Genomic DNA, 288,358 nt, shown 5'->3' with positions numbered 1-288,358 from the left:
TTCTCCTATGTACCCTGACCGGGAATCGAACCTGGGACTTCCATATGCTGGGCTGATGCTCTACCGCTGAGCTAACTGGCCAGGGCTCCACAGTTTAACTGAAAGGGCAGATGAAGAGTAATTCATTATATCCTACTACTAAAGTGAATACATTTGAAAACTCATCAGAGTAAATGAATATTATTTTAAAAGATTTTTACAAAACTGAAAGTTATGTATCTCAACTAAAGAAAAAGTTGTCGTTTTACCAATGCTTAGGATAAATTTAATTGAAGAAGTAACCTTTGAATAATAACCCAAGCAAATAACACTTACATATAGCAATAATCACAGAAAGGTAATGATAAGTTATTTAGAACTAATGTTATTGAGTTTCAGACAACTGGAAAATTTTATACTTAATTGATGTTACTGATTTCTAAATTTACTGCATTCTAGCAGAAAACATAACATAAGGTCTAAGAAAAACTTTTGTATAGTGTGAATTCTTTAAAATATATTTAGGCTTCTTTTGAGACTCAGTCTTTAATTGATTTCCTTGTGAGTGTTCTGTGTGTGATAAAAATAAATTTACATGATCTTTTTCTAATCTTTTTAAAATTAATTGGGATGACATTGGTTTGCAAATTTACACTATCTTTTATGGGTATAGTTTCTCTCTGTTTCATTTAGATCAGTTTGGTGAGTCATTTTTAAATGATCCGTATCTGATATTTTTTGAGATTTATCTGTCTCTCCCTGTGATTGGAGCTCATGCTACATAAGGTCAAATACTTTGTCTTTTTTGTTTTGTAAGCCCATTGCTAACATTTTGTTAAATGAGTGAAAATTAATTGCATAATCTATTTCAGCAGTGATTAGGGGGAAATTGATGGACTAACTCTAAATATATATTGAATAATAAAGATACAATAATTGTTAAAATTGAATAAAAAATAAAATCAACGGGTTTAGCCAATTAACAGATATTTAGACATATTACAAAACTATAAAAACTGACTTTCTTTAAACTTGATCCACAACTCATGCTATTCTTATTCTTTATGTATATATTATTTGAAAATATATGTCATCTATCTGTCCACATAAAACTGAAATGTTTTCTTTATCTGAAATAATAACAACAAAAACTATAGCAGTTGAAAAAGAATAATATGAGACTAGGGTAAATAGTACCAGTGGAGCAAAATAAAAGTCCAAAAAACATTTTGACATGTATCTATGGAAGTTTCATATAATTACTCACAATATGATTGAGATATTTTTATAAAATAAGCCACGACTGCCCATTATATGTAGTATTTTTATCTACATTTTACAGATTAGAAAACTGACACAGAGAAATTATGTAATTTTCCCAAAGTCAGAGAACCAAGAAGTAAAAGAGCCAGAATCTGAAACCAGGTCATCCTAACCATTTTGTCACACTGTCCTTCTCACAAATGAGTGGGAAGGAGATAGCTTATTAAACAATGTTGGGAAAATGAGTTTAATACAGGGAAAAAATAAATTAAAATCATGTAATTTTCACACCATGTTAAAAATACAACAATAAAGGTTAAAGAAAAATGTAAAATTCAGAATTGGAAAAATGATTTTAACAGAATATAAAGAGAATGCATTTCTGTAACTGAAGTGGAAAACAAAGTTTTAAGCATAAAACCTACTTCCAGTTCCAGCTAGGACAGAGTAACTGATATCAAACTCATGCAGTAGCCTTGAAAAACAATACACGAAGAACTCGTTTTCAGGTACCTAACAGCAGGCAATGAAGGGCTGTGATGCTTGAGAGACGGGCAGTAAATAAAATGATCTTGGGGTTCACCTTGCCTTCCTGCTTGGTAGCAATTGTCAAACTGTAGTCCAGGGAAAGCAAGTCCAAAACGGTAAGGATCAGCCTCATTGAGAGGAAGAAATAGAATCAGATTCCAAAGAGGCTGGAACAACTCAAATTAGTCAGGTAAGAGCTTCTCAGAAGAGTTGATGATAAAATATCCACACTGTAGTCCAGGCCATATACTAACCTGCACATACCAAAAGCACGGTAGCAAAGAACAGGTCTTGCAGATGGTAGGCTGGTTGAGATTTGGTAGATCACAGAGTGCTGGCAGAAGTAGTAGCCCTGACCATCGAGGGTAGACAGAGAGCACTGAACACCTGGCCTTCAGCTGAGACTTCAAAAAAGCCACTCCTTGAAAATAGAGCTGATCTGGAGAGCTAATAGACAATCTTGGATAAAAGAATTGATGCAGAAATAGTAACTGAAATAGTACTCTGAAAGAGTACTCTGTTAAGGCAGCAATGTTCAATCCTTTTCATCTTGTGGCACACATAAACTAATTACTAAAATTCTGCGGCACACCAAAAAATATATTTTTTGCTGATCTGACAAAAAGTAGGTATAATTTTGATCCATTCACCCCAGACAGCTATTGTTGTGTTGGCTGTTGTCATTTTTTTACTTGACAGTCTAAGGGAAAAGAGGTCAGTGTCCCTGACTAAATAGTCAGGTATTGCATGTTTTAAAAATTCTTGCTGCACATTGGTTAAAAATCACTATTGTAAGGTAATAAATCTCAAAGCTAAAAAATAAACTTCGGGAGTATCTGTGCAAAAAGAAATAAAAATCGAGAAGTGTTGCAAGCAGACTATAAAAATGAGCTTGGCTTTCCTTCTCTGCCCAGCTGCGTGCAGTTCTGGAAACAGTGAAGCGGAGATTTATCAACCTCAGCACTACTGATATTTTGGGTCAGATAAGTCTTTGTTGTGAGGAGCTGCCCTGTGCTTTTGACCTACAGTAACACACTGTCCTCCCCGCAAAAGTGACTGCAGAAGCCTGATGTCCCTGCTATACAGTCTGAGTGTTTGTGTGCTCCTGAAATTAATGTTAAAATCCTAACAGTCAAGGTGGGGATAGTAGGAAGTGGGCATTTGGGAAGTGATTTGGTCATGGGCCGTATGATTGGGATTGGGATTGGTGTCCTTATAAAAGAAGCCAAGAAAGGTCCCTTGTCCCCTTCCTCATGTAGTGACATAGTTAAGAATATGCCATCTCTGAACCAGAAAATAGGCCCCCATCAGATGTTGAATCTGTTGGTATCTTGGTTTTAGGTTTCCCAACCTCCAGAACTGTGAGAAATACCGATGATTATAAAGCCATTCAGCTTATAGTATTAACAGCTCAAACAGACTAAGATGATCCCCATGGTGGAGAGTGGGGTTAAATCACCCCTGACTCAGAACTACAGAGCTGGAATAATAAAGTGCAGAGGGAGGGTATAATATAACAGTATCATATCAGGGATGACATACAGTCCAAACATTGAAAGAACCCTAGGGTATTATTCTTGAATTAGTCTTAAAAATAGAACTCAACGGTAGAATTCAGGTGACCAAGAGATAGGAGGACATGTCATAAACAATCATGTGATATATGACCACAGAAGATAAAAGCTAAAAAATTGGGAGAATCAAAAATAATACTTTACCAAGTAAAAACTATGAGATAGTAACAGGAAATAAATGGAAGAATATAAGCAATTTCCTTATATTTATTAAAGGAAATTCAACAGTTACATAGTGTGTGGATAAGTCAAGGATGAACAGTTTAAACCAATTAGATAAATTTATAAAGACAGAAGAAATAAAATCTGTAAAAGGCAGAAGGCAGAAGTGGTAGAAATATGTTGATTTTCTCATTTTTTTTTTAGGTAAGAGAAGGGGAGATGGTAAGGCAGATAGACTCCTGAATGTGCCCCAACCGAGATCTACCCAGCAACCTTGTCTGGGGCCAATGCTCGAGTACCAAGCTATTTTCAGTGCCTGAGGCCAATGCACTTGGACCAACCAAGCTATCCTCAAGCACTTGGGGCCACATTTGAACCAATCAAGCCGCTGGCTGTGGGAGGAGAAGAGGGAGAGAAGGGGGAGAGGGAGGGGAAGAGGAACAGATAGTTGCTCCTCTTGTATGCTCTGACTAGAAATCAAACCCATGACATCCATACACTGGGCTGATGCTCTCTCCACTAATCATCTTTCAAAATAAGACATAGATGCACCTACATAAAAGGTTGAGTGTTATAGATATAAAAATAACCACAAGAAGAAGTGGTTTGTGTGCTCCTGAAATTCATATGTTAAAATCCTAACAACCAAGGTGGGGGTTTTAGGAAGTTGGGCATTTGGGAGGTGATTTGGTTATGGGGGGATGACTGGGATTGGTACCCTTATAAAAGAAGCCAAGGAAGGTCCCTTGTCCCCTTCCTCATGTAAAGACATAGTGAGGAATGTGCCATCTCTTAACCAGAAAACAGACCCGCATCAGATATTGAATCTGTTGGCCATAACCATAAAAAAGTTATGAAAAGGACATGAACCTCAAAAAAACAGACACACAGAAATTCAGACACTCACTCTATTGCACATAAAAAAAAAAAGAAATCCAACTAGCAAAAGTAGCATATAACAAACATTATAAGCAGAAAATAAGGGAGGATTTAAAAATTAATATTGACTATATCAGTTTTATCAGTAACTTTAAATGAAGGGTAACCTCAACTATGGAAACATAAAGAGTAATATACCAGGTTAAATAAACTAAAACAAGCTACCTGTTTTATACAAATAACACAATTAAAACTAAGTGTCTCAGATTATAAGTGAAAAGATGAAAATATTAAATCAAGCAAGTAACAACAAAAAAGAATACTGAAATTGTAATAATAATACCATCAAGTTAAAGTTGAACTCACAGTAGAAAATGTTAAGTAAATCAAAGAGGGGCACTAAATTTATAAATTAATATAGATAGGGGAATTTGTCATGCCTACAATATTGAGTCTTTCTTTAAAAAAGGAAGATGTTATAAACAGTATTTAAATTGCTCCTAGTATTCTTAAAAAATTGTTTATCTTTGTGTTAATAAGAATAAAACTGGATTTAAAAAAAATACACAAACATTTTCATACAGCAGTCCTTCAATGGAGATGCCTACAGAAATTAAATCTTCATTATGCAAGGATTTATATGTAAAATTGTTTACCCTAGTTGGGTTAGAAAACTAAAAGCAAAATGCACATGTGTCCAAAGGTGAACGCTGCATAAAATATGGTACGTCCAAACTATAAGCTACCAGGAACTACTAAAAACAATGGGTTATATATTCAATCCATCAGGGGCCGCCCGTTAGGTTGCAGATTTATATATAATATATACTTCTTAAACTCACACAACGCAATACTCATATGCTATACTTGCTTGTTTCTGTTTGATTAACCCTAGAGCAACTGTGGAACATATACATCAAACTGTTAATTTGGCTTATTTCTGGTAGACAGATTTTACAGGTTTGGTAAAGAGATTTAAAATTTTTTCTAAAACCACCTCTAACTCTTTGCTTTGTTATAAAAAGCAAGCATTATTTTGACAATATAAAGTATAAAACCTCAAACCCAGTGGTTCTCAAAGTGTGAGCCAGGACGCACCGGTCCACCCTATGGTATTCCAGAGAAATACGTGCCTGTTGGAAACCAAAAACCAACAGGGTTTTTGGAGTTTAGATTTTTGGGGGACAGAGGTGTGGGGAATTGGCTGTAAACTGACAGTCTGCCCAACCCCCCGCCTCACTTGCCTGATTAGGTTGCAAAAGGCTGTTAAGCTGTGGTGCTGGATTGTTTACACTACCCCCCATGTTCCCAGGTAAGACTGGAGACAAGTTTCTTCTATCCTTTGTTTGGTATAAAATTAAGATGATATGTATGGTGGGGGTTTTCTGCACTCAACACAATTAAGAGTAAAAAGAGAGGAATACTTCAATGTATTGACAAGGAAATGAGAGTTTGCCTTTCATATATACGCCCAAACATTGAAGAAATCACTAGGACACATTAGGCTCATGTTTCTTATAAACACAAAAATGAAAAAACTTAACACATGCATGCTGGGACCTGCCGAATTTACTACATCTTACTAAAAATGTATCTATATATATAAAGATAACTTTTTTTTTTTAACTCCTCTTTTTTATAAATTCTATAAAGTATAACTCAAAATGTAACATAAAAATACCTTTTTTTTTTTTTGTATTTCTCTGAAGCCGGAAACGGGGAGAGACAGTCAGACAGACTCCTGCATGCGCCCGACGAGATCCACCCGGCATGCCCACCAGGGGGCGAGGCTCTGCCCACCAGGGGGCGATGCTCTGCCCCTCCGGGGCATCACTCTGCCGTGACCAGAGCCACTCTAGCGCCTGGGGCAGAGGCCAAAGAGCCATCCCCAGCGCCCGGGCCATCTTTGCTCCAATGGAGCCTCGCTGTGGGAGGGGAAGAGAGAGACAGAGAGGAAGGAGAGGGGGAGAGGTGGAGAAGCAGATGGGCGCTTCTCCTGTGTGCCCTGGCAGGGAATTGAACCCGGGACTTCTGCACGCCAGGCTGACACTCTACCACTGAGCCAATCAGCCAGGGTCTAAAAATACTTTTTAATGTCAGAATAAATTTAATTTTGTTGTATTTATTTTGTTTAATTACCATAAAAGCACACTTGGACTTTATATTTTTTTCTTTAATATTTGACTTAATTATTATAACATATTTCTCAGAAATTTGTATATAGTGTGCCTACAATTATTTGTAGGATTTTAAATGTACCCCAACTTCAAAAAGTTTGAGAACCACTGCCTTAACCCCTCAAAAAGAAAATTAAAAGAACAAATACACTGTTCCCCGAAGAACCTATGTATAAGTTAGTGTGAATGCAGACATATAGGTTAGCCTAGATCAGGAACTGGACTTGGTTCTTTCGGTCCATATGGGAGATTTTCTGTGTTCTAGGTTAGACAACTTTGTCTCTAAGGGAGCAGACTGTGAATATTTAACGCTTGGCAGGCAAAATGGATTTTATCACAATTACTCAACTCTACTGTACGAAAACAACCTCACACAACAGGTGAGCCAATAACTTTTTATGCAGACACTGAAATCTAAAGTTTATGTAATGTCCACTTGCCACAAAATTCAACTCTTCTTTTAATACTCTTTCAACTATTTAAAAATGTAAAAATCCTGAGCTCATGGGCTGCTTCCAAACAAACTTTCAACGATAGCCTCTCACTGTTGCACTAGAAAGAAGAAGTGTGTTTGGGGAATTCCAGTATGTGCTGGGATTGGGTCCTGTTGTCTTAGGCTTGGGGACCTAGGTGAGCCTGGTACAAAATGTACACAGATTGGAGTTCATCACTCCTACATGATATGTTATATGGGTTCTGAAAAATATCTCCCCTTGTTCTTTCCTGATGAAATCTACTTGGTTCCTTAGCTCTAATTCTATACTTAGAAGTGTCATTGCTTACAAAAAAAGAAAAAAAAATACAATTGTAAGGGGGAAAATGCATTAGGCTATGTTGTCTCTCACTGTGTAAAATTGTGAAAGTTCTTTGCACTTACGACTATCCCCTCAAAATGGAGGTCGTGATGAGGGAGAGGAAATGAAGTCCCTTTTAGGTAATAGAGCACTGCTGAGGGAGCTGCGTGGGCATGAGGGTGGCGGTGAGCAGGGGCAGGCTGTGGGTGTGTGCAGGGCAGGGAAGATCATGTGGGCATGGGGGTGTGCGAGCAACAAGATGAAATAAATGTATTCAATAGCTGCCCCCTGACCATCCTGGGTTACCATAAAGATTAAAACTGAATACAATGAAGGCTCTTGAAGAAAAGAAAGGAGAATCGTTTGAATTTGTACTGAGATTTCTGGCAAGGAATTCTGTAACTTTTAGTCAGAGACCCAGACAAGGCCGGGCATCATGTGTTGATAGAAGTGTGCAGCCGTAGGGTGCGCCTTGGAGGCAAACCAGTATTTCATGAACTGGGGATGTTGAGAACCATCAGTAAATGGGTGAAAATATTCAGTTTCAAATAAATTTGAGAAAAAAATGTGTTAAAGTTCATGAAAGAAATTCCTACTTTGCAAGACTATTTAAAGCCCTACATATTCTCATGGGATTTGTTAGCCTCCTAAGAGGCCTAGAGTGAGTGTGTGTGTGCGTGTGCAATTTTGTGTAAAACCTATCAAGATTAATCCCCACAAAACATTTTGGGAAATACTAATTTAGCTTTAACCTTCTCTACGAAAACTTGTCCTCCAAGAATAAAAAGCAACAGGCACACTCAAACTCATTAATGCATAGAAAGGAACGCAATGTAAAATATGTATTTATGTGCACTTACATGCATCGAAGAGAATTGACTTCCTGGGGCACAAATTGTGGTAGATGTTGACATAAATGCTTTCTAAAAGCAAAGTCTTCTCATTACTAAAAAGGGTTTCCCATTCTAACAGTTTGTGTTACTCTTAATAATGTACTTTCTGATAGAATCTAATTAAAATGGTGGCTAAGTTCCCAGTCAAGCCTACTCAATTTTTTAATAAAGTTGAAATAAAATTACTAGTGATGCAGTAAACTTTTTAAAACAGCACTATTATTAAAACCATAGTAGTTAAATAAAAAGGAAATACAAAGATCTATTTTTAAAATAGAATGTTAAATTTAATGTTCCCAGAAAAGAGGAATAAGTGAAATGAGGTATAAAATTTTAAGAAAATTAAGTTGCCTGCCATAAAGTTGAAGTATTTCTTTTATTTTAATAGCTTGTTTTATTTCAAATACCAGAAATAAAGAAAGAAAACTAAAAAATCTCACACCAGAAGTGTTACGTGTCATTTCTGCTCGTATAGCATTATCCAGAACTAGTCACTTTTTTATACGTAAACATAAAGAGATGGAAGGTGATGAAGGTGACGCCCAGGAAGGAAAAGAAAAGGCAGTGAACATAAAGAGGGGCATAAGGTGATGGAGGATGATTTGACTTGAGGTGATGGCTATACAACATAACCGACTGTCCAAATGATGTGATGTTTGCCCAAAATCTATGTACTCTAGTTGACTAATGTCATCCTGTTAAATTTAATCATCTAAATAAAAAGAAAAAAGAAAAAGGCAGTGAAAACTAATAATGTCTACCATGCCTGGACACCTTCCCTTCAGGAATACACATATACTTACGATTTCTAATATTTGCACTATATTCCAATTTTGCTTTTTGCCAGACTTTAGTAAAATACCTTCCAAAATTATCCACACCGTAACACATAAGAAAAATAAAATTTCTATGGAAAAATGGGATAAATACTGGGGAATTGGGTTGTGTTTGGCTTAAAAAAATGATTATATTATTTAATTTTACAAAAGTAATATGTTAGGCCTTAGAGACCATAATGAATTATTATAAATTGTTAAAACTTCAGCTTTTTCAAAATTTAAATGAGAAATTTGAAACTGCTTTTTGTAAATATGTCTGTTTAATATCAGATCTTGTGCTTGAAATGGTAAGATACAGTTTCTGGTCCAGGCTTTTAAATGATGATATTTTCAAGTTCTTGATGTGATCATCAATCAGTAAAACACAGTAAGCTTACAGAAAAAAATGAAATTACCACAGTAGAAATTGTATTTGAAGATTCAACAGCTTTTCTTTTATCTTCATTAACAAATTAATATTGAAATTGCTTAGGCAAATGGAGATGGATTTTGAAATCTACTTCAACGTTGTCAGCAAAATTATTTCAAATTAATGATAAAAGTTTAATACGCAGAACATGCATACATTGTTAGAGCAATACTCGATAGCAAGGATAAACATCATCAAAGGGCTGCATCAGCCACAAGGGATAAAAGTGTCTGATATATGTGAAACAGATGTTCAAAGGATGGGGCCGTTGCACCCACCAAGGGCTGCATGCTTTAACACTTGGGCACCTGACACCTGAAATATGGAAACATCACTCCTCCTAGCAGCACAAAGACCCCTTGATCCTGATGGGCAGAGACGTACTCTGCAGCGGGCTGCTGAAATGTTGTCAAGTGGTTGATGCTGACCAGTGTGTGGCAGTGATGTTGGTCATATTGTTCGCCACCCACTGAGAACTTAAATGCTCACAGCCCTGTTCCCAGAACTCTGGGGGAGCTTCCTTCTACAGCCAAGGCAACTGGAGGTGTTTGGCTGAACTCCATACTGCTGGACTCTGACTTTTTCCACAATATTCTTGGCACCAATTAATTAGATCCAAAATAGGAGGTCATAATGACATTTGCTCAGTTTTAACACATGAAACTGGGGCACAGAAAAATCAAATGTCTTATGCACGACGACACAGATTGCTAAGTGGGGAGTTAGGATTTGAAACCAGGGAATTAAGCTCCACAGTTGGTATTCCACATTCTGGAGCCAGTCATTGATTTTCTCAAAATGAAATAAAAATGGCACAATTGAAAAGAATGGATATGTTGTATTGATTAATCATCTTCAGGGTGTGACCTGTTGATCTATAGATTATAAACATCTACAGATTTGCTCTAAAAGATGATAATGGTGCAACTCATTAGAACTCTAGTTCTTCCTGAGGGAAACTATGTACTTACAAGTTTAATACATTAGAATTATACGATGAAAATTGTGATGATTATAAGTTGTGGTTTGTACAGTACTTTAAAATTTCTTAGTGTTTTAACATGCCTTTAATTAAATCAATCAAATTGTGTTGGATAGTTTTTCTCAGAGTATAAAACAAGTAGAATTTTAGTTGCTAGAATTGATCATTCATTAAACTAGAGTTTGAGTAGATACATTATTTTAGCAACTCGGCTTTCCTACTGTAACAATAAAAATGTCACTAATAGAATAAGGAAATCACAAATCACTTTGAGTAATGTCATTCTGAGGATTATTATTCAAGCATAATTTCAGTTCATTGTTTTCAGATTTGACTAGTTGATACGATTGCTTAAACTCTATAGAGAAACTAGTATGGCTGTAGGTATCCTTAAAGCATGTATTTGTGTTACTGAAACTACACTAGCAAATTAGATTATTAAAAACAAATCTGGTCAACTTTCCTGACACTTAGATCATTAGAAATCAGAAAATCCATATGGCATTATTTTTTAAACTGCAACAGACGGAATATTTTAATTTTGGTCAAATATTGCTATACTAAAAGTATTGCTATACTTAATTACATAAGCTAAACATAGATTGAGCTTCAACAATATAGAGCAACCAGGTGTATTATAGCTGACAGTCTGATATGGGTCTGGCCTTGTGACAATTTGTTCATTTTCGATGTGAGTTAACTGCATAAATTGCAAAGAAAACAGGACATCGTTTGTTGTTCTGTTGTATTTTCTGAGAGGTTATTTTATTCTTTTAGATGTCAAGTGCACTGAAGCAGGACAATCTACAGAAGTTTATGGCACACTATAATGCTTCTTGTATTCCCCATTTTAAATTTATTTTCATCAGCTTTTATTTTCCTCCCTTTTATTCCTTCGAATCTCCCTAATATCACATTTTCTTCACCTCAGTCCATTATGTAATCATAAATTATGGTAATACAATCTACAAAATGACTTGGGGCTATTCATTTATTTATGTTACTTCACAGTTTTCATTCAAAATACTCTTCTGAGCCATCCATTCTGTCCCCTGTAGATAAGTTCCTTTTCACTATACTATAGTATTCCATCATTTGCAGTACTACATTTTACCCATCCAGTTCCTGTTGATGGGCATTTAGATGGTTCTTTACTCTTTGATTTTGCTAGAGATGCTGGATAATTTCTTCATGTATATATAGAATGGTTTTTCTCAAGCATGCATCTCAAGGAATAGAGTTGATGAGTCATGACACATATGCATTCACAAAATTACTATAACTTGCTTTACAAAATAGTTAAGCATTTCTATTTCAGAAACAAATAGAGATTTAAATATCTCCACTGATATCTGATGTTAATTGTAATGATCAAAAAAATGGTATTTTATTGCTTTTTATTTATTTGAAACTTTTTCTTAAGGAGACTGAACAACCTTTACAACCTTTTAGGTATTTGTGTTTCTTCCCATGAATGCAATTGATCTCTAACATCTTTTTTTTTGGCTAATGCATAGCTTTTATGTCTTATTCTTTGTAAATGAAGCACTTTCTTACATATTTAAGATTATAATTCCTTTTAGATGCATGTTATACCAGAATATCTTTAAATCTATGATCTGCCTGTTAATTTTGTCCAGGATGTCATTTGTAAAAATATTTATTGGGTTGTATTCACATCCCTTAGATTTTGCCTTTATGTTTTATACTTTTAGCACATTTTATTTTTTAAAGTTTTGTTGAGGTCAAACATTGATGAAGGACACAAATTCTGAGTGACAGTTTTATGAATGTTTATAAGTGTAAACTCTTGTAATGTCACTCAGCTCAAGATAAGAGATATTTCTAGTACCCCAGAAGGTTCCCTAGTGCCTTTTCCCACTCCGCATCCCTAACCCCTACACCCAGAGAGTCACCTTCTACAACCAGACGTTAGTTTTATTTGTTTTTCATATTCACATAAATGGAATCATACATTACATTACGCACTCTTTTTGTCTACTTCTATTCACTTATTATGACAGTGAGATCCACCCATGTTGTTACAGGTAGCAGTAGTTTTATTTCATAATTGTGTGTTCTCCACTGAATAGATATGCCATAATGTATTATCCATTATACTGTTGATGGAGATTTGGGCTGTTTCCAGTTTGGGCCATTATGAAAATGCTGTTACAAAATGTGCAAAGAATTCTAAAAACTTATTTTCACATGTGTTTTTTGAGTGGATATATGCACTAATTTCTTTCCAATATATTTATGTAACATGTATTATATATGTATATGTAAAATTTCTGGGTCAAGTGTTGTGTATAAATTTCATATTAGTACATAATGCAAAACCGGTTTCCAAAAGTGGTTGTCCTAATTACACTCTAAAAAGCCTAATATGAGAGCTCTAATTATACCACATCATTGCCAAGATCTTGTGCCATTGGTCTGTTTAATTATAATGGTTCTCATGAATGTATAGCAGAATTATATTGTGTTTATTATATTTTCTCAACATTTAACCTTATTTTTTTGGCTTTCTTATCAATTATTTTGAGGAAAACATTGCCTGGAGTATCACAATATTAAAGGTATTATATATGGACTATCAGCAGAGGAATCAATTTCCTGTTCCACGACACTGAACAAAAATTTCTTTAATCACAGCTAATCTATATTAAATTTATATTCAGTATTAGTTGATGAATTATATTAATAGATTTTCTAATGCTGAACCTTTATTATATAACTAGAATAAAATGGAGTTATTATGTGATTAGTGTATTGCTCAATCCTGTTTGATTATGATTCTGTTTCCTTAGACTGTTTTTATCAGTGTGCATAGGTGAGCTTGGTTTGCTGACTTTTATGTGCTATATTTTGGGGGCATTAATATCAAAGTCATTTGCTTCCTAAAAGAAACTGGAAATTTTTGTTTGTTTCTCTTTTCTGAAATTGGTCATACTGTATTGATTAGATCTTGTTCAAAGAAGGGTATTTATGTCTCTCTAGCCTGATGCTTTTAATGGGAAGTAACACATTGACAACCATCTCTTCTGTGGTATTCGGCTTTCTCATGATTTCATAGAGGCAATGTAGTAAACTGGCTGAAGGCATGGACTCTGGAGCCAGAAGCCCACAGTTAGGAGCTTGGTTCCCTCACTGACTAGCTATGTGCCCGAAGGCAAATTACTTATCCTTCAATGCCTATATTTCTTCATTGAAGTATAAGAATAATAAAAAAATAATGATAACACCTACCTTATAAGGTTTGTGAAGACTAAAAGAATTAAGGACAGTGAAGCTCACAGAACAGTGCCTGGCACAGAATAAAGCAGCACGCAGTACTATTATTTCCTCTCTTCTAGGGATAATTTGAATAACTTACAGTCTTGTAAAAACTGCATTTCAACAGATTAAATTGCAAAATATGGGAAGAACCATCTCTTTTGCATGTTTAAATTTCCTTTGCTTTTTGTTTGTTTGTTTCATTTTGTTTTGTCTTTTAGGTGAGAGGAAGGGAGATAGAGAAGCAGACTCCCACATGCACCCCAGCAAGGATTCACCCAGCAATCCCATCTGAGACCGATGCTCAATACAAAGCTATTTTTAGCACCTGAGGCTGATGCGGTCCAACTGAGCTATTCTCAGTGCTTGGGGCCAGGCTCAAACCAATTGAGCCACTGGCTATGTGAGGGGAAGAGGGAGAAAAGGGGAAGAGGGAGGAAAAGAGCAGGTGATCATTTCTCCTTGTATGCCTTGACCAGAAATAGAACCTGGGATATCTATACACTGGGCCTACACTTTATCCTCTGAGCCATCAGCCAGGGCCTAAATTTTCTTTGTATCATTTGTTATTTCTCCATTATCATTTTTTATTCTTTATTGGTAAACACTCCTCTCTTTCCTTGGTTGGTCTTGCTAACAATATTAAAAATTTTATAGTCTTGGGTCCTAGGGCCAACAGAAATATTTTAAAGAAGGGGGGGGAACCAATAGCAAGAACAACAAACCTACTTCTAGAAAAAATATCATTTTTAGATGGTTAAATAAATCTAACTCTCAAAATACAGTTTCTTTCCCATAAATAGCTGTGTGGACTGGTTGCTAAAAATGAAGGATTATACTTATTTTAGTGTCTCTGTCCTCTAAATATTGCTTCTCTAAGCAACACAGGTGAGGAGAATTATTACAATTGCCAGGACCACTAGTTCATAGTTGTAGCCTTTATGGTTTCATGTAAATTAAATCTTGTTCGTTTTCCAAATCTTAAGAGATTTTTATTTATTTCCTGTGGCAGACAGAATGGAATTAGAACCAGAGTCCCCATGTCTTCTGAATAAAACACATATATAAGATGGAGAAAAAATATCCCCCCCCCCTTACAAACATGGCCTCAGTACTATATAAGTAGCCATTGATTCTGAGAGCCTTCTTCCTATGTCTCCTTCCAAGCATTAAACATCTGGGAATAGCTCGCCTTGCACAAGGAAATTTTGCCACCACTGTTATATAGTGCCTGCATTGCTCATCCGTGTTCAACAGCAATAGATCAGAAACAAACCCCAAAACACATCCATCCTATATATCAGGAGAAAGGTGAAACATATGAAGAAAATTAAAATGCAAGTTAATACCATGTGCCTTTGTTTAATTGATCAGAAAATACAGACAATCTTTCGTATTGTGTAGTTCAGTATTTATACTGGGTCAGTGTCCCTCTTTTATTCCACCCCACCTTTACAAAGGCAGACATCCTCAGCCACCCTCTGGGCTTGTCCAGCTGGTATCTGGAACACTTCCACACATTCCCTCAGTTACCTTAGCCTTGAGCCTCACGATCACTGGTCCATGGCCGTGCCTTGCTATGCCAACTTACTGCAGGTCAAACAACTTCTTGTCATGCTTTGGTTTGCATTGAATCCCAGCCCCTGTGAACTGTTACCAATCCCATTGCCAAAAGTTCAACAAATTGCACTAGGCAGTTTCTCTAGAGACACAGGGCTTGGAAAATTCTGGGTGCTATCCCTGTTACTTCAAAAACTCATTCGCATCCCACAGAATAAAATATTTATTTCTTAGAGAAGCTAAAAAAGCTAAAGAGCATGTTCCACTCATTGGCCCATTATCACTTCTGAATGCTTCCACTGCTTATTCCATTAGACAATTCAGTGACTCAAAGCCAGGTGTTTTTAACCCCAAGTGAAAAGTCTTGCATTTCATCGAAAATTACAACTATTTTAGCCAAATGGAGTACCAGAGACTTAATTAACCCTCTCATTTGAAGCAATCAAAAAAAAAATGAAATGTATAAAATAAAAGTCTCAAGGCATTGGACAAATGGTAAAAAAGCCATTGGTGCTTGAGAAATGCAAATGAAAAATTCATCCGTTTCATCCTTTAGGGAAGAAAATTCTCTCTACATAAAAATATCACAAAGAGAAAAACAGGATTAAATGTGAAGCGATGCTTAAATAATATAAAATATACCTGTAAACATTTGCACAACCAAATTTATTCTTCTCCTTGGCTAAAGAGTATGCATTTATATTCAGGCACTCTTAAATTAGCTAGTTCACACTTAACATTTGAATGCAGACATATATCTCATGAAATTTCTATTGGCATTATTCATTGAGAAATCAAGTGAAATAAGAACATTCCAAAATTCCATTTGTTAATAATAGTTAAAATATTTGAAGAGTCATAAAAAGAAAAAGAAATGCAAATGAAGTGAGCCTTCCCAGTGCCCCAGCCTACTGCCTTGAAAGACTCTCCAGGCCACCACACAGGAAGGAAGAACCCAGGCTGAGAAGCGGGTTGTGAGGGGATGTCAGAGTCGAGGTAGAGCCAGGCAGCCAGAGTTCACTGAATGTAATTCCAGAGAAGAAAGGACCGCACAGAAAAAAGAACCCTGAAATCTGCAGAAGACCCTCTTGATTATTTGACACAGTAGTGCACAGTGCATGAGTGTGAGAACGGGGTCAGAGGCTGGGGAAAGAACCATCCAATAGGCTTGCAGGGAACAGTGGATGACACTGACACAAGACTGAAAACAATGCTCATTTCTACCAGCCAAATGGCAAAACATCATACGTTATGGGGCATCAGATGGAGTATTCTGAAGATTCTCTTATCTAATCATCAAAACCCCACAGAAGTACATGAGTTTTTGATGATAAGATAAGAGAACCTTCAGAAACCTTGTTTGTTTCCCATCCCTCAAGTTTCACTGTCCTCTACTGTCTGATATTCAATATTTTGAAAACCACTTTCACATATCTTTTAGCTATTTCAGAGATTAACTTTAGTTCCTTTTTATTACATCTCCACTGGCAGCAGAAGATCCAGAATTGAGAATTTCAATTTACAAAACACTGATCACAAATAAGAAGAGAATCCAAGTATGATTATATTATAAACTGATTCTGTTCAAGTATTTAACGATTGGTACAAAACTATGGGTGATTATTAAGAATGGTAAGGAGTTCTGTTTCCTCAGTGGTTTTTTTATAATTTTATTTTTTTAATGGGGTGACATCAATAAATCAGGGTATATATATATTCAAAGAAAACATATCCAGGTTATCTTGTTATTCAATTATGTTGCATACCCATCACCCAAAGTCAGATTGTCCTCTGTCACCTTCTATCTAGTTTTCTTTGTGCCCCTCCCCCTCCCCCTTTCCCTCTCCCTCTCCCCCCACCCCCCGTAACCACCACACTTTTATCAATGTCTCTTAGTCTCGCTTTATATCCCACCTACATATGGAATAATGCAGTTCCTGGTTTTTTCTGATTTAATTATTTCACTTCGTATAATGTTATCAAGATCCCACCATTTTGCTGTAAATGATCCGATGTCATCATTTCTTATGGCTGAGTAGTATTCCATAGCGTATATGTGCCACATCTTCTTTATCCAGTCATCTATTGACAGGCTTTTTGGTTGTTTCCATGTCCTGCCCACTGTGAACAATGCTGCAATGAACATGGGGCTGCATGTGTCTTTACGTATCAATGTTTCTGAGTTTTGGGGGTATATATCCAGTAGAGGGATTGCTGGGTCATAAGATAGTTCTATTTTCAGTTTTTTCCTCAGTGTTTTTTAATTTGATACACACACAAAAAGGAAAGAGGAAAGATTTCTTCCATTAAGACACATCTGAGTCTGCCCCTACTTTTATTTTCTAAAGTGCTGTGGTCTATTAATTCTCTAATCAACTACATCAAAGAAAAAACATTTTACAAGATGGAGTAACTGGATAGCTCTCATTTGTTTTGGACACATTTTTCTGCAGTAAGAATAATGTTAGCATGATTCTCTAATCACTGGGAATGATTTGGGGAAGCAGAGAATGTGAACAGTGCTCAGTTGTGTTCCCTTTTACGGCTGCTTTATGGACTTCATATTGTTGTTGAGTTGAAGTTCATAAAGGTTTTTTGTTTTTTTTTGTATTTTTCTGAAGCTGGAAACGGGGATAGACAGTCAGACAGACTCCCGCATGCGCCCCACCGGGATCCATCCGGCATGCCCACCAGGGGCGACGCTCTGCCCACCAGGGGGCGATGCTCTGCCCACCAGGGGGCGACGCTCTGCCCCTCCAGGGCGTCACTCCGCAGAGACCAGAGCCACTCCAGCGCCTGGGGCATCTTTGCTCCAATGGAGCCCCGGCTGGGGGAGGGGAAGAGAGAGACAGAGAGGAAGGAGGGGCAGGGGTGGAGAAGCAAATGGTCACCTCTCCTATGTGCCCTGGCCGGGAATCGAACTCGGGTCCCCCTGCACGCCAGGCCGACGCTCTACCGCTGAGCCAACCGGCCAGGGCCCATAAAGGTTTTAATACATGTAAACCAAGGAAGTTCATAAATCATGTCCCAATCTCTACATATATAATTGCTCTTTATTTTGCTTTGTTCTAAGGAATGCTGACTCACACCTATATCTCAAAGCAATTTTCTACTTCATTCAACTTATATAGTCACCTAGGATATATTTATTGAGTCCAAGCACTGTGTGAGACACTAAGTTTATTATACGTGAAACAAAAACAAAATAGTCTCTGTACTAATCAAATATATAATCTAATGAAGAAATGGATAACTCAAATAAATAGATAAATATTTAAATACAAATTTGATGTTTTGTGCTATGAAGGAAATTAACAAGAGGCTATGCTAGAAAATAATAAAAGTCAATTTTGATAATGTAGGGAAATCCTATTTAAGACAGTACCATATAAAGTGACGTGCTGCATGAAACGAACCAATGACAGAAATAGCACAAAAGAGAGCAGAGAGCTGCGTCTTTTTTCTGAGATGTTAAGAAAGATAAACTCAGTGAGTTCAAGAGTAGAAAATCAAGCCACTGTGGTTGAAGTTTAGCAAGGAAGAGAGTAGAACCAGATAACACTGGAAGATAAGGAGAAGCCACACGACACAGTGTCTTAAAGTGCAATAGTCACCGAACAGTTTAAAGCATGGGAGCAGCAGAATCATCTTTATGTTCTTAAAGTATCACTGTAGCTTTCATATATGTAATAAATTGGAGGAAGACAAGAGCGGAAGCGAAGATGACAAGTAGGAGACTAATTTAGGAGTCCAGATGAGAAAGACGGTGAGGTACACTGAGGTGGGGGTGGTGGAAAGGCAGAGAGTAATTGACAACCACCTGTTTAAATAGAGAGTTTGTTCATGGATGTGTATGTGGGGACAAGAGAGTGAGAAGAACCAACTTTAACTTTCAAATTGCTGGTGCAGGCAATGAAGTTGACAATTATGTCATTTACTTAGATGAGAAAAGATTAAGTAAAAAAAAGGTCTGGAGGTAAAATCAGGAGTTTAGTTTTGGGCCCTTTAAGCTTGGAATGCCCAAGAGTTATCAAAATATAGGTGTTAAGTAGTCTGATGAAATTAATTCAGAGAAGGAGTGTGAAATGGAAATATAATTCTCACCACTGTTAGAATTTACGGTTATGTTTAAACCATTAAAAGAGACAAGATTGAATAGGTGCAGCAGAGGGGCTGGTTCGGAATGTCATACCGCTTGAGTTAGATACCTAATTCCCCTCCATATGAACCCTGCGAACTTGAACAAGTTATTTCTTCTGCTCTGTCTCAGTTTTCCCACCTCTAAAATGGGGATAATTATAATACTGATTTCATAGGATTGTTATAAGAATTAAATGAGTTTAAAAAGCACTTGATACATAGGCTTAGCAAATGACAATCATTATAATACCGCCTTCTCTTAAAAAGAACGTTTCTTCCCCATTTGACAAGGTCAGCCTTCTAATAGAGTGTTCCTAGTGACTTTAGTGAGCAAAGATGTGTCACAGTCAAACCACTCTAAGTTATTTTTTATCTTATACCTGAAAATATAGACCACTAGGATTTTCATTTTAAAATCCTAACAAAATCATCTTTGACCCATCACTGCTTAATATTTGTTTGTCGTTCAAGCTGCCCCTCCCCAACCTGGCCCCTGTAAGTTTTTGTCTTTCTACAAAGAGAAGGGTGATGACTAAACCTATCAGCACCAAAGCTGGGAAGACTTCCAGGTTCATTTGGAAACGACTCCACAGAGCTTAGGGGAAGTACGATCTGTCACACTATTGTAACTCTGCATTCTGAAAACTCGCTTCGAAAGGGGAGAGCACGCGAGAAGGCGCAGCTGCGGCAGGCGGTGTGCGGTAATGACTTCATCTGTGCTAACTGTCCTTTCTCCGGTGAACATGAGAATCCAGTCAAACAGCTGTGGCCGAACTGGATTGCTCTACAGTGATAAAAAAGGGACTCCTGACTTTTAGATAATTGCAGCCCCTTGTTCTTGTGGTTGTTATAAGCAATAAATGTCATTCTATGAGAAGTGGCCCTAGCATCCCGTCAAAATCTTTCCGGAATCCCTGGTCAGAGGACTCTGATTTGCTCTCGTATTGTGGCAGAAACATAGCAGTACAAGGCACAGGACTGAAATAGAATGGTCCAGGGGAGATGGGGCTGCCTTGCTTCGTTACAGAAGGCTTTTTTATTGAATTTACTGAAAAGGCAGGAGTAAGAGCGCTACTTAACATTCATCATTTGAATGCAACGCATTCTGCCCTGTCTTTTTGATGGATGAGCAGACAGATGAAGGACAGCAAATGCAAAACAAGTAATTAACCATTTGAGAATTAAATGATAAGGCATGTATATGCGCATGCTTGTGTTTCCCCGGAGTGGCTATGGAATAATATTCGTGACAAAGTATATAGCTTTGTAGAAATTATTTTAGAGCTTTTATGGTTACTTCTTAATTTTATTATGCATTTGGAGGCTTGGAAGACAGGGAAATCTAGGCCTCTTAGCTAAAGGCAAAGAGGAGAGAGAAGAACTTTAACAGCTAGAAAGTTTCACAGAAGTGTTGCTTTTCGATTAAATAAAAATTACTTAATGAACGTATGTTTATGTGTGTGCATGTGTGTGTATTCATTTTTACACATGGTCATATGCACAAACCATTCAAGGCCTGGCAATGTGAATTTAAATCACACATGTCTCAAGTATCTGAATATTGTGATAAAAAGTAAAAAAAAATATTGTGATTACAAAAGCTTTTATAATTCTTTTAATTTTCCATTTTAATTATGTGTAGATATTTTAGAACATATTTTTCTTTTCAAAAAATGTTTGGTAATTTTTAAATAAATAGGCACAGTTATTGATTTCTTTTGCTGAATTATTAATACAAGTGGGGTGATTACAGCAATGTCTGCAGAGAAGTGGGATTTCAATTCAAAAATGAAAAAAATGTCCATTCACAACTAAAAAGGGTGACTTTGAGACCCAAGATGAAAAAACCTTCTAAATAATAAAAAGCCATACTATATTTATTGACAAAATAATTTAAGTGATGAGACTTTGGCTTTCCAATGTAAACACTTAAATATCTCCTTCAACTTTCTTCCCTAATGCCATGGAGTCACTTCAGGAACGTCAGTAAAAAGGAGAACTAATTGCATATCATCACTTATGTGATGGGACTAACTCAATGACACCAATGGAACTGAGTATTTGCAGTCACTGCTTCAACATATGGCTTAATGTGGGCTAAAGAATAAAAATATAACAAGGTAGGATTTTTATAAAAGTAGAATTTGAATATCTGACAAACTTCTGAAATAATCTGAAGCAAGTAAAACTCAACAGAAATAAACATTTTGGCCCTGGCCGGTTGGCTCAGCGGTAGAGTGTCGGCCTGGAGTGCGGGGACCCGGGTTCGATTCCTGGCCAGGGCACATAGGAGAGGCGCCCATTTGCTTCTCCGCCCCCAACCCCTCCTTCCTCTCTGTCTCTCTCTTCCCCTCCAGTAGCCAAGGCTCCATTGGAGCAAAGATGGCCCGGGCGCTGGGGATGGCTCCTTGGCCTCTGCCCCAGGCGCTAGAGTGGCTCTGGTCGCGGTGGAGCGACACCCCGGAAGGGCAGAGCATCACCCCCTGGTGGGCAGAGCATCGCCCCTGGTGGGCGTGCCGGGTGGATCCCGGTCAGGCGCATGCGGGAGTCTGTCTGACTGTCTCTCCCCATTTCCAGCTTCAGAGAAATACAAAAAAAAAAAAAGAAAGAAATAAACATTTTGTTTTCTAATTGTCATGGTGGAAATTTTCTGTAAAGTATAAATTATTGGATTATACTGCTCAGATAGGAGCTATAGTGTATTGTCAACCATTGGTCTGAATCATCATTGGACATGTCTCTCGTGTCTCTCATAGCCGTTGGGTAAACTTAAACTGAAAACACAAATTGGCAGAGCTCCCACTGTTGGCACAACAGTGTCATTTATGATGACATCCAATTTACAGAGTCCTTAGGTATCATACTTCCAAAGAGGTGAAGTGGCAAGTGAGGCCATATTCTAGCACCTCGGAGCCTAGCCAGGAATCTCAAAGGCAGAGTTTTGGTCAAGATTGGTCTATTTTCAATTTCATTTCAATGAATTAATAAGATTTTTCTGCCTTTAAATTTATTTATCCTCAACCATATTCAAAAATTAAAATTGGCTTTATGAAATATTTCCCAAAATAAATGAAATCTGCGTGAATTTGTCTAATAATATTTATTACTCAATACCCTTAATCATTTCGGTCTGCAAATGTGGGGAGGAGATTTTTTAAGCAGGTGTTATCCTTGAGCCTCAAACATGTTGATTCCTGACATTTATAAGACAGCCAATGATCTGGAGAAAATAAGAACAGTGAAGAGAGTTATACAGAGAGTATCTATCAATCAGTTTTGACTAGGACACTTTCATAGTATAATGTGTGAAATTCTAAGGGAAGTTGAGAGAAAGTTATAAGCATTTCATTTAAATCACCAGTATAAGTGTGTGAGAGAAAAAAATTAGTTTGAGAAATTCTATTAATAATGTCATTTGGGTGCTTCAAATCATTAATGCATGTTCACAAAACTTATGAAAATATTATTTTAGATTTATTAATCTAACAATTATTTATTGAGAATCTACTTCATGCCAGAGAAATTCTTTTCCTTCATGGAATTAATATTAAGTTGTAGAAAAAGATAAACTCACAAGCAAAATACATTATAGGTTGGATAGTGATAAGTAGTAGAGATTAGTGCTGTGGAGGAAAATAAGGCATCAGGGTTGTGTCCATTAGCTAACTTTTACCTCAAAACAGTGGCATTTGGTGGTGAATATTGAATGTATGTCAACTATGTTAATCTTGTATGGAGTTGGCCAGTGGTGGGATGATCAAGGTCGATTTTGGCTGAGGTGACTGAGGCAACTCAGCTTTAATCCATATGTTTCTCAGCCTCCAGCAAGCTAATCTGAGCAGGTTCTCAGGGTCTTGGAAGAGATGTAAGACAACAAATGGAAACAATCAAGCCTTCTTAAGACCTAGACTTGAAATTGGCATAATGTCACTTCTAATTCATTCTATTGGCAAAAGAAAGTCATACTGTCAAATCTAGACTCGAACAGTATAGGTCACCCCACCCACTGGGAGAGAAAACTGCAGAATTAATAATAAAGCATAAAGACACAAGGAGGGGTAAAAAAAAAATGGGCCAGTGATACATCTACCACAATATGGAGCCTACTTGGAAAGAGTGGTCATGAAAAGGGTTATTGCTCTATCTGATCCAATTAATCAGAAGCCATAAAGAGGAGAAGGGAAAGCCATTAGGATAGCTGGGAGAACTATTTCTAGTGAAACGGTGATGAGGCAATATGAAGCAAATGAGGAGAAAGTGGTAGAAAATGAGATTACAGTAGTAGTGGAGAAAGGTGAATTGGGGCACAGATCCTATAGGTCCTTGAAATAAATTTGATTTTATTCTAAGTAAGATGAGAAGCCCTATAAGTTTACGAGATAAGACAAAACATAACTTGATACTTAAGGGGTTTAGTACAACTAACAAAATGTGAGCTAACTATTGTCATGAAAAGTGGAAGATTAATTGAGAACCATAGAGAAATGTGTACTTACAGACAATAAGAGGAATTGGTCAACTCTACATGTGAGCTTATATATTTAAAACTGCATATATAACACCTTCAGGGAAACTTAATAGTTATTCAAGGTAAGGTCAATTTACAAGTTGCTTATGTTGAATATAGAAAATGGTCCAGCTAAGCAAAACTTCAGTTTAAGCAATGGCTTTTGATGTATTATTGCTGGGCTCATTGAGCACAGATGTCTCTTACTTTATGTTGCTTATGCATTTCTGAACAGAAGTTATCTGGGGTTTTGTATTTTAAAGTAGAGCTATTTCCCACTGCTATAATTTAAAATAGGTAACCCCATTATATGAATTGAAATTCTCTAAAATAAAAAAATCTCCATTAAAAATAAGAGCATGTAACAAAATAGCAAGGATAAAATGTTAACATCAGTAAAGCAATATTCTACACATATAAATATAACCAAATAAAAGATATAATGGAAAGAAACACCACATTTGCAACAGCAAGACATAATAGTAACAATAATAAAAGATATATAATCTAAACTTTACCAAGAAATATCTATACCTCTGTGATGAAATCTATAAAACACTCTGAAAAGACACAAAAGTAAATGTAAACAAAGTTATATCATGATTAGATAAGAGAAATTAACATCATAAATAAATTAATAACTCCAAGAATCTATCTATAAACACACTGGAAAAAGGTATGAAAAATATGGCAAAAACATGAAAACAACTCAAATGTCCATTAAAAAAGGACTAGTTGAATAAACTATGCTACAGCCTCACAAAGAGTATTTACAGCTCTAAAATAGAATGAAAAATATTTCTACATATGACACTATGCTATCCCCAGAAAAAAACTTATTAAAGAAGCAGATTATACAATTAACATGCAAAAAAAAAGGTCATAAGAAAGCAATGAGAAAATAAAAATGCATGTTGTGCTAACAGTTATCTAAAAATGAAAGAGGGGCAGTATTAGTATATATACATGATTATGATAAAAATTTTGAGAGAAAACAAAAATTTTTAAAGTACTTATCTTTAAGTCAGGGAAGAAGGTGGTGGGTAGAGTGAAGCTGAACTTCTTTAGAATGTACCTTCGCCTTGTATAATTTATACTAGTAATTTAAATTGCTTTTTTGCTGATAAGCACATTTTTAATAAGTTTGAGAACTGAATTTGAATAATTTATATTGAAAGTAATTTTCAAGTCTGGAAATTCCAATAACATTTGTAACATAGCATTAAATTATTTTTTACAATTATTCAAACGTAACATATTTTGGCCTATGTGAACTGTCTTTTTCACTATGAAAGGTGCACTATGCTACAATAGAGAAGAAGACTGAGACCAGTGGAAAGTTGATACATTGAAAATCAGGTTATCAGCCCCAAATAAAGTTCTTTAAAAATGAAAACTCAATAGTTGATAATCATGTAAGGAAATGAAAATAAGGTTGAGGTGTATTCTTTTAATGGCTATGATCTCATTTATATAATCAAATACAAATATTTCAATATATTTCCTCATTGGACTATCAATCTGATTTTGACACAAAATTGACTTGGGTTTATTGCCTAGGACTTTGCTTATCACCATCTGACATTATGTCATAAACTAATTTGTATGCTCCCTCTTTCTCCTCAGCCCCCTAACTCTTCTTCCCTCCTTCCTTCTAGAATGTGAGCTCCATTAAAGCAGGACTTGGTCACTCTTTTCATCTAGACCTGCCTGGATCCAGTGTCTGGCAAAGAGATGTTGTCCAATAAATATTGATTAAATAAATATGTCAATATTATTTATTGGCCAAAAATATACCCAACATTTGATATGTTCATAGTGTATTTGGCCATGTGTATAAACCCAGGTAATTAGGATGGTCAGTATCTCCTCTAGACTTTTCATGTCACTGGTGCTTATGTGTACATGACACCAATGACAGAATGTTGTGATTTAAGAATTTCTCCCTTCTCACAGAACCTAGATTACTCACCTGGATAGAGCAATTCATGATAGTGCCTATCTCATAGGGTTATTTTAGGTAAGTCATCCAACACAGTACCTGCCATAAAATGGCCTCCCGGAAAACATCTTATTCATACTCATAAGAAAAGATTGAAGAAAGAAGACAGAAGGAATCATAATGCCTCCCTAAAATCTAAATTCCTCAAGTCTCCATTCTATTTTCCATTCAGGTGACCATTGTAAAGTTGTTGAAATAATTTGACCTTCAGTTTCTGAATTACTAAAATGGAAATAAAATAATTCCTACTGAATACATCACATCTGGGTTGTTCTGAAAATCAAATCAGATCACTTAAATGGAAATCTGTGTTACTATACAGCTGTGCTGTGTCCTTTGTCATCTACTCACTCAAACCATTTAGACAAATAAGTCAACTGCTCAGTCGTCTGAGCAGTACATATTTATGAATATATACCACGTGAAAAACACTTAACTAGTCACCATGTGGAATAATGTGGCTAATCAAGCCACGATCCAAGGAACACACAAAAGATTCGATTTCTTTTGGCTTTTGTTTAACATTCAGCTGCTGGGACCTACATACATGTAAACAGAGAAGAGAATTTTTTTCCCATGAAGAACATATTGCTGGGTTCAAAGTCCTTTCTCATTTTCTGTTGCGGCCCAGCAACTCCCTTTCCTGTCCTTTCTGGTCCTGCTCATTGAAAATATGGGAGTCTAAAATCTATTACAATTATGGTAAATAATAAAAATAAAAGAAGTCACTTATATTGTCCCAGAAGAAAGCATTAGTTTTCTTCTAAGCAGTATCATTCTCTTATCCAAACTTTAGGCCCAGTGATGAGTACTTAAGTTCCAAAAACACTACTATGCCTAGACTGAAAACCACTTTTCTCTTCAAGTTTCATACATTCTTAGGAAAAGAAAACATTTCTGTCTCAGCACCAAGTCCTTCATCCTTAGATCCAGCCCTGAGCTCTTCTCCCATGCACACCGCCTCCACCCCATTAACATCCCCTTCTCTTAGTGATCATGTAACTTCTCATGCACAAAAAATTTTTTCATTATATCACCACTTTTTTTGACAATATTACCATATTATTGATCCAGTTTATAGCTTCCCTTTCTTTATGTACAAGCCTATATATCACATCTATGAGGCTTCACTGAGCTCAAATATACATTTGTTTATCTAAAAATTCCCCTTTACGCTCCAACCTTTCCTTAAAATATTTTCATGTTTTCTCTGAACATATGTACCCTGATTTATCAATGTCACCACATTAAAATTGATAAAAAATATTTTAATATTTATAGACCAATATTTTCTAAATTAGTATGCACGCAATATGCAATACATTGTTTTCTTTTTTTAAAAAAATTAAGCATTTAGAACATGATAATGTAAATGAAAGTAATTTTTCAAAATGATCATTTTATAAGATTATATATATACTTCTAGAAATACTTGTTTTTTCAAGAACTAATCCTGAATTGGTCTCCAAAAACTGTACAAGCCAATTATTTTTAAAATGTATCTCCATATACTCTAAGGCTATCTTTTTAAACTCAAAATGAAATTATATAAGTATACTACATAAATTTGGTTCTTTATTATTTTTTATATCAGAAAATCAATTCACCCTACTTACAGAATTTCTGAAGTTATGAAGACTGTAACACTTGTAGCTATATTAAAGACTATGCCAGTAATTATAAAGGAAGCACTGTTCCAGAGGACATTTTTATGAGAAATATTATGGGCTACCGTTGATAATTCTGTGGTTCCCAATCAGGAAATATTTTAAGAGACATGTTCTTGCCCTGGCCGATTGGCTCAGTGGTAGAGCGTCGGCCTGGCGTGCAGAAGTCCCGGGTTCAATTCCCGGCCAGGGCACACAGGAGAAGCGCCCATCTGCTTCTCCACCCCTCCCCCTCTCCTTCCTCTCTGTCTCTCTCTTCCTCTCCTGCAGCCGAGGCTCCACTGTAGCAAAGATGGCCCGGGCGCTGGGGATGGCTCCTCGGCCTCTGCCCCAGGCGCTAGAGTGGCTCTGGTCACAACAGAGCGATGCCCCGGAGGGGCAGAGCATCGCCCCCTGGTGGGCAGAGCGTCGCCCCCTGGTGGGTGTGCCGAGTGGATCCCAGTCGGGTGCATGTGGGAGTCCGTCTGACTGTCTCTCCCCGTTTCCGGCTTCAGAAAAATACAGAAAAAAAATTAAAAAAAAAAAAAGAGACACGTTCTTACTTATATTCAGGTATATTTCCTTAAAAAGTCATAAAATTTGCCTGACCTGTGGTGGCGCAGTGGATAAAGTGTCGACCTGGAATGCTGAGGTCGCCGGTTCAAAACCCTGGGATTACCTGGTCAAGGCACATATGGGAGTTGATGCTTCTTGCTCCTCCCCTCCTCTCTCTCTCTCTCTCTCTCTCTCTCTCTCTCTCTCTCCTCCTCCTCCTCCTCCTCCTCCTTCTCTCCTCTCTAAAATGAATAAAGTCTTAAAAAAATTAAAAAAAGTCATAAAATTTAAAAAAAGTCATAAAATACTTGACATACTGTACCCTGCTGAGAGCTTCCTCTAGGTAGCCATGTATATACATTTACATTGTTTTTTCTTAAGTGAGAAGGGAGGATGCAGAGAGACAGACTCCAGCATGTGCCCCTACAGGATCCACCCAGTAACCCCCTATGGAGCAATGCTCTGCCCATCTGGAGCTGTGTGAGGCCATGGAGCCATTCTCAGCACCCACAGCCAACTTGCTCCAACCAAGCCATGGCTATAGAATAAGAGAGATAGAGAGAGTGGGGAGGTGAAGGGATAAAGAAGCAGACGGTTGTTTCTCCTGTGTACCCTGATTGGGAATCCAACCGAGGAAATTCACATGCCAGGCTGATGCTCTACTGCTGAGCCAACCATCCAGTGCCACACTTACATTTAAGAAGATACTTTTTAACATATTTATGAAGAACAGTAAATCCTGGTTTCTGCTCTTGAGGTTCTTACACTTAATTAAGGAAATAAAATAAGGTATTATGTAGACCCTAGGCTGGCTGGCTTGCTTTATTTATTTATTTATTTATTTATTTATTTATTTATTTATTTTTGTGACAGAGACAGAGAGAGGGACAGATAGAAACAGACAGACAGGAAGGGAAAGAAATGAGAAGCATCAATTCCTTGTTGTGGCACCTTAGTTGTTCATTGATTGCTCTCTCATATGTGACTTGACCGGGGGCTCCAGAAGATTGAGTGACCCTTGCTCAAGCCAGCAAAGTTGGGCTCAACCTGGTGAGTCTTGCTCAAACCAGATTAGCCTGCGCTTAAGCCCTTGACCTCAGGGTTTCAAACCTGTGTCCTTTGCTTCCCAGTCTGATGCTCTATCTACTGTGACACCACCTGGTCAGGCTAGACCCTAGGATTTTAGAAATGTTCTTTTATGCTCAGAAAAATGTTTTAAATTATAAATAGGACTATGTCTGATCCCTTTAACAATTACAATTTTAATAGTAGCATATTTTTAAGAATGAGGTTGGAAGTGTTTGCTTACATCAAAAGGCTTACTGTATGCCTAGGGAAAGTAAAACTATAAGCTTAAAAAAAGAGACACTAGATAATATTAATCAAAGATATGCAGTCATCTTTCCCCCCTAGAAAATGTGTTTATAGTAAAAAAAATTCTGGGATATTTTCCCACAATATTTGGAAAGTATAGGGAGACTGGAGAAGCGATTTGGGTGATAGTTATTACCATACATTGTATTTTGTGCAACCTATTCACTGAAAAGAGAAAAAGATTTATGAAGATGAGTATAATCTACAGTCAAAAACAACTTTAAATATATATATTTATTGTTTCTATAGAAAAAAATCACAGAAAATATAAAATATAAGGCAGTTAAGTTATATATACTAATGCATCTTTCTGAAACTGCAAATGGATACATACAAAGGAAAGGTACAGTATCTATCTAATGAGTGAAATGGCACTTGCAAAAATATCTAAATGTAAGTTATTACTAGGGTTATCAGAAGTTTGTTTTAATTTTACATTAAAAGCAATAATAGAAAAACAAAAATTATAGACAAACCTCCCCAAAAATAAAAGTCCAGGCCCAGACGGTTATACTAGCGAATTCTATCAAACATTCAAAGAAGACTTGGTTCCTATTCTACTCAAAGTCTTCCAAAAAATTGAAGAAGAAGCAATACTTCCAAACACATTTTATGAGGCCAACATAACCCTCATACCAAAACCGGGCAAGGACAGCACAAAAAAAGAAAACTACAGACCAATATCTCTAATGAATACAGATGCTAAAATATTAAACAAAATACTAGCAATTCAAATACAACAACATATTAAAAGAATAATACATCATGATCAAGTGGGATTCATCCCAGAATCTCAAGGATGGTTCAACATACGTAAAACGGTTAACGTAATACACCATATCAACAAAACAAAGAACAAAAACCACATGATCTTATCAATAGATGCAGAAAAGGCTTTCGATAAAATACAACACAATTTTATGTTTAAGACTCTCAACAAAATGGGTATAGAAGGAAAATATCTCAACATGATAAAGGCCATATATGACAAACCATCAGCTAACATCATATTAAATGGCACAAAACTGAAGGCTTTCCCCCTAAAATCAGGAACAAGACAGGGTTGTCCACTCTCTCCACTCTTATTTAATGTGGTGCTAGAGGTTCTAGCCAGAGCAATCAGACAAGACAAAGAAATAAAAGGCATTCATATCGGAAAAGAAGAAGTAAGGGTATCACTTTTTGCAGATGGTATGATCCTATACATCGAAAACCCCAAAGAATCTACAAAAAGACTACTAGAAACAATAAGCCAATACAGTAAGGTCGCAGGATACAAAATTAACAAACAAAAGTCCATAGCAGCCCTGGCCAGTTGGCTCAGTGGTAGAGCATTGGCCTGGCATGCAGGAGTCCCAGGTTCGATTCCCGGCCAGGGCACACAGGAGAAGCGCCCATCTGCTTCTCCACCCCTCCCCCTCTCCTTCCTCTCTGTTTCTCTCTTCCCCTCCTGCAGCCAAGGCTCCATTGGAGCAAAGTTTGCCCGGGCGCTGAGGATGGCTCTGTGGCCTCTGCCTCAGGCGCTAGAATGGCTCTGATTGTGGCAGAGTGAGCCCCAAGATGGGCAGAGGATCGCCCCCTGGTGGACATGCCGGGTGGATCCTGGTCGGGCGCATGCAGGAGTCTGACTGCCTCCCCGTTTCCAACTTCGGAAAAATACAAAAAAAAAAAAAAAAAAAGTCCATAGCCTTTCTATATGCCAACAATGAAACATTTGAGAACAAACTCAAAAATAATCCCCTTCACGATTGTAACAAAAAAATAAAATACCTAGGAATAAACATAACAAAGAATGTAAAATACTTATATAATGAAAACTACAAACCATTGTTAAGGGAAATCAAAAAAGATACAATGAGAAAAATTATAGACAAATATATGATAGTTTAATCCCATCAAAAATTCTATAAGTCAGAGTTTGTCTTCTTAAATCTTATGTCAAAATGCAGCCTCTTAATTTTCATATAAAAATTTTTCATTGAAACTACTTTATTTTTTTGACTAAGTGTCTTTAAGGAAAAAAAATGACCAATCAATTGAAGTTCTGAGATACTCTGTTCCATGTCTAAAATGCATCTAACCATTGGTCTTTACTGCTCTCCTACCAATCAGTTGTTACAGAAATGTCTTGTTATTTATTTATTTATTTATTTATTTATTTATTTATTTATTTGAGAGATAGAGAGAGATACAGAGACAGGAAGAAAGAAAGATGAGAAGCATCAATTCTTCATTGGAGCACCTTAGTTGTTCATTGATTCCTTTCTCATACGTGCCTTGACTGAGGGGCTCCAGTTGAGCCAATGACTCCTTGCTCAAGCCACTGACCTTAGGTTCAAGTCAGCGACCTTAGGCTTCAAGCCAGTGACCTTTGGGTTCAAGCTAGCAATCATGCGGTCACATCTATGATCCCACGCTCAAGCTGGTAACCCCAAGCCCAAGCTGGTGAGCCTGTGCTCAAGCCAGATGATCCCACACTCAAGCCAGTGACCTCGGGGTTTCAAATCTGGGTCTTCAGCATTCCAGGCCGATACTCTAACCACTGAGCAACTGCCTGGTCAGAAATTTTTAGTGAAGGACTGCTATATTTCATCACTATGTCAGTTTACAGGTCAAACTAGACATTAAAACTGATTACATTGTGTAAAACAGTGCTGCTCTCCTCACTAAATATTTTATTATTTGGGAAAACATAGGGGCATTTTTTTTCTTAAAAAAATATTATGTTTACATGTAATAAATAGGTTTATTGTTATTTTAAATGAATTGATAAAGAAGGTTTTTTTAATTTTGTTTTAATTTCTAATGTAATAAGTTGTTATAAAATAATCCTCATAAATAAAAACTTTTTGACTCATTAATTGTATATGTATGGTCTTAAGATAAAAAAATATTGGATAACCGTTTGTCTAAATATAAAGCAATGAGAGACTATACTAGAGTAATAGCCATTTTATGTCATGGAAATTGAAGAGAAAGACTCAAATTGAAATAAGGTTTCAGATTTTAAGAAAATATTTAGACCTATGAATCACTTAAACTAGCCCTTGGATGAATTATTCAAAAGAGTTGATTGAGTTGGAGTCATAGATACCATCATCAGTCCCTTAAAAGAATTAAGTCTTTTAAGGTTCACTCTATACTATTAAATATTATGTAATATTTTCAATAATTCTTCTTGTTAATCTCCAGGTCACATTAGACAAGATATAAAAAGCCAGAGGCAAAGGGTAAATTCTTATATATATAAAGTAGTCCTGCAAAACTTCCTTGAAGTTGATTCTCATATTTTTATTTTTCAGAACAGAAAACCAAGTATCTAGAAGCATGAGTAATATATCTAAGTCACAAGGAAGTAAATAGCAGTGACTAGATTTTGAATTGCTTTTTGATTTAAAGTGCAGGGTTTTTCCCACTCATCTCAGATGTCTTTCTTTGGGTTTATTAGGCTGAGGCAGTTTTAAAGTTTCTCTTTTTTCTGTTTTATTTTTACCATATAAATAAAGATATCTGACAAAGTCACTGGATGTTTACACAACAATACAGTGATCAAAGATAGTGTTGTATCATAATTCATTTACATTTTTATTAGTTACATAAATTGGATGTTAGCTAATGTAGGATATATTTGTAAACAAATACAAAAAATTTTCTTCCAATAAAACCTGGAATATCCCCTTTTTTCCTAAGCTTTAAACCACTGTAATAGTTTCATGCATAGTACTTGTGTCTGCATTCCACATTAATAGATGTTAATTATGTGTTCCAGTAACAGCTACTCTCAAAAAAAATCAAGACTGAGCTACCACAGTAAGTGTGGGATAATGGCAATTACAAAAATAACTAAAGCCAATATATATATTTTGAAATTCAAGAAAAAGGAGTAACTTTTAGCACTTGCGTACATCCATGCTAGCTATTACTAAATGCATTGCTTTGAAGTAAGTATTTTTATGAAAAAAATGTATATGGGTTTGATATCAATGTTAAATTTTAAATTTTAACTGATAGAAATGTTTTTCTTTTTCCAAATAGAAAATCTAAGCTATGCAAGAATTATCAACAAAAAGGCAGATATTTTTATTATTTAGATAACCTATAATAGAAATTAAGTGTTATATGTTACATAAAATAACTTGCCTTGTAGTAAATTGACTCATGTACTTAGAAATCACCTTCTTTCACAAGAGACCTGAAGTTTCACAGTAGACTTAAGATCATTCCAGTTGAAAATGTGTGATTACAGAGAAAAGAAAGAACACCTTATGTAGCAACTAAGAAATAATGCAAGCTATAATTTGAAATCATTTATACTATATGTTAGTGGTATTAATTAGTTATTTCTCTAACAGCCCTTTCCTGGGTTTCTCAAAGCTGTCTTAATATACTTGAAAGAGAAGTTATATCCATTCTCTATTTTTCCAAATTGTATATTGAACAGATGTGAGATACAATGAATGAGATGTTAGTACAATTTAAGAAAATACTTGCAATAATGTCCAGAAAATTCTGTATTTAAAATAGATAAATAGCTACCCTTAATGAAACCTTAGAAAGGGTAACAGGAAAAAAAAACCATCAAATTTCTGTTAAAATATATAGTTGAAGCACAAAAGTCAAATGCTTAATCTGTACAATAATATTTTTTATAAAATAGAATGAAAAACAAATTCTGTTTTCAGAGAAGGACAATAGGAATTGAGCTGCTCTTTGACTAATTCTAGAAGAAAAAGCACATGGCCAGGTTATATGTCTATACATTTAAGTCCTGACTGATTAACATAATATACTGAGGTTTTTTTAATTTGTCATTAAGGTATTTATAAAAGTGTTTTATTTTTAAAAATCACTCAGATTATTTTAGACAATGTTATCTTAGTCAATCTGGGCAGCTATAACAGAATACCACAATTGAATGGCTTACAAGCAACAAAAATTTATTTCTCACAGTCTGGAGCCTAGATTTCTGATATCCTGCTGCCAGCATGGTCAAATTCTGCTGAGGGCTCTCTTCTGGGTTGCAAACTGCTGTCTTTTCATTGTATTATGGGTGGAAAGAGAGCTAGAGAATTTTCTGAAGTTGCTTTCACAAGGGAAATAATACCCTTCATGAAATCTCTACCCTCATGACCTAATTACCTCCCAAAGACACCCATCTCCTAATATCATCACATTGAAAATCAGGATTTCAACATACATATTTTGGGGGAACACAAATATTCAGTCCATAGCTTTTATAAAAAATATGCTAATTGGCCCTGGCCGGTTGGCTCAGCGGTAGAGCGTCGGCCTGGCGTGCGGGGGACCCGGGTTCGATTCCCGGCCAGGGCACATAGGAGAAGCGCCCATTTGCTTCTCCACCCCCCCCCTCCTTCCTCTCTGTCTCTCTCTTCTCCTCCCGCAGCCAAGGCTCCATTGGAGCAAAGATGGCCCGGGCGCTGGGGATGGCTCCTTGGCCTCTGCCCCAGGCGCTAGAGTGGCTCTGGTCGCAACAGAGTGAAGCCCTGGATGGGCAGAGCATCGCCCCCTGGTGGGTGTGCCGGGTGGATCCCGGTCGGGTGTATGCGGGAGTCTGTCTGACTGCCTCCCCGTTTCCAGCTTCAGAAAAAAAGAAAGAAAGAAAAAAAGAAAAAATATGCTAATTATTTTCAATTAAATAAAATATTATACAGGTACACACAGACAGGCAGCAAAAGGAACAAAGTCCACTGTGCATTAAGTATCATGTAGTAAGCAGGCTTACCATTAGAAAACTTATTCTATAATATGTATGTTTATATATAATATAAAGATATAAAGTAGGAAGCATGCACATAAGAGATAACAATCACTATTCCAAAAGGCCTTGCTAAATTTAAATCATGAGCTGCATCAAACAAGATATAATTTTAAAATAAAGACCTATACTGTTGAGACCCCTCTAAAACAACCATACATTTATAGAAAGAAAATGTGACTCCTCAGGTACAAGAACTGAGCTCCTGTGTTCAAAAACAATTGTAGGTATCATTCTCAACTCCAGCATTGGTCCAGAGTAGATCTGTAATACGTATTTGTCAAACCGGCTAAGATCATGTTTAGGGAATTTTGTCAGTACTAAGTCTGAGGAGACTCAAGAGAGCCATGTTACCTTAAAAAAGGTGTGTTGGGGGGCGGGGGTTGGAACCTCCCAATAACTATACTGGTAGAAAGACAAAGTGTATAATCTTGCTCAGTTTTTATTGGTCGGGTCAAGGTTAGGGCACTGTTCTTAGTTCTGGAGCTGTACTTGAGGAACAGATAGACAAACTGGGATGTGAGCAGAAAAGAGGCAAAACTGCAGAAAAAACACAAAACTGCATCTTATAAGAACAGTCAAAGGAAGCTAAGGTTTACCTTGCAGAAGAAACTACTACATTATTTTCTATCCATAAACTATAGTAATAATAATAATAATAATAATAATAAAGGTTATTTATTTAAAAAAAACTACTGTTGTGTTGTGTATCTCATTTAATTCTAATAACAGTCATAGGAAGTATTAACATTTTTTTTACTAATAAGAAAACTATCATCAGTTAGATAAAGTAGCACATCCAAGCTCATATAGTTAAGAGGTTACAAATCTAAGATTCACTGAATGATTTGGCTCCAAGGCCAGGGCTGATTATGTTGTACTCATTTGTTGTTCACATGATGTAAGCTCAGACTGGTTCTCTGTGTCCTCAAGAGAACAATGAATAATGGTAGACAGATTTCAGTTCAATGTCAGTAAACTCACACATTACTTCGTAGGACAAAATGTGGTAAGGTAATTAGTCTCTAGGAGATCTAAATAAAATTTTATTACTTTAAGTATACCCTTTCATGGAAATGGATAAAAAAAAAACACACTAAAGACTGGCAAAATAGCTTACTATCATTAGAGTTTACCCATGGCCTTCCAAACTTTCTAACCTACCCTACTCACTGCTTCCTTAAGAGTATAACCTTCAATAACCAATTGGGGGTATTTATTGACAATGCTTGGTATTAAAAAATACATATATGCACAAATATACACATGTATAAAAGTGAGAATGACCTCAGAATTAGAATTAATTTTACAAAAAAAGAGAGAGAAAACAAAACCTTACCCATGGTTGATTTACAAATTTATTTGTAAAATAGAAGTATTTACAGACTTAGAAATGAGGTATCACATTTTAAAATATATCAATATTCCTCACTGTTGTGTGGATCACTCAATTTAAGTATCTATGAGGTTCCTCCTGGAGCCTCTACACAAGAAAATAGACTGAGTTGATGCAAATGTTGTTCGGTTTTGACACCATTCTACTGCAAAGCCCATGTCCATGTAGGAAGTTTAGAGATAAAATGGATGATTAATAATTCCAAGTGGATCTATGAGGTTTAAGATGGGTAGGTTAAGCATTATCTTTGGTTGACTTTTATGGATGCCACAACCTGATTTCTATAGCTAGTTCTGGTGCCTCTTCCCCAACGGACAGAAATCAGGTGCAACTAGATCTTCTCCTCGAAAAGAAATCTACGGACTGGAGAGTAAAATGATAGGTTTCATCCACAAAAGTTTATATACATTTCTCATTTCTTTTTCGGAGAAAAGACAACCCTAGTTTCAAGAAGGTTTGAAGGGTTGGCAATTCCCAGTAAGGGACGTTAAACAGTTACCGTTTTCTGAATGTGCAGGAAGAAAGACTAGAGAAGAGAAACGTGCGCCTCCTGCCCCAAGTGACTGCGGTAGGCAGTAGGGATGGGAGAGTGTTGGGGTATGAGGACTGCTCGAGTCCTGCGTGAGGCTGTCTTCCCTGTCGTATTATACAGAGAAAACGGCACTGGAAAAATAGAGTGATGTCAGCCCCCCTTTTTAAGCGTTACTGCTGTCAAAACCGAACTGTCTGTCTGTCTCACTCCCCACCCCTTCCTTCAACTCCCTTCTCCCTTCCGCACCTCCTTAGAGACGTTTGCACAGATGAGCGCCTAGCGGGGAGAACACCTCGTTGGATCGCTTTGCGCAGAACCCACCCCTTCTCTCGTGTCCCTTCCCTCCAGCCTCCGAATCCCTCACTGCCCTCCCCCCCCCCACCCCCTAGCGGTGTGGGGTTGGGGACGACTCTCTGTACTACTAAGGTGGGAGGGGGCTGCACGCAGAAGATAATGTCAGAAGCTCAGTTCTCCCCTCCAGCCTGACGCTCCTGTCTGCAACCGGCAGGGCAGGCAGAGCTCCGTAAGAAATAGCAGGAGCCCCGGCAGTGGCAGCGGCAGAGGAAGAGGCTGAGCGAGAAGCGCGGAACCTGAAAAGTCCGGGCGCTCGCGGTTACCTCCCAGCGTGGTCCCAGCACCATGGACAGCGCCGCCGGCCCTCGGAACGCCAGCAACTGCACCGATCCCTTCGCGCACGCCAGCTGCGCCTCGGCACCGAGTCCCGGTTCCTGGGTCAACTTCTCCCACTTGGATGGCAACCTGTCCGACCCGTGCGGTCTGAACCGCACCGACCTGGGCGGCAGCGACAGCCTGTGCCCTCCAACCAGCAGCCCTTCCATGGTCACGGCCGTCACCATCATGGCCCTCTACTCCATCGTGTGCGTGGTGGGTCTCTTCGGAAACTTCCTGGTCATGTATGTGATTGTCAGGTAAGGAAGGCGCCAGACCTCCACGCGGAGAGAGGGTTCCGTGGCGAATAGGGGCAGAAAGGGACACTCGAGTCCCCAGGCAGAAGGTTTGGCGGGAGAATGAGAGGGAGGGAGGGAAACGGGGAGAATGTGGGGCGACCGCTTGGCTGCTGTTTGTGTGCAAAATCTTACTTTTCTACTTTCTCCCCATTGATAAAGAGGAATCGAAAATTTCAGAAACAGAGAAGTTGCTTTGGTTAAAGTTATAAAGCTCAGGCCAAGAAAAAAAAAACAACAACTCTATCTTAAATCTCTCTTATACTGAGCAGAGAGAGTGTTTGTCCACCCAGTCCCACAATCCCTTTGGCAGGCGCTGTGTGAACAGTAATTTGTGAATAATGGTAGAAGAATTCTGGTTTATTTCCTCTGAGTGGGAGGCCAGGTCTCCTCAGGCCTTTTCAGAGATGAACCTGGGCAACCTTCGTGCTCCTGCTGGTTTCCGTTTACTCTGCTGTACCACGTCCCCACCCTCCTCTTCCCTCCTCAGAGCATCCCTGAGCCCGCTCCTTCCATGCGGTCACCATACTCTTAGAGAAAGTTTTCCTGTGTTTCTCCACGACGTTGCTTCGTTCTAACAGACAGGACTGTTGTGTTGCTTGGGTCAGTTTTCAGTTGGCAGCTGCGGACCTGCTAGGGGCGTCACAAACTGAACTGGGCTCCCAAGAATTGCAGGGCAAGGCTGTATTTCAGTTCCTCCGAAGGGGGAACCAGTTAGAAGCGGCCCAAAGCGGCATAATTCTGGATTTTAAACTATTATATAGGAAGTTGTAATGCTTGCTCTTAAAAAAATAAAAAGTTGACTTTATCCAGGGGAATTATTTCTAAAGTGTGTGTGGCCCATTTTCTGTTTCCCAGATGCTCCAGGTTTCCTTGGCAAAGAAGTGTGCTGGCTTCTCAGTATTAATTGAGATTGATGTAGATCGTGTTAGTGTTGATGTGTGTGTTCAGATCCTACTCGTTATATGAAATACTATATATTCCCTCTTGTTAAAGTAGATAAAGATTTCAAACCTTTACAAGGTTTGAAAGGGTCCCTGATTTAAGATCTTCCTAGTAAGGGTTTTATGTGTTCTATGTATGTAGGGAATGTGGAATTTTCATGTTTAGTTACAACATTTGCTTCTATTCAGCAAATATTGCAGGTTTCTGCAGATCTCTTTAGTCACTTAACAATGTATATATTTTCCCGTTGTGCTTTCATTATCTAGGCACTGTGTGTTGCTCATAATCGATTCTTTCTACTTGTAAGTCTAGTTTCTTTAGTTATTGATTATTAAAGAGTAATACTAATTTCCCAGATCTTTTCATGAAGAATGAGATAAGTAGTGTCTCTGAGAAAACAGCACCATCTATTGAGAAGAAAGCTAACAGCAGAAGATAATGCAGGAAGACAATCAATGGAAAACCTTATTTTTATAAATATTTAATTTTATAAAGATTTTGTTTTCATAGATGTTTTATTTTTTAATTCTTTAAATTTTATTTAGAAAATTAATTTTAACACTGTGACATTGATCAATAAGAGTACATAGGTTTTGGGTAAACATTTCTGTAACATTTGAACTATTGATTATTTTGTATATCCATCACCCAAAGTCAAATCACAAATAAACATTTACTTATATCATCCAAAGATCCATATTAAAGATGAAAACTCCACCTCACTTTGCAGTTATTATAATAAAAATCATAATTAAAGGCCTGCCTTCAGAAAGGAAAATATGTTTCTCATTTTCCTAAGAAAATTCATGGATTCATAAGCTTATAGGACTAGAAAGAACCATAGAGATTTTTCTGTACTAGTAGAGTAAATTGAGGCACAGAAAATAGAACTGATTTCTCCAAGGACAGAGAGTATATTAGTTCAATACCACTGAATCTCTTATTCAGTATAATTTTCTGTTTATTAGAGTGGCAAATTATGACTTCAGTTAATTCAAATAAAAGGTTGATAGAGTAGGTTTAGTGAGCAGTTATAATGTGAAAATAATAAATTTCCCCAAACTTATCTCTGGAATCTTGGAGAACAAAAGACGAAGAGAAATTACCAAAGCATCTAGAAACCCTGCCATCTGAAACACATTTTCTTCTCTCTTATTGCTTCTCTTGGCATTTGCCTTCATCCTGTTTCCCCTCTAGCCTATGCTGTTCAATAAGGAGACAGCCAGTAGGGCAGCAACTGGCTGTGAACTCAGCCAATTGGCCTTATTCCAGAGTTTCACAGATTTCTAGTTAGGTGAGTTTGTTTTAAAAGCATTGCTTCTGACATCCTAATGACTTGGAAAAGGATTGTGACATTTTATCTTCCTGAGAACATGATATTATGCTTTACTTGTCTGTACTGAAAGTACTACCAAAATGCCAGTATGATTTGAAAGGTCACCCCAAACACCAACCTGTGGCAAGTGAAGTGTTTAATTCAAGGTCAAGTAACCCTCTGATAATATGACTGTGCAACAGAAGGAAAAAAATAAACAGTTCAGTGAACAATGAAGTGATAATGAAAGTAACTAAGAATTGAAGAAAGTATGTCTGTTTAGCTGAGACTATTTAACTGGACTGTTTCCAGGCTGTGATGTTTTCTTTACAGAATGATTAGTTCAAGGATATTATTGTTCCTTTTAAAAAGATGAGGGTAAAGGGAGTCAAACATATGGATATGGAAGGAGACAAGACATTATGTGGGGAAGACACAATGCAATATATAGATGATATATGCTAGAATTGTATACTTGAAACTTATCTAACCTAATTAACCAATGTCACACCAACAAATTGAATGAAATTTTAAAAGATGAGTATAATGCTGCATCTTTTCAAGTATTGAGATAAAATGTTCATTCCCTGCCATTACTTATATTTCAATAAATACTTTTAAATGGTCAAGAAGTTAGAGTTGTCTATCCAGATTAAGGTGCTATTTATTAAAATGTCTTAACACTAAAATAACAGGAACTACAAATGCTGGAATTAATGCTTTTCTGTTCTTCATCTCAACCTCACCATCATCATCATACACATTCGATATTATGAAACAGAATAACAAGTAGGATTCTTATACAGATTATTCAAAAGTAAATTCTAATGCCCTCAATTACATTGCAGGATTGAAGACACTCCCTTCAATTCATTGCTTTGTTCAAGCATATTTAGCCTTTATGGCTCAAGACATGAAAACTGACCTACCCCAGTGGATTGATCTCAGCTAATGATAAATTCAAACACACATACGTATACTCTGTAAATACACATACACAAACTTTGAATAAGGAATAGATTGTTACTCTTATAATTTAAATATGTTACTCTTATAATTTAAAGTTTTAAAGAGTGAAAACATTAAAAGTTATTATGGTTGATTTTCATTATTCATGGCAGTTATGTTCTGTAAAGTCACTGTGACTTCTGTGCATTTACTTCTGTGATTATTCTACCAGGATGCGAGCCCTATGAACATGTAGAGGGCAGGCGTTTAAAAGCTCAGCTCCTGAAATATTTTTCATTAATTATAATGACAAAATAATTGATTTTCTTACTAGCAAACTAATATTTTTTAATAATTGTGCCTAATCTTAGATGATATTTATGAAAATCTGTGTACTTCAGGATCAGAAAAATAATCATATCATATTTTCTGTTGTTAACTTACTTATTCTACAAGAATGATATGATTTCATTCAGTACAAAAATGCTGATACTCATTTTGATTAGCTTGATCATATAATACAAATTATTCTAAGATATATTTTACCAAATTACTTCCATTTTACAGCCTGAGATTAAAAACAACCAAGCAAACTATATATATATAAACCATTTTAAGCTGATATGCTGTAAAAAGCAGCAGTAGGCCAAATTGGTCCATAAGCTATCATTTGCCGAATTCTAATACAGAACGTGATAAAATTTATGTTGTTGCAGTGGTCAAGAAATAAGAACATATTGTCTTCTTTAGCAAACCTGATTGAATGTTGTTGTTTAATAGATGGAGACAAAGCATTTTGTAAAAATAACCTACTGCCAACTTACAGTCTTTTTCAACATGAGAAGAAAGCAATACAAATATGAAGTTTAACACAAAACAGAAGATTCATCTTCGCTTGTGCTGGCGGAAGAGACTGCTTTCCTGACACTGATGTTGAAGTTGGATTAAAATAGTAGTCACACAGGCTTGTATCCACTTCACCTCAAGTCCCTGACTTCGACACCCAACACTTCATTTAACCCAGACGATTCGCAATATTCATTACTACCCTCAGCCAGTGATTAGGGAGTAGGTGCTTATAATTTCTGAAAACTTTTCTCTATTGGAAATGCTTTGTGATTATCTCATATCAGGGCAATTTTCTAAGCTTTCTCACAGTATTTTCATCTTCAATCATTTGAAGCTTTCAGGGAAATGTTGAGTAACTGTTATCTGTAGATTCATATTAACTTCTTAGGAAATATAAAATGTGTTTTCAAAGACACCTGTGCCCCCGTGCCAGCCACTCTGCCCCCGTCCCCATGCAGCCAGGTGGTGACTGGCAGCTATGTTTCATTCCAACCTCTCTTTATGCCTTTTCAAGGACAAAAAGCTTGGATTTTTTTTTCTATTTGTTCCTACTTACATAACTTGCTCATTTTTTTAAACTCGTTTTCTGCAGTTCCCAAAAGTCATTTTGAAAAAAACCTGTTATTGTTGTGTGTTTTAGAACTCAGATGGTCCAGCGGGATAAAAGCACTCGGGCAGGCCAAGGTGTCCTGTGGTGTGTCAAATCCTTTGGCTTCTTGTCCTTGGTTTTGCTCCATGATTTCCTAAACACTCACTGAAATTTCCTCCCTGCCTGATTTCATCTCTAATCCCAGTCCCTATCTGTCTCGAAATGACCGCTTCTTTGATCAGTGCTACTCAGAGAAAACGTTCTGGCGTGCCCAAGAATTCTTCAGAGTAGCCAGACCACCACCAGGTATAAGTTGGCAAGGAGAGCCAAATTGAAGAAGGTTCTAGGTAGATGATCTATAGTCCATCTGAAGAAGGCTCTAGTATCCAGAATCTCTTCAGTGAGAACTGAATCTAAATTCTAGCCAGGAGCCAATAGAGGATGAAAGGAGTAATAGAATGTGAGATACCATCCAGAGACCTCACGGCACATCAGAACTCTGGCAGAAACCCTTGCAACACGTGGACACGTAGAAGAAGACCCCCCCAGACCTCCCATTGCAGGGCTTTGCATTCTTGGCTGCACCTTAGAATCACCTGGGAAGCCTTTTTAGAACTCAATGGAAACCCACCTCTGCCCCAGGTTAACCGAATCAGAATCTCTGGAGGCAGCTTCCGGACTAAACCCTCCCCAGGGGGGTTTAATGTGAAGCCAAGAAGGAGAAGCGCTGACCTGGACAAACCCATCCAGTTTGAGGATAAGAAAACTGAGTCCTGATTGGCCAAGAGATTGAAGATGTCTGTCCATATATTTTACTCCTCTGAACTTTAAGAAGCTATTTATAGAATGTGCAGTAAATTAAATGATCTCTCGAGAAAGCTAAAGCTCAAGACATTTTGAAATTTTCTTGAAAATTGGCCAGTTGGCTCTCTGCATAGTAAGCATAGGGAATGAACAGAGTGCAAAACCTGGACAAGAAGCTGATGTTTGAATTGCTGTCCCTTACTGGTGGTTATCACTAGCACATAAGCTCCCTAACTGTTATTAGTTCACTTGCACTGAAGGAATACTCATCATATTTAATCTCACATGAATTTTAGGTCCCAATTAGATAAGATACATGGAAGTGTGTAGTCAACTCTGAAAAGTGCTATATCAAAGCTTCTCTTCCACCAAGAATTTGTTTTCCTTCTCACTGGGCTCCCATTGCCAGCAAGCTGGATCTCATCATTTGCCCAGTGCTGTGGCCTTCCCACAGCTCAAATATAATACCTGTTCTAATATTCTGAAATACAGTTTATCCTTTCAGAAATCAAAGTTTGCAGAAGCAAAGCAAGGCTTCACATGGGTGTCACTGCTGTCATGTTCTCTTCCAGTCAACTCCTTCCCACTGAACGGATCGTGTCACAATCCTCTTGGTGGCCACCATGATGATGTGAAAAGAATTCTAGGGACAGATAACTGCAACTTATTTGGCTACCTATTGATACATTCTTTTATATATATATATATTGTCCAATGAATTCAGCGAAGAAAAAAGACAAACCAATTATTTGGGGGAGATGGCTATTTTTGTTACATTTTTAAATGTTTCACGTTTAAATTGGTGATGTAGTCAAAGCATCTAAAACAGAATCAAAGTCTAAATTATGACTGCATGTGATGAAATGCCTTTGTACCCAGCAGAGTAGTTTATTTGAATTAGAAGAAATAACTTACAATAATGGCTGTCTCTGAACACTAACTTTGGAAATTGAGGCATTTAAAGTACCATCCCTGTGACTAGCCCTGGGTTCTATCATCACAGTAATACCAGTCACAGTAAAAAAATTTTAGTTAAGATTTTAGTTAAGAAGATGGAGGATGAATGAATGATGATACAAGGAGTCTGTGTGTCTGGCTATTCCTAACACCTTCATTGTGGTCTTTTTTCAGGACTTGCGAAGCAGTGCTGGTCAACTTCCTAAATCAGAGTAGTAAGTCTATAAATAAAGCAAGTCCATGATAAAAAAAAAATAACATCCTTGAGGCTTGCTGTGTTCCTGAGAACTGAGAGTACCCCAAGTATAGAAACTGTCCAGAACAAGGAGATCAATAAAAAGGCCTTGTTTGTTTCTGAGCATTCTTTCACTGAACACTGGGTTCGTTGCCAATAAAATGTTAAGTATTTTGTGGGGGAATATTAAATGTTAATTGAAAAATACTGCTGGCAGTCTAACCTCCACATCGGAACCTGACTATGCCTGCCAAGAGAACAAGGGAAATGATCATCCGCATTATCATTTCATACTTATTCAGCCTCCATTGTTTCTGAAAAGGAAACCACATGGATTAAATTAAATTTGAGCATGCTTTTGGTGATGCTGGTGATCAAGGTCCCTAAAATAAGAGGTCCTAGTACAAGCATACAGCGTTAATTGAGATCTTTCAAATAATCCTTCCTTCTGATGACAAAAGGGCGTTTATCTTATTTATTCATAAAATAAATAAAACACGTATCTGAAGAATAAAGATAATGCCTTGAAGTTTTATACGACTTTAATTTTTCATTACATTGAGTAATTTGATTTTCATGAAATGTTTTTGAGTGTAGACAGGGAAAAATGTTGATCAAAATAATATTATTGTATATGTACCTGAGGCTCATTTTTTAGTTTCTGTGTTTGCTGAACACTAACTATATACAAAGCACTTTCCTAGAAGCTCCAGATATACTAATAAGCAAAACAGATACAGTCCCATCTCTCCCCAAAAGGACAGTCTAGTGGAGAAGGAAATTGAACAACTTTGTCCATTGATATATGCCAAGGATGGAACTATAATACTAATGCAGTGTTCTTAACCTCACTATTGACAAACCCCGTCCCCAGCTTTATTACAATCACTGTAAGTCATCTTCTTCCATCACCAAGCCCAGCAAATGGGATGATTTTTGGTTTGTCTCCGTACAGTTTTCCACACTTTGCTAATGGTGTTATTTATATCTCAGAGACAAGACAGAGAAAACGTGAAGGGAGAGGACCTTGGTTTGTTGTTTTGTGGGTTTTTTTTTTTGTAAAATAATGAAAGAGAATTCTATCAACCATACTTTACAAGTATTTCTCAAAGCAGATATTGTAAACATTTTACAAACTGTAAGTATAATGCAGTGACATGGTAGATTACTGAATAAATGGGGTTCAGAGGGAAAAGAATCTGCAGAATCGTTGCTCTAAGACATTTATTTGTGCATCCGTGTACTGTAACAATAGCCAGCTTACTTCTAAATATTGTGTCACATGACCACAGGCAGCAGATGGCTCAGCTGGGTGTGAGGCCTGAAACTTCTGTTCTTTAAACTACCTTTCTTTTTTTGGAATTTAAAATATAAGTATCAAAGGATACTTATTAAACTGACTACCAAAATATTTAGATAGCAGAAGGTGTTATGACACATTAAAAAGGATAAATAGGATATGCTCACCCACAGTTTTGACAAGAGAAATTTGAAATGAAGTCTTCATGGATATTAATTAAAAATCTCCATTGCAAAACTCTAAAGCAATAAGAATATTTTATTTTTTTATTTTTTATTTTTTGTATTTTTTCTGAAGCTGGAAATGGGGAGAGACAGTCAGACAGACTCCCGCATGCGCCCGACCGGGATTCACCCGGCACGCCCACCAGGGGGCGACGCTCTGCCCACCAGGGGGCGATGCTCTGCCCCTCCGGGGGTCACTCTGCGGCGACCAGAGCCACTCTAGCGCCTGGGGCAGAGGCCAAGGAGCCATCCCCAGCGCCCGGGCCATCTTTGCTCCAATGGAGCCTTGGCTGTGGGAGGGGAAGAGAGAGACAGAGAGGAAGGGGGGGGGGTGGAGAAGCAAATGGGCGCTTCTCCTGGCCGGGAATCGAACCCGGGTCCCCCGCACGCCAGGCCGACGCTCTACCACTGAGCCAACCGGCCAGGACCAAGAATATTTTTATTTCAACTTCTTATATAGTATCTTGATATATAATTCTCTTCAACATTCTGTGCTACTATTAAACATTGCTAACGGTTGTATCTGTAGGTCACACACAGAAAAAACAATCCCAAATTAAATTATTTGGGTATTTTTCTTACATAGTAACAAATACTCAGATATTTAAGTTTACAATGTTAAACATTTTTGTTTGTGACAATTGTCTTAACCTTCAATTCCTTTAAAATAGGGGCACAGCCACAGTTGTAGTCAGTAATAGGATTTTTGTGAACATCAGTTTACACAAATAAATGTAGAAGTGTTGACTGCACTCTACAAAGTTATAATTTATCACTTTATATGATAATATCACCGTATGATATGCATATTATCACAGTGCAGTGTAATAGTGAAGAACATCAACTGTAACAAACAGATATGGATTTAAATTCTGCATCTGCCACTGTTATTTTTTAGCAAGTTTTTTAACCTCCATGAGCCCCAACTTATTCATCTCCAAAAGAAGTGATAATATGCAACTCATAAGTCTGTAATGAAGATTAACCAGAAAACCCAACTGCTTACAGCAATGCTTGGCAGAAAGTAAACATTCAGTAAATGTTGACTAGGGTCATAACCCTATTAAAAAAGTCATCTATCGTGTGACCAGGCGGTGGTGCAGTGGATAGAGTGTCGGACTGGGATGTGGAGGACCCAGGTTCGAGACCCCGAGGTCGCCAGCTTGAGCGCGGGCTCATCTGGCATGAGCAAAAAAGCTCACAAGCTTGAACCCAAGGTCTCTGGCTCAAGCAAGGGGTTACTCGGTGTGCTGAAGGCCTGCGGTCAAGGCACATATGAGAAAGCAATCAATGAACAACTAAGGTGTCACAACGAAAAACTGATGATTGATACTTCTCATCTCTCTCTGTTCCTGTCTGTCTGTTCCTATCTATCCCTCTCTCTCTCTCTCTGTCCCTGTAAAAAAAAAAAAAAAAAAAGTTATCTATCACCACCATCATTTAATCTGCTCTAATGGTAATTTTTAGGGTAAAATAATCACCTCTTTACAACTGTGGAAATTAAAGTTTAGTCACTTGGTCATGGTCACCAAACCTTGCTCAGATCTATGTTTTAATTCCAAACCCAGTATTTTTCCTTCTGGACTATGCAAGAGTATTTTACTCCTGAATTGATTAAGAAGCCAAATTAGGGGAAAATTAACAAAATCATGGTAGTTTTAGTTACTCACTGCTATGAGACCGATATGCTTTAATGCACCTAACCTTGCTCTTAAGATCAAGTAAATAAATATTTTTAAAAAGAAAGAAAAAAGGAAAAGTCCAACTTGTGGTGGTGCAGTGAATGCTGAGATCGCCAGTTCAAAACCCTGGGCTTGCCAGGTCAAGGCACATATAAGAATTGGCTATGAGTTGATGCTTCCTGCTCCTCCCCATGCCTGTCTCTCTCTCCTCTCTCTAAAAAAAGAAAAGATCAAGTAAACAGTTGGTATGACTCGAGAATCACCAGGAATGTTCCTACCTTAAAAGGTGATATTTTTGTCCCTTAATCTCCTAACACTTGACTGTTAAAATGCAAAATATTTCTAGAAGATATAGAAAATAAGCATTGTAAATATATAGAAACCACTTGATTACAATAGCAAGTCTCTGCTTTAATGACTTTTAGATCTAACGATCACATTGGACAACTAAGTAAGGGAATGGAATGCAAAACAGACAGACAGTTAACCTAGGGCATGGTATGGCTCCAACTCCAGCTGCAGCGCATGGTCATGGGCTCTCAAGAGGGAAGCCACCTCCCTCAAAAGGTCAGATGGTATCCAGTACAAGCTTTCATAGTCCCCAGCTCCATCTGGAACGGGTCCTGTCTGCTACAGATAGACATTGGGTGAATCTGTTTGCCAAGACCCCAGTGGAGTGGGCAGCTGTTGTAGCTACAGTGCCCTCCAAGTGGGCTGGCCAGTGTGTGGACATCACTGGAAAATACGTAATATTTCATTCCAACTGCTGATTGCTGTTGGCCTGCTGTTGCTGGGACAGCCTCCTGATCCCATACACTTTGCTATCAATGCTCACCAACCCAAAGCCACCAGGAATAGACTTGGAGCCCAAAAATATCAGGCTTATGAAGCTTCTGCAGGAGAGAAGAGAGGATTCTACAGAGATTTTCATTTATGTTTGTTGATTAAGGAAAAGATTCAAGGACAAAGAGGTTCATCTGGAGAGGGGACTGTCTCAAAGCAAAAGTAATTAGAGGTCCTGGCCGGCTGGCTCAGTGGTAGAACATCGGCCTGGCATATGGATGCCCTGGTTCGATTCCTGGCCAGGACACACAGGAGAAGCGCCCATCTGCTCTTCTACCCTTCACCCTGTCCTTCCTCTCTGTCTCTCTCTTTCCCTCCCACAGCCAAGGCTCCATTGGAGCAAAGTTGGCCCCAGGTGCTGAGGATGGCTCCATGGCGTCCACCTCAGGCACTAGAATAGCTCTGGGGTTGCAACGGAGCAACGCCCCAGATGGACAGATCATCGCCCCCAGTGGGCATGTTGGGTGGATCCTGGTTAGGGGCATGTGGGAGTCTGTCTCTCTGCCTCCCTGTTTCTCACTTCAGAAAAATAAAAAAATTTAAAAAAATTTATTAGAAACATGGACATCAAATATTTCTTATTTAGGATGCAGAATGATCAAAGTAAGGCTAGAGTTATTATTGAATAAGAAGCAGTGGTCACTTAATGTTAACCAGAGAGGGAGATGTTTGGCAGCTCTATGGTTCAGGTGATTTGGTTTTGTCTCTGTTCAGGCCTGGTAATAGATGTGTCTTGTTTTTATCTTGTTGCATCGCAGTCCTGGAAAGTCCTTCTGAGGTTGACACTCTAAAGAATTCGATTCTATAAGTGGCTACCTCAGCCATGCTAGCTAAACTTGCTTCCTGAAAGCTGCCAGGTGCTCTTTCCTTTCTCAGCATTACTCAGCCTCACCCCTGTTACATGCCCTCCACCCTTCTCCTCTAGCAATAGGGAGAGAGAAAAATGAGGATCAGTGTGGGGAACAGTCGGATGACATGAGATGGGAAAGCAGAATTTATTCCTACAGCAGCAGAGAAAGAGGAATCCCTTAAGAAAATAAAATGAAGAGGAATATCTTATTTAAAGAGACATATCGATGCAGGCTTAGAATCAGGAGAATTCATCATGTCACTCAGCCAAGCAGGCAGGGGGATACAGGCGGATATGGTCTTTATACCCCAGGAGTTTACAGACTAAAAGACAAAACCATGATTTCAACATAATCCTCACATTTATTACACAAGGCTAAGATTCTATGTGCAAGCACACCAAAGGTTGAAAGTTATTCTCAATTTCATTAATAGTGCAAGCTTTACTTTTATGTAACACTGAAATTAAAAACTTGTTTAAAGTAATTACTAGGCAATATGTCATTTTCAGTGTGGCTGACTGAGAACAAACATTCGCAGCCCCAAAGTCCAGAACAGCTTTGAGAAATTATTCTTTAAAGAACATAAAGCAATAAATCAATGAAAAGTCATACACAAATTTATGAAAATGACAGAGAAGTTCTTGATAGTCAATGTGGATGTTTAAAAGGCCCTGTGGAATGTAACTTATTCTTTCCCTGATGATGTTTGGACCAAATGAGAGTTAAGGAAAAAAAATGAATCAGCAGATAGAGAAAAAAAAATATCATTTTTGTTAGTGGTAAATAATTTGCTGGTCATTGTGACTTAACTGCACAGTAATAATAGCTTCTTAATTTTAACCCCAGTATGAAATATACAAACTCTCCTAGTTACAGACCTTGACCACTGGTGAGCTCTATATAGGGACTGTCTCCTTTAAAATTTAGAACCTGGAATAGTTTAATATATGTGTTTCCTTTGAGCAGCTGAGTCCTGGAAAGAGACAGGGGAAGGGGCAGAATTAAATATATCTACTTCTTCACCCAAAACATAAATAAGTCACTCCTTTTCTTGCAACACAGAGAAATCAAGAGTATTAGAGGCATTGATGACTTGACTCATGAAATATGAATTCATAAAAAGGGGTTTTCAAAATGGGGTGCACTTCCACAGTACTGGAAGCCATGTTGGTTGGCTCTGTTCTCTTTTCCAGTCTAAAGGCTTGACAGAAGCAACAATGTCCATTTAAAAACTGGTGCCCTGCTTGGGACAGAGAAAGCGGATGTAACTGGGAGACCAGCAATGCACTGGAGAGTTGAAAGGTAGCCACCAGTGTGCTTTGTCTCCCTCAATCCCGTTCCATCCTCCATTCTTACTGAAAACTGAGTGGTGTACAAGGTCCTGAAGCTAATTCTAGCTCCTGTCGCCTGTCAGGCTACACAGCAGACAGTGAGTAAGCTACCAGGGAATATTGACTTCAAAGGTCAACTGAAAATCAATATAATCATATTACTAAGGGGTAACTATCCTATGAAAGACATGGGGGAGGACACAGCAAACAAAATCATTTACACTTGAAGACAGAATTAAATAGCAATCACATGAGGACTTTTAAATAACCTATATTTAATATCTTCAGAAGGATGAAAGAGAGTATTCCATGAAACAAGAAGCAATAAGGAAATAATAAGAGATGGTTTATTAGCTAGCAAAGCCCTGCAGCTAAGGACCTAAATAACCTGGGCTGAAATCCTGGCTCCAACAATTGTTACTGATTATCTTACTGTTACTGATTGTGGTGATGATGGTGGCAGTGGTAGATGAGAAAGAAAAAAACCACTCTTAGGGTGGCATTGATTTTGAGAAGCCAATAGCAGGCACAGATGTCCGAAAGAAATCTGGAAAGGTAGTCAAAGAACTTTTAAGAGACAGACTGAGTCAACTACCTAGAATTTGGTAGGTTTAAATCATGAATTGTTAGACAGTAAAGGAAGTGGAACAAACTCAGCTCTCCTTTAAAACATATGATTCTGTTACAACATTCAGTATTTTTAAAAAGTCTCAGGATTTCCTAGCACAGCCATATTTAAAAGAGAGAGAGAGAGAGAGAGAGAGATGAAAAGGCTGTCTGATTACCTTGTTTTAGCTCATAGTGGGCCAAGCATTTCTGGGAAAAACTACTATATTATTAGAAGTGCACTCCCATAAATACACAGGACCCAGCACCCAGCAGAGAAGGTGCTGCGTCTCAGTTTCAGATGAAGCCTAGCTACACGGTCGGGGGTGTGAGTGGGGGTGGGGGTGGAGGGCAATCTCAAATGTGTATACATCTCTCTGTTCCTCAGGTTCCTGCAGCACAAAGCAAGGTGATCAAACAACTGTGGCCTGAAAGCTCCTTTCAGATCTATCTTCTCATCATTTTATGACCTTCTATAACCAAAGGTTTTTTAAGTTAACAACAAACTGACAAGGCAAAAAAGAATATATTCCCTGTTCACTTTTACTTCAAAAGCTTAAGATTTTCTTTTAAAAGTTGGTTTCATCTCACCACAAAAAAAAATCACTCAAACCCTTCTTTTTAGAGTGAGTTCAATTCAACAAGTATTGACCAGTGTTCATCTTGTGCTGGGTTCTGTGCTGAGTGGACAATTTCATTCTATTTTTATTTCTTTTGACTTTTATGTTCATACAACCTTTCATGTTTTACTTAAATTGATTGTATGCACAATGTGAGCCAAAATAAAGGTTTATTTTTGTTATACTAACTACAATAGATAATAATTTTACTGACTGTGCTCTCTAAAACTTTATAATCAACAACATATGCTTGAGCTTCTCCAAAAAGCAATTTTCTAATATTAATATTGGTTCAATTATTTTATCATATTTTAAAGTATACTTTTGTTCTTTTACTATTTAAGAAATACTTAGGGGTATACCATTATCTGAAGCTAGTAGTAATGCATACTTGATTATTTTTTATTTACAAAACTATCAGATTTTATAATAGAAGAAATTTCATTTTCTTTTAGAACTCCCACACTTTAAGGCAAGTAATTTCTAAGTTCTAAAAACCAAGTCTTTATAAGAAAAGCAAAACATTGTTACGTATGAACCAAAATGCCTGCTAGCTTCTGAAATAGATGTTGTGATTGCTGTTTTTGAAGACATTTTGGTCTAAAAAGATGAATAATCTATATATAGGCAAATAAAAATTTTAAGTTCCCTGTAAGAATATTTCCACCCTACCATAATGGTTTATATAAATCAGAGGAGTTAGCATAGTAATATATTTCTATATGACATAACTATTAGTTATCACAGAATACAGGAATCAAGGAAGCAAAGCATGATTTTTAATATAAGATGATTAAAAATCAAATCAAGCAGGATATAAGCACTTCCAAAAAAGCATAATTTAAAAAATTGTTAAGCAAGTCCTCTTGGCCATAATGGAAGCGCCTCGCTTCATTTCCAGAGGAGGGGCACATGGATGGCCATCAGGATGTGTTCTCCTCTCTACCCCAGGTTCTAATTTCCCGCCCAAGTTTGAAGAGCCTGCACAAAATAAAATATAAGAAATAAGGAAGAAAATAGGAAACCAACAGAAAAATAGTAAGATTAGTAGGGAAGTCAGTACTATAGAAATGTATTAGATTCTAATGTCATTAGAATTCTATATAATTATTAAGAGACACGAATTTTACTCTGAGTTTTCCTAGCACCAAATGCGAAACTTAAAATATGATCAGTTTATTCATTTCACATCTTCTATTTTTAAAGTTCATTTGTTGCTTCAGGAAAGTAGACTTTGCCCTTGCTCTATGAGAAAGAGGCTTTCTCATGAATTGTTATTAACAGAACAAGAAGGAGGGAGCATGTAGAAAAATAAAGAGAAGACAAAAAATGAAGTGGGTGTGGATAAAGAGAGAGCAACACTCAACCCAAAAGTCTCTGGTGGTCATTACACTCTGGTGCCAGAGATGGAAAGAACCAATTGATCTCTGGAAGGAGGTGCCTCTTTGTTTAATTTACTATAAGCTTCTGTCTTTTCTTTTGAGGAAAACTGGTAAGCAGTAATTACTTGCCTGTCTGCAGGGCTCAGAGGTCTAAGGTTACTACTCTTGAGCTCATTAGAAATTGGATCATTGACTACATATAAACACTTAGTAATACATACAAATAAAATGTTTTAAACATTTTATAGCAGAGTGAAAAATCCCTTGTTTCCTCCTTCACTAAGCTAGTGAAGAACATACCAGAAAATGAGCTAATATATGGGTTCTTTCTGTGTTAATGCCTAATGAGAGTATAGTACTGGTTTTGATTTTGTTTCTGTTGGTTTCGACCTTCCCCCCCCCTCAGCCCTCACACATACACATACACACACAAACACATTGGCCCGAGATATTAAAAATAGAATAAATAATAAAAGAGAAATTCAGGTGAGTACCTATGTTCACTTTTGTAACCTAGATAAAACCTGAAATGTAGGACAAGTGCCTTTATTTCATTGGATTCATCCAATTGATCGTGGGTATTAAGAGATGATGGTTTAGGGAATGTTTCTCTCCATTAAAAAATATAGATTTCTTCACATGACTGCAGATGGACATGGAAGTCATGGCAGATGCAAGAAAGACATCTTTCCAAGCACGGCGCTGATTGAATCCTTACTTAATGACATAGCTTTCTTATTCACTGCTATTAGCAAAAGGGATATTATGATCTTACACGTTTGGTAAAAACATTCAAGAGCACAAAATAAGCCCAACAAGAAAGTCTTCTGTAGATTTCAATTGGCTCTATTGTAGACTCCTAGGAAAAGATCGTTAGAAAGCCAAGTAAAGGGCTTGACTTGGTACAAAACTAACAAGCCAGAGTCTAGAATTCATTCTTCCTAATTTCAAGCTCCCTTGGTCAGTTTTATTTCTGGACAGAGATAGGGTCCTTGCAATCCAGAAATTAACTCAAAAACTTGGCAAAGTCCATTAGCACACACGAGTAATTTATTCAGTGTGGCTTCATTTAGCGCAAGTTCATCAAAATCAGTGATGTTTCAGTAAGCAGTGATTATTGGAGAAAAGGTGTGAAGAATGGGTCTGAAGATAAATAAGAATTATATTATACTCTCACAAATGGAAGAATATTTACAAACAAAAGTTACACATATGACAGAGAAGAATAGATGAGCTGCCAATGGAATTAGCTTCCTAATACCTCTTGCCCAACACAGCATCTAGGAGCGTTAATGGGTCAAGCAATTGAAGGTCCTAAGAATAAATTTTAAAGTAATAATGATTGCATGGTGACTCATTTGGTTTTAGATAGCAAATAAGCTATTCAATTACCTAATACATATTTAAAGAAATACATAGTAGGAAATTTCAATGGTTCAATTAAAAAAAAAATAATAGCTTAGGTCACTTACTAGAGGCAAAGGCCCAATTCAGGGGGCACAACAGGGCCAGTCAACATCAGGAAGCTCCTGTGAGTCTAGGTGAAATATCCTAAGGCCATGCTCTATATCCCTTCCCTTCCACTTTGCTCACTTTGCTAGTAAACTCTCTAATAGCACAGCAAAAAGTAAAGGTGCAAAGGATGGAAGAAGAATTCTGTGTTCATACTCAGGTGTTCTACACTCAGACCCACGCTGGTAAAATGAACACAAGTAGTTTGTAGTGTGACTCTGCCTATTTATGTAACTTTTCTGGAGCAACATTCATACCACCACATCAGAAAAAAAACCAGAACAGAATGAAAAGTTCATGTTTGCTGGAGTAGATGACCCCTCTTTTGATCAGAGCATCCCTTTAAATGAAAGCCTGTGGAGGTATGCTAGAAGCAAATGAAATTCCCAAACCCTTAGTCTGGTATAATCTCTTTCACATATCTAGGAAATTGCTGTGCCACTGTGATTCAAGGTGTGAGTAATTGGAATAATAATACTGGCTATCTTTGAAAGAAGAATCTTTGGGTAAATTGGGGAAATTAAATAGTATCATCTCTGTAAAATGTCAATTGAAACAGCTTCTTCAGATAAATGATCACTTTTCCTTTTGTGATGTAAAATCCTAACCTAATTTTCTTTCACTGACATCTCATTCTAGAGAAAAAAATGATTTTTTTTTCAACTGAAATAGACATAACATCAATAAGTACCTAGTGTGAAGAGCCTAAAGAAAAGGTTAGAGATATAATAAGTCTTCAAACTGACAGTCAAGATTCTGACTACTCAACATAAAACAACTCTAAGATGTGAAATGTAAGTTCTGTGGGGTGGAAAGTGACTAAGGCTGTTGACCACGCCTCTCCGTCATACAGTCTGTAGCTAGACAAGAGTCTTTTGTTTCTGCTTTGGGTAGCAATTTGCGCTATGTACAACCTCAGAATTTTAAAAAATGTCTTGACCCTGAAGGTTAGTTTTCTAAAATCTTTAAAATCACATTTTTTTAAAAAATTTTGTTGTTTTTGACTTTGGAGGATCTGGTCTACATTATCTTTTTATCTTTGCCGTACTTAGAGTCCTCACAAAAACCAAATTGGATTATCTCCTTAAATTAAATGGCTTTCTCTATCTTTTCCTTTAAAATTCTTTAATGAAATGCAACTTCTAAAACAAGCTAAAAGGATCCAATTTTTAAAGAGGGAGGTTTACTGACAGAAATGCCACTTTTGCAATTAGACTAGATTGGGGATCAGAATTTTAGAGCTCAAGAAATAATTTGAGCTTATTGGTCCTGAGGAGATTTATGAAATTCCTCTTAATAACTTCAGCTACTTGGTTTATTGAAATCAAACAAACTCTCCTGGAACACTGAATTAAGGCCATAAACAAATGATTCTGTAATACTATCTCCTCCAATTAACAGCCATATTGGACTCTTAATTTTGTATGACTGAAAAACAATAAACACACACTGGAGATTATCAAGGATTTATTGCACCATGAAATAAAAAAAGCCAAAAAAGACTTGGCATCAGGTATGGGTTCCTCTCTCCATCAATTCTGAATTCTCTGGGTTGGATCCCTTTTCAGACAGACTCTTCCAGAATCTACCTATTTTTCATCCTCTCAGGTTTGGGTCCTGTGTGGGAAAAGCAGTATAGTCTTTCCCTCAAGTCCCCATGTAATCTCATTGACTCTAGTTGAAACACAAGACATTGAAGCATCGCTAAACATTCCCCATGGTCCAGATCACTTTACATCTTTATGCTCCAACTAGTCATAGAGCCCGTTGCAATGCATATTGAGTGAGAGTGGGAAATGAGTGGTTCTGCAGAGTGATTCCGAGGTACTAATGTCAAATACATTTAACAATACATTTGCAAGATATTCTTCTACCATCAGATAAATTATATTAATGTTGTCAGTGTAACTGCTTATCTCTTCTCCAGAAAAGTTCTAATGTGTGTAGCTGTAAAGACATATAACATCTATAGATAATTACCCTGGAGAAAGAAGAACATGTGTCCATGCAAAGACTTGTACATGAATGTTCATAACAGCTAGTTTATAATATCTAAAAACTGGATCTGACTCAATTCCCATTAATAAATGAATGGATACACAAATTATGGCATATTCACTCAGTGAAATACCACACTGCAATAAAAAATGAATTATTAATACATGCAACTATGTGGATGAATCTCAAAATTATTACACTGAGTGAAAGAGGCTAGACCAAAAAAAGTGGACATACTCAATAATTCTATTTACGTAAAATTTTAGAAAATGCAAACTACTCTATAATGACAGAAAATAAATCAAGATGAGCAATTGCCTGGGAAACGTGGGCTGGGGGTGGGGCCGGGAGGGTAGGATGGAAAGAGTAAGGGCTGCGCGAAGAAACTTCGAGATAATTGATATGTTCACTATCTTGATCAAGAGTTGGCATTTTTGCTGTAAAGAGCAAGACAGTACATACTGTAGGCATTGCAGGACATATGGTTTGGTTACAACTATTCGACTCAGTCATTGCATCATTGAAACAGCTATAGATAAGAAGTAATCAAATGGTGTGTGTTCAGGTGAAACTATTTGCAAGAACTAGCAGCAACCCAGTTGCTGAGCCTGTAGATCATAGTTTGCCAATCCATGATCTTCATTATGGTGATGGTTTCACAAATGTGTACATATGTCAAAACATCAAATTATAACTTTAATCGTACAATACTTAAAGCTATTAAATAATAAAAATGAAACCACCTTGGCTTCCCAATCACAGATCGGAGAAAGTCTAACATTTTTACCATGGCGTACAAGTCTATCCACGAACTGGCTTCTACAATCCTCCTCCATTAGATTCACTGTCACTCCTTGTGGGGTTGCACAATTTAGCCATGCCAAACACACATCATGCCATTTCAACTCTGACTGTCTGGATTCCCTCTGCCTGGAATGACCTCCTCCTACTGACTGTAAGAGTAGGCTTGTGCATCTACACTTCCAGGATGTGTTCCTCTTTTTTTAACCTTAACCCTTCTGGTCCTTTTAACTCCTCTCTGTGCCCCTGTTATATGTATATATGTATATAAATACATATGTGTACACTCTTTCAGTTACGTTGTCAGACCATTTTAAATATCTATGTGAGTGTGTGTGTATCTGAATTTTTATGTATTTGGAGTTAAAATGAATTATTATTCAGTGTCTGGATACCTGACTGAGAGCTTTCTGTGCCTGATACATTACAAATAAATCAGTATGGCACCTATTATTATAACCATTTTACAGATAAGAAAACTGATAAGGTAAAGAGTAGAGAAATTATGTGGTTAGCCTATAAGGACATGGCTATAAATAGCCAATCTAGTAGGAGAAAAAGTTCTCCCATGAGAAATCTCAAAAGCTTCCCATTAATCCTTGCTTTGTTTTGTTTTTAATTATTGGCAGCATCTCCGTCTTACACATTGCTATCCTTTCCTGACTTGGCCCCTGCTCTTTTCTTTCCTTTCCTAGGTACACCAAAATGAAGACTGCCACCAACATCTACATCTTTAACCTGGCCCTGGCAGATGCCTTAGCGACCAGTACCCTGCCATTCCAGAGTGTCAATTACCTCATGGGAACATGGCCATTTGGAACCATCCTCTGCAAGATAGTGATCTCCATCGATTACTACAACATGTTCACCAGCATATTCACCCTCTGCACCATGAGTGTCGACCGCTACATCGCAGTCTGCCACCCCGTCAAGGCCCTGGACTTTCGCACTCCCCGCAATGCCAAAATCATCAACGTCTGCAACTGGATCCTCTCGTCAGCCATCGGCCTGCCTGTAATGTTCATGGCAACGACCAAATACAGGCACGGTGAGTAATTTTTCAGTCCCAACAGATGGCTAGTTTATAGATGGTTGTGTTGGTGAAGTCCTAAATCAAGTAGAATTTATGGAGTGGTCCAATATCTTAGCAAACTGCAATGGTAACAACTTTTTTTCTAGCAAAATGCCTTTGAATATTTTGAAATCGAAATTTTTCTCTGTAATTTTGAGCCCACTAGACATTTTAAAGAGAATATATTCTATTGGTTCCTGATTTTTCTGCACTTCAGCAAAATGATGAGAAAACAAAAATATAGCTCTTCCAAATGTAATTGGAGCTTAAACCCAAAATCATTAAGGAAGGGTTGGTTTTATAATTTCAAGTGTCTACCTACATAAAAAAATATATATCTTTCTAGACCTCAGCTCAGAATGATAAACCAACCATCAAAAAATGGAGGAAAAACATCCATTTTCTGGGAAATCCTATACACTTTGGACAGCGACTATATTTTTTATATCAACATAAACCCCATTAGAGGCTATAGCTCATCATGGGAGATCTATAATTGTTGAATGAATAAAAGTTTAATGTGATCAAAGTAGACAGCAACATGAGACATTTAGGAAAGAACAAAACAAAAATAACTCTTCCTGAAAAATCAACAGAGAGCTGAGTTTTTCCCACAGTTTCTTTAAATATTTCCTTATTGACTTGTGCACGTCAAGGCTATATATTACTAAGCAAAATGGCAGTGTTAATACCTATTGACATAATTAAATGTTGCTGCTCATTCTTCCTTGTAATTCTTTTCATCCAGGTTCCATAGATTGCACACTAACATTCTCTCACCCAGCCTGGTACTGGGAAAACCTGCTGAAAATCTGTGTTTTCATCTTTGCCTTCGTCATGCCTGTCCTCATCATTACAGTGTGCTATGGACTGATGATCTTACGCCTCAAGAGTGTCCGTATGCTCTCTGGCTCCAAAGAAAAGGACAGGAATCTTCGAAGAATCACCAGGATGGTGCTGGTGGTTGTAGCTGTGTTCATCGTCTGCTGGACTCCCATTCACATTTATGTCATCATTAAAGCCTTGATAACAATCCCAGAAACGACTTTTCAGACCGTTTCCTGGCACTTCTGCATTGCTCTAGGTTACACAAACAGCTGCCTGAATCCAGTCCTTTATGCATTTCTGGATGAAAACTTCAAACGATGCTTCAGAGAGTTCTGCATCCCAACTTCCTCCACCATTGAGCAGCAAAACTCCACTCGAATTCGTCAGAACACTAGAGACCACCCCTCCACGGCCAACACAGTGGACAGGACTAACCATCAGGTATGCTGTTTCTAGAATTGGGTGTATCGACTGGGGATGACATGAAATTATAGAGTTTGTACCAAGCCAAGGCCTTAATCCATTGGAAAGAAACCAGTTACCTTTTCCAGAGGATTGAGGCTCAGAATGATGCTAGAGGGAGGAGGGGAGAAAATTGTGATTGTTGTGTTGGAGAGGCACCTCCTTTATAAACTAAGCTCTATATAGGTGTATGTATTCATTTAGGTGTAGAGAGATGCTAACTAGGAGTGTGTAAAGCCTCTAAAAATCATTATCTTCATAGCCTTTTTTCCTTTGCAAACTTAATGACTTTTAGCTTATTTCGGAAGTGATTCTGATCTTGAGTTCTTCTCCTTAGCCCCAGGAATGCTATGTATTTTAGTCATATCTCTTTGATCTCCCTGTCACTTCTCAAAATCCAGTCCTGTTCTGGTTCTGTGGTTAAAGAGAAAGAGTTAGCACTTTGCTAACTGTGGTGACAGGTACAAGATGTTCCCAGCACATCGGTGTCACAGCAAAAGAGAAAAAGAGAGAGAAAAAAAGGAGGAATAATGATTTGCTGGAAGGTGTATTCTTATGTGCAGAAGCATCTAGATGGTGGTCTGCATGGAAGATTTAGGATTTAGACACAATATTATAATTAAATGAGAAATAAAAAAGGAGGAAAGAAAAATCTGGCTGTACATTAATATTAGCTTATTAAGCCACTGGTTTGCAAAACTTGGAGTCTGTCCTTTAAAGAAAATCAAACCAATCACTTAATTATTGATATTCATTTAGTAAATACATTTTCAAATAATGGTACCAGCATCCAAAAATCACAGCTCATATAATTTTATAACCCAGAACTCAAGTTCAAACTCCCTGTAAATTCTTGAGTCAGAAGCTTAGATAAAGTTTCTATGGTCGGGGTAGCCCTGTGGATGGATAGTTCTATAGAAATGACTAGAAAGAGAAGTCCGAGAGGCGAAGGGGTGTTAGCTGCTTCCTCTGCTGCCTCTTCTCGCTGTCCCCTGTTAGCTCACTACCGCCGACCAGCACAGCCCAGACTCACCCTTTCTAATTGACCACAGGACTAATGCAATGTGGCCCATGGGGGATATTAATCCTCATCCCCCGATATTCAATAATTCTAAAAGGAACACAGGAACTGGCATCCTTTAGAGAGTATGAGATCATGATGGCAGACCCACTTCCAACTAAGGGGAAATTAACTTATCATGTCTCACGTCTAAATCCATCTCAGAAATAAAAGCCAGGAAGAAATGTTTTCTCCCCTGCTTCTTCTATTTCATTCCAGATCAAGCCCTTTTACCCTCTCCCTTGACTAAGCCGCTCTTCCTCTGGGCGGCTAATCAAAAGCTTCTGAGTAACTTAAAGAGGGCAGGGATTTCAATAGATTTTCTTCAACCTGAGGGTAGAATATTAAAGAATCCAGTTTAAAAGTCTCTGTTCTAAACTAAAGTTAAAATATGTTGCGTTGCAGCAAAATATTTCCATTGGAGCACATGGCGGCCGTTATGAAATCCTGGTTCCTTCTCCTTCAGTGCCCACGCACACCTTCCCTCTCTCTGTCTGGCAGCTCAGGGTGTGGCTGTCGAGTGTGTACCCTGGACCGTGGCGGGGGGAGGGGCCTCCCGTCACATCAGATTCTCCCAGCATCCTTGCCTCGCCTTGCTGATCTGGCGGTCCAGCCCCCAGCCCATCTGCGGGCACGTTTACCTGACTTTTCAGCACGACTGCCCTTCGGTTGCCCCCAGCAGGGCCCTTGACTCCCTTCCAAACCCAGCATTTCACATGAGTGGGGGCCTTGCATAGCCAGAGAGAGGAGAAAGGAAGCTAATTGGGGAAGCTCTGTTCTAAGGAACTAAAAGGTCTGCTTCAAAAATACACCCAATTAGCGCTTATCTTCCTCGCTGCCTCCACGCGGCAGCATCAGTGTCAGATCCCAGCAGAAACGCATTAGCCCTGCAATTGGCCGCTTTCCCAAGCGCCCAGCTGGGAGAGCCGGACAGAGAGGAGCGGCTGCCAGCTGAAGAGGAAGAGGCACTCTGACATATTTGAAAATTAAGATAAATCAAAGATCCTTTCGCTAATCTCCACTAATGTGATCATTAAAATCAAGCCAGTTACACAGACATCTGGAACAATACATCATCAGCCTTTGGTGATAGCTTCAATAATACATCAAAATAATAAAATTATTTGAAGGAAAAATCAGAGACGTTATGTCTGTGTCTGTAGGCCATAGTTGCTCCGTTGCACAAATTGAGAATCTGGCACACGGGTTGTTTTTGTTGTTTTGTTTTGTTTTGTTTTGTTTTTTAACGTCATGAGCCATCATGCTAGGAAATGAAGCCAATTGGATTTGCATTTAGTTTTTAAATGCTTGTTTGAAGTTTGTATTGTTGTCGATGTTTATGTCTGCCTGTGTATTTGTATCTTCTCCAAGAACGATATTATACTATCTATGTCCCATCTCAAGCACATTAGTCAACTTCGTATTCTGCAGATCAGAGAGCCAATACCAAAGCTTCCCAGGGTGTCGGTATTCTGACAACCGCGCACTGAGACCGTGCCCATACAGCGCAAAGTGAAGTGGAGAGTTGGCAGTTATTAAGGTAATTTGATAAACCGTATGGGAAAATTCTGGGCTGAATATACACTTTGAAGCCTATTTCCGTAGTGAAGAGATACTCAGTCAGCTTTTGCTGCACAACAAGTCATTCCAAAATGTAGTGACTTAAAAGAACCACTTTTTAGTTTGAGATTCTATAGATCAGTAGTTTGGACTGAAGTGGGCTGGACGGTTCTCCCGGGCTTAGCTGGACTCATTCTGTGATCAGCGGCAGGTTCCAGACCCGCTGTCAATGAGCTGATCCAGAATGACCACAGCAAGAACGGCTAGTCCCACATGGACTCTCATCTTCCTGCATGGAAGCTCAGGCTTCTTCGCATGGGGGTGACAGTTTCGAGACTCAACAGGTGGAAACAGACTCTGCCTACTGATGGTAGGAGCTGCTGCCACATGGCAAAGGGGCATGGACATAGGGAGGGAAGGAACTGCGGCCACTTTGGCTGACGGGAAGCCCGTGCTGAATGGGAGAGGCAAGCCATAGCTTCTTGCGCGTAAACCCTATACTTCTGCCTTCTTATGCCTCCAGTATGTACCAAGCACAGTGTCTGGCACATACAAAATAGCCCCAAAATATCTATTGACTGAATGAAAAATCATGGAGCTAATGATATTTCAGGAGATGTGAAGGGTGGAGGGATTGACCACCTACATGACCGTGGAACACTGCCATTATTTCAGGCTTGCCTTTCAGAACCTAAAATATACCCACACGGAAGGTTCTTCATTTTCTCTTTGCTGAGCTTCTGGTCAGAAGTTATACTGTTTAAAAAACTTCCTTATTTCCACTTGGTGGTATCTCGATTTTATTTTTAACAAGTGCTATTGATCAGGAGGCCAAGAAATGGTTTCAGTGCCCTAAGAGATCTTACCTTGGCTACGTATGAAAAACGAAATGGATTCACGTTCCTGTGTGTGTTTCAGGGCTCAGCCTCTGCTCCAGCTGTCGCACTCCATGCCTGGTCTTTGTTCAGCTCACTGTCATTATGGCTACTAGGTTCCTGTGAGAGAGATCCCCACATAGGCACTCCTTTTCCGCGTGCTCTCAATGCCGTCTGATTTCTCTGTGCACGTGCCACCCTGCCGTTGTCGTTACTGGACTCCACATTGCTCTCCCCCCGCCCCCATTGGTTCAGTTCTGTCGAGGGTCAACTCAGATCTGAGATGCCCATCACTCTAACCTGCCTTTGCTCCTTGGTTTCCACCCTGATTGCACTTCACAATGCATTTTCTGTTTGGACACCTCGATTACTATTTAAAGTATTTAATATTACATGGAAAAACAAACAACTTGATGAGGTTAGTTGGATTATTATTAAAGAGTTTGTGTTAATTATCCCCCCAGTAATGATATTCTTATATTCGTATCACAGGATACACATTGAAAAGTCTGCTCATGTGCACGACGACCTCTACTTCCTGTAACAACTCTGATGGGTAAACATGAAAAAAAATAAGTGCTCAGAGTGGCTCAAAATCAAACCACCAGTAAGAAGCAGAACCCAGATAAACATCTGAGCTTCTACTATCAATGCAAAGCTCTCCTCTACGTTCCCACACAATGCCATTTTACATTCAAGTGTAATTGTGTGACCTCAACCAGAGGTCCTCAGCTTTGTAATGAGCTCCAGAAAATAGAAGTTATGAAGAGTTTTTTTGAGAAATTTTGGTTCACTAGGCAGAAGTAGGGTTCAAGAATCTATATTTTGAATAAAACACTAAACTGAAAACTTTGATTTAAATAATGACTTCATCCAAAGACTACCATTACTGTTTTATCCAACCTGAATAACCATTTCTGTCAAGCTGATCGATACATATTTTTCACCAAATGAACCTTCTGTTTAGCAAAATAATGCAGTTTCTCTTGGACAAAGCCTTAACTTTCTATTTTATCTAGCAGTAAGTCTCATAGGAGAAAATACAACAGAGGGAAAGGTGACATTATGGTAACTTCTGCTAACTCTTTCTCATTAATAGAGCAAGTCTATTCCTAGAGCTCCTGGTTACTATTTTTAAAGCACTTTCTTAATATTTTAATCTAAGCAGCAGGTCAAGAAATTAGGAGATAATTTGCATTTGTCCTAATGATAAAACTATATTATCACCAACTAAACTAAAAGCAGACTCTTAAAGTCAACCACATGACTTTCAAAAGCTGGATGTTGATATTTTTATAAAACATCTGTGGAGAGCTAATTTGAGAGAGAAAGCAGTTCAATTCCATGACAAAAGCCTGAAATGAAAATAGCTCACAAAATTAGAGCTTGACCACATTAATATATATTTTGTGAATAAAACCAAAATGGCTACTCTTTACTTCTATGGTTTAGAAAGAAAATGGTTCTAGTTATGATGTGCGTGTGTGTGTGTACATGCACACACATGCATAGTATGATTGTGCTTCTTTGTGCAAGTATAATTCTAGAGAATTCCTAGGTTCAAAATGAGAAATATCTTTCATAAATAGCAGAAGAACGTGGTATGTTTCAATGAGTTGACTGAGGGGGGGGATATTTTTTAATTGGCAATATGTTTATTCTGAAAAATATTTGACTTTAAGATGGCTAGTAATAACATTTATTGACCAGTTTGTGCCCAGTTATGTGAAGTATAGATTATTATTTCTATAGTTGATAAAAAACCAATGTTTAAGGAATTAACTTGATCGATGTCATAGTTTATAAATAGTGGCTGAGGAATGAATCTATTTAATTTGTTGTTAGGACTCAGGCTCTTAATCAATGTGCCCCCTGTCCCTCCGGTATGATTTCCACTCTTTTCATTGGTGGCTCTGAGAACTCTCAACCTTTATTTACTGACAATTTCAATGCCTTAAGATCTTCTTCTAGGTTTGTTAGATGTATACATGGAGTGTTTGTGTGTCTGTGTGTATAGACAAGCATTCAAATAGATTCATGAATGGCATGGGAAATTAGAAATTTGATAACGAGGATCTTGGCTATTGTTATATGACCAAATTATTTGAAATAAAATCTATTGACATCATTAAAGTCATATTACTCTCACTTGAATGACAGCATTTGCTTTTCCACAAGTTTAAATTTTTATTCATGTCCAAGAAGTTCATTTGATATCTTTATATGTTGACTTTTGTGATCATGCCTGCAATCACATTTCTTTTACTAGAGAAGGGAGCAAAGGGGACCAAGACAAGGAGTCAGGTGAGTGTCCTAGTAGTCACTCCGTGCCTGAGCATATGATGAAGCAAACCTTTTCATCTTGCAAAACTCAGTTTTCTCAGCTTACTTCAGTGGGTTGAACCAGAAGATTATTCTGTGTAATAAAGCCACACAGTGGATGTTGCTACATGAATCAGCTAGATATATTCCTAAGTACTCTGATCTTATAGAGAGCTTGAGTTTTAATGATTATATTAACTAATATCATTACTGTAACATTTTCTTGTGCTTGTTTTTTCAATTAATGTAACTACCTGATGAAATAGAACAACATATTTTGCTTTAGAAAACTAACTTAAAATGTGATGTCATTCTATTTGGAAAAAAATAAGTCATAAATTAGTATATTATAATAATTTTATTTTAAAAATTCTCACTTATTGGGGTTTGGTGTTTTGTAAGATGTCAGTCTTAATTTTTATACCTTATATAAAACCATTATCAAATAACTATAAGCCAAAAGTTTCATAGCAATTTAAAATAGTGGCCCTTTTAGTATAGAAATAACTATATAAAAAATAATTCAGATCATTTGTCTATACAAAACACAGTATTTATTAAGATAAAAGAAGGAGGGAAGGAAGGAAGGAAGGAAGGAAGGAAGGAAGGAAGGAAGGAAGGAAGGAAGGAAGGAAGGAAGGAGTCTACTGGAGGAGAAGAAGGCAGGGAAGGAGAGAGAGAGGAAGGAAGGAAGGAAGGAAGGAAGGAAGGAAGGAAGGAAGGAAGGAAGGAAGGAAGGGAGGAAGGAAGGAGAGAATCTACTGGAGGAGGAGAGGCAGGGAAGGAGAGAGAGGAAGGAAGGAAGGAGGAAGGAGGAAGGAAGGAAGGAAGGAAGGAAGGAAGGAAGGAAGGAAGGAAGGAAGGAAGGAAGGAAGGAAGGAATCTACTGGAGGAGGAGAGGCAGGGAAGGAGAGAGGGAGAGAGGAAGGAAGGAAGGAAAGAAGGAAGGAAGGAAGGAACCTACTGGAGGAAAAAAGGCAAGGAAGGAGAGAGGAAGGAAGGAAGGAAAAAGAGCCAACCCAAATAGCACATTTCTTTGTCCAAAATCAGCTACATTCTTCCTACTATTTTGTTTTCCACACAGACACCTGAAATCCCAGGGATGCTAGAAATGTGTAGAATCTATCAAACCCTATATAACTAAACTATTTTCTACATGTGTATATGATCCAAAGTCTCAAACTGACACATCTGATTCCCTTAAAGCATAAGAAATAAATGTTTTTCTTGTGATGAAGTATGTACCTCTAAAACATCAGGTAGGAATGCAACAAAGTACAGCTTATGAAAAAAAATGACATTAAAAATTAAAATATCTTAAGAAAATTCAAATTGTTAACAATAGCAAAAATAAAAAACCTTGACAAAAGGAAAATGCAGTGATCAGAGGATATGAAACGGGAGTTAGTCACTATATATCTGACAATGCAATCAACTATTGAACCCATCCTATAATTTACCAATTTAGCAAGAATATCTCAATCTTTCTCTTCTTTCTTCTTGGCAATTTCAGCTAAAACTTCCTTATATCCAAAAAACCCTCAAAATATATAGTTACAAGTGAGTTCATTCAAATTCAAACATCATCTTTTTTAAAATGCTGTTTTTGATCTACTCTTTGGAAATAGAAAAGATGTGTGTCACTCCTAGAACCTTAAGATGTTGCTGTTGGAAGCCCACAGTATGGTTAGCATATACCTTACTGAAAAACTGTGTAGTTACTTCAGAAATTCAATGGGACAAATAAACTCCCAAACGGCTACACTATAAGCAGATATCAACACTTAAATCCTAATAATGCAATTAGATTTAGCAAACAGATGCAAAATATTCACAGTTCTTAGACTATTGGAACTGAACATTTTTTCAGGTAAGGGGAAAGTATGTATTTAGATAAGAATAGAAGGTCTATATAGAAATTTAGATGGCTCGTTTATTTATACAGATTCTACCATTGAGCAGTTAAATGTTCTGGGCAAGATTCTGAAACTCCTCATGTTTCAATTTGCTTGTCTGTAAGAATGGTGATAACTCTATTAGCTAACATTTAGTTTTGATGCAAATGTGGTGTGTGAGTGTCCGTGCAAAGTACATAACACGGTGTCAGGCAGTTGGCCAATAATACTAAGTTACTTAATGAGGCTTCCCTTTTCTCATCTCCTCTCCTCCTTTTCCCCCCCCCAAGAAACTGAATTACAGTTCTTGTAAAGAAAAGTTTAAAAGAATGAAATAATGGTACCTAAGGAATTATAAAGTTGGTCTAGTGCAAGTCTTTTCAACCTTGAAACTAGTGACATTTGGGTCAAATAAATTTTGTTGTGTGGTGGTGGGGTTGGTGGCATTTAACTGACCCCTGTCCTCTAGCTGCTGGATGCCAGTGACATCCTGCCACCTCCAGTTGCAACAGCCAAAATGTCTCCAGATGTTGCCAAAACACACAAACAAAAAATAACCTCAGTTGAGAAACACTCATCTAACTCCACCAACTGTGTTTAATAAAGAAACTTCAATGTCCAAATTAGCTGTTATGTTCTTAAAGTCATACCTGAGAGTTGGTACTAGACCCCAACTCTCCTGCCATTAGTCTAAATTTCCCCTGAAACATCACATGGATTTAGCAAAAGAAAGCTTTCTTCTGTACTGCCAGCCAGCCGCAAAGAATAAGACAATAGTAAAGAAAGACACAAAGAAAGCATACTTCTTCAAGTCATTTTATTTCACATTTCTCTTTCATGACAAATGATCTTTATTCTGAAATGTTACTAAGAAAGAATTAAGGCCAATAAAGGTGAGGATAATTGTTAGAGAACAGTGGGGGCTCTGAATGAGGTCCAATCTGCTGATGATCTTAAAACATTAGGAGAACTTTTAAATGAAAAATAATTAATGAAACACAATCATAATTTCAAGAGCAAAAAAGTAGGACTAGTCCTAACAATCTAGGGGAAAGAGAGTGCTAATTTTAATGGGGACTTTGTGGCTACTGCAACCCACACAGAATGGTTGGCTTTGCACTGATTGTTTTTAGAACCTAGATCCTATTATCAGAATATATTCTGAGAGCACTAAGAGAGGAAGCAGCAATCTCTGGGAGGCAACCAACTTCTCTAAGAATCAGTTACGGCAAAGTAGGTTTTATTTTCTTAGAGGATTGTGGGACAGGAAAATTAAGGAAACCCAGTATCAATAGTATTTTTAACAAGAGATTTGACAAGCTCTTGCTAATTTCTGTAATGCTATGATATATTGATTTATGGTCTGGAGATAGATTTATAAACTTCGATTGCCTTTTGCAATGTCCAATCAATGGAGGAATGCTAAATAATCTAGATAATATGATAATCAAACAAATTTAAGTGACAGTAGCTACTAGAGAAAAAAATTTCATCCAAAAATTCCGCTATAGAAACATAATATATGAAGGGTAGCTGATATAAACCAAAAAGTCCTAGAGATTTTAATTCATGGAATAACAATATGGTAGAGTCCACCTCAACTGCTTAATTACAGCTCAATTGCATCAGCAAAAGACTAGTGTCTAGAGCCAAAGAAATGTTAGCTTCACTTTTATAAACAGCACACTTCAGGAATGAGTGAGTACATTAGATTGTGTTCAGAGATAACACCAAGAAGGTGAAGGGAGTTAAATTGTCTCAATGTGACAAATGGTTGAAATAACTGCGCAGGATTGCCCTGGGAAATAGAAGACTCTAGAAAAGATAATTATCTTCATACACTTAATGGAATTCAAATCAGGAACTGGACTTACCCCATACAACTCTACGAATGAATGCCAAAGGGTGGAAGCTACAGGGATAGGGATTTCAATGCAATCAAAGAACTTTCTAAGCTTTGAGATACAAGGATTTCCCCGTCACTGGAAGCCTCAAATGTTCAAGCATCAGCATTTTGCCCTCATGGCAGGGATGTTACAAGAATTCAGTTGTTAAGATTTGATATTTAAGGAATCACAGGGGATAACTCTCTGAATAACATTTTAGTATTTTTACAAGATCTACCAGGTTCCTACAGAACTTACTGCAGTGAAATGTTAATATGTTCTCCATGAAAAAAATAGCTCTTTAGACAAATAGAAAATGTTGCCTATCTTATTTTTGGTCATAAAAACTAATACTGTATATTAGCATTTAAAATCTTTGAAAAGCCCTCGTGTGTGTGTGTATGTGTAAATGTGTATGTGTGTGTTGCATATATCTCTATATATTTGCATTTTGTTTTTTAAGCTGAAGTCTCCTCAGACTTATCTGAACACAAGCTCATTTTTTGAAGAGACACTTTGTAACATCTTCCAGAATGAAGGTTTCACTAAGCAGTCTCCAAAAGCCCGCTGTAGACAGACCATCAGTCACATTTAGGCACAAATCTATTCCAAATAAGGCAATTTACTATAATAAGTGGCAACATCCCATAATTCCAGCCATTCACTAGTCTTCTAAAATTGCTGATCTTTTATACTCCCTCATTTAAAAAATATATGGTCTAAATACAAACAAAACACTGGAACTATAAATCTCTGAAAACAGAACAGGCTGTGTTTTGTTTGGGTTTTCGCTTTTGTTTTTGCTTTGTTTTGAAGTTTGCCACTTTCTGGTTACAACCCTAAAGGAGGAAAAGTGTAGGTAGCTTTCCAATCTGTTCTCACTGATTTAAACTACACATTTTTAAGAATAAGCCTGAGAGTTGAGTCAATCTTTTGTTTTGAAAGGAACAACCTTGAGAGAGCGGGGGGAAAAAAGCTTTCTTTTTAAAAATCATCTATTCTCAACTGAGAGAAGCACACCAAATGTTGAATAATTAATTACAACGTTTCTTGTGAAAGAACACAAGATCGGAAGCCAGGGGACGTAAGTTCTGCTGTCGGCTGACAGTCAGCTGGGTGAGCTTGTCATCCCCTTCCACTGGCTGCTTAGGGGATATCCTGACAAGCCGGACTTCCCCAGGCTCTTTCGACTGACAACACATTAGGTCTCATTGCTGGGTGTGATTGATTTCTCCATGCGGACTCCGGGGTGGGACTAGCACCTCCCATAGCAAACACCAGGAGTCACCTCCAAAACTCCCTTCTATGAGAGAAAAGGTGCACTGAAAAAATAAATCTACGGCCCTGGCCGGTTGGCTCAGTGGTAGAGAGTCGGCCTGGCGTGTGGAAGTCCCGGGTTCAATTCCCCGCCAGGGCACACAGGAGAAGCGCCCATTTGCTTCTCCACCCCCCCTCCTCCTTCCTCTCTGTCTCTCTTTTCCCCTCCCGCAGCCGAGGCTCCATTGGAGCAAAGATGGCCTGGGCGCTGGGGATGGCTCCTTGGCCTCTGCCCCAGGCGCTAGAGTGGCTCTGGTAGCGGCAGAGCGACGCCCCGGAGGGGCAGAGCATCGCCGCCTGGTGGGCGTGCCGGGTGGATCCTGGTTGGGCGCATGCGGGAGTCTGTCTGACTGTCTCTCCCGGTTTCTAGCTTCAGAAAAATACAAAAAAAATAAATAATAAAAAATAAATAAATCTATATGAAAAGCAGGAAGAAGGCCATGGCATATTGAGCCTCTCTTCTTGGAACTACCGGATTATTCTATATCCCCTCAGTTTCTTCCTTACTGAAGTTTGACCCCTTCTAATGCCTTCAGACAAAGACGTCTGATTCCAGCAACGGAGCTTGGAAGAAGAGGTGAATTCTCTGTGATTCAGGTAAACAGAAGAACTTTGCCTCTGAGTCATCAACTCCAAAAGCATTCTGTGTGGTTCTGCTTTTATGGTTCTGTAATGAAAGAGATTTTTGAGGACAGTTACTGACTGCAACCTTGATCAGCTTCAAAAGTACCCAAGGCTATTGTTGGCTTCAATTGCAACTTTGGATGGCATCACAAACAGGAACGAGGAAATGGAAGTAAAAGAGAGAAGCAGCAAAAAGCAAAAATAAAAATATCGAGCCAGCTTTTCTTCACCGACATACTTTGGGCACGCCACTTCACCTCCAAAGACCTCTGCTTCCTTCCATAGATTGACAAAGTTGGAAAAGACAATTTGTTAAATTCCCTCCAGGGTAAAAAACACACTCCAATCACTGTATGGACAGAAATTAAAAATGCTTTAAATAAGCCTTTGTTTGAACCTAAAGGCTTCTCAAAACTTTATTTTTCAAACTAGGTTAAAAAATAGCCCAAAGGGATTTGCTCAATGACTTCCTTCTTGGGAAAACAAAAGCTTAAAAATCTGTTGACAAACCTGGAAAACTGATGGTAGATTAAAATATTGTATCTATGTCAAATGTCAAGTTTACTGAAATTCATAATAGTGCTGTGGTTATATTGTCAAAAAAGAAGCCCCTGCTCAAAAAACAGTAAGGAGTTATAAGCTTCCAAAGAAGAGATCTCAGCAAGTAAGCAAGTCAGCTGGCCACAACTCTATGGATGACAAAAATAATGGACCATGTGACTCAACGGACCAGAGAAAACAGTTTATACTAACAGCACAGCGAACAGTAGAAACATCAGTGCAGGAGCTCTGGCTCCCTGGCCCACATGGCCAACGGGTCCAGACCGCAGCTCTGCATACAGTGGATTGCACTGCAATTCAAGAACCCAGAGATCGAGTTCAGCACCTTTGCAATAAGCAGTAAACGAGCCCATTCCTCCCCACCCCCCGCCCCACACCCTGGGGAACAGAAGCAGGCAATCACAAAGTGGTCAAGATGTGGTCCTCATGCCCTCTGGCAGCAAAGGTTCCTGATTGACTATGTGACTGTAGAAATGACTCAGAGTGAAAAGATAGTTAGGCCTCGTCTTTCAGCTCAGTCAGCAGGAATGTGCAGGGATGTGTGGTGGACTGCCTCTCCCAATCAGTCACCTGTCAGCTGGGCAGATTCTTGGCTGCATTCAATTTCCATAGATTTATGTCACCTCATTAGCAATTTGGATCAGACATGCTGACAAGGGCTAGGAACAAATCTGTTCCATTTATTTCAGTCATTACTTGATTCAGGTTATTATTCACAGCTGCCCTGTCCATAAGATCAGATCAATCGGCAGAATCGACCTCAGCCATGCACTTCAGGATCTTAGATTCAAATGAATTAGTCCCAGAGAGGACCCATAGGTCTGATCTCAGCCACTTAACTTCCTTTTCTATGGTATGAATGGATTGCGCCACCATACTGTTGGTATTGATTAGAACACTGGAGTGGTTGGCAACTGTACCAACTAGAGCAGTGGTAGTCAACCTGGTCCCTACCACCCACTAGTGGGCATTCCAGCTTTTACGGTGGGCGGTAGCAGAGCATCCAAAGTATAAATAAAAAGATAGATTTAACTATAGTAAGTTGTTTTATAAAGATTTATTCTGCCAAACTTAGCGAAAATCTGACATAAAGTACTTGGTAAGTGATTATTATTATATGCTTTAACTTGCTGTAACTCTGCTTTATAAATTTTATAAAGTAAAGTTACTTTCCTATTTTATAAATCACCATTACTCTGGAACCGGTGGGCGGTTAGAAAATTTTACTACTAACAGAGATACAGAAGTGGGCGGTAGGTATAAAAAGGTTGACTACCCCTGAACTAGAGTGTGGTGTAAGGCCAACCAGTGATCCATTTACAACCGGGAGTTCAGCCTGACCGATTGATCTCCTGTGGCTTGTTCTGTCTCATGGGCGATGGTAGTTAAAGTCAAGGATAGGTTCCTGACTTGTGCCTCGAATGTGGACTCTAATACCATGGAACAATACTCACACTATCCCTCAGGTAGGACAGCCCTCCTTTACCTGGATGCCTAACGAAGGGAGGGACCCGAGGAGTGGTGTTATACCAATCACTGCAGGGGCCAAAGAGGAGTCATACCGTGGCCCTCATGCAGAAATGAACTGGAGACCACTCTTTCCCATATGAAAACATATGACTGAAGGGGACAGGTTCAAGCTGCGATTTGTTGATAAACTTAATTTGGGCCACTATTGCATTGATTTGAATATTCCACATGAACATGGTCACCAAGTAGTTGTAGCCTCAAGAGCCATTCATGGTATAGGTCAAGGGTACGCGGGTGTCAGGGCAAAGCACATGCACTGGTCTGAGCCTCACCGAAATGAGACTGCATCTCTCTGTGTGTTTGCACATGTACATGGGCCTTCCCAGTTAGGAGCCGCTTTTGACAGTACATGGCCCGTACAGTGACTCAGGGCCAGCTAAGCCCACAGGGGTTTTTCTGATCCCACAGCGTGGAGATCGAAGCCACAGGCTCTGGAGTAGGTCAGAGTGGCCGTCGGAGCTGCTGCTTGTCCCAGTGGCGTGCGTGGTTGTTTTGCCAGGCTGCAGGGCTGGCATTTGGAGACAAATACAGCATTGATCATTTTCTCTTCCCAGCACCTCCAAGGCCTAAGCTATTCTTTCCCCAAAAGAAGTGGGCACTGGTGCCAGGACGGCGTCAAGGGGCACTCCTCGTGGGGCTGCCCTCTCTTACAGAGATCCAGAGCTCAGGAGGACTGGTCCCCAGGCTGGGCTGCTGGGACAGCCTGCTGCACCTCCTCCAGGGTCACCCACTGCTGCATAGGGCTCCTTCCAGATTTGGCAGACTTTCTGATGAATTCGCTGCCCCCACAAAACACAGACACGGAGAAGGCACATAGTGTCCCCAATACCCGAGCAGGGCCACGAAGTGCCAGGCTTCCCTTCGGGCAGTGGGAAAGCCGACGCACAGTGAGCACGTTCTTCGCTGTCGCGAGGATCCACTGGTCAGTGTGCACTCACGCTGCTCCCAAAATTTTCACGTGCTCGGCTGCTCCCTGAGTCTTATCAGAATTAATGAGCAGTCCTGAGCCTTCATGTGAGTTAGCATCTGCTAACTTTATTGGGGCTTATCAACGTTAGATCATCAATATAGTGGGACCTAGTCACTTGCAAGAAGAAAGAGGCTTATTCTGTTCTGACCCACCTCCTGGTGGCAAATAGCAGGAGAATCCAAGTGTTATTGTGGCTATGCAGTCATTATGTTTTGGAAGCTGAGTCAGGTGTAAGGTCTCAATCTTCAGGAGCCAAAGGTATTAAGAAAAAGACCTGATCCAAGTCCAAGATGGCATGCCAGGTGTCATATGGGCAATTGATTCAGTTACAGTCGCAATGCCTGGAATAGCCAGAGCTACAGAGGCAAAACTGAAGACACTTGGCAGTATCCTCCACGAGCCTCCAGAGCCCATGAGCTTCTGACACTGGCCACCCAGGGCTACGTGCCGGGAGGGAACCTGAGGCTAAATTGTCATCTGCTTTGCCTGTGTCTCAACCTCACTTCTCTACAAGTAGCTCTTCCAGATTGGGAACATCTCCTTAGCACATTATGAGCACGCTCAGAGCAGGCATGTAAATCATCAATACCAATTATACATTAAGCCGTGGGAGCAGCCGGAGTGGTGATCCCAGGGGACCGAACATCCCCAGCCCAAGGTACAGTCACTTCCTGTCCTATCTTTCCAGTCTGACTAGTTGAATGAGTGGTCCTCACCCCTCAGGAGAGCCTGGTACAGTAGTCATTTGAGCACAGAAATAAACATAAAAGTTTACAGTTTTTCACTCTTTTCTTCCCCACCCCATTGTGCCCTCTTTTTTTTTTTTTATTTTTTTTTTTTTTTTTGTATTTTTCCAAAGCTGGAAACGGGGAGAGACGGTCAGACAGACTCCCGCATGCGCCCGACCGGGATCCACCCGGCACGCCCACCAGGGGCAACGCTCTGCCCACCAGGGGGCGATGCTCTGCCCCTCCGGGGCGTCGCTCTGCCGAGACCAGAGCCACTCCAGCGCCTGGGGCAGAGGCCAAGGAGCCATCCCCAGCACCCGGGCCATCTTTGCTCCAATGGAGCCTTGGCTGCGGGAGGAGAGGAGAGAGACAGAGAGGAAGGGGGGATGGAGAAGCAAATGGGCGCCTCTCCTATGTGCCCTGGCCGGGAATCGAACCCGGGTCTCCCACACGCCAGGCAGACGCTCTACCGCTGAGCCAACCAGCCAGGGCCCCATTGTGCCCTCTGTAAGGTGTAAGACTGCTGAGATCCCTTGGGAATGAGGACACCTCACCCACTTCTTTTTATCGTGAAAGGCTTTCAGGTGCAGGGGCAGGCAGCAGAGGTCCTGCGGGAGCCACTTGTTCGCAGGCAGCCAGCCATATGGCTTCCTAGTTATTGCATTAGAGAGAGATTGAGCTCCGCAAAATAACCTGGTTCTGCAGAGGCACAAAGCCCTTGATCTGCCTGAACTAACCGCCTCTTTGGAGCCCCACACAACATCATTTCTGGACTGTAAGTCTTTTGTCAGTTATCACCTCAGTCCCTACTTGGGGAATCTTTTCCTTAATATCCACATTGCCTTATGGTTTTCTATCCTGGGCTTTGTCTTGGATTTCAGAGGCTTTGCCCAGTTTAGGAAATGCTATCCTGGACATCTAACAACCCTAAATCAACACAGCTTCTAGCACAGGGTCTTCCAGCAAGAAATATAGTAAAGTGAGCCACGTAAGAAGGAGGTGAGAGATCATAAACACTCATCGCTCATTTTCTGGATAAGAATCATAATCATGCTGTCATTCCATCCAGCTAGAGGCAGCCCAGAGCAACTTCAGCCCTCAGACTTTGAATAGCTTCCTCTGTGAAATTTCATGAGATGTTTTTGGCCTCAAGGAAGTCTCTTTAGGTTAGCCATAATGTATTCATTAAAACAGAAATCCATACTAGCAAACCTCATTGTGAGGACTGATGCTATCCCAATTACGTTATATGAGCAGTGGCTTAAATCATGGGATCTAATGTCAAACAACCTATGGTCTGTTTTCATTCACCTTCTAAGAGCATGATTTTCCTCACTCCTTTACTAGTCATGTGTCTAACAGCTCCTCAGTCTGCTGATCAAAGGACCCCTGCGCTTTCTTCTTTATCACCCACTATGGGTCTGCATTTGTTTACTCACTGAGAGACCGGTGTTTCCAGGTTTGGCCTGAGATTGGGTTCAGTTGCCCTCCCTACCTGGGGAGGCCCAGAGTGCTCTCTTAGTCCCCTCATCCACAAGAGAGCAGGCAGAACCCACGGCAGCATTCAGGGAACTGATTAGAGTTTATCCCTCAGCCTCCATCCATCAACTAACCTCGTATATATCAACAGCTGGGACAGAGGTGGGCCACTCCCTCCCTCTCTCTGTACCACTTGGGCCAGAATATTTGCCACCAGCTCCCAAGGAATTTCTTTGTATCCTCAAACCTCAACCATGAGCTCTTGCCTTTTCTCTTCCAAAAAGTTATTGTCTATCTTGGCACCTTGTTTATTGAGTCAGTTTGAGAAGAATGTCAACCTCTTAGAAGAAGGAAAGAAGTGACAGGTCTCCAGAGATGATTGAGTAAGCAGGTGCCAAACTCTACAATCAGACTTAGACAGTTGATTGCTCACAGCACAGTGAACAGCTGAAGCTTTGGCATGGTAGGGCCTTCCCTGCTCCAAATCCCATAGGGTGATGCCCTGAGTTGAGATGGTGGCTTCACACACAATGGGTTGTGTAACAACTGAGGAACTAAGAGCTCCAGTCTCAGCCCTTTTGCAGCAAGCAGTGAACAAACCTCCCCTAGAATAAGCAGTTCCACAGTGGTCAATGCCATGGTCACCTCAACCTACTTCATTACTTATGTGACTATTTACAGAGTCTGTGCCAGGTCAGAGGACAGGTAAGCTTACAGGTGGGCACAGTCAGCAAGCATGTTCAGGACCACCCAGGGCCCGTGGCAGACTGCCCCTCCTAAAGGTGACAATAAAGTTTTTATTCTTATTTTTAGGAAATATATATTGAACTATTTATGGGTAAAAGATCAACTTATTATTATATGGTCCAGTAAGATTGCGTGTGTGTGTGTGTGTATGTGTGTGTGTGTGTTTAGAAGAAAGAAGGAGAAAAAAACAAAGAGAAAGCAGATTGTAAAGTAAACAAGGTAAAATGTGAACAGTAGGTGAATCTCAGTAAGTGCTCCTTGCACCATTCATATTCTTGCACTTTTCCTGAAGTTTGAAATTTGCCAAAATAAGAGTTAAAGAAAAAATATTTTACCCCTTGGCACTTACTATACAAATACTTCCTTTTTTTCTCACCAAACATTACAATAACTATGGCAAGCAATGACTATTAATTATAAAACCTGTTTCATTTCCATGATCCTCCCGCCTTATTTGCAAATACCCAACCACATTTTCACGTGTGTGAACAAATGTCAACTTACTGCTCAACATATGTATACGCTCACTGAGCAATGGAGGTGGGTCAGGGAAAGCCCTGGATTTCAAACCGGTGTCGTCAAAAAACAAAAAGATTTATGGAATTTTGAAAAATGCATGAAAATCATGATTTCTGTGTCCATAAATTAAAAAAAAAAGATGTGCTGCAATTTTTAAAAATAAATTATTGATCAGATCATGGTTAATTTGAGAATAAGAAGATCTCTTGCATTAAAATATATATTTAAGAGGAGCTATTGATAATATCTCTCTGAAGATTACTTTATGTTCTTATTCATTGTTATATACAAATGCAATAGCATATTCATAATGACCTGAGAGATTATACAGTGTCTTCACATTTAGGACAAACTCTTGAGAGTCGCAGGAGAAAGTGCACACACAGACTCTCAGTACAGTTCTGATACACAGAAGAAGCCCAATGAATGTGTGCTAACCCCATCCGAATTGCTGTCTTTGTGTTTTCTCTCCTTTCAGCTAGAGAATCTGGAAGCAGAAACCGCTCCATTGCCCTAACTCAGTCTCGTGCCATTCAGACCCTCGCTGAGCTTACAAGGAACCATCTCATGTGGAAGCAGGTCACTGTCGGAATGTGTGGGAGGCTCTAGTTTTCCAGGGAAGTGCCTGCTCTGAGTCATCAAAACTCTTTCCTCTCTGGCCACTTGACTCTGCATTACTAGGGGGACATCCTGACTATGTCAAGCACCGGGAAGGAAGCAATTACACAACGCTACCGAGTTAAGCCTGTGTACATAATCACAAGGAAGACGCCCAGTGGGACCACAACAGGTTAGAGTGTGTAAATTGAGGTCATCATGGAAAACGGACCTTCCGTAGGTAATATTTTTTCTCAAGTAAATATTTATGGCCTCATCAAAGAAAAACCATAGATTCTCAAATTTACCATAGTTAGCACGTCAAGTAAATGCTACCTCTCTGATCAAAGCACCTTGTATGGACGTTCAAGACTTTCTAGGCTTCTATATGAGAATACTTAGCTCTATTTTTTACCTTTAACATTAACCTTAAACTTATCTTCTGGTTAGGACATCATTTCTTGATTTTCTTTTGTTTAAAGAAAAACATCTCCATTATTGCAAAGGAAAAGATTAACATGAAAGGCAATCAGAAAACAAGTAATGTGTCAGCTGCAGAAAGGTTGATTATTATGCACTGCAAGTACTTTAAGTGCTCACAAAAGGGAATAGTGGGTCAATGAACTCATCACTTGATTCATGCAGGAAGTCAAACATTACCATGTACTCTTCATTTCTGAGTAGTTTCTCCATACTCAAGTTCCTTTTACATATTATTTTTTTTGTTAACATTTGTCAATAAATTGACAGATGTTTTTGTTGATTTTCAGAACAGCTTGAACTTTGTTAAAAGTATGCATTTAATAAGTTTAATCTCAGACAGACAGACTCATATGACCATAGAGAAAAATGGATGATCTATTTTTCAATCTTGAATTGTTACTTGGACATGAAATATTAACAATGACCCAAGGGTATTTCCTGAAGATTGTGTTTATATAATGTCTTCACCAGTATGTTGGTCTTTTTGATCTTGCTAAATGCCAAGATTTTCTTTGTAAAATGTCAGTCCTCTGAGTAGACTCTCTAAGACAATTCTCTTTGACTGATGTGAAATATGGTAGAGATTTGGCTCTCACTCATTTTGTTTGATCTATATAGACATTCAAGTCAGATGGGCCATGCCAAAAAGCTCTTCATTGAAATTTTTTTCTGAATTTATTAAATGAATCAAGTACTGTATATTGTAGTTATCCATGAAGACACGAGTAGAAAGCTAGGTGCCAGCTTCCCTTACAAGGCTATTCCTAAGTCTACAAACTGCCTGGAGCACCAGCTTTAAAATTGTATGTGTTCTTCAATCTAACAAGGCACATATAAGCACCAGACATCCAAAGGCAATGTTTCAGGAAGACAGCTCTCTATGGATCAGAATGACTAAATTTACTGTCTTAGATTCAATAGGTTGTGTTATATGGACCCAACCAATGTATCCATTGGATGGAGGAGAAACAAAATTCAAGATAAGTGTTCTAATGTTTCTTTCTGAAGAAGTCTTATATTTGCCTCTAATAACCTTCAGTTCTCAAATATTATGTCCCAGAATAGATATGCATTATTTTAATTTTTTTACATTTTCTGATCAAAGTAATTAAAACTAGGGCCTTAAAAAAAGATTTAGAATGTTAAATAAATGTATTTATGTACATAAATATAAACATTTACATATATGTACTACTAGGGCTTCCACTAGTAAAACAGATATTCAAATGAAATTCAAGAAGAGAAAATGAAATATTTATGTGGAGGAAAACTCATTTCTAATGGGCTGTAACAACTTGAGCTCCCTCACACAGGGCTGTGGTACAGCTTTCTGCTCAGGAGCTTGTTTCCCAGCAACCACTGGTTCCGCCTAATGGCCAGCTGTCAGTCAAGACATTCTAAAGTAGATAATAAATAAGTGTGTTTTTTTTTCATTCAAAACCATTTTTATTCTACCTTTGCTAAAACTGTCTTGCAATGCCCTGGCAAATAGGGAAGTAACAGCCCTGAGTCAGTCTGATGGACTCAAGTTTCTTATGAAATCTGAAGATAAAGAAAATGTAATGCTGTGCTTCGTTCTTTCTTCTTATCTCACCTCGCCCTTGTGGATGGGATCTCTTCCTAGTTTGGCAGCCCAGTAACGCAGATTGTAGATGTGAAGTGGAAGTCTTGCTTCTTCTTCATCTAATTATGTGCTGCGGAGATTCCAATCCCAAGTAGGTACTGTTTTCTCCTCTAGTCTTGACCTTCACAGCTGCTGTGCTCCTGCATCCTTCTCTCCCCGCCAATCACGGGAAAGGAGAGAGGAGGGGAAATGAGACTCTCCACTGGGGCAGAAGTTAGTCACTGGGGATCTACTGCCAATACCCACACTGGGTATTTGATCTCATCTTTGCTTTAAACCCTTGTCTGCAGTAGTCTTGATCCATATTAACCATTTGATTTTGTGAAATAAGAAAGTTTAGTGAAGAGGCTACAAATTTGGGCTTCAAGGTCACCTGCATCCATGTCTTAGTAAAGCTTGTGGCATTGTTTTGTTTTTTTGTTGTTTTTTTGTTTTGTTTTGTTTTGTTTGGTTTGGTTTTGTGGCTTTGAGCAACATATTTGAGCTCCCTTAGCATCAGCCTTCTCTTAAAAATAGGGTCAATAATAGCAAATGATTGGGCTGTGGTCAGTACCAAGTGAGATAATGTATCTAAAAAGCTTGCCCTACCGTGTAGCAAATGCTCCCTATTTGTAATGAAAATTATCAATGTCAAAGAAATAGAGAAAAACTTGGTGAATTCTCACTGGAACCACCACTCTGATCACCAACCTTTGGCACAAAACCCTGAGAGAGACCTGCCCCTTGAGAAGGCTGGAAACATCCCAAGCAGAATGTCCATCTATGAGAGAATGGCATTCCAACGGCACCATCAGAAGAAGTAGGACTCTTAATTTGGCCATTGGAAACAGTTCTCAAGATTAAAATAGAGAGTTGGCAGTTTTAAAATAACTTATAAAAAGTAGCTTTGCGTCGGTAAGAGAATATTCATTTTCTTAGATAACATGACATGCATTGCTGCTCTGACTGCCATCCATTCGCTTGCGAATTTCATTATTGAAAAGGCACCCTTGGTTCATTTCACATTACCTGAAAGATACTGACAAAACTTTATTTTTAGCATCTCCACAGCATGGCCTTTTTATCTCTGGATCCAGGCAGAAGTTAGAGCTTAGAAGCACAGGGACACAAGTCCAGACAGGTTCTCTCTGACCACATTTATCACAAACCCTCAAAGCATTCAAGGTCCTTACTTCAGTCAGGTATGTTTATTTGTTCGGAGGTAAAACAAGATTCGTTCAGGAATGCTTGGATTAAATGGGTCATTCAACATGTGTGTGCTGCATCTCTCCTGTAACAGAGGTAATCAGTTTATATAGACAATTCTTCATCCATCGACAATTACCAAGATGAGCTGACCCACGAGCGGTTCTTCCAGCTTCAGCCACAAACACTGCAGAAGCCACTATGAACTCTTGGGGTTTTCCAAACTCTGAAGCATTCTATCCAAAACAAACTAAGGGCAGGGTATGGTAGCCTCAGCTTCTCAGCTTCTCTACCGGCCACACATGCCCCTGTTATGACTATGCATATACAAGCCATTCAAAATCACTGCCCCCTTCCTAAAAACGGCCATCAGTAGGAAATGGGCATCCTAAGGAATCCTAATTGCCATCATAGAAGCATTGAGATTCTTACTTTGATTCTCAACATAATTCTTTTTTCATAGCCCATATCGCTTGAGTTAGGAGAAGAACTGGGAACTGTGCACCTTCATCGGTACCATGGCTTAACCATTGCGTGTTCCCTGTGTGGTACTTCAGGATTCATAGTCATGGAATGTGGCATCCAGATTCTATTTAAGACCACTGTCATTAATTAGGACTTTAGGGCCTAAACTGACAAGTCAATTAAAGAGTGTACTTTGGGACATCCATCCAAGAGGCAGTTCAGTTTAATTAGCAATCATTTTACCTGAAAGTCATTATTTTTCATTAAACTCAAAATACTACAATTTTAAGGAATTATGTACATTACTAACTGTTCAAGAATTAAGCAAAACCAAATAATGTGCTACAGTATATGGCAAATAGTCAAACTATTGTCATGCAATTCCATCACTTTTCTTAAAGGAAGCAGCAAATGGGTCAAGTTCAACTTAATTCTGTCAATATTATTGTGTCCTAGGCACTTGGGTTACAACAAGGGCCATTGATACTGTGATTTTAGGAATATTTAAAGTGGGTTTAGAGTGGATTAACAGTAAAGTACTTGAAGGAATTAAATGGTGGCATCTCTTTAAAAACTGCATATATTAGCAACAAGGTCCTTTTCAAATAACATTAAATACTTGCATACACATTTTTAAAAAATTTTAAGAGTTCAGAAATTAATATATCAATCTTTTAAAGCACCTCTTCATTCAAATATATAAAAAGATTATTCTAAAACCTGGACACATACTCAGAGAAAGATCAATTTTCTAAGGTTCTTCTCCTCACACATTCAACACAAAATTTTAAAAATTTTATTTAGAAAATTAAATTTCCCAGGGTGACATTGATCCATAAGAGTACATGGGTTTCAGGTAAACATTTCTATAGCATTTGAACTGTTGATTATGTTGTAATACCCATCACCCAAATTTGATAAGTGTTTTCAACTCACTTTGCATTTCCTATAAGTTTGTCTTAAGTAACTCTATTAATTTCTGCACTTGGAATTGCACTTAAACTTTACAAAATTATAGAGGAAATTAGGAGAGTTGGTGCTGCTTCTGCATTTTAAGAGGTTCAAGTTTGTATTTCCATAACTGACACACTTGGAAATAAATACTTAGTCATGCCCCAGACCCCAGACCTAAAAAAAACAGCCTGGTAATCTCACGTGGTACAAATGTGAGCTCTTCCTTCTCTCCCAGCTTCCAGAAACTTAGGAACCGGACCCATTCACATCCAAGAGATCCCAATATGCGTGAAGAGAAAATAATGTCTGTGGCAATAGATGGAGATTTCCCCAGAGTGTACTACTAGGTCTGAGACAATACAAAAGTACATTTATGAATTTGGAAAAAGTGAGTTAAGACTCCAGTAGAACCAGTATTGGGTACAAAAGGAGGAAGTCAGCTCCCTCCTTTTTATCATTCTACCCATCGAATTATTTGGTATCACACTTCACTGCCACTCAGAGAAATCAGCTGGCATTACTACCCTTTATGCAAAGAGATGACTTCTAAACAGCATTCAGATGATTTGTAGAGCAGGTAGCAATCTGTTCAAAGTTGCAAAGGTGCTATAGAAAATCCATCAGACTGGGTTTCAGGACCTACTGAAACCATATTTGAAAACAAAGAGTTACACTGGATAGATTTACAGCTCTCTTTTAGGAAAACCTCTGTAGTTCTGAAAACAATACAGAACAGTCCTATGTTAGAGTAAAACTTTCCTGATATGAGTCATAATAGCACTGAATTTTTCAATGGAAGTATGGATGTGTTTATATTCTTCAGGTTGTATGTCTTCAGTTTGTGTTTTGAAAGAATGTGACATGGAACATATCTCATGAGGAGGGAAACTCATAATTTCTGCAGTGACTGAATTTGCCTCTGTCTGTACATCTCAATGACTGTACATCTCAGTGATTTATCGTCATTCAGGGCTATCTCATAAATCAAATATAGTTCGCTTCTCACTCCACAGTCATATGCATGAGATCTGAACCAATGCATTTGAGAAAAAGGGTTATTGCTGAAGTTCCACCTGTAGTATCACATTTGTAGCCATGCGTGCATTGTTTACAAAGACAAGTGTGTATTTGTTTTATGGTTCCCAAAAAGGAGCACAGAGGTTTTTTTGGTGAAGAAAATTCATCATAGTATTCTCACATGACTTTAATAGTAATGTTAAGCAACAAAAATCTTGCAAGAATGGTGGTTTTATTTTTTTTATTTTTTTTTACAGAGACAGAGAGAGTCAGAGAGAGGGATAGACAGGGACAGACAGGAATGGAGAGAGATGAGAAGCATCATTCATTAGTTTTTTGTTGCAACACCTTAGTTGTTCATTGATTGCTTTCTCATATGTGCCTTGACTGTGGGGCTACAGCAAACCGAGTAACCCCTTGCTCTAGCCAGCGACCTTGGGTCCAAGCTGGTGAGCTTTGCTCAAACCAGATGAGCCCGCACTCAAGCTGGTGACCTCGGGGTCTCAATCGTGGGTCCTCCCAGTCCGGCGCTCTATCCACTGTGCCACTGCCTGGTCAGGCGGACAGATGGTTTTAAACATTGCTTACAACTTCTTTCTTCTTACCTTCAATTTAAATTTTAGAAAAAATCTTCAGAACAAGCAATCATACTTGCTTTTACATCTCTTAAAAGAAATTTCTGTTGTTTTGGTTCAAATATGTGTGTCATCTAATTAGCATTACCCACTTATATTGGAAATTTTTCAGTGAATACACTGGATTACAAAATACCACTGAAAATCAGAGAAGTGATACAAAATAAGGGAAATGTAAGTAGAGAAAGGAAGGAAGTACAGGCACCAACTATTCTCGTATGAGTGGGTAAAATCAGACATTGTTACAGATGTGAGTGTGCTTCATAAACTTTAGCACAGAAAAACTGTTTTAATTAACAAATTCTGGAGAAAAGAGAGAGATGATTACCTTTGTGTTACCTGACAATCTTTAGTGGAAGACGAATCTGATGAATCTCTGAGAAGAACAGCAATTAATTTCTCCCATTTTGAGGAGGAGAAAGCTACCCCCATACTAGGAAATATTTGTAAAATTCACATCTTATAGGCTCTCCCATTTCTGGTTCCCTCAGAGACAGGCTTCTGGGCTGCAGGGATAATTTTCACATTCCATATCTGATACAGCCAGAATGTCACCATCCACACTGCTGTGACAGCAAAACCACCAAGCTGAGAGATCAGCTCGTACCTCTTCTAGTCTGCAAGTGCCGAGGTAGATTCGGCTTCCATAGATATTCCTAGTTATAAGCATATGGTGTTCTGCATTAAACCTGCAAAGGATCTTCAATCAGAAGTAAACCTGTGAAAACCCCACTGGTTTATTGAGTGATATCTTAGAGTTTATACTTTCCCAAAATAATAAAAGGTAATTTGCATGAAGTTTCCATCATACAGTATAAGATTTTTTAAGAATTTACTTACTCATTTTTAGAGAGGGGAGAGAGAGAGAGAGAAGAGGGGAAGGAACAGGAAGCATCAACTCTCATATGTGCCTTGACCAGGCAAGCCCAGGGTTTTGAACTGACGACCTCAGTGTTCCAGGTCAATGCTTTATCCACTGCGCCACCACAGGTCAGGCCCATATAGCATAAGACTGAGATGCAGTATTAAGTTCTGTAGTTTTCCTGGCAGAGTAGTACATAGGCTCTTCTCTTCCATTGGTCAAGATGGTCTTTGAAATCAGAGGACACATGTCAGTCTAAGGAATCTGATTACCAGAGACATCCAAATGAGAAGTTTCCATTTATGAAGGGAATTGGATCGGTCAGGTAGAAGTTTAAGAATGCCTACTCTTTGATGTGTTTTTGTTTGTTAGTTAGTTGGGTATGGAGGAGTTTTTGTTGCTGCTGCTCAAGCTTGTTTACTTCTCCCTGGAATGTCTGTCATCACAGATACATACTCTACTATTCTCTCTACTAAAAGGATTTCCCTTTGTCATGACCAGATTGGCGGTCAGCATCACCTGAATAAAGTGGAAAATCGAGACATACCTTTGCTCATGGCTTAGTGTCATGGTAGGCCACCTACATTACCATTTCACCAAATAATGTCCCCCTTCTCTGCATCAGGCTGACTGCAGAATCAGTCAGGATTCAATCTCCCCTATCCTGACTAGTATGAGAAACCCATCAGCCCACCCTTGTTCTGCTTCTCTGCGGGTGGTAAGCTGGATTCCTATTGCCTGCTCCGCCTCTGTAGGGATCCTTGAAGAAAAGGAAAAATAACAAGGCCTTCCTGTTACTCTCTTTGGTTGTGAGACAATTTGTTCCCATTTACCCTCGGCTCACCCAGTGCTCTAACTCAGTGGGAAGCTGTTACTAATCACTGCTGTGTTAACTCAAAACGCATTTGCTTGCTTTATGGAAACTCATGGTCCTTATTTCTCAAGGGAATGGAGAAAACCAATAGGCCTCTTTCCGAGCTGGGTACTTTTAAGCAAGCTACTGTGTCTATATAAATTAGTTTCAAATAACATCAGGTTATTTTCAGGATTTATAAGATCAATATCATAAATAGTAGAATCTGGCAAGTATCTTTAAGGTCCCCTTGCTACCTGTGAATCAATCACATAATTTGTAAATGAATTGAGAGAAAATGACAACAGTAAGAAAAAAGTGTGCTTAACATGAACAACCGCCCAGTGATTTTTGTTTGTTTTAATTAAGTCTATCCATTTATGGGGGAGGCTAGGGATGAAAATAATCACAATTACATGATTTCTTTTTTGCCTTTATTGTGAAATTTGTTCTTCTCTAAGCACGAACTAAATCTGATCATAACCAAATTCATAAACCAAATGACATAATTCTTAATAATGGTTGATGACCCATTCACTTTAAGTAATGTGTACCACAATAAAATTTCGATGAAAAATAAGAATTTGGACCGTCCATGGCAGTTACTTGCACCAGGACGTGGCTTGGCCCACATGCACGAATATGCACATAAAAAAAATATGAGTATCTATTTGAAAGTATCATTTTCTCATAACAAGGCTGAAGTTTCCAGTAGGAACTTGGGAAATCAAGCTGGTTGGTCTCTTATTGATCCTGAGACTGTTGAAGTGATGGTGCTCCTGCTTCTCTAGGGACAGCTGGAAACTGAGCAATTAAAGACATATGCGCATGCGGAAAAGGGCCACTTAGATTTCCTGCAGGGCTGTGGGGGAGGCGCGGAGGATACAGTGAATACTAACCACCTGATAACAGCTATGCTATTTGTGACATAAATTTAAAAACAAGGTGTTTCCTCCCCGTATTTGCATGGTGCACAGATATCTTTGGAACAATAAGAAATTAAAATTAGGTTGGATCTATAAACGTAAGTTAATTTGACTCTCTTAGGTTCAAGGAAAATAATTTTGACCTGTATCTGTATTTTATAATGATTTTAAGTCTAAAAGCCTCATGGCAACCGTGAATAATATTAGAGATGCCCCCATACAAGTATAATTTGAGCTTGAGCATGCTCTATTTAAGAAAATCCATAATGGAAAGAATAAAATGTCAAGAATACATTTAGATGTAAATTTTTTCTCTACCGTCATTTGAAAAATATAATATCAAATATCCTTATTTATTTCATGGCCTGATAAACATGTAACTTCTTGGTCTGTTGGAAATAACTCTGCAGTCTCTCAAGAATCAGGGAATCCTATGATTTTTAAATGGCTGCTTTTGTTGAAGTTTCTCTTATCGTTCAGGTGCTTTGCTTTATATAGTATATTTTAAAATAAATATCAATATACATACACACACAAACATGCACACATATACACACCACAACAAAATGGATCCTTGGAAATGGTATGGTAATTGTGATCAAAATAGAAAACAAATCTATAAAATAAAATTTATCAAAAGACTTAGCTCCTTATTTAAAAGTCTATAATCAATAAATTACTTGCAAACTCATTATTTGCACTTATACTTAGGAAATAAACATAAAATAAAATTTAGAAAATTCTTTTAAATACTGTATACCTTATTCATTTAAATCTTAATTTGAATTTTAAATTATGCTACTATCTCCACTCAAAATATCAATTTCACTGAAAAGTTTGAATGATCATAAATCCTAAATCCATAAAGGTCAATGCTACAATTTATAATTGAATATTGCCACCATAAAAATTCATACACTATGACTATCAGAATACAAATTCCCATTAACTCAATGAGAATTAAATTAAAAATATTGGTATATGTATTCCCACTGTAAATGAAATATACAAAGGGACTATGTATTTACATATACCAATATAAACTTACTATATATTTATATCAGGATACAAATTCCCACTAATTTGAGGGGAATTAAAGAAGAATTACCAGTCTCCATTAACTCATCTGTCCCTTGGCAATGAGTTTTCTGACCTTTAAATCTACTTAATAATCAATCCCGGAAACTTAAAAATACAAGGATCTTGTTGTTTTTATTTATCATGTTCAATAAAACAAAGGAAATTATGCAAGTGGAGCTTTAAAAAAAGAAATTATAAAATCTGCTCTATCAGTTGTAGCAAATGGACAAGTTTAAAAAGTATGAGTCTAAACATTAGGTGCTCTGTTATTTGTCATAAATTTTTTGTAACATTAATGACATCTTTTTGCTTTCAAAGATAATTTCCACTAGAAAAGAGATGTGCTGTATATTTTTAATTACACTGGAAATTCAGGCACCTAAAAACACTTAGCTTAAAAAAATATTCATCTTGTTATCATGGGGTAAAACAAAATATTATAAAGAGGTGTCGCATTCAATGAGATTTTCTGTGGTTGACTTAATTCAAAATATTTTTAAACAGTTTCTAGCCCACACACTACCATTTTCCCCAGCAATCAAAATGGCAGGAGAATTGTTAATTTCTTTTTCTGAACTTGAAGTCAAACCAACATAAGCAACCAACTCTCTACCAACTGATATCATTCTAGCGGCTCCCATTCAGGGGTCTGTGAGAAGAGTGATCAGAATTTATCACTGTCCTTGAAAGTGTGGGGGATGGAAGGAAAGATGCCCGCCTGACCTGCTGCTCTGCAGCTGGGAATTCAGCTTCTCTGCAACAGTCAGATATCAAAAGCACCTCTACATGTGCCCACCTGTAGCATACAGTCTGCAATTGTTCGTGCTTTACAGATTTTGCACCTAAGCATATGAAAGCACAACATCCTTTTTGTGTTACTCTTCAGATCTTCTCCCTTATCTGCTTTTATCACGATAAGTCAAAAATATTGGCCTGAGTATCTGGACAGGCATTCTTCCATGTGCCCCTGCCACAAAAGTAGAGACAAATGAATGTATTGTTGGTTGTGGTGACACAAAGAGGAATGTTTAAAAATATACAACATTCTTTTCATGTTGGTGGTCTGCTAGTTCTGCTTTAGTTTTCTGTTTGTTTGAATTTAACGAGTGTGTTGACCCCATCATAATTTTTTTCACCATTGAGAATATTTTCATTTGCAGTAAAAACTAAGCTATTCATTTGCCCGTTATGCACATTTCCAGGTAGGGCAGGATAATCCGAGGTAGCTTTCAAAATAATGACCTGTCAAATCACAAGTTCTCCTGTGCAGATCAAAATGGTGACTCATACAACAATGAGCATATCGCTGCATTATTTTTACATTATTCCTATTTGACTGTTTAAGGTAATTGTATGTAAAAAATAGAACCTTTGCATTGTATTAGCCTCTTCGGGCCAGAGTACATACCCATTTTAAGCTGTACTGTGATTTCGTTGCATGTAATCTGTGACATATATATCTAATAAAGAAAACCTGATAGTGACACAAATTTAGATTTTTCTCTTGTCTTTCTCATTCACACGTGATAACTGACCTGTTTAAAAAGGATATTCTCTAGGTAAACAATGAAATGTAGGGAAGGAACCTAAGAATCAGACTAAGAAATGACTGATTCTGGATAAGCACTTCAAAACAAATGAAAAAAGTGAGTTTTCTTCATAAATTATTTCCATTTTGGTTTGTTTTTTTTTTGGTCCCTAAAACTTGACAACCCTGAGTCCGTCAGCTGGAACTGCCAAACAAACTGTACAAAGGGGAAAAAAATCCTCTGATGTAACATCTATAGTTGAAAATAGATGTAGCTACATTTATTTCTAACCAACTTTAAAAAAATAAATTTGATACCTTAAGAAGTTACATTCTTTGCAAAAAAAATTATAAAAATTTTAATAGGGTAAAATTTAGAGGATGGTTTTCAGACGTCCCCAAACTATGGCCTGCAGGCCGCAATGCAGCCCCCTAAGACCATTTATCCGACCCTCACCACACTTCCAGAAGGGGCACCTCTTTCATTGGTGGTCAGTGAGAGGAGCACTGTATGTGGCAGTCCTCCAATGGTCTGAGGGACAGTGAACTAGCCCCCTGTGTAAAACGTTTGGAGACCCGTGGTAGGATTTTTTTGAATGTGGAAGTAGTCTCGACACAAAAGCACTTTATTATAAGAAGAGAGCTATTTCAAAATTAGATTGTAGAACTCTATATTACATATTGGAAAGATTTATAAACATGAACCCTTTGAAAATAAAGACCTCTGTCCAATGTGGACAAGTCCTGCCGGGGGTGAGGACGACAGAGACACAAAGACCTGACTCCAGGGACCAGGTTCAGTGAAGCAGATCCACTTTATTCAGGGAGTAAACTAGCTTATATACATGGGTTGAGCCGATAGGGTGTTACAGCATGTCCTTCACAGCCAATGGCTGAAAAGATCAGGGAGCTGCGTGGTTGGCGCTGAGTCACTTCCTTATAGCGGGTGAGCTCCCTTCCTGAGTATGCCCAGGAGGGTTCTGGGAGCTGGAGTATTCTTACAGCATTGCATCAGCCACAGCTGCTAGGAATGCGCTCTGTGCTCCACCCACAGTCCAAATCCCAATATATGCAAATATCTTCTCCATCTAGCCACATGCAACTGCCTGCCACACAGCTTTGTCCTGCTCAAAATCTCTGAATGGAGTTCCAGTCCCTAAGAATTAAAGTCCAGTCATTTCACGCGATGTACAAGGACCTTCATACTGTGTGTGAATATACCCCAATTGATTCATTCATTCTGCTATTCATGGACAACTATTTCCTGTCTTAGGCAATCATAAACAATGCTAGTATGTGCATATCTTCTGGTGCCCATATATGTGCATTTCTCTTGGGTATATTCCCGGGGAAGGAATTACCTGGTAAATAATATAGAATGGCTTTCTAAAGTTTGTCCTCCCTCCAACATGGGTATGAGTAATATCCAGTGCTGTGCATCCTTGCAGACTTTTAGGATTTTCAGGTTTTAATAATTTTAGCTACCTTAGTGGTACATGCTGATACCTTATTATGAGTTAATTTGCATTTCTCTGATAGTGGACATATTATGCATTTTATATCCTTATTGGCATTTGAGAATTCTTTTGCGAAATGACTATATAACCTTTTGTCTATTCCTTGTTGGATTATATCTCATTTTATGCTGACTTGTAGTTCTTTAATTTCCAAGGATATATGTATTAAAATCCTCTTTCTAACTGTATGGTTTTATCTTTTTACTCTTACTAGCATATTTGAATGAATGAAAGTTCTAGATTTTAATATAGTTGGATTTATCAATGACAGTGGTTTATATGTCCTGTTTACAAATTGAAGAAGGTATTCTCCTGTTTTCTTCTAGAAGCTTTTACCTTTTCAGAGCCTCTAATCCACCTGAAAAGTATTTAGATGTATGATAGTAAGTAGGTATAATACTAAGTTTAGGTAAGTGTAATACAAATGTTAAAGGACCTTGAATGTTGTTTAAGGAAGGTATGCTTGAGGCAGTGGATAGTAGGGAGCCATCAGAGATCTGTGAGCACGCAAGTCAGATGAACAGAGCTGTATTTTTGACAGATGACCAGGAAGCGGCATCCATGTCCAATTCTATCCATCTCAATCCCCATCTGCTTACCCTTAGAAGTAGGGTTACAGGCACAATCAGGTGCAGGGAAATGTATTGTTTCTTTTGGAACCCCAAAGCAGAGATGAAACTCTTTTGTGCCTAGGGGTGGTTGGGGAAAAGACTTGTCATGTAAACACAACAGCCCTGTGCTCTGTTCTGATGTACCAACACTCAGCCCAAGCCTTGCTTTGGGAGACAGAAAAGTGTTACATCCTCTGGGAATCAGTTTACAGCTGCCTGAAAGACACAGAGTTCACTGGGATGTCAAGATGATGAGAGCAGATACAACGACTCTGGTTCCGGAGTGGTGCCCGAATGACCCAGCCAATACCCCACACCATTCCGCCCCCTCCTTCGCACCCCAGGCTGAGGCAGGGAACGCATTCAGCACTGGAGGCACAACACATCCAGAAGCCACACTGTGAGCCCTAGACCTCACTCAAAACAGCATTCATCCATGACTCAGACTCCTTCCCCTTCAACTTCCGACCCAGATAACAGGAGCAATCAGGCAGTCTTGCAAAGGTACAAACAGTTCCCTTTCAGCAATGGGCTGACCCAGCAGCTTATTTAAAAATTCATGTGCATTGTTAGGACAAGAGTCAAAGAAAAAAAAAAAAAAACGTTCTTTGTGAGAAGAAATGAGAATAGTAGTTAACCCACTTATCAAAAATAAATGACAGGTACTATCTATTTAAGTTAGATTTCATATTGAGAAGTGATCTCAGAGCCCTGGTTTATTTCCCTTCCATCTGCTATGGTGTCATGGGGCTTCCAGGGGCATTCTAATGGCCAACAGAGCCTGTGACCATTTCTGTAGGTCAAATCTATTGTCCACATCCTGAGAAAGCTTTGCTCGCTGTATGTGTCATGGAATTAATTGAATATGTTTTTTTGGAAAAGCAAAAAGAGACCAGAATAACTAGAAGTCTATGAGAATAATGTCTTTCCTTATTAAGTTTGTGTAACCCTGTCCTGGCTGGATGGCTCAGTTGATAGAGTGTCGGCCTGAGCACAAAGGTGGATGGGTCAATCCCTAGTCAGGGCACATAAGGGAACAGATCAATGTTCCTATCTGTCTGCCCCTCTCCTTCTCTTTCCTTTTCTCTCTTTCTAAAATCAATAAATAAAAAATTAAATTAAAAAAAGAAGTTTGTGAGGCCCTGGCCGGTTGGCTCAGTGGTAGAGCATTGGCCTGGCATGCAGGAGTCCCAGGTTCAATTCCCGGCCAGGGCACACAGGAGAAGCACCCATCTGCTTCTCCACCCCTCCCCCTCTCCTTCCTCTCTGTCTCTCTCTTCCCCTCCCACAGCCAAGGCTCCATTGGAGCAAAGTTGGCCCAGGTGCTGAGGATGGCTCTATGGCCTCTGCCTCAGGTGCTAGAATGGCTCTGGTTGCAACAGAGCAGCGCCCCAGATAGGCGGAACATTGCCCTCTGGTGGGCATGCCGGGTGGATCCCAGTCGGGTGCATGCGGGAGTCTGTCTGCCTCTCCGTTTCCAACTTCAGAAAAATACAAAAAAAAAAAAAAGTAGTTTGTGAACCCTTCCTGAGGGAGACTGATAGACTTACTGGGAGAAATTTAATTTTTTTTTATGTCTGTCTTCTCCCTGATGAGACCAGACCAGCCACAGAGCCCAACCTCTCTGAACCACCTGGGCCCTGTATCCAAGCCTCTAGACCCCGTCGGCTCTGGCAGGGCCACACGGAGGCTCAGAGGAAAGAGGGAAGTAGTGTGGGCTTCATTCAAACACTTCCTGGCACAGCCTGTATTGGCAGAAGCCCTCAAAGCCTTGCACTGAAACCAGGCATGCACTTTCTCGGTTATTTCAAACTACAAGTAATTTTCTGTTATTTCAAACTACGAGTAATTTCAAAACCGTGCTCTCAATTTCCATATCATACTACTTCTTTCAAAAACTCTGCCCAAAGCTTATAGATGCCATGCAAGGAAGTATAAATAAGTCCATAATTAGAAAAATAAAGCTAGAGTTGGGCTTATGGTAAAATGTATATATGTTACAACTATATACACTAATAAAAAAAATATGGTGTACAGAGATGTGTTGTAGAATTGGGCACCCGAAAGCTATATAATTATGTTAATCAGTGTCATCCCAATAAAATTTAATTTAGATATATATAAATAAATAAAAGAATGAGATAGGAGTATGTTTACTACTTAAAAACATATGTATTGTCTCTAAATATGCCTATTTTCTGTAGCATGCTTTGGGTAAGATTATTTGTTTAATGGTTAAATAAATAGATAAACTTTAACCTCTCACAGTCAGTTTTTGCCTCAGCAAAATCGCTAATTACTGACATGAGAATTAAATTAAACAACACTCAGAAAGCTTTCAGTATAAACAGAGAGTTACATGGGTTTTGATAATGTTAATATTTCAGAATTCCTTTGTATACAAGTACTTCTCAGCCCAGTTATTCATTTAAATCATCTGATTATTTTACATTTTAAAATACCAATGCCTGAGCTTTTGATGAATTCTATCAGTTCAGGGCCTGGTCATCAGAACTTTATAAGTTCTCCAAGTAACCCTCACGTATGCCTTCTGGGTCGAATGCACACAAGAGACAAGAAGCTCTCCTCTGTGTTTGAAGGGAGGGAGACCCCAGGTTGAAGTCCTGGAATGGGCAGTTTCTGACTTGTGCAGCAGGAAGCAGAATTCGACCCACCAGATAGGAAGAGGATCAGATGTGTACCTTGAATTACACTGAGAGGTCGGGAGCAAGGTTCCAGATCTCCCTCTGGGAACTTAGAAATGGTTCCCCTTCACCCCACATCTCCAACTCATTGAGTTCTCCCCTTACAGTCTCTTACCTTTAAAAGTTTCTTTAGATCTGGGGCAAGCTACCAACCAAAAAATACAGAGTTGAATGACTACAATCGAAAAGGACAGCAATCGATAGCAGTGACCCTTTGAGTGGTCCCATGTCACATTCACCCTGCACGTTGACTCACTCTGATATCTGGTCACTTGGCAAGTCAGACAGAGCCGACCCTAATGCGGGGGCACGGAGGATGCTTTTTTTAGTTTAGAACCATTCTTATGAAAGGGAACAGTACACTGCGGCTGGCTCGGGTCTAACATAGGCATGCACCTGTGCTAGACTAAGATATTTTCAGAGAATCTCTCAGAGTGAAAGACACTTAAGGGTCCTGGCAAGTACGGCCAGCTGCTTAGATCAGCCCCTGATGCCTAGCTGGGAGAAATGGAATCAAATGTTTCTCATCTTCTCCATTGTGTATGAAACAATAGACAAGATCTGCAGGCCAGAATGACCAGAAACAAGGAGTACGATCAGACCGGCCACATTTTCAGTCTCCCAAGGATGCTATGTCTGGGCAAAAGGCACGCTTGACTCAGCCTGGCCCACAGTCAGATGAAGAGGCAGGAGGGGACTCGGACATCCTCCAGGCTCTCAACAGAAAACCAGTGCAGGGGGCCTGAAACATTGATATGCGCGTCACCGGCAGGCTGTGAGTCAGCTCTCCAGGCAATTAGCAACTACCAGCGTTTATTCAGTGCGCAGAACCCGGGCAGACAGATGCTGCCAGTCTATCATTATCGCAACAAAAGAACCACAGCCTTCCTCCGCCCCAGAGGAAGTGAAATTTTAAGAACTCCCAAGTTTCAGGCGGCTCACACTATTCCCAGAGCTGTGATTTATGTTATTATCAACCTTAAAAATAATGTAAAGTTTAACCATTTACATGCAAGCAGCTGTTTACAGATAGATGATCCTTCTAAGGATCGTACAGGGCTCCAGAAAACTCTACTGAATAAAGATTTAATAGCTCAACCCACCCACAGGGGGCACCACCTCTACTCTCATCACCCTACTGACTACCTTCTGGGAGAAGGCGTCCTGTCCGCAAACTCTGCAATTGGCTTCTCTTTTGCCAGACTCTAACCACTCAGTCGCTGTTTTGATGTGCTCAGATCAATTATTATTTTCCATATTCTTTTTGTGTGTGTGTGTGTGTGTGTGAGAGAGAGAGAGAGAGAGAGAGAGAGAGAGAGAAAGGGAGAGAGATGAGAAGCATCAATTCTTCATTGCGGCACCTTAGTTGTTCGTTGATTGCTTTCTCATATGTGCCTTGACTGGGTGGTAGGGGCCCATGGGGGGGGGGGGCGGCTACAGCAGACCGAGTGACCTCTTGCTCAAGCCAGCGACCTTGGGCTCAAGCTGGTGAGCCTTGCTCAAACCAGATGAGCCCGTGCTCAAGTTGGCGACCTCGGACTTTCAAACCTGGGTCTTCTGTGTCCCAGTCCGATGCTCCATCCACTGTGCCACCGCCTGCTAAGGCTTGCCACATTCTAATCATAGGCTAATGCTAGACACTGTAGAAGCAAGAAGGAACAAAGGGCCCTTTGTGGTCCCAGCTTTTGAGTACTAGACCTACAGCTCGGTTAGAGCTTCTGTAATGGAGCCAAAACCAAACGAATCAAATCCATTCCACCTCCAGCCCCTATCGGATGCAGAATTTGGGGTGAAGCATTTACTACTCTGAGCTTTAGTTTAGTCTTCTCATCTAATAAAAAGATAAAACCTCCCTCACATTAAAAAAAAAAAAAAAAGGATAACATAGTATACATAGCACACCATCTTACACACAATACATGGTCAATATGTTTTAGTGTCGTAAGTCATCCGTTTGTCCCAGTCTTTTCCAGCTGGTAAGCATGAATATTCTAGTGGTCAGTCCTACCCCCTAAGTCTCAGTGCTACACTGCCCAGGTCTTCCATGTCCGAAAGTGCAGTCCCCTCCACTATCCCCTCTCTAATTTTTCCCTCTTAGAGGCTTGACAGGGTGGGGTGCTGGAACTCCCGCAGGCTTGCGGTCTTAGGTTCTGTGCCCCCGGACTGCAGCACTCCACAGCTTTCCCAGCCTACAGACCTGGGCCGCTGCTTTGCCTTGTGCCTCCCATGACCGAGTTCTACACAAGAAGTCCCACACAGACCTATGACACCTGTAGCCCCAGGGACTTCTCCTCCACAGGGTGCCAGGCACTGGGGTGGCAGGGAAGATGCCAATAGCCCAACCCACACCCACTCTGACCTTGGACCTGTCCCCGCCAGCCTTCAGCCCGCTCTGCCTGACAGTCCTGCGGGCTCTGGCACTCCTCTGATCCTCCAGTCAAGCCTCATTTAAGCTCCCCTAATCTATTAAATAGATGTGACCTTTTCTCAGTCCCTACTGTGGACCCGTTCTTTTTCATACGTCTCCTAAGTTTTTGATCAGTTAGGTATGGCTTTGAATTTCCTGAACGCTCTCCGCCCAGAGTAGAAGAAAGACTTCCAGCCAGACTAACAAGGACTCATCTCGAACATACCAAACACCCTGGTCACTAACATATACATACACATATGCACATAAACACACAAGTATGATATGTGTTCAATAAAAGGAGTTACTATGCATTAGTTTTCTACAAGAACTCAAAATGCTTATGTTTGATTAAACATTTTTCTGATGTCACACTGTCTCTCTGTATCTCAGACTGGCATAGTCCCTCTTTCATCCTGAAAACAGAAAAACAATAGTGAAAGTTAGTAAGATAAAAGCACAGCTCTCTGAAAAGATCAATAAAATTGACAAATCTCTAGCAAGACTGACAAGGAAAAAGATAGAAGATGTAAATTACCAACTTCAGGAAGAAAACGGGTTTATTAGCCCAGACCCTGCACACATCTAAAGGAGAATAAGGATCCTGACCAGACGGTGGTGCAGTGGATAGAGAGTCAGACTGGGAAGCAGAGGACCCAGGTTTGAAACCCCAAGGCCGCCGGCTTGAGCGCAGGCTCATCTGGTTTGAGCAAGGCTCACCAGCTTGAGCTCAAGGTTGCTGGCTTGAGCTAGGGTTCACTTGGTCTGCTACAGACCTCCAGTCACATATGAGAGAACAATCAACGAACAACTAAAGTGGTGCAATGCAGAATTGATGTTTCTCATCTCTCTCCTTTCCTGTCTGTCTGTCCCTATCTGTCCCTTTATCTCTCTCTGTCTCTCTCACAAAAAAGGAGAATATGGAGATATTATAAACAACTCAACAGAAATAAATTTGGAAACTTAGATATGATGGATCAATTCCTCAAAAATATCACCAAGAACCACAATTCACCCAATATGAAGTAGATAATTTGTACACGCTGCAAGTATTAAGTAAACAGAACTTGTTATTTTAACGTTTCCCCCCAAAATATATCCAAACCCAAATAGTTTCACTGGAGAATTCTATCAAATTTTAAAGAAGAATTAACATCTATTCTACACAATTTCTTCCAGAAAATAGAAGAGGAGAAATATTTCCCAATTAGCTTTTTGAAGTTACTATTACACTGATAGAAAACCCAGATAAAAGAAAAATAAAGCATAGATCAATATTCTTCATAAGTATAGAAGTGAAAATTCTTACAATATTAGCAAGTAAAGTTCGGCAATGCATAAAAACAAGTATGCACCATGACCAAGTTGAATTTATTCCAGGGATGCAAGGCTCACTTAATATTCAAAAATCAATCAGGAAATTCACCATATCAACAAGCTAATGAAAAATCACGCGATTATATCAACTGATACAGAAAATTCATTTGACAACATTCCATACCTAGTCATGATAAAACTCTCAGAAAAACAAGAATAGATGGGAACTTCCTCGACATGATAAAGAATATCTAACAAAACCTATGGTGAACATACTTAATGGGGAAAGGTAAAATGTTTTCCCCCTAACATTGGGATGTCCACTCTAACCACTCATCATACTGGAAGTTCTAGGCAGTGTAATAAAACAAGAGAAAGAAATAGTAGTCATACAGATCAGAAAGAAAAAAAAATTAAATTTCCCATTTGCAGATGGCATGATTGTTTGTAGAGATTTAATTAAATTAAAGTTCCAAAGAAACTTTAATCTCCTAGAACTAATAAGGGATTTCAGCAAAATCAAAGGATCTAGAATAAACAAACACACCAAAAAAAATCTGTTGTATTTTTATATAGGTGTTAAATCTAACAAAAATGTACAGGACTAATACGCTAAAAACGACAAAACATTGATGAAAGAAATCAATTAACTAGAGAAATAGACATTGTTCATAGGTTAGAAGTCTCAATATAGTAAAGATGTCAATTCTTCCCAAATTAATACACAGTTTTAATGAAATTTCTATCAAAATCCCAGCAAAGGGACTAATGTCTGCAAGATGGTAGAATAGGAGTTTCTAGTGCTCCTTCTGAAATAGACGCCTTCTTTGTATTAGTGGGTTAACACTCAATTCAAAGATCAGATCCTCACATACTGTGCCCACTCCCCCAGGTTCTTCCCCACGCCTCTCCCCAGTCCTCCTTGTCACTGATGTTCTTGAGCAGCTTCCTTCTCCACAACAAGGGCATGTCCAGTCGCATTGTCCGAAGGTCTGACTCTGGGGAGGTTTTCACTGGCTTTCAGATTCACTCATACACGAGGCTCCTGCGAGTAGCAATCTATTTTTGGCTTAAACTCACATATCAAGTCAACTGATTAAGGAACTAAGTTCAGGCATTTTCTTCTTTGACTATGAGAACTCTCCCATGAGGTCAAATGTGTGAACTAAGGGAGAGAGAATGATTCAATAGAGGTGGTAAGTGCATAGATATCTGAGTCATGTGTTGATGCAATTTTCTTGCGCCATCTAGAGCTGCTTGAGCTCAATCATGGTTGTACCACTTCTATTCCACAATGAATTGCTTCCTGATCACCCTAAATTTATGTCTAACAGTACCCACTTCTTGATGGTTTTTCTGCCTTCAAAGTCAGCTGATAACCCATGGTTAAACATTCTGCCTTGGTTAGTATCTGCCAGGGATAAATAGCATACCGTGAGCTAGCTATGTTTGATGATGGCTCTCTCTCCTTGCAGATGGCATGGCCTTGATCCAGAACCCTAAGGATCTATGCTATGACTCCTATATGGGAGATTATCATAGATGCTACAATTTTTACATTATTGTATATATCTCTACTACAATAGGATCTGCTAAGTCATATATGGCCCAAGAAACAGAACCACTTGTACCACAGTCCATCCTTGCTGCACAGTCCATTCTCCTTCTGGGCCTCACTGAACACTGGGAGCTTCCCACATCACTCAATGAATGAAGTCAGAAGATTCCCAAATATAGAATTAATGGCCTTGAAAACTTGAGCACATCTTCATTAGTTATTAGAGAAATGCAAATCAAAACTACAATGAGATACCACCTCACACCTGTTAGATTAGCTATTATCAACAAGACAGGTAATAGCAAATGTTGGAGAGGCTGTGGAGATAAAGGAACCCTCATTCACTGTTGGTGGGAATGTAAAGTAGTACAATCATTATGGAAGAAAATATGGTGGTTCCTCAAAAAACTGAAAATAGAACTACCTTATGACTCAGCAATCCCTCTACTGGGTATATACCCCCAAAACTCAGAAACATCGATACGTAAAGACACATGTAGCCCCACGTTCATTGCAGCATTGTTCACAGTGGCCAAGACATGGAAACAACTGAAAAGCCCTTCAATAGAAGACTGGATAAAGAAGATGTGGCACATATACACTATGGAATACTACTCAGTCATAAGAAATGATGACATCGGATCATTTACAACAAAATGGTGGGATCTTGATAACATTATACGGAGTGAAATAAGTAAATCAGAAAAAACCAAGAACGACATGATTCCATACATTGGTGGGACATAAAAACAAGACTAAGAGACATGGACAAGAGTGTGGTGATTACGGGGGGGGGGGGGGGGGAGGGAAAGAGGGAGAGGGGGAGGGGGAGGGGCACAAAGAAAACTAGATAGAAGGTGATGGAGGACAATCTGACTTTGGGTGATGGGTATGCAACATAATTGAATGACAAGATAACCTGGACATGTTTTCGTTGAATATATGTACCCTGATTTATTCATGTTACCCCATTAACATTAATAAAAATTTATAATAAAAAAAAAAAGAAGACGAAAACTTGAGCAGGCCTACCAAGCAAAATGCCTTTTTCTTAATGGTGTAATTACAACAGACAGTAACTTGTGTTTTGAATGAGATGCCCTGGCTTTCTCCAGGCCCCTGGATCTTTGTGGGATTTAGCTTTCACTTTCTGGAGTTTCTGTCTTTAATCACAGCCTCCAGAGCATTTGGTACTTCTTGCTCATCAAGTTCCCATTGTTTATTACATGGTAATAGCAGTATAGCAGACCAATGTGAGGTTGTGTGGGATGTTCAAATAGACCAGGTCCCTTCTAACTATATTGTAACACATAGCAGGAGAATTACATGGACCTGGGGCAAGAACATAAATGTGTATTATCATCTATTGTATATAAATATGAGATGCCTCTGACCGTCTCTCACAATGGATATTGAAAAAAAATGTACTTACCTGGTCAAAGTCTGTGTACTTAAGGCTGTAATCTGCTCTGGTTAAGATACTACATTCAACCCAGCAGCTACAATTGGGTTATAACTTGGTTCTGTTCACAGGAATCCACTATACATTGCCATGATCCATCTTGGTTTTTTAGGGACCAAACTGGTAAATTGTAGGCACATTTGGGGACCACTACTCTTGTACCTAAAAATCTTTTGGGATGACACTAATCTCTACCATTCCCGTCGGATGCAATATTGGCTTTTATTTGCTATCTTTCCTGAGGGAAACAACTTCAGGGACTTCTATTTGGCCTCTCTTACTAAAGTAGCTATTACTGATCAAAGAACCACCATGAGCATTCTTCCATCTGCTAAATATTGCCATTACAATGATAGATTCATAAGCCAGGGGATGTAGGCCACTTATCACTTGATCTGTATATGTCCCTGTCCTACCCTAACAGTTGCCACAATATTTGAGGGTGATTCCTGGGAATCGGCAACAATTTGGATCCTGTATCCCATTCCATCTCCCCTGAAAATTATATATATATATATATATATATATATATATATATATATATATATATATATATATTTGGTTCCCATATATCCTGTCTCAAGGAACATCACTGTCCATTAGCAATCTCTGAAATCCAGATGGACAGCAACAGCTGTCCTTTTGACCTTGCTGCCAATACAGTAATTCTGACTACACGGTTTATATCTGTTAAGTGCTACTCTGGCCTCAGCCAAACATTGAGCAAGGCCACCCTGATTAAGAATAAAGGGCATACACTCCTGGCTAAGTGCTTCTCACTTAGCTGAGGACCCTTTTCTGGGAAAAGGGAATAGTTAGCTGCAAAACCTCAGAGCAACTGGGGGGTCAAGCTCCACCAGGTGAACAGATCTGGGCAGGCATCTACAGCGCCCACAACAACACTGGCACTAGAATAATAACGGGCTGGGTAGCCAGGCACCCTGCTGACCTGGGAATGTCGCCTCTTCCCTCCGGACAGAACCTCCCAGACGTGCTCAGCCGAGACTTCTGTGTTGGCAGAGTGTCTATGACTTTCTATAATAGGTGATTGGAAAAATTAGCAGAACAACCTGAAGGAATTACCTATAAATCCAGGTTTGCTGGATTTTTAAAGAGAAAAGACAATGTAATAGTCAGGACCAGGACCTACAAAACTTCTGTGATTCATTGTCGGGCAGCAGCGTTTGGCTTGCTCACAGGTTTACGAGCTGCAAGCAATGTGCTTGATGAGTGCGTGAGCCCGTGGCAGAGGCCCGTGTGCACAGCCTATATGAAGCTGTGGGTGCCGCCCCTGCGCGGCGATTCTCCCAGATTGCTCTCCCACCGCTGGGAGGTGTGATTTTCCCTGCTCCCTTGCCCTTACTGGAATAGCAGCTTTTCCTTTGTTTATTTGCTCCTTCACTTCTGTTTATTTGCTCGCTTGTCTTTGTGAGCCTTCAATAAACGGGCATGGCCCGACGCTTTCCAGCTTCGCAGTTTCTCTACTGTCTGCCCGGATCCAACGTGAACCTGCCTGGCCTCGGCCACCAGCATACATTCTTCTAGCTGAGACCGAGCCAAACCCTTTGGTCCGTCTGGCATGGCTCAGAGCAGCGCAGAAACCCAAGGTTTTCAAGCCTAAATGATCTTCTTCACATACTTGATCCTCAAAAGTGACCTTCTAATCCTTTGTCTTTAAAGGCAAGTGTTGTGAAACCTGATAGGATTATTAAGATCTGTACCGGTTACACCTGTGTACGAATGAGTTTAAAAGCTAAGTGTGTTTTCACTTTTCTGCTCATTAAGATAGAATTCCTCTCCTATGGTGTACCGCATGTTGATGAAATCAAAGTCGAGCCACGTGGTCTGAAAAGGATTTTCACGCCTGTAGTTAAAATGGCAATCCTGGGACTTCCGGAAGAAATGGGTCATTCTGGGGGTCTAAGCAGGATACTTGAAATGGAAATTTGCCATACGCAGAACCACGGACATGTCCTACCCCCTGGAGCCTGCACATATGTTACAAAGCAGAATTAAGGGCAAGGGGGAATGAAAAGGTTGGAAACTGAATCCAGGTTGCTAGTGAGCTAACCTTAAAATAGAGAGAGCGTCTGGATTGTCCAGGTGCGCCCAATGTAATCACAAGGGGCTTGAAGAGGCAGAGGAAGACAGGACTAGAGAAAGATGCAGAAAAACACAACACCGCTGACTGTGAAGGCGACTGAAGCGAGCCAAAGGGCAAAGAATGCGGTGACATGGAGACAGCAAGGAAAAGCATTCGCCTGGAGCCGCGCTCCGGGAGGGACGCCCTCCCGCCAAGACCCTGATTTCAGCCCACGCACCCCACCCCGTGTCACACGGCTGACCTCCAGAACGATAAGAAAACACATTTTTACGATGCTCAATTTGCGATAATTGAGTACAGCCGTGATAGGAAACCGGGGAGGGCTGGTCTGGGAATGAGGAACACACTCTACCTAAGCATTGGGTCTAGAATAATTCCTACGGCGTCCATGCTGCAGTCTAGACATACTGTATTTGGTGGGTGTAGGATGGAAAAGAGAGAGAGTGCAGCTCAGCATGTAAAGTGAGAATGGGGGGGGGGGGAGCAATCAAGGAGGTGAAGATCAAGTTCAAATGCAGGCTAGCGTCCTCTGAACAGTGGACCCAAAATAAAGGCAATCTAGTATGCTGTTTCAGTATTACCTTTGTTTACTTTTCACAGAAATATCTTATGTATTTTAAGTAACTGATATACCACAGTTTTTAACTTTTATAATCTGAAAAAAAAATTTTTTTTAATCTCCATAAATAAGATGTGGGTGCGAGTAAGGATAAGGAGTAAGTAATGTGCAAGTCAAATTTTGTGAACCAACAATTTTGAAAAACATGAATATCTCTGTACTAACAAACGTATAAGCTGAGGACCAATGGAGAAGACCCACATCAGTTGTTGAAAAAGATTTCCCAACGGAATTAGACATTTTATTTAAAAATAAAAACATCAGTAAAGAACCTACTATTCTTGTGACTGGCACCAGAGGGCGCTACAACCTTTGCAGAAGATAAATGCCCAGGCATCAAACTGTTGTGTTTTGTTTGGTTGGTTGGTTGGTGGGGTGGTTTTGTTTTTGAGAAAGCAACATTACAGGACAGAAAATGGACACCAGTAGTATACTTTAATCTTTTCCATGTCATTTTACTTTATATTTGACCTTATTTTTATCTTACAAGTCAACCTCAAAAACATAAAGCAGGAGAAATGAGCCATGGCTCTTTTTTCAGTTTCGTCCAAGAGTGTAGGTGACAGAGAATTTAAAAAAGCACAATGAAATTGAAGGTGTCATTTTCACATTGACATCTCGCCCCCACAGACCATGCAGGGCTAAAGGTCACATCCCCGTCATGCAAAAACATTAACACGTATGCTGATTTATAACCTTGGCGTTTACTGTGGACGCTATGTGTCTCCATGGGGCATGCTTCCCCTTTGGACGCAAGGCAATGAAATATCAATCCAGAGCAGTTCAGTGTCCTCAGAGCCAGAGAAATGGAAGAACTTTTTTTTTTTTTTAACATAGAATCTGTTTTTAATGTTTTCTCTGTATCCAGCAGAAATACGGGGAAGAGTAAAGATGTACAAAGGGCACAAGAAAATTGCTTCCTGAGTCACCTTTCAGAGAATTATGTAGCTGTCCAATACCTTGTTCACTGGGATGGACGTCACTCTGGGAAAGGTGGAACTCTCCCCTTCCCCAGCCCATTTCAAACCTTGTTGTTTGTTGTTAAGATCTAGTTTCAGGGGCCCCCCTTTCAGCCACCTAGGACAAAGGCCTGGGCAGGGCAGTCACCTTACATTTCTGGGACTCAGTTTCTCTTGTGAGGTAAGTATATTTAAAAAAAAAAATTGGATGGAGAATAAGTGGGAAAACCCCAATCAAACATCCTATTCTATTAGACTGAAGAAGAGACGTGTCCTAAAACTTCATTCGGATATGGCAGCTGTCCAATAAATAGTAACTTTTAGATGGGCATCCCGTGTGCTGAAGTTACTCACTGTATCTGTGTGGCTGTATGAAAATACTACCTTTTAATTTCATCTCTCCGTAAAAGACTTAAAACTATATTTTCTATGTTTCATCTCTATGACACTCAAAGGCTCTCTAAGGAAATTATCATCATAACTACATGAGAAGAAATCGAGGGACGTGACAGGAGGCCCCTAGTCACTAAGCTCGGCCTCTGGCCAATCCTGACAGTCTTTGAAAGGCAAACAAAATAAACACACTCCATTTCTTTAAGTGTATCTCCTTCATCCAAGGATCTCACAGGACCCAAGAAGCACTAGACTTCTCAGAAGGAAGGAAAGGAAGCCTAAAGTGCTTAGGTAAAACCCCAGTTAGGTCAGCAGGTCATTGTAGGAGGGACAGTAACCTGTGGGCTGGTGATAAGAGACTGTTCAAGGAAAAGAGGCTCCCTCAGGGTCCAAGTGAATGACTTTGCAAAAGCCACCAAAGCCATGGGCCCGTTTCAGCACAATGGCATGTACACTCCAGGTCAAGCCGCTCCGTCCCCACAGCAACTCTGCGACATGAAGTTCGATTCCTGGCTGTACCACCTGGGGGCTCTTCCCGGCACCTCACTTTTCAGAGTTTGTTTCCTCCTCCATCAAAATGAGTAGTAATAATCCCCACTCATCCCACAAAGACCACTGGGGAGGTGTCGGGAGGAGCCTAAAACACGCTGTTTGCAGACTATTAAGTGCTACGTCAATATAAGACAGTGGTTCACATGGAAGTCTGACTCCAAACGTAAGTTCTTTCTTAAGCTTCCTGGAGTCTTTGCCAAAGCGTGTTTTATGATTCTTCCTAGGCCTTTGATGCTATACTAGGATTTTTACAGAGCTGAGAATTATTAAAACCATCCGATTTAGTGTGTGCTACAAGGCACCAGCAAGTGAGAGTATCGTATCAGGCAGCAGTTTGGGTCTACAGACTAACAGCAGCGAGAAGCGGTCCTCCCCTCAACCCTAAAGAGGAGGTGGGTCCAGCTCCTAATCCCTGGAAGGTGCCACAGGTTTGGACCTCGTCATGCTCAGATGCTCCACTTTCTCCCTGAACGGCCATGGCTCTGGGCCATTCCACAGCCCTCAGACCCTACGTCTCCTCGGAAGGTGATTTGGGACTAGAAGAACAGGGTGCAAGATCATAGAGTTCAGTTTAACTTTCATTTGGGGAGGTTCTGCAAAGTAGCTGCTTCAGCAAGCACTTCTATACTAAGTTAACTTTGAAAAATCACGGAAAGGCTTGATTAAGCAATCTCGTGGACCTACTTTGCCGTTGAGTGGTTCTAAAGGCATTTCTACTAAAAGGTCAGTAAAATATGTTTTAATGAAAGGCAAAAAAGTAGAGCACTGAAATACATTTCAAGCCCTATTGAAGAGCTTTTGGAACCCTTGAAATGTATAGGTTGGTGTTGGGAACCACAGAACGAAGGGGGAAGAAAAGGCTGATACCCCCCCAATTACTGTTTCCTCCATTCACTCCATTATTTCTCCTTCCCTCAACACTCGGTTGACATTGTGAAATCCAACACAATCAACCTTCCAATAGATGCTAAAAACAGAAGCAATGGGTGATCATTCCTAGAGTAGAGAGATGAAAGCATTGGCCTCTCAAACCCAGAAGCTTCGGGTCCCAATCTGAGTACACGAATGGTTACTTCTCTCCCTCCCGGGCCAACAGTAACTCAGCCCAGGTCAGGTGCCACTCTGCTGTGTGGCGGTGGCCTCACGCAGCACGTTCCACTTGGTGTGGGGGCTTTGAAGTGTTTGCTGGGCCAGACTGACTGACGGAGCCTCTCATCTCTCACAGGTTCCTCGCACTACAAGCTGCTTCCTCTTTAACTGCGTCTCTTTCCTAATGCTTAAGATTGTTTTTTGCTTGCAAAGTATTAAGACTTCTTAGTAAAATTTGGGGAAATATTCAACAACTACTTCCATTTTGTTTACAGATAAAATTCTGGGGGGCTATTTCCGTTTGAACTTCAATCCTCACTTTGATTATATACAGAAAAGTGTGCTACATTGACAATTTGCTAGGGGTAGGGCCACAGTGGTTTTGTTTGTTTTTTGTTTGTTTGTTTTTGTTTTGGGTGGGTTGTGGTTATTTTTATGGTGAGAAATATTCATGATGATTAGTAAGGGAAGAGTTTCATATTGCTTCTCTAATAAAATCAATCCACTTTAACAACAGACCCCTACATTTCTATTAGTCTTTAGGCAAAAAGCTACATTAGTTATTTCATTTGGTTTGGGGTTTGTGGGTATACGTGGCATAAAACTCAGCTTATTTACCAAAAAAGATATGTAATATCAAAGTCCATTTCTGGTTAAGAGAATGACTTAAAACAGAAAAACTTAAGCCTTTGGTGGGGCGGGAGAGGGAAAAAGAGGAAGAGGAAGAGAGAGATGGATCAGAAAATCAAGTTATTATTGCATGCCCTCGCATTTATCCCAGACTTCCTGAGCATTCCTCATACCTTATCGTATATAATAACTCCAATAAATCGATCATTAATAGTATTTCTATTTGTTCAAGCAAAATGTATATCCTTTGAGAATATATACTGAGCAAAACATACAATAGTATATATCATCTTTTAAAACACTAGTAATTTGACCTTCTATAAATATACTTAAATAACAAACATATTATAGGTAGCTATTCCCATAAGACACAAAGTGACAGAAACATACAAAAATAAAAGTCATATCATGTTTTAAGTCTTCTATTGTTTTTGTTGGTTTTTTGTTGTTGTTTTTTTTTTGAGTGAAGATATTTAAACAGATCAGATGACAGAATCATCTCGTCAATATTCATCCTGGGGAAACTAGATATAAATTTATACTGTGCACAGGCACACAGCGAAGGATTGAAGCAGCAAACATTTCTTGCTGGACCTGTTACTGTCCCATACGGTGGTTCAGAGAAGTTGAGAGGGAGTAGAGGCTTCCTAATGTAAGGGGACATGTGCTTTAGCTGTTGGAGGAAAGGGAACATAATCAGATCCCACCCACCCCAAGCTGCCTTTTGAGTGAGGGGCACATGGAACACGTCTCCTCCTTCGGCTCTCCCACATCCCACGCTCCACGAAGTGTTTCTCCACTCACGGAAAAGGGTACCACCATTCGGGACCACAAGCAGGGGCTTTCAGTTCTACAAAAGCATTCGTCTTCTCCCAGTTGCTGCTATAGAAATGTTCCTTCACTCAACAAAACGACTAGAGAACTCAACCACCCAACCAGGTAGAATATATACCTTCTCCTCTTGGAAAATCAAATATATCTATGAATAACTATCCCTGGTAAAAAGTGATCCTTTGTCCACAGAATGTTGTAAGTCTCTTGAGAGCAAGGAACAGAAGATAGAGTTTTCACATTCCACTCAGAGCCTGGGAGAACTGGGAGCTCTGGGCAGGAACCCAAGGACTGTTCACCTGGCCTCCCACGCTCCGGTCTCCATGGGAACACCACTCCTGGAAGGAGTCCCACTCCTGGTGCTGGTCTTCACCCAGACTGCTTGTTGACAGGGAGCTGGTGCTGGAGGAACTGTCCTCAGTTTTCCTTTTGAGGAACAATTGTAAGCTCTTGCAACATCCTGAAGAGTTGCTCGGGGGAAGAAGGGCAGAGGATTCTGGCTTGCACTTAAATAGAATTTTCAACAGAGGCAGAGGAAGGTGGTTGCTCAAGTCCCAGGGGGGTGCCTTCCGGGTCAGACGGAGGGTCCGGCTGCTGCTGATAGATGTCCTGAATCAGCAGGGTGTTCATGACCTTCCACTCCCTGTATTTTCTGGCTGTCAGCTTCGGGTCATCCAGCAACTGGTTAATCATGGCCAGGTCATGTTCTTTACACTGTCCAAGGAGAAAAAATAAAGGGGAGGGGGGAGAATGTAATGGGTATCTCCATTGCAACAAGCCATCTTTAGCCCTTCTACAAATCAATGCACATGCACATTCATAAAAATTATCAAAGTGTTTCACCTGTTCATTGAAATCCCTACAGTGATCCTGAGATACGGCAGGACATCGGTTCACATATGCTAACCACCAAGAAGTTAAGTGCCCTACCCGATGGAAGAACCAGCCACAGCCAAGGTTTCCTATGTCCCTCTTCTCTGACCAGTCCATTTTTCCACACCACAGTGATATTTCTGTCTTAGCGTGAGCACTGTTCCTCCTGAAACCCCTAACTGCATAATCATTTCATTGACCAAACATCGTTAAAACAGTACGTAGTATTTTCCCTAAGGTATCTGACAATACAAAATACATCTTTTGCTTTATTTTCTTAACTTTTTATTAATCGCACACATTTTATTTAATTAATATATGCAGAATAAATATATAGGCTGTCTTTTGATTCAAAGACTACTGACCTTCCATGAACAGTATAAACTGCCCTGATGCTAACACAGTACAGAATCCACACTGGCCATTTCACCCCGCCTCCTCTGGAACCAAAGACACACATTTCTAAAACATCAGGCTATGGTTGGGGTTGTTTTCTGCAGTCAAGCAATGAGGTAAAAATAAGATGGCAACAGCTTCCACACTCAAAAAAATTTGAGTGCTAACAATTTTATCTCAAATCTATCCTTGTTGGATCTATCCCTGTGACCAGCATCCTAATTTGAGATATAACGTCCAGAAAACCACACTTGATTGGCTGCTACAGCCTCCTATGTGAGCACCCCCCCTCCTCTGTGAGCACCCCTCTCAAATCTTTATTTCAAATCCACTCTCTTGCGGCAGAGCAGGGATCTACCTAAAACACCAAGTCCTTTTAGGGTTCCCCTTCAAGTCCAAGGTTCCCTGGGCCTGAGTGCTGTTTTTGGCTGACCATGTTATACTTAGATCACTCACCTACTCTAAAGCTTTGTAAGGAAGGTGACAATAAACATATTGTATTCATCCCCGTGTTCTTTACACCGAACCCAATGCCCATTACCAAGTAGCCATTCAATACATGTTTATTATTGAACCAGTCTCTCTGCCTCACTGACCTTGCTCTTAAACCCACTAGGCACACTCCCACCACAAGACAGTCTCATCTGTTTTCCTTGTCCCTGGAACATTCTAAGTCAGCCTCTAGGTTCCCTCCCTGTCCTTGTTCAGATTTTATTCAAATTGCATCATTCAAAGAGGCTTTTCACGCCTCCCCTAATTCATAATCAAGTCCTCAACATTCTTTATCCCCTTCTCTTCTCTATCAAAGCTGTCATCACTATGTATTCTATAAATTTATGTTATTTTGTTTATTTCTTCTTCTACCTACATATAAGCTTCATGAAGGCAGGCAATTTTGTCTGATGGATCTACCACTTCTATGTCCCCACGTACCTGAAAGAATGAATGGCACATGGTAGACATTCACCAAATACTTGTTAAAAAGAAATTAACATATGAAATAGGAAATGAATGAATAAACCACTTATCCATTTGCTTTTTAATTTCTTTGGTATTGTGAACCCTATTTGGAGCCTAAGGAAATATCCTCCATAAACAAATAAACAAAAATGTCTTATACATGTTATATATATATAGTATATTTCATATATTATTATATTATACACATGTATCTGTCTAGCTATACAGACATTTCCACACAGTTATAGGGATTCTAGAATAGTAGGCATTTATTTTATCAAAAAGAGGTATCTGGCCAGAGATGATCACAAATATTAGTGTCACACAAATCTATGGTTTACACTCTACTATTAGCTTTAACTTGTGCTCTGTTTGGGGCGTTTTATTACCTTGTCATGTTTTCTTCTTTTCCTGTTTCTAAATTGGTTAGAATAATGTGGATTTCAAGGGGAAAGCACCCTACATACAGAAGTCTGAGTGCTGAGGTTTGTAATCTTGAATCAAGAGAACAAGGATGTGGTGATAGATGAAGAACAAAAGATATATTTAGGTTCAAAGAAGGAGGAAACAATTATTCAGTAGAAAAGTGTCCAAAGAGGGAGAGCCAGCAGGCTGACCAGGACCTGAAGCAGAGGAAAGAGGGGTGGTGAGTGGAGGCCCGGGAAGGGTTCAGGTAGGAGTTGAGGCCGGGCAAGCAAGCTTTCTTTCTTCTCTCTGACTTCTCAACATTTATACTTCAAAAAAGCAGTATTTTCAAAATAATAATAATAATAATAATGAGCTTTCATCCTCTATCACCATAGTGCTATTCATAGAAAGTTACGTAAGGATTTTTACTTTCACTTTTAAGAAATTTTGACATCTGTTGAGAGAGCAGTCCTAATGTTTTGTTGAAAAACGAAGTAAGATCTGTGCAGATGAACAAATACTTGGAAACTTGAAAGGCAAAAATGAACTAAGCACCCCTCTAAATCTGATGAAAGGTTTTTAGGGAAAGGTCTCTTCAACTTTGGGTTAACAATACACACGTTTTATAGCTCTCAACAATTTACATTTCTTACCATTTGGTTCAAACGATAAGTTTTTTTATGGATAAAAGAAAAAATTATAGCCAAGAACACAGGGGAAGAAAATTAACGAAACAACAAAACCTCTGAGCTCCCCCTTGACCCAGCAGCACAGACTCTGTGTAGCTGGGATGGCGCAGCAGGCCAGCCTTGGCAGGGCTTCCCAGAAAATACTGTGAAAGACAAATGCTGTGATTTTATTGTTTTGCTCCAAATATGCAGTAGATGGCTTGATTCAAGACCCGAGCATTGGAATTGTGTTCTATCAGAGTAGCTAATGGAAAGAAGGGCTTGTTCCTCTTGACATCGACTAGGGAAACCCTGAGAGAAAATGTCAGGCAGATGCACTAATCATTCCAGTAATCATTCATCTTGAAATAAAGGCAGACTCAGCCCAAGGTCAGTGGATGTTGAGCTATCAGAAATCCCTAAAGATCTATATAAGAGTATGACATGATAGTTGCTCAACTTCTTGTAAGAGTTTCCATAAAAAACCATCCCAGTGCATGGATATTCATTTGTTTATAGGATGTGCCTATCACTAACATAAATAAGCATTATTGTTAAAACAATTTTCTTGTTTCTGCATGAAACTGTTGTCTATCTATTCTTTAGCTTTGAAGTTTTTTAAAAATATACACTGATACTGAAATGTAACGTAGACAGAGAAAAGCACACAAATAATGAGGCTTGTGGCCGACAAACTATCACAAAATGGACCCATCTCTACAACCACACCGAGGTCAGCATCTCCGAGGGTGCACTTCTGGGCCCTCCCATCAGACCCTCCCCTCATCAAAGGCAACCACCCTCCTGACTGCTTTGAACTTTAAAGCCAGTCAGAGAAAGACGAACACCATTCAATTTCACTCAGATGTAGAACCTAATGAACAAAATAAACTAACAGAAAGAATAGAAACAGACTCCTAGGCGCAGAGAACAGAGTGATGCCATCAGGAGAGGGATGGAGGAGTGGTGAAAAAAGTGAAGGGATAAGCAAAAAAAAGCCACCGTCACAGACAACAGTATGGTGATTACCAGAGGGGGAGAGGGGTAGGAAAGGATAAAAGGGGAAGAGGAGAGGTAAATGGTGATGGAAGGAAACTTGACCTGAAAATTGTATATTGACACTATATAATATACAGATGCTGTATTATAGAATTGTACACCTGAAATTTATATAATTTTATTAACCAATATCACCCAATAAAGTCAATAAAAATAAATAATAAAAATTATATATTAAAATAGTTCAAATAATTCTGATGGCCTTCTGACATGAATAAATATACACGCACCAAATTATCTTTCTCCAATGAATAATTTTATGTGCTTTTTTTTCACCAAGGTCAAGTTCCATAGATTCATGTCTCCCTCCATCCTGAAGAGGTTCCTAGGACCTCAGCCCCAGCTTTATGTGAGGTCTAAGGGATCCGTGGACAGGGCTTCCTTCTGGGGATATACAGAGGGAACAGTTCTTCGGCTGGGGGTGGTAGCCCCTGGCACGACCCCCAGTGTCCCTTGCTCCCTGGTATTCAAGCCCTTGTATAATTCCCCTTGGTGAATCCAGGTTGACCTCGTGACTTCCTTCTAATGAATAGAACACAGTGAATATTGAAAGTGTAATGTGATGGCCGCTGAGATTGGGACATGACCTACCTTGCTCGCCCACTCTCACTGTCTTAAATGCGCTCAGGGCAGCCAGTCTGTATTTTGGGAGCTGCCCTTTGAAAGGGCTCCCAGGCAAGGAACTGTGTAGCCTCCCACCAACGCACAACAAACAACTGAGGCCCTTACAGGCAACCTGTGAGGAACTAAAATTCTGCCAACAAGCTCATGAGAGAGCCTGGTAGGCCTTGACTCCCAGTGGACCAGTGAAGGCAGCCCCAGCTGACGCCTGGATCACAGGCCATCAGGCAGAGCAGCTCACCAAGCCACGCCCAGATTTCTGACCCACAAACACTGTGAAACAATACGCGTTTATTGTTTGTGGTTGCTAAATTTTGAGATGTTTTGTTACTAGCAATATATAACTAAAGCACAAGGAGAACGGAAAAAGCTGGATTCATCCATTTCATTGGCCACAGCACATGGACAGCAAGAGGTCACAAGAGAACCACCTTGGGCCAGCTAACCCTTTGAATTCTTTGTACAAACCTGGACTCCCCCTGACCATGACAGGACATGGTCCTGTCACAGTCTAGAATCCTAAGGCTGCTGTTCTATGAAAGGTGAGGACACAGTCTCTCTCCTGGTAGAAATGGTCTGCGCTGTCTTCCCTCTCCTTAGCCTCTACTTCCTATTTCTCCCAACACAGACTAAAACATATGATCCAGTGGCCTGCCTTTACCCGGCCAGCTCCTCCTCCTTGAATGTCCTTCTTTCTCATCCTGATATTCTCATCTCTTACCCACTGGTCAGTTGTCAGCATTGGCCCTGGTGTTCTCAGATAGGTAGCCACTTTCTTCCTCTGGACTACCAAAGCACCCCAAACTTGTATCAACTACAACACTTATCACATTGCTTTGGAACTGTTTTCTTCTCTATTTGCATTGACCAGTGGGGTCCATTCAATGGTCCCTGGTGCCCTATAATAGTACCTAGTACCTAGAAAAATTCACGAAATATATGTTCAATGAAAAAATGTATTCATTGGCCCTGGCCGGTTGGCTCAGTGGTAGAACATCAGCCTGGCGTGCAGGAGTCCTGGGTTCGATTCCCAGCCAGGGCACACAGGAAAAGCACCCATCTGCTTCTCCACCCCTCCCCCTCTCCTTCCTCTCTGTCTCTCCCCTTTCTGCAGCCAAGGCTCCATTGGAGCAAAATTGGCCCAGGGGCTGAGGATAGCTCTGTGGCCTCTGCCTCAGGCACTGGAATGGCTCTGGTTGCAACAGAGCGACGCCCCAGATGGGCAGAGCGTCGCCCCCTGGTGGGTGTGCCAGGTGGATCCCAGTCGGGCGCATGCGGGAGTCTGTCTGACTGCCTCCCTGTTTCCAACTTCAGAAAAATACAAAAAAAAAAAAAAAAGTATTCATTTATAGCAGTGATCGCCTATAAGACTGTAAAATCTCAACATATGATATACATCAAATAACCAACCATTTATCAACTGGTACATACTATGAAATATAATATATTTGCCTTTGAAATGAGTGCTAGCGATATTTTTCATCAACAAATGGTAGGGGATTTATCTGCATTTATATAATTAAAATATCTCTTTCCCTTTTACGTTTCAGCCCCATTTTTGTAGCCTTGTAGGGTGCTTACGTCTTCTATTGACTAACTAGGACATCTGACTAAGAGTCACTCAGCCGTCTCTTTGTAAGCTTGTCCTCTGAGTGCTATTTCTTCCTGGAAAGAGACTCAAAATTCTTGATGCAAAAGGACATGTACAAACCAGAATTAAATTGCAGAATCTAGCAAGGCTTTTCAGAATCTACAAATCCTTTGCTAATTCGGGCACGTTTGACAAAGTCTCCGGGCCCCTTTTGTTCATGTTATAATCTAAATGTGAAAGCAGGATACTCTGGGATGAAGAACCATTTCAGTGACAGGAGGCCCTGAAAACAGCCTCAGTATATCCTGTGCACTGCCCCTCATCCCACGGTGAAAACATCTGCTAGCCCGTGACCATGAAGCACGTATTTCCTGCTGCCTTCATGGCGTGTCTTGCCTGTGGAGTCTAAAGCTGAGAGTCACTAAGTCTTTGCTGTATTTGAAATCTAGAAAATTTTTTCTGGACGTAGTACAGAACAATGGCACTGTTGGATAAATCAGGTGAAATCCCAAGGTTTTTTTGTTTTGTTTTGTTTTTGTTTTTTTGTATTTTTCTGAAGCTGGAAACAGGGAGAGACAGTCAGACAGACTCCCACATGCGCCCGACCAGGATACACCCAGCACACCCACCAGGGGCGACGCTCTGCCCACCAGGGGGCGATGCTCTGCCCCTCCGGGGTGTCGCTCTGCCGTGACCAGAGCCACTCTAGCGCCTGGGGCAGAGGCCAAGGAGCCATCCCCAGCGCCCGGGCCATCTTTGCTCCAATGGAGCCTTGGCTGCAGGAGGGAAAGAGAGAGACAGAGAGGAAGGAGGGGGGAGGGTGGAGAAGCAAATGGGTGCTTCTCCTATGTGCCCTGGCCCGGGAATTGAACCTGAGTCCCCGCACGCCAGGCCGACGCTCTACCGCTGAGCCAACTGGCCAGGGCCCCAAGGTTTTATTAACATTACTGTTCAGGCTCACAAGTTGACTATCTTAAGCTCTCAACATTTATCGTGCTAGATAAAACAAATTACACATGGTCCCTGCCTTTTAGGAGCTTAACATTTGAAACTTTATAGCAGAGCGAAGGTAAACATCAAGGCCTATCTAGAAAAGCAGATTGGTGTGACCCTGTGAATGTTCTAGTGCTTACAGAACACCAAGGGTCAGCATACCCACACTCGCTAGCAGGAATCTCTGCAACCGGCCGTGCTTTACCCCCCGTTCACAGAGGTCGTCCACGATTTGAAATTAATTACCTTTAATGTGCTATTCAAGGTTCGGATTTTGTGGAGTTTCTCATTTATGGATGGATTTTTACACCGCTTCACGAAGGACTTTCTCAGCTCCTTTTTAGTTGACGGTCGTCGGTCCCCAAGAGGAGAGAGACTGGCTTGCTCTAACGATTTGTATAGCTTCTCCATTTCATCATCTTCTGACACTTTTGTTTCTTCTATCAAAATAAAAAAGCAGTAACAATAAACCAAGTTAAAAGGTGAGAACATTAGACATTGTGGTCCTAAAACAAGGCACTGCTGACACCATGTTCTCAGACGTCTAGCTTCCAGAGGGATTAGACAATAAATCCTTGTTGTCTAAGCCCATTAGTCTGTGGTCCTTTGTGAGGACAGAGTCATGCTCCCTTTGAAGGCCTAGAGAAGATTGTTCCAGGCCTCTCTCCATGCTTCTGTTGATACCTCATTGGGGGCCAGCAGAACTCCAATATTCACAGGGTGTTTCTCCCTGTGTGCCTGTCTCTTGAATCCAAATGTCCCCCTTTTACAAGGACACTAGTCATACTGGAATAGGGCTCACCCTACTGACCTCACCTAAACCAATTACATCCGCAACTACTCAATTTCTAATAATGTCACATTCTGAGGTAGGGGAGCTTAGGACTTCAACACAGGACTTTTGGAGGAACATAACCGACCCAGGATAGTCCACCATCTAGCTAGTCAAATTCCATGTCCTTCTCACATGCAAAATGCATTCATAACATCCCAAAGTCTTAACCCATTCCAACATCAACACCCAGTCCAAAATCTAATTGAAATATCATCTCAATCTGGTACCAGTGAGACCCAGGGAATGATCTATCCTGTGCAAAATTCCTCTCCATCTGTGAACCTGGGAAACCAAAAGTGTTATGTGTTTCTAAACTACAGAAAGGGCAAACCCTAGCAAACTGATACATACCCTAAGGCTTGAGAACCACTGCCCAGATGATGTTTCTATTTTTTTTTTTTTTTTTTTTTTTTTTTTTTTTTTTTTTTTTGAGAGGAAGGAGGAGAGTTGTTCCACTTAATTGTACCATTGATTGCTTCTCATATGTGCCATGACCAGGGCTTGGACCAGTGACCTCAGGGATCAAGCCCTGACCAGGGCTCAAACTAGCACTCTTGAACTCAAGCCAGTGACCCCAGATTCCAGCCAGCAACCCCAGGCTCGAGCCAGAGACCCCAAGATCAAGCTAGTGACCTCAGCACTCTGGGGTGAGGCTCTATCCATTGAACCACCAGCCAGGGCCCAGTTGACTTTTTAATGTTCTTATGGTCTGTGGCTTTGAGCAGATAATGACCACTCTATACTTCCTTAACTCCCATTTTTAAACAGGTCTTTCCAGCCTAGGCCCAAACGCTTCTAGTGAAGGGGCTTTACCCGAGATCCCGGGGGACCAAATGTGAGAGGCTAATCCGATGGTGGTTCCGTCAGCTGACCACAGTCACTGATTTAGGACTGAGCACAGGCATCAGGTCAGGCCAGCTGGGGCCAGGGACCTTAGCTCTAAAGTATGGTTTGCAGTATCAGTGACTCAGTCTCTTTTCTTTCCTAAACTGAGTGATGTAAGCATGTGAGAAGCATCCCGAGAATCATGACTGGATCCACTCTGTAGTAAACAGCTGAGGCATGCATCTTAGTGACACCATTGAAGCTCTCTCAGCTTAAGGAGTGAACACATTGCTCTTGTTCAGATAATTCTGGGTGTGGGTCCAGTCATATACAACTGAAAAGACTTCAAACAGCATAGAAGGTCACCCAAAGAAAATCTTCATAGCTTGGCGTTGCTATAATTCCTTAATATACACTTCAGATCTTTGTTCCTTTATTCCTGGAAACTATATCTTTGAAAAGGTAGACAATGAGATTTCTCATCCACCATATATTCCTAAGTTTCTATGTATTATACTCCTGCCCTGAGACCAAGCTTGACAGTGGACCATGTAGAAAGTATGGTGTTAGGAAGTACAAAAAGCAGGCCTCTTCAAAGGGGAGAGTAATCTAGGACCATCAAAATTGAGCAAACTTCACTTACTTTACAGTTAACACTGGTAAGATTAGAAATCTTTAAGCAATAATTAGTTTTCTTCCTTTTACTACCAGAAAGTCATGAAAATGTTTCCAATAATCTTTCATTGAATGGAGAGCAAAGATGTACTAACTTTGTAACTGACTTAAAGTATTGGTCAGTAAACCTCTTTATTCTTTACCAAAACAGTCTCAAAGAGAGAGTGAAAACATTAAAAACTATTCTTAAACACAATTACTTTTTGGCTCCAGCTGTGTGAAGATACCAACAGTGGGTTTTTGTCAAGCTCATGAAAAAATGCTCTACATCATTAGTCATCAGAATAATGCATACCCAAACCACAATGAGATACTACTTTACACCCACCAGGATGGCTAAAATAAAAAAGAGAGATAATAATAAGTGTGGGAGAGAATGTAGAGAAACTGATATATTCATACATTGCTGGTGGGAATGTAAAATGAAGCCACTACTTTTAGCAAACAGTTTGGCAGCTCCTCAAAATGCTAAGCATAGAGTTATCACACAAACCAGCAGTTCTACTCCTAGATATATACCCAAGAGAATTAAAAATATGGTAACATAGAATTTGTATATGAATGCTCATAGTGGTGATATTCATATAGACAGAAGGTTGGAATCGCCAAAATGTCCATCCACTAATACATTCAATGGAATATTATTCAGTAATTAAAGAAATGAAGTACTGCTTTAACAGGTGGTGGGGCAGTGGATAGAGGCATTGGCTTGGAACACAGAGAACTTGAGTTCAAAACTCCAAGGTCACCAGCTTGAGCGCAAGCTCATTGGCTTAAGTGCTGGCTCACCAGCTTGAGCGTGGGGTCGCCATCTTGAGTATGGGATCATAGACATGACACCATAGCCGCTGGATTGAACCCCAAGGTCACTGGCTTAAGCCCAAGATCGCTGGCTTGAGCAAGGGGTCAGTGGCTCAAGTGGAGTACCCTCCCACCCCCGGTCAAGGCACATATGAGAAAGCAATCAATGAACAACCAAGGTGTCACAGTGAACTGATGCTTCTCATCTCTCTCCCTCTCCCTCTCTGTCTGTCTGTCCCTGTCTGTCCCTCTCTCTCATTATAAAAAGAAAAAGAAATGAAGTACAGAACACATTGCAACATGAAAGAACCTTGAAACGAGTCTGCTAAGTAAAAGAAGCCAGTGACAAAAGACCACATAGTGTATGAGTCCACTTATATAAACATCCAGAACAGGAAGATTCACAGAGACAGAAAATAGATTCGTGGCTGCCTGGGGAGAGAAATGGGGAATGACAGCCCCATGCAAGGTTTCCTTTTGTGTTGCTAAGAATGTTCGCAAATTAGACTGCAGAGATAGCTGCACGCTCTATGAATAGACGAAAAACCACGGAACTGGATGTTTCTGTGTGTGAGTTTTATGATATGTGAAACATATCTCAATAATGCTTGAAAGAAGTTATCATGACAAGTGATGATTCCTGCCCAGAAATACTGAGTACTGTACCAGTCCTGCAGTTCAGATGGAGACATTAGAAAGTTCTTAAGAAAATTAAATAAAAAGACATTGATAACATTATACAGAGTGAAATAGGTAAATCAGAAAAAACTAAGAACTGCATGATTCCATATATAGGTGGGACATAAAAACAAGACTAAGAGACATGGACAAGAGTGTGGTGGTTACAGGGAGGGGGGGGGGAGAGAGGGAGGGAGAGGGGGGAGGGGAGGGGCACAAAGAAAACCAGATAGAAGGTGACAGAGGACAATTTGACTTTGGGTGACGGGTATGCAACATAATTGAATGACAAGATAACCTGGAGATGTTTTCTTTGAACATATGTACCCTGATTTATTAATGTCACCCCATTAAAATTAATAAAAATTTATTTTAAAAAAGACATCTGCTTCTTAGAAGGGGCATTAGGATTAAGTACTCTGGCAGTTTTCGGACACAAAAGGGTATGGTAATTTTATACACAGGGTGGGGCAAAAATAGATTTACAGTTGAATGGAAAATAATACAATAATTAATAAATAAGAATATAAGAATGAACTCTTTGCATACTCACAACTGTAAGCCTACTTTTGCCCAGCCCTGTATTTGTTTATACTTAGGCAGGTAGGACTCACCTCGAATAAAGCCTAAATACATAGCTTTCAATATCCAGTATTTTTAGAGTAATAAACTTCAAGAAGCAAATCAAATAAGCATACAGCAAAAAAGAGAAATAGTTTTTCTAAGTTTCTCTCTGTTCACCAAGCTGTCTGGTTATGCTACTAACATTTATGATAGAAAATAAAATTGCTCTTGACAAATACATTAGTGTATAATTATGTCAGAGTAAAATGATTATATTAAGAGTATGTGTCTAATTCAACAGATATTAAATTGGTAAAGATAAAAATAACTAGAATCTTGGAGTAATGCAGCATAAAGTACATTCCATAAATGAAATATAAACAGGACTGACTTTCATTTAATTTCATTATTGTTTAATGCACTTATATGGATATATACTATCTTTAAGTTAAAATATAAGACATGTCTCTTCTACACACACATATTCCTTTCCCTGATTTAAACTTTGGGACATTAGCAATGAGAATATAGGTGTGTGTGTCGGTGTGGGTGTGGGTGTATATAATTTAAAATTAACACACAGGTAAAGTGGAACTATTAAGATTATTGAAAATTAATAAGGAATCACCTAAAATATGAACAAATAATGTTCAAAAATAGAACACTCCCTATTTGGACTCATTTAGAAATCGAAGTAATAGTAAAATAAGGTTAAAGCTGTTGGAGAAATAAGGAAAAAAATGAAAGGCAAATTATTATTGTGTCCTTCTTATCTCTCAGCCATTGTCTTTCCTTATAGGAAACCTTAAATTAAAAGGTTGTGTCTCACTTCTAATAACCTGACCCCAGAATTGCTCACAAATGTAAGAACAATAAAATAATAAATGGGGACATGAGTAATCAATAAAAGACCCTTATTGGCTCCTTTGTGTCATCATCTGAGAGATGAGCAATGTCTTGCTAGATACTCAGGGGATATATCTGTGACCTAACCCTGTCCACACCTAGCCAAGGACTTTATGGTTTTGCTGCTGCTAGTGGCTGGTACTTAGGTCTTTGGAGGACCATAAAATGAGCATTTAATAATAACAATAAAAGCAGATAAGAAATAGAACCACAATGAGCGGAAACGACCCTAAAAGTAAAAGCACACAGCAAAACACAGTTTGCACCTGAGCCCAAACCAGAGGTGAGTCCTTCCGCAGTTACTTACTACAGGGAAGCCCAGCTCTGGCTTGTCAGCCCATAGGACCCTCCCTGTACCTTTAAGGGCTTTCTCCATAAAGTACTATTGTGCAATGTTCCCTTTCATATTTTTATGTAAATACTTGTCTAAATTATAGTGACATATTAGAAAACACTAGATTATTTCTGTAATCTTACCAGAAAGAGCAAGAAAAAAGATTGGCAGAAATGACCACTGACCCCTCTCCCACTGGAAATAGAAGCCAAGTTAATTATTTCCACTTCCCTTGTCTTCTGATACAAAATAAATGAATTTTGTCAGAGAGTCAAGTGTTTCCAATGCAATTGTCATCCTTCCTGTCAAGGGTATATTTTCGTCTACTTACATAAACTAGCAAGACTTTAGTTCCCTTCTCTACATGAAGCACTCTACCGTCTCATCTAGCCACACAAAGTGCTTTGCCAAAAAAATGGTGAAAACTATTTTTATTCTGCGGATGAGAAATAAATGAAAATTCTTTAAAAATAGTGATCTTTGCCAAATGCAAATCATGATGGAATTCAAAATAATAAAAAAAAAAGTTCAGTATAGACCAGTCTTCTCAAACTTTCATAGGCGAAAGTGACCCTAGAGTTCTTATTAAAATACGGATTCTGATTTAGTCAGTCTGGAACGGTGCTGAGATTCTAAATTTTTAACAAGCTCCTAGGCGATGCCAAACTGCTGGTCCATGGACCACACTTTGAGTCACAAGGTTAGGCTGCCTGTCATCAACTTGTCATCAGCATGCCAACCTCGACTCATTGGCAGAGAAAGGGAGTGGAGTCACAAAGAGAAAGATAGGACCTGTCTAGAAGGCAGCATCTCTTTCCTCTGAGCCACGTCCAAAGCAAATACGTATATTTCTAGCTGTACTGAAAGGAGTATGTCCAGAATCCCTGCCCTAAAGCATCAAGACCTTGGATGTTGAGTTGGCACGATTTTGAGATAAATGTCGGTAACACTTTCCATCTGTTAGACGAGCGCAGAATGTCCCAGGTTCTAGTAAACCTTCTCCAACCTGAGGTCAGTAATCTCACAATTTAAACTCAAGAAAGACATGGCTTTTTTTTGTCTTGAACAGGATCTTTCTTGGTGACATTAGTAAAAGAGACAGCAACACTTTGAACTAATGGTTAGAAGTTCACTCCTTTCCAAGATTACGTCAAATGAACGTGCGCCTCTGTTCTCTTCCTCCTACGTATTGCGGCCTATTGTCTGCTTCTCACGGCACTGGCACGCTCCCAGAGGCCCAGAATCCAGCTGTCAGAACACTGTCTGCAGATCCTCTTTGTAAAGGCTGGTTTCCAACATTGACTCCCCCACCATCTTATTTTTAGTGTTTCCTTGTGCTTTCTAGAATGTGGGTTTTATTTTCCCTTTAACATAAATTCTGGCTTCGTGAGACAAGAGGAATTCGTATGCCATATTTCATACTAGAATTTGGAAGGAAATGTTGGCAAAGTCTAAAGGATGCTCCAAGAAAGATAATCTTAGTTCCCCAAAATGAAACACTTGAAAAGGTTTAGGAGATCCCAGTAGTCCCTGTTTCATGCACAGTGTTCTGTTTGAGAAAGGAAAGACAGGGGAAGGGATTGGTTACAGAGAGAAGAAATAACAGGAATCAGTGGGACGTTCTGTGCAGCTTTTAAAGACTTTTCAAATGATATTTAATATAATACCTGATGCCAATCGATCAAAAGCATTTTACAGGCTTTTCTAGTGATTCTGACAACTCTACAATATAGCAAAAGATTTAAATCATAACAATGAACAAATTTAAATTATATAACTAAGAGAAACCTGGAGAACTCACTTTAACAGTAAAGATGCTACTAAGAATGTTAGCTTTGCATAATTTTGAGGGAGAGATTGCCTGATTCTGCTGCTGTTGAGGCTGCTGGAGACAGCTATCAGGTATAGAATTCTGACTATGTGCCCAGCACTGTTTTAACTGATCTACCAACACTATCTCATCGTCTTTGTAACAACCCTAAGAGGAGAATATCACTAACCCTGTTATAAAGGAGAGAATGTCCACACATAGAAAAATTAAAAACTTTGACCAAGGCCACAAAGAGAAAAACCTAGGTTTGGATCCAAACATCAGTGTCTTAAACGTTGCACAATACTGTGAATATATTTGATTTATTTTTCTTTGGAATAAATTTCAATGCCAATTATTTCAAATCAGGTAATATATAGTCACTGAGGTGGTAGCTGGCTGGACTAGACGGCCAAGTTCAGATCCCTGCTCCCATTATTTTCTCTTCCAAGGGAAAAAATTCCCACCCAGAGCCCCTGCTCCTGGGGTGCCCAGATTTGATCCCTCAGACTCTGTTCTCATGGGGCCATTGGGCACCAGACATTAGGACAGAAAAATTCATAAGCTAGCCAGCAACCTAGGTAAAAGCCAGGTAATCAGATTCTCTACTTGGACATTTGAATTGCATATCTGGGGATAAAAACTAGCTTAAATTGGGAGCAGAAGGTAAGATCCAGGTCAAGGTTGATTTAAAAAATATGGCCGGGACTGACCAGGTGGTGGCACAGTGGATAGAGTGTCAGACTAGGACACAGAGGACCCAGGTTTGAAACCCTGCGGTCGCCAGCTTGAGTGTGGGCTTATCTGGTTTGAGCAAGGCTCACCAGCTTGAGCCCAAGGTCACTGACTTGAACAAGGAAGGGGTCACTCGGTCTGCTATAACCCCCTGGTCAAGGCACATATGAGAAAGCAATCAATGAACAACTAAGGTGCCACAATGAAGAATTGATGCTTCTTATCTCTCTCCCCTCCTGTCTGTCTGTGCCTATCTGTCCTCTCTGTCTCTCTCTGTCTCTATCATACAAAAAATAAAAATAAAAACAAAACAAAAAAATAATGTAGCTGGTAAGAGAAATATGAGAGAAAACAGACTGAGTGAAAAGTTGGAAAGAGCACTCAAACATAAAGCTAGTATTTTTACTTGTGCTCTTGAAATTCTGAGAGAAGAGTAGTTTCACATTAGTTTCCCTCTTTTTCTGTATTAGTTTTACCCTCTCTGCTGAGTCATGTACCTATTTTCTCTTGGGTATTCAACGTTTCCATTGAGTAAGACAACTCAATACTACTACTGTATCATTGCTTTTATTGATCGGAACAAACCTAGTCTGCTGGATGATCTTTAATGTTGTTTCTGTTTGTTTTATTATTATTGCCTCTTGTGGCAGTAAGTTTTGGAAATAATCCAAGGTTGAGTCCATTGTCCAAGCATCTGATATATGGCTTTACATTCTCAAAATATATTTTATTTGTTTTCTAAATGTATTCTTTCAATCATATGAGCACCCAGGATTTGGTGAAATATGTAATGTAGACATAAAATTTCTATATTTGGCCACATGATAAGAAAACAAAAACACTGGTATGCATACACAGCAGTGGTCCCCAACCTTTTTTGGGCCATGGACAGACCGGTTTAATGTCAGAAAATATTTTCACAGACCGGCCTTTAGGGTGGTACGGATAAATGCACAAAATAAAATTATACGGTCAGCGTAAAAACCGTGGTATTTTTAAATATAATTGTCAAACTTATAAGACAAGCATCAAGAGTGAGCCTTAGACGGATGTAACAGAGGGAATTTGATCATTTAAAAAAAATAAAACATCGTTCAGACTTAAATATAAATAAAACGGAAATAATGTAAGTTATTTATTCTTTCTCTGTGGACTGGTACCAAATGGCCCACGGACCGGTACCTGTCCACGGCCCCGGGGGGGTTGGGGGCCACTGATATACACTTTTTAGTGTACTAAAAAGGCATATGGTCAGGTTTGTTTTTTTTCTTTTAAAATACATTTATGAGGTGAAGATTGAATGGGAAATAAATGGCAGGGGGAGCGAGAAAATTATCTAAAACCAAAGACACAAATTCAATGCCCTACAGAGAAATATGTCAACATCAACTCCAGAATACTCTGGATCCATCAACCATGTGGCTCCATGATGGAGGCTAGTGAGAACAGCAGATAGAAATGGCAGATTTGCAACACAGAGTACTTTCCACTATACGATCACAGCGAAATGGTAGATTCAGAAGGGGAGTGGACAAGAGCAGCGAGGCAGGATGAAAGAAGTTACCCTTTTACTAAGCAGAAAATGAGAGTCTGGAATGTATAAATATCTGTACCGTTTTAGATGGAGGTCTCTTTTTCTTATTTCTATCATTATCTCTTAGTGCGAGCTATAATTTCTTGCATAACATCCTTATTTTTGCCTTACAGAAAATCCTCAATGTACAGTAAGTCCTCACTTAACCTCACCAAGAGGTTCATGGAACTGTGGTGCAACAACAAATTCTGAAACCTGTTTTACCACAGGCTAATTGATATAAACAAGAGTCAAGTTCCTGCAGCATCTCATCAATATTATAATGAAATAACATTGAATGAGATGACGTTATTCAAGGAACTGCTGTACATATTTAGAGTTATGTAATTAAATATGGCCATTAAATCCCTACTAGAATACCTTTTTCCCAGGAACCAATAACCACCCTCTGGTGGTGCAATAATATTTAATGCTATAGAGGACTGTGCTGGGAAACATATGACTCATCCTTGACTCCTGTCTTTTCTTCACACATTTGATTGATTCATTTATTCAACTCATCCACCAGTATATTCTGTGAATGTCCACTGTGTGCTACAGCAGAATATGTGAGAGCCAAGGAACACACTAAAACAAACAAGAATCCTTTACGAATCTTACATTCTTATATTTTAGTTTTACAGCATGTTCCAAATATGAGTATTTTTTTCTACCCCCATCCCCATTATGACCAACTTAATCCAACCACCACGATTTCACTGTTGGCCTATTTCAACAGCTACAGTATGTAACTGGTCTATGTTAGCTTCCTAAAATCCAATTTCCATATATTGAAGTGATCTTTTAAAAATGTAAACCACACCATAATACTCCCCAGCTTCAATTTCTCCAAAAACATCTCACTGCACTTGGAACAAAATCCAAACACCTTATAGGACCCAACTAGTGTCACATAAACCAGCTGCTACTGAGTTCTCCAATCTCTTCCTATGCCTCCCCTGCCCCCCTGCTTCAGCAAAGTATAGCGCATACAATTACCGTAGAGACTATACCGTCTAGGTTTATGTGAGTGCACTCTATAGATGTTCACACAACAATAGAATCACATTCAGAATGAATCCCCATAGATAAGTGATACATGTTTGTCTCTAGATGCTTCTGTTTCTATCATTAAGCGGCCTGTACTGCTTCATCGGTAGTTATGAAACAACATGTAATACAGTGATTATTTCGGGAAGGAAACTATTCTGGTTATACCATGTGGCTTGGCTCACATCACATCTAACCCAGCCCTGCGTCTTGCTGATTATTTATGCAGAATTATACTTTTTCTAATTTTTATTTATTGATTCTTAGAGAAAGAGACAGAGACAGAGAGAGAAACATTGATTTGTTTTTCCCTTATTCTTCCCATCATTGGCTGATTCTTAGATGCTCCCTGACTGGGATCACACTCACAACCTCAACGTACTGGGATGATGCTCTACCAACTGAACTACACGGCCAGGGCTATGCAGAATTAAGCTTAATCAGGTTGTTAAAATGTCAAGCTCTCCAGTCAAACAGAACTGCATTTTTCCAAGCACAACTTGCACACATACGAGGTGCATGACCACTTTCAGAAATTTACTTAACCACTTTAAGCCCCAGTTTCTTCATCCATGAAATCGAAGTGGCAATAAAGTACCTACTTTTACATTTGTTGTAGTGGAGAAGAAATAAAAGCTTTCCCTTTGAGATCGGGCACAGCACAAACATGCTCGCATCACCACTTCTATCAGCGTTGACTGCAGGGCCAACCCAAGGCCAGAAATAAAGTAACAGGCACAATAATTGGAAAGGAAAAAGCAAAACTGTCATTATTCTCAAGGATACGATTATGCTTGCAAGAAAATCCTCAAGATAAATTATTAGAATTAAAGTGAGAACTTAGCAAGTGTGCCAGGTTTTTTAAATAATGCATTTTAAAACTCGACAGCTCATTCAACACAGAGCCTTGTCCCAGGGGCTCTCCTGCTCTCTTCTTTAATGAGAATGGGATCCTGGGGGCCACAAGGGGATCTTGGCTCTGGGAAAACTAGAGCTGCTTCAACTTCCCTGGATTCTAGCCCCCAAAGACTTGACCATTGCTCCACCCATGAACTGTGGAGCACTTCAGAGTTTCTAGTTAAGCAAAGCCCACTGACTCACCACGTAAAGTTGAGTGTCAACTTTTTAAGTAATGGTTACATATACTGAATACACAGGATATTTCATGTAGTCCTCAAAATGAAAACTACACAAATTGGTCAAAGTTGAACACATAAAAGAGGTAGTTGACTTTTTTTTAATAAAACCTCCCAAAAGTTAAAAAAAAAAAAAAGCTATTTTTTACACCAGCAATAGTTATGGAAAGGAAATATATATATATATTATTATTATTATTTAAAATTTTAAAAATCTAACAAAATACCACAAGGAAAGATTCAAGATTACCACAGGAAAGATTATAAATAAAACTTTACTGTGAGATGTAATAAAAGACAAATAAATACAGAATGGTAAAGAGATCATTTTTATAAATTGGAAGGTTTTTAATTGTAACAATTTCTATTTTTCTCAGATTAAATCTAAAACTGTAATGTAATTGATGCCCAAATTCTACAATGTAATATAACTTGACTAGGTGATTCTAAAATGTGTATGCAAGTTAAAATGCCCTAGAATATCCCAAGCACTCTTTAAAATGAACAAGGTAGAAAGAGTTGTCCTATTAAATATTAAGACTCGTCTCACTAAAAAGAGTAGTATGAGTCAGCACAGAAAAACAGACTGATGAACAGACAGAAATCTAAGAAGTAACAGTGCCCGATTTTCAACAAAGATGGCATTGGGAACTCATGTGGACATCTGGGAGAAAAATGGATTTTACATAAAAGATATTAGAAAAATTACACCTGCATATGGAATAAGATAATATTTTATCTTATTATGACACATTTAAAAATCATTCCAAGTGGATTAAAGTTTATAAGATGACGGCAGATTATCTTCATATCAGTATAGGGAGGACTTACCTAATGATGACGAAAAGCATTAACCATAAAGAAGAAGACTGATAAATTTAATCACATTAAGACTGACTTCTGCACTGGCATGTTGGCTCAGTGGTAGAGCAACAGCCCTGTGTATAGATGTCCTGGATTCGATTCCCAGTCAGAACACACAGGAGAAGTGACCATCTGCTTCTCCACTCCTCCCCTCTTCTCTTCTCTTCTCTTCTCTTCTCTTCTCTTCTCTTCTCTTCTCTTCTCTCTCTCCCTCTCTCTCTCTCTCTCTCTCTCTCTCTCTCTCTCTCTCTCTTTCTCTCTTCTCCTCTCACTGCCATGGCTCAATTGGTTCGAGTACATCAGCCCAGGAGCTGAGGATGGCTCCATAGAGCCTCTGCCGCAGGCACTGAAAATAGCTTGATTGTGAGCATGGCCTTTGATGGGCAAAGTGTTGGCCCCAGATGGGGTTGCTGGGTGAATCCTGGTTGGGGTGCATGTGGGAGTCTACCTTACTATCTTCCCTCTTCTCACTTGGAAAAGAAGAAAAAAAAAAGACTGACATCTACTCATTAAAAGATACCATTATAAATGAAAAGAGAAATCAAAAAGTATGGAAAATATTGGCAATACATACATCTGACAACAAAATAGTATCTAATACAAATTCCAGAATATATAAAATCTATTAGAAAAAAATCTAAGAAGCGTGGGTAAAAGTATTCAAATAAACATAAAAATGTGCTAATTCCTAGTCAAAATTGCAATTTTGCAAAAACCTAAGTCTACTACTCATGAGGATGTGGAGCTTTGAGAGCTATTGCTCAGACTGGAGAGACAGAACTTAGTACAGCCAATTTAGAAAACAATTGTTATCATCTAGTAAAGTTGAAGATAGGCATACATCAGGGCCAGTAATTCCATTCCTAGATACATACCCCTAGAGAAATGCAGGCATATTTAGACCAGGATCCGTGCATAAGAATTCCCACTCAGAGAATGAAAAGACAAGCCACAGACTGGGAGAAAATGTGTGCAACCACATATCTGATGAAGGTCTTGTATTCAAATACACAAAGATCTCAACAATGAAAAAACAAAAACCCAAATAGAAAGTGGGTAAAAGATTTCAACAGACACTTCAGCAAAGAAGATATAGAGACAGCAATTAGCACAGGAAAAGATGCTCAACATTAGGTATCATTACAGAATTACAAATTTAAAATGACCAGATACCACAACCCAACTACTAACATGGCAAAAATCCAACTACTAACACTGACAACGCCAAATGCTGGTACAAACAGAAGCTCTCATTCATTGCTGATGGGGATGCAAAATGGTACAAACAATTTGGTGTTCTTACAAAGCTCAATATAGTCTTACCATACAACCCAGCAGTTGTACTCCTAGGTATTTACCTAAATAAGTTAAAATTTTTGTATCGACACTGATATCTGTACACACATGTGTATAGCAACCTTATTTGTATTTTTTTTTCAAAAACTCAGAAGCAACTAAGATGTCCTTCAATAAATGAATGTATAACGAACTGTGGTACCACATTTATACAATGTGATATTATTCAGCCATAAAAAGCAATGAGCTATTAACCCAGGAAGATGCACAGAGGAAACGGAAATGTATCGTTCTAAAAGAAAGAAAGCAATCTGAACATCACACCTATTGCATTGTTCCAGCTATATGACATTCTAGAAAAGGTAAAACTAAAGAATGAAAGTATCAGCGGTTGTCAGGGTCTTGGGAAAAGGGTGGAAGAGATGACGAGGTGGACAATAGGAGATTGGGGGGGGGCAGTGAAACTGTTCTGTATAATGTTGTAATGATGGATATGTGACAGTAGTTCCTGTCAAAACACACAGAACTATACAGAACAAAGATGGAAATGATGGGCTTCAATTGGAAAAATGTGTTAATATTAGTTGTCCACTGTATCAGGTAAACCACACTAATACAAGATATTAATAATAGCAGAAGAGGGATTAAATGGAAATTCTCTGTACTTTCTGCTCAATTTTTCTGTAAATCTAAAACTGCTCTAAAAGTTCAGTTTATTAATTTCAAAAAATGTTTACATCAGCATTTACTATAAGGGCCCAAAGCTGGAAAAACAAAATGTACACCAATAATTGATAAATTTCTTGAGGTATACTAAAAACAACTAGGTACTATAAAGCATTGAAAATAAACGAATTCTACCCACACAGGGCGGATTTCACAAAAGCTCGTCACAGGGCAGAGAAAGCAGGTGGTGGGTCATACATGCCTGAGATCAAAGTCACTGAGGTCAACAATTATAGATTCAAGATTTTCTGAAACATAAATATTTATGCCGATCTTCAGAACATAGTTCAAAAAATAGGATCACTAGAAAATTTTCTAGGGACTAAGTTACGTAATAGAGATACAAAGACCAAGATCAGTCTTCACCTTGATAGGCTATAGAGTAGTGGTCCCCAACCCCCAGGCCATGGACGGATACTGGTCCGTGGGCCATTTGGTACCAGTCCACAGAGAAAGAATAAATAACTTACATTATTTCCATTTTATTTATATTTAAGTCTGAACGATGTTTTATTTTTTTTAAATGACCAGATTCCCTCTGTTACATCCATCTGAGACTCACTCTTGACGCTTGTCTCAGTCACATGATACATTTATCCGTCCCACCCTAAAGGCTGGTCCATGAAAATATTTTTGGACATTAAACTGGTCCGTGGCCCAAGAAAGGTTGGGGACCACTGCTATAGAGTATTGATGCTATAGAACCCCTCCTGTCTCACACCTTTGCTTTCCCTTATTTCCACAACCACCCCAGTTATTACAGAAGCTTCCTAATTCTTCTAATTTCCCTATATTCCTAAAAGAGTAAGTCTCCTCTTATTTTCTCCTACTCCAAGTTCTAAAGCTGACATAATTCTTATAAAGTATGGCTTAAATGTACGATTACCCTTGTTAGAAATGGTCATCCATTATCTACTGAAATAAACTAATGACTAGCCCAGTATTCAACATCACCCAAATTTCTTCATCTCTCTTCCTCACGTCTCCTAGCTCTATGCACAGAACCTCCCACTTAGATCACATCTCAGATTGCTTAGATGTGATCTTCCATATTTTGAGTCCCTGGTCTCTTTCAAATCCCTCTAGTACTTTGTATCTCTCTGTGGCACTTATTTTACTCTGTTTTAAGTGTGTTTTGTTCCTCCCACTCTCCCTATTAAATGTTAAAATGTTTTAGGCCCAGAAATAGCATCTTGCTCATCTCTGTATTTCTATTAGCACAAAGTACTTGAATAGATGTTAGGTACTCAAAAAAATAATAGTGTTAAATTGAATGGAGTTTCAGTATTCAACTTTTTCTACTTATTATCTTCTTGCTTCCTAAAGAGACGTGCTACAAAATTCCTACAGCAACATCTGAAGGAGCTGGCTAAAATAATGTGTAATATGTACCGCTGACACTCAAATTATAATATATAACAAGTTTTGTAAAAATCATTAAATTAAAAAATATTGTTTATTTATGCCATTTTACCAAGATGTCACATTCTAGTGTGCTTTTCTTTTCATTCGAAGTGTTTTTTATTCACATGACTCTGAGATTAATTCCAGCTGTACTTGGATTGAAAAATATATTTGCATAAATTGGATATTAGTCTTATTAGTGGTTATTAGCTTTACAGCATTCAGGGTATGGTCACTTCATTCATAGAGTAAACATAATGAAATCATTTCCATGTTGTTAACATAATGTAAGTAGAAACATACATTGTGACTCATCACACTACAGGCATAAGTTATGGGCCAAATAACCTCTCCCAAGAGAAAGGTACAGCATAATTAAACTGAGCTGAGATGAACATTCCATTAACCCCACCACCTCTTTTCCCCTAGGCTTTGTAGAAACTCAGGGAAGAATCTAGATAGTTCTGGAACTCTGAAATTCCCAATGTGGGAAGGCAAGAGGATGCAATTAACATCGTGCATTTTATAATAGCTTACACAGCAGGGGAGAAATGTCTAACAAGGTATTTAAATTCAGCATAAAACCCTAGCAATCACATTTTTAATTGCATACCAACCACAAAAAGACTCTCTCATAGCCTAAAATAAAAAGAAGGCTATAACACATGCTGTCCGCTTGTTTTCAGGACTCAGTTATTAACCTTTAAGAATCTCTTTTTCTAGGGCAAAAGCCTCTTTCTCCAAAATATGTATCTAGAGACTGGGACTTCATTTAAAATCCTAATTCCTGATCTGGACTATGTAGAAATTTCAATCTGATATTACCTGAACAATATTTCAGACACAGGAATTTCAAGGCTTTTTTTTTAATTGACAGATTAAAAAATAATAATTTTTGAAAGCCCCTAAACTGAAAAGCTACTTTCTCTAACACACATGTTTAAATAAATGCAAAGTATATATTCTAATTGCTTAATGGCAGATAATTGGAAACAAGCAAAGACAGGATTGCTGTTTCCATAGCAATGACTACATGTATTCTAACTCTTTTGGGAATTTAACCAAATCCTCAGGAGCAGGCAAAAATCATCAGCAAAAGAATTGTAATATACAGCAACTGCCAGCAAATCAGTGGGAGAACACTTTTATTTTCTCTTCCTTTCTACTGATAGAAACACTTTCATGGTAAGCTGTTTGAGGAAGCATATAGATTTTGTTGGTCACTCTACACTTAACATTTAAAAACACAAGGCTTCTTCCTTCTTAGAATACAAGAGCTGTTGGTACCCAGCCAGGTTCTGCAGTGCATGCATTCCAAGAGTGACATTTAGACATGGGCCCAGACCTCATGCATCTTCCCATGACTTGCAGATTATTCACCCTAAAAGACAACTCAATCTGAAGGGCTATCTCTTGAGGAAGAATGCAAATAGAATTTTATTCCCTATTTGGTTTTTGCAACCACCCTCATCTTGGGGTCCTCTCCTCCCCACCTCATACGGTCCAATGATTAAAGTAATAATTTTTAGCAGGGAAAGAATAAATATAGTACTTTTCATTATTTTCTTTAGTTGCACCACTCCTATATATGGAAGAATCTTCTAAGTACCAAGTGAGAGGCCATCGAGTTGGAGATACTTATATCCTCTCTTCAGTGTACCTTTGTGAAAACACAATGAACCATATGCAGTTATTCTACAGAGAAAATGTTTGTCTCTGAATGAGAAAACACCTCCAATGGCAAGGACACCTTCTTTCCTAAGAACACACTCTATTTGGAACTTCCTCAATGTTAAAAAGAACTTTCTTATGCTGAACCGAATATACCCTCCTCCTCACTTGCTCTGCTGACCTCAGTGGTGTACTTCCAAGGAGATACACAGGCTTCTACGCGACAGCACCTTGCAAACCTGAGGCCAGCATGAGTCTACACTTGCCATCCTCGCAGTCCAAATGTGACCCCTCTATTCCTCACATTATTAATTTCTATATTCCATTAACTCTTTCCTGTAAGACTTAGGTTTTTTTCAAAAGCATAAACTGCGTTCTACTTTGTGATGGACAGTTCTGGTGCTGTCCTCCAAAATGCATGCAAATTGTCTGTCTTCCTGTTAACCACATAGGCCTTCTGGGACCAATTTGCTAGTCCAGACTGTGGTTATGGCCCAGGGAAGGTGGTAGCTCTAAGTCTGTTTGGAAAGATGGAGGTGATGTTATAAATATTAGACCACAAAATCTTGATCTAATTCCTACAGGCTTCAGAGCACAGAACATAGGATCAAAAACAGAGGCAAGCCCTTCCTCAGATTGGTGAAAAAAATATATTCTTTTATGATCACTTCTCACAGTTGATTCTAAGCATTTGGTTGGTGACATTTAAAGCAGATAGTGAATGGCCTCAAAGTTGGAGTTTTCCACATGCATGCAAACCCCTCTACAGAAATATACTGTTAGCTTAGCCCCACAAGACTATTTAATTACTGAATCATCAGTCATGACTTCAAATACTTTTTTTTACAAATTAACTATTAGAGTCCCACATCCACACCCAAATATTCATTCCCTAAGCAAAGTAAAACAGTTCTGGTTTACCTCTGTCCATCATCTTTGATCCAGTAGGCTTATCGGGGACAGTAAGATGGTTGCTACTCAATGAAGACGTGTCATCACTAGACAAAGAGTTCAAAAACCCACTTTCTGACGAGGCGAAGCTGTGCTCCAGGGCCCGGTGACTGTCAGCCTCTGAGGGTGCTGGTGAGTGGAACTGCACGGCAAATGCTATAGACTGTCCCACATCCTCAGCAGCAGACGAGCTGCTCATGTCGACCCAGGACTGTCTTTCTTTAGCTGAGGAGGACAAAGTGCCAGAGGTCCTTACGGTGTTCTCCGCGGAAGAGAAAGAACACGATGCTTCACTCAGTTCCGGTGGCGATGAAGATGGCTGCTGTGCTGCCTAGTTTACACACAGAAAATCAAAAGAAATAAAAATAAAGCATGATTAAACCAGCACTCTCTACTCTTCATATTTAATGATGGCGCTTCAGTGTTTCAAAAAGTGACCAATAATAAGAGTCCAAAGGAAAATGTATGATAGTTATATCCATATGACCAGCGTGATGACGCCACTTTCCAAAAAACTGGTTTGTATCATTTTGAATTCACTGCTCTACGATCTGAAATAATTCTCCATATCACGATTTACCCTATTCTTCAATTTCCTCTGGAAACTTAAAAGGCCTCTTTAGAGAACTCTTTGAACAAGAAGAAGATTGCAATCTGCCACTGAACTCTCACTGATGGAGACAAAATCTGGAGAAATCTGATTAAGGAAAAGAAAGCAGAAGCAGGAGCCAGACAGGAGGCAAAATAATATTAACTGAGTGGTTATCAGTCAATGTGGCAAAGCACATCTATTTCAAGCCTTAAATATCTTTGACATATTCCTTGGCACATGACCAGCATCAGCAGGTCGTAACTCTATAGATCGGTGAACTCATGTTAACTCATTCGCTCTTCAATACTTTAAAAACTTTAATGATAAACTTTCGCCAAAGAAGACAAGAATGTTTTCGTAGGCTCCTGATTCATTATGGAGAAACCAAACATTGCACACAGATTCTGTGAAGTGGGCTGGTGATAGAGGATCTTCGGAAAGCTGTTCCTGGCATCCAGGTCAAGGCTAAATGGCCATCCTTGGTAAAATGTTCCCCAGTCCATGCAGAGACCATGGCTGCAACACCACCAACTGTCCTCTCTCATTTAGTCTGAGATTTTTATCGTTGCTACACTTTGATGTTAAAATATATTAAGAAAACTAATTTGGATGTGGTTTTTAAGAGGAGACAGAGATATTTAAAGACTAAAAAGGACAAACAGCCTGCTCTTTAAATAACCGAGACATCAGCTAATATGGTCCCCAACAGGGCAGAGGCAGTGGGAATGGGGGACATGAGGCAGATTGTGAAGCAGTCAACACATCTCGTGGTTGACTTTCAGAAGATGAACTGTGAAAGCAAGAAACAAAAAATGTAAGAGCCAATTTTAGAATAATCTTGAAATCAGTTAAATGTTCAACCATCATAGAGCTTACAATACTATTTCGCACCTTGAGGAGGGAGCATGACATTTTATTCCTACCTTCTCCTTAAAGGTCTAGTCATTGATAATTATCTTACAGCTCTCTCACTTGCAACCATTTCTATTAGCTTATTTAGTACACATATTGAAAGATCAAGTACACTTTAGTAAACATCTGTGCAAGGTTTATCCTACCAGGATTACATGTTAATTTCTAAAATTGATTTCACCACTTCCTGTGTTTAAGAGACTTCCTCCTCTGCCACTGACCAATGGCCCATAGGTGGCAGGGTTTATTCTTATTTACCTTCTTTGGTTTGCTTTAGCTGATTGTTCTTTCCATCATTTGGATATAAAGGAACTGCTCTTCTGAATATGTGACTGTCATGTTTAAATGATCTGCACGAGCTTCTTAAAGATGGAATTATAAGTACCCTATTTGTCTTGTCAATTTCTCTGCTCCACCTATTGGGTGGTCTACTTTCTAACTGTATTCAAACTCCAACTGTTCCATTTCTCAGCTATGCCCAGCCCTGAATCACCACCATCTCCCACCGGATGGCTGCACACCTTCCCTGAGATGTCTTTGCTTCTGTACTCAGCCCCACGCTGTATGCAGAACAGATGTTTAATGATTTTTATAGCTCTTAAATCACTTTGTAACTTATAATATCAGGTCTGAAATGTGAATGAAGTTGGCTCCTTTTATGTTCCTTTGTGATTTCAAGGAATCCGGGATAGTGATTTCTACAAAAGATCTTCTAAAGTAAAACCTACATACAGACGCCCATCTATTTCGAGTGTTTTTACTAGGCCTGTCAAAAAGCTCCCGTTTCTAGTTTTTCTGTGAATAAAATGGATGTTCTATCCACTATCCATCTTGTGAAGCCTTTTCAAAGAAAACGGGAACCTAAACAATCACCACTGATGCCCTCATGGGAGACACCGAGGGCGGAGCGTGAATGAGCCACAGATACAGAGCCCCGTATTGGTCTGGTGCTAAAATCTCACTGCTTGTCTTTCCTCGATACCCATTAGTACAATTGGATATTTAATTTAAAATTTCAGTGAAGATTTAAAAATTGTTTGAGAACATTTTTTAGAATAAGACTTTATGATTTCGAGTTCGTTATTGCACAATGAAAGTTTATTATCCATGTTTTTTAAAGCCAGGACTATGGTGCGGGGGGGATGTTTTTGAACCCAGGCTTACAGAGCTCAGTCAAGGCTAGACTGTGCCAGATTGAGCCAGAACGACAACTTGATTCACACTCTGGGTGAACGTCACCATGATTTTTTAAATTACATCTGTTTAAATATAAAGCTTAAATGTTTTTTTAACCAAGTGTCTTGCATGTCTTTTATTTCAGAAACAAAAACAAAATCTGCCTGGGAAATATGTAAGAATGAAGAACACATTCTGGTTCTAAGAAAAATAAATCCAGCTCCTCAATATTTATCTATCTCTAATATATTTACTCAGAAAAAGAAAAAAGTGTTAGGCTCAGTGGCCTTCCAAAAAATGCTCAACAGAGAACTCAAAGAAATGACATTTGATTGATAACTCCAAAATTCTAAAGATTCCTTCCACATCAATGATGTAACTTGTTGATCTCATGAGCATTCCTTCAATTTAGACACAAAATTAAATTCAAAATGGATTAAATACTCAAATGTTAGATGCCAAACCATAATAATCCTAGAAGAAAAAAATAGGCAGTAAAATCTCAAACATTTCTCATAGCAATATTTTTTTCAGATATATTGCCTGGGAAACAAAGGAAAAAATAAACAAATGGGACTACATCAAATTATCAAGATCTTTCACAGCAAAGGAAACCATCAGCACTGGGAGTACACATTTTCCAAAGATACATCTGACTAAGGGGTTAATATCCAAAATTTATAAAGAATGCTTATACAAGTCAACAGCAAATAAAGCACAAACAATCCAATTAAAAATAGGCAAAGAACCTAAATATAAGAAATAGCATATATGTGTCAAAGCAGACATACAAAATGATGCTCAATGTCACTAACCATTGGAGAAATACAAATTAAAACCACCTCATACTTCTATTTATGGCTGTCATCAATAAGTCAACAAACAAGAAGGGCTGGTAAGGGTGTGGAGAAAAGCAAACTCTTGTTCTCTGGTAGTGAGAATGCAGACTGGTGCAGCCACTACGAAAAGCAATATGGAGTTACCTCAAAAAATGAAAAATGGAACTGCTTTTCCATTTCTGGGAATTCCACTTCTGGGACTATATCCAAAGAAACCCGAAACACTAATTCAAAAGAATATATGCTCCCTTATGTTCATTGTAGCATTGTTTGTAATAGCCAAGAGTTGGGAGTAGCCTAAGTGTCTATTAGTACATGATTGGATAAAAAGCTGTGGGACATTTATACAATGGAATACTACTTAGCCATAAAAAAGGATATTTTTCCCTTTGTAAAGCATGAATGGACCTGGAGAGCATTATGCTAAGTGAAATAAGCCAGTTCGAGAGACAAAGACCATATAATTTCACTTATATGTGGAATCTAAGGAATAAAATAAACAACAAACTAAATAGAAACAGACTCATAGAGAACAAACTAAAAGTTTTCAGAGGGGAGGGCTGGATGAAAAAGGTGAGTGAGCAAAAAAAAAAGGAAAAAAATCTCAAACCTTATAAACACAGTCTTATAAAGCACAGCGATCACCAGAAGGGAGAGGGGTGGAGGAGGAAGAAGAAGGTAAAGGGGGATAAATGGTGAGGGAAGGAGACTTGACTTTGGGTGGTGAACACTCAGTATAATATACAGATGATGGATTAGAGAATGATATACCAGAAACATACAATTTTATTAAATAATGTCATCCCATTAAATTCAGTTAAAAAATTGGTCTAAAATTTACCATATTCAAAATTTAATTATATTTATACCTTGTTAATTTTGACCATTTCTGTTTAACAAAAAAAAAATTTTTTTTTAATTTTTTTATTTACTTTTTTAGATTTTATTTATTTACTTTTATTAGAGAGAGAGGGGAGAGAGAGAGAGGGAGAGATAGAGAGAGAAAGGGGGAGGAGCTGGAAGCATCAACTCCCATATGTGCCTTGACCAGGCAAGCCCAGGGTTTTGAACCAGCGACCTCAGCATTCTAGGTCGACGCTTTATCCACTGCGCCACCACAGGTCAGGCAACAAAAAAAAATTTTAAACATACTCATTTAATAAATATTTACTTCTGGTCTTGGCTGCTAGCCAAATAAATGAGACAAGTGACCGTCATTCTCTACAGGCAGAGGGTAAAAACAATAGAGGTCACTTACATGGTATTTAACACCTGAAATCCAGGAACTGGCAAAACACAAAAGTAGATGAAAGCTTTACCTCACAAAGTAGAAAATTCTGGCAGAAGTCTGGTATGTAAAGGAGCTACTCTAACCTATCAGAAGCCATAATTATTTAGGTCCATGGATGATGGGCCCGTGTCACGCTGGAGTGGACAGAACGTATCTAAAGCTAGACTGGCTGGGGCTCCCATGTCAGGTGCTCCATCTACTGGGTATGTGACCAGGCTGTCCAACCTCTCTGAAACTCAGTTTCTTCACCCATGAAATGAGGATAGTAGTATCTACTTCCTCTTGACCAGGGGATAGGAAACAATTTTATAAACTAGGAACAAAGGCACTCATCACAATGGAAATGATGGATGAATTTGACACCTTGACATCATGACTATCTGTTTACAAAAAGAAAACCAAAATTAGAGTTTTAAAAAATTAAAGCCATGGAATGGGAAACATTTTTCTCACTTTTAACTGTCAATAGCTAATGTACAGAATAATAAGTAAAGATATTCTATACACCTAAAATAATAATAAGACAGCTAAAAATGTACAGAAGACTTAATAGACACTTCACAAGACAGAAAATCCAAAGAGCCAACATATAGGAAAAGATGCTTGGCCTCATTAGCAATCAGTGAAATGCAGAATAATACTACTACTTCTCAAGGCTGTTTGGGGGAGTAAACAGTTATATGTTTAAAGCACCTATGTCAGTTTTGGTACATGGTACTTAGAAAAAAAACCCATAAACCAACTTCCACAAAGGTCTTTGCTAGGAGCTATCATTATAATGTCAATGATATTATAATGCAAATCAGATATAAAGCAAATCTCCACAACTTTAATGACCATCAATAACAGGGGTCCCCAAACTTTTTACACCGGGGGCCAGTTCACTGTCCCTCAGACCATTGGAGGGCTGGACTATAAAAAAAACTATGAACAAATCCCTATGCACACTGCACATATTTTAAAGTAAAAAAACAAAACGGGAACAAATACAATATTTAAAATAAAGAACAAGTAAATTTAAATCAACAAACTGACCAGTATTTCAATGGGAACTATGGGCCTGCTTTTGGCTAATGAGATGGTCAATGTCCAGTTCCATATTTGTCACTGCTAGCCGTAACAAGTGATATGATGCGCTTCCGGAGCCCTGAGACGTGCGTCCCGTGTCACCGGAAGTAGAACTGTACGTGAGTGATGCCGCGCTTTGTGGCGCCACCACATACAGTACTCCAGGATGCATCCTGTGCTCCTCTCACTGACCACCAATGAAAGAGGTGCCCCTCCCGGAAGTGTGGTGGGTGGATAAATAGCCTCAGGGGGCCGCAGTTTGGGGACCTCTGATCAATAACCTGAATGTACATTGCATGCTTTCAAAGCTTAGGCTCAAACGTGGACTTTTCTCTACTGAGTATACAGAATCATTCCATGTGCAGGTTTAACTCTATTCCCACTCCTGGCTTCCTGCAATTTTTCTGACTCTAGTGGTCCCCTATGCTATTATAAATATCTTAGTCCGCTTTACATTCATTTTACATGGTAGCACATGCACCTAGGCAAGGCACTTTCAATTCTCTCTGAGAATAAGCAGGCTACAAATAAACATCGTAAAACAAGTCTGTGCAAGCACTGGCCTATCGTGGAGGAGCCCTTTGCCGTTACCATGAATCCTCTGAGAGTGAGACACCTGCGGGTCACGCACAAATACTCCCGGTTTGTCAAACCACTGGGTTGCTATGGAGAAAGCTCAAAATCAGCACCCTGAGAATTGTGCCTGCTCTTTGGCAAGTCCTTCCATTTAAGCTGTCCTAAAAATGTATCAGTCAAGGTAATTTCTACCCCATTGGAAGGAACGACATCCATGCACTTGATGGACGAACAACAGAGGAATTACGCCAGGTACATACCACAGGAGACAGAGTCTCGATAGCGTAAGGAGGGGGCGCGGATTCCGCAGCTATTTCAGGATCATCCTGTTCGCTCTCACTGTAGCATTCTATAACAAAAATGAGGATGCGTAATGTTTCAGTGCCGTTATCACTTATTCCATAATGCATGAGCAGAGGTTTCTCCATATGGCTATTTCAATTCCAATCCAATTCAGACAGTACTTATCTAGTGAGCGACTAGGTGCAAGGGATTACAGAGAGGGGAAAACGAATGGCTACATCAGGGTTTCTGCCCTCAAAGAGCATCTAACACGTAGAAAGAGGGCTAACTGTAGGCTCAGGGAAAATAAAATATTGATAATTTCTCAAGGGATGTGAGTCATGCACCAAGGGTGCATAAAATCAATAGTGCTAAATTCTGGTCATAGGGATCATAATGAGCTGAAACTGGAAGGATAAGTAAACCAGCAATGGTGCCAAGAGTGATGTTAGTACCAGGTCGACTGGGCCAAGTACAAGGAGTCCCCTAAAAGAGATGGTGGAAAGACTTCTTAAGGGCAAATAACGGAAGGCCTTATGTATCACTATAAGATATATAAGACGAAGCTTTTATGAAGGCTTTTTTCTCAGAATCTATAAGTATACCTTAAAACTAGAACAATTTATTTTATGGAAAATAAAACCAAGGAAATGATTAGGACATTGTTTCACAGTATTTTAATGTGCGTCTTTATTGTTTTAAACCAACTTGCCACTTCTCTGTTTCTAAATTAAGATTGTTTGGTTTTGGTATTAAAAAATATAACTCTTTTATTATAATTCCTGGGCTTTATGTGGTTGGAACAGTTTAGGATAGTTTCAGCTGTCTGACCCTAGCACTGAACACCTTCTTCTTTTCCATATTGAGTACTGGTATTATTAAGAATAATTAGGCACCTATTACAAACCCTGAAAGCTACCAACTGAGCTAAAAGACTGAGACCAGGCCTGTGTCCCAATCTGACCTACAGGTTCCTAATGCAGACTTTGGGTAATTATTCTGAGCACACATCTGGTGGAAACATTAAAATTTCAGAAAGGAAATAGTGGGATGAAAGTTATCTGTCTAGATCATGATGAGACAATGCCTATGAGTAAGAATCCAGTAAGTGGGGCAATAAAACATTTGCATTCTCAATGGTTTGAGATGTCACCAAAGCCTACAGCTGCTAACGGGTGGGTGAAGTGTGAAAAGCATGCGTAGCCAGCAGAGGAAGCTCTAGTCCACACTGGTGACTCTGTGTGACTATGTCTACATATTTTCAGATAACTTTAAATGCCAAAGTATGTTTCATTAGGACACAACTATGTATAGAACTTGACATCACTTTTTTTTTCACCTTATTTCGTCCTATTCTAATATTCTCTCTAAGTTTTTAGAAATTTAAACTAGAACATACCTTCATCCTTTGTAGTGGATTCATGATGGATTACAGATAATCCAAGCTTGTTTAACCACCTATAATTTAAATAGAAAACAAATATTTGACCTAAGAGATTAGTCACCTACCTATTCACCTTTCCTGCAGACCCCAAAGGAAGGTTTTGCATCAACTTTATATAATAAAGTTAAGTCATAATTCCACAGTCAGTCTAAACATTTCCAGAAATAGCATAAATTTGTGGTATCAACCCTAAGACCTATGGTTTCACAATATTTTCCTTACTCAGGGCATTTTTTGCAAAGAAAGAAAAGAAATGAGGTGAGCCATTATCCAGTTGGCTAATGTGAGCAACTATATTAAATCTTCCAAATAAGTGAATAAGTTATATCTTTTACAAGTGCACATTTGAAATTTTAGCAACAATCAAAATCTTTATCATTAAGTTTAGCAACTTGACCATTAAAGTTTTATCTCTATAATTCTTTAAATGTCTGTTTATTTCACACAAAAAAAAAAATAAAGAAAGAAAAGGTGATACATTTTTGAACCAGGATTTTTATATTACTCAGTAAAAGATCTGGCTAGAGCTGGACAGGTATTCCTAAGCAATTTTTTTAATTAAAGACTGTCAATGTCATCTCTTCTACTGATTTACCATTTTATTGACAACTAATTCCAACTAAGCATCAATAACAAAAATAGAACTAGCCAAACCTGAAGGAGCAAAATCTCGGCTCATGATTTCAAGCTACTGTAGTTCCTTCTCAAGAGTTTTGTAAGGAACATATAACACGATTTTTTAAAAGGTAGAAAATGGCTACTTTGTATACTCCTAACTATAAAACCTTCTATTTAAAGGCAAAATATTATTTTGGGGCGGTGATAATCTAAGGTTTTCAGTGGTCGGCAAACTCATTAGTCAACAGAGCCAAATATCAACAGTACAACGATTGAAATTTCTTTTGAGAGCCAAACTTTTTAAACTTAAACTAGATAGGTAGGTACATTCCTTATCAAGGTAGCACCCACATGTGGTATTTTGTGGAAGAGCCACACTCAAGGGGCCAAAGAGCCACATGTGACTCGCGAGCCACAGTTTGCCAAACAGAGATCTAAGCGATTTATTTTCCACTTCTTTCTGGTTTTCCATATTTTAAAAAAAGGGATTCCATATTGTATTATTTTTGAGAAACCAGAGTATTTAGTAGTGGCCTAAGTCTACCAATAACAACAAAATAACAATAGCAATGTTATGACTATTTATACTTTTCATTTTCTTTAGTCTTGCAATGCCTCATGAACTATTCAGCACACTACACTCCCACTGTGACATAAATATTGCACATTCCCAACTGTTAAAAAATTAGGAATCTTTACTCAGCCCTCCATCTGCCATAGCCTTTGTGTATTTTTCAACATAAAACATGTAATAAGTTTGATTTTTAAAATTAAATGAAACAGGACAACCTACAAGATAAAAGATGAGTTCTAGTTCACTTATGAAATCTCCTTAAGCACATGAGAAACATGTACTCTCTAATGGACAATTAAAACTAGAAAAATAGGCCCTGGCTGGTAGCTCAGTGGATACAGCATCGGCCTAGCATATGAATATCACAGGTTTGATTCCTGGTCAGGGCACACAGGAAATGTAACCATCTGCTTCTCTTCCCTTCTGTCTCCCCCTTCTTTCCTTTTTCCTTTACCACAGCCAGTGTCTCAATTAGCCCGAGCATGAGCTCTAAGCACTGAGGATAGCTTGGTTGGTCCTAGCACATCAGCCTCAAGCACTAAAAATAGCTCGGTACTCAAGCATTGGCCCTAAACACAGCTGCCGGGTGGATCCCAGTTGGGGCGCAGGCGGGAGTCGGTCTCACTATCTCCCCTCCTCTCAAATAAATAAATAAATAAATAAGTAATACTAGAACAATACCTGGGCCCAGGTCCTGCCATAGGAACTGGAAAATGTCCATCAAGACTCAATAGAGTAATTTTTTTTAAATCACAAAAGAATACAAATGGCTAATAAATATATACATACATGGAAGAAAATTCTCAGCTTCAATCGTATTTTGGCAAATGCATATTCAGACACAGGAAAATATTTTTCACCACCATATGGGCAAAACTTTTAAATATTTCTGATTTCTAGAATTTAGGGGAAAACATTTCAATCCTTTGTTGAGTTGAACATGCAAATTGATGCAGCTAATTTTAAGCAGCCAATTCAAAGATCCTATTCAAAATTTAAATATCCATCCCTTTTGCCCTAAAATTTTCATTTTAAATATCTATCCTACAGAATCACCACTTTATATACCTAAATAAATGTGGAAAATGCTAATTCAACAAATCTTACACTCACAAAAAGAAAAATAATTAATACAATGTAATTGTCCACCAACAGGGAAATGGGTAAATGAAGGATGATACTGATTTTATCTGTGCTGTGTTATAATCGAGTGAATAAAAACACAGACGAGGGGCCTTGTAATGAACTAGAAAATCCTACTATACTGTTAAGTGATAAAAGTAAGCAAAAATATGTTTAGACTGATTCAATAAACTCTTAAAACTATGTATGTGTATCTATGCACAAATTAATATGCAAAGCAAGCATCAGGAAGGACATAGGACATTCTGTTCACAGTGGTTAATCCCAGGGAGAAAAATTGGCATATGGGAAGGTTTTCACCTTCATACTTCTGTATTATACGCATTTATACAAGAATATGTGTTATGTATTACTTACTAACAGAAATATTTTAAAGTATATTTTTAAACACTGATCAGGCAAAGTACAACGAATTTAATGGTTCACTTTTAAAATACCAAAATAAACGGATTCTTAGTTATACATAATTTCATAATTACATAAGTGGAACCTCCCCAAAAAAGCATCTAAAAATTAAATAGACAAAATAGTTTTAATTGAGAATGCCTGGGAAAAGCAAAGGCATTTGTTTCTACGTTTCTTCCAGAACACAAAAATACAGAAGCAGAGCAAAACGGAAGAGTATTGACAATAAAAAAAATTTAAAAATAGGTCCTCTCAGCCTTTATCCAAAAACCATATCCTTTTAAATGTCACTATTAGTTATTTGCTGTGAAAAAAAACTGGTGATTAATTAGACTCTTGTTTGACTGTTTTCTTTCTAGAACCCACTGGCTTAGAGTACCTCCTTTGCTAAGAACGTTTCTTTAACATCAAGGCAGTAGAAAATTTTCTATTTGTGGCTAAATCGATGGATGAAAAAAAAAGACTTATTATTTACAATAAAAGTGACAGCTGTTTCCTGGAAGTCTGGTTTATATTGACTTGATGTGAATGGGTGTGTTGGAGAAACACAAGTGTTAAGAAATTGATGTACAAAACAGGAACAGTCTTCTCACCAGCCCTGTGGGAGAAAGGCCGTTACCACCAGTCTGTGTTTAGAAACCAGCTCATTCAATACCCTTAATTACTTACCCCTGTCCTTGCAAATTGAGGGTCCCTTCAGAATAAAACAACATTTCTATTAAACTTAATTGCCTTTCTTTTCATTGTCCCTGAGAAAAGTGTCACCATCCAAGAATGCAGTTTCCCAAGGAGGAGAGCTTCTAAAATGGGACCCATCTCTCCAAATGCCACTCCCTCCCTCCTTTCCCAGTAGCTCTGCACCCACTAAGAAGCACCAGACACATTATGCGCAGGCTTCAACGGGGCACATCAGTGTGAGAGGAAGCTCTTCAGGACCTACTGCAAAACTGATCTTTAAATATCACAGACTTAACTTTGCAGGAGCAGGGAGAAGTTAACCTGAAGGAACGAAGAGAGTCTGTTATAAAAACCATCTCTAGAATAATAAAACTTAAAAATGATATCATAAATAAAACAAATCATGATACATTCAGGTACAGACAAAATGGGCCATTTATTTTTGAGTGGCCAGATGGACAATTTTCAACTGTAAAGGTCACTCAAATCTATGGGATCAGGACACCTTATATTCAAATTTCAATCTACATCTTGTTTGTAAGCTGGAACGATAAACGCTAACGTAATTTCAAGTAAAATGAACAGATCTTCCCAGCATAGACAGGCAACAAGATCTTTGCCTTGGTAACTATGAAAGGTTTGGATTCAACAGCCAACCAGACAGAATGTATACGTCATAAGCAGAGCTAATGCTCCTGCAACTACACTCGCCTTTAGATCTCTGCAAAGGCAAAACATGAAAACTGAAGCTAAACAGACTAGAAACATAAACATAAGCTGGAGAAGAGGGTGAGCGGGGAACAAAGTAACGGTGATGTGTGATTTAGAGAGCAAATCTGCCTGAAATATAACCGGTTGAAGAACACTTGCACTGGTTTACAAATGTATCAATATTTTGCTGGGCTGGAAGAGAAATTCACCAGGTAACAAAACACTGAGCACTGTTTCTCTGGTCTAACTCTTCTCTTGTCAGAACGAACAGAGCTACTTTGAAAGAACCAGCCACAGGACGGGTAGGAAGGATGTAGACAGGAAGGAAGCTGGAGATACAAGACGCTGTTTGAAAGAAGCCAGGGACAGCCGGAGGCCATGCGTGTGGGGGGAGAAACCTTTGCGGTTATTTAATGGCTAAATTCCAGTCTACCTTAGGGCTCCAAGTACTGCTAGGCAAGACGGTCAGCTTTCTGCACACTCCTTACAGACCGAGGCCTTGCTAATCAATAGGATTTCAAGTTACCAATGCAAATAAAAAGTGACTGTGAAGTTCTATAAATCTTCCCCTTCTGTGTATCTGCTCTTACTTCCTCAGACTCTTGAGAAAGCCAGAGAGGAAAAGCTAAAATCAGAAAGAGGAAAAAAGAAAAACAACTTCTCTCATTGTCCAGGTAAATAATGATTTGTTTGAAACACTCAATTGTCAATTCCTTGCCTTGCTATTTCTCACATTGGGTTTCTCAATAAAGAGCCATTCTGCCCCAGATGACGGGTTGTGGTAGGGAGATAAGTGTAGGGAACCAATGAGAATGCTTCTAGCTAGACCTGGCAGCTTATGGAATATCTTGTAAGTTGTGTACGTTTGTGTTTGTATGCATGTGTGTGTGTGTGTGTGTGTTTGCGTGTGCATGTGCACTCATGCATGTTTGGTGAAAATCAGCTCCTTTTTTAAGTTTCTAGAGCAAGAAGGCAGAGTGAAGTTATAAAAGACATTAGGAAAACCATTATATATAAACAAATAAAATAAGCCATAAACTCTGAATGGAGGAATGATGTCTGCATTGTTTATTTCTACGGCCCAGGATCTGCTACAATGGGACACACAGTTGCTGTTTCATAAACATATTTTCATTAGTTATGTAAGGTAATAAGAGAACTAAAAATTCTGAACACAGAGCTTAAATTAAATAGAAAGCCATCTGATGCCTCAATTGCCTCAAATATATTTAAATAAACTTAAGTCAGTGCATATATTCCACTTATTTAAACAGAGCAAAAAGGAAACAAATGTTTAAGGACATAAAATCATGTGCTAGATATACCTTGAGCAAGAACGTTCTGTAAAATATTTGAGATTGATCATGGAGAGGTGATACATACACTGAATGATTGTGACAATCACAGCACATGCAAAATGCTGTAAAAATCAGAACTCTGAAAGTTGCAAAATGAATTGCATAATACTTTCAAGCCTTTCTCCTTGTGATACTGATTCTCATTTTAACATTTTGTTATAAAGACTTTTGTTATTCCTTTCCCAATTTAGTAGTTCCCTCAGAAAAATCTTATTCTTTCTTCCTAAAACAGACATTTTGATATGTATTGTTCTCCAAAATGCTTCTAAATACTAGAGAAGAAAGTGAGACTTTATAGCTGCTAAGAGATTAATCCTTAAAGCAGCAGAAATAAATAAAACAATAACTGATATGTACATATGTTTGAAATTCAAACACCTAACCAGAGTAAGTCTATTCCCATTAAGACTGGATTTAGCGATTTCCTCTACTTACACGTTCATTTCTTGCGTATTCTCAGCTGCAAAATAAAAGCTCTTGATCTGTGGATGGCTGATCTTAAAAGCACTTGAAGGGAAAATAGCAGAGACAGAAATTAGTGTGTGTGGTCATCAGTGGGTTTGAAAATAAATCAGTTAAGTATATTCACCTGCTTTCTTTGTAAATTTACAAAAAAAAATAATTTAGTCACATTAAATACCTATTGTCTAATCTCTAGTCCACTTAAAAAAACCAGAGGGTTAATTTATCATGTCGGAAAATCCAGAACAGGGCTGAGTCTTGGCTGATCTATAGTTTCTTTTTAAAACATACAGTCATGCTCTTTTATTTTCATTTACTAACAACTTTGCTGTAAGAGACAATAAATTAAAACTTAGAGTGATAGACGTGTCACTTCAAAATACTTAATTCTCTCAAGCAAAGTATTAATTTAATTAAGTATGTACAAGCATTTATTCACAAGAAAACAACCAAGTATAGAATGTCCACACTGTGATAACACATCAAAAACTTTATCCAACCACCCTCTTGTAAAGAGAAAACATAAGGTAGACTTTAAGTTAAAAATAAAAGTATAAAACAATCAAGATAACAAGTAATGAAGTGTTTCCCCTTTACCATTTAGGCCGGAAGTCCTATTGCATGGGCAGGGATATTTATAAACAGTTTGGTCAAAACCACAAGAATCATCACAACCTCATGTCTCGCTGGAAATGTGCAGCTACACCAGAGTGGCAAAGACTGAGAGTTATCACCAATTTATTCATTTGCTTAGAAATAAACTAATCAGTGGCTGCTACTAGTAACATAGCTCAATAGGAAATGCTCTTTTCTAACAAACTGGAAAAGATGTCAAAGGTAGAAGAATGAAGAGGATACATATGCAAAATGCAGCTGAATGCTATGGAAGAGCACTTGACTGGGAGTCTTGATATCTGGTCTAGACTGGTGACTTCTTCAGTTCCTATTTGTTCCCAAAGCTTTTGGACTTAAAATTATATCAGGGTGTAATCGCCAAATCTAAGACATTTCAAGAGAATTCAATTTCAAGGGCGCTTTTAATAATTCCATACATGAAGAGAGAGTAACTGGTGTTGCCATCATATAGACAGTGCTGGAGAATTCTATTTAACTGGTCATTCTCTTCACAAGGACAAAACCTTAACATCTGACCTCCCTGCCAGTTCTGGGAGGGAGCTTGTTTTTAATTCTGTCACAGACACAGTCGCCAACAAAAAGCTATGCCAAGGCTCTATGGGGTTTTTAAATCCATCTGCTCCACAAAATGAAATTCCTGAAAATAAGAGGTTAAAAGCTTCTATTATTGTTTAGGGTGCCAACCCATGAAGCTCCAAGTCCTCAGACATGGAGTGTCACCTTCATCAACTTCCAAGCTACCACGTCACCCAAGGAACCCTATGCAGGGATATTAGCCTGGCTCAGAGTTTTGTGGAAAATGATAGACAACTTACTGCTTTTTTTTGCATTCAGATGCTTTCTCCACAGTGAAGTCGGACAGGTTGACAAATCCATCTGCTTTTTCTGCCTGAAACACATTCACACCACACATGTGAATAAATGCACCAGCCCTAGTAGTCAGTTCATTGAGATTGTACTCCACATTGAATGTAGTCTAAGCGAAATACAGGAGGATCCACTGACTCCCTGAGTCAGTACAGGACTCATCCTAGATACTCATTTTATTATACTCTCCTGTAAAGTCGTCTAGAACCCTTCCATGAGTAGTAACCTGACACAGCACAGGGATGGCCAACGTATGGCACCCAAAGGACCTCCCCTAACCCTTCCTCTCTTCAAAACCCATCAGAGCTCTGCTTCCTGCTGAGCCTGCGGTCTTCCTCAGTATCGTTCTCATTCTCATCCTACTCCTTAGTAACTCACAGCACAGAAGATGGAACCTAATTAGCATTTTTACATATGCCGGACAGAAGCTTGACTTTGGAGTTAGTAATTCAAAGTTTATATTATGGATCTACCACTTACTGGTTGTTATAAGACTTAAATGAGTTCCGGTAAATAAAACACTTGACACCTAACAAATATTATTTCCTCTCCCAAGCCTCTAGGAAGTTCCTTGGGGAATAAATCACAGAGTCGTATCTGGGAACATGTCAGTTCCATAACTGATTTCTAGGAGTTGTTTCTATAAAGGAAACATAAGAAGGCTACATTGCTTATCACAGAAAGAACTCAAATCTTATTCAATCTACACTGATATGTGAGTGGAGAAGTAGAGACCACAAGATTAAACATAAATGGGTCAGTGGTTATGGGGAGATAAGCAAAAAAATGATTTTAAAAATATAATCTTAATTTTAAAAATTGGCTATTAAATTAGTGCCATGAGGCTCTTACTTCATTTCCTCATCTGTCTCTTTCTCTTTTTGCCAGCTAGGGTGCAACTTGTGCTTTTTTTTTTTTTTCAGAAAGATTAAACTGAAAACATTCAACCTTATGTCAGTCCCATCTTTTCTGTCCTAGATGAGTCTATTTATCTAAAGCATTTCTCTTGAAATTCTTTCTTTTTATAAGACTCAAAATTCAATTCTAAAGGGCACTTCCTAAGTGGGTACTAGACTTCTCAGAGTGATCACTACATAAGTTATATAAATGTCCAATCACTATGTTGTACACCTGAAACTAACATAATCTTTTTTTATTCAATTTCTCTACTTCTTGATGGACTCTTTAAATGCTTCATGATGGTTTTACCAATCCTATCTCAAAGAGAGTGTGAATTAATTAAAGAATGTTGACTGTGTAAGTTAGAATTTTCTGCAATACACAATGCTTTTTGTGGATTCTCAGTTAGTACTATGTAAAAGTATAGTCTTGAAAACTGTGTTAGGTTCCAGAAATTCCACTATTAGATATATATCCCCAAACAGTGAAAATGGTACTCAAATAAACACAAGTGCATATACGTTCACAGCAGTATCATTTGCCATACTGGTGCAAACAGTAACATGAGATCAGTGCCTTTGGAAAAAGAGCCCAAAGCCTCTCTCACACCTCCATGTGGCAATAACAGAGAGGCAGCGGTTTGCAAACCTGGAAAGAGAGCCCTCACCAGACACAGAATGTGCCAGAACTTTTATCTCGGACTTTCCTGCTTCCACAAAATGAGGAATAAATGCTTGTTGGTTAAATCATCCAATCTTTGGTATTTTGTTATAGCAGCCAGAGCTGACTGAGATAGTCCCTAAGAATGACAATCCCAAACCAAACTCCTCATTGTACTCCTGTTCCTCTCTGTCCTTTGTTCTCTACTGCTATGAATGATATCACTTTCTACGCAGTTGTCAAAAAAGAAATATGGGAGACATCTTTGAGTCTTCCATCTCCTTCTCAGCATCTGTGCAAGCTATAACATTGCTGCCTCTGTCTCAGCTCTTCAATTCATCTATGACCTACCAATTCCTTCAGATCACCATTAACTCATCTGAATTACTGAAAAAGTCTTCTACACTGTTCTCTTTCTCCCTAATGCTGTCCTTTCATCCAATTTAGTGTCAAAATCAGAGCAGGAGCAAATCTTCGTGAACATTCTTCACATCACATTTTTCAATAAAATCCTGCATGTTTCCCAACTGCCCTTGGGGGAAGTTTACACGCCTTAGCAGAGTATAAAAGGCCCTCCCTTCCCGATCAAGTCCTGCTTAATTACATAGTTTCATCTCCTCTGGTGTCCCTGCTCCTTACTCACCAAAACAAACAAAATAAAACTAAATCATTGAAAATACTTCCACTGAGCTGAATTAATATTGACAACCAATTGATAGCATTATTAATCTATAAACTATTTTCAATTCAAAAGTCCATCTCTAATGATAACAACACAAAACTCAATCAACAAAAAAATGAAAAAAATCTACACTTACTAATATTCTTTATTTATTCAAAATACATCAACATAAAAGATAAGTTGCAAATCTTCATTTGGGCGGATTAGTTTTCTGAAGTACTGAAATGGCTAAGATTCTTTCAACTAAGACGCTAAATAAATCTGAGTGAAAGGCACCTTAGTGAATTTTTGTCTTTATGAAGACATTCAAGATATGCTCAAAATCAGATAACTGTGTCAAAAACTGCCCTTCTTATTTGATCTGCAAAAAAAAAAAAAAAAATGCCTCAAAAAAGATCATCACAATAGGCAAATCCTAAGGGAATAACGGTTTTCTCCTCTTCTTCCTCCTTTCCCTCCTCCTACCTTTCTAGAGCCCTTGTTCCTTGTTACATTAACCAAAATAATGTTCCTGAATGGTATCCCTTCCTCTTTAAGAATTCCTAACTTTCTGAAAAGTGACCTGAAAGTTTTGCATTGGTGCCTATAAACATCCCTCTGTACTGTAATGTCAAAAAAATTTTTGTTCTCTTGCCAGAAGAATCAAACCATCCTTGGGCCATGGAGGAAGCTTGTCTCACCAAGTCTCGTCTTCAGCTGTAAAGCAAGACAGGCTTTTCACTTTGTGGTATAATGTTCTACAATCTCAAAGGCATCCCTCCTCACAAATCAGTTCATCAGCTTTTTCCAGAAACTTCGATTTGGTTTGTTCACGTGGGTGGAGTCTCACCTGCACCTGCACCTGCTATCATTAGGCAGCATTAAACACACATTTCTATCAAAACTGTTCGGATTACACATTGATTTTTTTTTCCAGCATATTCCAGTAGCTTCTTTGCATCAGGCACTGTGTGAGATATTTGGAATATATTTGATATTAGTGAACAAAACAGAGAGCTTTACTCTCAAGAGAGAAAGAGTGCTCAACATATATAAGCACGTAAACTACATAGCATGTTCTAAGCAGACACTGTTATGAGAAAAGAGGTGATCAAAGTGAAGGGGTTCCTTAGGAGCAGGCTGCCTTTGCTCCTAGGCCTATAATGCCCTTCCTCCCTCACTCCCCTAGGTTCGTCTCCAGGAATCAACTTAGGTGTGACCTTCTTCAGAACGTCGTTCCTGTTTCTCGGAGCCTGGAAGAGGTGTCCTCCTCTTGGCGCCCCATATCTGGGTGGGCTTCACTTATGTACTTCTCTTACTACACTTGGATATCTGGTTCTTTGTCTTTCTTCCCAATAGACTGAGTACTTTGAAGGGATTATTTCCATTATTTTTATCATTAATACCAGGGATACGATATATTCAACATCCATGGAAAAAAGAAATGAGTTTTACAAATGAATGAGTAATAAGGAACACTGCCTTTTTCCTCTGACAATAAAGTGCTAAAATGAGACACAGAAGTCACTTTGGAATAACAATTTGACAGTTTCTAAAATCTATAAACATATAATTACAATACAACCCAGCAATTCTACCCGTAGGTATATACCCAAGAGATATAAAAGCATACACCCACACAGATATTTGCATGCAAATATTATAGCAGCATTGTTCATAATAGTCAAAAACTGAAAACAATCTAAATACCCATCAACTGGTAAGTAAATAGTGTGGTATATTCATACAATTGAATATTGCCTAGTAAACTATGGACACATACTAAAAACATGGATGAACCTTGAAAACATTATGCCATGTGAAATTCAGATACAAAAAAACCTATATAATTCCTTTATTGTAAGTATAGAGAAAAGACAAGTCTACAGAGACAAAGAGAATGGTGGTTGCTTGGAGTCGGGGATGGGAATGAAGATTAACTGTAAATGGGCATGAAGGATTTTACTGATATAATGAAAATGATTTAAAACTAATTTATTATGATGGTGTCATCACTCAGAAGACTCAGCAAAACTTATTGAATCATAAATTTCAAAAAGGTGAATTATGTCATATATAAAACATATTTTAATAAAGTTGTTTTATAATATATGAGAAGCAGGAAACATTTGGGGAAGAAGAAGCTATAAATGAAACTCATTTGGATATCAGTAAGACTTGAAAGAAAGTAAAAAATGAGATTTCTGATGACCCTGCTTATGATTCAACATGATTTGTTAAACATTAGACACAAAATTTGTTTAGTATTTCTTATCATCTATGGTTTAAGCCCAGTAATAGCTTCAATTTTGGACTATACAAATTCTAGGGAAAGAAATATTTTATGGAATTTGCCACACTTTAGGCATTTTAATTGATTAAAATAGGACATTATCCCTCAAAACCTGTAGTTAAACAAATTAAAGGTGTTTAAATAAAATCTTCAATTTGAGCGAAAAAAGTTTTAAAACAAAATACAGATTTTTTTTTGTAAAATACGCTTTTGTGTGTATGTGTAATTACAAATTTAATATTCTTAGAATTACCTTAAATAACATGTAAATGAGGTGACCCAATGACTCTAAGAATCAGGAGAAGCTACTAACTGCATTTCTCCCAACAGATCCATGGTTTGCTCAGTTCTGCCCTGAAACCCCAGCACGTCGGAAACAGGCAAAGTCTAAACTCCAAGCAAAGCTGTCTGTTTTCGTGTCACGTTTTAACAGGTGTCCTTAAATTCTAACGGCACACAGACTTAAAACCACTAGAGAAATTGGAACCATAGTCTCTAAAATTCAAGCTGAAAATAAACTGAGGTGGAAGAAAAGAAAACGCAAAATCCACTGTGGAAGTTCTAGTTCTACAAACAGTCTCTGACACGGCTGGTCGTGAGGCAAATAGAATGCACTAGGAGGAAAGGCCGTAACCAGCAAACACGCATGTGCCCTGGGACCCAGGAATCCCGCTTTTCGGATCAGTCCTAAATATAACAATGTGTGATAACATGTGCACCGCAACATTATTTGCAACAACAACAACAACAACAAAAAGACTGTAAAGAATCCAAGTGCCTCTCAGCAGGCGGCTGTTAAGTAAACTGCGGCATCCACATGCCACGAATAACTATAAAAAATGACACATATAGGCATAATCTCACAGACATAGTAAAAGAAAAAGTAAGGTACAGCACAGTAGATGTAATATGCTAATTTTGTGTAAGAAATGAGGAATAGAATGTGCTTCGGTATATATACTTGCCTGTATCTACAAAATGAATCAAAGGAAAAATAAAACAAAAACAGAAAAAGGAAAGCAGGCAGAGAAATAGGGATGCAAACAAGACTTACCAGGTTGCGACTTGTTACGTAATGTTGACTGGGATGGGGTAAAAATGATACATATAAAGAATAAAACAAAAACAAGTTGCGACTTGTTACGTAATGTTGACTGGGATGGGGTAAAAATGATACATATAAAGAATAACCTAAACAAACAAACCTAAAAAAGAAACAATTCCTAAAATTAAAAAACAGAAAAGAATGAACCTAACTGAATAGAAGCACTGTGACATAACCCCACAGGAATAATAGTAACTCCAAGGGACCAGGGAGCACAGAATTTTCACTCTACATAGTGGAATGTGGTGTAAGGATTCTTTTTTTTTATTTATTTAATTTTTATTTATTTATTCATTTTAGGGGGGGGGGAGAGAGAGAAAGAGAGAGAGAGAGAAGGAGGAGGAGCAGGAAGCATCAACTCCCATATGTGCCTTGACCAGGCAAGCCAGGGTTTTGAACCGGCAACCTCAGTGTTTCCAGGTTGACGCCTTATCCACTGCGCCACCACAGGTCAGGGAGCACAGAATTTTCACTCTACATAGTGGAATGTGGTGTAAGGATTCTTAGAAATGACATTGTTATTATTTTTACATAGTTTTAGCCATGTCTTCCCACCTTCCCCTCCTAAAGAAAAACTGCATTTAATCTAAATGCTCCCTCCTCCTCTGCACGTGAGAGAACACAATACTGCTTCGTTCTGATGAGCCCTCTTCCCTTCAGAAAAGGAGAGAGGCAGATTGTACACAGGGCCACCCACATTCTGCCAGCACTGCTGGGCCGGCAGGCAGAGCGCTGAGCCGATTAGCACTGGGCTGTGACAAGCACTGCAAGGGAACCAAGAAAAACTGGTTGTTTGTTTTGTCCTTTTTCTTCTAAGTATTAGAAGCAGACTGATCTTCTATCACTGGCAGCGAGAATGCCTGAAGTCCTTCTAACAAATATAATAATCTTGACTAACATCTGATAATAGCTAACATTTATTAAGAGCTAAGCACGATCCACTGAGGTGCTAATATCTTAGCCTTCAGAAGAAAATTAATCAGATCCATGTGCCAGGATTTACGAGATGATCGGTTTATAACCTGGACACCACACTAGATTGGTATTATACAATGGGAATGTTATGTGGTATTATTGAAGTGAGAGAACTTGGACTGAAACCCAGAAATCAGCTAAATAATTCTAAACATGAGGTGGGAAAACTTCAGTCACTACTAGGAGCTAAAATAGAAGAGAATTTACAGCCAATGGATGGCACAAAGAAAGGACCCGGATTTGGTATCAAGTATCTCAATGCAAAGCCACTTTCTGAGTGAGCAAGCTACCTACTGTGTGAGCAAGCCACCTGCTGTGTGACCCTAAGCAGAGCACTTAGCCTCTCTGATTATCTACACTATGAAAAAGCCCGGATTACCAGTGTTCTGCATCTCTCTGTGGGAAGGCTTCCGAGGCTGCCACATTCCACTGCTCCACCTGTGTTGAGGTGCTAAGGAATCACTTCTCCCAGGATGAGTCCTCCAGCAATGACCATGGGACTTCCTGAATATATACTCCAGGCACCCTGCCCCAGAGAAGAAAAACTCTGGGGTGCATGATTTTCCACAGGCTCTTAGAATCCCCCAGCAGAATTAAGCTTTAGTTACCCACAGTCACAACTTGTTTGCTAAGTAGAGCTTTCTTTTTTTGGAAATGCATCTTTTAATAAGACAGAGGAAGATTAAGATAAAACAGATCATGTATCCACAGAAGAGTAGTACTTCTGGCTATTCTTTTTCTCTCTCTCTCTTTCTATAGCCATCAGTGTGTGGAAATTTTGATGACATAATGTAGTAGGTGGGAATGGAATTCTGTAAGAGCAATGTCACTCAATTCTTTGATCTTCTTCCAAGTTATATGCCAAAAACCCACTAACCATCTTAAGTTATTTTCAATAATCTATCAGCAGAAATTCCACATGGTCATCCTTCCATTTTGTTGAAAGCAAAGAACTAGAATTATCTTAATTGATTAAAACCATTACTTTTTATTGAATTTATTGGGGTGACATTGACTAATAAATTATACAGGTTTCAGGTGTATAATTCTATAATACATCATCTGTATATTGCATTGTGAGTTCACCTCCCCAAGTCAAGTCTCCTTCCATCACCATTTATGCCCCTTTACCCTCTTATACCTCCCCCACCCCTTTCCCCTCTTATAATCATCACCCTGTTGTCTGTGTCTATGAGTTTTTTCTCTTGGCTTAATTCCTTCATTTTTTCACCGAGCCTCCCAATCCCAATGCCGTCAGAGGACTGTCAATCTGTTCTCTGTATCTCTGAGTCTATTTTGCTTGTTAGTTTATTTTGTCCATTAGATTCCACATATAAGTGAGGTCACATGGTACTTCTCTGCCTTTGACTACCTTATTCCACTGTACATAATATTCTCCAGGTTCATCCATGCTATCATAATGGACTACTCCTCAGCCATAAAAAAGGAGGAAGTAGAGCTTTCTTAGCTAATTTTCTACCCTTTTTCAGTTCCCCACTCCCTCTCCAAGTATTTCCGGTATCACTTCCCAAATAAACTACCGGCACCCAAATCCTCTTCTCAGGGTGTGCTTCTGGGGTACCTGAACCAAAATGCCATTTCTTTCAAAGAAATGTCTCTGCTCATGGTTCTTACTCATGAATAGCCCAGCTGCTTGGCACCAGAAGCCCTCTTCATCATTTCCTCCTAAAGACCACTCAAGGATGACTACCTCCCTAGCATCGTAGGTCGTATTTAAGTGGTGACAAGAAGTGACTGCCACCTTGTTCTATGATTTGTCAATCAGTCCCCCTAGCTCACCATTCTTATTTACATTTCTCTATTCCCTATCTAGGGAGTCATATTTTAAATGAAATCAAGTTACTAGTGAACTTTCCGCTAGTATGATGTACAAAGATAGTTTTCTGAAATACTATTTCCAGAAAGAAAGTTAAAATGCAAACCTCACCATGTAAAAGAATCATGTGTTATTGTTGTCTATAATATAAAACCCTTAACATGCAAGCCATTGAGGATCTGACCTTGCCTCACTTTTATTTCTGCCTGTTTTTAAGAAGCCTTAAAACTCTAAAAGATCATTTTCACATACATAGGGTTTGTCTCTTAGGCAGCATGGTCAAAAAAAAAAGGAAGAAAGCACTAAATAGAAAGGAAAGTTCTAAAGGAATAAGAAGAAAACTGATTAAATCTTACTGTGACAGAATAAATTACACCTCTTTCTAATAAATTCCATCTCCCACCCACAGCTAGGGCAGCAGTGGGGAGAGTCGGTAAAGGACCCCGTTTAAGAAAAACCTGGAGCTCTGGCTTCCAATGTTAAAAATTTAGGAGAAATAAAAATAAGGTTAGTTCTTTTAAAATCACAGTCAGTATAATACATAATCTTGTCTTCACACAATATATGTATAGATATTTAATAAAGTTTATTGACGGTAAGAAAAATTTGTATTTTGTTTTATTCCAAAAACAGACAGAACTTTCCGGTAGACCATATATATTTATATATTTATATATTATATATATATTATATATATATATATATATATATATATATATATAATATATATATATAAAATCTTCTCGCCTGATCAGGCGGTGGCGCAGTGAATAGAGCGTCGGACTGGGATGCAGAGGACCCAGGTTCGAGACCCCAAGGTTGCCAGCTTGAGTGTGGGCTCATCTGGTTTGAGGAAAAAAAGCTCACCAGCTTGAACCCAAGGTCGCTGGCTCGAGCAAGGGGTTACTCAGTCTGCTGAAGGCCCGCGGTCAAGACACATATGAGAAAACAATCAATGAACAACTAAGGTGTTGCAACACGCAATGAAAAACTAATGATTGATGCTTCTCATCTCTCTCCATTCCTGTCTGTCTGTCCCTGTCTATCCCTCTCTCTGACTCACTCTCTGTCTCTGTAAAAATAAATAAATAAAAATTAAAAAAAAAAATCTTCTCATACTTCAGGAAATTTAAAATCTCTTCAAACTGTTTTTGTGAGTTTCTTAAGAGCTATTAAGATACTACTCAACCACAACAAAACAAACAGCTTGATACAAAAATGGAAAAAGTCATTTTCCCAAAGAAGATATACAAATGGGCAAAAACAAACATGAAAAGATGCTCAAGGTCAATAATCATTAGGGAAATGCAAATCAAAACCATAATCAATGAGATACTGCCTTATACCCATTAGAATGGCTACCATCAAAAATAAAGTTAACGCCCTGGCCGGTTGGCTCAGTGGTAGAGCGTCGGCCTGGTGTGCAGGAGTCCCAGGTTCGATTCCTGGCCAGGGCACACAGGAGAAGTGCCCATCTGCTTCTCCACCCCTCCCCCTCTCCTTCCTCTCTGTCTCTCTCTTCCCCTCCCGCAGCCAAGGCTCCATTGGAGCAAAGTTGGCCCGGGCGCTGAGGATGGCTCTGTGGCCTCTGCCTCAGGCACTAGAATGGCTCTGATTGCAGCAGAGCGACACCCCAAGATGGGCAGAGCATTGCCCCCTGGTGGGCATGCTGGGTGGATCCCGGTTGGGCACATGCGGGAGTCTGTCTGACTGCCTCCTCATTTCCAGCTTCGGAAAAATACAAAATAAATAAATAAATAAAGTTAACAAGTGTTGGTGAGGAAATAGAAAAACTAGAAGCCCTGTATACAGTTTGTGGGAGGTAAAATGGTACAGTCCCTATGGAAAACAGTATGACAACTCAAAGAATTAAAAATAAAATTATCATGTGATTTCATACTTCCACTTCTTTTTTTTTCTTTAAGTGAGAAGCAGGGAGGCAGAGAGACAGACTCCCACATGCACCCTGAGCAGGATCCGCACAGCAAGCCACCTACAGGGCAATGCTCTTCCCATTTGGAGCCATTGCTCCTTTGCTCAGCAACTGAGCTATTTCAGCACCTGATGCAAGGCCATAGAGCCATCCTTAGTGCCCAGGGCCAACTTGCTCAACTCGAGCCATGGCTGCGGGAGGCGAAGATAGCAAAAGGAAGGGGGAGGAAAAGGGGTGGAAAAGTATATGGTTGCTTCTCTTGAGTTCCCTGACTGGGAATCAAACCCGGGACTTCCACATGCTGGCCTGACACTCTCCTGCCGAGCAAACCGGCCAGGGCCATACTTCCACTTCTAAATACAAAACCAAAAAAAAATAAATAAATAAAAGCAAGGGATCAAAGCAATATTGGTACACCTATGTTCATAGCCACATTCTTCACAATAGCCAAATGATATACACGCCTAACAGATATGGATAAACAAAATGCAGTATATACATACTATGAAATATTATTCAGCCTTACTATGTCATGTCATTTGCTTGTGTCTCTTTTGAAGACATGGTTTTAAACACATTCCCTTAAATTCTAACTCCTTTAACAAACACTTTCCTTTTTTTTTAATTTCCATTGCATAGCTTCCTTTCTTCAATGGAATTTATTGAAGTGACAATGGTTAACAAAATTATACCTGTTTCAGGTGCACAATTCTACAACACATGTCTATACTCTGTATTGTGTCGCCCCCATATCAACCCTTTGTCCATCACCATTTACTGCCCCCCCCAGTACCTTTTCCACCTTCCGCCCACCCCCAGTAATCACCACACATAGCTTCCTTTTGAAATGTTCCTGAAATATGCTGTATGGGAGATTACACACAGCAGCATGATGGCAGGTGAGTTTATCAGTTAGTTGGCTTTGTAGAAGCAATTGGGTCTTTGGCCCTCAAAAGAGCTTGCTCCAGAGGGATGATAAATCTTTATATAATGACTTCTCAGGAAAATCTTCAAATCTAGCCAAAAGTTCAACTCATCCCCTGGGCCATTTCTCATGTCATTGCTTGAGAAATATACATACAACCCACATCACTGAATGATGAACTACCGGAACTCTCCCTCCAGGTTTGCAACAGCTGTGCAGAAGGCCCTCCCAGGCCTTCTGGCTCACTACCCTGTTTTGTACCTTAAAATCACCCTTCACTCAGGGTCAGCAGGCATATTTGTAGAATGTCAATCACAGAATAAGCCACAATTGCTGAAAGAAACCATTTCTGGTATCTGGAAACCCTTACCACAATTCTTCTGCATCCTAAAAGCATCTTTTATCTAAAGCATATCCAAAATTGCCTTCCTTTGTATGCATCCCTTTGATTTTTTTACGTAGTTTTAAGAAGCATGTGGTCTTCTCAAAGGCATTCTGAATTACGTAGAGATAATGTTCTTGTCACAGTGTACTTGCGAGTAAACGTGTGCATAGAGAGTGACATCACTGACCTAGGTGTACAGAGCTCCATCATAAAATGCAGAACTGGAATCCAGGTGACATTCCTCCCTTCTACCATGCTGGCAAAAGCCACCTTCCTGCCTGCTAACTTAGAAGAAGGACTGACTAAGCTATAGGCACACACACATACATACATGTATATATACACACATATCAATATATCTATATACATATTAACATTTATGCACATATATTAATAGTTATACAAACACACACATACTATATATCTACAAAAGTTAAATGGGTATTGCTTCATATTTAAGTTAGTATATGTGTGCTTGTGTATTATATCTGCTGTTAGCTATTTTTAAAGATTTTAGAATAAAAGGTACTTCTGATTGTAGATTCTATGAATTGTTGAACTATAAAATATCCACAGGTAATACAGTCATTAGAAATGATGTTCTGGATATATATGTGTTAACGTAGAAATATGTTGATAATGTATTGCTTAGTGAGAAAATCAAGTTACAATCTTATGCATAGTATCCTTTTATTTTTGGAAAACCAAAAGAAAGTTTGGAAATATAACAAAATGTTAACAGTGATCACACCAAGGTGGTAGGATCGTTGATTCATTCAAACAAATAAATTATCTCAACTCATTTATTTCTTCCTGTTTGCATTTCTATTTGTCTTTTTTATTTTACTTAATCATATACTCTAGTTTCTCTCAATGAATATTATAGTGTATATATTTAAACGCTTTAAAATTAATTTGAATTTTCAAGAAGCAAGATGGACTGTACCATAGAAAGATGCAGTGACACAAAAGTTGTGACACTGCCAGGGAGAGCACTATGAATTGCCCACCAGAGATGACAGGTTAGTGCCACAGCCCTTTGATAGGCATCTCAGTCACCGCTGTGCACTAGAACTGGTCGGTAACAGAGTCAGGCCTACGTCATCAACTCTGGCAGCCTCATCCAAAGCAGCAATGCCAGCGCATGTCACTGCCTCCTGAGAACAAGACAAAAGACATGAGGGATTTCAGAGTCTTGGTGTTTCACCATTGATTTTGAAAATTTTGGAAAGAATATAAAGGCAAAACAATATTGCCAACATAAGCAATTGTTCCCACTTTTTATGAATTTAGCAAGAGGAAGTTATTGAAAACTGCTTGCCCCAGCTACAAACTGACCTGATCATAACACTATGGTGGAGCCTGACCTGTGGTGGCGCAGTGGATAAAGCATCAACCTGGAATGCTGAGGTCGCTGGTTTGAAACCCCGGGCTTGCCTGGTCAAGGCACATATGAAAGTTGATACTTCCTGCTCCTCCCTCTGTTCTCTCTATCTCTTTCCTCTCTCTCTCTCTCCCTCTCTCTCTCTCTCTCTAATAAAAATAAGTAAATAAATTTTAAAATCTAAAAAAATATTCTTTGTATGTGTGTGTGTGTGTGAGAGAGAGAGAGAGAGAGTCAGAGAGAGGGAAAGATAGGGACAGACAGACAGGAAGGGAGAGAGATGAGAAACATTAATTCTTTGTTGTGGTTCCTTAGTTGTTCATTGATTGATTTCTCATATGTGCCTTGACCAGAGGGGCTACAGCAGACCGAGTGCCCCCTTGCTCGAGCCAGCGACTTTAGGCTTAAGCTGGTGAGCCTTGCCCAAACCAGATGAGTTAGCACTCAAGCTGGCAACCTTGGGGTTTCAAACCTGGGTCCTCCACATCCCAGTCCAATGCTCTATCCACTGTGCCACCACCTGGTCAGGCTAAAACTATATTCTTAAAAAAAAAAAAAAACACACTATAGTGAAAAGCCAGTATTTTAGAAATACATTCTAGGACCTACCAAGAAAAATAAATATTAAGACACAGTGATAGTATCGTACACAATATAACAGATCCATTTTAAAGATCTTCACATACCGGAAATTATATTGAGGGAAGTAACAGAATTTTCAAAGTCCTCAATCTTTCCTGTGTTCAGGTTCTTAAGTGGTACCCAAACCACCACATTACCCCTTTCATCCATCAGTCATCATCTTCAGGCAAACTGCTCACTGACAGATGCTGATACATCACACTCTTCCCTGGGGAGCCCTGTCAATAGTGTCTTCTCATTCTCCTTTCCAATACAAACTCTAGGACATATGTTGGCAAAGAGTTCAGCAATTTTATGTAATTGATTTAAATTGTCCTCTCAGAAAAAAAAAATCTTTTAATATCAGATTTTTGTTTGGGATACATTCAGAGGTTGGTGTTTGGCTAAAAGAATGAATGAATATGTTCACAGACCAGAAAAAAAAATTAAGGAATTCATCACCACCAAGCAAGTATTATAAGAAATGTTGAAAGGATTTCTTTAATAAGAAGAAAAATAAAAAATATGAAAGGAAGATAGCACAATGAAAAAAATTTTCATTGACCAAGACAAACACATAATAAAAACAATGAATCAACCAACACTAAAACTGGCTCAAAGACTAAAAGGTAAAACTAGGAAGATCATGTGTAATTACAACAATAAATTAAGGGGTGCGCACAAACACACATACACCCAAAAGAAGTAGAAAGTAATGACAAAAACAGAAACATGGAGGGGGAGACTAAAAGTGGTAGTGATTTTAGAACGGGCTTAAACTTAAGCAACATCAATTTGAAATAAACTGCTATAAACAAAGTTTGGTGTATATATTGATATATTATATATAAATAAATTTTTTATATATTTTTATATATATATATATATATATATATAGAGAGAGAGAGAGAGAGAGAGAGAGCACATGGTAACCATAAACCTAAAATCTACAAGAGATACAAGAAATAAAGAGAAAGGAATCCAAACTCAACACTACAGAAAGTCATTAACTTACAAGAGAAGAAACAAGGAAATAAGAAGCAGAAAACTATAAAAACAACCAGAAAATAATAAAATGACAGTAACTGCATACCTATAAATAATCATTTTAAATGTAAATGGATTAATTGCTACAATCAAAAGACAAATATATAGATAAAGAAGTGGTACAAATAGGTAGTGTAATATTACTTGACCATAAGAAAAAGAATGAAATCTTACATTTGAGACAACACGGATGGACCTAGAGGGTGTTAAGCTAAGTGAAATAAGTCAGACAGAGAAGGAAAAATACCATATGATTTCACTTCTATGAGGAACTAAAAATACAAAATAAATAAGACAGAAACAACTCACAGATACAGAGAACAAACTGATGGTTTCCAGATGGGAGAGGGGCACGGGAGGCGGGTGAAAACTCTGAAGGAATTGTGGACATATTGGTAGTTGCAGAATAGTCACAGGGATGTAAAATACAGCATAGGGAATATAAGCAGTAACACTGTAATAACTACATATGGTGTCAGAAGGTGCAAGACTTATGCAGCGAGCACTTCACAAGGTACACAAATGTCTAACCACTCTGCTATACACCGGAAGCTAATAGAATAATGAATGTCAACTATAACTGAAAAAAAAATGTTTTTAATTTTTAATTAAAAATAAAACATAGAATTCAAATAAATTAGAAGCCCATAATTATAAAGCATCTTATTTTAGAAGGACTCTGGCAACATGTAAGGTGTTCAATAATGCTTCGGTTAATTGATTGCTACAACTAATTGTTAATTAAGTATTATAATAAGTAATTAGCTGAAAAAATATTGGTGCCTACTCTGTACTTATCTAGTTCTAGGGCTCTAGCGACTCAGTTGAAACCAGAGAAGTCAAGAATATTCCCTCAGGTGTTTGCAGTGTAGTGGGTAAAAAAAAAAAAAAAATAATAAGCTTTGATTGAAGTATTTATAAATTTCTACAGAATATTTTTTCTAATCCATGGTAATCTCACTCAAACATTTTTCAAAATATATGCTAACAGGTGATCACTGCTAAAATGTACAGAAGAGTTTTAGGCATCTCTTTCCCCATTGCCCATTATTTTTCTTATGTTGAAAGAAAGGCACACTATATTTACTGAAACTTTCAAAACAGTCATCTCATAAAAAGAAAAATCCTGGCTTTCAGGTATCATTTTCTACAAAGGTAAACTCTGCCTAATCTAAAAGCTGATTAGATCTTTGCTACAGAGAGTCTGCTAAAACTGATTCCAAGAAAACTCCCTTCCTAATCTACGACCCTCTGCAACTCCCGTGAAGTGCACGTGCAGCTAGAGACTGAAACCAGGGGACCCAAATCCACAGATCTGTGGGACCATCCAGTGAGACGGAAACACGATCACATTTGGGCAGGCAGACGGGATTCTCAGAGAACTGACAAGTCTCCATAATATGTGTTAAACCAGGCATTAACCTACAAAACTCCCTAGTTGTACCAAAGGTTTTAATGAAATGAAGAGTTGAGTGACTCACCTCTTCTATATGAGGCCCAGGGCCCGGGGCTTGCTTGTACTGTTGATGCAATAGCATCGATTAATGATTTAGAGAAACAGCACAAGTTTCTAGTAACTCTATACAAAACTAAAATCAACCAACAAAACAAATGAGGAGTGTAAATGAAATTCCACAGTTTTAGCCATAAACTCTTTCCCTCAATTTTTATAGTATTTTTCCAGTCTCCCCAGGCTCCAAAATTTGGGATTATTATTTTAGCCTCAAATGTTTGGGGACTTATGTCCAAGTTCTCAACAACCTTTCCTTTCATGTAGCATGGCCCAAATTTTCATTCTGCAGTCTGCTCCAGGAATTCATGGTCAATGCCTACAATTTATCACCTTCCCCCACCCGGCCTCGACAAAGCTCATTCCTTCTCCAATACATCCTGTTAATTACTGCTAGGTTCATATTTTCACATGCCAATGTCCTCTTCTGACTTGAGAATACGCAGTAGCTCCCTGCTCCCTACTGGCTCAAATCCACTTGTCTGCACTGTACATTTGAGGCCCCCATTTATTGGCCTTGGCTCACCTCTCAATGGGCACAGCATGTGGCCCTAGAGAAAGAGCCTGCCTTTGATTTAGGGAGATAATATCCCAGCTGGGCCATTTGCTACTTAAGTGGCTTACAGCAAGTTACTTATATTCCCTGAGCCTTAGTAAACTCCCTTCCGAAATGAGAATAATAAAATCTATCCTATTAAATTATGATGAGAATTTCAATATAGTGTCTAGCACAGTGGGTTGGCATGGCTCACTTATATTTTCATTTCTTTCTTCACATTCATCCCCAGACTGGAATGCCCATTCCTTACTCTCTACTGACCAACCCCAAGCCACCCCCTGGAAAAAAAATAAAACTGCCTTCCAAGGCTGATTTTAAGAGAATCTTCTTCCTCAAGCCTTTCTGTACTAGCTTCTAGCCACAGAACAGAAATGACTTGGGATTGGTAAAAATCATGGTTATGTAGTAAAGAAGGTTGGCCTCTTTGACCAAGGAAATCATGCCTCTTTGGAAGTGATAAATGGGAAAAGCATACCTTTCTAACTAGAAAGCAAAGAGAAACTTCCAGGGGTAAAAACTGCTATGGCAGAACTCCTTCACAGTCGATCCAAAACACTTCTCTTGCCCAGAATTGACAGAATTTACCTGTATTGCTCAAACTCACAGCCATTCTTTTCCACAATTTTTTTTTATAATGTCATTTACATAGACCGTTTTTTCCTCCTTCACCAGTCTATAAGCTTTTAATTGAAAGGGAAAATATCTCTTATTTTTTAGTCCCGTTATAGTGTTTACAACAGCTAGCCTAAATTATTTTTAACCCTTAATAAATATTGGTGGAAAGACATGTGGGTGGTGGGTAGATGCATAAAAGATGGATGATAAACTTCTCATGGTGGGCTCACTTAAAAAGAGATTTTTAAGTGATTAATATTAAACTATACTCTGTAATTAAAACTTGAATTGTCTAAACAGTGCTTTAAAGTGGCATGCCAGCATAACGTGTCACCCTCGGTGACACACACACATGCTCCTGGATCACGTAAAAAAGCCTGCCATGTGCCCTGGTCAGTTGGCTCAGTGGTGGAGCGTTGGCCTGGCATGCAGGAGTCCCAGGTTCGATTCCCGGCCAGGGCACACAGGAGAAGTGCCCATCTGCTTCTCCACCCCTTCCCCTCTCCTTCCTCTCTGTCTCTCTCTTCCCCTCCCACAGCTGAGGCTCCATTGGAGCAAAGTTGGCCCGGGCGCTGAGGATGGCTCTATGGCCTCTGCCTCAGGTGCTAGAATGGCTCTGGTTGCAACAGAACAACGCCCCAGATGGGCAGAGCATCGCCCCCTGGTGGGCATGCCAGGTGGATATCGGTCGGGCGCATGCGGGAGTCTATCTGACTGCCTCCCCATTTCCAACTTCAGAAAAAAAAAAAAAAAAAAAAAAAGCCTGCCATGCTCGTCGAATCAAAACATGCAAGAATCTCACTAATTTTTACTGGGTTATAGAATTCACATTAACTTTATGATCTGTCTTGGATATAAATAAAATCTACAATATACTTCCTACAGAACAAAGCAAGATTTGAATTAAGAATTCTTAGAAAAGAAAAGCAAGATACAGCAAAAGGGGGAAAACTGACAATGTTTAAATAGAGACAGTTTTGATGAATAACTAAAATCTTAAGGACTCATCTCGCCACTACTTCACAGTGCCATGCCTGAAGGGTCATAATTCAGAACTTGGCTTTTCTTCACCAGAGAGAAGATGCTGATCCCAAATTTGTATCTCCAGCTGTGCCTGGTCTCCAGGTGACAAGCTCGAGTGGAACTTCCCTGGGAGCTATTGTGTGGGACCTGTTTGAGACCATGGAGCTCTTCTAGTGGATCTCAAATTACACTTCTCTTCTATCTGTTTTTAAGAATAGAAAATGGAAATCTTGGCCCTGGCCGGTTGGCTCAGTGGTAGAGCGTCGGCCTAGCGTGCGGAGGACCCGGGTTCAATTCCCGGCCAGGGCACACAGGAGAAGCGCCCATTTGCTTCTCCACCCCTCTGCCGCGCCTTCCTCTCTGTCTCTCTCTTCCCCTCCCGCAGCCAAGGCTCCATTGGAGCAAAGATGGCCCGGGCGCTGGGGATGGCTCTGTGGCCTCTGCCTCAGGCGCTAGAGTGGCTCTGGTCGCAACATGGCGACACCCAGGATGGGCAGAGCATCGCCCCATGGTGGGCGTGCCGGGTGGATCCCGGTCCGGCGCAGGCGGGAGTCTGTCTGACTGTCTCTCCCTGTTTCCAGCTTCAGAAATATGCAAAAAAAAAAAAAAAAAACCCAAAAAAACAGAGGAAAAAAAAAAAAAAGAAAGAAAGAAAATGGAAATCTCCTCACTGGAAAGTTATTTCCCATCCAGAGCAGTCCTTATTCAACATTCCTTTTCTCAAAATTCACACGGGTCATATAAATGCTGATGATTCCTAAATCTCATTTACGTATAGAATCAGCAAATATCCAGTGAGTGCCCAGTGAGTATCAGACACCATTCAATTTGTTAAAGATACTCATGTGGCCCTACCCTACAGAGATTATTATCAATTATGGAAAAGGGAAATTCTAACGAACATATAAAATGAAGAAGATGAGTATTTTAATAAGAAAATTATAGAATGTTATGGGAGCAGCAGAGGCAAACTAATGTAGGTGACGGCTTAAGTAAGACCACCTAGAAGAAGGGCTATTTGAACTCAGGTTTGACTTATGAGGAGGAAACATGATGGGACTGAGTGGAAGAAAAACGTTAGGGCATGGAGACAGTATTCTGAGCAGAGAAACAGCACGTGCAAAGTTTTAAAGAGGGAGCCGGCACATAAGATGTTAACAAGGAATTAAAAGGATCTATCGTTGAAGCTGGGGTGGGAATGGGGAGGAAGTAAGAGAGATACAAGTCAGGAGACTGTCACAAGCCAGGAAATGAATTTGTACTTTATCCTGGAGGTAAGGGAAAACAATTGTGTGGATTTCAAGCCCAAGGTTTTAAATAGCCTGAATTTTTATGGCTGTTAAACTTGAATCTGCTTTTGTGACACTTGGCATGACTTCTTGTGTGCTGTATCACATTGTAAGCACATAACATGAGGTGTGAAACCTAGCGGATGAGTGTCTGGACTTGACCTTTCTCAAGGAAATCCGGGTAGTACTGTCTGAAGCAGCAAAGCATCACGAAAGAAGAAGGTAGGCCATGAGTCAGTTACTGGGTAACAGCAGTAACAACAAAAAACACTAAAAGAAGAGAAGAAACACTCAAAGATCGCGTCTCCTCGGGCGCGATCAGGCAACAGTCGAGGCAACCCAAGGTGTCCCGTGAGATCGCTTGTACTTTCTCATGAGAATTGCCTTAGATTTCATTTCCAGAGTTGTTCTTCCAGAACCCTGCTAAGGCGGAAAACAAGGTGATCTGATCGTGTCCTTTATGGTGGTCCCTGCAGGCCATCAGATTGGCATCTGGCAACAATCCTGGGCTGAGGATATTTCTCTATAACACAGTCACAGAATTAGGGAGTTAGAAGGTCCTTCTGTTACCTGCCACTAGTTTAACAGGATAATTCCGCAGCCAGGTAACAGTAAATTTATTCTCCATTTAATGTTGCTAAACTAACTCGATTCCCGTAGGTGATTTGCTTCCTGACTACTGCTTTATGCATTTGCAAGTAAGGACAGGGATGCTTGAGTGTGTCTGAAGCTATCTCCCTTTCCACTTTCTAATCTAGTCTCAGTCAACACTGCTGCTCCCTGTGGAAGCATGAGATTCCTAATGCCCAAAATAGTAATTCATCGCTCCTCTGAGAGGCTTAAGCCAAATGAGCTAATGAAGTCAAATAAACCAAAGCTATAACTATGTGCTTTTCAGAGGGGCTTCCTTCAAATGCTATAAAGACAAGGACAGCACCCAGAGCATATCTGCTGAATAGTGTGAGTGGAAGAGAAAATGAACGCCGTGCCTGTGTCTGAGCTTTGCTGTTTCCCACAGATGCACCATCCTCCGTCAGCACCCAAGTCTCCCAGCAGCCTCTGCAAATCCCTGGGGAGCTATTCAAAGGTCCATCAGTAAGTCCTCTCATTTTATAAAAAAGGTACAGACTCTCACTTGCCACACTACCCAAAAGCAAGGGCCTAAACTAATATGAAACCAGAGGTTGAAATGTACACTGCTCACACACAAAAAAAATAGAGGATAATTTATAGCTTCATATGCAATTTGAAATATGCCCTAATTTTTGTGAGCAGTCTATATTAACCTTAATTCTTCTTAAGAAGGAAGCTGTGTTTGCTTAGGAAATATCCCTTAGGATAGAAGGTGAGACCACAGCTCCAGGTTGCCTTGATTTGGGTGAAACCATTCCGTGCTAGACAAGAGGATGAAGGTCTCTAGCAGGGCCGAAGAAAAGAGAGGGAAGAGATGGGGGGATCCTTTCTCGTGAACCTCCCAAATCTTTGATGAGGTTGTTAACATTCACCAAAGGCTCGCGGAAATACGATTTTACAGAACTCAATGCAGAATTTTGTAGCATATTTTGCAGGCAGTGAAATCAAAGCAAAAAGCTTGGGAGACAGGGTGGGGGAGGGGAGAGAGAAGCACAGGGGAGAATGCTTATCCCAGGTCACCAGCACTGGGTCCGTTTAACCACATTTGCACAAGATGGGTGCCAGTGAATTAGTGGCCAATGAACTTAAATTTATCAACTAACAATTTTGCCCCCAAACTATACATAGCACTTATTTTACATTTATAACATTATTCTTAATACTTTTGCTGGAGCTATGGACGCACAAAAGGTACTTTAAAAGAATGGTCTCATATAAAAAGAATTTTCCCAGCCTGTGAGTAATTCCTAACTTTCCCTTAACTGATCAAAGGACATCCGTTGCTGATCTTCACTTCACGTCAAAAACAAACTCCAGCTTCTCTGAGATCAGCGACTGGCTACTCAGAGGTCAGTGGAGAGAGTTCCTCTGTGAAAAGTCTCTGCTCTATTCAATAGTCAACAACGGTCATCATTTTTACAATGTTTCCAAGCCAGGAAAGATCAGCACACCTTCTAATAAGAACTTTATTCCGAGCCCTTCCCAATAGAAATCTAGCCTGTGAAACAGACAACGTGCACTGCTTCTGAGTGATAGACACCTCTCCTACCAAGTGCTGTCCAAGCATTGTTACTTTAACGTCATCACAGACGTGCCAAGGATCAAGAGACAGCGGTCACCAACACAACGCTGGCTCACAGGTGAGCAATTCTAAAACCAACCCGTCTAATAAAGAGGATCAGAGGAAACAACAGGAAAGAGGAAGAAATGGATAATGCCTTCTGCAGACTGAATCAACCAACATCCCTAACAGATGTTCAAGCTCAGCCCCTTTTTTCATAGAGACCTTCACTATGTCAATTTGCCACATGGAATGCTGCCCACAGAAATCCAGAGATGACCTGACTCTCTCACGGAATAGTAACATTAACAGACACAGAAAGCCTCCTGTAGTAAAAGGCTTACAGTTGAATGCCTTCTCCTACCTAAGATTAGTCAGTCAAGCAGAATGGTTTTCTCTCCCCTAAAATACAAGTAGAATGACCGATATAAGAAGTGGACCAGAAATGGTTTCTAAACTTGTTTATTTGCTCTGTTCCAAGTCCCAGAAATAAAAATTAACTTTCCCACAGGGATCCTCTGCTGGACAAGGACCTAGAATCCACGCCGGGTGCGAGAGGCTGGGGCTGGGAGGGAGGGAGGGCACTCACCATTTGACTGCTGTACCAGTACAGTGACGACGCCTTCAGGACCACCCAGAACTTTTTCCATTTGTTGCCCAGGAAAGTTCCTTTCTCCTTTTTCTTGTACAGCCACCCCTGGCAGTCAGCGTGCCCCAGGTCCTTACACGATATCCTCCTCCGGCTCATAGCGAAAAACCCTGCAACAATGGCAGGACAAGACGGTCACACGTTACCCCGATTTCTGTGACAGACTGAAAGACAACTTTTCATTTTTTTTACCTCCTGGGAGTTTTTTTTTTTTTTTGGTTTGTTTGTTTCTTTTTTTTTTTTTTTTTTTTTTTTTTGACCAATATGTATGTAAAGTAAATACAAAAAAAAAAAGTAATTTGCCTATTTTATTTTTAAACATTCATTTGGTGCTTAGAAGGTATAAAACGTGACAAGGGAAGCAGTGAGACTAACATGCAAGTGCTCGTCTAAGACTATTTATTATTCAATAAGAATCGATAGGAAATGAAAATCCCGAGGCTGCCGGGCACATCGCTGCACTGCCAGAGCTCCTGCCCGCCGGAGCAGCAGGAGTTATGCAATAGATGGAGAAGGGTTAATGGCCAGCTGGGCACAGCCACTTTCCACTCGGTGCCAGGCTTGCTAAGCGCTATTGACAAACCACCAGGAACGAATCCAAGTGAACAGCATGCCGTCATTGCTTAAAATCGACCCCCCTAATAGCCAAAAATTAATCTGCCGTCCACCTCCTGATATTAGCAGTAGGACAGACAAAAAGCTGAACCCAAAAAAGGCACAGAGAGAGAGAGAGAAGAAAACCACACTCACACACGCCAAAAAAAAAGCGGGGAGAAACAAACAAAAGAGATCTAATTACCTTGAGTTTTCTTTCTTGGCTTCTGTCGCAAGGGAACCTGCTGAAAATGCAGGAAGGAAAGAAAAGAGGAAATTTCTGATTGTGTTGTAACATTTGTAAAGAGAGAAGGAGGGAGGAGGTGGCCGTGTTTATGAGCAGGATGAAGCTAAAAAAAAAACTCTCCGCGCAGAGCGGAGGGGAGCTACAGCTAAGGCACAAAGTGTGCTAATTAGAATCAATAGACATTGAGCTGAACCTGAAAAAAAAAAGGTAACAGCGTTTATCACTAACGTTTCCTGTTTCCACCCACAGGCAGTCTTCTCACTATCACTTCAGTTATGACAGGACACTGCTCGCCAAAGTTCAGAAAAATAAAATATTTCCTTTTCATGGTTTTGTGAGAGAAGAAAAAGATTTATATCCTGCTTTTCTCACGATGTCTAAACAATTATTTAAATAAAGCTGGAAGATAAGCATTGCAATCTCACACTGTTACATGTTCACATCATACTAACAAATTCATGGCTCTGCTACCACATAGGGTCACACTTAAACCACAGGAATTAAGTATCCCAGAAAAAAACATTCCACCATCTCTTGGGGTGAGATCTGAGTAGCTTCCTTAGCAGAAAATTCTTATTTACAGTCAAATTCAAATTGCTTATTCTGTCTTAAGTATTTGTGACTGTTTCTCACGTTTCCTAAAAGAGAAATTATCGACTTACAGTTCTTTAATTTTTATTTATTGATTCGAGAGAGAGAGAGAAACACTAACTTGCTGTTCCCCTTGTTTATGCATTCATTGCTTGACTCTTGTATGTGCCCTGACCAGGGATCAAACCTGCAACCTTGGCATGTCAGAAGGATGCTCCAACCAGCTGAGCTACCCTGCCAGAGCCTTGACTTCTATTTTATAATAGCTCTTCAAATACTCAAATCAGACATGAGAGAAAATATCTGAAATATACATTTTTTGTTATACATTTTAAACAATGCTTGTAAAATCAGGCTATCGACAAAGATAGAAAACAAAACAAATGCTTTCAAAATGGCCCTCTTTGTGTGTGTGTGTGTGTGTGTGTGTGTGTGTGTGTGTGTGTGTGTGTAGGTGTAGATGTGTAGAAAGAGAGACATTTTAGATTAAAGAAGTTTCATTTTTTTCCTGCACAATATCTAAGTTGAATTTACTCAGGTTTAAATGACATATTTTTATGCTAACAAGTAGGGAATATGAAAAAACTGTACATAATTGAAAAGCAGCTCTAAAACTTGGCAGTCAATCTTACAATATCTTATAATGTTATTCCAGATGCACCTGGCTAGAATTCTACATATCCAAACATTGATTCAGTAGCTATTGTATATGGTTCTACTATATAGTTAAAGACGGGATATAATATAGTGGAAATAGGATGAAAATTTTAAATCCATAGGACTGAAATCAATCATGGCTGTCATGGTTAGCTGCTGTGTGTCCCAGAAAAAGCTCCTTTACCACTTGGCACCCAATTTCGCATTTGTAAAATCAAGTTACTCATAATAGTTCCATTTCTATAGGTCTCATAAATATTTAACAAAACGTTGTGAAAATATTCTGAAAACTAAAATACATTACTTTATATAATTATACAGACTATAACATGATGTGATTATAGATATCAACAAATAGTTCATATCTAATGAACAGAAATTTTATAATAATTGTTAAAGATAAGTAGGTCTTATATTTCTTTCAGCAATGATGATCAAGTTAAAGTGCTTAAATTACATTTCCCGGGAAATCCCAAACTGACTTTTTATTTAATAAATGTCAGGATAGAATTTTATCCTTGCAAAAATTAATCATCCTTGTAAAAAAAAAAAAAAAAAAGACAACAATTCTCCTAAATTTTAAGCAAGAATAGACATGTTGCCGTCATGACACGTGACTAAAATTTAGGCATGTTACGACAGGAAGGTCCTAGTCTCAACTCCACTTCACAAAGTATCTCCCATACTGATTGGTGTGCATCTTGATCAAAGATCCCACCATGCCCTCCAGCAGTCCCCCGGGTCATTTTTGTACGCAGTTATCTGAGATCAATAAAACCAATAGCATCTAATAAAATATTTTAGCCCAAATACGTATATTATTTGGATAACCAAAACTTATCTGAGAGCCAAGACCAGAGGCAAGGAAGAGAGTAAGTACGTTTAGATAGGAGGAATGATTTGAGCAAATCAGGGTCCAGAAGACTCCAGGGCATACTCAGGACAAACTGAGAAGCTGAGCGATAGGGAGAAAAGGGAGTCAGTTAGTGGTACAGAGGCATTCCTAGAGGGTTCTGGCCCCAGGCTGACATGGTGAGATGGCATTAGGAATAGCACCAAAGTTCACAGAAAAGCGGCTTTAGAAAGAATGAGAGTGAAAGAGGGAGAGAGGTGGAGAGGGAGGGACAGAGAGAGAGAGGAAATTCACTAGAGGACAGCTGTAGGATGTGAAGGAAACCCCGTGAATCCCCTCCAGCCATCCCTTATGAACTCCTTACAGCTACTTCCAGAGAAAGCCCCACATCAAACTATAGTCTTTATCTCAGTTTAGCCCAAGACCAGCTCTCCCTCGGTCTATCTTAGATTCTTGTGCCTAGGTTGCAGAGAAGTGGGAACTCTAAGCAGAAAGACAATACCTCTCAAACAGGGTGATCACCCAACATCAAGAAAGGAATTTATGCAGACTTTTTAAAGCGGGACAAGGGAGATTAATCTTTGAGTCAACTCTCCCCTGATAGCACTTCTCTTGGGCAAATTATTCTAAAATCTGTATAACTACTCAAATGGTTTCCCCCAACCAGAAACAGACTGCATATTGTAGAATAGCCAAGTACAGGGAGTTTCGGTTTCAGTTGAGGTATATACGTTTGAAGCCTACATTGGAGAATGAAAACAATCTTGAGAACTTGAGTGAGTTGAAGATACAGCTTACTCCTCCTCACAACAGGAAGTGGAACTGGCGAACTAGTCAATTTCAAAAAGATCTTAAGTGTGGTTTTTTCCCTAAGTAAGTGAAAAAAAAATAAGCACCCAGTTGAGCATTTTATGAGACAGTTTTTCAACAGGTGAATCATAACTCTTTCTCATAATAGTAATCCAGAGCCCAGTAAGGTATTTTTTCATACTACGTTCTTCCCATTGGGATGTTATAGGTAAAACTGAAAAATTATTTTAAACTATGAATTTGCCCTCATTTGGTTTTAAAATGGGGGGGGGGTTCTTTTAAATATATTTTTCCTTTGATTATAAAGGGGTCTTTTACTTTCTAAGATGGTTCAGAGTATAATTTGATTACTAATCACTCAAAAACACATACAAACATAGAAACCAGTACAAAATATACAAAGGGGCCTCCTTTGATGCTGAGTGATGGTACTGACTCCCAGGTTATAGGCAGTGGTGGGATTCATCGCTTCGCACCGGTTCAGCAGAACTGATACCCAATTTTTTGTTGAGTTCGGCAAACCAGTTGTCAAAATGACACTTGTAATCAGGGTTCTCTCTAAGGTGGGCGCCTGGGCAGCCGCCCTATGTGGAAATCACAAATTTACATTCCTTACTCTTTTTTAACGTTCATCTGAACAACGGCATATTCTAAGCACCGTAGTCATGTTCATCCCATTCATAGGGGAAAAACATTGCAAGTGAGGATGCCAACCAAGAAGCAATATGGAAATATGCTAAGCAACAGTTTTATTGTTTCTTGTCAAGTATTATTTAATATTTTTTCATTAATCTTTTAAAACTCTTTCTTATAACATAATCTAGTTTTGTGTACCCCTTTTTATTGTTCTTATTTAAGTATTAAACTCATAAACTAGTAAACTACCATTCAGTATGTCGGGTTTTTTATACTTAAAACAGTCATTAGGGCAGAGAACCGGTTGTTAAATTATTTGAATCCCACCGCTGGTTATAGGGTAATTACTACATTGACTTCTAAGCTGTATAATAATTGTTAAATCTTGCAGGCACAATTTACCCTCATGTTATGTTCAAATTCACAGTAAGATAGTTGGTCATTACATCAATCTTCATAATGATACGGTTTTTAACAAAATCATATTCCTATATGCTGCTATATGGACCCCAATTTGTAGCATTTACCCAATCCCTGTGGTGCAAAGCCTCACAGCATTGTCTATTTCAAGCTATCAGTACTTGAGCCAAACCACAAAATCTTCTAAATATATTAGAGCCAGGCCAGTACCAGTTCATACAGCTGCGAGGGGTGTTCCTCCACAAGCACATCTTTCCCCCACAAACATCTTTATTCTTTCATAGAAATTAATCTCAATTTTTAAAGGAAATTTTTAAAGCTTTTAATTATTAAAAAGTTCACCTGTGAAAATGCATGGAAATTTTGCTCTATTTTTTCAGAAGACTCCCTACCTTAAATATGACCTAATAATTTTTTTAAATCCCTAGTAGTAAAAAATGGAGATAATCGATATTCTAATAATAATAGTAATAGAAAACAATGAATGACAATTAAGAGATATATATAAAGTTGATCATGTTTGCCATGGGCCAGGCACTACTCTGAGTCTCCTCACAGATTCTGGGACTGCATTCGCACATTCGTGGCTTAGGTGTTATGTTCAGTCCCGTTTTACAGAAGAGAAAGTTTTAACTTATTGCTCAGTCACAAAAGTCAATGGCAAAATGAAAATATTTCTTTTGAGAACGAAACTCACAAGTAGTAGCCTGTTAAGTTTATTTGCTTTGGTTGCCGAAGTCATATAAAAGCAGTAGGACAGGGAAGCAAAGTCTTGAGTTCCAGGGGAAGCTGAATGCAATGGCACATTCTACATAGAAGAGAACAGAAGAAATAAAAGTAGGACTGGGAAGAGGGCAAAGAAGAGAGGGAGAAGGCAAAAGGAGTTGCAGGAGAGGAGAAAAGAAGGGAACGGGTTGAGGGAAAGGTGAGGAGGAAGAGGAGGAAGTTAGAACGTAGATGGTGAAGGAGAGCAAAGTGCCAGGGAATATCTTGGGAGTTTCTAACTTAAACAATTAAATAAATGAGAGCACCATAGAAAGCACAGCTTTAAAAATATGTATGTCCCGGCCCTGGCCGGTTGGCTCAGCGGTAGAGCGTCGGCCTGGCGTGCAGGGGACCCGGGTTCGATTCCCGGCCAGGGCACATAGGAGAAGCGCCCATTTGCTTCTCCACCCCCACCCCCTCCTTCCTCTCTGTCTCTCTCTTCCCCTCCCGCAGCCAAGGCTCCATTGAACAAAGATGGCCCGGGTGCTGGGGATGGCTCCTTGGCCTCTGCCCCAGGCGCTAGAGTGGCTCTGGTCGCGGCAGAGCGACGCCCCGGAGGGGCAGAGCATCGCCCCCTGGTGGGCAGAGCGTCGCCCCTGGTGGGTGTGCCGGGTGGATCCCGGTCGGGCACATGCGGGAGTCTGTCTGACTGTCTCTCCCCATTTCCAGCTTCAGAAAAATGCAAAAAAAAAAAAAATATGTATGTCCCATAGTAAGCATACTGACTTTGATGTGTATATGAGGCACACAAGTGGAAATAATATATAGTATCTAAGGGTCCAAGGATTTGGAGGAAATCTGGAATAAAGATATAAAATCGGGAATCATCAGTGTATAGGGTAGAAGTCTTGAGTTTGGATAAGATCACCAGATCTGTAGAATGACAAAGGACTGAGGTCAGACTCCAATAGGAGAGCCATACATTGCACAGAAGCAGAAGAGATGAATACCATGGAGACTGAGTAGAACAGCCAGTTAAAAAAAAAAAAAAAACAGCAAAGGAAGATCCGGAGAGGGGTTGCCATGGAAGTGAGGAGACATTCAAGAGAAAGGTGGATCCAGACCATCAAATGCCGTCAGGATAAAGGAGAAAGGAAACATTCACTAGAGATCTTGACCAGAAATAGCTTCATTGTCAAGTTGGGTTAGAAGACCAACTCCAGTGAGATGGGAACAAACAGAAATTCAAGAAATGAACACAGCACTGAAGACTCTTCTGCCACAATTCTAATGTTCAGACTTTAAAATAACTGATTTTACATGAAATAGTTATCTTTGAATTTTTATGTTCTATTCTGCCTTAGCATTTTGTAAACATCTTGGAATTTAGAGTTGCAGAACTGTGAATGGAAGTGCTTTATGTCTCTCTTTCTCTTCTCTCCCTCTCCTTTCTTCCCTCTCCCTCCCTCCATCTTTCCCACCCCCTTTCCCTGGCTCCTTCTTTATCACTTTGGAGGATGCTTCCACTTGGTGTGTTACCAGTCCCACAGCCATGTCCTGAGGCTCTCATGGGGAATCTTGCATACCCAGTCCTCGATCTAGCTGGTGACTAGGTTCAGTTCCTGATTTTGAGGCTGTGTCTCAATCTCCTCCCACCTTATGCTCTCGGGTGGCTAATTGTGTTACCCTTGGCCATGGTTGGATGACTCTTTTGATCTTTAGCGCTCTCACAAGTGGGGGAGCTGCCATTTACCACTGTCATTAAGCGATAGCTCTCCTCACATTAGTGGAGCATTTACCCCGACTCCCTTGCTTTGGGCCAGGAGGTAAACTACTTCCTGCCTCCAGTCCAGGCACTAACCAGGCCCATAGCTTCAGTCTCGCTTGATTAATTTCTCCTTCATAGAATGACCATGCTTTTCTAGCTTTCTGTTTCCTTTTGTCTATCGTTGTTCTATGTTTGCAACAGAGTGCAGTGAGAGAATGTGAACTCATAGGACCATTACCAGATGGAAGCCAGTCATTTCCTTTCTAAGGTTCCGACCTGAAATTACAATCCCTGCCCATGGACCCCTGTCAGGATGCCGCCAAGACACCTGTTCACTTCCTTTCCTGGCACCTTCAACTATTTTCTCTTCTGCAGAAATGTCAGTTACTTTAACAACTTCATATTTCTGAGTACTTTGTTCTTTTCCCCTATTTCCCCTATTTTGCATCTTGTTAATGCTTACTCATCCTTTTAGACCCAGGTCAAATGCCACCTTTACCATAAAGCCTCCTTGGACGTTAGAAGTCAGTTACCTCTTATAATAATCTTAGTGTCATTCAGTGTTATTTATTTATGGTCACTATAATAATTGATTAATATTATCTCCCAAAGAGTTCTGTGGTAGATACCATTTTTATCTTCTTTTTTTACAAATGCGGAACTTCATCCTTTTGTGGTTGACTAACTTCCCCTCAGATTGCACATAACTAACAGCAGAGCCAAGACTGGAACTTGGGCCAATAGTCCCCCTAGGTCTATTGTTTAACTCTGTTATTCTGCTTCTTCTGATAGCTGTCTTCCCACAATGCTTTGATGATATCTCTGAAATGGATATTATAATTTACTTGCTTACATATCTATGTGATTCATACATTCTGGTAACACTGTCCACTCAATGGTCAAACCCAGAACCTATGAATGAATTCAGGTGGGCCTTTTCCCTGATCTCACACATTTACTCAATCATGTTGCTTCTTAAAGTTTATCAAACCTTTTTTTTTATCAACTCTGTAAAATGACAATAACTGTTTAGATTCAATGATACACTAAGATTACAAAATAGAATTGATGGTCTTGAACATGTCATTACTTCAAAATCTAGCATCTAACCCAGTTCCTGACACCCAGGAATTGCTCAGTGAATATTTACCAAAATATTAACAAACTGTGTCTTATATGAATTTTCACTTTCTATGATGCTCTACTAGCAGTGCCTGTTATGAGTGGAGACTTAGCAAATATCTGAAAAGCCACCTACTGCTTGATTATTCAGAGCTGAGAAATGCCTTTCCTAGTAACTGACACCAGCAGAGTGAAGCAAGATAAACGTTGGTCCAACGCCTTCCTCATTCCCGAAGCAGCACATTCATAACGAGAAGCTCCCGGACGGACTGACTCTACATCTAAAGGAAGAGTTGAACTTTGGTATTTCCTTGACAGTGAAATGGACTTGGGCTGATCAAATCTCTGCTTCTATCTAAAACACTGTTCCCTCAAAAACCACGGCAGCTTTCTCCAGCATCCTGTCTTAACCATATCCTCTAACTACTGAGACTCTGGAACCCAAAAATAGGAATGCATGGGGCGGAGGAGGGGCAGTGGGAGGAGGAACGAAAGTTTGCCAGTGGGAGCTAGCCAGCCCCTCCCCAATATTCTATTCCCCAGACAGCTGGCACGCACTGCTCCACTTCAAGTCTTACTTTGGGACAACAAATACGTTAAACAGCGGCCTTAGTTTGAGCTGGGTGGCAGGCTCGTGCACACTTCAGCATAGACTGATGTCGATGTAGCCTAAAAAAAAAACAAGGTGCCAAAGTTTCAGCTGTTCTTAGTTCATGAAAAATGTGAAAATATCTATCCTCCATGCATCTCTATCACCACCTCCCTGAGACACACAGCTCTGCGGGGGGCAGAGCAGGCTCCCACCGAGCCTGGATTTACGTGTGGGCTGTTCACCACACATGGCATATACCAAGGCCAGGCCATGTCTGGGCTCGGGGTAATGAGGCAGAACTTCCTTGCGAAGCAAACAAAAGGAAGTACCACTTTACTGTTAGACTGATCGCCCCAGAGATGACCATCCAGGCACCAGCAGATAACCCAACCACAGGGCTAGAAGGCAATGTCCACTCACGGTCAGAGAACTGGCCCTCCTCCACGTGCAACTCCAACACAGTCACCATGAGTGACGTGCAGAGACTTTTGTTTCGGGAAGAAGCTTTCACTTGACATTTTATTTTTCGGCAATATTTAATGAAGGAATTTTGTTGAAAAGAATTCTTGGAGCAAACACTGTCATAAAGTTTTGATCTAAGAGAATTCTGACATTTCTTCCCCACAAGAGCCATCCGTGACTGTGAGACGCCTCAGATACAAGCTTTAGGTACAGGAAGTATGTACAGCAGTCAAAGAGATAACGTGTCACGTTCCCTCTGAGTCTCGTCATCTTTCAATTAAAGCTGTTTTCCTTTCTTAGTGAAAACACTGTTGCTAAATCTGAGACCAGAGAATTCTCATAAGCAAGCATTAAAGATTCCCTTTTTTTTTTTTTTTTTTTCACTTTTCTGAAGCTGGAAACAGGGAGAGACAGTCAGACAGACTCCCGCATGCGCCCGACCGGGATCCACCCGGCACGCCCACCAGGGGCGACGCTCTGCCCACCAGGGGGCGATGCTCTGCCCATCCTGAGCGTCGCCATGTTGCGACCAGAGCCACTCTAGCGCCTGAGGCAGAGGCCACAGAGCCATCCCCAGCGCCCGGGCCATCTTTGCTCCAATGGAGCCTTGGCTGCGGGAGGGGAAGAGAGAGACAGAGAGGAAAGCGCGGCGGAGGGGTGGAGAAGCAAATGGGTGCTTCTCCCGTTGTGCCCTGGCCGGGAATCGAACCCGGGTCCTCCGCACGCTAGGCCGACGCTCTACCGCTGAGCCAACCGGCCAGGGCCAGATTCACTTTTGCCAGTTGTTCATCTGTTTATGTGAAAAGACACGAGGTAATACTGACTCAGTGCATAATGCTTTGTTATCAGCACAGTGTGGTGATGTACAGAAAGCTTTATAAATATTGAGGACTGCACAGATAGATCCTTAGAGATGTGCCGGGATTGTGCATAATGTAACTGTGTTGAAGAGGAGATACCAACAAGTGATGACCATTTCCTAAAGGTGATTAGGTTAATTATTGTTTTCAGACCACAATTCGGTAAATTATGGTGTTTGTTTCTTCAACCACCAGTTATTGGAAAATTACTCAGTGTCAAGGATTAGAGATTCAATGGCAAGCAAGCCCCATACAGCTTCCAGTCAGACACAGGAGACAATTAAACAAGGAGAATAAAGTCTGCACAGAATTACATTAATTTAGCTCATTACAGCATTTACCCAGAATTGAGGAGTCAAGAAAGATTACCAATGAGTTGATAAAAACAAAGTCCTGGCCCTGGCAGTTTGGCTCAGCAGATAGAGTATTGACCAGGCATATGGATGTCCCAGGTTCCATTCCCAGTCAGGGCACACAGGAGAAGCGAGCATTTGCTTCTCTTCCCTTCCCTCTTCCCCTCCTCTTCCTCTTCCCCTCCTGAAGCCAGTGGCTTGATTGGTCTGAACCTCAGCCTCAGCCTCAGGCACTGAAAATAGCTTAATTGAAACAGCATCGGCCCCTGACAGTGTTTCTGGGTGGATCCTGGTCAGGGTACATGCAAGAGTCTGTCTCACTACCTCCCCTCCTCTCACTTAAAAAAACAAGCAAACAAACACACAGAAAATAAAGGCCTGAAAGATAAAGACCAGAGCATAAGTGGGTCTGATACAGGATGCAGGTACTATACGGTAGACATCAGTTATACAGTGGGGGGACAGGGCTATAACCACATTCAGAGTAGCAAGGTCACGTTATACAGGTCCCTTGTAAGTTACCTTTGAAAGTATAAAGTTTACCCAAAAGCCAATGGGAAGCCATTGAACAGATGTCTGTGAGTGAGTGGCATAGTGAGATCTGAATTTAGGAAAACTCACTCTGGCTGCTGTACAGCAAGTGATGGGGGAGGGGCGGCAGGTATAGAGGCAAAGAGCCCCGTGGGGAGAGGGAAGGACTCATGTATCTATAAAGACGAAGAAATATTTAGGAAGTAAAATCAACAGAACTTGGTGAGTTAATACCTACAAGTGTATGTGAAGTTTTAGGTTGGAAAATTCTGCTGTTTCCCTTCAGAGGAGAGCAAAGAATGCTATCAAACAGCAAACAATCCAGCTCAACAAAAAGGAACAATGCTATTGCACACATAATGAAATGTCAAATGCTTAACATCTAGTTTCTTGAGCAGTTTTATTAGCACCATATACCACATCAACCTCACCGCTAACTACCAGGACAGAATCAATAAAACTGCCTTAAAGTATCGCCCTTCCCCCACCAGGTGGTAAGCTCATCTTCGTACCCAGCACCAAGCAATGCTCGGCACGTATAGCTCAATAAATGTTAGTTCAGTGCAAATGAAGTGTAATTCAGGATGTGATTAGGTCCAAGTGTCAAGCCTACCAAAACTACCCAGCATTAAAATAGGTCTCTTGTGCTACATTTTATTTAGGGAATAAATGACAACAGAAAATTGAACTAATTTTCTGAAAATGGAAATATAAAATGAGTAGCCACTGAAAAGCTGCTGGAAGAAATGCTTAAGAGAAACGTTAAGTAGTAGCACCACCCAGACGCATGGCCCGTGAGACCAAGAACAACAGGTGTAACGGTCCACACAAGGACAGCTGAGCTGATTGGACCTAGGAGTAGAGCTTTGCTCACAAAATGAGAACGAGCCATGAACAGCCAGAGTTCCAGCAATAAAAACAGAATCCACTTGTACCCAGGTCCAGGAGGAAGCAGGTTACTTATTACAGTGGTAACAACTTTAGATTGGGAATTATATGGATGATATGTTAGTCCTTAGTCACACCTGCAGTCTTTGTTACAATACCGAGCATTGTGTGGGACATGAAGGAGGGTGGGGGTTTTTTGTTCTGTTTTGTTTTTTTTAAGATATGGAGATCTTAACTTATTTTAAGTCAAAATTAAATCTCCAGTTCCTACCTAGCCCTGTGGTTGACACATGAGAGAGTCAGAAGAGGCCATCAGTGAACATTAAATGAATGTTTCAATGGATGGATGGTTGAATGAATGGACAGATAGATGGGTGGGCGGATGAATGAATGAATGAATGTGGACAGATGAATTTATTAATTTGAAGTGCTTAGGTGTTCTCTTAATTTCCATTTCTTAAAAATTCTTTCGATGGGAAAGGAGAAGCCGTGTAAGAACGAACACTGCATTACCCTTGTCCAGGATCCAATAGTCCTAATTCTTCCTTTTCATTTGTTTCCATATAACATATACACATGTGCTTATAATCAAATGCATTTTTTCTTCTTAAAAGGTTTTATAAACTTTAAGTATTCTGAACTAAGTCTGCCTGACCCTCTTTTTACGGATCTGCGATATCTCTTTGCCTTTGCCCTTGACCACAGGAGCCTATTTAACATCCTGTACATGGTTTTATATCTGGTTTTAGCGAAAGTCCCCCATTGCAGCCACACCTATCCTCTTAGTTGTTCCTTTTTATCTTTGTTGTGAATATTCGCATTTTTATTATCGAACAACATTTGCCCATTTGTGTTGGATCACACTTCCTTTTCTGTAATTTTTAGATGGTGCATTTCCTAGGCGACAGAACTGACTATAATTCCTGTTTTCATTTTTAGTTGTTTTTTTTTTTTTTTTTGCAGTCCTGTCTCCCAGAGTTTCCACTATTTTTTATCACTAGCAAGTTATTTTTTTTCTCATTTAAAGTTAGCAGCAGAATTAAAGTGTTCTCACTGCCTTCTCTATTTCTGGGATATGAAATTGTTAAAGTAAGCAGAGAGTTTATCTTCTGCCCTGCTTTTTAGTAAGGTGTTCCTCTCAGGAGCTGTCTAGTTCAATTTTTCCATCACTATTACCACAATCTTCCTTGACATCCATTTTTCTAATTTGCAGCAGGAAGCCATTGTCCATGTTCCCTGTTTAGCAGGATGTCTAGACTGTATTTTCTCAACACCCTACTTCTGATTCTGCTTTTGCCTCTACTCTAAAAACTCTAACCTATGCATTCACCATGAGGTCATTAGAGTGGCCAGAGGATGCACACATGCAATCCCACACTATCCCAAACCCCTTCAATTGGAAACGTCACATTGCTTATTTCAGTTTCTCTATTTTCCCTGCCTAAGTTTTCTCACCTATTAGAAATAATATACAGCCCTGGCCGGTTGGCTCAGTGGTAGAGCGTCGGCCTGGCGTGGAAGGGGTCCCGGGTTCAATTTCCGGCCAGGGCACACAGGAGAAGCGCCCATCTGCTTCTCCACCCCTCCCCCTCTCCTTCCTCTCTGTCTCTCTCTTCCCCTCCCGCAGCCAAGGCTCCATTGGAGCAAAGATGGCCCGGGCGCTGGGGATGGCTCCTTGGCCTCTGCCCCAGGCGCTAGAGTGGCTCTGGTCGCGACAGAGCGATGCCCCGGAGGGGCAAAGCATCGCCCCCTGGTGGGTAGAGCGTCGCCCCCTGGTGGGCGTGCCAAGTGGATCCTGGTCGGGCGCATGCGGGAGTCTGTCTGACTGTCTCTCCCCGTTTCCAGCTTCGGAAAAATACAAAAAAAAAGAAATAATATACTTGCTTAGTTGACTTACCTAATTTAGGCAAACTTATGAGAATAAAATTATTTTAAAAGAAACTTGAAATTTCAGTGTAATAATTAATCAAATGTTTCCATAAAAGTTGCACAAGGGATTGCACTAGTATCATACGTAACTTAAAACAAATAGTTCATATACAGTGCATTAAATCATAGTGATATGTCTTGATCTTTCAAAGAAAATAGCTAGGAGTCAACAAATGCTTGGTGATCATAAGAAAACTTTGCAACCTAACAAAGGATCATTTTGTGGCTAATAAAGTGGAGGACAGTATTACCTAGCCAAACTCATTGTCTAGTTTTTTACTCATTCATCAAGCTAACGATTAATAGCTAAAGTCCAGGGTGTTTCAAAGGGTACTTACGAGAACATTGCCATCGGAAGCCATGTGTGATACCAAATTGTCAGAAACAAAAGCTAGAAGAGAAAAAAGATTTCAGATAAACGTAGGGTTCAAGTCTTCATTAAAACATGTATCTTGTTGCCTTAGGGGCTGAGGTGGGAAGGCAATTCTATTTCAACTGATAAATTTCCCAATCAAAGCAATGTATTACATGGCCTTTTAATGTAGAACTAAATAAACCAACTGTTTAAAACGAAGTTTATAAAATAAGCCAGAATTTCGTCTGCACATTTTTGGTATTCTTTCAAGTCTACAACAAGACAGGAATATTATATATGAGTTTATTATTGCATTATATATAAACATATATCTTGAAAAGTACAAATATTTCCTCTTTAAAGATGAATGACACAATGTAAGATGTGGAACTATTGGATCCATTACTATTATTCTGATGATATTAACTACACAATTTCAAAAATGCAACTCCTTCCTCTGCTTCTGAAGCCCCAACTTTAATATGAAGAGGAGCCCCTTTGATGTATTGCACTTTGTAGTGGATTACCTGAGAAACAAGACACTCTGTGGTTTCAAGAAAAGCAAATGAAAACAAAAAGATAAAAATATCTCATATTTTCAGACTTTAACAAGCAAGCCACCTGTTGAGCATTCAAAAGCCACTGAAACTCTCCCCAAAGCAGAAAGCTTTTCAATTTCTTCCCAGTGATACCACAAATACAGTTCCATAGCCCATGTGATTTTATTTTTTACGCCAGTAGTTCCCAACTAGTGAATAGTGGATACCTCTTTTTAATATCAAAAATTCCATGTTTATATTACATAAGTGTGAATAAAACATTTATTTGTAAATGCTAAGAGAAAAAAACAATAAAAAACTGATAGATGGCCCTGGCCAGTTGGCTTAGTGGTAGAGAGCATCAGCCCAGTGTGTGGATGTCCTGGGTTTGATAACTGGTCAGGGCACACAGGAGAAGCAACCATCTGCTTCTCCATGCCTCCCCCTCCCCTTCTCTCTCTTTTATTCTCGCTCTCTCTCTCCTCCTCCTCCTCCTACAGCCATGGCTCAATTGGTTCAAGCACATTGCCCAGGTGCCAAGGATGGCTCGTTGGAGCCTCCACCTCAGGTGCTAAAAATAGCTTGGTTGTGAGCAGGGCCCCAGATGGGCAGAGCATCGGGAGTTGCTGGGTGGATCCCGGTTGGGCGCATATGAGAGTCTGTCTCTCTATCTCCCCTTCTCTCACTTGGAAAAGAAGGGAAAAAACCTGATAGGTCCTGGCTGGGTGGTTCAGGGGATAAAGCATCATCCCGGTACACTGAGGTTGCAGGTTTGATCCCTGGTCAGGGCACTTACAAGAAGCAATCATTGAGTGTACAAGTAACTGGAACTAAGTGGAACAACAAGTTAATCCATTTCTCTCTTGCTCTTTCCCTTCCCCTCTTCTTCTCCCTTTCTCTCTCTCTTCCTTCTTCTCTTTCTCACTCTCAAATCAATGGAAAAAAATTTTTAAAGAAAAAAGTACTCCCTGATCCTATGAGACATTAATCCCCTTTTAAATGCTTTCTTAGCACCTTACTTTTTATTCATAGATGTTCTTATAATTGTATTGAATTATTAATTTTACAATTGATTCTTTAACATCTGACTCCCCTTTATTGTATAACTTACCTGAGGGCAGGCCCTGTCTTTTCTGTTTATTAGTTTATATCTGTATCCCCATTTTGTACACAGAATGAGTCAATTGATATTTGTTGAGTAAATGAATTAAAAACACAAACCATAAAAGCATTAAACTTTAGATGAGTTTTCATAAAGAAAACTTATGAATTCCAACTTTTTTTGTTTAGTGGAATATGGCCATCATTAATATCCCACTAGGAATCTCCTTCCCAGAATATGGAAGTGAAACTGTGTTGACTTTAGACTCTTCTCAATGAGCAAATGGGTAGAAAGACGCAATCAGTGGTACAGGGCAGGGAGAAATAAGAGAGGGGATCTAAGGATGGGTGCACCTTTGGGGAGGCCATATATGAGTGTTTACTTAATGGAATTCCAGTACTTATTTCTTGTAGTTGATGTACATGGAATCGAAAATATCACCAAAATGATTCAAAGATATTTGGGGTCAGAAGAATCATCCAAATAATTTAAGTTCAATTCTTGCTTTGCCTCTTCAGTACAATGCATGTAGCCCATAATCTGGGAGAATTAGCAAGTGAATGGTGGTCATGAAGATTCATGTGAATACCTTTGCTTACTGTTTGGATGAGGAGAACCAGCTCCACTATCATGTTATCAGGTACATGGTATCTATATATTGATAAGCTAAATATGTAGCTCTGAGATTTTGATTAAAATATTTATAAGGCATACAAAAAAGCAGTTTATGAAAAACAATAATAAATCTGGAAAAGGTATTTTGAAATTAATAGTTTTTTTATATTCCCAGCTCTTTATGAGAATATCGTTTAAGCAAGGTGCCTCTAAGTGGAAGAGTTATAGGAAAAAATAGTAGTTATTTGATATATGTCGTGATACAGAATTTCTGTATAATTCCCAGGAAATAAAAATGTTTAAGAGTCTAATGACAGGGTAAAAGTAACTTTTGTAAATCAAGAGGTTTGAAATACTTTGCTCTCAACAAAATTAAAGAAGTATCTATTTTAATTGTCAGTTAATCATTAAACATAGGTGTTGTGATAGATCAACATGCAATATTAAACATAGACTTGGAAGGAGTTCAAAAAGCGCTCCACTCTCACCTATTTGTTTATGTGAAAAATAGTTTTAGGTACTTACATACATAAAAAACTCATCTTGGGAATAAAATTGTTTCTCAACTCTCTCTCATTCTAGCCATAAATAATATTCATCCATACATGTGTTACATAATTAGAGGAAAAGTCTCAACTATCTCATTAAACACTGCAATATTGCAGAAACAATATTTAGCTCTTGAATTAATCATTATGGTCAAAATGTGTAGCATTCAAATTGCCTGTTAACTTATATACTGATAATAATTGGAATGACAATTCACTCCAAATAAAATAAAATCTTTTATGGCTTAAAGAATTATGCCACCCAAAATTTTTTAATTAATTGAAATATGTATTTTTTTTGCTGAAACGTGTGATAGAATCATCAATAAAATATTTTCAAGCAAAAAGATATTCTATAAGAGAATAAAAACCAATAGGATAGTGAAAGGAAAAAATGAGTTCCAGAGGGGGAAAACAGTAATGTGGAATTTTAAACTCCAAAGATTATTTTATTTTAAAAGTAACGGCACATATCAGATCTCTGTGGTATTTTTATTGCATAGGTTAGACTTCAAGAGAAATAAAAACTTTTTTACTATGAAGATTTATTAATATTCTAGACATTACATCTTTCACAACTATTTAAGCATATGATAAAAATTCTAAATGACAATTTAAAGTATAAGAGGGTACATAGCATTGCCAAACTCTTTTCTGGCTACACAACCAAAAAAAAAAAATTTTTTTTTTTGAAACAGCTGTATGCATAGATCTGTTCATCAGATTTCACTCTGCCACTTGCTAAATATGGAAACTTATGAAAATCACTTAATTTCTCTGAACAGCAGATGCCTCATCTGTTAAACAGAAATAGTGATAACCAGTTCTTCCACGGGATTTTTGTGAGAATTAAGTATCATACAGGGAACATGTAGAGCACAGCACAAGCTCAGGGAGTGGTGGCAATAACCTTCAACCGGAGCCATTACGTAGAAATAGCTTTGTTTTAGAAAACTCTTCTTCCTGATAGAATCAGCACACAACGAAAGGGTTTGAGAAAGTGTGATAACAGGTTTCATCAAATAAAATAGCTTCTGCCCTTCCAGATTGATTAAACTCCCAAACTGTTCTCCCAGCAACATTTCCGGTGCCTTGTTTCAGAATATAAAGCCAATAGCTTTCTCAGTCATATTTGAGACGGTTACCTTCTTTAAAGGATGAGTTAACATACCACAACATGAGACTTAGCCAACAGTTGTGGTAAAAAACAAAAACAAAATGTAATCTGAAATTTATGCAACTGAAAAGTGGAAGGCACATTTAATTATCAAAGGAATTATAAGGTTAATTTCAAAATAAAGAAAGAGATTTTCTGTGATATATACTGGTTTAGGACTAAAGGTTTGTGTCCCCACCCCACCCCACCCCAAAAATTCATGTGTTGAAATCTAATCCTCAATTTGATAGTATTTGGAGGTTGGCCTTTGGGGAGGGAAATAGGTCATGAAGATGGAGCCCTCACAAATGGGATTAGTGCCCTCAAAAGGGGAGGTCAAGGAGCTAGCCCAGCCTTTCCTGCACGGCAGACAATGAGGAGACCGCAGCCTGCGACCCAGAGAAGGGCTCCCACTAGAACTGACCACACTGTCACCAAGGTGTGGGACATCCAGTCTCCAGTACTGTGAGAAATAAATGTCTGGCCTGACCTGTGGTGGCGCAGTGGATAAAGCGTCGACCTGGAAATGCTGAGGTCGCCGGTTCGAAACCCTGGGTTTGCCTGGTCAAGGCACATATGGGAGTTGATGCTTCCAGCTCCTCCTCACCTTCTCTCTCTCTGTGTCTCTCTCTCCTCTCTCTCCCTCTCATCTCTCTCTCTCTCTCCTCTCTAAAAATGAATAAATAAATAAATAAAATTTAAAAAATAAATAAATAAATTTCTGCTGTTGAGAAGCCCCCACCCAGGCGATATTTCATCATAGCATCCCCCACTGACGAGGACACTGGTGAAGAATTATGCCACTTTGTTCTAGACATGAACAAAATGTCAGTTTACTATTGCAATTATTTCAGAAACTGGTTTATCAGTCAGTTAAGTCAGAAATATGGACTCTGGTCCTATATAATTTGAAGACGAAAGAATAAACCAAGACTCTCAATGTGCAACAAACACTTTATTGATAAAGAAGGCCATTGCTAGGATAATTAGTAATTTTTTTGAGAACTAAAAAGAAAAGAATTCACTAAAGGGGTTGATAGGTTCATCTGATCCAAAAGCAAGCACCTTGATTATACCCAGTAGACATTATAACCTTTAGAGTGATGCAGGGAAATTAGCATCATGGCTAACGTTTTCATGGGTTTTTTTTCAAAGAACACAATTCATTGTGATTTAGAGATAATTTTCCCAATTGAAAAAAGCTTTGGCCTAGGTTTATTCTGTTTTTTCACAGAGCCTTACTTGAAAAGAACTCTGAACTAAAAATTAAAAAAACAACATTAATTCATAACACGTTCACCCTTTAAAATTACAGTGTAAGCATTTGACAAGACATTCTTAATGCAACAAATGGATTTAAAGAAAGTCCATAAGCACAGGCAAATAATGTGAACTATTCTTAATCCAGAAACTAGAGCCAAAGAGGAAACAGAAAATGCTGGTCACCCCTGAGGGAGAAGTCTCGGGCATCAAAAAGCTTACAGTACATGTGGCAACAAGTGCACGTGTAACTAGCAGTGAGAACTGCCTGGGACCTGGAGTGTGCTGTGAAATGCCAGTCCCTCAGAGCAATGCATGGAGAGCAGGAGAGAGAACTCATCGTTGCTCCCCTAGATGAGCAAAGGACAGAAATAATCCATTAGCCTTGCCAGTTAGCAGGGAATTTCTCTCGTCAAGGCTGAGCAAGAGAGACGCAAGCACAATGCAAGGTGACCTGCTACACAGTGATGCACCAGGGGTACATGCACAGTGATGCACGGGAGGGGCGCATGCGCAGTGATGCACGGGGAGGGGCGCGTGTGCACAGTGATGCACCAGGGGCACATGCGCAGTGATGCACTGGAGGGGCGCGTGCGCAGTGATGCACCAGGGGCACATGCGCAGTGATGCACGGGGAGGGGCGCTCTGGGGTTGTCCTTTTATCCAGGGAATTTATAGAAGGGAAAAACAGCTTTGTCCAAATTGTTTCTATTTTTTTTCTTTTAAATTGAAGCTTTTTGTCACTCTGATTCCACTTCATTAATAACATGCTTTACAATATTCTCATTCTTTTTCATTTATTTTCTCTTCTCTATGGTTAACTTCCCACTCATTTTGCCGCATTGCTTTCTGCTGTCTCTCTGCTTGGAGGACCAACTGACAGATGGCTTTCAGAGCCACAGCCTTTTATATTATTATTATTGAACTTATTGGGGTGACATTGGTTAATAAAATCATATAGGTTTCAGGTGTACAGTTCTACAATACACATCATCTGTGTATGATATTGTGTGTTCCCCTCCCCAGGTTAAGACTCCTTCCATCACCATTTATTCCCCTTTACCTTGTTCTTCATTCCCCAACCTCTCTTGCCCTCTGGTAAGCACCATATTGTTATCTGTGTCTGTGAGGTTTTTGTTTGTTTGTTTGCTTGTTTGTTTGTTTGCTTAACCTCTTCACCTTTTTACCCAGACCCCAACCCCCCTCCCTTCTAACAGCTGTCAGTCTGTGCTCTGTGTCTATGAGTCTGTTTCTATTTTGTTAGTTAGTTTATTGTGTTCCTTAGGTTCCACATATGAGTGCGATCATATGTACCTGCTTTCTCTGACTGGCTTACTTCACTTAGCGTAATGCTCTCCAGGTCCATCTCACAGCTTTTCTTAAACAGAAACTAGGATGATTCATATTACTTTATTTTCAAGCACTACAGACTGTGATACATCATCTAAGGAGACTGGCAGGCTTCTCTCTTACGGTGTGTGTGTGTGTGTGTGTGTGTGTGTGTGTGTGTGCATTCCCACATAAGCTGTCAGTCCTGACAATTAAGACTTAGACATAAAAACCCACACATCTAAAGGGGGGAAAAAACTTTTTTCAGCCAATGTCAATCTTTGCTTCAAACTGCAAAGAGATCTCAATCTGCCTCTTTCTCCTGGAAGAATTTGAACCAAACACAAATGGCTGCTTGCCATGCACCTTGTGTGGACTAGAGGGACTTTCTACCCCTATGCTGGCATCCATAACCTGGAATTTCAAAGATCATGGTCTTCACCCACAGCATGCCCTTAGACATGGGCCAACGGGACCCTGCTCATCTGCTCTGAGGCCATAGCCGGGTGCCACCCATGTGTGCCCCATGCCCATTGCTCCCAATTGTGGCACTTCTCCTTCACCAGAGCTTGTGTCAACCAGATGCCCAAAGAGCTCCGGACTTCATATTTATGGATTGATTCTGTTCTCTCTTTTATTACACTTGTTATATATGCTTCAAGTGCAGATTTCTGTGATACATGATCTGCATATTACATTCTGTTCTCATGATTGCCACTCGTGAGATGCCAACCCCCCAATTGCTTCCCACAGCCCTCCAGAATCAGGTTAACACTCTGTCTTTTTTTTTTTTTTGTATTTTTTCTGAAGTGAGAAGCAGGGATGCAGAGAGACAAACTCCCACAGGTGCCCAACTGGGATCCACCTGGCAGGTCCACTAGAGAGTGATGCTCTGCCCATCTGGGGTGTTGCTATGCTTCAATTGGAGCCATTCTAGTGCCTGAGGCAGAGGCCATGGAGCCATCCTCAGCGCCTAGGCCAATTCTGCTCCAATGGAGCCTTGGCTGCAGGAGGGGAAGAGAGAGATAGAGAGAAAGGAGAGGGGGAAGGGTGAAAAAGCAGATGGGCGCTTCTCCTGTGTGCCCTGACCAGGAATCGAACCCAGGACTTCCACACGCTAGGCCAACGTTCTACCACTGAGCCAACTGTCCAGGGCCTTTTGGGTATTCAAATTATTTATATAAGCAGGGGCCCCACAAAACATACTTGCGCATACCCCAAACACACACACACACAAATATACACACACACTCTAGCAGCAACCTTGTGCACCAGTGCAGATAAAACAAGCATGGTAGCCACCTCCTCTCCTAGGCCAGTGACAGAGATCCAAGGAACTCCCAGAAAGGAGCCAGTAACTCTAAGGTCCAAACTAGCTTCATGCTTAGGTCCCATTTAAAGAATTAGAGGTCAGAACCCAAGGTGCTTCCTCATGGTTAGAGCTAGCCCCAAGAAGCTACGTCAAATAGGGAAAGGGCCACCAGGCCAATGAAGAGGTCACCGGGAGCATTGGTAGCCCGTAGGCAGAGTACCCATGCTTAGGTTGGCCACAATCTGTCCCACAAGCACATCCTGGCTCCCTACAAAGGCAGCCCTTACATAACAACACCTGATTCCTGAGTTCTCTTCACTCCAGCCCGGAGGGTGAGTGATACAGTGTGTTAAACCGGGCCAGACAAGAATGGCAAATTCGGATGACCCTTACCTTTCTGGAATTTGCAACTCTAAATTTCTCCACTTGAATAATGACAATATTTTCTCTCTAGGGAAGCTGATATATTTTTGTGCTTGTGAAATCTGGACTATTGTGCGCACTGCTCTGAGGCCTCCAATCACTTAATGCAGCTTTGACAAGCAACCTTCCACTGAATACTCTTTATATCCAAGTGAATAGGGGTATCCGAATAGAAGCAGCCTGGGCCTCCGGCCCATCACTGGCTGGAAGGAAGCCAGAAGAAGGAAACTATTACAAAAACTGACTACTGCTTGCATCCGTTACTCTGGAGTTGGAGCTAAAATTTCTCTTTTGTCTGGTCAGCTCTTTCATTGGGAAATATCATTTTAATGGGGCTTAAGATTTTGCAAAGGTAATGCCCGTGGCCTATTCCAACAAAAGAGGCAGAGACCATAAGGCAGTAAACTGTTGTGCCTAATAATGGGAAAGGCTGCCTTTAGCAAGAACAGTGTGACTTCTTTTGGAGGCTCTGATCATGCTACTGTATTTGGCACAATCGTTGCGAACTGTTTTCCATCCTCACTGTACTTTGTACAGTCATGTTACCTGTGCTTTCACAGATGACAAAGCTAACCCACAGAGTGGTAGAGTAACTACTGAACAGGGCTAGCAAGTTTTAAAGTCGGTATTAGAATTCAGGGTTCCAACACTCCAAGGTCATGGCCCTTTGGACATCAGCAGAGCTGCTCGTATAATAATCTTTGCCTTTTCATTTTCTCCCTAGCAGCGTGCTTCATTTTTCTGCTAACAGTAAATCCCATTACATTCTTACAGAACAAATGAGTCCAATAATTTTTGTAGATGCCCAGGCCAGGCCCACAATGGGCAACTAATAAATATATATTACTTATATATATATATATTGAGCTTCCCTCTACTTTAAGACCAGTTAGAGTGGGTAAATTAGTTACCAGACTTGGACAATTCAGCAATGTGACTCACAGAAATTGATACCTTGTACCCAAAGTGCTACATGTACCACCACAGATTAGAGTCCCCGGGTATTTCGAAGGGTCTGATCAGCAAGGCCTATAGCTCCTAGAGGAGAGACGTTGGAGAGCCAGGCTCAGTCTGTTTTGGAATTCCGCATCCTTGCCAAGTCTCCGTTCAGAAGTAACGTGGCACTGACTTACTGGTTGGAATCCGAAACGGGCAGTCTCTTAAATATAAGGCATCTGTCCATTTCAGCCTGCCAACAACCCTGCTACAAGCACCTGAATTTTGCATCTGCTGACAATACTGGGTTACTGTCTCCAAAACTTCTAAAGCAAGAGTGAGAGATGTAGCCAGGGCACATCTATTTATTTTTTAGGAGGAACCACTAAATTAAAGCCATTCTTAAATAGCCCAAACTTGAGACATTTAATGATACAATTCACATAAACTACTGCTTCAGGAATATTATAGAGTAGCTCGCTCTTAGAATCATAACATGTAAGCAAAGAGACACCTAGTGGACAAGTGTGTCAGTACACTATTTAGCTTGAGACCAAAGACTGAAACATCATTCTGACTTCCTAATATAACATGCTTTTTATTTCAATAGCACATTTTTTAAACCCAAGTAGCATTATAAACCTAAAAATTTAATTTTTACAAAATAACGTTTCATGTTTATTTCTAAAGAAACTTTTCTGTTTTTTTTTTTAATTAGATTATCTTACTGCATAGTTTTGAGAAAAGTGAGAGTAGATTATAATTGGCCAGACACTTCAGTTCACTCTTCCCTGAATACGTATGCTTATTTTTTTGTTTCTGTCCCTTTACAGACTTTGTGTGTGATATTTTCCATTTGTTTTGGGTTGTTTTATTCTTGTTTTTAATTAAGTAAAGCCAAAGACTTTTTTTTTTTCCAGCCAGCTTCCTGTGGTCTGCCCAGCTTCCTGTGGCCAGCCCACTCTCTTCATGTCATACTCACTCTCTCACTCACATCTCACCTACATGCAATGCTACTTTATAGCCACCTCCTCACATTCAACTATGTATGTACCCACCACGCCCTCCCCAATGCCCTAGATAACTTCATCTAACCTCAAAAGTTAAAGTCTATCATCAAAATAAAGAATCATCTATTTTTTTCTTTACTTCATGAAAACAAGGACCTACAACCAACACTACTTTACTCAGCAAGGCTATCATTCAAAATTGAAGAAGAAATAAAGAACTTCCCAGTCAAGAAAAAGCTAAAGGAGCCTGTTACCACCAAATCAGTATCACAAGAACTGTCAAAGGAGCTACAAGAAGAAGAAGAGGAAGAAGAAAAGGAAGAGGAAGAAAATGACAAAGGAACATAGTTAAAAGAATAAAATGGCAATAAATGCATACCTATCCATAATCACTTTAAATGTAAATGGTTTAAATGCTGTAATCAAAAGACATATGGTAGCTGTATGGATAAGAAAACAAGACCCATATATGTACTGTCTACAAGAGACACACCTCAGAATGAAAGATACACATTGACTAAAAATAAAGGGAATGAAAAAGATATTTCATGGAAATGGAAATTAAAAAAGCTGGGGTAGCAATACTTGTAGCTGACAAAATAGACTTTAAAACAAAGGCAGAAAAAAACAAAAAACAAAGGCAGAGACAAAGTACGAAACATAATGATAAAGAAAGCAATCCAACAAAAGGATATAACTCTTGTAAATATTTATGGTATACACCCAACAGAAGAGCACCTAAATACATAAATCAAATCTTGGTGGACATAAAGGGAGAGACTAACAGTAGTACTGTCAGAGAAGGTGAGTCCAACACCCCGTTGACATCAATGGATAGATCTGCAAGAGAGAAAATAAACAAGGAAACAGCAGTCTTAAATGACACACTAGACCAGATGATTTAGATGATATCTTCAGAGCATTTCACCCCAAAGCAGTTTAATATACACTCTTCATGTTCACATGAAACATTTTCTAGGATAGACCACATGTTAGGACACCAAACAAGTCTCAATAAATTTTTAAAAAATGACATCATATCAAGCATTTTCTCTGACCATAATGGTATAAAACTAGAAATCAATCACAAGAAAAAACTGAAAAACACACAAAGACACAGAGACTAACTAACATGTTACTAAACAATGAATGGGTTAACAATGAGATCAAGGAATAAATTAAAAGATATCTTAAACCAAATGAAATAAAAACACATCTACCCAAAATCCATGGAACACAGCAAAAGCAGTTCTAGGATAGAAATTCATATCCTTACAGGCCTATTTCAAGAAACAAGAAAAATTTAAAATAAACAATCTAACTTCATTTAAAGGAACTTAAAAAAGAACAACAAACAAACTAGAAGGAAGGAAATAATAAAGACCAGAGCAGAAATAAATGAAATAGAGTCTATAAAAAAAAAAGCACAAAAAAATTAATGAAACCAAGATCTGGTTCATTGAAAAGATAAACAAGATTCATGAAACTTTAACCAGACTCACCAAGTAAAAGAGAGAGAATCCAAATAAATAAAATCAGAAATGAAAGAGAAGTAACAACTAACACTAAAGAAATACAAAAGATTGTAAGAAAATATTACAAACAACTATATGCCTACAAATCGGACAATCTTGAAGAAATGAATAAACATTTAGAAACATACAATCTAACAAAACTGAGCCAGGACTGACCTTGGCCAGTTGGCTCAGAGGTAGAATACCAGCTCAGTATGTGGATGTCCTGGGTTTGATTCCCAGTCAGGGCACACAGGAAAAGCAACCATCTGCTTCTCTCTACCCACCCCTCCCCCTTCCTATCTCTCACTCTCTTCCCCTCCCACAGCCATGGCTCAATTGGTTTGAGTACATCAGCCCCAGCACTGAGGATGGCTCTGTGGATCCTCTGCCTCAGGTGCTGAACATAGCTTGGTTGTGAGCATGGCCCCAGATGGGCAAAGCATTGGCCCCAGACAGGAGTTGCCAGGTGGATCCCAGTCAAGATGAGTGCAGGAGTCTGTCTCTCTATCTTCCCACCTCTCACTTGAAAAAGAAGAAAAAAAATCAATTAATTAAAAAAAAAACTATATCAGGAAGAAGCAGAGAATATGAATAGACAGCTTACAGCCAGTGAAATTGAAGCAGTACTCTAAAAACTCCCAACAAACAAAACTCCTGGACCGGAAGTCTTCACAGGTGAATTTTACCAAACATTCAAAGAACTAACATCTATCCTTCTCAAACTATTCCAAAAAATTCAAGAGGAGGTAAGACTCTCAACTTACTTTATGAGGCCAGCATTTTCCTAATTCTAAAACCAGATAGACACTAAAGAGAAATAAAATTATAGGCCATTATCCCCTGCTAAACATAGATGCTAAAATCAACAAAATATTAGCAAATTTAGCCTGACCTCTGGTGGCGCAGTGGATAAAGTGTCGACCTGGGAACACTGAGGTTGCCGGTTCAAAACCCTGCACTTGTCTGGTCAAGGCATATATGGGAGTTGATGCTTCCAGCTCCTCCCCCCCCTCTCTCTCTGTCTCTCTCTCCTCTCTCTCCCTCTCTGTCTCTCCCTCCTCTCTAAAATGAATAAATAAAAATTAAAAAAATATATATTAGCAAATCTGATCCAGCAATACTTTAAAAAACTCATACACTAAGATCAAGTGGGATTTATTTCAGAGGTGTAAGGTTAGTACAATACCCATACTACTGAACTTTGCTTGTGTTAAAATTTTATATTATAAATTGTTTTTTAATTAAATAGATATGTTTAATTGTAATTTATATGAACTCATGGATTCAAACTCATAGAATTTCAGATCTGAAACAGGAATGTTTGTTCTAGGGAAGCCAGTATGACATTTACACAAGGTAGTTAGCCCCTTTTCTGAGCCACTTATTGAAATGTGATTTTATTAGGAGGCATTGATATTTCTACAGAGTAAAATAAACTAAGGGAGAATGAAATATCTGTCAACAAGAAACCATTTGCTCTCAGAGAAAGCTTATTTCTTCCACCCTCTCCTCCCACTGTCTATAAGCAATAAATGCAAAAAATTAAAAGAAAAAAACCTTTCTGGAAAGTACCCCATTAATTGTAAAAAATTAACCTCAAAACATTTTAAGATTTTTCAGCTATTCCCTATCAGTTTTGGAATTGGGTTCTGTCTCTTAGAAAGCTATCTTCATATTTTGAACCAAATTTTAAAAAGCACAAATGTTATTAACCAGAAAAAATAATAGTTTGAATATTAACCTTCCCTCTCAATCATTTGAAAAACTTGCATATTCTATTTCAAAGAATAACCACTATATAATTATATCTTCAGCTAGCCAATTCTTTTTTTTAATTCAGTTGTCCCCATTCCTGTTTGCTTTGGTATATTTTGTGCAAAAAAAAATTACGAGCTTTCAAGAAGAAAACATATGTGGTCATCTATTCATTTACTGCCAGCACACAGAATTTTAACATAGACCTTATTTCAAAATAAGCCAAGAAATCCTCGGAGTTTAAATTGTTTTTCCATTAGAAGTATGAGACTTGACATCACAGGTTTCTGCTCTGGAAAATGCTCACTGACACTCTGAATCATCTGGAAACATAAATTAGCATTAAGTAGGTCTCAGAACATCACTCTCACAGGCACAGCTAGAAAAAACAGAATAGGGAAAATATAACCTTGTTTTCAAAATGTATTCACATACAACTTCACAATATTCACTGCCCAGTAGGAGTATGTCAAAATAATTAGACAAGTAGTCTATACTTAAGGATTTGTACATAAAACGGTATAGCCACTGTGGTAAACAGTATGGTAGTTCTACAAAAAATTAAAAATAGAATTACCATACGATCTTTCAACTCTACTTCTGGGTATATATACAGAAGTATTGGAAGCAGGATCTCAGGTATTTGTGCGTCCATCTTCCTGCTGGCATTATTCACAATAGCCAAAATGTGCGAGCAACCCAAGCGTCCATTACTGGATAAATGCATAGGTAAAATGTGGTATATACACACAATAGAATATCATTCAGCTTTAGAAAAGAATGAAATTCTTCAGTAAGCTACAAAATGGATGAACCTTAGGAGGCTAAGTCAAATACACCAATCACAAAAAAAAAACCCAACCAAATACTTTATGATTCCACTAATACGAAATACTTAGATTATTAAAAATCATAAAGATAGAAAACATAATGGTGTTTTCAGGGGATAGGGGGAGGGGTTAATGGAGAGCTGTGGTTTAACAAGTATAAAAATGCAATTCTCCAAGATGAAAAGAGTTATGGGAATGGATGGGGGTGATGGCCTCACAACAGCAGGAATGTATCTATTACCACTGAACCATACACTTTAAAAGGTTCAGATTGTAAATTTTATGGTATGTGTATTTCACCACAGTTTTTTTAAAGTGAAAATTTAAAAAAAAAACAAAAACAGAATTCTGTGCAGAACTCAAAATAATCATGAAGCCATGAATTTAGTCAAACATAAATTAGAACTACATATATACTCTTTGCTCCCACTACAAGCACTTGGACTAAGAACTATGCTTGTAATATATCAGAGTGGCTCTATAAGCAATGGTCCTTTATTTACTATTGTTTAATGAGAACGGTAAAGATGAAGATTATTTATATGCATTGGCACCAAGTTGGAAGACATTTTATTGTCCTAGTAGCTGGTTCAAGACTTTCTCTTAGGTAAATACCTAGCTTGGCTCAAGAAAATTGCCATCATAAGCCCCCTGTTGTAAAAACTGGGATCCAGAAGTGCAGGAGGCAATGGCAGGAAGATGGCAGATGGAGCCATGAGAATGGAGGAGATCACCGTCAGGGTAGTGACGCCCACAGCATTGGTATAAGCAGAAAGCAGTGGAGAGTCAAGCTTTGCCTTCACGTTGCCTTCAGGTGGAACCAAGACAATAAATACATGCAGACACCTGAAGAAAGAAGTTGTTGGGAATTTGTATAAATCATTGCCAGATGTGCTTCCTTCTTTCAAGGCCATAAAGTTGGGAGACTAGTGCCAAATGCACAAAATCTCCAAGACTCAGTCTCAGCTGCTGACAGCCGTGTTTATTCATCACCATCATAACTAACATTTATTGAGTGCCTAACTATATGCCAAATATTGTTCTAGGAGTTATATTCATATTAACTCATTAGATCCTCGCACCAGCTTTATGAGATACTCTTATGATCTCCAGCTAACAAGTAAGCAAAGTGAGACACATAAGGGTTAAGAAGTGTGACCCAATTCACACAACTAGTGAGTGCAAGAGACAGGATTCAAACCCAGGCCATCTGATTCAGACCCTGCCTTCTTTACTATTGTGTTATGTCCCCATTTCATTTCAAAGCAAGGTTTCTATAAAGCTTAACAAGACTCAAATCATCTAATTTGGTCATTGGTGGCATAGTTGCCTATTATCTTCCATAAAAAAGTATCAAGTTTTTTATTACAAAGACCATAGAGTTTATCTAACCCAGTCTTTCAACCAATGCAGGATTCCTTCCTAATACACCTTTTTCTGATGACAAGCCAGTCTTTCTAAATGCCTTTCGTGATGGGGAGACCCCTAATCTGAGGATCAAAAAAATAGTTTACTAGAAATAGTACTTGACAACTTTTGAAGATAATAAAATCCACCCATTGTTGTCAACATCTTAGGGGAACCAGTTTTGTAAATGATCAATGAAAAGCATGAGTATGAAAAGTATCACTTAAAATCCGTCAATGAAACAACTGTTATGGCAAATAAAGCATTCTTTACTAGAGTAGGCAACATAGGAATCTTGATGAGTCAATACAATCTGTCTCATCAACAAATGCTTATCTTAGTACAGTCATGGTGGAAATAATAGGAGTGTATATATTTAAAGACATCTGAACAGCTAAGAGACGCACCAAAGCTAATTTATTTTTTGATAGCAAGTTAGACAACCAGAACCATGGGTTTTAACAACTACCAAAGGAAAACAGTCACCAAAGAGAATGATGGCAACTAACGGGCCATCAGTAACAATGTTTCAAAGACAATTTCAAGAAAATTAAAAGTGATAGGAAGTATATCCTGGGGGAAATAGTGATTATTATCGCTGTTGTTTAGCTCATAGAGAAAAACAGAACTTAAAATAACATACTAATATTTTGGAAACAGAATTTCAGTTATATCCATACAGTCACCAAAGAATGTCCTTCATAGATAGCTGTGAAAAAATGCTTCCTTTGCCTTCCCCAGCAAGTTTATGGGTCTATATTATCTTTAAAAAGAGTTAAACCAAACAAAAAATGTATTTCCCAGTCAGAAACTAAAATATATCATTTTTTTCAAATCATTTTACAAATAGAAAGTTGAAGGAATCATGAGAGAAATTACATACATTCAAAGAACTCCACTCTTGTCCAGAACATTAGTTTTGAACTTTAAAAGCAAGAACATCTTAAGATTATTTTATTTTTATATTATATTATTAATAAATTTATATCAGTAAATTCCTCTTGTCTAGACCATTTAGCTCACTATTGGGAATCTAAACACATAGTTGCTTTTATAAAAAATATTTTTCATATAAGTATAATTCTATGATACTTAGATAATTATAGATTCCTTATCACTGAGGGAGTCAATAAAGATAATTCCATAAACAATTTGTTTTACTAAACAGCTCTCCTACCAAAAAGTAATCACCACCACAAATCCATTTTCAAGGAAAATTCAGAGAATCAGATATAGTTGGTTATTTATCAGTACTATTAGCTTCGGTCCACATTAATCTTAACCAAGCAATAAATATAACTAGATTATTATAATTAGACTGACAAATTAGGATAACAAAGTACAGTATAGGCCAGTGGTGGGATTCAAATAATTTAACAACCTGTTCTCTGCCCAAATGACCTAATGACCAAATGATTTGTAACCTCCTGGTTGTTTGGCGCTTTTTCTCTTTACATTATATGTGTGTTTACTAAAGTAGCAAACATGAGGGAATTAAAGTGTAGTATTTCATCAAAGATATAACGAGTTCTATGAAATGAATAAATATTACAAGCATAGTTCCATCACCTATGGACAGAATGAACATTACTACGGGCGCTTAGAATACGCTGTTGCACAGATGAATGTTAAAAAAGAGTAAGGAATGTAAATTTGTGATTTCCACATTGGGCATCTGCCCAGGCTCCCACGTTAGTTAGAACCCTGATTACGAGCGCCACTTTAACAACCAGTTCTTCAAACTCAACAAAGGTTAGGTATGGGTTCTGCCGAACTGGTGCGAACCAGCCGAATCCCATCACTGGTCTAGGCCTTTCAGGTCATAAATATCACTACCAAATTAATTTTGAAGAATTCTCAATTACGTACCAAGAGCCTACGAGATTCTTTGTCCTGGTTATATTGCCTCTGATCTGTACAAGAAAAAGACAAGAAAAGGGGTCATGAGATTTCTACCTGGACTCAGCTGCATAAGGAGGGAAACTCCTGAGGCGACAGAATAGTAACTTGGTCATCATAATAGTGACCCAGTGTCTCCCCTGTGTCTCCCCTGCCTGCTGAAGGAAAAAGAAAGCTCTATCTCATAGAAAAAAAAGAAGACCTGAGTACTAAACTAGCAGGAAACCATTAAACTGAGGTTCCCCAGAATTCAATATTTTCTAAAAGGTTAAGTGAAAATAATGTTCTAATCCTTCTGAACACTCTTCAAGATACATTTTTACTTTGTTTTTAAATACAGGCATACCTTGCATTATTGTGCATCACTTTATTGCACTTTGTAGATATTGTGTGTTTATTTTTACAAATTGAATGTTTGTGGCAACTCTGGGCTGAAGCAAGTAAGTCCATTGGCGCCATTTTTCCAACAGGCTCAGATGATGATTAGCATTTTTAAGCAATCAAGTATTTTTTTAATTAAAGTAGGTACAGTGTTGTTTTAAACATAATGTTATTGCTCAGTTAATAGACTACAGTATAGCGCAAATATAACTTTCATATGCACTGGGAAACCAAAAAATTCATTGAGATGTTCACTTTATTATGGTGGTTTGGAACCAAACCAGCAATATCTCTGAGGCATGCCAGTACCTTGAAAGAATGCAAAAGGATTTAGAACATCCATCTGTTTTCCTGGAATTTTGCCATGGGAAAATGTTTCATATTAGTAATAATAATTCCACTTAATGCCTAAACCTAAACCATACATTTAAAAAATACAGATTGAAAAAAAAATCTTTAGTTTTAAAAGCAGTTCTAGTCTTACAGTAAAATGGAGAGGAAGGTGCAGATATGTAGGAGGTGACTGCACCAGTATAAATGGCAGTTAACTGCAGAGCAAGGGTTAGTCGGAGACAGGAGATCTTGGAGTGTGTTGGCCATGGAGAGACACTGGCCTGGGTCACTCAAGTGCATGTGCGCAGGACTCTTGGAGGAATGCCTGTAAGAACCAAATGTCCTTTGTGATCGATAAGCTCTGAGACTCTGACTCCTCTTGTGTCCTTGTTCATGAAAAGAAACAGTAGATGTGCAGGGTTGGGGATGAAACGGATGGGAAAAACGGCTTGTGTAACTTTCTAGTTTTAATTGCTGAGCTACGACTTTTGGAACTCAATAAATATGCAGAGGTGCTGTTCCTTGGGGCTGGATCTGCCTAAGAGTTCCAGTCCTCTGCACGTTGTACATATCATCCAGGGCGTCTTTTGCCTCACGAGTCCCGACAGTGAAGAAATTCATAACACAGATATGTCCCATATTCCTCTTTCCCCAACATATGCACCGCCTCCCTGGTTATCAACATTACTTACCAGAATGCTACTTTTTTTTTTTTACCGAGGATGAGCCTACACTAACACATAATAATTACCCAGGGTCCATAGGATGTTTAGTGCTATCATGTTTTTGTTTTAATTTGCATTTCCCTGGTGGCATAAAATGTGGAGCATCTTTTCATTTGCAAGTTGCCATCTGTATATCTTCGTTGGTGATGTGTCTGTTAAGGTATTGGCCAATTTTTTAATTGGGTTGTTTGTTTTCTTATTGTTGAGTATTAAGAGTTCTTTGTATGACTTGGGTAATAGTCCATTAGCATATGTGTCTTTTTCAAATATTTTCTCCCAGTCTGTGGCTTGTCTCCTAATTGTCTTTATATTGTTTTCTACAGAGTACTTTTTAATTTTAATGAAGTACCACTTATCATTTATTTCTTCCATAGATTGTGGTTTTGATGTATCTACAAAAGCATCACCATACTCAAGGTCATCTTGGTTGTCTCCTATGTTATCAGTAAGGAGTTTTATAGTTTTGTGTTTTACATTTAAGTCTACAATCCATTCTGAGTTAAACAGTGTAAAGTATGTGTTTAAATTCATTTTGTGCATGTGATGTTCAGTTGTTCAACACAACTTGTTGCTCCATTGTATTGTCTTTGCTCCTTTGTCAAAGATCAATTGACTATATTTATGGGGGTTTATTTCTTGACTCTATTCTGTTCCGTTGAATTATTGTCTATTTTTTTTTAGATTTTTTTATTTATTCATTTTTGAGAGAGGAGAGAAAGAAAGACAAGAGGGGGAGGAGGAAGCATCAACTCCCATATGTGCCTTGATCAGGCAAGCCCAGGGTTTTGAACTGGTGGCCTCAGTGTTCCAGGTTGATGCTTTTATCCACTGCGCCACCACAGGTCAGGCAAACTATTGTCTATTTTTGCCAATACCCCATGGTCTCGACTACTGAAATTTTACAGTAAGTCTTGAAATTGAGTAGCATCAGCACTCCAACATTGTTCTTCCTTTTCAACATTGTTTTGGCTATTGTACATTTTTTATCTCTTCATATAAGCTTTATACACAGTTTGTCAATATTCATAAAATAAAGTGTTGACATTTTAATTATGATTGTATTGAATCTATAGGTCAAATAGGAAGAACTGACATTTTGACAATATTGTCTTCCTATCCATAAACATGGAATATCTTTCCATTTATTTAGTTCTTTTGAGTTTATTCATCAGAGTTTCATTGTTTTTCTCATTTAGACCTTGTATATATCTTGTTAGATTTATACATAAGTATTCCATTATTGGATGTATTAATGCAAATGGTATTGTGTTTTCAATTTCAAATTCTACCTGTTTATTTCTGGTATATAAGAAAGCAACCAATTTTTGTATATTAACTTTGTATCCTACAATCTTGCTATAATTGTTTCTTAGTTTCAGGAAGTTTTCTTTGTTGATCTTTTGAATTTTCTGCATAGATGATTATGTCATCTGCAAACAAAGACAGCTGTATGTGTTCCTTCTCCATCTATATTCCTTATATTTTCTTTTCTTGCCTTATTGCATCAGCTAGAACTTCCAGTATGATGTTGAAAAGGGGTGGTGAGGAGGTTTCCTTGCCTGTACCTGATCTAGGGGGAAAGCTTCAAGTTCTTATTGTCAAGTATCATGCTAACTATAGGTGTTGTGTGATGGCTCTTATCAATTTGAGAAAGTTCCCCTCTCTTCATAGTTAACTGGGAGTTTTTATCATGATGGGGTTTTGGATTTTGTCACATGTTTTTTCTGTATATATTAATATAATCATGTGATTCTTTTGTAGTCTGTTAGTGTGATGGCTTTACAGTAATTCATTTTCAAATGTTGAACTAGCCATGTATACCTAAAATAAATCACAACTTGCATTCAATGCCATAAATTTCTTCAAGAATTACTTTAACTGCAAAATTATTTTTTTCTAAACCTATATATTTGTCTCTAATGATAAAATGAGATGGTTGAAAAACATGATCTGTAAAGGACATTTCTCAAGATTTGTTTTTTTAATGCAATTTTTTGAGTACTTGGTATTTATAATTTTTTTATTTTCCTCCACCTTTTTATTTTGAAAATGTTGAAAACTATAGAAAAGCTGCAGGAATAGTTAACAAGGAACATATGGACAGTCTTCAGCAAGATTCCCGAATTATTATCATTTTGCCCCATTTGCTTTATCTCTCTGTCTGGGTGTGTATATATTTTGCCAAACCATTGGAGAATTATTTGTAGATATAAATATGTTTCACCCCTAAATACTTTAGAATGTACCTCCTGAGAACAAATATCCTGGCATAACTACACGGTGATCACAACTGGGGAATTTTAAAGGGTACAATACGGTTATCTACAATAATATGCAGTTCAAATTTCCCTACTTACCTCAGTCAAGTTCTTTTAATTCTGGGAGATTTATATTTTATTTCAAATCCACATTTAATCAAAGATCATTATTATATACAGTGTTGGGCAGAAGTAGGTTTACAATTGCTCTTACAGAAAATAATTAATAAATCATAATACAAGAATAAATTCTTGTGCTTCATGTACTCAATACTGTAAATCCACCTTTGCCCCAGTCTGTAAATTGGTGTGTGTATATAGTTCTTTTTTACTTTGATGATCAACATCTTTGTAGAGTCCAGACCAGTTGCTTTGCATAATGTCCCTCAAACTGGACATTTGTTTAATTGTTTCCTTACAATTACACTAGGTTAAATATTTTTGGCAGAGGTACACAATGTGAATTTGGAATGCTCTCCTTGTTTTAATATATTAGGAAAAGCACAAAACAGGTTGGATTAACATTGTCTTACAATCATTCAATAACACTTAATGACTGTCTCCTATAAAGTAAATTTAGTGATACAACCTGCAATTTATAAAATGCTTTGACATAAATTTATTCAATTCGTTCAACAACCCCAGGTATTTTTAATTATTTTTCATCTTTTCTTTTTTTTTTTTTTCATCTTTTCTTTTTTAATAGAAATTTATCCAAGCTTATATAACCAGTAAGACTACTTCTGCAGCCAAAATTTAAGTACAGAAATACTATAAATATTATTCAGTAAGAAACCCTCTGTTTTCATGTCAAAAGAATATTGTTTCTCTTATATCATACAACCTTCACTCCATATTGTTCAAACTTTGTGCCTTACAGCTCTAGTATTCTTATTTTAAATTGCAAGGCAATGTGATATTACACTTTATTTAAACATTTTCCAACTATAATGATTTGAAATTACACTAAACTAGAAATAATGTAAAAGTAGATGAATTTTAGCTATATTGAATGCCAAACCACTGGCTTTTGTTTATGTTGATGTCTTTGCATTTGGTGTCCCTACTAATACACCAGCTCTTCTTTTCTCCCCAGACAAGATTTTATATTATTTTCTTCTACTCTCCAAAGCAGTGAAATCAGCATTGTTCCATTATATGATAATCAGCATTTGTATAAGAATGTTTTAGCATATTAAACTAGTGTGTGTGTGTATGTGTGTGTGTGTGTCTGTCTGTCTGTCTGTCTGTGTCTGTGTGTGTCTGTGTGTTTACATTGGACCTCACAATCCAAGTATTTAGTTTAGGGTCAAAAAAAGTTAGAGTATCAGTATATATAATTGATGAATAACCAATAGCATGAATGTCTAAGAAGACATTCCAGCCAGAAAGAGCACAAACCGGTTTTCCCATTCTGTATGTCAAGGGCACTAATACAGATAAAAGCCAGACAACTTTCAGAGTAATACTGAAATTTAAAAAGGAATTCCAAGTGCAGGCAAGGGTGACTGCAGATGCTTATCTGGAATCCAGACTCAGATATACTATCTAAACCATTCTGGGCTTGGAGAGATCTTAGAGAAATAGGGTGTTATTATCCACAGATAAAAACTACTTTATCACCTCCAGAAAGCCTCAAGCTGAGATGAGAGACCAAAGTCCATTTACTCTTTCATCCATGCACCACTTCCCTAACACTCGGTGATTTGAATACTTCATTTCACAGTAAGAGTAGTTTCAAATGCCTGAATAATGAGTGTGATATCATTGTCCTTCAGTTCAATTTCATAATAAAGCAGAGACATAATCCTGAAACTACCCAAAGAACAAAACTCTCCTTTAAACTTTCATACAGTTCTGTAAGTGTAACATTATTTTCTTGAGAATTGGCATATTATGCGCCTCCTAAGAAGAAAAATTTCTATTTTTATTCTAGGAAAAGTATTATTCTCATTCTTCATTTGAATTAGTTTTCTCCATCAAATACAGTGAAGGAAGATGCATCGGATGATTATGCCTTGGCTATATAAATTATAGCCAGACAGAAAAAGTGATGAAGAGTATTTCAGCTCTGAAGTCTTTAATAAAACATTTATCATTCGTTTTTCTTCACCAGCCCTTGACAGAATCTTATTATCTTCAAATAACAGTAAGAGAGACTGCCTGCAGTTAATTTGATCACTCTGATTTCCTAAGAAATAAAGACTGATGTCTATTGAAAATTATTCTAATTATGTCTTTGAAAAGTAGTTCAAAACTGTTAAAATTACTACTTTCAATATTACATTAACCTTCACCAGGGTTATTAGTTATTCTCCCAATCTTTCCAGAGCAAAAAAAATGACATTACTGTTCAATCTTTTTATTCAGTAAAAATTCAACTCTGAGCTGTCACAATTATTTTTATTATTTTTATTTTATTATTGACTTTTTTAGAGAGAGGATAGAGAAAGATAGAGAGAGGAGAAGCAAAAAGCATCAACTCATAGTTGTTGCTTCCAGTATGTGCCTTGACCAGGCAAGCCCAGGGTTTCAAACTGGCGACCTCAGCATTCCAGGTCAACGTTTTATCCATTACACCATTACAAGTTAGGCTGTCAAAATTATTTTTACAAACTTTGCTCAAATTTAATCTACTTAAGGTTTAAATTAATAAACCCTGTTGTAATACACCCTAAGATGCAATTTCTCAGCTTAAAAGCAAAAAAAAAAAAAAAAACCAAAAAAAAAAAAACCATGGCAACAATTCACTTTATTAAATTACATAAAACCAACCTAAACACTGGAAAATAAGTAGAAGATAAGTCGAGACGTATCTCACAAAAATAGCAATGATGAAATAACAGTAGCCAACATTTATTAGGCCTGATTATCATTTCATTTACACCAGCGTGTTCTAAATGCTGTACACACAGGACTCATTCAGTTTTCACAACAGCCTTGTGAAGGTGACCCTGTCTCCATTCCCATTTCACAGATGAAGACGACCCTGAAATCTGCTGCTGCAGCTGGTGTCCTTGGTCCGTGGACAGCTGCCACCCCACTGCTCCTGGCTGGCTGCTTGTACTGCCCCAGCCTCCTCCAGACACTCCCGTACACACAGCGGTTTCTGATGAGTACTTCGACGAGGGATCTCCACAGTGACCATAGCTCTCCCTCTAGGACCCACAGACCCTCTAGAAGAGGGACTGGGTGGGGACGGGACAGGTCAGGGAGGGTCTGTGTCGGCAACCTCTGCACCCACGGCATACCTCCTCCAACCCTGCCAGACTTCTTTACTCATCTTAGCTTTTCCTAGGGCTCTCCATCCAATCCAGCTCCCTTGGGGGGTCTCCAATCCATCAGTCAAGTCTGTAACGTCTAAACCAGTGGTCCCCAACCTTTTTTGGGCCACAGACCGGTTTAATGTCAGAAAATATTTTCACGGACCGGACTTTAGGGCGGGACGGATAAATGTATCACGTGACCGAGGCAAGCGTCAAGAGTGAGTCTTAGACGGATATAACAGGGAATCTGGTCATTTTTTAAAAATAAAACATCGTTCAGACTTAAATATAAATAAAATAGAAATAATGTAAGTTATTTATTCTTTCTCTGCGGACCGGTACCAAATGGCCCACAGGCCGGTACCGGTCCGTGGCCCGGGGATTGGGGACCACTGGTCTAAACCACAACTGCAGAAAAGCTTAGCCTCTTCCCCAGGGCTCTTGGACCACACACAAGGCATCTGGCTTTGCCTCCCTGTCCCAGGCTCCCCTGAAGGGCTCTGTGGTTCACTGAACACTCTGCCCAGCCAGGAGGTGACCCTGCATTGAAGGGCACAGCACATTAGCAGCTGGTTGGCTGCAGCCTAGCACTGCAGATCATGTGGGTGGATCTGGTCCTGACACATTCAAAACACCAGGCTCCAAATGATTAGTTCTATGAGGGAGGCAAAACTCATGTCTCTTCAACTTTTTTGAGGGGGGGAGTGTTTTATTTTGTTTTTGTTTTTGTTTGTGACAGAAACAGAGAAAGAGACAGAGAGAAAGAGAGACAGACAGACAGACAGGTAGGGAGATGAGAAGCATCTATTCTTCATTGCAGCACCTTAGTTGTTCATTGATTGCTTTCTCATATGTGCCTTGACCAGGGGGCTACAGCAGACCAGTGACCCCTTGCTCAAGCCAGTGACCTGGAGCTTCAAGCCAGCGACCATGGAGTCATGTCTATGATCCCACGCTTAAGCCTGCAACCCCACACTCAAGCTGGTGAGCCTGCCCTCAAGCCAGCAACCTCGGGGTCTCAAACCTGGGTCTTCTGCATCCCAGTCCGACACTCTATCCACTGTGCCACCACCTGGTCAGGCCTGTTTTGATTCTTGATATGCTGTGAACTCCATATACATGTGATGAAGATGAAGAGAAGCATAGGGAGAAACAAAAGAAAGAAAAAAAGAGGGAGAAGAAGGAAAGAGGCCTTTGGTGCGAGCAGTTTTGATGGTGTTCCCTTGTAGAACGTTTGACAAGCCAGGGCCAGGCAGCAGGAGCGGGGAGAGGGACCTGCCGTGGACGAGGACACGAAGAAGGTAAGAGAATACCAAGGACAAGACTCACTTCTTGGCTTTTCACTCCCTGCTCGTCAGCCCCGCTTCAAGCTCCACTCCACACCCTAAAGATAGCCATGAGCAATCCATCTGTGTCAACTCTCTGCACCTAGGAAGCCTGTCCTTCTGTACTTCTCTTTGACCAGAATGTTCCGCATAAACGCTATTTCCCTAAGGACCAGTGTCAGAGGTTTGGGATGAAGGCAAAGGAACATCAAAGTGAAAGAGCTCCCCTCCCACCCCTTCATGATGGTGGGGGGGGGGGGGGTGAGTTGGATGCAGATGCGAAATGTATATCAAGTCAATAAAGCTTTCTAAAGTCACCAGATTTCTAGTTGATTGAGTTTTCTTGCATAGAGCAGTCTCCTGATTTACCACTCCTACTTTAGGCAATTTTTAAAATATTTTTCCATTGAGGGAGAGAGAAGGAGAAAGAGAGGAGGGAAGAGAGAGAGAAGGAAAGAGAGATAAAAAAAAGCTTCAACTCATCTCTCTACTCAACTAAGTACTCTCATTGGTTGCTTCTCATATGTGTGCTGAGTGGGGATTGAACTGTCAACTGTGGCGTGCAAGGATGAAGCTTTATCCACTGAGCCACCCAGTTAAACCTAAAATTGATACGCATGTCTGACAACAGTACCTAGTGATGAGCAGTGGAAGGGACAGGGTATATTCAGGACCTGTGTTCACCACGCTCTTACTCCAAGATTGGCTCTGCCAGTACAACAGCATCTATTATAATTTTTTATGAACAAAATTATTTTTGATATTAAAATCACATATTTTTATTATTATAAACCTAAAAATGCCTATAATCCTGAAATCCAGAGATACCACTCTTGTGTATTTTCAGCTCTATTTTCTTCTATTCATTTGGAAAATTTGTAGTGTAACTAGGGTATTCTACATCTACAGCTTGGTGTCATCTTAGACCTCTGCACAGATGGGGACTAGAGCTAATATTTGAGCTACTTGACAAGTCACAGGGAGATTCTCTAATCACAGCAGAGGTCCTGACATGCCTTCCGCTCACTCGTCAGGCATGTACGAGGTTCTGGCCAGCACTCTAATGAGCCGTGATCTCTGAACAGCATTCTTTTCTTATCTCAGTTGTTGGGCACGGGTCCCAGGGTGCAGAATAATGGGAGAGTTCACATGGACATGTTCAGTGTTTGAAAACCAGCAAGTAAAGCACCAAAGTGATTTGAGGACAAGTCCGGGGAGACTTTTATGGCTCAGTGACTGAGAAAATCTCAAATATGTCATTGGTTAAAATTTCTGAGTTCGTTCAGGGAATGAGCAACATAAATGGCAGAATGCAAAGATTATTTAACTCCAAATTCCCTGCTAAAAGGGTAACATAGGATTCAGGCTCATCTGACTCAATTTTACAGAACTATGAACAAATTTTTCATAGAAAAAAAAATCTAAGGACACATTAAAAAATACATTTTAATATTTCATATATGCGCCACTATTAACAATTTCTCAAACCGTTCCCAAAATGTCTTTTTAGAGTTGGTGGCAGAGAACTTCTTACTAATGACTTAAACTCGATTTAAGCCAACAGCTTATCTTTAACTTCCCAAACACTTCATGAGTTATTAGAGTCAATTATATAATCTCAAATGAAGAGCATGGTTTTTGTGATGATATAAGAAACAGATTGTGCCCAGTTCATTCAACTGAAAACGGATGCGAATCCAAAGAAAGCAGAAGAAATGGAGAGCAACTTTCCTTGAAAGAATGAAGAATTATTAAGGGTTTCTGTTGGTCAAATAAGTTTGTAAATATAAATGTTTGCTCGCTTATAGTTTGCATTGGATGTGGGGGACAGGCTGTAAGCAGGCAGAGTTGTTATAGCCTAAGGCTTAGTTTTAAGACTAAGCCTTTCCCACCCTTTTAGTACTAAGATCTTTTCAAAACTAAGCTTTTCCCCACACCCTTGACCGTTGCATGATGTGGGGTGGTGCACTCTCATGAGGAATACCATTATGCCTCAAATAAGTGACTTTGTATCAGAGACTTCCTTGTTTGTATATTGGATTAAAGGCTTTGATTTCTACACTATAAAATGGAGCTCATGCTGGAGGAGAAAAGCAAAAGGCCACGTGGAGAAGGCCAAGAGAAGCAGCCAAGATGGCGGAGTGCTGAAGGAGAAGCCAGTTTGTGCAGAGTTTGTGCAGAGAGAAGGAGATGGGGAACAGAGGTGAATAAGGCTGGTGAGGTAGAAACCTTTGATTCTAGGAATACTCAGATACGTCAGTGGCTTTGGGAGCCCTGCATGGAAAGGGAAGTATTTTCCCACTGTATGTATTTCTTACACGCCGGGTGCAAGCTAGGATTAAAGCTAATGGCCCACCAGTTCTTGGCTCCATTGTTTCATTACCGTCTGTCCGAATCAAATGAGAACCTGCACGGGCCAGGCAGCTGTGATGGTGGCCGTGGCTACTGGCTTTACAGTTTCGTCTTCCAACAGAGAACGAGTAACCCCTATAGAAGTTTCCAGCATCAGCAGCTCACACACACCCGTGCAAACACATGTACAGTCAAAGGAAGAAAGCACATCTGTGTGTCTGTTTGTCTCAGTACTTCATCTCCGAAGCTCTCAGGAAAACAGTGCTTCTACTTTCACAGAAAGGTAGCGAGCCCTTGTGACTTAAAATGCTCTGGGCAGCGCCGGAGTAGGCTGCAGAAGGGAGAGCACGCAGGACGGCTGAGTTCTGAGAGCAGGCATGTCCGGAGACAGAAGCACTTGCTTTGTAGTTCATGGGGGAAATGTACGTTGCTGGCAGTCTCATCTTTGTCTACTTAAGTCACTGTTAGATGTTTGAGCACCGTAATAGCTCCCAGGAACACTCTACATCCAACTGGCCAATTCACTTGGCGCGGAGATAATGGCTGGCTCAGGGCCAGAAGTCACATTGCAATATAAACAGGTCCTGTGTGTCCCTGTGCCTGTGGGGAGCAAAGAGAAACAAAATTTCTAATGAAGGGAACTAAAATTAAATTTAGGGGAAGCTCTTCCCAATTTTAAAGCTCATAGCTAAAAGAAACGTGAAAGAAATACCAGAAAATTTACATTGCCGGTAATAAACTGTGACGGCAAAAGAAGTTTTTTTTATGCAATCAGTAAAAATGAAAAGCTAGTCTGATCACCTTAGAGAAAGTGACTTTCCGAAATCACTGTCATAGGAAGAGGCAACCAAACATGCCGCCAAACACATAGGGGGATAATTAGCGATGTGTCAGGCAGTTCATTTTAAAATTATCTCATTTTTCTGAATAATGTTTCCGAGATTGTGTCAGCTTTTTAAATTTTGAAATTTATTTTTACTGTTGTGTTTTTTAAAATATTAAGTTTCTTACAACTCTCTTTGTATTCTTGTGTTATTTTTCCTTTAAAAAAAAAAAAAAGACCTTTAAAATTGTGTAAGCTTTGGGCCCCACAAAATCTGGGTCCACCCCAGGTATCTCTAATACCCTGTGTTACAGCTCGGCCTCAGTTGGACTAGGGCAAATGATGGGATGGGAGTGGGGGGGTACTGTGTCCACTTTTGGGCCATTATCTCCTATGGACATTCAACGGTGAAAGCCAGAAATTTGCAAGGTCCTCCACGGGACAAGGGAATCTTGAGCACAAGAGTTGAAGCTATATGATATCGGCACCCCTCCATCCTTGAAATATTAGCGTTGTGTTTTGTTCAACATGCCTGCGGGTTTCCTGGTCTCCAAGCTCTTAAAGCATTTGTTTAATCTGCAGCACAGAATAGCTGCATTCCCCCACTCGCCAGGAGCCTTAAATCCGACTGGCTGCTTCTCAATCCAAGCCAGAGGCTCAGTGGCAATAAACACTGTTCATATGATATGTGTAAAGGCATATCTATTCCTCTAGGTCCCAGGGTTATTTATTATTCAGAGTGCTGAGACTTCGGGACAGCTATGGTTCCCTAAAATTGTATGCAGGATTTAACATCTGGGTCAGCTCCCCCGTCTGTGGTGAGCTGCAATAGCAGCTCGAGCGGATTGAGGCAATCCTCGCCAGACCGGGCCCATGGAAGAGATTTTCTCTCGAGTGTTAGTAGAGAAAGATTTAGGCATCTCATTTTCTTTCACAGAAGATGTGATCATGATTCTATAACTGTTTCCCACCCTTTGACCTGAGTGTCATAAACTTAGAATCAAATTCGTCCTGGTGCCCTAGTAAAGATCTAGAACCTTCCCACACACACTTCGTATATTAACTTCACTCCAAGACACCTCTGACTTTTCATATAATCCTCTTGTCGTTGTTGTTCCTTTGTTGTCATCTATTTACTTATAATTATATTACATTTCGCTGTACACAGATATTACAAGTTGCCTCAAGGCCTTTCAAAAGCCAGGCAGGAAATAAGACTATAAAGAAATGATGAAGAAATGAATGAATGCATGACATTTTCACTTGAGAATTAAAACTATAAGTGTTCACAACTGCATTTGGACTTATGAACCAATATTTGTTTGAAGAAACTTAATTTCTCTTCACCATGCTCATAATCCTACAAAAACAATGTTACCATTCCAGGGGTCCTGATTTAGGGCTCACAGACTCACCAGGGGCCTGTGGACAGAAATCAGGGGGCCCGTAGACTTGAATGGGGGAAATATATTTTCATTTTCACTGATCTCTAACTAAAATTTAACATTTCCTTCAACAAACCACAGACATATTAGCTGTATCTGCGGTTTCGTTTCCCATAAAAATCACAAGCGTTCTCCCGTTAGGGCTGCTGCAACTCTTTTCAAATGTCATTTAGGCTTGTCATTTCCATTCAAATGCAACTGACTTACTGCTACACTGTTATTTAATGCATTAATTTTAAAAAGCACATATTGCTGATTTTTATTATACTGTTATAGTATCTGATTTCTTTAAAATCCTTTATATTTTGTTTTATACTTCTGAAAAGGCGTCCACAGGCTTACTCAGACTGCCAAGGGTGTCCAGGACATAAAAGAAGGCAAAAGTCTGACAAAACTGTTTCGGTACCCTCTTACAGAGGGTTTGCAAATGTCTTCCATGGATCTGTGCTATGGCTTGGGGATGGTGGTTTCTCTTGATTGGCATTCTCTTTTAAATAAAGGGAACACAAGACTCTGTATGAATCTTCTAGTCCCTGACAATACAAGGTCACAATAAGCTTACACGCAGTAGGTACCGTATATATTTCTTAAGTCAGCATTTGCCCTTCCAAAATGGCATTTAACAGCTTTGTGAAACTTTGGATCTATAAGGTTTTTTTTTTTATTTTGCTTAATCCCTCCGCCTTTTTCACCCAGCCTCCCACCCCACCCCCTCTGACAGCTGTCAGTCTGTTCTCTCTGTCTGTGGGTCTGTTTCTATTTTGTTTGTCAGTTTATTTTGTTCATTAGATTCCACATATAAGTGAACTCACATAGTGATTACCAGAGGGAAAGGGGGTGGGGAGGTAGAAGAGGGTAAAGAGGGGTAGATGGTGATGGGAGGAGACTTGGGGTGATGAACACACAATACAGTAGACAGATGCTGAATTATAGAATTGTACACCTGAAACCTATGTCATTTTATTAACCCATGTCACCCCCGATAATTTAATAAAAATAAAGCCTTCAGGCCAGCATTTCTATCACTGAGAGAGAAAAACAATTGATTTAATACTTAAAATTATTTAAAATGAATAGAAGCAGAACATTTAACTCAACTATGTAAAGACTCATCTGTTTTGCAAATTATCCAAAACCCTTTCTTTTCTTTTTATTTTCTCCCTTGTGTGTTAAGCTTTTTAAAAAAAATTTTGACAGACACTTTGGCACTTTTAGCACAATTGGAATAGAACAAGAATAAGAAAGCAAAACAAAAACTGTCACTAAATTACTTCCCACAGCCTTAAAAATTATTTTTAGTTACTGCTGTGACATTTGCAGTTAGGACCTAATACGAGGGCATGTGTCTGGGTGTGTGTGTTGGGAAAACAACATACATGTGGTGAGAATGCCCCAAGAAGGCCGTGGGCGGGGACCTTGGTTCCTACGGCCCAAATTCCGGGAGAGGAAGCAAAGAGTGGCTGGGGAGATTCTCTCTCACCCCGCCCCAACCTGCACCTACAGTGGAGAGTGGGGAGTAAGGGGGCCAGTGTACTCCTGGGGGGTGGACTATCTCCTCTCTCTCCTTCGGGCCAACAGGAGGATGTTATCCCTCCACCACCTGCCGTTATTCCCATGGAAGTTACAGTGGGAAATTGGAGCTCATGAGTAAATGGTAAGGCACCAGATTGTCTATGATCCTCTGGCTATATGTCACTTTGTATAACTAGTATGTTTTCCAGGTGACTGAGTTATTATTTTTTTAAGCAATGACTCTTCCTTCATGGAGTTATTTTAGGCAACTGAATTACTATAAATATACTGTATACTCTCTGCATATTTAGGGAAGTACCCTGAAATTAGTTTAATCTTTTATTGATGACTCTGGGTCAACATTGAAAACATCTGCTTTTTTGCATGAGTGTATTACAAGAGTAAGGGCCAGGGTCCCCTGAGGGTCTCTGACCATGATATGAACTGAGGCTGACATCTTTGAGTTCCTGTAGCTGCTTTTCCTATTTTTTGTTTAATTCTTTCTCATCAGATATCACTTCTCACTATTTTTAGGAATCTTAATGATGAGTTTCTTTTATCCTCCAACAGATTTGGACACCAGATACGCAATATGCAATAACGAATTGATTGAAGACTTGAAGTCATTTTCAGTGGAATAAAAGGTATGATGCGTGAGATTCTTGGTTGTTTATGACATCTATTTGAGTGTTCACTGAGCTTTACTTATTTGTTGATTCTGTGTTATGTGCTAAATGTGTGAGTTGATAGTATAGATAATGTTCAAATAAATGAAATCCAACTATTTTGCTTGTGAGTTCATTTTGTTCATTAGGTTTCACATATGTGGTAAAATCAAACAAACAAAACAGAAGCAGACTCATAGGTAAAGAACAGGCTGCCAGCTATTGGAGGGGGAGTGTGAGGGCTGGATGTGAGGGAGGTGGAGGGGTTGAGCAAAACAGAAAAGACAAAAGGAAGAAAAATCTCATGGACAACAGTATGGTGATGACCAGAGGCAAAGAGGGGAATGTAGAAGAAGGTAAAGGAGGATCAATGGTGATGGAAGGAGACACGACTTGGGTGGTGAACACACAGTACATGATACAGACAATGTATTATATATAGATTTGTACACCTGAAACCGACATAATGTTATTAACCAATGTCGCCACAATAAAGTCAATAAAAAAAATAAAAAAATAAATCATCAATGAGATTCAACTTTACTTGTTTTTCTGAGTAAATGTTCCAGAGGGGCCTCATTGTTCTCATGGAAATGTCTATATATCCACTCAAAGAAATGCTTATCCCAGTTTGGGGCAGACAGAAAGCTCTGTTGTTGAGTTAAAAATCCCCTGAATCTAGAAACTACAGTATTTACAGACCTGACTACACAAACCACTAGGTCCTGCTGTCAGAAACCTCTGAGTCATACACTCATTTTCACAGAGGGAATGGAGCCAAGTCTTCCCACTTCCTCTTCCTCTCATGCTTTATTTGTCTCATTTAGTTGTAACCACACGATGTAGTGGAAGGACTATGGACACACTGAAACCCTGCTTCTGCCTCTAATGAGCTATTGCTGTCGCAAGTCTCAGCTTTCTTATCTGTAAAGTGGATATGACCTAGGACCCAGGGTATTTGTAAGGATTAAATGACATAATTACCATGCCAGGCACTTAGTAGATGCTTAATAGTTATTTGTTTTCCATTTTTTCCCAAGTGTCTATATTTTCCAGCTTATTGACTCTGCAACATTCAAATACATAATCACCTTCAAAGTATGGAGTTAACTTCAGCGCGGCATTGTTGATCAGCAGCCCACAGCTTTGGCAATCCTAAGTCCCCATAAGGTTTTGAACGCAGCTCTATGATGCCACAGTCACACTGTCGTGTGAGCATGTTCATGTTCATGTCTGTCAGCTCTCAGACCAGGAGTTTCTTGAGGGAAGGACTGGCATCTTATTTATCTTTGCATTCCCATTATCCTATTCTCTTAGGATAATAGCAAACATTTCATAAATGAATTTAAAAAATGAACCACTATTTAGACATCTTAAATGAAAGTTTGCTTATTTTAGAAAGATTCCCAAACTGGTTATAGTAAAAATTTGGAGCAGATACGAGAGATCTTGGCCCGGGCTGCTTAGCTTAGTTGGTTAGAGCATCATCCTGACACAGCAAGGTTGTGGGTTTGGTCCCTGATCAGGGCACATACAAGAGTCAACCAACGAAAGAATAAATAAGGGAACAACAAATTGATGTTTTTTCTCTCTCTCTTTCCTTTTCTCTCTCTCTCTGAAATCAATAAAAATAATTAAAATATTTATTTTTATTTTTTTTAATTTATTCATTTTAGAGAGGAGAGGGAGAGACAGAGAGAGAGAGGAGAGACAGAGAGAGAGAAGGGGGTAGGAGCTGGAAGCATCAACTCCCATATGTGCCTTGACCAGGCAAGCCCAGGGTTTCGAACCGGCGACCTCAGCATTTCCAGGTCGACGCTTTATCCACTGCGCCACCATAGGTCAGGCCAAATTAAAAGATTTTTAAGAAGAAAATAAATCTTAAAAAAAAACAAAAAAAGCCAGAGATCGTGAAAACCAAGAGGTCAAGGTGACCAAATTCATAGATTACCTACCGGTGGCTCTGTGCCGACCACCAAGCACCACACTCAGATGGTATTAACCTGGAAAATCACCCCACTGATTTTCAATTTAAAAAAGAAAAAATCTCATCTACATTTCTAGATAGTCAGTCTATGTCTAAAAGAGTCTATTTTAAATCATAAGAAAATATACTGCTCACAAAAATTTGGAGATTTTTTATGGCTTCATATTCATTTTGAAATATCCTCTAATTTTTGTGAGCCCAGTATAAATGAGGCTGGTGTCCTTGGGCTGTCCCCTCACCCTCCCCATCTCAACCCTGACCCCTCAGGGGGCTTGCTTAGGAGGAAAAACACCAGCTGTGACTAAGTAGCCTCGTTCACCACTCTTGCCTGTCAGTTATTTGGGCTCCGGTCCCTTCATCTGCTGTACCCACCTCTTAGTATCTCTGCAGTGCCTTGTAGAGTAGACATTTTTCATCACCACGACGATCACCCTGCCCCGTCCTTTCTGCCTCTGCCTCTTTCTGCACCTATCCATCCCACGTACTTATCAGAATACTCTTCCGCAAAAATTACACCTCTCTGGTTTTTAAAAAATCAACAATAGTTTTCTATCTCTTGCTTTCCTTCTCAACAGTGAGATCATCCCCAACTTCCTTCTCCCTTCCCACCTGGCTCCTGCCACCTAATTCTATGAAGCTCTCCACGGCAGTCAAACTGACCTCTTCAGTCTTAATTGCTATGTATACCCTACTCCTGGCTTCACTCTTCACAGTGAATAAAAATTAATGTCCACAAATAGCATTAAGCTCTGTCTGTGCTCTAAGTACTGCACTATTAGACTGTTAGATACAGAGTTCCTCTTCCAAACTCACCACTCTAACCAACCCATGCACAAATATGACCACAAGCAAGCAAACAAAAAACTTCTCATAAGGATCTCACCATGGAAAGAGAGAAAGCACCGGGGCTCCTCAAAAATTGCCACCTCTCAAGTGAAAACAGCTCTCCCGAAGCTGAGGTAGTTGGTAGAGGAGAGAAATGAAGGGAGCAGGTAGTGAATAATGGAAAGAAATAGAGACAGAGTCAGCAGTGCCCAAAAGGGATGATAAATGTATCTATCTTCCTTTCCAAAACATTATAACAAGAGCCATCAACTTAAATTTTTACCATCTTAAATCATTCTTTTTTACAAAACTTATCCAGAAGTCATCCTTCCTTTCCAAATCAGTGACTTTTATACCCAACAAAGAATAAGTCACACTTTATCTGAATTTTAGACGTCTTGAGAAAAGATATTACTAAAAGAAGTATAAATATACCCGCCCCCATTGTAATACAGTGGAAAAGATACATGCACTTGTAATTTCTAGATTATCCATAAGGTGGTAATACTTCTGAATGCTCTACTCTGTTGTCAGTTTTACAGGATGAAAATATTTTCAATCTAAGGTTAGCTGTGTTACCTGCAACTCAGGACACGAGGATAGTCTAGAAGAAATGGTTTGCACAGTTCTTCATAGTTCTCATTTTAAAAGTGTAAACATGCACATTTATTTTAAAAAAAAGAGGAACTATCTTATAAGTATGTCAAGTCATCTTAGATGAGGAAAGTTTTGTAAAGGAACATATGGGGAAGAAGGTTAATGTTTGCTACAACATACTGTCTCTTTCAAATAATATGATTTGCAAAAACAGAAAACTAACATTTATTAAAAATTATGCATCCCTCTCTACTCTTTCCCAATGCATAACCATTTTCAAAGCTCACTTACTTATAAGAAAATTCCTTCCCCTGAAGCTATGCTTTTTAACCTTCCCTTCAGCCAAGCTTCTTAAAAAAACTGCTCTTTTTGTTCCAATTCTTTTTATTTATTTTTTTTTTTTTTTCATTTTTCTGAAGCTGGAAACAGGGAGAGACAGTCAGACAGACTCCCACATGCGCCCGACCGGGATCCACCCGGCACGCCCACCATGGGGCGACGCTCTGCCCACCAGGGGGCGATGCTCTGCCCATCCTGGGCGTCGCCATATTGCGACCAGAGCCACTCTAGCGCCTGAGGCAGAGGCCTAGGAGCCATCCCTAGCGCCCGGGCCATCTTTGCTCCCATGGAGCCTTGGCTGCAGGAGGGGAAGAGAGAGACAGAGAGGAAAGCGCGGCGGAGGGGTGGAGAAGCAAATGGGCGCTTCTCCTGTGTGCCCTGGCCGGGAATCGAACCCAGGTCCTCCGCACGCTAGGCCGACGCTTTACCGCTGAGCCAACCGGCCAGGGCCCTGTTCCAATTCTTATCAAGTACTTGTTTCTTCTCCAAAACCTGCCTGTGGACTTGAGGCTCGCAGCGGTCCCGAGTTGTCGCCGCCAAGCTGGCAGGCATCTCCTTACAGCCATAGTCAGGGGACACACACAGTCCCTTTCCTGCGAGCCTCCCACCACGTGAGCACCTGCTGGATGGTCCCTGTCTGTGGCTTTGGGGACTTCACTTTCCCCACTCTTCCTCCTACCTTCCTGTCCCTCTCCTCGGACTTCCTGCTCCCTCTTGTCTCCTTTAATCTCTAGAATACTGGTGTTCTCTGGGGTCCTGGTCAGGTTTCACTCCCTCATGCTACCTTTTATTTAACTATCACCAATCCCAGTGAGTCCCCCCATTCTAGTTCAAGCCAGAGATAGCCATCCATTGCCCACTGTCCTGCCCCCATTCCCATGTAACACAGTTTCCTATTCGTGTTTAAAAACAAAAGGAACTTAGCCCTGGCCAGGTTGCTCAGTGGTTAGAGTGCCGGTCCAGAACACACCAGGGTCACAGGTTCAATCTTCCATCAGGGCACACAGAGAAGCAACCAATGCTCGCACAACTAAACGGAACAACTAAGCAGAATGAGAGGTTATTTCCTCTCTCTTTTTTTTTCTCTCTCTCTCTCTCTCTCTCTCTAAGCAATGAAAAAAAATTCTTTAATGAACTCATTATCTTTCCTTAAAAATGCATTCTTCTTCTTCACCTAAACAAAGGGCACTATCTACCCTAGCCTCTAATCCAATATCACCTTACTTTCTTTATTTTCATATAATCAATAAATTGATATATTAATTTGTAAATATACAAGCAACTATTGATCAAATATACAAAGAATTATTGTTCAATTAAATTTTGAAAATCTTATTTAAATTACTTATAAGTATATATTTTTATTTACCTTATAATCACAAATCAGTGCCACAAAAACGTCTCAAGGAGCCTAAGGAATACATGGTATTTTAAGTTGACACTATGTGAATATGCCACCAAAATGTTTTAAGAGGCTAGAAAAATCTAGCCCCTTAATTTTTGAAACATTTCCCTTTATTGTTTGTCTATGCTACTGCATATCTTAAAGAAAGATATTTTGAGTAAAATCCAGTCCCTGTAAGGCCCAAAATCCTTGTTCCAGTTAATGAGATTTTCCTGTATTATCATGTAAGCAAACAAGTCCCAAGATAGTGTGTAGCTGTGTGTGTGCACATATAAAATAGCCAGAAAGCACTAAAGAGCTGAAACGCCGTCTTCTGTCCCTGTCTCTGCCCCTTCTTCCCCAGGTGGACGCGACCCCATCGCCTGTATCTGTCTTCTGACACTGAGACAGGTGCTGACCCTGCTCCTTTGCTAAGAATCATATGACTTACGTGTGTATACTCTGCACACCGTTTCATTTTTATGATTAAAATAAAGCCTTGAATTGGAAATAGCTCATTATAGAGATGAAAAAACCCAGGAGAGCGTGGGGAACTTGCCTAGGTAAATGACAGCAGAAGGATCAAGTCAAGTAATATGACCCAGTGCCTGAATGCCCGGCATATTGGAAAGGTGATTGAGATGGTAATGTATGTGTATTTGACCCAATAATTACAAATACAAAGGAATATATAAATATAAATAATATAAATACACACACACACACATTAGTACCAAAGATACTAAGGACAAACTAATAATCAAAGATCAGATCTACCTACCTAGAAACATTTCAACATCCTTATCACTTTTTTTTTTCTTCTTTTCCAAGTGAGAGGAGGGAAGATAGAGGGACAGACTCCCACATGCACCTGGAGAGGGATCCACCCGGCAACCCCCGACTGGGGCTGATGCTCTGCCCATCTAGGGCCATGCTTGCAACTGAGCTATTTTTAGCGCCTAAGGCAGAGGCTCCATGAAGCCATCCTCAGTGGTCAGTGGTCAGGGCCAATGTGTTCCCAATTATGCCTTGGCTGCAGGAGGGGAAGAGAGAGACAGAGAGGGGGGAGGAGGTGGGATGGAGAAGCGATGGTCACTTCTCCTGTGTGCCCTGAATGGGAATCGAATCCAGGACATCCACACACCAGGCTAATGCTCTACCACTGAGCCAGCCAGCCAAGGCCAGTTGCTATGGTTCTAATTGAATTCTCATATGTGCTGATAATCTCACCAGTTGATCTGGAGTCTTTCCATGAATAATGCATTCTGAAAAGCTGCCGCTGTCCATATTGTAAAAAGTAAAATGAGATAAGATCAAGACCAAAAATAAAGGAGAAGTCCTTGAAAATACCTTTTATCCATAATAATCTTAGAGATAATGTCTCACAGAACTGGGTTCTTTCTTTATAGGGCCCCACCGACATTGTAATTATGCCGTTAATAGTTATTTGATTAACATCTGTCACATGGAACCGAAAGCCTCAGGGGACTAGCAGTGAATGTTTTTGCTGTTACCCTAAGTACTTAGTAGTCTGTATTCAGTAAATATTTGTAGGACACCTCTGTGGTACATGGGACAAAGCATTCTTGTGCATATGACCTTTCTATAGGGGAAGAGAGGGCCCATAAAAAAAATAGAGGTAAATTTCTAAGAGCGGGAATCTGTCGGTATCTGAAGATCTTCTAAATACTGCCAATCAAGGGTTTTCTGTAATGACAACTTTTTATTAATATGAATAATACAGGCCTAGCGTGCGGAGGACCCAGGTTCGATTCCCGGCCAGGGCACACAGGAGAAGCGCCCATTTGCTTCTCCACCCCTCCGCCGCGCTTTCCTCTCTCTCTCTTCCCCTCCCGCAGCCGAGGCTCCATTGGAGCAAAGATGGCCCGGGTGCTGGGGATGGCTCTGTGGCCTCTGCCCCAGGCGCTAGAGTGGCTCTGGTCGCAATATGGCAACGCCCAGGGTGGGCAGAGCGTCGCCCCCTGGTGGGCATGCCGGGTGGATCCCGGTCGGGCGCATGCGGGAGTCTGTCTGACTGTCTCTCCCTGTTTCCACCTTCAGAAAAATGAAAAAAAAAAATAATACAAGTGGCTCAGATGCCCAGTATGGAGTTCAATGACAAGATGTTTATTTCAAACATAATTATTATATAAAACATAAGGCGAAGGGAAGAGCAAGGAACAGAGGCTTCAGTCGATTTTCTTTGTAGCAAGGACCACAGACGGGGATGGGCCAGTACCCACCCCTGATGATGACAATATCCTAAGTCCCATATTTTATGTCTCGGTCTTGTGTGTCTACCCCAAGCTCAGGAGCTGATAGTCTGGGTCCATTAGGCCCCTGTGTTTGACCATAGGATACTGATTCCCCTATATGTCTTCAGATAGGGAAGATAGCTTCAAGTTTTTAAGCTATTTATTGGAAAATTAATGAAAATCAAAATACAGAAACATAGGATCAAGATTAAAATGTGTAAGTTCTTAAACTTGACTGCTGGCAGCACTTAGTAAAATACCTACTGGGCTTGACCGGGCAGTGGCGCAGCAGATAGAGCATTGGACTGGGATGCAGAGGACCCAGGTTCGAGACCCCGAGGTCGCCAGCTTGAGCGTGGGCTTATCTGGTTTGAGCAAAAGCTCACCAGCTTGGACCCAAGGTCGCTGGCTCAAGCAAGGGGTTACTCGGTCTGCTGTAGCCCCCCAGTCAAGGCACATATGAGAAAGCAATCAATGAACAACTAAGGTGTTGCAATGAAAAACTAATGATTGATGCTTCTCATCTCTCTCTGTTCCTGTCTGTCCCTATCTATCCCTCTCTCTGACTCTCTCTCTCTCTGTCTCTGTAAAAAAAAGAAAAAAAATACCGGCTGGGCTGCCCTGATTATTGGTCCTGTCCTGGTCATTCAAATGATTCGATGAAGGGGAAGGCCTTTTATCTTTGGCAAGTTCCTCCCTTCTCCTTGAGTATCCACTCTGGAAAAGAATTGTGATCTTAATGGGTGAGAAAATAAATTTTTAATCTGATTCAAAGGTGTCTGTAGATGAAGAAAGAAGTATCTTCAGATTAATGGACATGTATTTGCATTTCAGATGCTTGGTGAAAACACTGTCTGCTCCTCCTCCACCAGCCCTTGTGAAAATAAAAAAGTAGTTTTTATTTAATTGAAATGAGAGTGGGTTGAATGTCAAAACTGGCCCACTAGCTGTGTTAGAACTATGAATATCTCTAGCAAATGCCTTCCAGGGAGAGAGGTTCAAGGAATAAGTCTGAATATGCATGATGTTTGCCTTCTATACTGACTTTAGAACCTAATTAAGGATAAGCTCTGACTCCACGGTAATTTTTCTTATGTAAGTGGAGAACATACTCTCGTTTTAAATGTATAACAAAATGCCTATCATGTGGTTCTTAGTGCTCTGGCTATAATTATATGTACTGATTGTACTCGATGTGTGTTAAATTTCTCCCTCACCCTTTCTCTTTTCTACCCACCCTCCACCAAAAAAACATGAACTATTTGTAAAATTTTCATTGTCTTTTCATTTGTTTTTACTTAACTGAACTCATAAGCCATGCAGGGTAAACTGCAGGCTATAATTTGTGGCTTCCTGCGTCCAAGATTACTCCATAGTTCTCCTGTGACTTCTCTAGTTAATATTTACACATATACACAGGGCACACAGGCTGTTCATATTTGACATGATTTAACAGCATCTACATCTGTTTCTCATCATAACATAATTGGAAAATGTGCCTACTAAACATTTTTTTAAAATATATTTGTCCCAAAGAGTGTTTCTACTCTTGAGGCATTTCTTTGTAAAGAAAACAGAAGATAAGATGCCCCTCTCTGGCCGTTTCCTGCTCTGGCTTCAGGATTCTCTCTTGCTCTCAATCATTACTTTCCAAGCCAAGCCAAACCAAACCAAAGCATGGGTCATGTCTTCTTTCTATCAGTGCATGAGAAGCACATAATTAAATTGAGATATGAAAGGGGAAAACAACCTATTTAAATAGAAGAAGCCTCCAAAAGCAACAACTGGCTTTGGGGGTGGTATTCCAAGGTCAGCAAGACTGCATTTGAAGATAGTGCCCACTGATACAAATGTCTGAGGTCTGTTTCAGGCTCCCAGTGCACAACTTCGAGCATGGGCTTTCCAAATACAAAATCAGAAAATTCCTGGCTTTCAAGAGGTCACCATTCTGAGGTCCCCAAAACTTCAATTCCCAACACAAACATCTGTTTGAACTCTCTCTGACCTAAAAAGTCAATCGTGTTTTAAAATCAGACATTTTAACAGTATTCTCTTCAAAATACTAATTTAAAATATATTGATCTTGTCTGACTTTCATTCTGTTGTGTTGGGTTTCAATCCATAAATCTGTTTTCTCATTTTTACTTGTATGTTGTTTTCATAAGCATATAACAAAGCAAAATTCAAAAGAATGAAAACAAAAACTCCTGAGTAATTATAAATTTGAGAAGCTGACTGTAATTCATATGTATCAAAAAAAACAAAAACAAAAAATTTTTTTAAGTTTTTTTATTTGCCAAAATTATGCATTTGCCAAAATTCAAAATCCATTCATGATTTTAAAACAAACAAACAAACAAAAAACCTCAAGGCATGCAAGTAGTAGAAGGGAATTTGAATAAAAATCCATCCACAAAAGCCTTACAAAAACATCCTAATTATGATAAAATATTAAACACTCCCTTATAAATAGTTGGGAACAAAGCAAAGCATGGCCTTTCTCACTATGTCTATCTATGCTATATTGGCATCATAAGTTAAGTTATAAGTTAAGAAGAAACAAAATTAGAAGACTTCAAGACTTGGAATGAAAGAGGTAAAACTACCTCCCAAAGAACATCTTTAAAATTATTTTTTAAAAATCAAAACATTATTTAGTAAATCCTAAAATTTCATGTCAAAATCTTAATAAATTTTCTTAAAACAAACAAACAAGAAACCTTAAAATTAATCATTGAATTTAGCATGGTCAAAGATTAATGTAAAATTCAATCCTAGCTCTATGTAATAGCAAAAGCCTAATTTTAAAATAAAGTTTAAATGTAATTCCCTTTATAATACCATCAAACAATATTTGGGGATAATTTTAACAAAACCATGCAGAGCTTTACGTTGTAAAACATTGCTGAGAGAAGTTCTAAAGGAGACCTAATTAAACTGAGAGATATACCATGTCCATGGAAGAAAATATTGTTCAGATGAATGGATAAATTATGGTATACCCATATAATAGAATATTGCACCATTGTATAAATAAATTAAATAGAACATAAATACATGTAACAACATGGATGAATCTCAAAGTAATTAAAATGAGTGAAATAAACCAGATTAAAAAAAGATTTCATAAAGTCCTAGAAAATAAAAGATTATCTATATCTTCAGAAGTTGCCTGGTGATGTGGAAAATAGAGAAAGATTAGCAAGAAGGATTATATTTTCTTAATTGTGGTGATAGATTTATGATAGCAGACATGTCAAAATTTATCAAACTATATACTCTTAAATGTTATATTATTAAACACCAATTTATACCTCAATAAAACCAGGGATTATTTTGGTAACATCTTAGTATGAGATTAGTCTCCATAAATATGAGAAACAAAAGGAAGGCCAGTGTGGCTAGAATAGGTGAATGAGAGAATGAGAGGGAGTTCAAAGGCAAATCTGAGGAAGGTTGGGCCAGACTACATGTGTCTTTGTAGGCTCAAGTTGAGTATCTGAAATGTATATAAGCAGAGAATTATAAACAAGGGCAATAAAATGATCTCACTTATGTGACACGTTATGGACCCTGATCAGGTAGCTATATCCAGTGATTTTAATAGTGCTTACTAATCCTGAGTCTGTGTGGATCCCTTGTGACAATTTCTGTCAGAAAATGGGCTCTGCAATTCCATATAGAATTTTGTGAAGAACTAAGTAGATTTCTGATATATTCTATTATAAAACACATATATCATACACCAATCTTTTCCTGAATAACCACTATGGGACAGGTACCAAATTTCCTGATTTTTTATAACAATAATTTTGCCAATAACGTGGCTATATCAAGACCAACACAAATTTCATTGATTATATTTTTAATTGACTTTGTTTTTTAGAGAAACTTTAGGTTCACAGAAAACCTTAGAGAGAACAGAGGGCCCATGTACCTCCTATCCATGCACATATTCTTGCTCTTTGCAAGTTATTCAGGTGAAGTTGTTAAATTGAAAAAAAGAGAGACAAATATACAGTGACAGAAAATGGTCTGACTTTGGGTGATGGGCATACAATGCAATCAACAGTTCAAATGTTATAGAGATATTCACTTGGAATCTATGTACTCTTAATGATCAATGTCACCCCATTAAATTTAATTTCTAAATACAAAATAAGCATAAAAAGAGACATTCCACATCATATAAAAAAAGAAAAAATTAAAGTTTATAATCTTAGGTAAGGTCAAACATGTAAAAATCTTGCCTATCAAGTCACATTCCTCACTGATATTCACTACCTACCTTTATAAATTTTAAAATTTCTATCCTAAGAAAGCTGAATTTTTTAAAATGAATGCTTAAATACATTGAAACTTAGAATATGAAAGAGTTATTTCAAATCAGTAAAAACAATGTGGCTTATTCAACTAACTAGCCTTGTGAAAAAATATCAAATAAAGGTTATTTTTTATTAAATTAAATTTTAGGTGAATCAAAAATTTTAATATGTAAAATAAAATAATAAAACCATTATAAGTAAATAAAAGGAAATTTATTTCTTTGGGAGAATGAAAAGATTCTTTGAAGCAATATACAAAACACAAATTCCAAAAAGATTAGTGACTGTGACTATCTAAGAAACGTTTTTTTTCTGCACAGAAAAAAATTACCATACAAAGTCAAAAGACAAACTGATCAACTGGGGAAAATATTTCAACACATACGACAATGAGCTCATTTCCTCAATATATAAAGACGTCTTACAAATCAGTTATAAAAGACCATTCAACCAATAGAAAAGTCAACAAAGGACTTAGAGGCAGTTCATAGAAAAGAAACTCAAATGGTTTAGAATATATGAAAAGAAAACCCAGTTCTAAAGAGATGAAAACTAAAATGCCAATGAGATATAATATTTTATTTATCAGAAGACAATTCTTTTTATTTTATTTTTTTTCTGTTGATTGGAGAGGGGAAAGGAGAGAAGGAGAGAGAAAAGCATCAACTTATTGCTCCACTTAGTTGTTCCATTTAGTTGTGCACTTGTTGGTTGCTTCTCACATGTGCCCTGACAGGGGATCTTACCTGCAACCTCTAGCTACTGAGAAACCCGGCCTGGGCCCGGAAGGCAATTCTTAAGATATATGTCATTAAGATAGATATTTTACGGCCTAGCGTGCGGAGGACCCGGGTTCGATTCCCGGCCAGGACACACAGGAGAAGCGCCCATTTGCTTCTCCACCCCTCCGCCGCACTTTCCCTCTCTGTCTCTCTTCCCCTCCCGCAGCCAAGGCTCCATTGGAGCAAAGATGGCCCGGGCGCTGGGGATGGCTCTGTGGCCTCTGCCCCAGGCGCTAGAGTGGCTCTGGTCGCAACATGGCAACGCCCAGGATGGGCAGAGCATCGCCCCCTGGTGGGCAGAGCGTTGCCCCTGGTGGGCGTGCCGGGTGGATCCCGTTCGGGCGCATGCGGGAGTCTGTCTGACTGTCTCTCCCCGTTTCCAGCTTCAGAAAAATGAAAAGAAAAAAAAAAAAAAAAGATAGATATTTTAGTGGAAAAAAAATCAAGATGTTGAGCAATTTACATCATATGTCTCTACCTCTATAAAAATAACTATGCATGTATACACATGCAAATTTATATATACACATATATACATACACACTTAAATGTGTATAGAACATTCTAGAAGAAAATTGTACAAACTGGTTACTATGGTTACTTCTAAGGTGGGAACCTGTCTTGATTGAAGAGGAAATGGAACTTTCAATTGTGTGTTCTTTTACAGTGTTTAATATGTGAATGTATGTCTGCTTTACTTTTTCAATTTAAAAGGTTTCTGCCCTGGCCAGTTGGCTCAGTGGTAGAGCATTGGCCCAGTGTGTGGAAGTCCTGGGTTCGAGTCCCAGTCAGGGCACACAGGAGAAGTGATCATCTGCTTCTCCACCCCTCACTTTCCCCCTTCTCTCTCTCTCTGTCTCTGTCTCTCTCTCTCTCTCTCTCTCTCTCTCTGTCTCTCTCTCCCCTCCCCCCACCTCATCTCCTGCAGCTGTGGCTTGAATGGTTCGAGCAGTTTGGCCCTGAGCACTGAGGATGGCTACCGGGCCTTGCCTCAGGCACTGAAATAGCTCAGTTGCCAAGCAACGAAGCAGCGGCCCCAGATGGGTAGAGCATTACCCTGTAGGAATCTTGTCAAGTGGATTCCGGTTGGAACACATGCGGGAGTTTTTCATAACTATAAACCTACTTTTGTCCACCCCTGTGAAGTGATACAACAACCAAAATCAAAGTTTCAGGATTATAGGTGGAATTCAATTTCAAATTCTAACTTCTGACTTCATTTAGTTATCTCATAGTTTGTGATATGTTCATCCACCTGGTTCTCAAGAGTAGTTTCTTTCTATTTTGGATAATCTTTCTGAAGTATAAATTTTCATCCCAGGCAGGAAGAAAAAAAGTCAAAGAACAAAACAACAACAACCAAAACCCTGGCAGTTCATAAACTGATAGAGCAGATTCAAGAAAGATTTTATACGAATTTCTTTTCTGAGAGAATTTTGATGGTTTGATTCGGTAGCATGCTCAGAATTAGTGGCGACTTTTGATTGGCCAGAGAAGAGCCAGTGGTAAGGACAGAAGTATCTATCATTCTTCCTGCCTGTGGTACAGGTTCAGCGACCAGGAATTCTTCAAGTGCTGTGAATCCCAGAGATGAAGTGTGACAGAGGAGTAGTCATACTCATATGGCTGAGAATTGTTTGCACTCTTGTTTCCTATATGCATGTCCTCCTACATTTGTTAAGTTCGCTGTATGTATTTGACAACTGTGTATCAGTGGTATTTTTATAGTTCAAAATACTGTAAATAGAATGTCGTATAGCTATATTTTCTGGTTTTTGACTCTGTAGTAGGAGGATTTGTGTTTGTTTGTGGCTATATTTATAAAATAGTGGGAAAGAGATACCTAACAAATTTGAATTCTAAGATTTGTTGTTGCAGAGGATAAAATCTGAAGCCAACATAAATGACCAGAGAGGTATAAAATGAATAAATATGACCATCCATATTCAGTTTCCTTTTTTTTTATTTTTCTATTTTTATTTGCTATAATGAGCGTCTCCCTGTTCTGAGTTCAAGGTTTCTACTTACACTTTTCTTCTTTCTTATTATTTCTAGGTGTCTCCTCCTAAGCAAGGCAGTTCTTGATCATTTTTTTTCAGGACTTCTTCCCTCTATTTAAAACAAAGGGGATGGGGCATGACTTTCCTAGAACCGAGCTTTTCTTACAAGGTTTATTTGGCAGACCATGTTTTTTTAAAAAAAAAAAAAAAAAAATGAGGACTGTGAAATCTGTAAATTTTCCATTAAAATGGCTTTCTATCATAAAACAAAAAAAAACTACTTGATCAAATAAACTAAATTATTGTAGTCAAAAAATATTTACTGAGCATCTAGTTTGTGCCAACCACTATTTTAAGTGCTGGGAATACAGGCTGAGTGTCAAATGTAAGTTTCCATCCTCACAGCTCTAACATGCTCCTGCAGGAGGAATAATAAAACTCTCAGATGGAGTCTGTTCCGTCTGCTCAGTCTTAACTATAACAATGATGTTTTCTTTGGATGTGACTTTTTTTTTAACCTAAGTGAATATATTGCGTTTTATATTAAGTAGTTACTATAGAAACAGAGTCATTGGAACACAATTGTTATTATTAAATTTGGAGAGGCGTTGTTGAGTGAGAAAAAGCAAAAACAGGTTTGTGGTTCATGTCTCCTTATATATCCACATAATTTAAGAACTTTTTTCTCCTTGCTACAAAATACTTCTAATCTCTCTGACTCTGTGTTATGGTTTGCCTAGTGAACATTAAGCCTCTTACTCCCTCACCACTTACTTCATTATTTTAGAATTCAAATCTAAATTATGCACTGAAGATGCAGGACAAAAACAATCCTAAAGACTTTTACCGTCATCCTTGTCCGGTTTCCGTCAGTGTCCAAAGTTCTCATTTCTACTGTATCTCTCAAAAGACTAGGATACCGCCCTGGCCGGTCCCTGGCTGGCCGGCTCAGCGGTAGAGCGTCGGCCTGGCGTGCAGGGGACCCGGGTTCGATTCCCGGCCAGGGTACATAGGAGAGGCGCCCATTTGCTTCTCCACCCCCCCACCTCCTTCCTCTCTGTCTCTCTCTTCCCCTCCCGCAGCCAAGGCTCCATTGGAGCAAAGATGACCCGGGCGCTGGGGATGGCTCCTTGGCCTCTGCCCCAGGCGCTAGAGTGGCTCTGGTCGCGGCAGAGCGACGCCCCGGAGGGGCAGAGCATCGCCCCCTGGTGGGCAGAGCGTCGCCCTTGGTGGGCGTGCCGGGTGGATCCCGGTCGGGTGCATGCGGGAGTCTGTCTGACTGTCTCTCCCTGTTTCCAGCTTTGGAAAAATACAAAAAAACAAAACAAAAAAACTATGATACCAAATATAAAATTAAAGCCGTAGACTTTGTTTCACTTATAAAAAGTAGCACATTTTGGCTAAAGGATTGGGTAAGCTAAAGAGCCAGATTTCTAAACTATGGTTGATGAACACTAGGTTCACTCAGAGCTCTGTCCAAAAGGCGTTGCTTGGCCAATGCATTGGGAAATGCTGTTTATTAAACTTCTCCACAAATAAAAATTTTCCCGTGTTTGAGATTTACAATGCATATTAGCATGTAGTGTTGCAATATTACATTACATTAGCATGTTTGATGAAGAAGTTTGCTTAACTTTTCAATGGCTTCTCTCTTCCGTCTGCTGCAAGTTAGCCCTGAGACCTCATTTAAGACCTCAATTCTCCTCCACCTTAATGTTCTCACGTCTAAAATCTAAGAGTTGGGATCAGATGATGTGTTAGGGTCCCATTCTACTTTATTAGTCCAGATGCTTGGTCTCATTGTAGAAAAGATAAGCAATCTAAGCATTCAATGGAACTGTTTTTGAAACACAGCCAAATAAATAATGATCAGCTATTACTGAATTCCAGTGTATGTTCTATGATTAATTAATGTGATATGAAGTGCTATTCAACCCCAAACACTGACTGAGCCTTGATGAATAGCAAGAAAAAATATTTTGAATTTTTTTTCAAAGCTACTAAGGATAAGTCTCAGAAAATGACACAGAAAAATAATCCTAGACACCAGACTGTGCACGTGCGTGCGCACGCACACACACACACACACACACACACACACACACACACAATTGTGAGTTTAGGTCCTAGTTTTTCTGGAAAACAGAAAGAAAATGCTAAAAATTACCATTTTTAAAATTAACTAAGCAATATTTTTAAGTTATTATTCACATTAACAACTCTGTCATGACTTCCTAAATCAGGCATGTAAAAAAGAAAAGAGATTATTTTTTCATGGGGCCCCTACTCATTTGACTGTCCAACAGGCCTATGCCAGCCTGCGTGAAGGAAGTTCTGTAACCGGTTTTGTGTTAAGAAAGACTGAGGAAGCGAATGACGAAAAAGAATAAATCTCCTGACATCAGGGGAAATGATCATCTGAGCACAAGTCAGGATGTGTCAGTTTTGAATCTTGGTTCCGCTCTCAGGAAAGTGCAGAGGACTTCCTGGCCAGCCCCATTCTGGAATTCCCACTGGGAAAACTTACAGCTCCATCCAGCTAACAGACAGCTACCACAGGCAAGACATCCCAACATACCTCCATCACAAGAAGCACACGCTTGGTCCCCAGGCAAGAAGAAAATGAAAAGACTCAGTGTGTGTGAGTTTAGAACAATTCGAATTCAATATTATCCACCAGATTACTTCCTCATAAGGATAATCCTCTGTGACAAAGCACAGCCATAACCAATAACAGCAAATGCAAAATCCAGGGTTGTTGTTGTTGTTTGTTTGTTTTTGCTTTTTGCTTTTTTTAAAAGTATGGAACAAAAGAGATTCAATTCAAACAACTCCCCCCAAACAAAATGTGATAGGGAACAACCTTTCTTTTAACAGAATACCAACAGGACTTTTAAAATGATAGCCTCTCTTTAACTAACACTCTGCCCAAGAAAGTGTTATTGGATGCAGCTTTAAAACCAACCCAAGAATTTTCCCTTCCAGTTCCTCTCCTAGATATGTTCAGCCATGGAACTGGGGATTCCAAAGTCCTGATTATCTCTGGACTGTTATCACTCACTGTACCTTACTCCCAAGGTTTCCAGGGTCCCTAGTTTAGTCCTGCACAATACACAGCATGTTCTATAGTCCACTAGCCAAAGGTGAATTATAATAAAGGAATCCTTTGTTTCCATATTTTAAAGATGCAATTCCCACCAAGAAAACCCTGCTACAATTTCACTCATTCATATGTAGGTCAAATGCAACCGAAAAGTCAAGGAGTATGACATTTTCGTACTTCATACCCTGTGAGACACTTGACCTACTTCTGATAACTTTCCACGAGGCAAATTCACCTCCTGGGAAAAAAGCCACAAATAAAAAATATTTATCTAAGCGTCTGAACTTAATCCATCAAGAAGCTAAAATTGGCCATTTCTGTGAGTGTGTGTTTAAATACATTTAGATTTAAAAATCTTGAAACACTCTGAAAAGGTTCTCTCCAATGGTCAAGGGAACTGGAGACCTGAGCATTTGGTGGCAGTTCCACTTGAACTCCCGGGTCGACCGTGCCAATTAGGAGAGGCCCACCCCCATCTCGTGCAAACGTTTTAATCACTAAAGAAACCAAGCAGAAAGTCAGCACAAATGCCCCCTGAGTCCAAGAGAAGTTGTGATTTAACGTGGAAGGCTCAAAAGAGAACAGGTGTATTACAAGGTCTCAGAAAAAGTTGTCAGTAAGGGTATGTGTGACCAGGAGGTCCCCCAAAAGCCTTACAACATCTCAGGGCTCAGCTGATGTTGAAGAAGGCCGGGTGGAGACCTGGGAGGAGATTGTGCTTAGGGAGACTTGAAACAAGTTTGAATCAATGGAAGAGTCAGTGTTAACCGCTGCCTTTGGAAGTGCGGGCCTGTCCCTTATTCTGAGCCCCTCCCCCCCCAATCTAGATCAATTTCATTTCCTGATGGTCTTCAGAGTGTCTGAAACTAAGTCACGGGTTGGATCCGCAACAGCCTGTGTTCACTAAAACCAAGTTCTTTAAGGGTTTTCCTCAGCTCCAGACTGCCCCCTTAACCCGAGCATACTGTACATGCAAAGCCTTGACAGAGTAGGCTGTTGATTAGGTGAGCGAAAGGATGAAATAAAGTAAATCACTACCATCTGCATACCCAAAGAACAATACCTCATTATACAGAAAGATACTTTACATGAGAAAAGCTGAAAGGATCTTCAAAAAGACATGATGCCAATGCCATCTTTGCTGTCTGGGCAGTTAACATTTAGAATGTCTAGATTAGGTACTTGTGAGATCAAGGTGATGGGCCAGGTAAGCCAGATGGTTTGGCAATCCAAAATAGCTCTCCACTGGCAAGATGCAGTTGGCTAATTTGCACACCGGTGTTAGTAGCTCATAACCGCTGAAAGACCATCCCTTCCCAATTAATGGAAAGAGTCCAGGAGTCAAAAAACCTAGGCAGTGCACTGAGCATTATTACCTCTAACAAGCTGTACACATTTGGGAAATCACAAAATCTCTTTGGATCTCAGTTCCCTATCCATAAAACGGCAGGGTTGGACTAAATGGAGTCTCAAGTCCCTCTTTGCTAAAATAGGTTTGGCCTCTGGTTCTATAATGTACGCTCTGGCATCAGGCATCCAAGACAGGTGAGTAGGGGTCTCCTAACACACCCAATTGTAAGGCTAGGGACCCACACCTGAGGGGATGGACCAGGCCGAGAGACACTAAGCCGCAGATGATGAGACATCAAACTTTATACCTAGATGATAAATCAGCAGAGACAAGTTACTAATAAAGGTCAGAAAACAGAATACTCCCTAGAAGGAAAACCTTCTGTAAAAGACAGTAGGGTGGCCTAGGACAAGCCATTTCACCATTCTGAGCCTCAGTTTCCTCACTGGGTGTATTACCAACTGCCCCACAGACAGCACAAAATCTCTGCATCAATAGAAGAACACGTGCACAAACGCACCTGGTCGATTGTAAAGCAGTCATAGCTCAGAGTTCCCCCATGAATGGGATTTAGAAGGAGGTCTCCTTCTCAAAGAGTGAGACGATAACAAACCAAAGGTCTAGAAAAGGACTTTTGAGAAAGCAGCTTCCTCCTTGCCCATTCCTAAGACAGAGGCCCTGGAATGTTAATACGTGAAACTCCTCCACGCAGCCTGTTGGAGAAACTACAATCAGCAGCAAGGAGCCCTCCCGAAGCCTGAAAGTTCCAAGCAGGGTTGAGGGTATTTCACCAGCCAGGGCCTCCCTGCATCAGCCCAAGGCTCACACCCACCTGGTAAGAACCGTGAGCCACCGAGCTCAGTCCATGATTGGGAGGGGATCCCTTGCAAGTTCGCTCCTGACACAGAGCACACAGGAGTCAGCATTTCATGCACAGTGGAAATGCCTATAGCCCGTGTCTGGGACTCTACCGTGACTGGGGACACCAACACTCGAAAGCGAAGCCAGTTTAGAGGAATCCGCTGGGCTCACTTACCCGGCCTTGCCCAACGCTCTGGAGTCGGCCTCCTGGTGCTGGCGTCTGGGCTCAGGATGGCTGCCGCTCCTGTCAGGGCAACTGATTCATACGTAACTGTGGAATGTTTGTGTGTGCACAAAACAAAACTAAACAGTGCTTCAGTGCCTCGCTCCAACCTTGCTTGACAATTCTCTCTTAAGTCCCCGTCACCTACGCAAAAGCGGCTCTAGTTGATTAATCAAGTTGAAAATCCAAGAGCAGGAAATCTTAATAGCTTGTGTTCTGCGGTGAAATCCAGCCCTAGCTGGAAAACCTTGGACCGCGGTTTCTCGTTCGGATCCTCCTCTTTGAGAGAATGGCTGTAACTGGAGCTAACCAAGCATAGGTGTTATTCATTCACATGATTACAAGGGACCTTGAGGGATGATCTTGTCTGTTCTCTTGCTGTGAAATACCAGAAAAATATTCGGTAGTCAATAGGCATCTCTTGAATGTTAAATATTCAAAAATGGGTCTTCATCGCGATAACAATCACATTCCCGATGGAGAACAATTCTGTTTGTTTGTTTGTTAGGATGGTAAGAGAGGGAAGGCTGTATGGTCTAACAAGCAACCAGAAAAGAAGCCTTTAGCATATTTTGCTCCAGGCTTTGAACAGGTGGAAAGAACAAGGTTGTTATCACTGACCTGCACCTTCAGTGAATGAATAAAATGTTCCTGCTGCAACCATTAATTTACTAAAGTAGCCGAGTCTTCAAACATACTCAAGAAAGTAATGAGACTCCAAGTGATCATCAGACCATAACGACTGTTGCAAACTCCCCCATACTGTGCTGTACTCTGAGCTATCCAAACAGAATAATCACAAACTAAAAGCTGAAAAAATATGAATTGCATGTTCATAGCCATTTGCTCAGTTTCTAAAAGAATTAAAGGTTTCTTCCCTAAAACACAACTCTGTGAAAAACGTTACTTCTGGGTGAGTCATGACACTGTACACAAAATTGTATTCTATAAAAATGAGCAGTGTTAAACTGTAGCTTCTGGGAACAATTGGAGTTAGGTCTATTTCTTTCCTTTCTGAGAGGTCTGTGCTTTAGACCAAGGTTCGATATCACTATGTAAATTTGCCCACAAAGGTTGAATGTTCTATCCTCTCTGACATGAAAGAGCTGTGCACAAGATTCCTAAGAAATCATTTTCCTTCATGATAGGAAAAACAAGAAATTCCACCCGGTCGGAATTTGAAAGAATCTATCCAATCACAAATTTCTGTTGTGATTTTGAGAGAGATTATATAAAATGAAGTGTAAAGAAAATTGAATGTAGATCAGTTAAGAGGGGGAGCCATGTTTTTAGTTTGAGCCGATTAAATGAATTGCCTTTGCTACAACGATGTTTTTCTGCTAAAAGAATGTTGTTCTACTAGGGATAATTATGGTAAGAGGAATTAGAGTAATTTAAACCCTACTCAAAGGGGGATTTAAGAGTCTTCTGTTGCAGAGAAACCTAAGAATATGCCTGAAATTCTGGCTGTTTACACTGTCATTCAAATAGCTATGCAGGTACCAGACTAACTTTAGGCATCAAAGGACTCAACGACTGTACATGAAACCACTAAAATGACCAAGTTTCCATTAACCAGGGAGTTTCCATTCACTATCTGCTTTGACTGGAGTGTTAGGTTTTCTGTGTGAACCAAAATGTCCTCATGCTGCATCATTTTCCAATTCAGAGTATTTAAACTTTTCTTTCAATAGACAATTTAAGGAAGTAAATGTCCCCCCAGATAGACACTAATGTTCCATATCTAGCAAATGACTGCGTCGGTATGATAATCAGGGCTCCCTAGCTAGATTCAGTGTATGAAAGGACGCTCTTTTCCAGATTTCACAATAGCCGGATTTTCATTTTGTCCACGTGTGCCGTTGTTGATGGCATTGTTCATCCCCGTTCAATGATGAAGTGACTACTGTTTGAGGCTCAATGCCACAGGTTAGTCACAGAAGTGAGTCATGCTGGATTGGGGCCCTAGCAGTGCTTGCCAGCAATATAGATGAGGCTGCTATCACTAGCATTTTTAAATGACATTTCTTTTTTAGCCCCTGTATTAGTTTCTTAGGGCTGTAATGACAGACTATGATCAATTTAGTGGCTTAAAAGCACAGAAAGGCATTCTCTCACAGTTCTGGAGACTACAGGTCTGGAGTCAAAATATTCGCAGGGGTGCCCTGCCCCCTCTGAAAGCTGCAGGGGCGAGTCCCTCCTGGCTCGATCCGAGGCTTCTCATGGTCGTTGGCAATTCTTGGGCGTTCCCTGGCCTGCAGCTGCCTAACTCCAACCTCCCTCTTCATCATCACGTGACATTCCCCCCCTGTGTCTCTGTGTGCCAGGGCTGACCTTTTATAGGGACATCAGTCATTAGATTAGAGGCCCGCTCCATTGTGTAACTAACTACACCCACAAGTACTCTATTTTTAAATAAGGTCACCTTCTGAAGTGCTGGGGGTTAGGACTTGAGAACATGGAGAGGGGGCAAGTCAAGTTGGGACACCTGCTATGACTTCCCACTCTCCTCTGCCAGTAAAGCTCTTCTGGGCCAGCGGAGACTCTGCCTGGTAAGGAGACGGAATGTGTGCAAAGCCAGAATGCCCCACTGCTTAGATTCTCTCACTCTCTTCAAAGCACCTCCACTTAATCTCAGCTGGTCCACACAACAAACCACTGGTGAAGCACTTTTATTCTATTTATTTTTATTTATTTATTTATTTATTTTATTCAGGGGGGGAGGCAGAGAGACAGACTCGCGCAAGCACGCAGACCAGAATCCACCTGGCAAGCCCACTAGGGGGCAATGCTTTGCCCATCTGTGGCCGCTAACCCCATTGCTCAGCAACCAAGCCCTTCTTTAGCATCTTAGGCAGAGCCATCCTCAGTGCCGGGGGCCAACTTGCTCCAATTGAGCCATGACTGCAGAAGGGGAAGAGAGAGAGAGAGAGAGAGAGAGGCAGGGGGAAGGGTAGAGAAGCAGGTGGGCGCTTCTCCTGTGTGCCCTGGCCGAGAATTGAACCAGGGACATCCACACGCTGGGCTGCTGGGCTGACGCCCTACCACTGAGCCGCTGAGCCAACCGGCCAGGACCTGGTTAGGCACTTTTAATCTCAGCTTTTATAGATAAGAGAACTGATGTGTGGAGAAGTTAAATGCCTTGCTTGACAGCACACAGCTGTTACAGGCAGGGCACTCGGATCTCCCCACCTCAATCTATGCTGTTCCCACTAATAACTAGAGCCTATTGTAAAGATCACCAATGTGTGCTCATTGGCACTCAGCACAGAGACTGGATATTTTCCAATTTAATAGGGTGTTGTTATAAAAGGGCTTCTGGATGGTGGTAGAAATGTTACGCATCTTGGCTGAGTTGTGTACTCTGCAGGGATAGACACGAATGCCACCACTGTCCCTCCACACCCCCCTTTGTTCCTACATTACACCACTGAGCCGCCCAAGAAGTAGGCGACACTGACAACTACACATATGCAATCATGTCAGGACACAGGTGGCTCTCTGCCAATGAGGAAGAATTCCTCCCCACCACCTCCTCAGTAAGGAAATAGAATGGAATTGCACTTAAGATTTCCAAGTAGAAAGTGAATCTGCTCATGCTCACCCTCTGTCTTCCAACTTTTGGCCTCAAATCACTATTTTGTATGAGAAAATCTTTAACTTAAATGGAAACAACAGAGTGTCGTTGTAGGGCGGTAGTTAAGGCCCCAGGCTCAGAGACACACGACGATCCTGGGTGGAATCCCATCTCTGCCTCTGCCCGGCAGGTGCGTCCAGACAGGGTACTTGACCTTAGCTTTTAGCATCACTGAAATGACAACAGTGCTATTTCCTGGGAGTGTTTTGAGAAGTGATTGTGTTGAGAATTGTTCATGTAAAAATAAAAGTGCTGATTACAGTGCCTGATACATAGCAAGTATTCAGGATTAGCATTGGTTTTGATTCAATCCTCCTCAATGCAATAATCAGAAAATGCTATGACTAGCTATTCGAAAGTCTCCTGTGCTGCTTTTCCTAGTTTAGTTCATATTCCACACTGGGTCACTGGATTTTAACCACTGGGCATAAGGTTTGCCCTGTTTAATTAATTCATGTCTACTCAACTTATTTTAATGAAATATCTGGTCTTCTTTTTTTTTACTCAGACTTTTTTGAAAGAGTTCACCCATGCTCTAATAATTTGGGGTGAGTTTAAACTGGATAATTTGACTGGTGGCTCAGTGGATAGAGCGTCAGCCCAGTTTATGGATATCCTGGGTTCAATTCCCAGTCAGAGCACACAGAGGAGAAGTGACCATCTGCTGCTCTCTGCCTCCTCCTCCCCTTGTGTTCTTCTTCCCCTCCCATAGCCAGTGGCTTGATTGGTTCCAGCGTGGCCTGGGTGCTGAGGATTGCTTGATAGGTTTGAGGTTGTCGGCCTTGGGCACTAAAGATAGCTTGGTACTAGAGCATTGGCCCCAGATGGGGTAGCCAGGTGGATCCTGGTTAGGGCTCATGCAGGAGTCTGCCTCACTATCTCCCTTCCTCTCACCTAGAACAAAACAAAGCAAAACAGAATGAATTTAAAAAAAACAAGAACTAGCTAACTTTCCACTTTGACCACTTCTATTTTAATATCTGTGTTGGTTTAGGAGTCTTGAATTTTGATCACATATGTTCATCTTTCTGTCTCTTGGTCTGCCAACTATCTCTCACTCGAGCATATCTGAGACAAAGACAGGAGATTCATTTCAATACCTATAAGCTAAAATATTTTATTTCATGTCAGATAAGGGACTCCATCACAGTGACAGGCTGCAATGGGAGATGGGATGCCCAAGGTCCTAACAAGAATTATTTCTCAGCTCCAGAAAAATACCTTTCCGATCTCTCCCCATGCATTCCAAGATGATAAAGTCCACATTCCTTAAAAAATTAATCACATTTATGTAGGTTAATCTAACTTTAGAGCTCTTAGCTATTGAATTAAATATTAAACTTTCTAGAAAGTCATCCAATACAGATATAGAGACAGTTATAAGTCATCTAGAGAAAATAACCCATTTTCATGTGATTCTCGGACCTTCCTAGATTAGTCAGCCCCAGATGGTACCTTGTTTGCATCTTCTTACTTTAGAGTAGTCCCATGATTTAAAATCAGTTTTCATTTTAAAGGGGACCCCTCCACAAAGATTAAATAACAAGTCCTAAGTGGCATCTCTTAGACTGCAATGAACCACAAACTTTAGCACCCTGTAACTAAAAAGCTACTTTTGTAATATTTGGTGAAAAATTAAAAATGGTTAAATTTGCCTGACCAGGCAGTGGTGCAGTGGATAGAGCATCGGACTGAGACATCGAGGACACAGGTTCGAAACCCCGAGATCACTAGCTTGAGCGCGGGCTCGTCCGGCTTGAGCGCCGGCTTGCCTGCTTGAGCACGGGGTTGCTGGCTTGAAGCCCAAGGTCGCTGGCTTGAGCCCAAGGTCGCTGGCTTGAGCAAGTGTCACTCGCTCTGCTGTAGCCTCCCAGTCATGGCACTTATGAGAAAGTAATCAGTGAATAATTAAGGTGTTGCAATGAAGAATTGATGCTTCTCATCTCCCCCTTCCTGTCTCTTTGTCCCTATCTTTCTGTCTCTCTCTCTCTCTGTCTTTGTCACAAAAACAAAGGTTTGATTTTTTTTCATTTATTTTAATTTAACATTTATTTTGTTTTCATATTATTAAGGTAGTCCTGATATGTCCCATTAATAAAATTTTAGAAAAATACAGGAAAGTACAAAGACCAATATAACTATCAGCTATAAAACCGCTGATTCACATTTTAACATATTTATCCCAATCATTCTTCTCTACAGTATTTTACATAGTTAAATATTCTTGGCCCTGGCCGGTTGGCTCAGCGGTAGAGCGTCGGCCTGGCGTGCGGGGGACCCGGGTTCGATTCCCAGCCAGGGCACATAGGAGAAGCGCCCATTTGCTTCTCCACCCCCAACCCCTCCTTCCTCTCTGTCTCTCTCTTCCCCTCCCGCAGCCAAGGCTCCATTGGAGCAAAGATGGCCCGGGTGCTGAGGATGGCTCCTTGGCCTCTGCCCCAGGCACTGGAGTGGCTCTGGTCGCTGCAGAGTGACACCCCAGAGGAGCAGAGCATCGCCCCCTGGTGGGCAGAGTGTCGCCCCTGGTGGGTGTGCCGGGTGGATCCTGGTCGGGCACATGTGGGAGTCTGTCTGACTATCTCTCCCCGTTTCCAGCTTCAGAAAAATACCAAAAAAAAAAATATATATATATATATATATATTCTTGTGTTTCTGCTTCTTTTACTCAGCATTAACACTAATATTTCCATAAACATCATTTTATTGATAGTATTCCTTTATAAAAATATACCACCATGAGCTTAATCATACTGATAACTAGGCATAAAACATTTATTTTTTAATATATTATTCTTTTTTAAAAAAATTATGCTCAGCCCTGACTGGTTGGCTTAGTGAATAGAGTATTGGCCTGGTGAATGGACGTCCTGGGTTCAATTCCCAGTCAGGGCACAAAACAGAAACTGTTATCTGCTTCTCTCCCCCTACCTCTCCTTCTTCTCTCCCTCTTCGCCTCCCATAGCCAGTGGCTAAATTGGTTCGAGGGTAAGCCCTGGGTAGGATAACTCAGTTGGTCTGAACCTCAGTCTCAGGCACTAAAAATAGCTCCATTGATTCCAGCATCAGCCCAAAATGAAAGTTGCCAGATATATCTGGTCAGGGTGTATGTGGGAGTCTGTCTCAATATCTCCTCTCCTCTCACTTAAAAAAAATATATTGCCCATTTTAGCAAATTTAGAAAATACCAAAAAGCACAGGCCCTGGCCGGTTGGCTCGGCGGTAGAGAGTCGGCCTGGCGTGCGGGGGACCCGGGTTCGATTCCCGGCCAGGGCACACAGGAGAAGCGTCCATTTGCTTCTTCACCCCCCCTCCTTCCTCTCTGTCTCTCTCTTCCCCAACCGAAGCCAAGGCTCCATTGGAGCAAAGATGGCCCGGGCGCTGGGGATGGCTCCTTGGCCTCTGCCCCAGGCGCTAGAGTGGCTCTGGTCGCGGCAGAGCGATGCCCTGGAGGGGCAGAGCATCGCCCCCTGGTGGGCAGAGTGTCGCCCCCTGGTGGGCGTGCCGGGTGGATCTCGGTCGGGCGCATGCGGGAGTCTGTCTGACTGTCTCTCCCCGTTTCCAGCTTCGGAAAAATACGAAAAAAAAAAAAAAAAAAAAAGGCACAAAGAAGGCAGGATAATTAGGTAGTTAAATTTTTTAGTATGGCTACATTGATTTGAAAACTGAAGAAAATATATTGATAACTGCCATTTAATGAAGACCCATGAGGTGGCAGGTACTGTGCAATCATATTTTTAATATTTCTAATCCCCATTCAACAACACAAAAAGGTCAGTTTGTTATTATAATCACCACGTTAGAGGTTCAGAGGCCATGGGGCTAGTAAGTGGTAAATGCAGGTTTTAAATTGATGTGTCTAATTCCAAAGCTATGTTTTCTCTTGACTATATCACACTGCCCTCCACATCATCACCTCTCCTTCACCACCACTTTTCCACCACCATCACCATTTCTATCATTATCACATCCAACACCACCTCCACCAATGCCTCTGCAACCATCCCCACCACCATCTCTACCAGCATCCCCACCATCCCCTCTACCGGCATCCCCAGCACCATCCCCTCTACCGGCATCCCCACCATCACCTCTACTAGCATCACCACCATCACCTCTACCGGCATCTCCACCATCACCTCTACCGGCATCCCCACCACCACCATCACCTCTTCCGGCATCCCACCACTATACGCTCTACCAGCATCACCACCATCACCTCTACTGGCATCCTCACCACCATCCCCTCTACCGGCATCCCCAGCACCATCCCCTCTACCAGCATCCCCACCATTACCTCTACCAGCATCTCCACCATCACCTCTACCAGCATCCCCACCACCACCATCACCTCTACCGGCATCCCACCACTATCCGCTCTACCAGCATCACCACCATCACCTCTACCGGCATCCTCACCACCATCCCCTCTACCGGCATCCCCACCACCATCCCCTCTACCGGCATCCCCAGCACCATCCCCTCTACCAGCATCCCCACCATCACCTCTACCGGCATCTCCACCATCACCTCTACCAGCATCCCCACCACCACCATCACCTCTACCGGCATCCCACCACTATCCCCTCTACCGGCATCCCCACCACCATCTCCTCTACCAGCATCCCCACCATCACCTCTACCGGCATCCTCACCACCATCCCCTCTACTGGCATCCCCACCACCATCCCCTCTACCGGCATCTCCTCCATCACCATCCCCTCTACCGGCATCCCCACCATCACCTCTACCGGCATCCTCACCACCATCCCCTCTACCGGCATCCCCACCACCATCCCCTCTACCGGCATCCCCTCTACCGGCATCTCCTCCACCACCATCCCCTCTACCGGCATCTCCTCCACCACCATCCCCTCTACCGGCATCCCCACCACCAGCCCCTCTACCGGCATCCCCACCATCACCTCTACCGGCATCCCCACCACCATCCCCTCTAACGGCATCTCCACCACCATCCCCTCTACCGGCATCTCCTCCACCACCATCCCCTCTACCGGCATCTCCTCCACCACCATCCCCTCTACCGGCATCCCCAGCACCATCCCCTCTACCGGCATCCCCACCATCCCCTCTACCGGCATCCCCACCATCACCTCAACCGGCATCCCCACCACCACCATCCCCTCTACCGGCATCCTCACCACCATCCCCTCTACCGGCATCCTCACCACCATCCCCTCTACCGGCATCCCCAGCACCATCCCCTCTACCGACATCCCCACCATCACCTCTACTAGCATCCCCACCATCACTTCTACCGGCATCCCCACCACCATCCCCTCTACCGGCATCTCCTCCACCACCATCCCCTCTACCGGCATCTCCTCCACCACCATCCCCTCTACCGGCATCCCCACCACCAGCCCCTCTACCGGCATCTCCTCCACCATCCCCTCTACCGGCATCCCCAGACCCATCCCCTCTACCGGCATCCCCACCATCCCCTCTACCGGCATCCCACCATCCCCTCTACCGGCATCCCCTCCACCACCATTTCCTCTACCGGCATCTCCTCCACCACCATCCCCTCTACCGGCATCTCCTCCACCACCAACCCCTCTACCGGCATCTCCTCCACCACCATCCCCTCTACCGGCATCCCCACCACCATCCCCTCTACCGGCATCCCCAGCACCATCCCCTCTACCGCCATCCCCACCATCACCTCTACCAGCATCCCCACCACCATCCCCTCTACCGGCATCCCCACCACCATCCCCTCTACCGGCATCCCCACCACCAGCACCTCTACCGGCATCCCCACCACCAGCACCTCTACAGACATCCCCGCCACCACCATCCCCTCTACCGGCATCTCCTCCACCACCAGCACCTCTACCGGCATCTCCTCCACCACCATCCCCTCTACCTGCATCCCCAGCACCATCCCGTCTACCTGCATCTCCTCCACCACCATCCCCTCTACCGGCATCTCCACCATCCCCTCTACCGGCATCCCCACCATTATCTCCTCTACCGGCATCCCCACCATCCCCTCTACCGACATCCCCACCACCATCCCCTCTACCGGCATCCCCACCACCATCCCCTCTACCGGCATCTCCTTCACCACCATCCCCTCTACCGGCATCCCCTCTACCACCATCTCCTCTACCGGCATCCCCACCACCACCATCACCTCTACCGGCATCTCCACCACCATCCTCTCTACCGGCATCTCCTCCACCACCATCCCCTCTACCGGCATCCCCACCATCACCTCTACCGGCATCCTCACCACCATCCCCTCTACCGGCATTGCCACCATCCCCTCTACCGGCATCCCCACCACCATCCCCTCTACCGGCATCCCCACCATCACCTCTACCGGCATCTCCACCATCACCTCTACCGGCATCCCCACCACCACCATCACCTCTACCGGCATCCCCACCATCCCCTATACCAGCATCCCCACCACCATCTCCTCTACCGGCATCTCCTCCACCACCATCCCCTCTACTGGCATCCCCACCATCCCCTCTACCGGCATCCCCAGCACCATCCCCTCTACCGGCATCCCCACCATCACCTCTACTAGCATCACCACCATCACCTTTACCGGCATCTCCACCATCACCTCTACCGGCATCCCCACCACCACCATCACCTCTACCGGCATCCCACCACTATCCGCTCTACCAGCATCACCACCATCACCTCTACCGGCATCCTCACCACCATCCCCTCTACCGGCATCCCCAGCACCATCCCCTCTACCAGCATCCCCACCATCACCTCTACCGGCATCTCCACCATCACCTCTACCAGCATCCCCACCACCACCATCACCTCTACCGGCATCCCACCACTATCCGCTCTACCAGCATCACCACCATCACCTCTACCGGCATCCTCACCACCATCCCCTCTACCGCCATCCCCACCACCATCCCCTCTACCGGCATCCCCAGCACCATCCCCTCTACCAGCATCCCCACCATCACCTCTACCGGCATCTCCACCATCACCTCTACCAGCATCCCCACCACCACCATCACCTTACCGGCATCCCACCACTATCCCCTCTACCGGCATCCCCACCACCATCTCCTCTACCGGCATCCCCACCATCACCTCTACCGGCATCCTCACCACCATCCCCTCTACTGGCATCCCCACCACCATCCCCTCTACCGGCATCCCACCATCCCCTCTACCGGCATCCCCTCCACCACCATCCCCTCTACCGGCATCTCCTCCACCACCATCCCCTCTACCGGCATCCCCAGCACCATCCCCTCTACCGGCATCCCCAGCACAATCCCCTCTACCGGCATCCCAAGCACCATCCCCTCTACCGGCATCCCCAGCACCATCCCCTCTACCGGCATCCCCAGCACCATCCCCTCTACCGGCATCCCCAGCACCATCCCCTCTACCGCCATCCCCACCATCACCTCTACCGGCATCCCCACCACCATCCCCTCTACCGGCATCCCCACCACCATCCCCTCTACCGGCATCCCCACCACCAGCACCTCTACCGGCATCCCCACCACCAGCACCTCTACAGACATCCCCGCCACCACCATCCCCTCTACCGGCATCTCCTCCACCACCAGCACCTCTACCAGCATCTCCTCCACCACCATCCCCTCTACCTGCATCCCCAGCACCATCCCGTCTACCTGCATCTCCTCCACCACCATCCCCTCTACCGGCATCTCCACCATCCCCTCTACCGGCATCCCCACCATCATCTCCTCTACCGGCATCCCCACCACCATCCCCTCTACCGGCATCCCCACCATCACCTCTACCGGCATCTCCACCATCACCTCTACCGGCATCCCCACCACCACCATCACCTCTACCGGCATCCCCACCATCCCCTATACCGGCATCCCCACCACCATCCCCTCTACCGGCATCTCCGCCACCATCCCCTCTACCGGCATCTCCTCCACCACCATCCCCTCTACCGGCATCTCCTCCACCACCATCCCCTCTACCGGCATCCCCAGCACCATCCCCTCTACCGGCATCCCCACCATCCCCTCTACCGGCATCCCCACCATCACCTCTACCGGTATCCCCACCACCACCATCCCCTCTACCGGTATCCTCACCACCATCCCCTCTACCGGCATCCCCAGCACCATCCCCTCTACCGACATCCCCACCATCACCTCTACCGGCATCCTCACCACCATCCCCTCTACCGGCATCCCCACCATCACCTCTACTGGCATCCCCACCATCACTTCTATCGGCATCCCCACCACCATCCCCTCTACCGGCATCTCCTCCACCACCATCCCCTCTACCGGCATCTCCTCCACCACCATCCCCTCTACCGACATCCCCACCATCACCTCTACTAGCATCCCCACCATCACTTCTACCGGCATCCCCACCACCATCCCCTCTACCGGCATCTCCTCCACCACCATCCCCTCTACCGGCATCTCCTCCACCACCATCCCCTCTACCGGCATCCCCACCACCAGCCCCTCTACCGGCATCCCCACCATCACCTCTACCGGCATCCCCACCACCATCCCCTCTACCGGCATCTCCTCCACCATCCCCTCTACCGGCATCCCCAGACCCATCCCCTCTACCGGCATCCCCACCATCCCCTCTACCGGCATCCCACCATCCCCTCTACCGGCATCCCCTCCACCACCATTTCCTCTACCGGCATCCCCTCCACCACCATCCCCTCTACCGGCATCTCCTCCACCACCATCCCCTCTACCGGCATCTCCTCCACCACCATCCCCTCTACCGGCATCTCCTCCACCACCATCCCCTCTACCGGCATCCCCAGCACCATCCCCTCTACCGGCATCCCCAGCACCATCCCCTCTACCGGCATCCCAAGCACCATCCCCTTTACCGGCAACACCAGCACCATCCCCTCTACCGGCATCCCCAGCACCATCCCCTCTACCGGCATCCCCAGCACCATCCCCTCTACCGCCATCCCCACCATCACCTCTACCGGCATCCCCACCACCATCCCCTCTACCGGCATCCCCACCACCATCCCCTCTACCGGCATCCCCACCACCAGCACCTCTACAGACATCCCCTCCACCACCAGCACCTCTACCGGCATCTCCTCCACCACCAGCACCTCTACCGGCATCTCCTCCACCACCATCCCCTCTACCTGCATCCCCAGCACCATCCCGTCTACCTGCATCTCCTCCACCACCATCCCCTCTACGGCATCTCCACCATCCCCTCTACCGGCATCCCCACCATCATCTCCTCTACCGGCATCCCCACCACCATCCCCTCTACCGGCATCCCCACCACCATCCCCTCTACCAGCATCTCCTTCACCACCATCCCCTCTACCGGCATCCCCTCTACCACCATCTCCTCTACCGGCATCCCCACCACCACCATCACCTCTACCGGCATCTCCACCACCATCCTCTCTACCGGCATCTCCTCCACCACCATCCCCTCTACCGGCATCTCCACCATCACCTCTACCGGCATCCCCACCACCATCCCCTCTACCGGCATCCCCACCACCATCCCCTCTACCGGCATCCCCACCATCACCTCTACCGGCATCTCCACCATCACCTCTACCGGCATCCCCACCACCACCATCACCTCTACCGGCATCCCCACCATCCCCTATACCGGCATCCCCACCACCATCTCCTCTACCGGCATCTCCTCCACCACCATCCCCTCTACTGGCATCCCCACCATCACCTCTACCGGCATCCTCACCACCATCCCCTCTACCGGCATCCCCACCACAATCCCCTCTACCGGCATCCCCACCACAATCCCCTCTACCGGCATCTCCACCATCACCTCTACCGGCATCCCCACCATCATCACCTCTACCTGCATCTCCTCCACCACCATCCCCTGTACCGGCATCTCCTCCACCACCATCCCCTCTACCGGCATCTCCTCCACCACCATCCCCTCTACCGGCATCCCCACCACCATCCCCTCTACCGGCATCTCCTCTACCATCCCCTCTACCGGCATCTCCTCCACCATCCCCTCTACCGGCATCCCCACCACCATCCCCTGTACCGGCATCCCCACCACCATCCCCTCTACCGGCATCCCCACCATCACCTCTACCGGCATCCTCACCACCATCCCCTCTACCGGCATCCCCACCACCATCACCACCATCTCTAACCCACCACTTCTAACATCATTGTCTCTGCCACCACCACCACTGCCGTCACCGCCACCTTCTCCTTCACTTCGCCACCAATTCCAACTCTACACCACCACCTCCATCACGACCACTTCTACCACATCCTTCACCTCCACCTTCACCACCATATGTATTCTCGTCACCTTTTTCCATCTCTTGCTACTTTAAAATTCTCCTCCTCTCCTACTTCACTCTGACGTTCTCCAACCTGCAGGTCCGTAAGTGTTTGAGCACCAGAGATGAAGCGAAGGCTACCCTCCCACACTCATTTTATGAACCATCCCCATCATTCATTCATTCGACAGATATCCACTGAGAACATACTCTGGGGCAGACACTGCCCTGAGTGCCTGCAGGATTTTTTTTCAACACACACACACACAAACTTATTTTTTAGGATTTGCTCTCTCTTTCACACCACTTGCGGTATGAGCCTGCTTGCAAACAGGGTCAGCCTGTGCTGCCGGATTGCCAGCTCGCACTGCCCGGCCTCCACGCCGGAGGGAAAGCAGAAGTGAGCTGAGCGAGGAGGATACGCGTCAAAAGGAAAGTCTCAGGCAATAGTCGTGAAGTAATAATGTCTTATCGCGCATTGCCACAGAGAGCTGAGCTACCGCAGGCAGGAGCTTCCTGTTTCCAGACTCAGACGGTGCGCGTTTGCTAAGTGCAGCTTGCGCGCCACGGTTCCTACGGGGACCCTCTCCGGAAAAACGACACAGATGCAGAAAGTAAGAAAAGAAAGGGGAGTGTAAAAATGCGTTAAAGGGTGGCTACACCAACAAAGACACAAACTGAAGTCCTTTTCCTCCTTGGCTGTAAGTGTGAGCAGGAGAGGCCTGTGTCCTGCCCTTTCTGTTTCCCATGTAAACTGAAGCTGCGGAGGGAGGGGACTCGATGCATGACCGTCCCACGCCTAGAGCAGGGTCCGGAGCGCCCAGGCACCGGCAGGCCAGTGCAGGCCACTGCCACGGCCAAGGATGCATGCCCTTTTCGCGGGTTACAACTCTGACTCTCGCAGTTAAATTTTTTTCACAGACAAGCAAAAACAAAACAAAACAAAAATACTCCAGGTGCCCTGGGGAACAAAACCTCTGAATCAACGTCACCTAAGTTCTCATTTTCTCTTCTTAAATTTTTTTAAATTTTATTTAGAAAATGAAATTTAATGGGCTGACATTGATCAATAAGAGTACATAGGTTTCAGGTGAACATTTCTATAGCATTTGAACTGTTGATGGTGTTGTGTGCCCATCACCCAAAGTCAGATCATTTTCCATCACCCTATATTTGTCCCTCAGTCCTCATTTTCATAGAGCTATTGTCAAGCCTGTGACTTTTATCTAAAAGGAAAATCCCCTCCAGCTGCCTGCACACAAAGGGGGATTCTCCACAATGAGGACACTTTCTCAAAAGAGGGTGGCCACGGAGCGTTTCCCCAAATGAACCCGTCAGGACGCAAACAAGTGCCACATTGTTCTTTTCTAAATCAAGCCCATGGTCTGCCGTCCAAAGCAGCCACCAATACAAACATCCGTGTGAGAAACAGAGAGAAGCGGAGTGCGCACTCTCTCTGCCGCACAGCTGAGCGCCCTCAACGCTGGGCTTCCCAGCGGCAGCTGCGGAAAGAGCCGCACAAAGATCGCATCCCCAGAAGTCACCTTCCAGAACTTACTGCTCTCCAGCGTGCAAGGGGATCGACTGCCTTATCATCTTGAAACACCAAGCCAAGTGACTTCTCCTCTATCAGCCAAGGAGTGGTTTTACTTACATGCAGTAAAGAGACTGTAAATCCCAGAGCCGGCTCTCTCTCTCTCCCTGAATTCAGAAAACTCAGACTACTCTGAGGCAAAGGTTGAGGTTTCCACCAGAAGCAGCCACAACTCTGGAGGCTCAGGGTACACAGGACTGACTCCCATGAGACCAGAGAGTGCAGCTCTTTCGAAAGAAGGGGGAAGTGTCCTCTCTACTTCCCCAATTGCATAGTTCTTCCTTCTTATTGTTACTGAACCTGTCCCTGATTCCACAACCCGGGACAGACTTCGGGGAAGGCAGGCACGTCCCATCTGCCTGACTGCCCTGACCACTGACCCCAACCCGGGGTGTACATTTCCAGGACTCGCATAGGGAAGGTGACATGGTTTTGCTTTGCTGTTTTGCCAGCAGAGACCTTTATTCACAAGCACGGAGGGTGAGATTATCTGCAGGGCCGTTCTCAGCGTGCTCTGTGGAGACCTCACCTCTCTACCATCAGCCTCTCTGAGGGCGCAATCTTCATTCAAATTCCCCTTCTTTCTCTTCTCCTTACAGTTCATAATAGAGGTCAATTTCCAGAAAGTATTTTAGGGTAAAAATAAACCTTGACCTGCTATTCTTTCTCAACGCACATAACAGATTCTCTAACTTTAACACTTCTCTTTCACATCCTGCGTGTGAGGAAGAAAATGGCAGACCGAAGGTCACAGATATTTGAACTCATCACCCCTGGTCACCTGCCCACCCACCTCTCCTTTCCAACAACACGGGCATCTTGTTTCCTCACACCCTCTTGGGGAAGGAGTACGCTCTCACGGTACTCATCCTCTACTTTCAAAGGAAAGGCAACATATCCTTGGAAATGGGCTCCTGTTCAAAGCCGTTTCCAAAATGTGGTCCCCACATCACAAGCACGCCTATTCATTATCTGTAGCTGCATAACAGATGAGCCCCGACACTTCGAGGCTTAAGCCCACCAACACCTGTTACCTCGTAGGTTCTGTGTCAGGAACCTGGACCCAGTTGGGCTGGGTTCTCGGACTGAGGACCTCGCACAAGCTTACAGTCATAAGGCGCAGCTCAGAAAGGCAACTCTTCCAAGCTCACTCACATAGTTGTCGGAAGGACTCAGTTTCTCAGGGGTGGTGGGACAGTGCTGGCCGTTGGCCGGAGCCTACCCTCCGTTTCTAGCGACAGGGTCTCTCCTTAGGGCCGCTCACCACATGGCGGCTGGCTTCAGCGAGAAAAAGCCAGAGTGGAGAACGAGGAGCCGGGCTCCTGCTTGAAACCCTGTGTGCGCTTCCTCAGGCCTGCCAGTAGCCGTGACAAAGGCTGTCCCCCGGCAGGCCCCACGGGGAAAGCTGCCCTCCTCACACCGACCTTGGGGACAGCCAGTCTCTGAGGGGAGCTGCGTCACGGTTAGGGCCCCTGGTCCGTCATGTTCTTTCATGTGTTTCTGTCCCCAGCCCCTGCGCCTTCCTTCCGACCTGTCCTTAGCTGAGACCAGGGTCAGGGGAAGCCCTAAAGTCACTTTTCCCCAGCTCGCCTTGCCCGATTGCCCAGCTCCCGGGCTGTCCGTTCTTCAAGTTCAGCCCATGAGGCGCCGCCTCGGAGAAGCAGCCCATCGCTCAGACTGAGCTACTCCCTCCTCCGCTCACACCGTATTCTGTACATATCTCTATGCAAACATCATCCCATTTTATTCTAATTATGTTTATAAGCACCCGCCCCTTGTGCCGTCTCAAGTCCCTGTCCTTAGGAGGGCTCGTGCTTGGTTTCCACTCTCCCGTGACCTCTCTGCCATAATCTATGAAGGAGGGCTCCAGTTTTCCCTTTGGACCAGGCCCTGCACGTATGCAGCTGCCCTGCGTGGAAGTCTGGGTCGTAACTGGACTGTCGGCTCTTTGAAAGCAGGGATGAGTAACTGACACTTAGAAATACTCTACTTCTGAGGGCTATAATTTTATACTCTACATGATTCATCTTTCAGAAAATCTACGATTCGGGGCATGCCAGGTGTCACTCTAACACATTCTGACTCTTTCTCTGATACCTGACATGCCATTATTACAGTTTATTCCTTTTATTTTAAAGATGTTTTATTCTCCTGCGCTGTCATTTCTCCTGGGAGAGGCAGACTTGGGTTCACTAGGGAACGTTAACTCGGGTGAATTTGTCAGGTCCCTGTAGTTCAGAAAGAACCAACCCTTTCCCAAAAGTAGGAGGTTCATTACAACTTCACACTCTGAGCATGTAACACACACTGTGCTACTGATCTGGGACCATGTTGTAAAACATAGGCACAAATAACTCACATAGCTCCCTGAACTTTAGCCATTGCAAATCAGTGAAGTGAAACTTTTAATGTTACACATGAAAATATATCAAGACTCAAGATTTTTTAAAATATATATATATATATTGTCTCCAACACATGTAACATAATCTCCAATTTATGCCTGAAACAGTTTTTACCTTTTCCACTAATTAATATAAAAACAAAAACAAAACACTTATCTCCCTGTTTGCTCTTCAGTGTATTTCTGGAATATATCCCTTGCGTGGTGATGGGCCAGACACTGTGCTAGAACCCGAGGGCGGTGTAGCTAGAGCAGGAAGAGAGCTCAGAGACCCAAGAGCCAAGGAGGACAGGAGGCGGCCTGGCACAGATGCCATGGGGCGGAGGCCAAACAGGAGGACGAGGAGAGGTCGGGGTCGGAAGAATAGCACCTGGTTGGATCCGCTTGGGCCAGCTTCACAGAGGAGACAGCCTGTGTTCTGGTCCGTGGAGCACAGGTGAAATATTGACAGGAAGGATGGGCCAGGTGATGGCAATCTATACAGTGAGACAGGGTTCGCGAGATCAGCAAGCTGATGGTCACTGAGTTAGCATCGCCCCCTAAGGGACAGTTGGGAGATTTGTTGACTCTGACTTCCTACCTCCCTCTTATAGAGACCCTTACGATTATACTGGATCCGCTGGGATAATCCCAGATAATCTCCCCACTTCAAAAGCCTTAACTTAATCACAATGGCCAAAAGTCTCTGCCGTGTAAAATATCACTCAGAGGTTCGAAGGACTCGACCACGGGCATCTCTGGGGGGCCATCATCCAGTCTACCAACAATCTGCTGAGGTCAACTGTTTCCCCTCACCTCATTCTAGTAGTTTGTAATACACACTTGCTTGTGTATTCCATCAGTAGCTAGACCTCGTCCAGAAAGGGAGCTATAATAATAATGTCCTCCAAAATGACACCAGCTGAGTGAGCACAGCAGAGAAGACATTAGGTTTTTCCAGATCCCGCGCTACCCTCACAAGGAAATCACCACATTTTATGACTTTAGCCTTACTTCTGCTATTTCTCAAACCCATGCCCTTCTTCCAACCCCGCCAGCTCCCTCATCCTTGGCAGAACTACAAACCCTTTCCAGCTACGGAGTTCCTCACCTCCAAGTGGCCGGCTCCAAGCCATTCCCCAGGATTCTGAGCGCGCTCTCCAGCACGCACGGCTGCCCCTCCCCAGGCGCGGCTCACGGAGCTGCAATATTTGTTGAACACAACTGGTGAAAACAGAAATTGATATCGGGGACGGGGCGGGGGAATTATTCAGAAAACAGATCCTAAAATCTGAGATCTGCTACTTGAGTCCTTGCCTGTGAGGCATTAACCCGATTGTTCCTACTACATGTGTCAGTTTTGTAAGAAAGCCCCTGACTCTGGTCAGTTAGTTCACATGTCATCCACCCGGGTCACGGGTATAATATTAGATTTCCAAGATTTAGAAGGTAAATCACAGGAGTTTGCCATTGACATCTCAGCCTGGACTAAACTGATCACTGCCACCCAGTGGCGGATGTTGTCACTGGAACGAGCAGGCACAGGGACCCGGTGGCCTCTTTACCCATTCGTTCTGTTAAAACGCTCAGATGCAGAGGGGGGCCATGCACCATGTCTCCGACCTTCAATGGCCCAGGGAGGAGCTAAGGTTGAGAATGGCAGTTTGCAGGATTTTTATACCAACATAGGAAAAGTAAACAGTGGTGAGCTTCCCTATAGAAATTACTTTTTCCTTCTACTTTCCATATTTGATTTTGCCAAACACAATTGATACCTTGCTTACTTAACATCAAAGGGAATCTGACCATTTGGAAGGTTTTTTCCAAGGAAACTCAAACTGATGTCTTTAAGGATTAAAACTTATGTTTACAATTTAACCAGATGTAACGGGCATATATAGATGACGAGAGAAGTTAGAACAAAATGATGTGCCTGTGTGTCCTGGTGCCAAGGCTGGCTAGTACTGGGTCCCCGTGTAAAGTCACCACGGTCCAGGGTCAGGCCAGCCTTGCAGGCACAGAAACTCCATTCTCTTCCCTGTCTTGACGTTTTTTGACCACAGAGATGCAGATGTATTTATTTAAGGTAAGAGATATAACACATTATATATTGCCATTAGCCTGACCCCTCTTTTCTGTCGCTGTGTGTGTGGGTGTGGGGGGGGGGGGCATAGATGGTCCCTAACAGAGGCGGAGAGCTGGGTTCTGATGGCACTGCTGCTCCGGGTCTAGTCCCTGTACCTTGCACCGTGCCCCTTTTCTGAGGTAACTCACACGAATCTCTGTTCCTGGAGAACAAAAGGATGGACTAAAAACATGACATTCATTAAGGATGTGTTCTGATTGTTTGTTGTTTGTTTTCAAGGTTAGAGCATTTGAGATTCTTGCTGCTGCTGTTATTTATTGCTTAAGTTTTACTACAAAAATAGTAAGAGGATGGACGCTGTGTAACTTTTACTTTGTAAAATAGATTTCCATATCCTTATTGTCCAAATATATGATTAATTATTGTCACTGTTCAAAAAACACTTGAAAAAGGTCAGTTCCCTGTATTGTAAATAATTTATATCTATTAGTGCAACTTTCAAATTATGTGACTGCTCTGAACTAAATCCTTGTTCACTTTGTCTGCTTTGCCTCTCAAAGACATTTGGGTATTTGTCAATTTCTCTTTATATTTCCAGTAGAGGTTTTTAGATATGTTTTAGGTTCACGTATTTGGACTCATATAGGTTTTTGACTTTTGAATCTTCATTGTAGAGTGTACCTTTTATCTAAAACGATACTTCGTCTAGAAAAAAATCCAAAAGATAAAATGACACTCTGTCTTATCTAATGTTTTTGCCTTAAATTTATCTTATCTGAACATAATATCATCCCTCCCTGTTTTTGTCTGCATGACTAATCTTTGCCCATTTTTTTTTTTTACATCTCTGACTTTATTTTTTTGGTGTTTTTGTTGTTGTTGTTTGTAGAATGTAGTTCGGTACTCTACAAACACATACTTTAAGACTTTCATCCACTGTGTTTGTTATAACAGCTGTTTGCTCTTCTGTCGGCTTGTTTTATGCCTTCAGCTCCTTTGTACTCCACTGATGCTCGAGGTTCCAGGGCTAGAGCATGTGACTAGGCTTAAACCAATCAGAGAATTCCACGTGATTTGAGCTGGTCCAATCAGCATGATACCAGCATTTGTACAGGAGTTCCCATGGAAGAGATCTCCTTCATGCAGAACTTAAACTTGTCAAGATGTGAGATTGGAGCTGCTCTGGCCACCTTCCTGGGCTGAGAATGGAACTAACTCAATAAAAAAAACTAGTTGAGAGGCAGAAACAAGCAAGAATCCCAGAGGCTTTTTTCCAACCCCAGAATACAGCTCTACTTGAAGATAAATCCACCGCTAGGCCCAACCCTCTCCAACAGAACTTCCTGCAGTGGTGGAAATGTTTTATGATCTGCACTGTCCAATATGGTAGCCACTAACCACATTGTGGCTATTGAAATGAGGCCACTGCAACCATGGAATTGATCAAGACTGGGTATCGTTAACAGATAGGGTAATACAAACAAAGATTAAGTGTCTTGACTAAATTCACAGAATTAGTGAGAGAGACAAAACTACTAGCCAGGTCTCCTAGAATCTTCTCCTGTGCTCTGAATGGATGAGCTGAGATTTGCACTAATTGGCTTACATGGCAGTAATGTGGAACTAAAAAATAAGGTCTGTATTTGGTGCAAGGAATTCTGGCTATTTCCTTTCTGTTTTTTCATTGCTCATGTCCACTGGCATCAACTATAAATAACATTCTTTGGAGTTAAATTATCTCTAATTATGGCTGGTATAAACAAATGGCTCTTATTATGTTTCCATCTCTAACACTGAGATGCCAATGGTTGCTGAAGACGTGCTTAGAGGTCTAAATGACGCTGATTCCACATTCTAGTTCTTAATTTACATTAAATACTTATGCCGACATTTAAAATTACAGGAGAGAAAATGTGATTCCTGATGAGATAGTTACGGTAGCCTTTCCGAGCTAAGCTATTTGAAAGTAGCAGATGCAAAGAGCCACTAATACACACCTTGCCTGACATCGCCTGAACTGCGGGGCCCAGCGTCAGCATCACAGTGTGCTTCATTCTCCCTTTCCCCAGGTCCTGCTTATTATCTAGTGTCTCTTTGCTTTTCTCTTGTTTGGGTCTATTTAAAGAGTTTAAAAATATTTATAATAATATTGTGGTTATTTGGCTTATAATTCTTGGCACAATGACTGCTCCCAATTCTGTCTAAGACATGGCTTGTAACTCAGGAAATTTCTGAAGCCCAAAATATTCACCTATGACCTCTCGATGCTTTTGCTGTTATTGCCTCAAATATGTCTTAAATGGGTTGCCAAGAGGCCAGGAAATCCAGGGAGCAGAAAAATTGGAATGAGCTAAAATGTAACTGTCCTTTCTTTTCTCTTCATTTTTTTTGACATGACATTTATGATCTCAATTTTTACAGACCTAAGTAAAATAGAGAGTATTTTTACATGTTGATAATAATTGGGGTGAAAATGAGAATCAGAACCCACCCAGTCAGGTTTAGGGCTCACGCTGCATCAGCCAGAGAAGCAGAAGAAATGAAAACCCCAAGGAGACCGGAAGGTTGGGAACGGCCTGCTGCAAGTTGAGCAGAATGCCAAGACTACAAGTCATTCTTCTCTCAAGTAACTGCCAGCAACATCCCTAATGAAACATCCCTTAGAACAGTTCCTCCTTTTATCAACGTCCTTGCTGTGAGGCAGTCGAATCCAATTTCCATCCAGATTGACTCTTGCTCTGAGTCTGCATTTCAAGGAGAAGAGATTATCAGAGCATCGTCTTTTTTTTTTTTGGCATTTTTCTGAAGTGAAAAGCAGGGAGGCAGAGAGACAGACTCCCACATGCACCCGACCGGGATCCACCCGGCATGCCCACCAGGGGCCAATGCTTGGCCCCTCTGGGGCATTGCTCAGCTGCAACTGGAGCCATTCTAGCACCTGAGGCAGAGGCCATGGAGCCATCCTCAGCACCCGGGCCAACTTTGCTCCAATGGAGCCTCGGCTGCGGGAGGGGAAGAGAGAGACAGAGAGGAAGGAGAGGGGGAGGGGTGGAGAAGCAGATGGGTGCTTCTCCTGTGTGCCCTGGCCGGAAATAGAATCTGGGACTTCCACACGCTGGGCCAACACTCTACCGCTGAGCCAGCCGGCCAGGGCCAGAGTACCTACTTAAAAGCTCACTGTTCTCAACCTTGCATGACCCCTGGGTTGCACTGCTCTGAGATCCCTCCAGACAGCAAGAAAGAAGGGAGCAGGAACCAGACATGTGGCGAAACTCACAAAACACCCCCCCCCCCAGCATCACCGATGAGCAAGAAGCCAAACTTTTGTTCCCACCAAAGGGTGCGTGAGCTCCCAGATCTGGGTGGCCAACAGCAGATGGACTTCCTGCAGGGGGGTCCAAGCATTTCTCTCTGGAATCTGTGCCTCCCGGTCCTGACAGCAGTTTACAAAGAGACCCTCGCAGCAGAAGAAAAGGAATGGCGGAAAACACTGGCTCTGTTTGAAAGACTGAGTCCTAACCAGGATTAGAACTAAAAGACCATGACTGGCAGCAAAGTATAAGGTCTACCGGAAAGTTCTGTCCGTTTCTATCACGACAAGTTTCGACATGTAAGCACATGTTTATTTGGCGCATGTGTGCCTCTCTATTTTTATCACTTAATGTATACATACTGACGTAGCAAATTAACTAAAACAAAGTTGATTCACGTTAGTCTTATGTGTGAAGCGATAGTGTACCCATGGCTACTAATAAAGTTCATTTACGCCACTGTAATTTTTACGAATTTCAACAAGGTAGAAATGCTACAGAAGCATGTCTGTTGCATCCACCATATTCCCCGGACTTAGCACCCTCTGACTATCACTTGTTTTTGTCCTTACAAAATTTTTTGAAGGGCAAAAAATTCAAAAATGAAGAAGATATCAAACAAGCACTGGTTCAATTTTTCACATCAAAAGATAAAACATTTTTCAAAAATGGGATATACAAATTGCCCTCATGCTGGCAAGAAATCATTAATAATAATGGCAATTATATTATTTAATAAAGTTTATTGACGGCAAGAAAAATTTGTATTTTGTTTTATTCCAAAAACTAACAGAACTTTCCGGTAGACCTTATACATAATAGGGATAAACTAACATAAAGTTTAATGTGGAATTCAAGATCACCCTGGGTTTTGAAATTAAGAGTTTGGGAAGAAAAATGCTATTGGGATCATTTTAGACCCAGAGAAACAAAAGTGTGAGGAGAAATTGTGCCTAAAATTAATTTATGTTATTTGCAATGATAACTTTTTGCAAATAAACTGAAAATTTTATATTAGGGTGATCATATATAGGTGGCTTTATGATATGGCTGCCATTATCAAGAGTTAAGAAATAAAAATCACCCGGATAGCATTGTCATCTATACTGGTGATCCATGTTTTGCACAGTACCAGTATATTAGCAGATATTTGGTCTGCTCTGGAGACATTTGGTCCACGCTGAAAGGTTCTTGACATTTAGTTTTATCTAAAACATTCTCAGAGACATTTGGTTATTAAAAATCTCACTCTTCTACAAGATTCAAACCCCAACCTGTTTACCTAACCCCATATACCATTACCAGTTAGGCTACTAAAACAACTACAACTATCATTGGCAATACAGCCAAAGCAAACAATTGTCAAACCAATAAAATATGATAGCATTTCTTATGTGTTAATTCTAGAAGCCAAAAGTAGAAAGAAACATTATGGGCTATTTGAACCCAAGGATCTGTATAAGCATGAACATTTTTAACAAGTCCAAATTTCAATGACCTTTTGGCGTGTACCTAATATCTCCATGGGCAGTTTGGACAAGACCAAAGGTCCTGCAAAGGTACCAATTTGCATACATTTTTCAGTCACTATTGTTTAGTTAAGTGAACCAGTCGTGCGACATAGTGCAAATTGAATTGACCAATGTATATGAACTGTGCGAAGCTGCTGGAACTTCACTGCCACTTTTTTGGTCCTCTTGTCACATAAACAGACTGTCTATTCTATTTTAAATGGGGATATGAATTCCCAGTGTCAACATAAGACACACCCAAAACTGTAGAGAATTTTTAATAAGATGTTATTTGAGCCAAAACTGATGACATTTGCTGGCAAGCAAGATCTCAAATGCTTTGAAGACTGATAGTTTTGTTGTTTTTATATTTAAAATGAAAGAGGGAATGTGAGGAAGATTACAGGGAGGCAGTGGTGAGATTCAAATAATTTAATAGCCGGTTCTCTGACCCAATGACCATTTTAAGTATAAAAAAACTATATACTGAAAAGTAGTTTATTATTTCATACATTTAATACATAAATAAGAACAATAAAAGAGGTACACAAAACTAGATTATGTTATAATAAAGAGTTTTAAAATATTAATGAAAAAATATTCAATAATACCTGACAAAAACTACAAGGGTGACACCCTGGTTGTTTGGCACTTTTTCTCTTTATGTTATATGTTTGTTTACTGAAGTAACAAATGCAAGGGAATGAAAATGTAGTATTTCATCAGAGTCATAATGAGTTCTATGAAATGAATAAATAAATATTAAAAGCATAGTTCCGTCAAATTTTTTTCACCTAGGGATGGAATGAACATTACTACAGGCGCTTAGAATGTGCTGTTGTGCAGATGAATGTTAAAAAACAGTAAGGAATGTAAATTTGTGATTTCCACATTGGGCAGCTGCCCAGGCACCTACCTTAGAGAGAACCCTGATTACAAGTGCCATTTTAGCAAACGGTTCTCCAAACTCAACAAAAAATTATGTACCGGTTCTGCCAAACTGGTGCAAACCGGCTGAATCCCACCACTGCATGGAGGTATAAGAAAACAAGGCAGAAATTAGATTATAGGACAGTATTCAAGATTATGTGCTTTCTTGAGAGGGCTTACTTCTTTCCAAGATGTGTTAACCTAGATGCACAGAAAAAAAAATGGACAGGACTTGCTTAATGCAAAAATAAACATTTTACTAAAGAAGTTATATGTCTGCAGCATGACTACCCAGCAGGACTTTCCTAGTTAAAAATTTATAATCAGATCATCTTGTGAAGTTACTTTCCAGAGAAGACCTTTTCATCTACACTGGATTTTAACCACTGTCCATTTTTTACTCAATATTGAAAGTCCCATACATGCTTAAGAAATCCAACCATGCCTTATAAAATGTCTTAACTGTGATAAAAGTGAGATTTAGTTGTAGCGTAGCAAGAAGGAACTTCATAGAGAGTGGAAGTGTGTGGTTCCATAATTCTTGCCTCTGTCTTGTGACCATATCTCCCTTCTTGCTCTGTTCTGAAGAAGGATTACAACAGATCCTATTTCAAGTGCTTCTACCTTTTAATAGTTTCATTATCTATGACAGTTTTTTTTTTTGTTTTTTTTTTTTCATTTTCTTTTCTGAAGCTGGAAACAGGGAGAGACAGTCAGACAGACTCCCGCATGCGCCCGACCGGGATCCACCCGGCACGCCCACCATGGGGCGACGCTCTGCCCACCAGGGGGCGATGCTCTGCCCATCCTGGGCGTCGCCATGTTGCGACCATCCTGGGCGTCGCCATATTGCGACCAGAGCCACTCTAGCGCCTGGGGCAGAGGCCACAGAGCCATCCCCAGCGCCCGGGCCATCTTTGCTCCAATGGAGCCTTGGCTGCGGGAGGGGAAGAGAGAGACAGAGAGGAAGGCGCGGCGGAGGGGTGGAGAAGCAAATGGGCGCCTCTCCTATGTGCCCTGGCCGGGAATCAAACCCGGGTCCTCCGCACGCTAGGCCGACGCTCTACCGCTGAGCCAACCGGCCAGGGCGACAGTTTCTAATAGTTGGTTGGGGTTACCTAAAATTCTGTTATGGAGGCAGTGAGAATTTTTTTTTCTAAGCCCTTCAGGAATGTATGCTCAATTTCTACCACGAGTAGGCATGTGATGAGTGACAGCCTAACTAGAATTTCGCCTTGACAGCCTGAGGTCCAACCTCTGCATTTTTCAGATGCATGTATATTGCTTGGTATTTTACTCTTCAAGGATTAGTTACATCTACCTCTGAGCCCTAGTCACTAATAAGGTTGTAGGAATTTTAAAAACAAATATTTTCTTTCCCTACCCCATTTTTATCTCATCCTTTTATCATTCATGCTCTACTGTAACTCTGCTTACAAATCAGTCTCCCTAAACTCAGTTTCCTTGAATCACCTTAATTTCCCAAATCCTAGAAAAAATTATGCAGTAAAGAAACACGTTATCTGAATATTCACCTCATCTGAGGTCCTATTCTGATCATTCCTAATGACTAATTCTTACATTCTTACTCTTAGTTAATAATCATCAGTTGGTATATCAGTTATCTTTCATTGTGTAACAAATCCTTTAAACTTTAAGAGTTTAGAAAAGCAATTAATATATTTTCTTACCTTGTTTCTATTAGTCAGATATTTTTAGAGAGATCAAACATGGCAGTGGAGTAGGTGGAAGTTAGACTCACCTCCTCCCAGGACCAAACTGGAATTAAAACTAAAATATAGAACAATCAACCTGAAGAATAGCTGAACAGAAGTCTTGTAACCAAGGATGTACAGAAGAAACCACAGGGAGACTGACTGGAAAGGTGGATATGCAGAAATGGCTGGCCCTGCACCCACATGTGACAGCTGAGGATCTGAACAGGTTGCTCAGCTGCAAAGATTCCTCTTGAGGAGAGTGGAGTCTCAAACCCACACTCAGCTCCCCAGCCTAGAGCACCAGGTCCGGAAAGAGGCAGCCACACAACATCTGGCTGCGAAAATCCGTGAGGATGCTGTCCACCAGGGAGAGATGGGAGCCTGCTAGAAACCCAGGTGTCCTCTTAAAGTGTCAATGCACAAAATATTGCTAGAAGCCACTGATCCTGGGCTTCGGTTCAGGTAGGGTACAGTGGACTAGAGTTTTTGAGGAGAGACTGGGGATTGTGGCTCTGGGAGAGAGCTGGAGGGGCAGCTGCCAGAATCCCTGTGCTGAGTCCCCATCCCACATTGTAGGTGCCATCTTTCTTGAGCTGAACACTTCCCTTCCTGTGCCATCAGCCTGGGGAAATGCAATAACTCCACTCTCCCAACTCCCTGTCACGCCGCCCTGCAGAGCTCACGCCCTGCAGAGGTGTCAGGGCCTGGGCAGGGGTATAGGGGACCAGTAGGCTCAGGGGGTATCAGAAACTGAGTTGTGTGGCTCTGGGGCATTAGCCATTGCCCCTTCCCCCACCTTCCTGTGAGCCTAACCAGCACCTCCATTTCACAGGAATTCAACTAGCCCCACCCTTTCAACTCTCAGGGGAGCTGGTGCTCTCCAGGAGAGCTGGGCAGAGTCCTGGACAGACTGAGTTATTTGGTTGTAGACCCAGGGACATTTTTATTTGCACACCAGACCACTAGAGTCCTCCCTTCACATGGCCAAATCTTGGTCTGTTTGGGCCTAACAAAATCTGATGACCCTGCCCCAATGACTCCCTGAGATTCCACCCCATTACAAAGGACTGTGAATGCTCTGGTTTCTCTTCAGATCGTATAAATCTTTCGCCTTTTACAAAGGACTGTGGGCACCCAGTGGGTGGCAGCTAGCCTTGGTATTCCCAGAGACTTTTGCTTAGTGGCCTCAGACCCAGCACTGGTACTGAGTTTGAATCTGTATAAGTCTGATGAACTGTACTTGCCCCTACTTGGAGTCCCACTGAGAACCTACCTCATGCAACTTGCTCACAGCCAGAGGCCCTTTCATAGGCAGCCCCCAGGCAGAGGCAGGTCTCAGGGTGCCTTGGGCCTTTGACTGACCTGCCCCTGGGCTTGGTGCTAGTAGAAAGTAGCATTGGTGCACAGGTTGGCCCTTCCAGTACATACCCAGGCCCAGCAGAGGCATCCATAGACTGTGGATCACTTTAGAGATCCAAACAGGTAGCCCAGGGCCCGTAAAGGCAGCCTCTGAAATTGACCTGCAACAGAGTCCCTCCCAAGAGGCCCCAGAACCAACACACCCAATGGCCTGTTTCAGACCACATCAGAGCTGGCTCCAATTAGCTCCACACGCAGCACATCCAAAGGGAGATCTCAGAAGGCACCAGGCTCTGCTGACTCAGATTCTGCTCCGTGTGGTCAGTACCCACGCAGCTGCTCATACACTGTGGTTGGGGTTGATCCTCACAGTCAGCCAACCTGAAGGTCAACCTCATGCACTGACGAGCCAACAGCAGTCAAGACTCAATTACAAAAAAGGGCTCACAAAACCCACACAAGGGGCATTCCTGGAGCACCCAGCTCAGGAGATCCAGGAGACTGTGTCACTAGGTCCCATGGGATGCCTGCTACATAAGGTCACCCAACTAAGACTGAGAGACATAGAAGATCTATATAATACACAGAAACAAACACAGAGAGGCCACCCAAATGGGGAGACAAAGAAGAAACATACTCCAAATGAAAGAACAGAGATCTCCAGAAAAAGAACTAAATGAAATAGAAGCAAACAATCTGCCAGATATAGAGTTCAAAACAATGGTTATAAGGATGCTCAAGGAACTCAGAGCTTCAACAATGTGAAAAAAAACCCATAAAAACCATTAAAAAGTATCATTCAGAAATTATACAATATCTGAAATAAAGAATACACTTGAAAAAATAAGCAGTGGGTTAGATGAAACAGAAGATTGATTTGGAAAAAAGGAAGCAGAAAACATTCAATTAGAGCAGCAAAAAGAAAAAAAATTTAATGAGTATAGTTTAAGGGACCTTTGGGACAACACGAAGAGTCAGAACATCCACATTGTAAGTGTACCAGAAGAAGAGAGAGAGCAAAAGATTGAGAACCTATTTGAGGAAATAATAACTAAAAGCTTCCCTATCCTGGTGAAGGAAAAAGACGCACAAGTCCAAGAAGCACAGAGAGTCCCAAACAAGATGAACCCAAAATGATGAAAACAAGGAACTAAAACTATGACAACTTTACCCAGCAAGGCTATCATTTAAAATTGGAGGAGAAATAAAAAGCTTCTCAGACAAAAAAAAAAGAGAGAGAGAGAGAGAGAGAGAACATAGTTGTAAAGGATAAAATGGCAATAAATACTATCAGTAATTACTCTAAATGTAAATGGCTTAAATGCTCCAATAAAAAACAGAGTTGCTGAATGGATAAGAAAGCAAGACCCATATATATGCTGTCTGTAAGAGACCCACATCAGCAAAAAAGACACAAAAACTAAAAGTAAAGGAATAGAAAAAGATACTTTACACAAATAGGAATTTTTTTAAAAGCTGGGGTAGCAATTCTTATATCAGACAAAATGGAATTTAAAAGAAAGGTTATAATCAGACAAAAGAGGGCACTACATAATGATAAAGGGATTAGTCCAACAAGAGGACATAACCCTTGTAGGTATGTAGGCGCCTAAGTATAGAAAGCAAATTTTTATGGACATAAAGGAAGAGAGCAATAGAAGTACAGTCATAGTAGGGGGATTTTACACCTCATTGACGTCAATAGATTGATCTTTCAGACAAAAAAAATAAACAAAGAAACAATGGCCTTAAATGACACACTAGACCAGAAGAATTTAATTGATATCTTCCGAACATGCTTGTGGATAAAATCCTACAAACATACAGTCTCCCAAAACTGAATCAAGAAGAAACCAAATATTTGAACAGACTGATTACAATTAAAGAAATTAAAGCAGTAGTCGAAAAACTTCCAACAATAGATGAGTGGATATAAAAGCTGCGGCACATAAATACAGTGGAAAATTACTTGGTCCTAAAAAACAAAATCTTACCCTTTGCAACAGCATGGATGGACCTAGAGGGTGTCATGCTAAGTGAAATAAGTCAGTCAGAGAAAGAAAAGTACTATATGATTTAATTTATACGTGAAATCTAAAGAACAATATAAACAAACGAACAAGACAGAAACAGACTCTTAGATACAGAACAGACTGCCGGTTGCCAGAGCAAAGGGGGTCGGAGGACTGGGTGGAAAAGATGGAGGAACTGAAAAGTACAGGTTGGTAGTCACAGAAGTCTCTTGGGGATATAAAGTCCAGCACAGGGAATATAATCAATGATACTATAATAACTATGTATGTGCCAGTCAGGAAATGGAAATAGCAGGGGGAACACGCTGTAAAATATATAGCTGTCTAACCACTCTGTTGTCCACCTGAAATAAATACAAAATAAACACTGAATGTACACTTTAACTGGAACTTTTTTAAAAATTAAAACAAAAAAAACATTTACAGGGGATAAAGCAAGAAAAAGTAATTTACATAAAGGTGAAGGAATACTGTCTGTGAGGAAAGGGAAAATGACAGAAAACTCAAATGTGAATACATTAATTATGTAAAGAACCCAACAAGGAGTCAAATTATAAAGGGCATAAAATGATCAATATGCGAACCATGCAGTATTAAATTCTTGAACTTAGAAAAAGAATAAAATTCATTTAGTCCTTCCAAAAGAAATAAATAAGATAAAACGGTGACCCAAGGCAATAAAATTGGGGAGTGGTCAGTTTGGTGGCTAGCGATCTCGTATGAGTTGCTGTCGGGATGTTGGCTGGGGCCGCAGCCGGTGGCAGACCTGGCAGGGCAGAGGATCCACTTCCAAACTGTCTCACTTGCATGGCCCACAAGTCAATGTGGAGTGCTATAGGAAATCTCCGTGCCTTGGCACATGGTCCTCTACATAGGACTGCTTGAGTGTCCTCATACGTGACAGCTGTCTTCTCCCAGATTACATGGTCCAAGAGAAAGCAAGGTGGAAGCCCCAATACCTCCTATGACCTACCTCAAATGTCACATGTTGTCATGTCCACAATCTCACTATGGGTATCACAGGTCGCCCCTATGCAGCATGATAGGAAATGACCCGGGGATGAGCACTTGGTGATAGAGAGCATTGGAGGTCTTCCTGTAGGCTGGCTTCTGTACCTGGCAAATCTTTTTCTTTGAAAAGGGCAGTAAAGCCAAAGATCCCCAAAGCCTGAAGCGTAATAGTTTGTGAACTATCCCAATGTGCTGAGTCAAGAGCAAAAGTAAGCTTTTTCCTTTCCCGAGCAAAAGAAAATAACTTCACATTCTTTTGCAAGAAATCTCATAGCTTTGGCATGTACCACTTTACATCTTTTTTAAGATTCCAAAGATGAAATTATGTTTCAAGACTCAAGAGCGAGGAGCAGCAGAGTGGCCAAAACAAAGGGGTCCCTGCAGAAAGCAGCTACTCAAAAGCTCCTCGCCATTCCTCTCGAGAGTCATTAGGTTATTTTCCAAAAAAAATAATAAGCTCCTTTCAATGAAAAAGTTTCTTGCCCTTCTATCTCTGACAGTAACTGTCATCGTAAAATAATGGTAGACTGAATTTTGTTTTGCTTTGTTTTGCTTTCTGGAATGTTTGATGTGATAGCACAGAGTTTCTGGAATTTCCTTACAATCTTCTAAGGAGGTAGAAAGCCATAAGTCTAATTATAAAACAATGTTAGCCTTGTCATTGCTAGGTGAGCAAGCCAGGAATCTGGCAAAGTTCAACAAAGCCGTGGTTTTAAAATATTTATATACAGTAAAACTTTGTTTAGTTGCCAAACACCTGAAGAAGTGGTGGATTTTTCCACAAGGTCCATCAATATCACCAAAAAATATTTTCTAAACCCTCTCCTTCTTTTGAATAGTCAAATTCAAGCGTTGATTATTACAGAATCTCCCACTCGAATGTCCCAGACATCTTTTTCTGGGCTCCTAGGAGATACCAAGAAAGCAAAGATCGAGCTCTCCAGGAGCTAGCGCCTCTCTGCTCAGTGTGGGAGACCTCTTAGGTCTAGTGGTGGGTATTTGTGGCACCCCGTTCCCTTTCATCAGTTTGCAGTAAGTCATTAAACCAAGAGATACAGGAATTGAACTAGAAGACCTCTTCCTTCTCTTTATTTTCTGCTTCCCGCAACCTCTCCTTTCTGACACCAGCACACCTTTGGAGAGCAAATACCTGGTTCTAGAAATATTTTTCCCTCCAAATCTTACATGTTTGGAGTCTCATGCTCTCTAAATCTTCCCCAAACCCACTCCACATGCATTGTGAGCCTGCTCAAGCATTACTTCCATATTTTAGACCCTTTGTCCTGAAGAGGATGCACTTTTATGATATAATAGCAGCCAGAAGCAAACCTCAGCCCCTGGAGGTGAAGAACCCTTTTCAGTGAAGGAGAGTGGGAGCGACAGAAGCAACCGCTTTTCGAATGGACGCTTTGAGGTGATGTACCCCCTAAGAACTTGCTTCCTGAAGAAGAAAGAAGGAATCCTACCCCACCCAAACTAAAGACTGACTGTGTTTTTAAAAATCCTATTTATAGGCATCAACTTCCCCTCTTCTTCTCTTAATTATCCATCAAATTGCCTAGAAATTTTTAAAAAGAACGAGACACAATGTGAAGGCAGCTCCATTTATAAAGTGGAGCCTGAGTCTATTCCGTCTTGAAATATCTAACTTTCCCAAAGACATCTTTCCTTTGTTAATAATTGAGATATAACTGACCTTAACATTATGTTAGTTTCAGGTGTCCGATATTTTAATTCGATATTCGTGTGTTTGGGAAATCATCACCACAATAAGTTTGGTGAGCTAGTCTATCACCACATCATGACAATATTTTTGTGTGTGTGCTGCAAACATTTAATATCTCCTCTCTTAGCAACTGTTAGATTTACAAAACAGTTATTATTAACAGTAGTTACCATGCTATATTATTTATATCCCCAGGAGTTATTTCTATCTAATAACTGGACGTTTGTACCTTTTGACCCCTTTCACTCATTTCACCCCACCCCCATTTCTGTTTTTTGTATCTATGAGCACAGGTTTGTGGGGTGTTTTGTTTTTGCTTTTTTGTTTTTTGAGGTTCCATATGCAAGTGCGAGCATATGGACTTACTAAAGACATCTTTCTATATTATGGATTAACAGTCTTAAAACCTTCCACTTAAAGGCAATGTTAAAGCATGGATAGATTACATAAATACAAAGTTTTGTACAAAAATATTAGCATTTTTCACTTCTTTGTCCCTCTTTCCTAACGAGGGGCTCTCTTTCCTACACCATCCTTCCACCTGTCAGTCCTGAGTATCAAAAATGACAAGGTGACGTCCCCTGAGGTCCAAACTCAACTTTGCCCTGTGGAGCTCTTCACTTTTCAAATGGGACAAAGTTATCAAAACCTAGTATTTTAAAGGAATAAAAGAAAAGTCTCTGAACAAATATAAATACTATGGCAATTATCAAATCATGGAGCACAAGGTCTTTTATTTCATGTGAAAAAGAACAATTTACAATTGCTTACCATTGTAGCAATTGCCCTGCGAGTGTGCCAGATGTTTTCTGTTTGTCCCTTCAGAGATACTTGTCACTCCCCTGAAGCTCCCCACCACCCTGATCCCTGCTTAGGGACACAGAAAGTGCTCTGCATGGACACTCCATTAACAGGGCTCTCCTGACTTCTGGCTTCTGACTGAGGTCTGACAATAGAGGGGTAGTGATGGGAGAGAGGGTCAGGAGACATGTTCTCCCCACCCCTTTCTCTCTCTCTCCTCTCTCTCTCTCTCTCTCTCTCTCTCTCTCTCTCTCTCACTTACTCACTCACTCTCACTCCCCCTCCTTCCCTCCCTTCCTCCTCTGTGCATTGCCAAAGAGCACGGCTCCTAGTGGGCGTCCCCAGCCCTCTCTGACAGCCACGTCCTCACTCGGTTCCAGGAGCCTCTCCCTCTGCTAACCCTCAGTCCCTCTTGCCGACCCTGAGATGCTCACCACCCCTGTGAATCTGCTGGCACTTCTGTAAATTACCCATTCATGAGACTCTCATCCGTGACCCCTTCGGAGGGCTCCATCTGCTTCCTGCAGGGACCTTGACCCTTACTGTGCGTGACTGACTTTTTTAGCTTTCATATCAATGCATCAAACATCTCACTCTTTTCCAAATGGAAAGGAAAGCCAACCACAGGGTGCACAACTTTCCATAGCTAATAAAATAATGAAGGCATTGCTGCAAAGGAAATTAAAGAAAGATGTTTTATTGTGAACAGTATTTAATTGAGGCAATAGGAAAGGAATGTCAGAAAAGCAAGAATGTCAAATTCAGGGTCCATGATAACCACGGATTACTGCATGTTGTAGCCATGTGAGTAACTCACAGTGGATATGAACATGCATATGCAACAAGTCTACTTTTAACAAAACACAAGAAACAGGCAAGCCTTAGAAATTAGAAACACACATATTCAATTATTTTATTAGGCCTGATTTTAAAAGAAAGTTTTCTATAATCAGATGTATTGTACATTATTTTGTTATTCTCTGAAATAATAGCTTATGAATAAAACTGGTTAGAGAAGTAATAGTTGAACTTTTACAGGAGATTCCATTCTTTCTCACACCCAAACAGATTTAAAATAGCTTTTCAAGATAATCAGCTAATTTTGTGAATGTAAGGAAGAGTAAGGGGTTCTCAAAATTGAAAAGCAAACCACCAGACGTAACCAACATCCTGAACATGGTGTTTATCATTCCCTTTTTCTTCATTTTTCACGAAAAGGTAGTGGCAATAATATTTTTCAACCTTTCCTGCTTTAGAAAGTTATAAAGAGTGCTGCACTGCATGTTGAATTCTGCCACTTTTGCCACTCAACATTATGTTAACAAAAACCTCTTTGATGTGAGTGACTACAGTTCATCTATTTGCACTTGCTGCAGATTATTCTGTGTTAAGACTAGACCTCAATGTTTACGTTATTTTGTTGATGGACATTAGTTGAGTTGTGCAAACAAAGGTAGATGGCCAAGCAGCACAAACAGACCTCCCAGAGATCATTTGTTGGGGAGAATCAGAAAAAAAAGCAGCAGAGAAAATGCAGGTTCCTTATATTTCATCTATCTCATCTGCGGCAGTAGACAGAGGCCTACTAGAGCCCAAACTCAGACTCTAGGCGCAAGTCCCTAAACCCTGTGGGGCATTTACAATGCATGATTAAGGAAGACACAGCCCTCCATGGCATGACCAGCAGATGTGTTTGCAGCTCAGTGACACTGCCAACTAGCAGCTGAATTTGTTTCATTAGCATCCACAGTGGGGGAAGCTCTTCTCTCTGCCCTGGGTAGCCCCAGAAAAATAAGATCTAAGCCTTGCATTCAATCGAATTTTATTACCCTAAATAATGGGTCATGGCCACATTCCAAGGAACTCTGTACGAACCTAACTACTTTGCTGGGAGACTATCTGGTAAGGGATTAATCTGTAACATTTTAGCATTTACTTCTCAAGTAGTTCTATTCTCCAGAATATATACCCAGGAGTGAAATTGCTGAGTCCTGCGATATATGAATAGTCATTGCTAACTTTACAGGAGCAATGCATATGAGGTCCTGCTGATCCTCCTCCTAGTACTTTCTAGTTACTTCATTTTGCCAATCAACTAGGTATAGAAGCATATCTCCCTGTGATTTAGATTTAGATTTCCATGGTGATTTAATAGTATCTTTCCAAATGCATACGGGCCATTTTACAAAGAGCATTTTGTTCATTTTTGTACTGATTTATCTATTCTCAATTTATAGCCTTTTTATTTTCTTTACTTTAGTGTCTTTTGATGAACAGAAGTTTTAAATTTGAGTTGAATATACTGTATAAATCTTTTCTTTTAGTCGGTCCTTTTATTGTCATGTGTGAAAAATCCTTCTCTATACCAATGTCATAAACATAAATAAACTTCAAAATGAGGCATGGACCAAAGAATAAATCATAATGGAAATCAAGAATCAGTTAGAATTGAATGATGATGAAAACAATTCACACCAAACCTTGTGAAATAGAGTAAAAGTAATGTTTTGAGGAAAATTTGTAGTCTTACGTGTTAATATTTAAAAAGCAATGTTATATGTTAATAAGCTAACTATCTAACTTAAGAAACATGGTAAATACAGTTAAAATACTGCAAAAAACTATGTATGGTGTCAGGTAGGTGCTATAATTATTGGGGGGACCACTTTGTAAATTACATAAATGTCTAACCACTAGGCTGTACACCTGAAACTAATATAAAACAATATTGAATGTCAACTGCAATTGAAAATTTTTTAAAGAAAAAAATTAATTTTTTTTTAATAAAATTAAGGGACATGGCAGAGATCGTTAGTCCTCATCAATATCCTTTTCCCAACCTCTCTTGTGGTTCAGGTAGCCATGATGGTCATTTCTCAGTCAAGTTGTTTATCCAGTTTCACTTTTCCATGTCCCCTACCCCATTCTACCAAATGGATAACACCAGGGTAAGCTGGAAGCCCCAAGTTGGCGAGATATATGACAGGAGTGGCCTATGTCCCTGAGTCACTAGTTGGAGGAGGGTTGTCATGGAGCCTTACCCAACTGGGAACATCCACAGTAAACTTTGCACGAGGAAAACATAAACTCTTAGCATGTTACATCCCTGATTTATTGGGGTTGTTACAGCATGAGCCTAATACAAGTCTACACACACACACACACACACACACACACACACACACACATACACACACAATACAACCAAAGAAAAAAGAAGGAAGGAGAAAACAAAAGAGCAGAAATCAATGAAATGAAAAACAAAGAAGCAGTAAAAAGACCCAACAAAGGGACAGCTATTCCTTCCTGAACTTTAGAAAGCCATCAAATAACTGCCTAACTCTGTTCTCAGTCTCCTTGCCAAATGTGGTTTCATCTCCCCACGCTGTTCAAAAGAGGAGCCCATTGACAGCCTACGTCTGTGGAGCTGGATGGGCTGGGCCATTTGTTGTTTGTCCTCCAATTGCCAAATAAATGTGCTGTATTTTCTCCCATCGCAGGAACCAAGGGGTGGGAGATGGACTGAGAAGAGAGAGCAAATCTGGGGAACAGGCCTGACTGTGGTTTGAGCTGCATCAGGAAGAAATCAAAGACACAAGAGCAGACCAAGAGGCTGAAAGCCGGAGTGAGGATGCAAAGGGCAGGAGGAAGCACACAGAGCAACAGGGTCCCTGGGGCGCTCGGGCTGGTGCTCCCAGAAGGAGAGACGACAAAAGCAGAGTGTTGTCATCTGTGTGCACCACGTAGTTACTGCTGCCAAGAATAGGATTCAATCCCATTTCCCATATAATAAGTGTAGTTCACATTTTTAGTTAATTCTACAAGAGTGCTTTTGATAAAAGTACCCAGATGTACTCATGGTGGAAACACAACCATAAGGAGGTCAAATAATTGTCATTATCATCAACTGCAATTTACAAAGGAGTTTCATTTTATTCTTTTTTCTTTAGCAGGCATGCAAGAGAGAGACAGAAAGAGACACAGAGAGAGGGACAGACAGACAGGAAGGGAGAGAGATCAACTCATTGTTGTGACACTTTAGTTATTCATTAATTGCTTCTCATACATGCCTTGACTGGGGGGCTCCAGCTGAGCCAGTGACCTCTTGCTCAAGCAAGAGACCTTGGGCTTCAAACCAGCAACCTTGGGCTCAATCAAGCCAGTGACCATGAGGTCGTGTCTATGATCCCATGCTCAAGCCAGCGACCCCGTGCTCAAGCTGGATGAGCCCACGCTCAACCCAGCAACCTCGAGGTTTCGAACCTAGGCCTTCAGCATCCCAGGTTAATGTTCTATTCACTGCGCCACCACCTGGTCAAACTACAGAGAAATTTCTTTATTTAATCATCTGGTATTTCTTCTTTTACTCATTCTCTCTGTTGTTGAACTGCATCATCCTTAACATCCCTGCTACTTACCATCTTTTAGAGTGCAGGGAGCCTGCGGGAGCAGAATTTCTGCCTGTGTTCATACATCAACAAAGCAGAATCCCACAGATTCAGGTGAGCTCAGTGTAGCAGTGAGCCAAGGACAACCTTCTTTTAAAACTAGGCCCTCCCATCTCTGATGGTGTCAGTTTGTTGTCTCTGAAACACAGCAGCAATATTCTCAGTGGGTCCACCACTCACCCCCTTGGGATGATGGTTCTTAACAATATTTCACTATCGAGTCAACAGCCTCTGGATTTATACACTTTGTTTTCTCAGGTCCAAATGACTCTCCTTCAACCAAACACCATATAACTGGAATAGTCCTCCTCCGTCTTGTCTAAATTTACAGAAACAATTCTTTTTCCCCTACTCCCCACTATTGCTTTTTCTATGCCCAATTTGAAGCTGCCTGGATAACTCTTAATGAGTCCTCTGTAGACTTCTGTAAGTGCTTACATTCTTAGCAGTTACTGTAATCCTGTAACCAGAGAAGCTGTTGTTAATGGCCAAGGTTTATTCTTCCTATAAATACGATTGACTTCTGACACCTGGTAGAGTGTTTTTCTTTAGAATGAGAGCCAACATAATGAAATTCTATATGTAGTAGACTGGAAAAAAAAGCTTAATATAAAAACGTTTTTCACAGAAAACTTTTAATATTTTTTCTGCCTGCACAGTCATTAATTATACCATCTAGTTACTTTAATAATATTTTCTCTTCCTACCATGTGAGCTATATACAGAAAAGCTTTAGAAAAGCTTATGATCTAAGCTGGAGAGCCCAACATCTAACTAACAGGACGAGTCAATGCTATAGAAAAACAGGAGCGACCAATTAATTCTGTCCAAAGTAGGGTCAAGTAGAGCCTCTAGCAATGACCTTGGGAGTCACCTTGGTGATGGGGCTTAGGGACGAGTCCATCCTCAGGATTTAAGAATACAGAACTAAGTGCCAAGGAAGAGCATTAGCAAAAATTATCTAGTTGTGTGTCAATTAAAACGAATACACAAACCCAATCTTGCACCCTGGCATTTTGTATTTTGTGTTTTCTATTAACATCATTGAATAAAAGCACTCCAAAGGGGCTTCAGCAGTTTCCCTTCGTTGAGAACTCTGAAAAGGCAAGCCCTTCCAGGTAAAACCAGTCCTCTCTGCAAAATTAGCTTAAATGTTCTTCCACTTACCTAACTGACCTAAGAGCAAACGAAACAAATCTTGAAAGCCCTGGTTTAAATGTTTTCTTCTCCAAAAGTTGGGTTCTCATTTTTTTGGTTTGCTTTGTTTTTTCTTTTTAATTGCTCACCTGATCTGCATGCCCATGGCCAGCCCTTGTCTATCCTTGGCATTGTCACAAGCACAGATAATATAAAATGCCAATTCAGTCCCTCTGCCACGATTGTCTTCCCTTTTTCCTAGGAACTGAACAGAGAAGAATCAGACTTGCAGGTTACCATTGGGTGGTCAGGGAAGTACAGTTTAGATAGAGACTCAGGCAGGGAGACAATTAGCCCAAAATGCAGCCATGTGACCCAAGACACGGAACAGAGCTGAGTTTTGTCGGAAGGAAAAGGGAAGAAAAAGACATGCTTTCTCTCTATGCACTTGCCTTCCGGTGGGCTGAGCTACACGGACCGCTGATTGTGTACATTTTTATTTCAGTGTGGCTGAATACGTCAATATATACGTACACATCGGCGCGGTTCCACCTAACAGAGGAGGGATATAGACACGAAAGTCAAGCCGGGACGGGTCTCAGCAATTCTCCTGACCAAGTGTAGCTGAGCTCCACCTTATTCCCGGGGCACAGATGAATCAACCGTGACTCGTGGGCAATCGGGAACTGATTCTGTCCGTGAAAGTCTTACCAGAAACCACATTCACGACTACTGTATCTGTACCCGCCAAGCACCTGCTGGTCAGTGTGCGCACAGCCGGGCGGATAGCTACACGTGCCCGCATGGACCCGCCAAGCACCTGCTGGTCTGTGTGCACACAGCCAGGCTGATAGCTGCACGTGCCCGCATGGCTGCAAGTCAGGCACAATTCAATAAACCAAAGGAGAGCCAAGTTCTAATAACCGTTTTCCAGCTCCCTTTGCCTTCCCCTAGTGTCTCTCCCTATTTCTCCCTGGACGTACCAGAGCATTGCTGGGGGTGGAGGCCTCTCTGAGGACAGGACAGTCTTCATTAGCTTTCACAAGGCAGCACAATCCATGCGCTCCATATTTATGTAAAAGCTCTTTTCCATGAGAATTTCAAAATCGGTACCATTCTCTATATAATTCCTTTTGCTCTAACCCTCCGAAACACAGAAGTAGGTTTGGGGGCAGCACTCCCAGCCGGGGATAGGAGGCAGACGTCACCTGGCCGCCTGGGAGAGAGGAAAGGGGCCCAGGCAGCCTCTGCTTGTCTGCATCCCTTTGTGGAAGAACGCTGTGGGGATGAAAGAGAGAAGATGCGCTCATGCTAAACCAAGCCGATGTCAAAACAACACTCTACAGCAGGGGTCCCCAAACTTTTTACACAGGGGGCCAGTTCACTGTCCCTCAGACCGTTGGAGGGCCGGACTATAAAAAAAACTATGAACAAATCCCTATGCACACTGCACATATCTTATTTTAAAGTAAAAAAACAAAACGGGAACAAATCCAATATTTAAAATAAAGAACAAGTAAATTTAAATCAACAAACTGACCAGTATTTCAATGGGAACTATGCTCCTCTCACTGACCACCAATGAAAGAGGTGCCCCTTCCGGAAGTGCGGTGGGGGCTCGATAAATGGCCTCAGGGGGCCACATGCGGCCACAGGCCGTAGTATTAAAAATGATAATCATGCTATTATATTCTGAGGGTGTCCAATCATAGACTTTTATGGTTTCTTGAATTCTGACTCAGCCAAAACTTCTGAGTAACTCAAATTTTCCCACTATAACCCACATTTCCAGGCCATAGACAACATAGCTGCTCTCTGACAGTATGACCACGGCATTGTTTTTCTGGCTAGGGACAAAGGAATGAACAATTCCCTGTTGACCAGTTCTGAATGCTTTATACTAGCACTTGGCAGGTATCAACACAGGTGACTGAATATTCCAACAGGAGTCAACATCCATTAAGTCACGTGTGCTGGACCTACAAACATCAACTCCTTTAATCCCGTGAACCTGTGAAGTAGACACTATTGTTATCCTCATTCCCTAGACACCTGGGGGGCAGAGAGATAAGCAACCCGCTTCAGGTCCCAGAGCCCAAAAGCGGTAAAGAGAGACAGCTGGGTTAGCTGACTTCAAAAGCTGAGCCCCCACCTCTTCTCACTGCTGGAAGCCGATTTCCCAAAGCCAAAGACTTCTAAATCAGTACTAATTCCTGAAATCCACCCATTCTTATCCTGGCATGGTCTCCGCTGGAATAACAGACAGAGAGTGGAATGACAGACAGAGAGGTACACACAGGAGTAAGAAAACAGATCCCAACCCCCACTAAAATCAGAGGACAACTTACTTCAAAGGCAATATTAGCCTGACCTGTGGTGGCGCAGTGGGATAAAGCATCAACCTGGAACACTGAGGTTGCCGGTTCGAAACCTTGGGCTTGCCTGGTCAAGACACATATGGGAGTTGATGCTTCCCGCTCCTCCCCCTTTTCTCTCTCTCTCCCCTCTCTCTAAAAATCAATAAATAAAATATTAAAAAAGGCAATATTACTTTATATCGAACTTCATTTTTAAAGCCTTTTCATGTTCAAGATAAGCGTCAGACTGAGATCTCTCAAGATGGTGAGGAAAAAACATAATGTCCAGTCTTTGTCGCCCTAGAAATAAAGTTACAAGTCCCTTTTTAATTAATGGGTCTAGTCAGTGGAAAAAACAAGGGAAATGATTTTCCCACCATGTTTTCTCTCCTTTTCCTCGTTCCTTCAGAAACGTTTGCTCCAGGACAGGAGAGAGAAAATGATGGGAGTGTCCATTGACCTGGGTTCCAGGAGGGCTGCATCCCTTCTCCTTAAAACACCTTGGAGTTTACGACTTCATTGTCCCCGGCAGCCTCAGTTTCACGACTTTTCAGACAAACAGGAAGCTCAGTAGAGGAGAGTGTGTGCTATGTGGCTCGACAGGAACCCTCCGGCTGTCACCTGTCCTCCTTGGAGCAGGGCTCCTGAGTGGCTGGTGCCCCCACCCACCCCACCCCAGAGAAAATGTAGGGTTAAAAGCCACCTTCTTCTGTTGCAGCCCTCACACATTTTAATCCCTGAGGTCTGTTGCAAATTGGCAGCATACATGAACAGTCGATCAACTCAGAAGATGAGCTTCTTAACCATAACCATCACCATAAAATTTCGGAATACGCTGAGGGATGATCAGGTTACAACCAGGATCTGGCCCTTAACAAACCGACACCAGGTGCATTTTTACGGAAGGGGAGCAGAGGAGGTGCTCCAAAGGTTCTGAAAGACTTAGACAGCCTCCTGGCTGAGTGACATTATTCTGATTACCAACAAAATCTTATCTCTCCTCTCTCCAAATCAGTAAGCCCTCGGCCATTAGTGCAGAAGAAATTTGGTAGTAAGGAAAGATTCTCTTCTGCGTGTGCGCATGTGCGCGCACACACACAGTGTTTGGAACATACCTCACATCCCTAAAACTAGAGAAAAACATCCCTGGGGCAAATCTGGATTGGATGCAATCTATTCCTTTTACTCATGTTGAACCTCGCATTTATCAAACTTCCGTCAAACGAGCATACTTTCAGCAGTAACTCTGGCTAAAAATAAAACCCCTAAGACAAAGAGTTGGGAATTTCCAGAAAATTATAAGGTAAATTTTATAATAGAATTATTTTTCTAATCACATCTTCTACGAAAGACTGTAAAATTGACTTGTAAGTCACCCTAGGCATCACTGAACATGCCCTATGGTCTGTGTACACCATGTAAAGCCTTCCACATGTTTGAAGAAACATCAGCTAGGTCAGGATTTGAGCACTCTTTAAGCCAGTTTTTAATCAATAGATTTTTAAATACTCACCTTCCAGGTGATTAGCATAAACATATAAAAAATTACACAGAGTGGCCCTGGCCGGTTGGCTCAGTGGTAGAGCGTCGGCCTGGCGTGCGGGAGTCCCGGGTTCAATTCCCGGCCAGGGCACACAGGAGAAGCGCCCATCTGCTTCTCCACCCCTCCCCCTCTCCTTCCTCTCTGTCTCTCTCTTCCCCTCCCGCAGCCAAGGCTCCATTGGAGCAGCGATTGCCCGGGTGCTGAGGATGGCTCTGTGGCCTCTGCCTCAGGCGCTGGAATGGCTCTGATTTTGGCAGAGTGATGCCCCAAGATGGGCAGAGCATCACCCCTCGTGGGCATGCCGGGTGGATCCTGGTCGGGCGCATGTGGGAGTCTGTCTGACTGCCTCCCCGTTTCCAACTTCAGACAAAAATAAAAAAATAAAAAAAATTACACAGAGTAACGCCAAAAATGAATAAAGTCCAATTTCACTGACCAAGTCAAAAAGCAGCCATACCAGAAGTTCTTTATTCACTTCCAAGGTGCCCATTTTCCATATGATCATCAAGAATGTAGCTCACAGTGGTCTCATCCCAAGGGAAATGATGCAGGGATTCTCTCCAGAAAGGCTGTAGCGAAACATGAATGACTTGTCTGCAGACTAATCACAGCTACACTGGGAGCAGACATCCACATCCGGTCTTCATGGCTGTCCCATTCATGCCATGGTGGCAAAAAAGCAACTTGATGGTTATTCTTTGCTGGTTATATTCAAATGTCAGACAAGGAGATTTACTTACGCAAGCTCTTCAGGGAATAGCAAGTGTAACTATGTCTCAGTGCCCTCTGAGGGCTAGCAAACTGATGCGGAACTATCCGAGGTCTTTGGGCCAGAGCAGGCAACCACTGCTTGCTTTCACGGGGGCAAACGCAGTAACAAAAACAAGCCCCACAGAACTGATTCTAAAACTTCTGTGGGGAGCAACTAAGGAGAGGGAAGCAGGAATAGAAAATCGACACCTAACACGAAGACTGAAACACTACTTAATGATGATAGAGGATGTTTTAAACCACTTGTTCTCAATGGATGGTATGGCTCCCCAGAGGCGGTTTTGGAAATGTGAGGGTTCTTGCGGTGCCAGTGATGGGGAGGGCCGCGAGCTGCGTAACAGATGGAACGTGGGTGCTGCGTGAGCCCTATGGGTTAGACCCCCTGCAACAAAGCTGTCTCCCATCAGCCCAATGTTCAGTGGCCCCACCACAGACCCCTGTGGATGGAAACCCGGTCTAGAATTACTTCAGGCTATAATCATCCTTTATTTATAAACACACAGGCAAGTCTTAGCCCAGTTTTAATATATACATGTTGGAGTTTTCTTTGTTGTCTTCTTTTCCAAGTGAGAGGAGGGGAGATAGACAGACTTTTGCATGCTCTCCTACCGGGTCCACATGGCAACCCTCATCTGGGGACGACGCTCTGCCCGCCCATCTGGGGCATGCTCTCAACTGAGCTATTTTTGGCATCTGAGGCAGAGGTTCCATGGAGCCATCCTCAGCACCTGGGGCCGATGCACTCAAACCAATCAAGCCGTGGCTGCGAGTAGAGACGAGAGAGAGAGAGAGAGAGAGAGAGAGAGAGAGAGAGGAGAGGAGCAGGGGTGGAAAAGCAGATTGTCACATCTCCTTCTCCTGTGTGCCCCGATCAGAAATTGAACCCAGGACATCCACACACTGGGCTGGTGCTCTACCACTGAGCCAACTGGCCAGGGCCAGGTTTTTCAGGAATGCCATAAGAATATTCTATGTGCTGAGGGAAGCCTGACCTGCAAAGTGAACGAGGACCAGAACTGGATTGCTCCAGATGTGATCCCAGCCCAGCTGTTATCAGCTGTGTCCCCGTGGATAACTCCTGGCACGTCAAGTACAAACAGCCATGGCATCCACTGGATAAGGCTGGAAGGATTTCGAACAGATGCCCAGGCAGCACTCCATGTGGGTCACTGTCGTAGATTTCTGTTTTGTCTAGAGCTTTATCAAGAATTGGCTATGTTTTAGAAAATCGCATTGCCGACATCCATCTGTTCCTGGTACCGAGTTGCCAACACAACAGGCCCGTCTTGGTCTGCACTTGCAGCTGCCACGTTCCTGGTGATTCTATATGTAGGTACAAGTATATAGGGGCCTTGTCTCATTATTTCACTTCACCTTGAAATATAATCGGTTCGAGCATTTGAGAATGAAAGTAATGGTCTCGTTATAAAATACTTACGTGTGTACATTTGCTTATATTTAAGTGAGGACCATAAATTGACGTGTATGTGTAGAGGTCAGTTCTATTGCCTATTAGTTTCATTTCAGAACAGTAAAATGTGGTGGCGCTTTTAGGTGCCAAGGTCGGTTTAGTCATCCTTGATTTTCATTTCATGATTGCAAAATGTTTAGTATAATGTAAAAAGAGGTGTGTGTTGAGCTGGGTTGGGTAGTGTTCTTTAAAATCACTCTTTTAAAGTATCACGTCAAAAAGTGTCCTCGTGCACCTTCATCTGTTCACACCTGTCCACCATTAAACCCAGGTTTGCTCCTGAGATCAGTTTCTCTTAGTTTCTAAGAAATTCATATTAAACTATTGTGCATATATCTCGACAGGAGAGATATATACAAACTTGTTTTTAGAAGCCATCTGTTTCTTACACACAGTTCAGGAGAAAACCCCAAATTGAAATAAAAACGAGTCTGCAGAAGCTGGCCTCAGAGAGAACCCAGAAACGCCTCTGGCCTTCGCTCGGGGCTTCAGGGAACAGTCTGGAAAACATTTGGTGCAGCCATTTAGGTCGGGCACTGCCTGTAGTTAAAACCAACTTCTGCAAATTCGTTTCGAGAACGGTCAACTGATACAAGTGGCGTTTTCTCCACAGAAAAGGAGCTCATCTCCAGCTAAGACCTCCAAAGCCACTTTCCTCATGACTGAGCCCAACACCAGGCGGAGAGTCCTCCTCTAAATCCAGGGAGGGAGAGGACGTGTCGCTACCCCACTGTCTGGGCATGAAGCCGGCTTGTGCTAACAGTGAAACGGGCAGGGCTGGTGCCCCTCCCTTCCCACAGCTGCCTCCTAGTCCCCGGGGCCCAATCACCTGGCCTCTCCCCCCGCCCCCACGCTTGGCCTTCACATTGTGTTAAGCTCCCAATGAATCACACTCCAGCCTCTTCCACCCTTGATTTGACGAACTCTTTTCCATCCCCGTATTCTCACTGCTGTTCCCTGAGAAGCTGATGGGACAGGCGTGACTAAGCTCAATCACCCTCATGTGGGAGGGATGTTCCTTCCCTCAACCTCATCAGAGGCCTTTTATAGGGAAGATGTTTACTAACTCCAGGGAATCTCCAATTCCTTAAATTTCAGGAAGTTCGGCAAACTAAAA

General features: G+C 40.4%; 2 protein-coding genes across 4 annotated transcripts; one reads left to right on the top strand and one right to left on the bottom strand.

Annotated features, from left to right (window-relative positions):
* Positions 1 to 37,747: 37,747 nt before the first annotated feature.
* On the top strand, positions 37,748 to 79,616 carry OPRM1 (opioid receptor mu 1). Of its 2 annotated transcripts, none has more exons than XM_066372958.1 (4): positions 37,748 to 38,175; positions 58,699 to 59,051; positions 59,824 to 60,344; positions 78,917 to 79,616. In XM_066372958.1, exons 1-4 carry the CDS (start codon positions 37,886 to 37,888, stop codon positions 78,953 to 78,955), a joined length of 1,203 nt encoding a protein of 400 aa, XP_066229055.1. In that variant the 5' UTR covers positions 37,748 to 37,885; the 3' UTR covers positions 78,956 to 79,616. The 2 variants fall into 2 exon arrangements, with proteins under 2 accessions (XP_066229055.1, XP_066229056.1); XM_066372959.1 differs by lacking the exon at positions 78,917 to 79,616 and adding an exon at positions 62,857 to 62,901.
* A 29,154-nt stretch (positions 79,617 to 108,770) lies between these two features.
* IPCEF1 (interaction protein for cytohesin exchange factors 1) lies at positions 108,771 to 241,204 on the bottom strand. 2 transcript variants are annotated; one of them, XM_066372956.1, is made up of 12 exons: positions 240,878 to 240,917; positions 205,983 to 206,026; positions 188,358 to 188,410; positions 174,801 to 174,840; positions 173,942 to 174,111; positions 151,385 to 151,458; positions 149,907 to 149,978; positions 143,940 to 143,998; positions 142,519 to 142,607; positions 135,775 to 136,135; positions 117,217 to 117,410; positions 108,771 to 110,115 (listed from the first exon to the last, which is right to left on the bottom strand). In XM_066372956.1, exons 3-12 carry the CDS (start codon positions 188,379 to 188,381, stop codon positions 109,909 to 109,911), a joined length of 1,290 nt encoding a protein of 429 aa, XP_066229053.1. In that variant the 5' UTR covers positions 188,382 to 188,410; positions 205,983 to 206,026; positions 240,878 to 240,917; the 3' UTR covers positions 108,771 to 109,908. The 2 variants fall into 2 exon arrangements, with proteins under 2 accessions (XP_066229053.1, XP_066229054.1); XM_066372957.1 differs by lacking the exons at positions 205,983 to 206,026; positions 240,878 to 240,917 and adding an exon at positions 241,082 to 241,204.
* Between the last annotated feature and the right edge of the window lie 47,154 nt (positions 241,205 to 288,358).

This window comes from Saccopteryx leptura, chromosome 3 (genome assembly GCF_036850995.1).
Source record: "Saccopteryx leptura isolate mSacLep1 chromosome 3, mSacLep1_pri_phased_curated, whole genome shotgun sequence".
Classification (NCBI taxonomy): Eukaryota; Metazoa; Chordata; class Mammalia; order Chiroptera; family Emballonuridae; genus Saccopteryx; species Saccopteryx leptura.
The sequence above is the reverse complement of the archived record's forward strand: the minus strand, read 5'-3'. Positions and strand labels throughout refer to the sequence as shown.

Excerpts from the sequence above, each read along its gene's own strand:
- OPRM1 (XM_066372959.1), top strand. The coding sequence starts at position 37,886 with ATGGACAGCGCCGCCGGCCCTCGGAACGCCAGCAACTGCACCGATCCC. Across the intron at positions 38,176-58,698 it reads GTCATGTATGTGATTGTCAG|GTACACCAAAATGAAGACTG; the intron begins GTAAGGAAGGCG and ends TTCCTTTCCTAG. Across the intron at positions 60,345-62,856 it reads TGGACAGGACTAACCATCAG|ATCAGAGAGCCAATACCAAA; the intron begins GTATGCTGTTTC and ends CGTATTCTGCAG.
- IPCEF1 (XM_066372957.1), bottom strand. The coding sequence starts at position 188,381 with ATGGCTTCCGATGGCAATGTTCTC. Across the intron at positions 151,459-173,941 it reads ACTGGTACAGCAGTCAAATG|GCAGAAAAAGCAGATGGATT; the intron begins GTGAGTGCCCTC and ends AATGTGTTTCAG. Across the intron at positions 142,608-143,939 it reads ATCCACTACAAAGGATGAAG|AATGCTACAGTGAGAGCGAA; the intron begins GTATGTTCTAGT and ends TTTTTGTTATAG.